Source organism: Sus scrofa, chromosome 8 (assembly GCF_000003025.6).
Source record: "Sus scrofa isolate TJ Tabasco breed Duroc chromosome 8, Sscrofa11.1, whole genome shotgun sequence".
In the NCBI taxonomy this organism is placed as follows: Eukaryota; Metazoa; Chordata; class Mammalia; order Artiodactyla; family Suidae; genus Sus; species Sus scrofa.
Genome location: NC_010450.4, coordinates 12,330,583 through 12,590,040, shown reverse-complemented (window position 1 = coordinate 12,590,040; position 259,458 = coordinate 12,330,583). Strand labels below are relative to the sequence as shown.

Below are 259,458 nucleotides of genomic sequence, written 5' to 3'. Positions count from 1 at the left end.
GAGTAAGGAAGACCCTCTCGCTGAGTTATTTTTGTTACTGTCTCTTTTTGTTTGTTGGTTTTTTGGTTTTTGCCATTTCTTGGGCCGCTCTCGCGGCATGTGGAGGTTCCCAGGCTAGGGTCCAATCGGAGCTGTACCCACCGGCCTACGCCAGAGCCACAGCAACTCGGGATCCGAGCCGCGTCTACAACCTACACCACAGCTCACGGCAACGCCGGATCCTTAACCCACTGAGCAAGGCCAGGGATCGAACCTGCAACCTCATGGTTCCTAGTCAGATTCCTTAACCACTGTGCCACCACGGGAACTCCTACTGTCTCTTTTTTTGAACTTCCATTTGGTGCAGGGGTTCAACATTGTAAGACAGTTAACCCAAATACTGTTTTTGAATTGAGAAGCTTTGCCGGTAGAGCTGAATGTTTAAAAATGTATTTGTAAAAGGAGTTTTACATTTTTTATTGTAAAAACAACAACACGGTTGAATGGAACTCCTAGAACATAATGAAGCACAAAGAAGGATATGAAATGTTACACCAGTGTCTGATCCCGGTTTTAGCTGGGTCTTTGCTTTTAGCTCGGGGCGCGGGGTGGACGAGGTCCACCAACTGAAGTGTGTACCTTCCTGGTCTGGGGAGGGAGGTTGGAGAGAATGTCTATTTCACTGTCTAAGGGCTAGACACAACAGAGATATGACTGTCCATTCTTTTTTTAAAAATTCATGCAAAGTTGATTAACAATGTTGTGTTTCAGGTGTACCGCAAAGTAATCCAGTCACACACACACAAACACACACACACACGTAAAATTTTGAATACAGTTCCTTGTGCTATACAGCAAATCTTTGTTGGTTATGATTGACTGCTTTGGAATGCAAGATTTTGTCATCCACAACCCCTAAGTTTATATAAAGTGTTTACTATGTTTTCTGTTCGAAAGTATGGGGTACAACAGAATTTAAAGTATCCCTGGCCTCAGAATTCCCATCGTGGCACAGCAGAAACTAATCCAACAAGGAACCATGAGGTTGTGGGTTCAATCCCTGGCCTTGTTCAGTGGGTTAAGGATCCAGCATTGCCATGAGCTGTGCTGTAGGTCGCAGGTGCAGCTCGGATCCTGCGTTGCTGTGACCGTGGTGTAGGCTGGCAGCTGCATCTCTGATTCGATCCCCAGCCTGGGAACTTCCATGTGCTATGGGTGCAGCCCTAAAAAGCAAAAAATAAATAAATAAATAAATAATAAAAGTGTCTCTGGCCTCAAGGCATTTTTTAGTAGAGACAAGGTATATCATGACTGTAAAGAGATAAAAATGGACACTGTTTCACACAGTTATAAGTGAATAGGCTTCAGTTCCTTCTGTCCCCTTCTTTCCTTGACCAAGACTTTGGTTTGGCGCCATGTCCACCAGGGAACCTTCACTGGCAATCCACATTTGGGTCCTGTGCCCTCCCTTTGCTCCCAAAGCAGCCTGTCTCATGGTGCTGTTCACCTATATTCTCCTTGTCTGTCTCCCCCAGGCATCTTGGAAGCCACAGCTTTCACCTCTGAACTTCCGGTGCCCAGATCTAGAGTTTAGACTGTGCCTGCCACACAGACAAGGGGTTCGTAATGTGTGTGAATGAAGGCATGGTACGGCGTTGTTCGTTGGAGCTCAGGATAGGTCCCCTTCGTGGGCTTCAAATATTGAATGCAAAAACAGAAAAAGCTTGAAAGGAGCCAGTAGAATGAGAAGGAGGTAGATGATTGAGGAGGTCATCAGGATATGGAGGAGTGTATGGGAGAGGGTTGGCTTGGCTTTGGGTGTAGGGATCAGGCTTGCCTGGAATAAAAGCTTATAAAAGAGAGTGATGCTGCATTAATGAGCATCTTGAAAGGTTCAAGAGTTTATTATTAATGTGGGAGTCAACATGGACTCAATAATGCTCTTTGTAGAAGCTGGGGGAGGTAAAGGCTATGTTTTAGTCCTGTTGATGGGAGTTGGAGCCAAGGATGGAGAAAGACCAAGCAGCACAGGTGAACTTGTGCTTTGGTGGAAAATGGGGCACTGTCCTGGGAGATTTGAGAAGACATCTATGGGTTACGTGATTCAGATTTTATGACATTCTTTCACAGCTCTGTGAATTGTTACGTATTGCAATGCAGATCTTGTCCGTAGATCCTATCCTGTCTAGCTGGTATAAGTTCAACTGACAGCCTTCCTTCTCCCGGGGAAAAACAAGTCTTGTCCCATTCGCACATTCATTTCAATATTCCTAATCTATAAATATATCAATGCTCAGAATTCCCCTTTGAATCAACAGTTATAACAACTGTTTCCTACATGAGGCGAAGAAAATCTTTAACACGTATTCATTTTTATATCTGTATGAGTCATAATTTTCACTTTTTTTGGAAAATTATGTTTTAACAGCAGGCAAGCAGGCCGCAAGGCAAAAGTTTTGGCTTTTGTTGTTGTTGATGTTGTTTTAGGCTGAGGCCCCAAAACAGAAGTGCCTGGGTGATTTATCTTTATTTTATTTTTTTATATAGAGCATTTTTTTATTACTCACTTACATTTATAGTTGTACAATGATCATCACAACCCAATTTTATAGCATTTCCATCCCAAACCCCCAGTGCATCCCCCAAACCTGTCTCATTTGGAAACCATATTTTTCAAAGTCTGCGAGTCAATATTTGTTCTGCAAAGAAGTTCATTGTGTCCTTTTTTAAAATTCCACATGTAAGGGACAGCATTTGATGTTGGTGTCTCACTGTCTGACTGACTGATTTTTTTAAAAAATGAGGTAAAAGTTTTTGATGGAACTTGCCAGATGGCTCCATTTGGGAAATGAACCCCAGAATCAGTTAGATAGTCTCCTGCTATGTTCAGATTAAAGAAGTAGCCATATGTATTAACATAAAATAGCACTTTAACATGCTTGGAGTCTTCTTTCATTCTCTGATTTTCTCCCCCAAATCATAACTGGATAATATTCATCATGCACAGTCACTGAGACCTGAGCTAGCTTCTACCTGGTGGTAGGTTCTGTGAGTTGTCCTCAATATAGGTCCCTCCTTTTGCTTCAATATTGACAACTTTTGCCAGGCACATCGCCATCGAAATAAAACTCTATTTTCCAGTCTCTTTTGCTGGAAGCGTGGTGGTGTGTCTAGGTTCCAGCTAATGGGAGGGAGTGGAAATAAAGTGTGAAGGTGAAACTTCCAAAGCATGGCCTGTCTTCATCCCCTTCAAGGAGACTGAGTTTAAAGCCTCTGGCCAAGACAAGAATCACCAGACCCTTATCATCACCCCACCCGCCTCACTGGAATGCCTCCTCCCCCGCTTGAGCAACCTGGCCTACTCCTTCCTACCCCTGCTAGGAAAGGTGTGTGGCCCACTCCTCACCCTGCCTCCTTAGGGACAGTGTACACCCCCAACCAACCAGCAAGTGTATTGAAGACCCCCTCTTTCCCCAACCAATCAGCAGGTCAGCAGGTGTATCATGAGACCTCTCATCTCCCTGGGTTATAAAAACAGACCATGAACTCTCTCTGATCATTAGGAAGTCATCCCTCTACACTTGCAGCATCTTTTATCTCAGTAAACTTCACTTCCTCTTCACCTTGCCATGCGGGAAATTATTCTTCTAATCCACATGCACTGACCATGGCAATCCCTACATTCATTTAAAAATGTTTGTGTAGCATCTACTAAATGCAGAGCAAGGTTCTAGGCGCTTGGGGTTCATCAGTGAGTAAAAGATATCCTTGGCTTATGCTCATGGTTGCATGTGAATTCAGGCATCATATCCACACTCAGGGCAGCAGGAAACAGGAAGAGCGGCACCAGCCACACTGGTCTTTTGTCTGAAGAGCAAAAACTTTCCCAGAAGCCCCCTAGGTCCACTTCCACTTACTTCCCATTGGCCAGAACTATGTCACATGGCTAATTCTAGCTGTGAGACATGGAAGTATTTCTTTTCCCCAGCTTATTTATTTATTTATTTATTTATTTATTTATTTTTAAAGTATTATGCTGGAGGCCAGCTCCGGTGGCCAGGGAGTGCGTGTCCTGAAAGGAGATGGACAGCATTGGCGAATGCACATGGAGACAGCCTCTTTGTCCCTTCTTTCAGGGCTCTGGATGGCTCAAATTTTATTGGCATAAGTGCTTGTTATATAGAGAGTTTCTAACTGCAGATTACATGACAGTGTTAAAAGTACATTGGTTAATTTTTACATTTTGTTTTTTAGTCACATGGTACAGCAGCAATACATCATGTTCTAAAATCTTCAACATAACTAAATGTAGTGAGTGCAATTCAAGGACAAACAGGCACAACATATCATGTGGGAAAGAGGAGACCCAGCACAAACCATCCCATGGCCAGCCAATTCTGACAAACTGAAGAGGCCACATAACGATTCTTTCCTTCAGACTAGTGTCTATCTTCAGAGTGTCCTTGACAGAGAGACAGCGTGAGAAAATACAAATTAACTTAGCCAGCTATCCCTAAAAGCTTCTAAAATCAAGGACAAAACTCACAGCTAGGTTTCTTTTGATCATGTCTAACTTCTATAAACTTCATTAAAATCCTAACTCTAAAGTTTACTGTTTAACTAGTTAGTAGATAAACACTATGTTTTAATTAAGTTGGATTTAAATAGGGGAAGTCCTTTAGAATGAAATTCTTATTATATTATTATTGTAATTTTGTTAAATCACAAATCACTACAGGAAAATAAAAATGGGAAATAAGAATAATAAGCAAATAATCAGGAAAGACTGAAGAAAACTGAATAACAAATAAAACAACAGGAAAGACTAAGTCACCCGAGAAACAATCCATGTTCTCCGGCGCAAACATGGAAATTGTTTTCCCAGGAAAGCCCCAATTCTTCCTCATCAATGTCAACAGGAGAGCCATGTAACCTGAGGCCTGCCCTCGGATTGCACCCTACAGGCAGGCCTCAGCCTGTCCTCGGTTTTTCACCATAGAGGCAGGCCTAAACCTGCCTTCGGTTTTTTACCATGCAGACAGGTTTCTATCCTGACCAGAAGCCCACCTTCGGCTTGCACCGTTCAGGTGAGCTCCCTTCCTTGGTTAGGAAGCTGCCTTTGGATTTTTCTGCCATCAGGCAAGGTCCCTTCCTCGAGTCCCTGCATCTCCTCGGCTCCCCGCAGTATTATTGTGATATAATGACATATAGCATTCTGTAAGTTTAAGGTATACCAAATAATGACTGAACTCACATGTATTATGAAATAATTACCACATAAGTTTTGTTACCATTCATCATCTCATGTAGATACAAAAAAAAAAAAAAAAAGAAGGAAAAAGAAAAGTGTTCCTTCTAATGAGAACTTTTGGGATTTATTCTCTTGGCCACTTTGAAATAGACCATAAGCAATGTTAATTCTAGCCACATTGTACACGATGCCCCCAATTCTTATTTATCTTATAGCTGGAAATTTGTACCTTTGCTCATCTTCATTCAGTTCTGCCCCCCTTCATCCTCCTCCTCTAATAACCACAAATCTGATCTCTTTTCCTGTGAGTTCAGGGTTTTTTTTGAGGTTCTGCATATGAGATCATACACTATGTGTTCTCTGATTTAGTTCACTTAGCATATTGTCCTCATTCACAATGACTTCGTTATAAGTTTCTCTGTGTCATTGCACATGGCAGAATTTCCTTCTTTTTTATGGTTGACTAGTATTCCATTACATATGTATGTACGTATATATAACATTATATTTATATATAATTATATATATGTATATATTTCACATCTTTATCCATTTATCTGCCAATGGCTACTTAGGTTGTTTCCATTGACATTGGCCATTGCAAATAGTGCTCCAGTGACTATGGAGGTGCACGTATCTCTTCAACACAATGATTTCATTCCCTTCTGATATATCCCAGAAGTGGAATTGCTGGATCTTTGCCAGGTTCTCTAGCAGAAGCAGGCAAGAGGGGGAGGGGATTGGGATGGATGTTGTGATAACCAACCATTGGTGTTTAAGGCTGCCTTATATCTGTCTATCTAATTTTATTTTTTGTGTTCCTAGTTTCAAGAACATGTTGGTTTATGGAATGTAAAATACTGGGAGTGAGATCTATTAAAAAGGAGTTACAGGAGAAAATAGCGCTGACAGTGGCTCCATACAGGCAGCAGAAGCCAACCCTGGCTGATTCAGCAGAAGAGTTTATTGGAAGGGAGGTTTGAGGGCTGGAGAAAAGACCTGAGGGGCAGAGCTTCCTGAAACAGTGCCCTAGACCTGCCACAGGACTGATCTGATGAGACAACTCCCCATTGTCCCCACTCAAGCTCCCACGCCAAGGTGATATTGCCCACATGGCACCAAAAACTCCACCTCCCAGCCGCAGCTACCTTGGAGCATCGTGTGTCTCCTCTTCCAAACTGCCGGTAGCTCTGATGCCACAGGAGCCTCTCTCCTCTGGTTCCTCTCTGAATTGGAATCTGTGAGGGTGCTGCTGGCTGACTGGCAGGACTGGGCACGTGCCTGCCTGGACACTGGGAGAGGGAGGCATCTGGCTGCTCCCAGGCAGGGGACCTTCCCTAAACAGCAGAGGGGTGGGTAAGAGGTGCTGGGAAACCAGCAAACCCGAGAGATGTCCACGGCAGTCCTGTACTTCTGGATAAGGAATTGGACAGCCACGTAGAGGAAACAAACAGGAAGGTAGCTGAAAGAGGCAAGAGGCATACATCGTTCTTTTTTATGATTAGAAATTATTTTAAATGCATTATTTTGTACACCAGAAGAGTAAGTGTAATGTATAGGCTACTTATAAAGCATAGCCATAAATCAGACACGTGTGCACCCAATACTTAACCTCAGACTAGAAATTTCCAACGCCGTTGCAGTTACTGATGTGCCTCTCCCTCATCCTGTCCCCGAGCTTTATTAAAAGGTGTTTATACTAGATAGAGCTTTCTGTGATGTTTTTCCCTTAGCATTATATTTCTAAGCGTCAGTCATGCCACTTTGTGTATGTGCAGTTGGATCAATTTCCTTGACGTACAATATCCCATTTTATTTTATTTATGTATTATCTTTTTAGGGCCGCACCTGTGGCATATGGAGGTTCCCAGGCTAGGGGTCCAATTGGAGCTATAGCTGCCAGCCCATGCCACGGCCATTACAACACTGGATCCGAGCCACATCTGTGACCTATACCACAGCTTGCAGCAACGCTGGATCCTTAATCAGCTGAGCCAGGCCAAGGATCGTACCTGCATCCTAAGAGAGACAACATCGGGTTTTTTTGTTTGTTTGTTCTTTTTTAGGGCCACAAAAAATAAAGGAGCATATACCAACCCTGAAATGGAAAAATATTTCCACATAAGGTGACAAGTCCAGCACAGGCCATGTGGATTCTTTCTCTCTGGGTGAGAAACTATTCCAAGCCCAAGGCTCACTCTATGTGCTCATAAAACACTGCGTGCATGAGGCCGCCTTTCCCAATGTTTAGTGCAGAGTTTCCAGCTTTGAGGTCATCAGGCTGCTGAAACATCAGCCACCACCTCTACCTTCCAGATAAGAAGCAGGGTAAAACAAAGAGCAAACCACCCTTCCTTTCAGGGGAGTGTTCCCTTTAAGGAATGCTTTGGAAGCTCCGTTCAACAAATGTTGCTTTAATTCCCTTAGCCATCCCTATCTGTAATGAGGGCTGCTCCCCAGGGCTAAGATCAGAGTTCTAGGAGTGCCCGTCATTGCTCAGCAGTTAATGAATCTGATGGGCATCCATGAGGACGAAGGTTCGATCCCTGGCCTCTCTCATCGGGTTAAGCATCCGGCATTGCCATGAGCTGTGGTGTAGGTCGAAGACATGGCTTGGATCCTGCATTGCTGTGGCTGTGGTGTAGGTTAGCAGGTGGTGCAACTCCGATTTGACCCCTAGCCTGGGAACCTCCATATGCTGTAAGTGTGGCCCTTAAAAGCAAACAAACAAACAAACAAACAAACAAAACAGAAAAGAAAAAAGAAAAAACAAAGGTCAGAGTTCTAAAACTAACAAAGAAAGGGAGTCTGGATGTTGTTTAGGCAACAAGCAATGTCTGCCTTCATAGTAATTGCTACTCATCCCTTAGGTCCCAGCTCAAAGTTCAAACAAAGTTTGAAAAAAAATCAAAATTTTGGCTGCCCTCATATCCAAGCCACAACAGTGACAACGCTGAATCCTTACCCACTGGGCCATCAGGGAAGTCCAAGCAATTCTTTCTCGATGCCCCTACCTATATCAGGTTTCCTTTGTCTATGTAGGGGAGATAAAAATTTCTCCTCTACCCTTTCAGGGTCTCCTGCTGGACATAAAAATTAGGCCAACACGACAGACTGATAGAAGGAAAGCCTATAAATTTTATTTAGTCATTTTTACATGTTCAGGGGAAACTTCACAAGAAAAATGAAGGCCTAGAGAAGCAGTTAGAGCTGAGAGCTGATATACTAGGTGGTTGATGTTGTCTAAATCAATGCAATTCCACTGTGTATTTTCAGTGTTAAGTTCATGGTCATGTACAAATCTAAGTTCAGTGTCTAAAATGAAACATAATGAAATTTATGTTTGAATGAAATAGTCCTACAAGACACATTCCAGTTGGAAGGAATCTCATGTCCTTTTTGCCCTTTTTTTTTTTTTGTCTTTTTAGGGCCTCACCCGAGGCATATGGAATCTCCCAGGCTAGGAGTCGAATTGGAGGTGTAGCTACTTGCCTACACGACAGCCACAGCAACACGAGAGTCAAGCTGTGACTGCGACCTCTACCACAGCTCATGGGAACCCTGGTTCCTTAACCCACTGAGCAAGGCCAGCAATCGAACCTGTGTCCTCATGGATGCTAGTCAGATTCGTTTCTGCTGAGCCATCACAGGAACGCTGAAGGAATGTCATGTTCAAAGATCACTGACAAATTTATTTTCTGAATGATATAATAATAGCTCCTATATACTGAGAATCTGCTATGAGCAGATAGAGACTGAACATATCCTTAACATAGATTTTTTAATGTGGATCTTTATCCCATCTCCTTGTCTTTTTGTTCTATGAATTTCTTATGTCTGCTGCCACATATTTTAATATTTTATATTAAATACCCAAGAGCTCTTTCTCTTCTCACTGATACAATATTTACTGTTATTTTCTGTAAACATTAATTATAGTTCTTCCGAAGCTTGCTTCTGCTGTCTGAATTGTCTCTGTTGCCTCTGAGTCCCTGTTTCTTCCTTGTTTTGGCCTTTGACTTTAATGGTGGCAGATTTCCTCGAGTGCCTGGCGATCTTTGGCTGTCTAATAACAGTTAAACATGGAACAGTGAATGTCTAAATGGAACCCCTTTGTATTCATGAGAAGACCTTGGCAATTCGTAGCCGTCACCTCAGGGCAGTCAGGTAGGACCCCGTCATTTCATTGGAACATCCCCAAATGTCAAAATCTATAAGTGTTTCCTCTTGGGCTGCCCCTTCTCCGCCAAAAGGATCCTTTACTTGCTTGTCAGTCCTTCAAGAGCCTGACTGCTAATTTTTTGGAATCAAATCAGGAGAAATGTCTGGTTTTTCCTTGCTTTTTTAGGGCTGCGCCCGCTGCATATGGAGGTTCCCAGGCCAGGGGTCTAATTGGAACTACAGCTGCTGGCCTACACCACAGCCACAGCAACGCAGGATCTGAGCCGCGTCTGCAACCTACACCACATCTCATGGCAACATGGGATCCTTAACCCACTGAACGAAGCCAGGGATCAAACCTGTGTCCTCATGGGTATGTCAGATTTGTTTCTGCTGAGCCACGATGGGAGTGCCTATATTCTGTTTTTTAAGAAATGTCAAACTATTTTCTAGAGAATCTGTACTGTTTTACACTTCTAGTTTTTTTTTTTTTTCCAAAGGTGGGGTGACAGAAAGCCTGATTGGGTGTTCTGGGGCCAGCCTGAGCCAGCCACCAGGAAGGAGAAGGAGAAGGAAGGGAGAGTGAATCCAAAAGAAACAGGTGAACGTGGAGCAAAGCAAAGAGATGGTCCTTCCACTGCAGGAGGAAGGAGTGAGGTCAGAGGCGGGTGGCGTTATAGGTTTGGTGAAGGAAACTTGATGGCTTCTCTTTGCTCAATGGAACAGGGAATGAAAGCCATGCTGAGAGCCCAGAGCTCTGGCGTCAAAGGGCTCTGTGTCACACAAGGTTGGGAAATGCTTCTTTTCAGTGCCACACCCTAGTGAGTTATTAGTGCATTAAATTTAGAAAAATCCCAGAGTAGAAGAGAGACTTGTCACACTCTGTGGCTCGAACAAATGAATTTATGCGATGAAGGATTACTTTTTTTTCCCTTTCCACTTATATGTCTAAACCCTCTTCTCCATTCCCCGCTCCCAAAGAACACTTTTCTCTTCACACCAATTTGGAAAGCTCTGGAATAGTATATAGCTACAATGGAGTATGGCATGTATTTCATGCAATACATGGAATCTCACCCTCTCCACTAGTGGCATACACCAAATTGAATACGCATGGGATCAGAGGATCACAGTCAGATTTTTAGCAACATCTCCTAATGTTTAAAAAGCATTCCAGTGTAATTTAGTTAATGCACTATTTATGCCAAACACTTAAAAATGAATTAATGGAATTCCGTGGTTGCTCAGTGGATTAAGGGTCAGTTGTCACGGCTGTGGCTCAGGTTCGATTCCTGACCCTGGAAATTCTTCGTGCTGCAGGTGCAGGCAAAAAAAAAGGGGCGGGGGAATGAACTAACATTCTTAAATTAAAAACTTGATATATTATAAAAGTGTAACTGCAGAACAAGGGAGAAAGAGCAGTCTTTTTTAAATAAACAAAGCCCTTTGATTTCAATAAATGAAGCTGGTTAAACTGGATATTCATATGGGAAAATGTAAGTTTGGACCCTTACCTGACATCAAACACAAAAATCATTTCCAAGTAAATGTGAAAGGTAAAACAATAGAATTTGTAGAAGATGACGTGGGAGACTATTCTGATGAATTTGCGTATAGGTAAAGATTTCTTTTTACTTATTTATCTTTTTATAGCCATGCTTGTGGCAGCTAGGGGTCAAATCGAAGCTGTAGCTGCCGCCCTATGCCATAGCAACACTAGATCCGAGCCGAGTCACCACAGCTCTCAGCAACGCCAGATTCTTAACCCACTGAGCAAGGCCAGGTATTGAACCTGCATCCTCATAGAGACTACATCAGGTCCTTAACCTGCTGAACCACAGTGGGAACTCCAGATTTCTTAGACTACAAAGAGCACTAACAATAAATGAAATGATTGATGAATTCAGTTACATTAAAATTAAGAACTTCTTTTCAGAAAAAAGACCCTGAGGGTGAAAAGGCAAACTGCTGCATGGGAAAAGATATCTGCTATCTGTGTAATCAGCAAAAGATTTGTATCTAGAATAAATAAACACTATACATCAGTTACAGACAGACAGTGCAAAGGGAAAACTGGAATCCAGGGCCAGAATGCCTATAGCTACCGTGTGGTGTGACTTTGGATTCGATATTCAATGCTTGTTTGTTTCCTCTTTGGAAAGGGGAATAAGTGTATACCTACCTCCTACAGCTGTTGTGAGAAATTAATCAATATGGATAAAACACTTTAATTAGCATTTTGCATATTAAAAGGGCCCACCTGAAGTTAGTACTTCCTATGTGTCCTCTGTGTTTTCAAAGAAAGGTGAAAGCTTGAAGCAGAGAATTGAGTATTTAAGTGCTTTCACTAAATACTAAAGTGAATAAAGTGCTAAATCAAAGCAAGTGTCACTCAAGTACCTGACTTGCTTGGCTATCACTTTTCCTATTACATAGCGGAAGTGTGTGTGTACACACACACACAAGCGTGGTGTAATGCCATTAAATATGACCCACCCCTTCCATAGTAACTGAGGGGCATTCTAGCTCAACTACCAAGGACCTGCAATGAGCTTGGCTGTATCCTCCTTCACCCAATAATTATGACAACTTTATTATGCCATTGAAATAAAATCATAGCATCAACTGCAAAATTGTGCAGTTCACTGCTTCTATCAGTATTGCATTTGGACACTTTTCCTATAGATATATACAGAGTTACTAGAGAATATAAAATCCCTTACATTTCAGGCCTAACTTTATCTTGTTATGAGTTTGTGTTTGTACAGATGTTTCTGTCCTAAATAACATGCTTTCCTCACATTTATCATTTCCAAGTGAGTGGTCCTGAGTCAGTGTTCTTCACTGTGACTGTCAGAGGCTCAAGTTCAAGGCACCTCCTGCCATCTGGCCGTGGTTCACTAAGCAATTTTCTCTAAGTTGTGCCTAGCTCCACCGGATTTCATTGGCATCGGAAGTGCTTATAAAGTTTTAACTAACCCTTCATCGCTCCTTGAGAAGTGATCTGTGTGAGTATGAGGTAATCATTAACAACCAGACCCATGATTCCCAAGTGTGACTGTGGTCCAAGTTCAAAAGATTCACCTGGGATATTTGCTAAAAATGCAGATTTCCATGTCTCATGCCAGACCCTGGGAATCAGAGCCTCTGGGACTGTCTATTGAAAGTTTACACTAAAAAAAGGCTTCCTTGGGGATATTAAAATGTGAGGAGTTCCCATCATGGCTCAGCGGTAATGAACCCAACTACTAAACATGAGGATGCAGGTTCAATCCCTGGCTTCACTCAGTGGGTTAAGGATCTGACATTGCTGTGAGCTGTGGTATAGGTCGCAGATGTGGCTTGGGTCCAGTGTCGTGGTGGCTGTGGTGTTGCGCCAATTTGACCCCTAGCCTGGGACATTCCATATGTTGTGGGTAGGGCCCTAAAAAAAAAAAAAAAAAAAAAATCGAGAACCATTGAAATGTATGTTGCTGAATCTGGTTCTAGAGTTTGAAAATTAATGCCCAAGAGCTTGAGTAGGATACAGCAAAATATGAGTTGTGAAAATGGAGGCTGGTTGAATCTATGCAAGGATTAAATTCAAGGAAGAAGGGGTATGTGAAGGGGGGGACGGTGCCTGGCAGGCGGTGAGCTCTACACACGTGATGTGATTTTCCTAGAGTGGAGGCTGTTTTGCCTTGTCTCTGAGAAGTGAATTACTCAAAAATACTTACTTCATCATTACCAATTTTTACCATGAATTCATTTACGGTAATTACTATGGGTATGGACTTACTGCCATTTTGTAGTGGTTTTCTGGTTGTTTATTTCCTAGTTCTTTCCTCAGCCTTCCGTCCCACTGACCTTTCTGTGCCTCAGACACCTCTGGTTTTAATGACCTATTTTGGCAGGAGTCTCACTGTGGCCACTGGCCTCCCTTCTACCTCCCCTGTCGTTCAGTCTTAGCAGGGAATCCGGTTCTTTGGTTGGTTTGTTTATAAGCACCAAATGCCAAGGTCTCTACACTTCAATATGCGTCCACCTGTTGTTGAAAGAACTTTCTTGCATTCTTCTGCCTCCATGAGCTAAGAGCAAAGAAAGGTCACCCTTTTCTCTTTTCTCATCTCTATCAGGTCTGGGATCGTCCTTCAGTAGTCCCAGAACTTTACCTTCTTGGAGAATAATTTGCCTTTGTAATGTGAGTGACAGTCCTGGGAGATGCTGTAAGGGGTATTTTTGTTTGTTTTTACTGTGAAGGTCTTTAGTAAATAAGAATTCTTATTCCTCTGTTCAGCAGTTTGTTCATCTTTATGTACTTTAAGAGATAAAGCGTTGTCAGCAGTTGAGGTTGCAGATAAACTTTTTTCTCTAGTAGCATATCACAGACAAACGCATTATTGGAATTGTCAATGTGTCAACTATACACCTTCCACAGTTTTTCCTGTAGCAAAGTATTGTTTGTCTGTCTTTCTGTCTTTCTTTCTTCCTTCCTTTCTCTTTTCTTTCTCTTTCTTTCTTTCTTTCTTTTTTTCCTTCCTTCCTTCCTTCTTCCTTTTGTTCTTTATTTTTCCTTCCTTCCTTCCCTCTTTCTTTCTTTCTCACTGTGCCTACAGCATGTGGAAATTCTTGGGCCAAGGATCAAACCCATACCACAATAGCAACTCAAAATGCTCCAGTGACAACACTGGATCCTTAACCCATTGCACCACAAGGGAAATCCTGCAAATTATTTTTTGAAAAATAGTTTAATTCTAATTTGATTTCTACAATTTGGGTTAATTAAAGTACTAAACAATTCAAATGCTCTATATTTTCTGTGGCATCACCCACACTTTGACTCTAAATTATCATCTGAGGAACTCAAAACAAGCACATGCAGAGAGACATAGACACACACTCAGGAATCCACTTCCTCTTCTTTTCTTTCCCTCTTAACGGTGGGGGGGGGGAATGTGCTTGGGCTGTGGGATGGAAATCCTGTGAAATCATATTGTTATGATCATTATATAACTGCAGATGTGATAAATTCATTTGAGTAATTAAAAAAAAAGCTCACTAGGTAATTTTGACTATCAGCCCATTTGGAAACTTTTTTTTTTCTTTTTCTTCTTTTTTTTTTTAGGGCTGTGCCTGCAGCATAGGGAAGTTTCTAGGCTAGGGGTCGAATCAGAGCTGCAGCTGCCAGCTACACCACAGCCACAGCAATGTGGGATCCAAGCCAAGTCTGTGACCTACACCAGAGCTCATGGCAATGCCAGATCCTTGACCCACTGAGCGAGGCCAAGGATTGAACCTGCATCCTCATGGATACTAGTTGGGTTTGTTTCAGCTGAGCCACTATGGGAACTCCTGGAAACTATTGATATGGTTTCTTGTCTGTCTGTCTCGCTCTACCTCTATCCATCCATCCTCCTTTCCTTAGTCTGGAAAAGATTTAAGGTATTGTCTTAAAAATAGTAACTTAGAAAAGTAACAATTTAGGAAAATAGATAAAAAGATCAATAATGGTTTAATCTTTATCATCTTAAAATTTTAAGTGTTTCAAAATTTATTGCCATGTATTATCAAAATGACAATAACTTTTAAAAAGTGTGAATATTTCTATGGATTAAAAAAAATCGATCCAGTGATTTATTGGCATTGCCCTGCTTATGCATTATTTTATACTTGGTAAGTTATTGGTTAACTAAGTATTTTAATTTTTAGGACGGTCTGTTCCCTCGGAGGATTAGAAAGGAAACCTTTGACCCTTGTAACTTTACAGATTCCTGGTAAGATGGAAGACCTCTGAAGTTCTAAGAGTTTCTGTTATTTCGGGTTACGCAACGCCCCCACCCCGCCCCGGAAGAATGACACATATTATCCTTAGTCAGCGATGTTATATAAAACATAAAAAGGGCTTTCCTTCTTTGATTGGGATATGAAATTGTCATCTAGCCTATGGGCATCATAAAAATGAATCTGCGGGAAGAACTGTTTGAGGTCCCCACCCAACCAGTCACACACCCCTCAGGCGCAGTTCATTTGCTGTAGTGGATTGCTACCCTCTAGTGGTGAGGGGTGGTCATACCACTTCAATTTTAGCGTTTGGGTTTTTAGTCTCACATAGTTTATAAATTATATTACACCGTGTATTGCTTTGATTATGATTATTACAATCTATGCTTTGGTGATAATGTCACATAACATGGATGCTAAAACCATTAGCTCATGAGTTTAATAATCAAAGGAGTCGTAGCTTGTTACTTCTCTAATTTCTTTGACTCACTAATTGTTTCAAATGAAACGACTTAATCTCTGATTAATAATACGCCTACTGTTAAGACATCTTACAGAAGTGTATGTAATTGTTATAGTTATAAATTGGCTCTTATCACTAGGCAGCATTATAAGTGATTATAATGTGATTACATTTCCAGAAACACAAATTGCCATCCTGTGGTCATAGCCTTTGGTGACAAACAGAACAAAACAAAAAGGAAGGATTTGGACACTTTACTACCAGATCCCAGGATTTGATAAACAACTCATGTCTAGAAAAAACTTTGTCATTTTTTTGTTTGTTTGTTTGTTTGTTTGTTTTTGTCTTTTTGCCATTTCTTGGGCCGCTCCCGTGGCATATGGAGGTTCCCAGGCTAGGGGTCCAATCGGAGCTGCAGCTGCCAGCCTACGCCAGAGCCACAGCAACGCGGGATCCAAGCCGCGTCTGCGACCTACACCACAGCTCAGGGCAATGCTGGAACCCCGACCCACTCAGCAAGGGCAGGGATCGAACCTGCAACCTCATGGTTCCTAGTCGGATCCGCCAACCACTGCGCCAAGACGGGAACTCCAAACTTTGTCATTTTGGATCAAATTACTCTTAAGAAACTCAAGGAGCTCAGTCAAGTGTCAATCATTCTTTGATGTCCCTTTCACTTAAACTCTCAATAACTCCAAGGTAGAAGGAAAGATATTATGGTCCTATCCTTTTTGAAAAAAATTAATTAATTAATTAAATTTGCTTTTTAGGGCCGCACCTGTGGCATATGGAGCTTCCCAGGCTAGGCGCTGAACTGGAACTTCAGCTGCTGGCCTACACCACAGCCACAGCAACGCCAGATCCAAGCCGACTCTGCGACCTACACCACAGCTGATGGCAATGCTACATCCTTAACCCACAGAGTGAGACCAGGGATAAAACCCACATTCTCATGGATCCTGGTCAGGTTCGTTACTGCTGAGCCACAAAGGGAACTCTCTCTCTCTCTCTCTCTTTTTTTTAATGGTTGGGGAAACTAAGGCTCAGGGAGCACACAACCAAACAGCCCCAGAAATGGGGCAAGAATCACGGTTGCCCCACTCTTTGTGAAATGCTTCAGCCTCAACATTCAGTTTTCAGCTATGCATTTTTATTTTATTTTATTTTTATTTTTTTGGCTCTTGTCTTTTCAGGGCCGCACCCACAGCATGTGGAGGTTCCCAGGCTAGGGGTCCAGTTGGGGCTACAGCCCCAGGCCTATGCCACAGCCACAGCAACGAGGGATCCAAGCCTCATTTGCAACAGCTCATGGCAATGCCAGATCCTTAACCCACTGAGCTAGGCCAGGGATTGAACCTGCAACCTCGTGGTTCCTAGTCAGACTCATTTCCGCTGCGCCACTAGGGGAGCTCCTCGGCTGTGCATTTTATTTGGTCCCTCAGCCCAAACTCCTCCTCCTTCAGGACAGCTGTCACAGGGAGCAGCCTTACCCTCACTAATCTCAACAGACCAGAAGTCTGACAGACCTCCCGGCCTTCTTCCTCCTCTGCCCCCCCTTGTCACCAACAAATCCCACTGGATCTTCCTGACAACCCATCCCCTGCCCCACCCCACATCCTGTTAGACCTTTATATTACTTTCCTGGGGCTGACACAGCCCAATTTCACAGATTGGGTGGCTTAGGCCTCAGAAATCCTTTTCTCACCGTTCTAGAGGCTGGAAGTCTGAGGTGGATTCGTTGGCAGGGTTGGAGTCTTTTCCTTGGCTTCTCCCTGTTTCTCCACATAGTTGGTTTTTTTTTTTTTTTTTTTTTTTTTGTCTTTTTAGGGCTGCACCCAGGGCATATGGAGGTTCCCAGGTTAGGGGTCTAATCAGAGCTGTAGCTGCCAGCCTACACCACAGCACAGCAACGCCAGATCTGAGCAGCGACTACGACCTACACCACAGCTCACGGCAACACTGGATCCTTAACCCACTGAGCGAGGCCAGGGATCGAACCCGCAACCTCATGGTTCCCAGTTTGATTCGTTAACTGCTGAGCCATGACGGGAACTCCCACATAGTCTTTCTTCTGTTCGTGTTTGTGTCCTAACCTCCTTCCTTCCTTCCTTCCTTCCTTCCTTCCTTCTTTCTTTCTTTCTTTCTTTCTTTCTTTCTTTCTTTCTTTCTTTCCTTTCTTTCTTTTCTCTTTAGGGCTGCACCTGTGGCATATGGAACTTCCCAGACTAAGGGTCAAATTGGAGCTGGAGCTGTTGGCCTACACCACAGCCACAGCAATGCCAGATCCGAGCTGAGTCTGTGACCTACACCACAGCTCATAACAATGCTGGATCCTTAGTCCACTGAGTGAGGCCAGGGATCGAACCTGAATTCTCATGGATACTAGTTGGGTTCTGCTGAGCCACAATGGTAACTCCTTAGTCTCCTCTGAGCCCAATGGTAACTCCTTAGTCTCCTCTTCTTATAAGGATGTCAGGCATATTGGATCGGGGCCACCCTGGTGACCTCATTTTAACTTAATATCTCCTTAAAGACCTATCTCCACATCTGGGCATATTCTGAGGTCCTGAGGGTCAGGACTTCAACATAAGAAATGTAGGGGGAGTTCCCATTGTGCCTCAGCGGGTTAAAGACCAGACACTGTCTCCATGAGGTTGGGGTTTGATCCCTGGCCCCAATCAGTGGGTTAGGTATCCGGCGTTGCCACACACTATGGTGTAGTTCTCAGATGCGGCTCAGATCTGGTGTTGCTGCGGCTGTGACATAGGCTGCCAGCTGCAGCCCCGATTTGACCCCTAGCCTGGGAACTTCCATATGCCGCAGGTGCAGGTACAAAAAGAAAAAAAAAAAAAAAGAAGGAAATGTGGGGGATGCATGTCAGCCCATAACAACCCTGTTACAGTTCTGAACTGGCTGGGGGCTGCTCTCTTCAGCCCCACGCTCTGCAACATGCTCCCCACCTGGCTCTTTTGTTCCATTTCACTGTCCACAGGGATCAATTCAATGAACAAGTCTGATCGTGCAAGCTCCCCCTGCTTCTATTTTTATTTATTTTATTTTATTTTTTGTCTTTTTGCCATTTTGGGGCCGCTCCCGAAGCATATGGAGGTTCCCAGGCTAGGGGTCTAATCGGAGCTGTAGGAGCCACAGCAACTCGGGATCTGAGCCGCGTCTACGACCTATAACACAGCTCATGGCAACACTGGATCGTTAACCCATTGAACAAGGGCAGGGATTGAACCTGCAACCTCATGGTTCCTAGTCGGATTCGTTAACCACTGTGCCACTACAGGAACTCCTCCCCCTGCTTCTAATCCTTCAGCCAAAGCCATGTTCCTCCTGGACCGAAGGGAGTTCTCTTGGGCCGGGCTCTGCTTTCTCTTCTGCCTCGTTTCTCCCCGCACCTTTGCCTTGCCCTTGACCCCCACGGATGCTAAATGCTTCGTGAGCAGGCCATGCTGTTTCATGCCTCAAGGCCCTGGCTTATAGTTACGCCCTCTTGCCAAGACCTCTGACTTCACCTGCCTGCCTCTTCCTCCTTCTTCAAAACCAGCACAAATGAGAGCCTCTCCTGGTTCCTTCAGGCTCATCAGAGCTCTGGCTCCCAGAGTGACCTGTGGGCAGAGAGTGTCTTGGGGCTTTTATGAGCAACTGAATAGGGGAAGATCACTACCAATCTCTGCTGGGACAGTTTGCTAAGGGAACGATGCTCCAGCTCTGACATTGGGAACTTACTGCCCCAACAAGCTGTCCCTGAATTTCTGGAGAGGACAGCTGCCCTAGATCAGGTGGCCTCTATGACCCCTGGATGCATGAAGCTTCTTCATGGTTTCACATAGATATCTCAGTTTCTTCCCATTATGGTTGATTACATATGTATTTCTAATTTATTTAGTTAGTTTTTTTAGGGCCACACCTGTGGCATATGGAGGTTCCCAGGTTAGGGGTCTAATCGGAGCTGTAGCCACTGGTCTGCACCACAGCCACAGCAACACAGGATCCAAGCCACAACTGCGACCTACACCACAGCTCACAACAATGCCAGATCCTTAACCCACTGGACGAGGGCAGGGATTGAACCTTCGTTCTCATGGATGCTAGTCAGATTCGTTTCTGCTGAGCCATGACAGGAACTCCTGTATTTCTATTTTATATTCTCTTTTTATTTATTTTTATGTATTTATTTAATTTTTTGGCATACAGAAGTTTCCGGGCCGGGGATCGAACCCTTGCCCCAGCTATAAGCAGAACCATGGCAGTGACCACGCAGGATCCTTAACCTTCTCTGCCGCCAGGGAAGTCCTATTTTATAAACATTTTTACTTAGATTCCTACCTGTGAGGTGGGTGCTAATTTGTAGAGATATTCATTTATATTTTCTTTTTTACCACCCCTTTCTCTTTGCTGCTTCCAATTGATCCCTGGCCCCACTTCCCATTGCCTCGGGGGTGGATTGTGACAATGTGGACAAGCAGAGAGCTGTCACAGCGGCTTTGCTGTACATCTGAATTATGCCCACATGCCTGACCAAGGGTTCAGTCAGAGAAGTGGCTCTGGGAGTTCCCGTCATGGCTCAGGGATTAACGAACCTGACTAGTATCCATGAGGACGCAGGTTTGACCCCTGGCCTTGCTCAGTGGGTTAAGGATTCAGCGTTGCTGTGAGCGTGTGGGGTAGGCCGGCAGGTACAGCTCCGATTCCACCCTTAGCCTGGGAACTTCCACATCCTTCTAGTGCAGCCCTAAAAAGACAAAAAAAAAAAAAAAAAAAAAGAAAAGGTTCTGCTTTCACATTTTAATCAGCTCCCACCCCACTGCAGGAGTTCCCTTAACCTCAGCTAATCTTTAAAATGATATCACATAAGCACTTCCACGCCAAAAAGTTTAGGGGACCCGTTCCCCCCACCCAGCATATGGTTGCTATTAATGATTTATTTACAAACCCCACCACCGCCTGTGTGAAGATGTGTCAGGAACCAGCTTTGCCCATCCTCCAGCCTCGTGCTATAATCAAATGCAGTATTTGTGTTTCGTGTTCCTTGTGTGTCAACTGCCCAGACAATGTCCTATTCATGTTTGGATCCAGCACTGCACACGGAGTAATTCTCCCCACCTATCTACTGCAAATAAAGTAATCAGAGCTATGGGAGGACGGGGCACGGGTGTCCAAGCAATAGTTCAGTGAGAAGCCTTGGGTAACGGAGGTGAAGGTACAGATGGAATAAGATCAGCCATGTGTTGATTATCGTGGAAGCTGGATAATGGGGTCGATTTATGGTAACCTCTTTGCTTTTAAATATATTTGAAATTTTCCCTAACTCCCCCCCGCCACATACACACAAAAGATCTATTTGTTTATAAACGGTCGTGAGAAAGAAAGCTTTTCTTTTCTTTGCCTCACTTGTCACAATGGCCCTTAGTTGAGGAACAAGGGCGGTGACCTCCATCTCGTCTGGGGAGAAGCCCAGATGGGGATGTCACTGGTGTGGCTAGTCAGTCCTCGAAGGGTGTCATAGTTGCCCGAGAATAAAACCTTCATTTAGCTGGAGGAGGGGAGAGCTGTGTAATGAAGTGATGATTGTTTATTGGCTCCGATTTTGTAGGCAGCTTTGTCTTTTGTGACGGCATGAGTGGAAGTTTACAGGAATTTTCCACGGCAGGGGGATCCTGTGAGATGTGGTACCCATATGCCCCTTAGAAGTTACAAAGAAGAAAACGACAGAGAAATGAAAGAAGTAGATTGGCTATTTTAATGTGATGAAAGGGGGATGCAAATAAGTAAACAACGTATACTATGTGGGACAGAACGATGGTGATGGCGCACAAGATTGCAACATTGAGACATTATGCTGCAACATGGATGAACCTTGAAAACATTAGGATAAGTGAAAGAAACCAGTCACAAAACCCATGTGTCGTATAGTTCCATTTATATCAAATGTCCAGAGTGGGCAAATCCAGAAGACAGAAAGTGGATTAGTGGTTGCCTAGGGTGAGGCTGGGAAGATGATGGAGAGTGACTATAATGGCTATGAGGTCTCCTTCTGGGGTGAAGAAAATGTTATAAATTGTAGTGGTGTTAGTGCAATGCTGTCAATTCGCTAAGAACCATTGAGTCATACACTTTCAATGACTGAAGTTTATGGTGCGTAAATTAATTCCCAATAAAGCTGTTAAAAATGTTGGGGTTTGGGGAGAAGAGGGTTTTTAAAAAATGATCTTATCATGTCATGTTGTACTCCATTGCATTATCTCTTCCATAAATGCTGCACAATGCATTGTCACCGGAAGTAAAAAAATCCATCCCTTTCACTAAAGATAATGTATTTTTCCCAAAAGCAAATCCCAGACAGCATGTTTCTGATCAACGCTATACTTGGAGAGTCTCAAAATTAAGTTCAACCAGTTTTTCATTAAGTGCTTGACACTTAAGCACCTGATGATGGTCAGGTGTTTGGTTTCCTAGCGGAGGCTGCTCAGTCTTTGGACACTGTTTTCTCTCTTCTGTTTCTTTGTCAAGGAAGAGGGTGGCAAGTGGGGTTCTCCTCCAGATCAGCCCCAAATGGGAGTTAAACTGGTCTTCCACATCGCTGCAACAGCCCAGTCGCTATTTTGTTTTTTTGTTTTTTGTCTTTTCTAGGATGCACCCGTGACATACGGAGGTTCCCAGGCTAGGGGTCTAATCAGAGCTTTAGCCGCCGGCCTACGCCACAGCCACAGCAATGTGGGATCGGAGCCATGTCTGTGACCTACACCACAGCTCAAGGCAATGCTGGATTCTTAACCCACTGAGCAAGGCCAGGGATCGAACCCGAAACCTCGTGGTTCCTAGTTGGATTTGTTAACCACTGAGCCATGACGGGAACTCCTGGGTCTGCAGTTTTTAAGGTGTTACAGACGCTTCTGAAAGCTTTTGTAAAGGTATAGAGTCTGTCATTGGAAGAAATACACATTCATTCAAAAGCCTGAATGAATACACATCTTGAAACATACACATCTTGATCAAGATTGCCATCTCGATAAGATAATTCTGTCAGAAGCAAAATAAAATCCATTCTGCCCGCACCTGATGGCCTGCACGCATCTGAGGTGGCCATCAGGGCAAAGGCTATGGCTGGGCTAACGTTTTTTGTAGCTCCATCGCCAGCTGGCTCAGTATGAATCCCCACTAGCTGCTCAGAGAATAAAAATCTCTGGAGGGCAGGAATTTTTGTTTGCTCATGGCTCTACTTCCAAAAGTTTCAACACTTGTTGAATGAATGAATAAATGTACCAAGAGCCTCAGAGGTTTATCATATAAACTGTTGCCAGAATCTTCTATGTTTATGCTACTGATTTAAAAAGAGCTGTCAGCAGGAGTTTGTTAAACATGATAGAACATAGACATTGCCACTTATTTTCAAGATAACACTGCAGTCTGTCACCATCTTTTGGATCCATCTCCTATCACATTGACTATCCCTTCCAGCCCTGTGCCATCAGCATATTTGAGTGACTGCAGTCAGCTAAGTAGGACGGCAGCTGTGTCTGGGTGGGGTGAGAGGGCTAGAAGGGGTAGAAGAGCTCAGCAGGGAACTACAGGCAATTAGAATGGAAGAGATTCCATAGAAACTTTTTTTTTTTTGGTCTTTTCTATGGCCGCACCCGGGGCATATGGAGGTTCCCAGGCTAGGGGTTGAATTGGAACTGCTGCTGCTGGCCTACGCCACAGCCACAGATCCGAGCCGAATCTGCGACCTACATCACAGCTCATGGCAACACCAGATCCCCAACCCACTGAGCAAGGCCAGGGATCGAACCCGCAACCTCATGGTTCCTAGTCGGATTCGTTAACCACTGAGCCACGACGGGAACTCCCGTGGAAACTTTCTGAAACTCAGTGTTAAATAAAGGTAGAGTGGATCCAAATCAGGTGTCATGTTAGATGAAACTAATGTGGGGGATTAGGTAACTTTCACTTGGCGTGAAAACAGGAGAGCTGGGAAGGGAGGCACTCCAGTTGGCATCGTGGGAAAATGAATGACTACCTGTATGGGTGAGGGTTGGCCAAAGAAATAGAACCAATAAGGTGTGTGTGTGTGTATGTGTGTGTGTGCATGTGAGAGAGAGAGAGAGAGAGGGATTCATTTTATTTTATTTATTTATTTATTTTATTTAGGTCTTTTTAGGGCTGCACCCGAGGCATATGAAAATTCCTGGGCTAAGGGTCGAATCAGAGCTACAGATGCTGGCCTACACCACAGCCACAGCAATGCTGGATCCTCAACCCACTGAGCAAGGCCAGGGATTGAGTCCTCATGGATGCTAGTCAGGTTCATTACCACTAAGCCACAATGCGAACTCTGAGAGAGAGATTTATTATAAGGAGTTGGCTCACATGATTGTGGAGACCAGCAAATCCCAATCTGCAGCATAGGCTGGCAGTCTGGAGATCCAGGAAGGAGGTGCAGTTTGGGTCCAGGGGCAGTTTGCTGGCAGGATTCCCTCATTCTCAGGGGAGGCCAGTCTTTTTCTTAAGGTCTTCAACTGCTTAGATGAGACCCCGCCATGTAAGGGAGGCCAATCTGCTTTACTTAAAGCCTACTGATTAACCCCATCCAAAAAATCCCTCCATAAAAACATCTGGAATAGTGTTTGACCAATATCTAGGTACCATAACCTAATCAAGTTGACATAAAAATCACCATCACAGAACCCCTAGGGAAATCCCAACACATAACAGCTGGGTTTATCCAACAGCTGCATTAGAGTAATATTCTAATCCCACCGGGTATTCACACACATCCAAGCCCTCTTTGTAATTTCATATCTTGTTCTCTCTCCCCTCCCCCCATTACTGTCTCATCCTGGAATGCCCTTCTCCAACCTTGCTTCCTTCACCACTGGAAAAAGTCTCCTCATCTTTCAAAGCTCAGATGAAGTGTCAGCTCTGGGACACTCTCTCTAATACCACATCCCATTCTGAAGAATGATTTCCTCCTTGGGTCCTTTCTGCACGTGCTGTTAGAGCACTGATCACATCGCCTTGCAACTGCTTGTACATCAGATATCAGATTATCAAAGTGATTAAAAGCATAAACTCTGGATCCAGACGGCCTCCATTTAATTCCTGACCTTGGCAAGTCACCCAACTTCTCTCCATGCCTTTGTTTCTGCATCTCTGAAATGGGACTAAAGGAGTATTACGCCAACAATCGGAGTTTGTAAAGAGGACCTGATGACTTATATGTATGACTTCTAGAACTGCACATGATGATAACCACTCCAAGAAATGGTAGTTATTTTCATTCTTTTTTCTTTCTTTTTTTTTTTTTTTCGGGTCACACCTGTGGCATATGGAAGCTCCCAAGCTAGGGGTCAAATCAGAGCTGCAGCTCCCAGCCTTCACTACAGTGCATGGCAACACTGGATCCTTAACCCACTGAAGGGAGGCCAGGGATTGAACCCACATCCTCATGGATACTAGTTGGGTTCGTTCCCACTGAGCCTGACGGGAGCTCCCAGTTATTTTCATTCTTAGTGTTATTGTTGCTATCTGATTCCTGTGTCGTGTGGAACAGGAATGGAGGCCGGGGACATAGCATATTCCTCCTCTTTGCATCCCTCCTAATATTGTGTGCGATGGACCAATGATCCATAGCTATTTCCTGGAGTGTGCAGTACTTTATATTCATAGGGTGCTCTACAGTATACAAAGGCTGACCCCATTAGCACCCATTTAAGCCTCATGACAGCCTTGTGAGGTTGTTAACATCCCCATTTTACAGAAGAAAAAACTGAGACGTGGACATTAAGGGAATCGTCCAATGTCACACACGAGTGGCAAGCAGGAGGCTCTAACTGCAAGGTAGGTGAGAAAGAAGGACAGGGATGCCGAATTTGGGAAAGTTTTTTTTTTTTTTTTTCCTGGCCCTGGGCACCACCCTTTCTCCTCCCGCTTCCTTCTTTTTACTGCCAGGAACACAGAGAGTCTGAGCTGTGAAACCTGGTGGAGGCGGTGGGAGGAGGAGGTTTCCCTTTGCACCACCGAACGGATTTTAGAAGGTCGTCAATACAAGATGTCCTCGGCCGTGACCGTGACCTCTTCTATTTTGGTCTTCATCTCCGGGAGTGGAATCTGACTGATGGCCACCACAACCAGGTTAGTGGCGTGGGCGGAGGCGCTGGCCACGCAGATCCAGAACGACTCTTCGTACTGTTCCTCCACCACCACGAAGCGGAAGAGCTTCTCCTGGAAGTTGGCGATTCGTTCCGTCAGGTCGTGAAATTTCACCGCGGCCACGAAGCTGGCGATGGCCAAGGCCACTACTCCGCCTGAAACCCCCAAAGGACACCCTCAGTCACCGCCCCTTTTTGCAAATCGATGACCACGTGTGAGGTGGCATGTCTGTGGCCCAAGCCACAAGTTCGCTTAGGGTTTCAAACATTCTTAGGGCGACCCAAGTTTTAATTTGCGTTTAGAAGCGGCAGATAATCCACAGTGGGAGGGCGGAAGGTGTGGGAATGAGCCTCGTGTTAGATCCACTTTGAATCTCGACCTCTCTAATTTTTCCCTTCCGCGGTGGGCGCTCTGCACACGTGGGTAAAACTCAGTCTCTACACTTTTCAGCAGGTGGGTGCCGACCCTGAGGGCTGTGATAGACCATCTTACTGGGCAGACTGGGGATCCCTGGAGGGCTAGACTGCTCTGTCCTCTTTAGTTGTCTTCTTTCCAAGCTGAAGGATAAGAGGACATAAGAGGAGGAGGAAAGGAGGGGTTGGGGGGGGGACCTGGATGGATTTCAAGTTTCATGTCCTTCCCTACCTGTTTCTTCAGCCTTTAACCTTCCAGGTTCCCTCTGTTTCTCTCTCTCTTTCTCTCTCTCCCTCTCTCTCCTTTTCTCCTGCCCTGATTTTAATTCATATTTTAAAAATACATTTATTATGGTCTCTTTTTAGATTATTACTTCTTCATTGAAGAAGTGTTGGACACCAGGGAAAATCATTCAGCTGAAAAGACAAATTTGATTTTTCCTAAAAGCCAAATATAAAGACTTTAAATATTTTAGTGTATTTCTCTGCGTTTCTCTCTCTTTAACAAAATCAATACTGTGGAACTCTTACCATTTTACACTTGATTTTTCCTCCCTTACTTGAATATTTTTCCATGTTGTTAATTATTCTGTTACAGCAATTCTTTAAACTGGCGAATGATGTTTTATCGAAGCGACACTCCAAATTAATTTAAGTTTAATTAAATGTGACCTGTTTTTTAGACATCTGGATTGCTTCTAATTTTCCTGCTGCGGGAAACACCTTTCTTTCTTTTTTTTGTCTTTTTGTCTTTTCTAGGGCTGCACTTGCGGCATGTGGAGGTTCCCAGGCTAGGGGTCCAATCGGAGCTGTAGCCACTGGCCTACACCACAGCCACAGCAACGCAGGATCCGAGCCACGTCTGCAACCTACACCACAGCTCATGGCAATGCCGGATCCTTAACCCACTGAGCAAGGCCAGGGATCGAACCCGCAACCTCATGGTTCCTAGTCGGATTTGTTAACAACACTGAGCCATGACGGGAACCCCAGGAAACACCTTTTAATGGACATTTTTGTTCTCTTTCCAGTTATTTCCTTAGCATATATTATTGTTTGGAATTGTTTAATCAAAGGATAGTCACATTTTTAATCCCTTTTGAATACATTTTTTTTTTTTTTCTGGCTGGCCTGCTGCATACGGAGTTCCCAGGCCAGGGATCAGATCTGAGCCACAGTTGCTGCCCGCAGCTCCAGTAATTCGGGATCCTTAACCCATCGTGCCAGGCCAGGAATCAAACCTGCGGCCCAGTGCTGCAGAGACTCTGCCAATCCCATTGTTCCCCAGTGGGAACTCTTTTATGCCTTTTTGACAGTAAAGCATTGTCAAATTGCCTTATTTTTAAATATTCTTGTCCGTAGAGCTTGAGAGTGTTATCTCTCTGAGGAAGGAAATTGACAGCGATGAGTATGTATTTAAAAGGCAGCACTTTCCACCTGCCAGCCACTGTGAGGATCAGGCAGAGGTAAACAAGTCTAGTTGGGGGTGAGCTGTGTTTATAAGAAATTCTACAGGATGGCCACAGCCTGCAAACTTAGGCAAATAAATACAAAATAATCTATTTACTGCATTACATTCTTTTTTTTTCTTGTCTTTTTAAGGCCACACCCGAGACATATGAAAGTTCCCAGGCTGGGGGTCAAATTGGAGCTATAGCTGCCAGCCTACCCCACGGACACAGCGACACCACACTCACGGCAATACCGGATCCTTCACCCGAGTGAGGCCAGGGATCAAACCCTTGTCCTCGTGGATACTAGTTGGATTTGTTGCGGTTGAGCCACAACGGGAACTCCGACTTACTGCATTCCATGCCCTGTAAACCCTCACCTGTTTATCTGCTTTATGGTCATCCTGGATAAGGTAAAGGAAGGGAGGGGCTGTCGCCCTCAGGATCCCTTGATCATGGGACCTGGGTTTGCTGAAAGCATTCTTGGGATTTTGTTACTTTTGTTAGAGGTGATGTTTTTCAGTCCCTACCTAATTAACTAAATGTGAATTGATATCTGTGTATCAGTATATGCCCCCAAATCTACACACACACACACACTCTCACACACACACATCTTTTGTCTTGGTTTCTATCTTGGAAAATAGCTCATGATGGTCATAGATGACACCATGGATTAATGAAAAGACAAAAGGCTTAGTGTCATTTATGCCTGGGTTGGAATCCCAGCTCAGTGCTTCATCTCTGTGTGACTTTGGGTGCATCTTCCAACGTCTCTGAGCTTCAGGCTCTTCACCTGTAGATATGGGTCTAATAATACAGCCTCATAGGGAGGCGGTGAGCTCTACAGAAATTGAGGCATGTAAACCCCCCAAGTTCTTCTCTTCCATCATTTGTGAGGTTCCTGCAGGCTCAGCGCCACTCTTCACTTGTCCCATGGTCCCTGCCTCCCGACCCCCAGCTCGCTGTCTTCTCCATCACCCTGACTTTTCGTTGTCACTCTATGTCCTTAGCCCCTCGTGCATGCTCACAATTTGGTTCCTTATGATGACAGAGATGCTGCAACTTTTAGTAAAAAAGACATTAATGCCTATGAAGAAGGCCACAGGCCCTGGGAGGGGAAGGAGGAGGCATTTTGGTTCCTTCACACGTCTGCCCCCCTACTTGGAACTCAGCCTCCTGATGGCATGGACAGGAATCTCTCTCCCCAGGGGCTTTCCTTACCTGCAAGAACATTCCACAGGCAGATGCCGCCGGGGCCGTTGACCGCGCGGTACGGGGCCTGGATCATGTTGAGAATGGCAAAGCCCGTGCTGACCAGAGCCAGCGCCAAGGCCAAGAAGAGGAGCAGCAGAATCATCACGTGCAGACCTGCGTTGAGCTCCCGCACCAGGTGTGGAAAGACTGGGGAGAGAAGACACAGCCGACACATCAGCCTCAGAGCTCGGTCACGTTCATATGGCCCAAGCTTGCTTACCACGAAGGCTTCTGTAGACGGGAGTGAGGGCCAGGCTGCAAGTGCTGGGTTTTCAAAAAGCAGGAGACTTCCTGAGAGATGACTTCGTAGCCCCCAGATTCCCTCCGTGTCTGTTGACCAACACTTGTCTCTTCCCTGGAGTGGATGCAAAATCAAAATGTGCCCTGGCCGGGCACTGAAGATGATGGACCTCACAGCTCTGGGATCTGGTACGAGTGGATGCACACAACCCCCAGATGGTGTCTCTTTAGCAAAGGAGGCTGGCAAGAGAGTCTGTCGGTGAAGGTTGATCACAGTGCTTTATTCTGGATCAGAGAGAAGCCTTCATTAAATCAGAGACTTCAAAGAACTCGGAGGCATATCTTGAAGAGTGCAGAAGCGTGCAGCAAAGTGAAGCCTAGATGTAGCATCCAACATTCCGAGTTCAAATCCTAGCTTTACTGTTTTGCATCAATTACAAAATGAGGTCATCTAAACCCTACTTCTCCTACTCACCTTACATATTGAATGGGTCAAGTGAAGTGGGGTAGGAATAATTACAGTACCCACTTGGTGGCACTAATTCGTAGCCAGGAGCATCATGGTTTTTGTTTGTTTGTTTGTTTGTTTTTTTAGAAAGAAAGATTTTATTGGTGCTACGTACCCATGCGTTCTATTCTCAGCGGCCAGGAGTCTCCTGCATCCTGGGGATCCTGTGCACAGAGCTGCCTCTGGCATCTTGGGTTCTTCATGACTCACGCTGCATGATACTGTATTAGAATATTCACTTGCCGTATTAATGTGGCAGGATAATCTAGTGAAATATTTGGGTTTGTTTTCTCTATATTTGTCACCACATACTGTCCGTGAAGATTAATGATATACCAGAGTAGATTCAAATATTTTCTGGGAAGGAGTTCTCAAAAATGGTGCCTGTGGTTGTTGCTATTATTTTGCTCTCTGACTTGGGCAAAGTCAAGTGATCTCAAGCCTCAGTTTCCTCATCTGTATAATGGGGATAGTAATTGTTGTTTATGAATTGAGAGTAACTAGCACTTACTGCCCCTAGCCGTGGGCTGAGCACTTTTCATCTGTTATCTCATCCAATCCCTTTTTTTTTTTTTTTTTTTTGGCTTTTTAGGGCCACACCTTCAGCTTATGGAAGTTCCCAGGCTAGGAGTCAAATCGGAGCTACAGCTGCCAGCCGACACCACAGTCATAGCAGCTTGGGATCTGATCTGCGTCTTTGACCTACGCCATAGCTCATGGCAACGCCGGATCCCCAACCCACAGAGTGAAGCCAGGGATCGAACCCCCATCCTCATGGATATTAATCAGATTTGTTTCCACTGAGCCACGACGGGAACTTCTCATCCAATCCTTATGACAAGGATATGAAGTAGATTTTATTAAACTCCTTTCCCCACAGGCCTGGAGACGCTTAGTCCCTTATCTTCAGGCAAGGTGACCCTGAGCTCTATTTAGGACCATAGTCCTATATGCCAGGTGGTATTTAGAGTTCAGAGTTAATGATTTTAGTTGTTATAAATGAATGATTTAAAATAATGAAAGCTTGGAGTTCCCGTTGTGGCTCAGTGGTAAAGAACCCAACTAGTATCCATGAGGATGTGGGTTCAATCCCTGGCCTTGCTCAGTGGGTTAAGGATCCGGCATTGCTGTGAGCTGTAGCATAGGTCGCAGATATGGCTCGTATCTGTCGTTGCCGTGGCTGTGGCGTAGGCTGGCTGCTACAGTTCCAATTCGACCCCTAGCCTGGGAACTTCCATATGCCACATGTGAGGCCCTAAAAAAAAGAAGAAAGTAAAATAAAAATAAAAATAAAAATAAAAATAAAATAATATGATGGAAGCTAAAGAACTCCTGGGCATCCTGGGCACCCCTTCCTCTGCATCTCCTCTACAGGTTTCTACTGAACACCTCCTGGTCAAATCTGGGTCCATCTTTTGAACTCCGATCTCTCTGCGTTATTATGTAGTACCACTGACCAGCCTGGCTTTGGCGCCGATCAGAATCCAGGGCTCAAAGCTTTCCTGATTCCACACGTTCCCTGACCATGTTCCCCTCTGGCTTCTTTGCTAGCTCACCTGCCCACCTTTATCCATGGAACACTGGTGATCAAGAATTTTTGCCTTCTCCCTTTCAAGTGTCCTTTCCACTCAGGAGTTTCCAGACACTCCATGCTTACGTCTTTAGTTCCGATCTTTCTTTCCAGTTCTGTATTTCCATGTAGTTTTATCTCCATGTAGTTACCTCATGGGCACCAGAAACTTTACCCTGGAAAATGAACTCCTTCTAAGGGGTTTGTTTCTGTGGACTTTTCTCTTTTATTACTGTACCTTACATCTCACTGTCCTTTAGATTTTCTCTCTCTCTCTCTCTCTCTTTTTTTTTTTTTTTTTTTTTTTTTGTCCTTTTCCCTCATCTAGGGCTGCTCCTGTGGCATATGGAGGTTCCCAGGCTAGGGGTCGAATCCGAGCTATAGCCAACCTGCCTACACCAGAGTCACAGCAACGAGGCATCTGAGCCACGTCTGCAACCTACACCACAGCTCATAGCAACACTGGATCCTTAACCCACTGAGCAAGGCCAGGGATCAAACCTGCAACCTCATGGTTCCTAGTCAGATTCATTAACCACTTCGCCATGTGGGGAACTCCAAGATTTTTTTTTTTTTTAATTGCAAACTTAGCCCCTTTGCATTTCGAATTTGGTAGCTTAGGCCTGATTACCTAATTGTCTCATTATCCCCTTTCTTGCACATACAATCCTCAGGACACAGTATCAGCCTAGTAATCTTCACCAAACACTTAAAATAGAAAATGACCACCTATATGATGGGCAAAGATCAAAAGGTTTGCTAATACACCGTGTTGACGAAGGCATGGGGAAGGCGCTGCTGTCAAACCTTGCAGGGGTATTAATTCATACAACCTCCTTAGATGGCAGCCTGGCAACCTCTATCAAAGCAACTTCACGTCCAGGAAAAGCACTCCCATGTGTGCTCAAAGCTGTATCTATTGGATATTCATTACAGTAGCAAAAGACTGGAGGAAAACCAAAATATGAATCAATAGGAGATTGATTTAATAAACTAAAGCACAGTCACACGACGCAACTTAAAAAAAATCATAACCGTATAATGATATGAAACCCATCTCCAGATTTGATTTAATAAAAAATTGAGAAATAGCCATATTATGGTGACAGGGGGGGGAGGGGGTTTGGGGTACATGGAGTGATGTGGAGAGGCGTGGGGAAAGAGTGCCCTGGCCTTAGCTTCTACAGCAGGATATGTATTGACTATAGTAAAAAAATCTTTACTGGCAAGGATTGAATCTCATTCAGCCCCCACGGTCACAGGCCATACCCCAAGGCTCCGGATCTCCTAGTTAATTGAGATCTTGCTATTTTTCATGTGCCGTTATTTAGAAATTCAAATCTTTTCTCATAAGTTTTAATGTGTCAGTTCCTTCTGTTGATAATCTTTTTAAGGGTGACTCTATATTTGCTTTTGTCACTCAAACGCTATCCCAGGAAAGCTGTTGCTTGCTTGCCTTTCATATTCATACCCAGTTTCCAAAAGTTTGGGACATCTCTGACTTAAGGATTAAATTTAAGTTTCCAGGAGTTCTCACTGTGGCACAGTGGATTAACAGTCCCACTGCAGGAGTTCCCGTTGTGGCTCAGTGGTAACGAATCTGACTAGGAACCATGAGGTTGCAGGTTCCATCCCCGGCCTTGCTCCGTGGCTTAAGTATCTGGCGTTGCCATGAGCTGTGGTGTAGGTCGCAGACATGACTTAGATCCTAGGTTGCTGGGGCTGTGGTGTGGGCCACTGGCTACAGCTCCGATTTGACCCCTCACCTGGGAACCTCTATATGCCATGGGTGCAGTCCTAAAAAGTGGGGGAGAAAAAAAAAAGAATCCCACTGCCGCAGCTCGGGGCACTGCAGAGGCATGGCTTCAGATCCCCAGCTTGGTGCAGTGGGTTAAAGATCCGGTGTTGCTGTAACTGCGGTGTAGGACACAGCTGTGGCTCGGATTCAATCCCTAGCCCTGGGAACTTTCATATGCCTTGGGTGCAGCCACAAAAGAAAAAAAAATTAAGTTTTCCAGCTTGAAATCCACAACCATAAAAGCATACGATCCATAGTGACAAGTGACAATAGCTACATGTATTGAGTACAGACTGCATGCCAGCACATACACACTTTTTTCCCTTTTACTGCTCATGGCTACCCTCTCTCACTCCCAAAAATGAGTCTTAGAAATGGAAGGTTAAATAGCTTAGCCAGGGTCACATGGCCAGGAAGGGCTGCCTTCAGGATATTGCCAAAGGAGCTACTGCAGGAAAATCAGATAACTTGGATAAGCAAGGATTTAAAACATTTAATCCTAGGCGAGCTGGAATTTTAGAGGTCTTATTTTGAATCTGAATAACTATTCTTATTGTATATGTATTAAATCTACCTCACTTGAACCCCAGAAGTCATTCACCATTGTATCAGCATCTCTAATTAGATAATTACCTGATTATTATAAAATTTGTTTGCTCCTCACTCCAGAAAAGTCCATCAGGGCCTCTTGCCATGGCAAGGCAAAAAATATTGAATTTTCATTGTTTTAAATTGAAGTATGGTTGATTTACAGTGTTGTGCCAATTTCTGCTGTACAGCAAAGTGATCCAGTCATATATACATATATATATATATGTATGTATATATACACATTCCTTTTCTCACATTATCTTCCATCATGTTCTATCCCAAGAAATTAAGTATGCGAACAATATTAAGAAAGTAAATCACTGATATATTGGATTTCATTAAAATGAAAACAATCTGCTGTATGAAAGACAATGTTAAAAAAAATGACAACACAGCCCCTGAATGGGAGAAAATTTTTGCAAAAGACACATCTGAGAAAGGACAGTTATCTAAGCTAGATAATGATAAGGAAAGCATGTGATTTGAATACAGATGCAGGTCCTGGCTGCAGATGGAATGTGTAGGGGGGCGGGAATGAGGAGGGAACCAGAACTAGAGATTACCAACCCCCTGCTATGTACACCTGGCGTTTCGGCAGGTGCTTTTTCACTCATTGATGTCTCTGCTTTCCCCTGAGAAGGGAGAGGGCCGAGGGAAAGGACCTTTTGCCCCCTGAGTTGCTCCAGTGGGCAAACAGGAAGTGCTCATTTGCTTCTTCTGGCTAGAGGTAGTTAACATTTCTGTGAGCTGAGATGGAAGGGGTTTAGTTGGCACCACCGTGGAAGGGCTCAGCCTTGTCCTGCCCTCCTTCAGCCTCCTCTGTCTGCAGAGACTGCCTCTGCTTTAGCTGCTTCTCCAGAAACAGTGCTTGTGCCGAGACACACCTGCACAGAGAGAGGACCGCGTGAAGAGAGATGGGGGGAATGCCATATGTAGGGTGGAGTGATGCCGCCCCAAGCCAAGGGGCATCTGAGGCTACCGGAAGCTGGACAAGGCAAGGAAAGCTCCTTCTAGAGGTTTCAGAAGGGGCCTGGCCCTGTCGACCACCTGATTTCTTTTTTTTCCTTTTTTTTCTTTTCAGGGCCACACCTGTGGCATATGAACGTTCCCAGGCTAGAGGTCAAATCTGAGCTGTACTTCTGGCCTGTGCCACAGCCACAGCAATGCTGATCCTTTAACCCACTGAGTGAGGCCAGGGATGGAACCTGCATCTTCATGGATACTAGTTGAGTCTGTTACCGCTGAGCCACAACAGGAACTCCCCCCACTGTTCTTTGTTTGTTTGTTTGTTTGTTTGCTTTTTAAGTCTACACCTGTGCCTTATGGAAGTTCCCAGGCTAGGGGCTGAATCTGCGCCGCATCTGCGACCTACCCCCCAGCTTGCAGCAACAACGCCGGATCCTAACCCACTGAGTGAGGTCAGAGATTGAATGTGCCTCCTCGAAGACCTTATGATGGGTTCTTAACTAGCTGAGCCAAAAATTAAAAAAAAATTAAAATATATTTTAGACAACCTGATTTCTGACTTCTAACCTTCAGAACTGTGAGAGAACAAATTTCCGTTGTTTAAGCCACCCAGTTTTGGTACTTTATTATGGCAGCGTGAGGGAGCAGATACACCATGCACCCTCTCAAAATGACCCCTTAGTCATTTCCAGCAGGAGCTGTCATTCTACATCCCCCCACCCTGGAGAATCCGGTTTCATCTGCCACCTCCCCAACATCCTCTGATCAATTCCAGGAGACCAGTAAAGACTGCTGGGGTGACACTCTGCCTTGGGAAAGGTGCCAGTCACAGATTCCAAAGGAACAACACGCAGTAGTGGAAGGTGGGCTGACTTGTGTTGGGGCTTGGCTCTGGGCACTCTTGGCTCTGTGGCTGTGAGCAGGTTGCTTAGCCTCTCTGAGCCTCATCCTTCTCCTATCTGGCAGGTGGTGGAGGCTTAGTGTCATAGGTCCCATGTCTTGCGTCTTGTATATGGACATTCCATATGAATGAGTTTAAAGGTATTTTATCGTTAATCATTCAGCCACAGTTTTTGAGCACCTACTGTGTGCCAGACACTGTTCTAGGGGTTTGGGATCATCACTTGGACAAAATCCTTGCCCTAATGGGATACACACTAAACGGATGGAGACAGATAATAATAAATATAACAGATAAATAAATTATTTAACATGTAAGGAGGTGGTTATGAAGGTTACATGATGTATCTATCATGCTATATAATTACATGGGATATTTTTATTATATTCCCTAGGCACTATCTGACTTATTAAAGTCTCTGGAATATTACTACTTTTGCATCTGTTGCTCCCTTGCTCAAGCTTTAGAAAGTCTTTCATGAAGTTTTTTTTTTTTTTTTCTTTTTTTTCTTTTTAGGGCCACACCTGTGGCCTATGGAAGTTCCCAGGCTAGGGGTCGAATCAGAGCTGTAGCCACTGGCCTATGCCACAGCCACAGCAACGCCAGATCCGAGCCACATCTGTGACCTATACCACAGCTCATGGCAACATGGGATCCTTAATCCCCTGAGTGAGGCCAGGGATCAAACCTGTGTCCTCATGGATACTAGTTGGATTTGTTTCCCCTAAGCCATGATGGGAACTCAGTTCTGTTTTTTTTTTTTTTTTTGTCTTTTTGCTATTTCTTTGGGCCGCTCCTGCGGCATATGGAGGTTCCCAGGTTAGGGGTCTAATTGGAGCTGCAGCTGCCAGCCTACGCCAGAGCCACAGCAACTCAGGATCCGAGCCGCGTCTGCAACCTACACCACAGCTCACGGCAACGCCGTATCGTTAACCCACTGAGCAAGGGCAGGGACCGAACCCGCAACCTCATGGTTCCTAGTCGGATTCGTTAACCACTGTGCCACGACGGGAACTCCTCAGTTATGTTTTTAACAGAGCTATTTTCCAGATACTCCTTGTCCAATTTAATTTCTGGGTAAATATAAATATTCCCAGAGATTTTTTTCACCTACTATACATAACATATATATATATCCTTCCTATATATAAATGATGCCAATTTGCATTAATTATTTGTCAATGTTTCCAGCTTTGTCTTTATGTGTTTAATAAGATATCCTGCCCAGGATTCTAAAAACTACAATTCTGTAATATAAAATAAAATAAAAGTTTTTATCCCTTTGTATTTGCATTATATTGACTAATTATGATTTTGTAGGATACTGTTCTGTCACCAGCGATCTCATTGTATGATTCCAAAAGCTTGCACAATATGCCTTTTTTCAGTTTTTCCTTGTCAGAAGATCCTCCATAAGCTGGACTTGGATTCCTGCTCTGTTTACCTGCAGAGCAGCTCTGACGTGACATTTGGATGCCCGCCAGCCCATGTGGGTTCCAGCTCACGTTCGGGGACAGCGGCCCTGCCAAGGTCTCTCTGCCAGGAAACATCCGGGTTGGGCTTTGAACCCAGGAAGTCTGACTCCAGAGCCCCTTTGCTTTTTCTCAGATTCTAAAACTTTTATATAAACAGAAGTGGAGAGTTCATTTCAGCAGGCAGTCTACACCCTTGGGCCAGGCTGGCCAAGCATACCCAAGTCACTTGGCTTGGGTCTAAAGTCTGGCTCTCTTTCCTGCCAGGCTGACCTCAGACACGTTATGTAACCCTTCCAAGCCTCAGTAGAGTCCTCTGCAAAATGGGAAGGTTTTTAATTCCTTCCTTATAAATTTGGTATAAGGCTTAAAAGAGAGAAGCCATGTAAAGCATTTAGTGGAATGTCTGACACATGTAAGCATTCTATATATATATATATACTGTCTTTTTAGTGCCACACCTGTGGCATATGGAGGTTCCCAGGCTAGGGGTCTGATTGGAGCTGCAGCCTCTGGCCTACACCACAGCCACAGCAACGGCAGATCTGAGCCGTATCTGCAACCTACACCACAACTCATGGCAATGCTGGATCCTTAACCCATGGAGGAAGGCCAGGGATGGAACCTGCGTCCTCACTGATGCTAGTCAGATTTGTTTCCGTTGAGCCATGACGGGAACTCCAGCACTCAATATTTTAGTAGTGATTATTCCTAGACATAAACTACAAAAATATACAAATCCCTATTTCTAATGTTTCTATAAGCTTTGGCAGGGGAAAAAAAAACAAGGTCTCTTTTTGGAGCTGAACAAGATTAAGTCCTTGGCTTATTGTGGACTTTATCACTATGCTTTAGATTGAAGCAGCACTTGAATTCCTCATTTGGACATAAGCACTCTTATAAGTACTTAAAAATAAGTGTTCAAAGGCAGCTTTCCTGCCCCCCCAGTGTACTCACTTGTGAATTGGGACCGGCGGCCCCCGAGCCCGCACTGTCGCACCTTACACCCGCGGAAGAGTCCATAGTAAATGTCCCCGATGAATTTCACCAGCTCTGGATCCGTGGCGTTGACGAGATCCACTCCAGTCTGACAAAGAATTTTCCCACTCAGCCAGTGGGGTACCACCAGAGCAATGACGATCAGGATGAAGGAGGAGAAGCTGAGTAAAGATGCCAGCCCATACCACACCTTTTTGAACCATCCAGGCATCCTAGTGGGTGCAGGTCATGCCCCAGGTGTCCTAGCAACAGTGAGGGTCCTTGGCATCTTTCGGACACTCGAGCATCCTGTGCTTCAAGGTCAGCTCTTCCAAATGCACCGTTTCAAGATTTCAGGTCCATCTCCTGAAGGGAGAGACTGGTGGTCCTCCCTCAGCGCCTGCGTCCACAGCCCGTGTTTCCTACGACCTCAGCGCAGGTCTCTACAGAGACAGTCTTCATCTGACTTGTGTGTAGAGGAGTGTGTTACCGAGGGAAGTAACCCTACCTCTCCCACTAGACTAATGTTTCAGCAGAGAGTGTAATTGTTCCCCGTTTCAGGTATTTGAATAACCCTGGTGTGGACCTCTTAATGAGGAGGAAGTTTTTAGCAGGCAAAATTGGGTGGATCTGACTGTAAGAGACCCTAGCCAGTCGCAAAAAATACACATGGTGGAAGGAAAACAAAAATGGAATGATGAGCGCTCGAATATTGCCAACAAGGCACAGTATCGAATGTTGATCTCTGATGCAAGCCTCGGCATTTCTGTCTCTAAAATGTCACTGCTGTCAGAATCCCCCGAGATGTTATTAATTCCATGAAATGATCTCTGTTCTCTAGCCTTTTAATTGAAATGTGTAAACAAGTCTTTATGATTCCGAGATTTATCATCTGGTGAATCTGAGGTGGGTAAAACTGCAAAATGGGTCAGAGTCAATTTGTGACTGCTGGGGCTGTCTGGACCCCAACACTTACAGCCTCCCTTTACCTCCCATCTGTTGTGTCGTCTGAAATGGGAAAGTGTCAGAGTTCCCATCGTGGCTCAGCAAACCCGACTAGCATCCATGAAGACTCGGGTTCGATCCCTGGCCTCGCCCAGTGGCTTAAGGATCTGGCGTTGCTGTGAGCTGTGGTGTAGGTTGCGGACAGGCTTGGATCTCATGTTGCTGTGGCTGTGGCATAGGCTGGTGGCTACAGCTCTGATTGGACCCCTAGCCTGGGAACCTCCATATGCCTCGGATTCAGCCCCCCAAAAGACAAAAAAAAAAAAAAAAAAAAGAAAGAAATGGGAAAGTATCTTTCTAATGTGTTAGCAAATAATAATCACCCATCACCTTGCTGGGGTCTTTGTCTCTTCTTAAAAGTGAAGATCTGTCTTTTTCTTTTAAATTACAGGCACAGAGAATTAAATACTCTCTAATTTCTATCTTATACTGTGGCTTTAACATTTTGACTTTTAGTTTATTGCGGAATGTCAACTTTATGTCATGTGAGATTGGCAATCACCACTGTCAATAGCTTTGGGGGGGACAAAGTGGGGCAGAAGTGGCATAGTAAAATTCCTTATTTGGTCACAGAAGTCTCCAGGGGGTTTAGGAAACAGCATGTTAACCAACAGGAGTTCCTGAGAGGTGCTATTCCAGCCATTTCTCTCAGGAGAAAACTGGATGTTAGGGTTGGGGCTGGAGATCAGGTCTTTGAAATCCAACAACTTCATCACAATGACCTTGACATAGCAAATGTTTTTCTGGTAATGAACAACAGAACACATATAAAAGGCTTAGAAAAGTGCTTGGCCCATCAATAAGCCACCCATAACATTAGCTATTGGTACTGTAATAACATTAAGCCCGCTTTGAGAAGGAAGGCCATGTGTAATACCTTTGTGTCACATCTCTGATCCAAATGATGAACCTCTGGGGTTCATTCATGGCTCAGAGGTTAAGGAAACTGACTAGTATCCATGAGGATGCAGTTGGCTCCCTGGCTTTGCTCAGTGGGTTAAGGATCCAGCTTTGCCGTGAGCTGTGGTGTAGGTCCCAGACGCGCTGGATCCAGCATTGCTGTGGCTGTGGCTGTGGCTGTGGCCTAGGCTGGCAGCTCCAGCTCCAGTTGAACCCCTAGCCTGGGTGTGGCCAAAAAAAAAAAAAGACGAAAACCGAAACACAAACGATGAATCTGTGTCAACTTTTGGTGTTTTAGGGGTTAAGCACTTATTTTTAGAAAAACTATGGGAATCAACAGATTGTCAACAAGCTCGTGCTCCTCCAGGCTGAGAGGAGGTGCGGTTAGGCAGAACTCTGTTGAAGACCGGGTTCAAATTCCTATTCTTCTGGCTCACAGCCCGAGACGCTCATGTTTCAGTTTCCTAATCTGTCATGGGATTGCTGTGCAAGATACAACGGAAGAGCACCTGGAGACGGCCTCTCACAGTGCGTGGCATAGGAGGGCCAGGAAATAAAGGGTGTGAGCCGGCCCCTGGGGCGGGGCCGCGGGCGGGGGGCGCGGCGGGGCTGGCCGAGTGCGGCGGCGCGCTAGGCGGCAGCAGCGGGCTCGGCCGTCAGCGCGGCCACCGCGCGGTCCCTCTTGGCCGGGTCGGCGGCGGGGCGGGGCGCCGCGTTCTTGCCGGGGTGTCCGGAGTCGCGGGAGCCGAGCCGGAGGAGCGGGATGGCGGCGGCAGCTGCGGGCGAGGCGCGCCGGGTGCTGGTGTACGGCGGCCGGGGCGCCCTGGGCTCCCGCTGCGTGCAGGCGTTCCGGGCCCGCAACTGGGTAACTCGGTGGGACTGCGGGCGGGCACCAGGGTAACTGGGGCGCGGAGGGGCTTATCCGGGGCGCCGCTGGAGGGTGGTCTGGAAGGAAGCTGGGGACCTGAGCTTCCTGAGCACCCCTAGACGTGGGTGCTTGCACGTGCAGGCACGGGCCTACACTTGTTACGTCTTCGAGTGCGTACGCACTCTGCGCCCCGTGCAGGGCCTTCGCTCTGCAAGGCGGATGGTGAAGGGGCTGCTCCCTTGGCCTCCGCCAGGCCCAGAAGTCGCGCAGGAGTCGCGAGAGAACAGAGAGGGAGGAAGAAATAATGGGAAGGAAGAAATAATGAGAAGGAAGGATCTGGAATCACACTGCTTAACTCGGGTTACCAGCCCTATGGCCGTGTACTGATTGCTTAACGTCAGCAAACCTCAGTTTCCCCATCTGTAAAATGGGGATGATGATAGATAGTATTTAGCATTGGTGGGGTTATGAGGATTACATGAGGTAATTGGTAGCTTGCGGATGAATTGTAAATTACCCGCCTCGTCGTAAAAGCTCTTTAAATGTTAGCTATTCTGTATATGATATATATTATATCTCATAAATAATATTATATATGTAGATACATACACACACACACATCCCCCTGTTACATTAGCATCCGTTGGACGCGATACTTTGAAGATTCAGCCTTAATGCTAGTGGCCTCTTCGTTTTTGTGAAAATTACAACTTCTTGCATAATCAAGTATCCCACTCCCCAGAAGGGGGCATTGTGCCTAGGACCTTGACCCCAGCCGCCCACTAGGGCTCTGGGCTTTTCTAGTGGAGACTCCGCCCAGTGTCTTCTGGCTGCTGCTGTTCTTGCTCAGAGACTCTGGGGGAGCTTTTCTGGGTGTTTACACAGCAGCAGGAGCAGCAGCAGTAGTAACCTGAGCAAGGGTAGGACCAAAGAGAAAGGGACTCAGGGTTTTCTTCTTGCTCGCAAACTGGTTTAAGATTGTGCTTCTAAGGGCACTCAACACACACCACCTTCCCACAATGTACCTGCTTTGGGGTGTCTTCCCAGGTCTGCAGAGGTGGATGGTGGTGACAGTGGGCACATTTAAGGACTGCCAGAAGGCGGGGGCCCTGTGCTCCTACATCCCAGAGCCCCTGTGTTCTCTTGGTTTCACTTACTCTTCCCTGTAACTTTAATACAGGGCTCCTGTGTCTGCATGTTACAGATGCCAAGGCTGTGCTTCCTCCTGGTGGGGGGCGCTGTGGGTTGCCTTTGACTTGGTGGGGTCTGGCCTGCTGATTTATCTTTGACTGTCTTTCCCTCCCCTCCTTCCTGGGAGTTCTGGGCGGCTGGCATGGAACCTTTTCTTTGTCTCAGTAAACTCCCCGTGGCTGTGACACCGAAGGAGTGAGTGTTTTGAATGCATGGCATGTGGTGTTGTTCTTCACAGCTCTTGGTAGAGATATTTATCTCTGGGGCCTTCAGACTGCTGAGCCCTGGAGCTTTCTGAGCAAGAACTGGGTGTCTGTGGTGCCAGCATCCTGCATTGCATTTAATTTTCCCACAAACTCTGTTGTTGACAACCCCCATTTTACAGGCGAGGACGCTCTGCAGAGCGGGTGGGTGAGGAAGCGCCTCTTTGGCAGACCCTGATCCGATTCCCAAACTCAGCAGTCCCTCTGTGCTCTGGGGCAGGAGTCCGAAAACGCCAGTTCTCCATGGACCATATCCTGCCTGGAACCTGTGTTTGTACAGCCCAAGAGCTAGAAATAGTTCCCCACTTTTAAATGGTTGAAAAGAAAGCAAAAGAAGAGTAATATTTTGTGACATGTGAACATTATGGGAAATTCATAAATCAGTGTCTCAAGTTGCATTGGCACATAGCCATGCTCATTCGTTGACCGTTGTCTCTGGCTGCTCTCTGGGTCCAAGAGCAGAGTTGAGCAGTTGCCACAGAGGGTGAATGGCCAGCAAAGCCTAAAATATTTACTCTCTGGCTCTTTACAGAAGAAGGTTGCAAACCCCTGGTCCTGGGGTGGGGGTGGGAGGGTTTGCACGTGCAGGGCTTGGCTTTCAGAGGTGAGAGTGGACTAGGAAGAGCTGTTTTGGAGCTGCCATGGGCTGGCCGGGGACTCAGGAAGCCAGACGCCCCGTATGGAGTGTGACAGGTTTGGTTGCTAGATGCTTTTTCTAGTGGCTTTTCATGTAAGCCTCTTACTCTGCCCACTCCCCGTGTCTCTGGGCATGGAGCTCTTACAACTAGGATGGTCTCCTGACCAAAGCTGTCTTCTCCTTTGCTCCAGTGGGTCGCCAGCATCGACGTGGTGGAGAATGAAGAGGCCAGTGCCAATGTCGTCGTTAAAATGACAGACTCGTTTACGGAGCAGGCCGACCAGGTAATTCCTGGGGTAGGGGTAGGGGAACCTTGGGGAGAGCGTTCCCCTGGCTAAGTGCTCTTCCTTTTTTTTAGCTATTGTTTCTCTAATTATTCAAGCCATTGCGCTCATGGAGGGAAATGTGGAAAAAAATACTAATATAAATAACCCATAATTCATGTCTAGTTAGTTCCATTTTGACCCATTTTCTTTCTTTCTTTCTTTTTTTTTTTTTTTTTTTTTTGTCTTTTTGTGTTTCCTAGGGCTGCATCCACGGCATATGGAGACTCCCAGGCTAGGGGTCCAATCAGAGCTATTGCTGCTGGCCTACACCACAGCCACAGCAACTCAGGATCTGAGCCACGTCTGTGACCTACACTACACTACTCACGGCAACACTGGATCCTTAACCCACTGAGCAAGGCCAGGGATCGAACCCGCAACCTCATGGTTCCTAGTCAGATTCGTTAGCCACCGAGCCACGACGAGAACTCCTGACCCATTTTCTTATCTTTCCTACTCACTCTATATGTTATATGTTTTACGAGTTGAGGTAAATTCATATTTATATGCTAGAGTCAGCTTTAAAGAAAAAACTTAAATACTTATTCAGATCACTTAATTAAATCTCTGTGTCAACATGTAAGTTTTCTTTGGGTGGCTATGTCACCGTTTCTTTAGTTTGCACTTATTGTACATTTACATTTTTTGCAGTTTTTTCTTTTATTTGAACCATCATAAAGAATTCTGTGGTGAACATCCTTGTCTTATCTCTGACCATTTATTGAGAAAAAGTGTAAAAAAGTGGCGCTCCCCCCATTCAAAGCAAGAATACTAACAAAGCAGGTGGGCTCATTGTAAAATAAGACGTCAAACAAAACTATGCAAATATATGTGTAAATTGTGAAATACCCCCTTCCTCCCCGTGAGAGTGTCACCTTCAGAGGAAGCACTGTTGACAGTTTGATGGATGTCTTGGTAGGCACATCGGAGATGCTCTTACGTGGTTCTGTCTTTCTGATAGAGCTGTTCCCACCAGCTGCGTGAAGGTTGTGCATTATGTGGTTCTCATTCCAGCCCAACAAGCCAACAGGCCCAAGGAACTCTCCACATTGTTCTTTGTGTGATGCACCATGTTTTTCACAAGCATTTAACGAGGTAGGCAGGCAGGTGAAGGTAGACTCATTTCATAGTTGAGGAGACTGAGTTTCAGACACTAAGTGGCATAGCCCTCGAGCCTAGTGGTGGAGATGGGATCATGGGGCTCCTAACAAGAGACACTAACAACTTTTAAAAATTAAAAAAAAAAAATTTTTAAGGGCTGAAGGTGCGGCGTATGGAGGTTCCCACGCTAAGGGTTGAATGGAGCTGCCGCTGCCAGCCTATACCACAGCCACAGCAGCTTGGGATCTGAGTCTCGTCTGCAGCCTACACTGCAGCTTGTGGCCATGCCGGATTCTTAACCCACTGAGCGGGGCTGGGGATTGAACCTTCGTCCTCATGTATACTAGTTGGGTTCACTACCGCTGAGCCACAGCGGGAACTCTGAGACATTAACAACTTTGATTAAAGTTCCACTTCTGCTTTTTGTTTAGTTATACTCTCCTTAGTAATCTGAACACTGTTGGGGTTCTGATGCTGTATGGTTCTTAACTATTTCTTATAATAAATTATTTAAATGTTAGAAGTGGCCCTTTTTTTTTTTTTTTTTTTTTTTTTTTGGCTTTTTAGGGCCGTAGGTTCCCAGGCTAGGGGTCAAATCAGAGCTACAGCTGCCAGCCTACACCACAGCTCACAGCAACGCCAGATCCTTAACTCGCTGAGCGAGGCCAGGGATCGAACCTGTGACCTCATGGTTCCTAGTTGGATTCGCTTCTGCCTCACCATGACAGGAACTCCCCCAAAGTGGTACTTATGTAGAAAGTAGAAAATACAGTAAAGGAAAGATGAGGAGGAGTCATCTCTAGTCCCACTGGCAGTTAATACTTTATTTCCTTCCAATCCATTTCTCCAAACATATACGTGTAAATATCCAAAAATTAAAAAAAAAAACCCCGAAACACTGAAATTGTGCCTCTACTGTACTGCTCACTTGCTCTTCTGAAAGCATTGGTTTGGCTTAGGTTAGAACAGAAATACCCAGGAGAAGTTTCGCAGGGCTACCTGAGATGCAGTCTCCTGGGCTTATTTCCTGATTTTGTCCCAAATAAAACTTAACCCTCAAAAAGAAAAAAAAAAAAAAAAAAAAAAAAAAAAAGAAAAAAAAAACCTAGCTGACTTATTCCAGAACACAGAACATAGATTTTCTGTTCTTACTTTTCATAATATGCTCCTAATGTTTCCTGTACTTAGTGATATTATCGGCCTTAATGGACTTAATAGTAAAACTTGACATGGCTTTATCGTCTGTCGGGCACCATGCTAAGTGCTTTATTTGCATTAACTTAATTTTTGTAAACCCCCAAACCAAAGTTTCTCATTTATCTCCCTTTTGGAAATGAGGACTGAGGCGCAGAGGTGCCTGGTATTTGCTCAAGGTCGAACAGGTAGTAGGCGGCAGAGCTAGGATTAGAACCTGGGTGGGCAGTGGGGGTTTGATGCCTGTGCTCTTAACTGTACGCTAAGTTGCTTCCCAGCAAAATAGCTTCAGGTGAATAAAGTGATCAAAACTAAAACCAGATGCAAGGGAGGCACCCAGGCTTGGGTAGCAGCAGCATTTCTAGATGCAGTTCTCTGTAATCACTGTTTTTTCAGTGTCACTTCTGCTCCTGTTAATTCTATTAATTGCGGGTTTCTGATGTCCATGTCATTTTTCAAATAATTTTTTTTTTTTTTTTTTTTGCTTTTTAGGGCTGCACCCATGGCATATGGAGGTTCCCAGGCTATGGGTCTAATCAGAGCTGTAGCCACTGGCCTACACCACAGCCACAGCAACCCTGGATCCGAGCCACATCTGTGACCTACACCACAGCTCACAGCAGTGCCGGATCCTGAACCCACTGAGCAAGGCCAGGGATCGTATCGGCAACCTCATGGTTCCTAGTCGGATTCGTTTCCGCTGTGCCACAATGGGAACTCCTGTCCATGTCATTTGTAAAAATTTTTATTATTATTATTTTTTAATGGATGCACCCCCGGCTTATGAAAGTTCCTGGGCCAGGGATTGAATCTGAACTGCAGCTGTGGCAACACTGGATCCTTTAACCCACTGAGCCAGGCAGGGGATCGAACATGTGCCTCTACAGCAACCTAAGATGCTGTGGTCAGATTCTTAACCCACTTTGTCAAAGTGGGGACTCCTCTATACCCTTTTTTGAACATGAAGTTGTATACATCTGAGACTTGAATATACAGAGCATCTTTAAGACAAAGGTTGGGAAATGCCTTAGTTATTGTAAGGGTGGCTTTTAAAATCTTTAACCCCTTCGTACTCCCTCTTATCCCCCAGTCACCCAATTAAGAATTTCTGGACAAACAACATGACAACCAGTTTTTGCTTTTTAAGTCCAGAAGGAGAAATTCAATCCTAGTAGATAAAAATTAGGCCCCCTAGGCTGGAAATTCACTAGTGACAGTGAGAAGATGTGAGAAAGATACTAAATCTATAAAAAAAAGGTGAGACAGAAAGCAGAATTTAAGGGGGAGGAGTTTTATTTTATTTTTATTTTTAAAGATTTTTAAAGTTACGGTTGATTTGCAATGTTCTGTCAATTTCTGCTGCATACAGCAAAGGGACTCAGTCATACCTACACAAGTGTGTGTGTGATTCTTTCTCTCACATTATCCTCTGTCATTTTCATCACAAGTGATTAGATATAGTTCCCTGTGCTGTACAGCAGGATCTCATTGCTCATCCACTCCAAATGCAATAGTTTGTATCTACTAACCCCAGACTCCCAGTCCATCCCACTCCCTTCTGAGGGGGAGGAGTTTTAGAATGCCTCATTTAAATTTTATTATAAAAATAAAGCATAGGCAGATCAAGCAGGTGCATTGTTGCTGGGGGCACCGTGCTTCCATAAAAGTAGGGCACAGGTTGTGTGTACATACAGAGGTCAGGGGAGGTGATCCAACCACCAGCAGCTGGGATCTGGGCTCTTGGCAACAGGGCTTGGCTTAGAAATGAAGTGGGTGGGGTGGGGGCGGGGGGTGGCAGCCGGGGAGCCAGGGTAACCAGGGGAAGGTCAAGGAAAGCTAAACCAGGATTAGATGAGACACCTGCGAGGAGATGATCAGGAATCTTCTTAAAAGAAAAGACTTAGGTATGGAATCGGTTTCCATTGCCAAAGCAGTCTCTTTGAAAGAGGAATTTGAGGCTTAGAAATTTTTAGGAAAATTAATCAGGGACTGAAATATTACTCCGGGAGAATAAGTTAAGTCGTAAAAAGATTGATCTTAACAAAGCCATTGAGGCTGGTTCAGCCATTCCAGAAAAATAGGGAAAAAGGGTCGTGGATGCTGACCAGGATTGCCTGTCTTGCCAGATTTTTGCTTTAATAAATTGTAACAAAAGGACATGTATATATTTTCAACCCTCTAAATATTTTAATCAAATAGAAGTAGAGAATTAAAATCAATCCCCATGTACTCATCATGTGCCAACATTTTGCCACTGACTATTTTTTATCATTTTTAAAATTTATTTTATTGTATTTTTGGCTGCACCTGTGGCATATGGAAGTTCCCAGGCCAGGGACTGAATCTGAGCCACAGCTGCGACTTAGGCCACAGTGGTGGCAATGCCAGATCCTTAACCCAGTGTGGGGGCTGGGGATCAAATCTGTGCCGCCACATACACAAGGTCAGATCCTTGGCCTGCTGTGCCACAGCGGGAACTCCCTATTGTTTTTTTTTTTTTTTTAATTATTTCTTATTGGCTTTTTCTTTTGGAGTTGCAGTTAACGGGATGTTTGTATTGGAGGGAGAGTAGACTTGATTATCTCAGATTATGATTCTGTGATTTGGAAAGAAATAATACCCAGAGGTTAGCTGTAGGGAGCACCCTTTTCCTACTTTATTATTTTATTCCAGGGATGTGTATGTCTCCACCCTTTAGAATGTTCAGAAGAAGACCCTAGGTTACTTGATAAAAATCACAGGCTTCTCTATCCAAATGTTCATTGTGAATTGGTCCTGCACCTAATTTTCAAAGTGTTAATTGCCAGCTACTGTAGACTGACTTCAAAAGAAGGAATAAACAGAGGTGACGATAAAGACGCCAGCCTGCTGGAGTTCCTATCGTGGTGCAGTGGTTAACGAATCCGACTAGGAACCATGAGGTTGGGGGTTCAATTCCTGGCCTTGCTCAGTGGGTTAACGATCTGGCGTTGCTGTGAGCTGTGGTGTGGGTTGCAGACACGGCTTGGATTCCATGTTGCTGTGGCTGTGGCATAGGCCAGTGTCTACAGCTCCGATTAGACCCCTATCCTAGGAGTCTCCATGTGCCTCAGGAGAGGCCCTAGAAAAGGCAAAAAAAAAAAAAAAAAAAAAAAAAAGCTGCCCGCCTGTTGAGGTTTGCCTGACAGTTTGTGCATCTTTCTGACCCTTTTTTTTTTTTTTTCAGGTGACTGCTGAGGTTGGAAAGCTCTTGGGTGCAGAGAAGGTGGACGCCATCCTTTGTGTGGCCGGAGGATGGGCTGGGGGCAATGCCAAGTCCAAGTGTGAGTCCTTTTATGAGTTCATCATTCTTTCTGCTGCACACTTAGTCCACCTGCAGGGGTTGGGTCTGTCCTGTGTGTTAGGCCAGAGGTTTTCTCCCAGAATCTTTACAGTGGCTGTTTGGTAGGGATCAACACCCCATGGACTGGTGTTAGAACAGAGCGACCTTGAGGTTGAAGTTTAAAGGAGAAGCAGAAGGAAATCAGCATTGTTCCTGCTGCAGTCTTTCAGGGCTTTTCGCTGGGAATGGGGGGATGTGTATGGAATGGAGAAGTTATTCTGAAGATCAGAAGGACTCAAGATTGAGCTCTTTGTTAAAGCTGAGTGTATTTTTCTTTCTTTCTTTTTCTTTTAGGGCCACACATGCAGCACATGAAGGTTCCCAGGCTAGGGGTCAAATTGGAGCTACAGCTGGTGGCCTACGCCACAGCCACAGCAACGTCAGAGCCGAGCCTTGTCTTCTACCTACACCGCAGCTCATGGCAACGCTGGATCCCTGACCCACTGAGCAAGGCCAGGGATCGAACTTGCATCCTCACGGATACGAATCAGACTTGTTTCCACTGTACCACGACGAGAACTCCTGTTTTTCATTTTTTATTATGAACATTTCCAAATATGCAGAAGAGTTGAAAGAACGGTTCAGGGCACACTTTCATGCCCCCATCAGTGCTTGTTAGCATTTGCCTTTTCTGTGCTTTCTTGCTTTCCTGCATGCGTGTCTCTGTGTATGTATTTTTTGGATAATCATTTGAAAGTAATTTGGCACTTCACTGTGTTTCAATAGCATCTCCAAAGATGAAGCCATTCTGCTACATGATCATGATACCATTCTCATACTGAAGAAAATTAACAGTGGTTCTATAAGATTAATAGTATCAGCCCATATTCCAGCTACCTCAGTTTATTCCACATCTTCCATATTTTTTCCCCTAAATATTCCAGTCAGGGTTTATGTACTGCATTTTATTGTTGCTTTTAGTCTCTTAATCTAGATTTTTTTTTTTTTAATCTAGGCTTTTTTTTTTCTTCCCCCCGGGATAGACTTGGTGAGTCCAGGGCAGTTTTCATATAGAATGTCCCCCACATTGACTTAGTCGAGCTGTTTCTTTAAGGGATCATTGACCTTGTTCTTCTGTCCCTGGTATTTTCTCTGAACCCGAACGTAGGTCTAGAGACCTGCTTAGATTCAGGATAAATATTTTGGAGGTAAGGATGCTTCCTGTGTGGTGTGGACTTGACATTGCATCCTCCTGGGGGCTCACCACGTCAGACTGCCCTTCCCATCCATAGGGATAACAGTTTGATGCTTGGTTAAAGTTGAAGCTGATAGATTTCCATCGTAAAGTTACCTTTTTCTGTTTGCAATTAGTAAGTGACCTGTGAGGTGGTACTTGGGCATCATGTATGAATATCCTATTCCCACGCACCTTGAGAACCCCAAATCCGCACACCCAGTGGTTGTAAGTGTCTATTGATAGTCTCTACCCGAGTCAGTCATCTCACTGGGAATTGGAAATGGGTAATTTTCTAATTCTATCATTGCTTCATTGCCCGTCAAAAAGCAAAGGCCCCTTGACTTTCTGTGGACCACACTGAAATGTGAAATTGGTGTGTCAGGTGGTGATCCGGTTGGCAAAAGATCCAAATGGCCTTTTGTGTGTATGGGAACAGGAAGTGATAAATGTGGGTCCATCTAGGAGTTCTCATCATGGCACAGTGGAAACGAATCCGACTAGGACCCATGAGGTTGTGGGTTCGATCCCTGGCCTTGCTCAGTGGGTTATGGATCCAGCGTTGCTGTGAGCTGTGATGTAGGTTGCAGATGCAGCTGTGATCATGTGTGGCTGTGGCTGGGGCATAGGCCGGCAGCTACAGCTCCAATTAGACCCCTAGCCTGGGAACCTCCATATGCCACGAGTGCAGCCCCAAAAAGCAAAAAAAAAAAAAAAAAAAAGAATTCCTCTTTGTAGCAGGGCAATGCAGTACTTGGTTGACACCTACTGCAGACCCTCCTCCTGTGTTAGGAGGGCTCTCTTTCTGGGTCATGGGTACTGCTTCGCTGGGTTCTGGGTGCCTTGAGAGAGAGGAAGGGGACAGCTGTTCGGCTGGTGACGTGACATCCTCTCCAGTTACTCCTCCTCACGTCTCTGGCAAGGCCAGAGGCTGACAAGTGCGAAATGGTTGTTATTTCAGCTTTCTTTTAAAGAGTCTTTAAAGCTGACCTTAAACTTGCAGCCATGAAAAACGTAGCTCCATAAAACCCTCTTTATGTCTAGACAGTAATGGTCAGATTTTCATCACAGTGAAACCTGGCTTAGGTGTACGTTCTGATTACAGATCCAATGAATGCCCTTTATAAGGCAGGACAGCATTTGAGTTAGTGCCAGGCCCCCATATCCGCCAAGAGCCCTCACGTGTCGCCTGGCATTTTACTAGTTTACAAGTGAGGACGTTGAGACTCGAGTGGTCACGTGGCCTGGATTTGAACCCGTGCCTCTGACCGCAGGCCTGGGCTGTTTGTATTAGACCTCCTTGCAGACGCGGAGCGGAGGACGGGGCTTCCCTGGGTGTCAGGCGCTAGGAGGTGGGAGCATCGTCCGGTTTCTGCCCTGCCAAGGCTGACCTTGCGCGTTTCTTTGCTCAGCTCTCTTTAAAAACTGTGACCTGATGTGGAAGCAGAGCATGTGGACGTCAACCATCTCCAGCCACCTGGCCACCAAGCATCTCAAGGAAGGAGGCCTCCTGACCTTGGCCGGGGCCAAGGCCGCCCTGGATGGGACGCCCGGTAAGCCTTCTCTTCCCAGTCTGGGAGGCGGGAAGGCTCACGCCTGCTGGCCGGGGATGCTGCGCGCTTCCGGGAGAGGCGCGGTATTAAAGCCCTTTATTCTCTGAGGTGCTTTACAGGTGGGTGGATGCTGCGTCCTTTTAGGCCTGAATCTTTTAAGGGAAAAACTCCTGATCCTTTCATTTGCATTGTCCTTGTGTTCATTTCGGTCCAGGACTGATGTACTCCCGCACCCCCCCCCCCCATCTGCTGTATCTATCTGTGAACCACGAAGGGTGTTGCGGGAGATGTTAACTCGCTGATAAGCACGTGTTGTTACCGTCGCGTTCTGTTCACGTCCCAAGGAGGCAGCTTGGCTGCTGGCAGCAGTGGGCACAGTAGAATGAGAGTCTGGATTCTTCGCCCTCGCTGGGTGGCCTTGAACACATTATTTCCTTTTTAACCAAACTTCTGCCATAGTTTCCTTAATTGTAACATAGGAATTAACATCTCTCTTGAAGGTAGCTGGAAGGCCCTAGAGGTATTGATAGAGGCCCAGCACGCAGTAAGTCTTAATACGTTCACTCTTTTCATTTCACTTATGTTCTCATTTAATCCTGGGGTAGAGGTTATTAGTATCATTTTCTTTCTTTCTTTTTTTTTTTTTTTTTGTCTTTTTGCTTTTTTGAGGGCCGCTTCCGAGGCATATGGAGGTTCCCAGGCTAGGGGTCTAATCAGAGCTGTAGCCGCCAGCCTACACCAGAGCCACAGCAGCTTGGGATCCGAGCCGCATCTGCAGCCTACACCACAGCTCACGGGAACGCTGGATCCTTAACCCACTGAGCAAGGCCAGGGATCGAACCCGCAACCTCATGGTTCCTAGTCGGATTAGTTAACCACTGAGCCACAACGGGAACTCCCTTTCATTTTATAGAGAAGGAAACTAGAACTTAGAGAGGGTAGGGTATTTGTCTGGGTTATACAATAAGTTGAGCTGCAAATTTTTGGTTCATTTTCGAATGATCCACACATAAGCTGCAGATTTACTGATCATTTCCAAATGTTGTGCTTTTTCCATTACCTCAGGCAGATCTCAGTGCCCTTGGCATTTTGTACCCCCTCTGTCAGTGTGCTCGGGCTGCCACGACAAAGCACCACAGACTGGGTGGCATACGTAATAGAAATGTATTTTCTGACAGTTCTGGAGGCTAGGGGTCCATGACCAAGGTGTCAGCAGGTTTGGTGTCTTCCGAGGCCTCTGGCTTTGGCTTGGGGTGGCCGCTTCCCTCTGTGTGTGTATCTGTGTCCTCATCTTTTATCGTCTAAGGACACCAGTCACACTGGATTCGGACCCACCCTCAGGACCTCGTTTTAACCTAATTACCTCTTTAAAGACCCCCACCTCTGAATACAGTCGCATCCTGCAGTGTGGCGGTTAGGACTTCTGAATTGCGGGCCGTGGGTGGGTGATGGGGTGGGGTGTGTTGGGGAATCGGGGCCGGAAGAGGCGGGAGTGCAAGTCAGCCCATCACACTACCTTGGGATGGGGCTAAAGGGATTTAAGCAGCATGTGGGGGAGTTAAACACAGGGAGGCAGAATCTGTCTACCTCTGCTACCTGAATTAAACTCTTCTCTAAAAAAAGACATGAGAGCTTTTTGGACCTCTTTAGTAGACGGTAGAAGCCTTGAACACCGTTTTCCAGGCTAATGTAACTAACTGAACTGAACTCTTACAAATTAATAATTTCTTGCCACTCATTTTCTTCTTACGTTTTCCAGAGCCTGTGGTCTTGCACGTCCATGGCTGCTGCCATAATTAAAGCTGTGTAAATGTTAGATGGTAGTTTGGTTGAGATCTGATTTTTATTAAAGGTGACATAGAGCAGAGTCTCTAGAAAGTAAATAGAGGAATGAGTAATAGCTTGACATTTAGAAAGGCAAAACCCTAGGATTGAAAGGCTAATTTTTCTAAAGGACACAAGTCTCCTCCTTGCCTTTGGCTTGTAAATTTTTTGTTTTATTTTTTATTTATTTTTATTTCATTATTTCATTTCATTTATTACTTTTATTTCATTTTTTTGTTTATAGTTTTGGGTACTGGTGAAGACTCTAGGCCCTGGAACTACACAGATTGCTTTTGTACCATGGTTTTGCCCTTTAGGTGCTGTGTGATATTTGGCAAGGTCCTTAATTTCTCTGAGCCTCAGTTTTGTCATCTGTAAAATGAGGATAAATAGGGATACCTTCTTTACAGGGTTGTTGAGACTTGTAAACATCTCATTGGATGTAAATGGGTTAGGAAAGGTATTAGAGTCAGTAGAAAAAGCGAATTATTATTACTCTTTACTCCAGGCTTACTTTTGCCCAGTTGGTCCTGCTTCAGATGCTAATACATTTGTTCATCTTTCAGCTCTTTTGTTAGATGTGGTTAAACTTATTATTATTATTATTATTTTTGTCTTTTCTAGGGCGGCTTCCCGTGGCATATGGAGGTTCCCAGGCTAGGGGTCTAATCGGAGCTGTAGCCTACGCCAGAACCACAGCAACACTGGATCTGAGCGGTGTCTGCGACCTACACCACGGCTCATGGCAATGCCGGATCCTTAACCCACTGAGCAAGGCCAGGGATCGAACCCGCAACCTCATGGTCCCTAGTTGGATTCGTTAACCACTGAGCCATGGCAGGCACTCCAGTTAAACTTATCTGAGTCATAAAATTTTCATCTTTGATTCAGACCCCAGGAAAATCTGGCGAAATTTATGAGAGCAAGGGATAAACATGCTTAGTTGCTCTTCAGAGCCAAGAGGAATTGTTCAAAAATGGGAAGGTTTTGGAGTTCCCGTCTTGGCTCAGCAGAAACGAATCTGACTAGTATCCGTGAGGAAGCAGGTTCGCTCAGTGGGTTAAGGATCTGGTGTTGCCTGTGAGCTGTGGTGTAGGTCACAGATGAGGCTCGGATCCCATGTGGCTGTGGCTGTGGCTCACGATTTCAGCTACAGCTCCAATTTGACCCCTAGCTTGGGAACCTCTCTATGCTGCAGGTGCGGCCTTAAAAAGACGGAAAAAAAAAAAAAGAAAAAGAAAGTTACTGAAAAAAACACCCAACCTTCTATTTCCCCTGTTGTATTTACAGACTGTCCACTGGAGGATCAGTGGTGCTTTGGTTTACCGTTTAAGGATCTGTGCTGTGTTTGGAAATCAATCAGTCTGTCTTTAGGGACTACCTTGAACATTTTGTAATTGGAAAGACAGTATTTATCTTTTTTTTCTCTCTCTTTTTTCTTCTTTGGCTTTGGCTCCACCTGTGGCATGTGGCAGTTCCCAGGTCAGGAATCAATCCTGTACCACAGCAGTGGCCTGAGTCACAGCAGTGACAACTTCAGATCCTTAACCCTCTGTGCCACCAGGAAACTCCCAGTATTTATCTTCTTAATGAAATGCACTTTGTTCTGTATCTTGCAAATGATCCATGACGGGCGGCTGCTGGTTTCGGGTTGTTTGTTTCTTTCTTTATCCGATTCCCTGCTCTTATGCTGTTTGAATGGAATGGAGAGGGTCCTGGGAGTTTGCTGGGGCCCTGGGTTGCACGCAGGAGATTCACGCACTGGTTTATTTTAATCCCTGCAGAGTTTGTTAGACCGACATGCCTCTAATTAAACAGAGAAGATGGGCATGGTGAAATATTCTTCCTGTGCTTTTAAACAACTTTTTGAGACTTTGACCCTCTTTTGCAATTTGAGGTTGCTCTTGAAGTAGTGCAGTGATTGGTTCCTTGGCTGGGGTGTGAGCCCCACCTCCCCCTGGATCTTTGATGCCTCCTCAGCTGTTATACTTTAAACAGCACGCCTGCTGGGGGTTTTAAGGGGGCTGCTGACCTTTGGAAGTAGTGGTTTACTGACGGTGGAGGGGTGTTTACAGCAGTTAACCATTCTTTGTTGCTGTGATGGCAGTGTTTAGTGCGTCTGCCGCTGGGTGCCCTGATAGACTCTGGAGAGAGATTTTTGCCTGCAGGTGTCTGCAGGGCAGATAGAAACCTGTCGGAATAAAAGGCACGCTTTGCTTCAGTTGGCAAACTTGCAGAGTGGTAGAAAGAAAGGAAGGCTAATAGGTAGCATGTATATACATATGTCACGATAGCTCAAATGGTATACTTTATTTTTTATTTTTTGGCTTTTTTAGAGCCACAGCCACGGCATATGGAGGTTCCCAGGCTAGGGCAAATCAGAGCTGCAACTGCCAGCCTACACTACAGCCATAGCAATGTGGGATCCAAGCCGTGTCTGCGACCTACGCCGCAGCTCAGGGCAACTAACCCACTGATCGAGGCCAGGGATGGAACCCGCATCCTCATCACCACTGAGCCTCGATGGGAACTCTATCAAGTGGTGTACGTTAACTGGGGAGTCGGACTCCAGGGCACAGCACTTGTATTTATTCGATGGGAGACGTGTGTGGAGGTCCTATCCTGTCCTGAGCCCAGCGTGAAGAACTTTATCCCTACTTTACAGATTGGGTAACTGAGGATTAGAAGGGTTTTTGAGAACTTGCCTAGGATTTCTGTAGTGGCAAGTCCAAGAGCTGGGCTTTGAACCTGTGCAGCCTGCACTTCAAATGATGGCTTGATTTTGCCAACCCCCTGGGCACCCAGAGGGTGTGTGCCGGCTGCTCACAAGGAGATATTGATCCCAGGGTTCAGAACCCGGCTTTTGCCTGGCTTTTAACCTCTCCGCTGGCCTGGGCGCGAGTCTGTATGTGAGCCTGGGCGCATCGCTCACCCTGTCCGAGCCTCGGTTTCCTTGTTGATAGAAACAGGATTAACCTCGTGGCTTCTGTGATCAACGATAAGTGCCAGGTCACTAGCAGGTGCGCTCGAAGTGGCCTGTCCCCTTCCCTCTCTCTCAGTAAATGTCCCTGTTCTCTTGGCCCAGCCTCCTCTGGACACTGGTGTGGTGTTCTTTGGACAGACCAGGGGCGGCCGGTGGTCACTGCAATGTTTTCTCTCCTTTCCGCAGGGATGATCGGCTATGGCATGGCCAAGGGCGCCGTCCACCAGCTCTGCCAGAGCCTGGCCGGGAAGGACAGCGGCATGCCATCCGGGGCTGCCGCCATCGCCGTGCTCCCGTAAGTGGCTGCGGAGCCCCCCTGACCGCTGAGAGTCCCCAGTGCCCTGGGGTCACTCTCTGCCAGGTGCGCTCACCTCAGCTTCTAAAATTCACCCATGGCCCTGAAGATACTTGTTCAGATTTTAGGTTTTCCGGGGCTTTCCAGAATGGTTGCTTGGCTGATGGGATGTGTCTTTCTTCCCTGCCTTTGTCTTTCTTATTTCTCTCCTTTCCTCCTTCTGTCCTGTCTTCTCTTCCTATTAAAAATTAGTCTAGACATTTGTTTTTTTAATTTTTAATTTCTTGGCTTTTTAGGGCTGCACCTGCGGCATGTGGAGGTTCCCAGGCTAGGGGTCAAATCGAGCTGCAGCTGCTGGCCTACACCACAGACACAGCCATGCAGGATCCGAGCCACGTCTGCGATCTACACCACAGCTCACGGCAACACTGGATCCCTGACCACTGAGCGAGGCCAGAGATTGCACCCGAATCCTCATGGAAACTAGCTGAGTTTGTTACCACTGAGTCACAACGGGAACTCCTAGACATTTAATTTTAGTATCTGTAGTTCTGTCTTCAGGTCATTATAAGGTTGGTTGTGAAAGAGAGACCGGTCTGTGTGCATGTGGGGGGCGGGGGAGGATATGGGAAACCGGGAGACATTTCTCGAAGGATCCCAGGACCCAATGGCTTATCTCTTAGCTGTGGTTCTGTCACGAGGACGTCGGTCTGCTCGAGGATGGGACTGTCCGCTTAACCTTTCATTGATGAGCTTCTGTGATTCTGTGACCTGGTCCCACAGCTATTTGAATGATTTCGGAGGCCCGAAAGCTCTTGGGAAAGTCATGCATCTCTGAATTCTGTATTCACCTTGTTGAACATCTTAAGATTTCATGGAAAAAACAGGCACAAAATGAAGGATGAGGCTGTTCTTCCTCATATTTAAAGGAATATTATTATTGTACCTAAAATATCCTGAGACATGAGTGTGCTGCACTTTAGGGAGTGACTGTAGACATGCACAGCAAAACAGTTTACTTCAATAAAGCATGTATTTCAGAAAAGGCAGGAGTTCCCGTCGTGGCGCAGTGGAAGCGAATCCGACTAGGAACCATGAGGTTGTGGGTTCGAGCCCTGTCCTCGCTCAGTGGGGTACGGATCTGGCGATGCCGTGAGCTCTGGTGTGGGTTGCAGATGCAGCACTGATCTGGCATGGCTGTGGCTGTGGAGTAGATTAGACCCCTAGCCTGGGAACCTCCATATGCTGCGGGTGTGGCCATAAAAAGCAAGAAAAAAAAAAAAAAAGAAAGAAAGAAAGAAAGAAAAAGGCACATCATGTCTCCTTCGTTTTGCTCCTGTCGGCCTGGAAGGTGGGCCCCACGGGCTGGGGGCTGGGACCTGAGCTGGGTGAAGGTGGATGGTTTCTGGCCTCTCTCTGATTATCTCCATGTGCTCTCACCACGTCATTGCTGGCACCCCTAGTGCCAGTGGCTCACAATGCATTTTCCTGGCTGAGGAGGTCCTGGCAGCTGCTGCTCTAAGGGAGACGTGCCCGTGATATGCTTGTCTCTATGCCCGCAGGGTCACCCTGGACACGCCCTTGAACAGGAAGTCGATGCCCCACGCGGACTTCAGCTCCTGGACGCCCTTAGAATTCCTGGTCGAGTGAGTGTCCCAGCCGTGTCAGGGGCTCAGCAGCTTCTGGCCCCTGTCCCCTGTCCCTTGTGGGCGAGGGGACAGGCTCGAGTTCTCTCGGCTTAGCGCCCTGGGTGGGTGGTGAGGTCCTGGCCTCTGAGGGCATCGCGCACATCAATGTGAAGCTCACGGGGAGGGGTTGATGGTGCCAACGGGAATCGTGGCTCCGCTTCACCAGCCGGCCAGTCTGAGCATGTTGTTTAACTGCTCTAGGCCGCAGTTTCCCCATCTGTGTAATGGGTCCGAGATGACTGTTTGGAGGATAAAGTGGGCAGCCGTGTGCCAAGCGCTCGGCACCGTGTCTGACCCACAGAAGTGCTGGGTGAACCCAGCTCCTGTTAATCTCATTACCTCTGGTAACGAGGAGCAGCTGCTGACCTGGGTGGACCATCTGGGTCCATATGTCTAAGTTGTCTGATGCACAGAAAGTGTCCTGTGTCCCTCAAATTATCTTCAGCCCTTTATGAACATTGGTGCCATTGGAAGGTCACCATTGGAAGGAGGGTGAGCTTTCTAGGTCTTTTGTGTTTGCCTGGACCTCAGCTCCCCATACCCCTTTATTCAAGGGAGTATTTAACACGTGTTCGCTGAGCACCCACTGGGGCAGGTGCTCTGCTGGTGAAGCAGGTGCAGGCTCTGTGCTCACAGAGCAGGGGTGGTCACCCCGCCAGAGCCAGTGTGTGAGCTGCTGTGATGGCCGTTTGTATGGGATGTTTGGAAAGCTTAGGAGGCCCCCCACTCCCCAAGCACGGCGAGCTGCCTCTCTCCATGCAAAGCTGGTTTTAAATGCCCCTTTCCGGCACTGAACATATTTTCTTGTAATAGACTGTTTTTTTTATATCTTTTTACATTGCTTGGCAGAGCTGGAGGTGCTCCATAAATGTTTGTTAAGAAAGAAAAAAAGGAATACTTGTCTTTTTCTTTCTTTTGAAATTTCTGGGAAGTAATATAGCAAAGTATAAAGTATTGTGCCTGCATCCGTTTCTTAGAATTAACTAATTAAAACCTTTTCTTTTTATAATCACATAAAATCGTACCATTGTGGGGAGTTCCCGTGGTGGCCCGGTGGTTAGAGAACCCGACTAGGAACCATGAGGTTGCGGGTTCGATCCCTGGCCTTGCTCAGTGGGTTAAGGATCCAGCGTTCCCGTGAGCTGTGGTGTAGGCTGCAGATGCGGCTCGGATCCCAAGTTGCTGTGGCTCTGGTGTAGGCTGGCGGCTACAGCTCTGATTAGACCCCTAGCCTGGGAACCTCCATATGCCGTGGGTGTGGCCCTAAAAGAAAAAAAATCATACCATTGTGTCATAAAGGATTCCAACAACGCACAAAAATAGCCAAGTGGCAATCTTGCCAAATCCTGCCACCGAGGAGTTAGAACCAGTAAAGTCCTAAAGTGCCTCAGGACCTGGGTGTGTGTCCATGATGCTTTAGTGGCTTTTTTAAATAGCTGCTTCTGTGTTCCTCGCCCCCACCCATTTAGGTGCATAAAATAAGCATGTGTCCGGATTGTTGCTTTTAAAATGTACAGCTTCTCTTCTCTGTTCTAGAACCTTCCACGACTGGATCATAGAAAAAAACCGACCAAGCTCAGGCAGCCTCATCCAGGTGGTGACCACGCAGGGAAAGACAGAGCTCACCCCGGCGTATTTTTAAGCTTCATTTTGTTGTCTGTGAGGGGCCTGTCAGAGAAGTCATTAATCCATCCGTGGGGCCCCGCCTGGCCCTGCCTTTTCTGTAATCCTGTTCGTGGTAGGAGATAGTCCTATTTGTCTCCCACCTCATGTGCATTTGTTCTCCCAGGACAGTGGCAAAGGTTTAAGTGAAATAAAAACACGTGAGGCCCACAGCACGGTCAGTTGGTGTCAACCACGTAATTGAGGCCTCAGGACGGCCCCCTCTGTGTCCACGTTGAATTGCATTTGTGATGCTGTTTATGTGTCCCCGATGGTGGCTGTCCACCTGTCTAGGTCAGAGATTTGCTGGGATGGGGGAGGTTTGGAGCTTGAGTTATTTTTGAATGTTATGTTCATGTGACTGATGTAGTTTTTGGAGCTTCGAAGTAAACTGCCTTAAAACGCCTCCTGTGCTGTAAGCCAAACCCTGTGGACTCTGTTAAGATATCTTTTTCCTGTGCAGTCGCCACGTGCTCAAGAGAACTACTTGTGATTGTTTGGAATTTAACTTCCTAATAAATGCCCTTCATTTATTATGTTGTCGTCTCTAATTAAAATGCATCTTATAAACAGTCACAGATGAATGTACAAGGATTATGGGCTGCTGGTGGTCTTTAGTCCGATGTTCGCGAAAGGGGGCTGGACTCAGACCCTGAAAGTTTTTGCAGCACAGTGACACGGGTGCAGTTCCCTCTTGGGCATATCAGGATTGAAGGTGCTGGGATGACCCTGTGTTTTTTTTTTGTTTTGTTTTTTTTGCCTTTTTGCCTTTTCTAGGGCCACTTCCTATGGCATATGGAGGTTCCCAGGCTAGGGGTCTAATTGGAGCTGTAGTTGCTGGCCTACACCAGAGCCATGGCAACGCGGGATCTGAGCCGTGTCTTCGACTTACACCACGGCTCATGGCAACGCCAGATCCTTAACCCGCTGAGCGAGGCCAGGGATCGAACCCGAAACCTCGCAGTTCCTAGTTGGATTCATTAACCACTGCGCCACGACGGGAACTCCGACCCTGTGTGTTTAGAAGCAGCATTCCACCTGCCTGATACAAGCTATTCTGATTGAGAACTAGTGATCTGGTCCAGCTCATCATTTTATAGATGAGGAAACTGAGGCCTGGAGCAATGACTGTCCATCCTCATGGCCGTACGTGGCAGAACTGAACCCCAAACCCCAGTTACCATGTGGCTGCTGTTTACAAAAGCCTTTACCATGTGTTTTCTTTTTCTTTCTTTTTTTTCCTCTTTTTTTCTGTCTTTTTGTCTTTTCTAGGGCCACTCCGATGGCATATGGAGGTTCCCAGGCTAGGGGTCCAATTGGAGCTGTAGCCACCAGCCTATGCCAGAGCCACAGCAAGGCGGGATCTGAGCCGCATCTGCGAACTACACCACAGCTCACGGCAACACCGGATCCTTAAGCCACTGAGCAAGGCCAGGGATCGAACCTGAGCCCTCATGGATCCTAGTCAGGTTTTTACCGCTGAGCCACGATGGGAACTCCAAGGTCAAAGTCCTTAAAATGCACACTGTTTTATTTTCAAACTGCACCAAGGCACCCCAGGGAATTCATAGGAATAGCCCAGGATAGTTTCCATTTTCTAGGTTAACAGCAATATCCACCCATGATGACCCTTGAACTGTTAGCATCTCACTCCTTAGAAAACCACCTCCTGGCCCAGGTGGGCCCACTGGGCTCTTCCCTTCAACTCAGCCCTTGGGGTGGCAGTGGCTTCCCACTGTTGCTAATCTTTGGGTCACATCACCATCCTCTGTTTGGATTCTGGATTTTTCCATCCCACGTATGATTCATTTCCTTTATTAAATCCTCCTTGTTTGGGTAGTTTCTGTTTGCAGGCTGGTCCTTATCTGTAAAATGGGAGTGATCAGATCTGCCTTATGGAGTGGCTGTGGGTATTCTGTGAGAAAGTACATGATTATTTATTCTTATGCTCATACTTTGGGGGAAATAGTGGGCTTATTTTGGGAAAGAGTACCTTTTTTTTTTTTTTTTGCTTCTTAGGGCTGCACCTGCAGCATATGGAGGTTCCCAGGCTAGGGGTTGAAATGGAGCTGTAGCCGCCAACCCACAGCACAGCCACAGCAACACAGGATCCGAGCAATGTCTGCAGCCTACACCACAGCTCAGGGCAACACCAGATCCTTAACCCACTGAGTGAGGCCAGGGATCGAACCCGCAACCTCATGGATACTAGTCAGATTTGTTTCTGCTGAGGCACAACGGGAACTTCAGGAAAGAGTATGTTTTGACTTCTGAATTTTTTTTTTTAGTGGCTGTGCCCAAGGCATATGGAAGTCCCTGGGCCAGGGATCAAACCCGCACCTCTGCTGCAACCCAGAGCCACTGCTCTCAGGTTCTTAACCCACAGTGCCACAGCAGGAACTCCCTGACTTCTGCTTTTTTCTTTTGCCCTCAGAGTCATTAGTCCTCAAGTTTGCAGCTTCTCACTCTAGGGAGGTGGTGGCAATGTCACCACCTGCTCTCCTGGACGCTCATTTGGGGCTGGACCAGAGCAGCTGAATAACCTGGGATTGGAGAGAGGCCCTCCCAGTGTGACCACGTTTTGTGGCAGGTCATGGCTCAGCAGGGGACGTGGGGATGCAGCGGTGCTAGTCTGAGCATGTTCAGGTCACCACTGCTTAAAAGCCCAGGACCTGGACAGTTGAGTGCTGTGTCTCAGGAAGGCGTGAAGGCAGGTCCTTCAAAGTGTAGCCGAGAGCCCGTGGGGGCTGGGAAAGAGGGCCGGGAATGTTCTGCTTCCAAGTCTCTGTTGGTGGGAAAAAATCAGGGTTGAATCCAATTTTTTTTTTTCCATAGATCAATTTCTACTATGACACTATATCACTTAGATTAGAATAAATACCACTTGAGATGTTCTAGGGGAAAGAAAGGGGAAAAAAATCTTCCATTTCTAAAGAAAGGGACTAAAGCAAACACATTGAAATAGAGTTTTAACTAAAGAACAACCCCCCTTGGCTAAGAAGGCAGCTGCAAGCCTTTCCAGCTATGCTCCTCACTATACCACCCTTCTTGTAATAATGTAACAACTGTGTGCCCTATGTCCAAGCCAGCAGCCCTGCTAATCATGTACCCAACATTGCTTATCAGTTCTGCTTCTTTAACCTTGTTCGCTCAGTTTCTTAGGAACACTGTCTGCTTGGGGATGGGGGGAGGTCCGGGATGCTTACATGGGAAAATCAAGACCTTGTAGTATATAAAAGTTACTGAGAACAAAGACCTGGTGCTCCTCTGAGCCTATACCTGTGCTGAATAAACCTTGCTTTTCCATATCTCCGAGTGCTGTTTGTCTCCTTCCACTGCCACGGTTTTTGCAGTTTCTGCAACAACATTAGCTAGAGAATTCTACTCAGCTTTCTGCTGTCTTGGGGTCCAGCCCAGCCTTTGTGCAGAGGATTCTAGGTAGAAACCTGACATGTTTCTAGAATGTTCTTAGCGTTGAAAGACTGCCTCCTGGAGCATACTCCTAAGTTAGGCTTATCCCTTTCTGACTTCTGTCTCAGTTTCCTGGATATACGTTTACTCCATTTTCAGGGAGGATTTCTTACTAAAATTTTGGCCAATGATGTTATCTCTGCATAACGTAATTTGGACTAGAAATTTGAGAGAAAAATGAAACTGTCCCACCTCAATGGTTATCTAAGAATCGTAGACTGAAACAATGGGATGGCAGCAGCAATCGTTGACCAGTGCAGGGGTGCCCAATTCGCCACCCCCAAATAGATCTCTTTGGCGTGAGGATTAGGTTAGGCTGATTACCTCTAAGAAAAAGAAGATTCAGCAGTTAGGTGGTATCTGGAAACTGGAGGGGAGAAGCCCAAACGGAGGAGGAACAACCATCCCATCAAGAGCCCACCCAGGCTGCAGACACCAGACAAACAGGAAAAGCAGACTCCAGCAGGGCTGAAGGCCCCAGGACCAACATAATTTAAGGAGCTGTTAAACCTCAAAATAAACAGAGCCACAAGGACGGTTCCAGTTCGCACTTAACGACCGAAATCCTCCTTCCCTCTTTCCCAAGCCCCCTTCCCTTTTGTTTCCTTGAGCCCACGTACCAATCACGAAACCCTAACTATAAAAAAGCCCTCGCCCGGGTAGCGGTAGCGGGAGCCCAGTTCTCCCTGCTCAGGGCTCCAGCCTGTGGGCTTTAACTCCGCTGTCCCAACAGGAAGGCATTTTTTTTTTTCAGCCTCTCCCTTAGCCGCCTAAGGGATTCCCGTAAAGGACCTGTTCCTGGAAAAGAACTACCGCCAGAGAGATTTGCCAGAAATGTGGGCTCGGTGTGGCCAGGGGAGATACGCCTCAGGTCATTGGATGGGGATGGGGGAGGCCTGCCTTCAGGTTCACACCCAGGGCAGGAGTTCGAGGACTGCCCTCCTGCTGATTTGAATAAACACCGGAACCGGATACCAAGGAGGAGCTGCTACTCAAGAAAGAGGAAGAGGCGGGCTTTTCCGACCCCCACGCCCCTGGGATGGTAAAGCTGCAGCCCACCTCGTCCTGGGGCAGAGTCTCCTTGCCTGCCTGCTTGCATCGCTCACCAGCGTCCTATCCTAACACCTCTGTTTCGTGCCCATCACTTTGTCTCTCGCTGAATTCCTTCTGCGTGGAGACATAGAGAACCTCAACCTCAGTGAGTCCAGACGCAGGGTGAGTGATTCTCATTGAAAACTGTGTGTTTAAGCCCCAGTTTGGGTTTAGGCTGGCTTTCGAGTCTCAGAACGTGGGTTCAAGTTGCAATCTGTGTTCTGCCCAGGTTCAGGCCGTTGGCACTGTCAGGTTCAGCTGGTTCTAACCAGGTTTTGCGATGACAAAGTTTTTAAAGTTTGTGCCTTGCGCCCTTTCCTCCAGTTCCAGAAGAGAGAGGGCAGAGGAAAATTGCGTCCTGACGTGAACTAACAACTATTTTTTTTTGGCTGTACTCACAGCATGTGGAAGTTCGAACTCATGGCACAGCTGCGACCTTAACCCACTGAGGCACCATGGGAACTCCACAACTATTTTGGTGTTTTTTTTTTTTTTTTTTTTTTTTTTTTTTAATGTGTGTGTTTTTTTCAGGGCTGTACCCATTGGCATATGGAAGTTCCCACGCTAGGGGGTCATATCGGAGCTGTAGCTGCCAGCCTACACCACAGCCAAAAAAAACACCACCAGATCTGAGCTGCATCTGCATCCTACACCACAGCTCATGGCGATGCTGGATCCTTGACCGACGGAGCAAGGCCAGGGATCAAACTTGCATCCTCTTGGATGCTAGTTGGATTTCTTTCTGCTGAGCCACAGCAGGAACTCCTTCCACAACTGTTTTTAATGCATGTGCTGACAGGTGTTTCAGAACCCCGCTGTTGGGAGGGCCAAGGAGAGATTTTTTAGAAGAGTAATTTGAGGGCCTCTATCACTGCTGCTAAAAACTTTATACATCTGACCTAGTAACCCCATATTTTAGATTCTAGGAAATAATCAGAAACAAGGACCAACAATGATAACAAATATATCAATTTCTGCATCATCAATTGCTGGAAACTTTGAAACAACTTGAAAGGCAATAGAGTATTGTTAAGTAATTGCCATAGTGAATACTTACACAGCACTTTCTAAGCTGGAGGCAGTGCTTTACAAGGATTAACCAAGCTCACAATTCTGTTGAAGAAACTCCTATTTTTAAAAAATTGATGGACAGTGGAGTTCCTGTCGTGGCTCAGTGGTTAATGAATCTGACTAGGAACCATGAGGTTGTAGGTTCCATCCCTGGCCTTGCTCAGTGGGTTAAGGATCTGGCGTTGCCGTGAGCTGTGGTGTAGGTTGCAGATGTGGCTCAGATCTGGTGTTGCTGTGGCTCTGGCATAGGCCTGCAGCAACAGCTCTGATTGGACCCCTAGCCTGGGAACCTCCATATGCCGCGGGAGCAGCCCTAGAAAAGGCAAAAAAAAAAAAAAAAAAAAAATTGATGGGTAGTTGATTTAAAATGTGTTCGTTTTGGGTGTACAGGAAAGGGATTGAGTTATGCACACGTTCACCTTTTATCGGGTTCTTTTCCATTGTGGTTTCTGACAGGATATTGAGTATCGTTCCCTGGGTTCTGGAGCAGGACCTTGTTTACCCATCCTATGTGTGGTGGGTTACACCTGCGAATCCCCAACTCCCAATCCAGCCCTCCCCTGCCCCCCTTCCGCTTGCCAAACGCAAGTCCGTTCTCTATGCCTGCGAGTCTGAAGGAACTCCTATTTTTACGTCCATGTTATTATAGCTGAGAAGAATGAGGCATAGAGAGAAGGTACGTGCTCAGGTTGATACTGGGAGGCAGTAGAGAGAGTCAGGATTTGAACAGGTGTTCTACAAAGTTTGTGCTCGCAACCACTGTAATAGAGCAGCCTGCGAATAAACCACACATTCAGTGCAATTTAGTTATGCTAATAACACAGAATATTGTGATTAAAGATGAAATTTTCAGACAATTCTTATTGATAAGAGAAAGTCTTCATGGCATGTGAAAAGATCTGTTGTGGAGAAACAGATTTTTGGTTGATAAAAATTTTAAGCAGAAAGCCCATTCTTCCTTTTTTCTTTCTTTCTTTCTTTTTTTTTTTGCTTTTTGGGGCCGAAACTGCAGCATATGGAAGTTCCCAGGCTAGGGGTCGAATTGGAGCCACAGCTGTCAACCTACACCACAGCCACAGCAACGCCAGGTCCTCAACACGCTGAGCAGGGCCAGGGACACACCCTGTGTGCTCAGGGTTACTAGTCAGGTTCATTACCGCTGAGCCAAACGGGAGCTCCTCTTTTTTTTTTTTTTTTTTTTTTTAATTTCCACAGGCAGAAGCAGACCCACCCTTTTGAAAATGATTTTGTAACACCCCCTTTTTTGGTGGTGTTTATTCTGACTTCACAGTTTTCCTGTCTGATCTTCTAAACCAGACCTCTCGGGAGGCAGATGAATAGGCTTCAGCTTAGGCAGCCAATGGCTGGTGAGCAGCAGAAAGGCTTCAGGCTTTGAATCCGATTTCAGCGCTTGGAGACGGTGGGCTTTCAGCTGCCTGGGAGGGCCAGTGCAGAAAAGGAAAACACTCCTATGAGAGAAATGTTTAAAGTATCCACTTGGGGGTGCTGTCCGCTTAGGTGGAAGCGTGATTGGCTTAAACATTTGCAGATCCTTCCAGGGCCGTGTCAGTGACTATTAGAGGCTGAGGTCCCTCCCAGACCACTTCCTAGCTCCTTCAAACACTGACTCCACAATTGTAAGTAAGCAGCTTGCAACTAGAAGATGACTAAGAGATCTGGAAATCTAAAGCACAGCATACGGATTATAGTCGACCATGCTACATGATATACTCCATGTTCTAAGAGAATAGATCTTGAATGTTCTCACCACAGAAGAGAAAATGATAATTTTCTTTTATGATAACTTAATGGTAATTTCCACAGTCTTATGGAACTCTGTGGTGGCCATTGTCTGGCGATATACACGTATATCCAGTCCACACCTTAAACTTACACGATGTTATATGTCAGTTATAGGTCAATAAAAATAAAATCCCCAAACCGGAACCACTATTTGCTGTGATCATCTCCTGTTGCACCCACAGGACCGAAAGCTTCCTGGTGGCTCTGAATGTCAGGATGCCAGAGATACAGCCTAATCCTCTTCTTCCTCTAACTCCAGGTAGTCCTCCAAAGTATAATTTAGGGAGCTTATTCAAAGCGAATTCCTGGACCCAGGTCTGCATCATAGCTGTGGGCGGAGCCATGTATTGACTGTCTACTGCACAACTAATAGGGGCTTAAAAGAGCAGTGCTTATGATCTGTTACAGTTTCAGTGGGTCAGGAATTAGGGAGTGGCTAACATGGGGTTCTGGCTCAGGGTCTTCCAGGAAGTTGCTGTCAGATGTCATCTGGGGCTACATTCATCTGGAGGCTTGACTGGGGCGGGAGTATCACTTTCGAGGGCCCTGGCAAGCTGGTTCCAGGACGGGTCCTGGGCAGGAAGGATGTGCTGGACTGGTTCAAATACATTCAGCCACAGCGGCTGTCCGGGAGCAGCAGAGTTTTAAATGCTGGTTTTTTGATTGGGTGCATTCCTGCTGGCGTCCTCTGACCACAGCCTCTGACCAGCAACCCTGCAGTAGGTTTCACCTCTGGCAGATGTAACACTCGGCTGCTAAGTGGCCATGGTTCCCTTCTGTGCCGGGCCACTTTGTCTTTCCAGGCCATTCTCCTGGGCAGTGTCCTTTTCAAGATGCCTTGAGGCTGGCTCCGTCCCACAGAGCGCACATCTGGGCTGTGCGCAGATATAAGTCTTTGCCTCCTGTCGCTCACAGAGAAGGGAAGGGAAGGGCCGCAGTGCTCCAGTGGTTCTCTCCCAAGACGTTTTCTCTCCCTCTCCCACCTCTTTTCTGTCACAGGCTGGGCGTGGGTGACAATGACTTCCCAGGCTCTTGATGGGCCCTGCACAGATGGTCTAATGCTGAGCTTGGGAATGTGGGGACCTGTTGTGTTCTATCATGTTCTCACCTGTGGGCATCAGCAGAAGGATGGACACACATCAGTTCCCTTTGGACATTCTGGGCCATCTCTCCAGACTCCAAAGCTAAAGCTTCTCTAAATGCCAGGCTCCAGTTTCTAGGTGCTACTTTTTTTTTTTTTTTAAGGGCCGCTCCCATGGCATATGGAAGTTCCCAGGCTAGGAGTCAAATTGGAGCTGCAGCTGCTGGCCTACACCACAGCCACAGCCAAGCAGGATCCTAGCCGTGTATTTGATCTACACCACAGCTCATGGCAACTCCAGATCCTTAACCCATCCAGCAGGGCCAGGGATCAAACCCTCATCCTCATGGATACTAGTTGGGTTCATTACCACAGAGCTGCAGTGGGAACTCCCTCTAGGAGCTGCTCGACCCATTCCACTTGGGTATCCCAGAGGTAACTTGAACATGGAATGTCAGAGCTCAGTATCCATCCCTGTTTTAGTCCGTTCTAGTTGCTATGACACAGTACCACAGACTGGGTGGCTTGCAAATTACAGAAATTTATTTCTCATGGTCTGGAGAATCAGGGTACCAGCATGGCTGGGGAGGGCCCTCTTCTGGGCCTCATACTCCCCCTTGGACCCTCAAATGGTGGAAGGGGCTAGGGAGTAGTCTGGGGTCTCTTATAAAGACACTAATTCCATTCATGACAGCTCCAGCTTTATGATTTAAGAAATTCCCAGAGTCCCACCTCCACATGCTGTTCTATCAGACATTAGGATTTCAACATATGAATTTGGAGGAGATTCAGACATTAAAACCACAACAATTTTTCTTTTCCTTTTTTTTTAGGACCGTACCCTCAGCATATGGAGGTTCCCAGGCCAGGGGTTGAATCAGAGCTACAGCTGCCGGCCTACGCCACGGCCACAGCAATGCCAGATCCGAGCCATGTCTGTGACCTGCACCCCAGCTCATGGCAATGCCAGATCCTTAACCCACTGAGCGAGCCCAAGGATTGAACCCGCAACCTCATGGTTCCTAGTTGGGTTCATTTTTGCTGCACCACAACAGGAACTCCAAAACCATGACAATCTTTGAGAGTCAAATTTTTCTGTCCCGGATGGTGGCACTCAGGTTAAGAACCAAGTGTGACCCTGGACCACTGTAGCTGTCTTGCATGCGTCTGTTGTCTCACCAAATCCTGCCTATTTTGCCTCCTAAGCAAATGCCTTGACTGTGCCCCCCCCTCCACCTCTGCTCCCCATCCTCCTGGCATGGCCCAGCTCAGCCCCTCATCCGCCTTTTCTCCCCACTGCTTTGGCTAATTTTGTCCCTAGCCTGGGGTAACCGGGCATCTTTATAGGATGAAACCCCAGCTCTTTGACCAAAGGCTGAGCCATGTTAGTAGCTCCCGTGATTTCCTATGCCATCACTGATGCCTCTCATGTCTGGCCTGGCCTCCTGTCAGCCCTTGTTTAGTCCAGCTGTTGCTGGGGCTGCCAGCTCTGAGCAGGTGCCAGCTGCCCACACTTCCTCAGCCATCCTGCTAACTTGGCTTTCTGCTTCTGGGCTTGCCTGACCTGGGGGCTCAGGACGCCTGCAGAAAGCCGGGGTCCTTGCATGTGCACAAACCTGGGAGAGTGAGGGAGTCTGCACTCCAAGGGGCAATTCATGACCATTGAGGCTTAGGAGCTGGTGGGTAAATGTCCCCTCTTCTGTCCCCCAGGTGGTCAATATGAGGCACATGCCTTGTGGTTCCTTAGAGAGTCCCCGTGGGCTCAAGCCCCAACTGTCCGTGTGATCCAGCTTAATAAAGCACCATGTACTGGCTTTCCAGGAAAGCCTCTGTCCACACTCTTCCCAGGCCCCCAGCATCCATCCTTTGTCCTAGGGCTACTTCCCCCAATAAATTAAGGTCGGCAATTCCTTAACTTAGGTTTGCTTTTTTTGAGGGGGGGGGCGCTATCTTTAACTCTACTACTACCTTTTGCCAAAATTAAATATTCCTCATCTATATTTCTTGCTCTTCCACTTGACAACAGGGTCTTTAAAAACTGTGTCTTATTGTCATCCATGTCATTTATAACAAATGCTTGGGTTTGTTTTTTTTTTTCTTTGGTCTTTTTAGGGCCATACCCATGTCATACGGAAATTCCCAGGGTAGGGGTCCAATCAGAACTGAGGCTGCCAGCCTACACCACAGCCACAGCAATGTGGGATCCGAGCTGCGTCTGCAGCCTACACCACAGCTCATGGCAACCCTGGATCCTTTAACCCACTGATTGAGGCCAGGGGTCAAACCCACATCCTCATGATACTAGTCAGGTTCATTACCGCTGAGGCATGACGGGAACTCCACGAATGCTTGTTAAATGAATGGCTTAGAGGTAGAAAGATTATGATGAGTTTGCAGATAGTGGCTAAAAGATATCAGGGCCTGGGACCTTTGTAAAGACTCTTCCCGTGGTTGTCACATTTAACTCTACAGCAACTCTAAGAGGGAGGGGCTGTCATTAGCCTCATTTTACAGATGACAAACAGTCTTAGGGACGTTAGGTATCTTACCCAGAATCACAGCTAGGGAGAAACGAAGCAGGATTTTGAACTCTGGTCTAATTCTCAGGTCGGCCTCTGATGAAAGCTGTTCTTGGGGAGCGAATGGAAGCTTGTATTATTTCTGCATAACATTCTGGTGGGGGAGTGCTTGGAGAGAAGTCTTGGTTGGCAATGGCTGGGTCATGAAGGAATCTTTGTTTCATGAATTTATCTTGCAGTCAGTAAGGAACTTCTGAAAGCTCACAGCATTTTCTCTTTGGGAGCCCGTTTCCTTGTTTTAGAAAATCCAACAGTGTGAAGAATGTCCACCAGGGGGCAGGCGTTGGTAAGAGATGAGGACACTGGTGCAGAAAAGCAGCCTGTAAAACAGGTTCAATTTTCTTTTCCTCGTGGGGCCTCTGCTCAGCTCTCTGAGTAGGAATAAGATCGATAAGCAACCTCAAGCACTGGAGACTTGCTGCTGTTCATTCTGACTTTTTTCTCCCTCCCTCCCTTCCTCCTTTCCTCTCACCCTTCCTCCCCTGCGTTCCTCTTGCTACTTTCTTCACTGAAACGGAAACTCAGGTTCAAAGAAGTAGTAGACCCTTCTTAACCATGACCATGCTTGCAACATCTTAAAAGCCCAGTCCCCATGCAAACAGATGACCACACACACACGAACAGTAAGTATTCAGATCGCTAGAGTGTACAACAGCCCCTGGGAAAAGGACTTGTCCCCTGTCAATATGTCCAGTCCTTGTAGAAGTTCCATCACTGTACACACTAGGATTGATCCCAGTTCAGGCCTTACTGACATTTATTGATGAGCTACCGTGTGTCAGGCTTGGTGCTGGGAGAGCCAGACTTTGTGGAGCTCCCCTGTGGCTCAGCAGTAACAAATCTGACTAGTATGCATGAAGACACAGGTTCGATCCCTGGCCCTGCTCAGTGGGTTAAAGATCCATTGTTGTCATGAGCTGTGGTGTAGGCCAGCAGCTGCAACTCTCTTTCAATCCCTAGCCCGGGGAACTTCCATATGCTGCAGGTGTGGTCCTAAAAAGCAAAAACAAACAAACAAACAAAACCAACAAAGAAACCCCCCGAAAAACAAAAACCCAGCCATTGCACAACATTGTCAATCAGCTTTACTTCAATAAAACTTTGAAAAATGAAAAAAAAGAATACACCGGAATAATAAGACAATGTATATATATGTATGACTGAGTCACTTTGCTGTACAGCAGAAATTGGTACAACTATAATATAAAAGTAATATAATAATTAAAAAAACCCAACAAACAAAATAGCAGAACAGCCAATACAACATGGAAGGGAAAGAACAGTTATAGACTGATGTTACTTGACTTCAAGACTTACTGTGAAAGCCATGGTAATCAAGACAGCGATGGGAGTTCCCGCTGTGGCACACGGGAATCTGTAGCATCTCTACAGTGCCAGGATACAGGTTTGATTCCCCGGCTCGGCACAGTGGGTTAAAGGATCTGGCTTTGCCACAGTGTAGGTTGCAACTCTGGCTCGGATCTGATCCCTGGCCTGGGAAGTCCATATGCCACGGGGTGGGCAAAAAATAAAAATAAATAAATAAATAAAAAAGACAGTGAGGTACTGGTGAAAGAATAGACAAATCAATGGAACAGAATAGGGAGTCCAGAAATAGACACCGATAAATACAATCAACTGATCTTTGACAAAGGAGCACAGGCAATATTATGAAGCAAAATCGTCTCCTCAACAAATGTTTTTGGAACAGGAGAACATCCACACGCAGTAAAATTAACCTAGATGTAGACCTACATCCTTCTGAGAATTCACTCAAAATATAGGATCATTCCTCATTTCACAGACTCAAATGTAAAAGGCAAAATTATGACCTCCCAGAAGATAACATAGGAAAAAACCTAAATGACTTCGGTTACGGTGATGCCTTTTTAGATACACCACCAAACACCTGATGTGTGAAAGAAATAATTGATAAGCTGGACTTCATTAAAATTAAAAATTTCTGCTCTGTAAAGAAATCATAAGTGAATGAGAAGAAAAGCCACAGACTTGCAGAAAATATTTACAAAAAAGACACATCTGATAAAGGACTGTTATCCAATAGGTCAAGAACTCTTGGAGTTCCCATCGTGGTGCAGTGGTAAATGAATCCGACTAGGAACCATGAGGTTGTGGATTCAATCCTTGGCCTTGCTCAGTGGGTTAAGGATCCAGCGTTGCTATGAGCTGTGGTGTAGGTCGCAGATGTGGCTTGGATCCCGTGTTGCTGTGGCTCTGGCGTAGGCTGGTGGCTGCAGCTCCGATTAAATCCCTAGTCTGGGAACCTTTATATGTTGCAGGAGCGGCCCAAGAAAAGGCAAAAAGAGAAAAAAAAAAAAAAATGAACACTTAAAACTCAACAATGAGAAAACAAACCACCCAATTAAGAAATGGACCAAAGACCTCAAGACCTCAATAGACAGCTCATCAAAGAAAATATGCGGATGGCTATTAAACCAAGGAAAAGCATGCTCTACCTAATATGTCACCAGGGAAATGTAAATTAAAACAACTGCATACACATTAGAATGGCCAAAATCTGGAACACAGACAACACCAAATGCTGGTGAGGCTATGGAGCAGCAGGAACCCTTGTTCATTGCTGGTGGGAAGGCAAAAATGGTACAACCCCTTCGGAAGACACTTTAGAGTCTCTTACAAAACTCAACATACTCTCACCCTATGATCCGGAATCACCCACCGTGGTATTGACCCAAAGGAGGTTTATACAAAAACCTGCGCATGGGAGGGACCACGAGCCAAGGAAGACTGGCAGCCTCTAGACACTGAAAACGGATCCTCCCCTGATCCCTGCAGAGGGAATGTGACGCTAATGACACTTGTTAGTCATGACCTCCAGAACTGTAAGAGAATAAATTTGTGTGTGTTTTTTTAAAAAAACAAAACACCTGCACACAGATGTTTATAGCAGCTTTATTCATAATCACCAACTTGGAAGCAATCAAGCTGTTCTTCAGCAGGTGAAAGGATAAATCAACTATGGTACATCCAGACCATGAGATACTATTCAGCATTAAAAAGTAAGGAGCTATCCAGCCATGACAAGATATAGATGAACCTTAAAGGCATATTATCAAATGAAAGAATTCAATCTGAGGGGGCTACATACTGTGTGATTTTACCTATATCGCATTCTGGATAAGGCAAAACTATGGAGGGAACGGGAGGGGCACCATAGAGGTAGGAGGTTAAGAAATTCCAACTATTATATATAAAATAAGCTACAAGAATGTATTGTATACCACAGGGAATATAGGCAACATTTTACAGTAACTATGAATGAAGTAGAACCTTTAAATATGGCGAATCACTATATTGTACGCCTGTAACTTATTTAATATTGTACATCAACTACACTTCAATAAAAAAGAGATGGTACAGGAGTTCCCGTCGTAGTGTAGTGGTTAACGAATCCGACTAGGAACCATGAGGTTGCAGGTTTGATCCCTGGCCTTGCTCAGTGGGTTAAGGATCCAGCATTGCTATGAGCTGTGGTGTAGATCGCAGACACGGCTCAGATCCAGTGTTGCCGTGGCTCTGGCGTAGGCTACAGCTCCGATTAGACCCCTAGCCTGGGAACCTCCATATGCCATGGGAAGTGGCCCTAGAAAAGGCAAAAAGACAAAAAAAAAAAAAAAAAAAAGATGGTATAGATATTTTAAAAAAGTTTCTGCAGGTAAGGAAAATATTGAATACCAATTTATCTTATCTGTCCATCCATCCATCCATCCATTTTTTTGCCTCTATCCATTTTCGGCCTCTGTCTCATTTATCTATCTATTTACACCTTGTAGATCTTCTTAGAGCCTCTAACAGGTGCACTGGGAATCTCCAAGAGGGGGGATGTGACAGGCAGGCAGCTTTTCCGTGGGGATCAATATCTAGAGAGAATGCGTGCCTGACACAGAACAGGTGCTTCGTGACTGTGTGTAGCATGAATGAGTGAATGAACGTTGTGGACAATGTCTTGGAGGTGTTCCCAGAGGGGAAAAACAAAATCTCTGATCAATATGTGGCTCAGGACTATGATAATGATCGAATCCAAAAATATTTATGAAAAAAAAAAGAATTAAAAAAAAAAAAGAAAAGTTTTGTGGAGTTCCTGTCATGGCGCAGCAGAAGCAAATCCGACTAGGAACCATGAGGTTGTGGGTTCGATCCCTGGCCTCGCTCAGTGGGTTAAGTATCTGTCATTGTCATGAGCTGTGGTTGCCGATGCAGCTCGGATCTGGCATTGCTGTGGCTGTGGCGTAGGCCTGCAGCTGCAGCTCTGATTAGACCCCTAGCCAGGGCTGCACCTACAGTAGGTAGGAACGAAAATATTTATGAAACTTTTACTATAGTTAAGTTGATAGTTGATAGTTACCATTTACTAAGTACCTACTGTGTGCCAGGCATGCTGCTGCTGCTTTCTTATATCATCTCCTTAGTTAAAATGGGATCAGGAGATATAACCAGTCATCTGAGAGGGCGTCTTCAGGCTCTGTCTATAGATGTAAACTTTACAAGCCATTGTGACAGGCTGACAAAGACTTACCCCAACCTGTGGTCATAATAGGAACGACTAAGGACAAGCTGACCCTTCAAGCCACTTGAAATGCTAGCAGTTAATGGCAGAATGTTATGGATAATTAGACACACAACGCATGTGCAGCTTTCTAAAAAATACAGGGTTTCCACTGGCTGTCAGTCTTTCCTTTAGCCAGGGAACCACCAGTGTACCGTGCACTGTTAAGTGAAAGCCGGCAGCCGAGTTAAATTCTAATTAAATGTTACCATTGTTATTTGAAAAATAACAGCTTACTATTGGTGTCAAATTGACTGTTATCAGTAGATGGAATTAGAGCATTTTGTCATTCTAGGGTTGTCTAATACATGTGACTAACGCTGCTCAGGAGGCCTTGCTTGACTTCAGCTAAGGTTGAAACAAAGAGAATTAATATCGGGAGGATGTAAATGAGAGTGTTATTTAACACAAGAGAAGGATTATGTTGCATCTGGTTTTCTTTGAGCCTCTGCCGGAGCTTTGGAAGCGGGCTGGGCCTTTTCCTGTGCTGTGAATTCCCAATCTAGCTCAGGTTCCCAGGGAGCGGTTCAGTGGACTCTCGGATCTCTTTTCCTGCGTACACCTGCCCTAAACTCGCTGTCTGAGCATGGAGACGAGAGGCCTTTCCCAAGGCGCAGAAGGATGAAATATGGAAGAGAACTTTGAACTCCAAGAGGGCAGGTGCTTATCAAGAGGACAAGCTAATCAAGAGTCCTCTTAAGGAGTTCCCCATTGTGGCTCAGGGGTGATGAACCCAACTAGGAACCATGAGGATGTGGGTTTGATCCCTAGCCTCGCTCATTGGGTTAAGGATCCAGCATTGTCATGAGATGCGGTGTGGGTGGCAGAGGCAGTTTGGATCCTGTGTTGCTGTGGCTGTGGTGTAGGCCGATAGTTGCAGCTCCGATTTGACTCCTAGCCTGGGAATTTCCATATGCCTCTGCAGTGGCCCTAAAAAGCCAAAAAAAAAAAAAAAAAAAAAAAAAAAGAGTCACCATAGGATGGGAAGTAACTACACGGCAGAGTTGCATGTTTCTGCAGCTGTCAGGGAGGTGGCCTGACTGCAGCCAGGGACATCAGAGATCTGTTCCTGGTTCCTGGGCAGTCCTCTTGTGTCCATGCTGTGTGGTGTCCTGTGTCCCAGATTCCAGAACAGTGGGGGAGACCGACTGACTCTGAAGTGGTTGGCAGCACCCAATCCCCAAGGCTTTCTGCTGCTCTCTCTGTGAACCTGGCCATGTTACTTCAGCCCCTGTGGTTCTCAGGCTCCTCATCTGTAAAATGGGAGCACTGACATCTACCTCACAGGTTCTTTGTGGGGGTGAAAGGATGAACGGGATTAATCACTCCCCGTATACACACAGCAGGCTCTCGGGAACCTGCTGGTTGCCTTTCTCCCAGTGTCTCCCTTCTTAGAATAAAGAATGACTAACGAATCTGACTAGGAACCATGAGGTTTCGGGTTTGATCCCTGGCCTCGCTCAGTGGGTTAAGGATCCGGCGTTGAGCTGTGGTGTAGGTCGCAGAGGCAGCTAGGATCTGGCATTGCTGTGGCTCTGGTGTAAGCCAGCAGCTGTAGCTCCGATTAGACCCCTAGCCTGGGAACCTCCATATGCCCAGGTGTGGCCCTAAAAAGACAAAAAAAAAAAAAAAAAAAAAGACTTTGACTGGACCAGTTAGGAGGGGATTGTCTCAAGAAAACAGGTCACACCCATCCTTGGCAATGATAAAGAGGAGGCAGGAGTTTCCACTGGGGCTCAGTGGGTTAAGAACCTGACTAGTATCCATGAAGATGTGGGTTCCATCCCTGGCCCTGCTCAGTTAGTTAAGGATCCAGTGTTGCTGCAAGCAGCAAAGTAGTTTGCAGATGTCCTCGGATCTGGCATTGCCGTGGCTGTGGCATAGGGCTGCATCTGCAGTTCTAATTTGCCCCCTAGCCTGGGAGCTTCCATATGCCACACGTGTGGGCCTAAAATGGAAAAGAGAAATGAGAAAAAAGAGGAAGCAGCTCCATTTTGTCTCTTCTCGTGGGGGTTGGCATTTAAGCATGTCACATTCCAGGTCTGGGAATGATCTCAGAACAACGGTTCTGTCCTTTTTCAGTATCAGCTTAAGTCACGAATAAGTGTTGACATCATCTGTTCTTTTATTCTGCAGACATGGGTCGACCAGATGGGCGGTGTGGGTGAGGATGGGTGACTGACAGGGAAGCGGGAGGGGCTCGCGCTCTGGAGTTGGGCTACTTGTTGGGACATCCTTAGGAAAGTCACTTAACATCTGTAACACATGAAGGATAATTTCTCTCTCCTAGGGTTGCTACAAGGTCTAAATGAGATAATATATTTTAAAAAGTTAAAGGAGACAATATACGTTGTATAATTCATCTACACACAATATATATGTATGTCCGATAGAGAAAGGAGTTGGTACCAAAATTTACATTCCATATCTGAAAAACCGTAATCTCTGCACGTGCAAGGCCATGTCTTATTTGAAAACTTTGCAATATTGCGCTCAAGTGGACCTGTTCCGAGCCAATCTTGGAATTTGTTAACTTCGTTCTGCTATTTACCAGCTGGTGTTTTTGTTTGTTTGTTTGTTTGTTTTGGCTTTTAGGGCTGCACCAGGTTAGGGTTCAAATTAGAGCTGTAGCCACTGGCCTACGCCAAGGCCACAGCAACATGGGATCCGAACCGCGTCAGAAACCTACAGCACAGCTCATGGTGATGCTGGATCCTCAACCCACTGAGCGAGGCCAGGTTTCGAATCTGCATCCTCGTGGATACTACTCGGGTTTGCTAACCGCTGAGCCATGACAGGAACTCCACCAGCTCCTGTTTTTGAGCAAAGTAGGTGTCTCTGAAACTCAATATCCAAAACTGAAAATATGGAGAATAATTTCACCTTACAGGGTTTTGTGAGAATTCAGGAGTGTACAATGCACTTCTGCCGAAGGACGGCGGGCAGGGCCAGCTGGTAAGAGACCAACCCTGCCAAAAACAAAAATATCCAAGTTGGAAAATTTACAAAAATGACTGTTTGAAGGCATTCAGAGAACAACCAAGGCTGCAATGAATTTTGATAATATCCTGATTCTTGATCCAGGTAGGGGTTGCTTAGATGTGTTCACTTTGGGCAGATTGATCAGGCTGTACACTCATGGGCTTTTCTGTGTGTAGGCTGAATTTCAATAAGAAGGTTTACAAAAATATGGAGCGGATTGTTAGAAGCACTGATTATGTGCCATTTGCAGCTTCATGGATGGACCTAGAGATTATCACAGGAAGTGAAATAAGTCAGAGGAAGACAAATGCCATGTGTTATCACTTATATGTGGAATCTAAAATACAGCACAGGCGTTCCCATCGTGGCGCAGTGGTTAACGACTCCGACTAGCAACCATGAGGTTGCGGGTTCGATCCCTGGCCTTGCTCAGCGGGTTAAGAATCCAGCATTGCCGTGAGCTGTGGTGTAGGTCACAGGCATGGCTCGGATCCCGCGTTGCTGTGGCTCTGGCATAGGCCGGTGCTACAGCTCCGATTCGACCCCTCGCCTGGGAACCTCCATATGCCGTGGGAGCGGCCCTCGAAAAGGCAAAAAGGACAATAAATAAATAAATAAAATAAAATAAAATACAAATGAACCTATCCACAAAACAGAAACAGACTCACAGATAGAGAACAGACTTGTGGTTGCCAAGAGGGGTGGGGAGTTGGGAGAGGGATGGAGTGGGAGTTTGGGGCTAGTAGATGCCAACTATTATATATAGAATAGATAAACAACCAAGTCCTACTGTATAGCACAGGAAAGTATATTCAATATCCTGGATACCAGAGTGGAAAAGAATATGAAAAATTATGCATGGATGTATGTGTAACTGAATCACTTTGCTGGACAGCAGAAATTAACACAACAGTGGAAATCAACTATACTTCAATAGAATTAGAAAAGAAGCCCTGATTATGGCACTAGAATGGAGTATATACACCCAAATATTATCTGGTCTTTTTTTATGCCCAGGCCTCGTCCTGTCCTGTGTCCCACACATGCATATTCAGCAGATTTCTAGAGACTCTGAATCGAAAGCTGTTTTGCTGCTGCTTCTTTTTTTTTTTTTTTTTTTTTAGGGCTGCACCCACTGCCTATGGAAGTTCCCAGGCTAGGGGTTCAATCAGAGCTATGGCTTCTGCCTTATACCACAGCCATAGCAACGCAGGATCCGAGCCATGTCTGCAACCTACACCACGGCTCATGGCAATGCCAGATCCTTAATCCACTGAGCGAGGCCAGGGCTCGAACCTGCATCCTCATGGATGCTAGTCACATTCATTAACAGCTGAGCCATGATGGGAACTCCCCTGGTGCTTCTTGAAAATATATTTCTTCTCCTTTGCTTTCCCTCTCAGGAACACACTGGGATATCAATGCCAACTTCTATTGTTTTTAGCAAGTTGATTATTTTGGCAGAAACTTGAATTGCACCCCTTGTTTCTGGGAGGAATCAATAGAATATGAAGTTTGATTAGAAAGAGATAATTTCTTCAATACTATCCAACGGCCTGCCAAAGCCGGGGCTGAGTTTTCAGCACGCCTTGAACATGACAGTAAACCCACGTGTGATGTCCTCATGACCACTCACCAGCGGCTTCTCCAAGTGGTGTGCTATTCCCTCACATGAACTTGGGATTCGGAGGTGTCTCGGATGAAACCTCTGAAGGCAAACGGGCTTCATTGCCCCATGGGAAGTGGGGTATAGAGCCTGGGTTTCACTCCAAGATTTTGCACTTACATCCTCCCTTCCCTTTTCAGATGCTCCCCTTCTGAACAATAAGTTAATTTCTCGTTTGTCTTTTAAGTGAGTTATAGCCCTTTGCAGAACCAGCTTTAGATGTAGGAATTGGAAATCCACCTTAGAAAGGGGTAAAATATAAGAATTGGCCAATTGGAGCAGACTCAGTTTTGTTTCCATTCTTTCCAGCCACTGCTGAGTGGGATTCAAGTTCTGCTGAGTCAGAAAACTTGAGTGAAAGCTAGTTTTATTTTATTTTATTTTATTTTTTTGTCTTTTTGCTATGTCTTGGGCCACTCCGTGGAGTATGGAGGTTCCCAGGCTAGGGGTGGAATCAGAGCTGTAGCCACCGGCCTATGCCAGAGCCACAGCAACGCGGGATCCTAGCTGTCTGCGACCTACACCATAGCTCACGGCAACGCCGGATCGTTAACCCACTGAGCAAGGGCAGGGACCGAACCCACAACCTCATGGTTCCTAGTCGGATTTGTTAACCACTGCGCCACGACGGGAACTCCATGAAAGCCAGTTTTAGAAGTCAGTTGTTCCCGTTGTGGCTCAGTGGTAACGAATCTGCCTAGTTTCCATGAGGATGCGGGTTTGATCCCTGGCCTCACTAAGTGGATTAAGGATCTGGTGTCACCCTGAGCTGTGGTGTAGGTCATGGGCATGGCTCAACCCTGCTTTGCTGTGGCTGTGGTATAGGCCGGCAGCTACAGCTGATTCAGGCCCTAGCTTGGGAACCTCCATATGCGGCCAGTGCAGCCCTAAGAAGCCAAAAAAAAAAAGAGAGAGAGAGAGAAAAGGAAGTCAATCACCTCCTATTACCACAAGCTGTGATTTAGGTTGCAGATGTGGGTGGCTCAGATCCAGTGTTGCCATGGCCATGATGTAGGCCGGTAGATGTAGTTCTGATTCGACCCCAAGCCTAGGAACTTCCATATGTCCCAGGTGCAGCCCTAAAAAGAAAGGAAGGAAGAAAGGACAACAATTTATTTTAAAAAAAGAGAGCTAAAAAAATATTATAAAAGCTCTATTTACATTTTAGCTCAAAGAGCTAAAAAAAATTATAAAAGCTCTATTTACATTTACTTTTAGCTAAAGTTTTGCCAATACCTTTCCAACCTTTCAGAATATTTCTAAATTTGTTTTCATTTTTGCTTTCTCATAATGGAACCCACCATGGGTATGTTAAACCCGTGAGTCCATGCTTGAGGCTAAAGATTTGCTGCTTAAGATATGTGTATAATGAGCTCCATCTCGTCTCAGGCCTCTCAGGTTTAGGATATTTACCTTTTTTCCAGAGTATTCAACTTCGTTTTTCCAGATTTGTACTCGCTATATGAGAGAAGGATTCAATGTTCAAGCAACATAATAGTTGATCTTTTTCATAAACAGCTTACTTTGCTATGGACACTTTGGTAAGTGAGCTTATCTCATTTCATCCTGGGAGAGGAGTTACATGGCATCTCTGGACCACATGATAGAACTGCATTCCGTCCATTGACTTATCTGAGAGAAAGGGAAGTTGACAGAGTTGGAAAGATCACCATGGCCCAATGAACAGTGCCTAAAAGAGACGATTCACATTCTTTCAAATTTCAAATAGAACTGTAGTTATTTCAGCGAATGAATAATCTCTTGGTTATACTCTTCAAGTACATAAAGGCTAAAAAAATCAGGTCGTCAGCCAATAACTTCTGAGTTCTCATTAATCTGGGGTGAATACGTGGGATTCCCTCATGAGCCTGACAGATGTGGGTTGAAAGTCCCCCTTGCCCACTATTTCCAGCCACAGCCTGGGATGAACTACTTAAATTTTTGCACCTCAGTGTATTTGGCTGTAAAATGGGAACAATCACAACAGCTTCGAAGTGTCGTGAAAAGGATAAAATGAAATAATTTGTTGTTTGTAAAGAGCATATAGCGTGAAACTGGGAACGTCGCAGTTGTTCACAAAGTGCATGGGTCCCCGTTTTCTGCAGTCAGGTGCATTGTGGGTATTTAATGAATATTTGCTGGAGGTGTTGAGTTGGGATATTAAGAATGAAAGTCAGGGTATAATATTTAAAATGAGTTATTGATGTTTGAGAGAGGGCTGAAACCTTTCAAACGTTACTCGTTCTTCCCTCGTGGTCAGGGAGCTCCTGAAGGCCAGATGTCCTGCAGTGGCTGATTGTTTGCCTAATTGCTTTGTTCCTGCATCCCCACCTGCTTAGAACCCCTCCGTTTCAGGAACATGCTGCCAGGTGAACGAGAGTGTAGATGAGAAAGGGGAGGAAGGATGCTCTTCATCCTTCTGCTCCGGGCAGGTAAGGTCGGATTCAGGGGATGCTGAGGCCACTTTTCCTGGCTTCTCAGGTGTGTCTTAGGATGAAAGGCAAAGGGCAGAGAAGCGAGCTGTCTCTTCCTCTGCCCGATGGGCGTAGAGGTTCACAAGGGGAACAGGCTCGATGGGAAGGGCACGCACACGTTTCTAACCTGCAAAGTCCTTGAGAAGCCTTGGAGTGAATAGCACCAGAGCACATCAACATCTTGTTTCCTCTTCTTGTTTCACAGAGGAGAGCGTTTCCCAGACTCCTTGCCCCTGAGTGAGGATACGTGCCTGGTTCTGGCCAAGGGGCTGTGGCTGATACAGCAGGTGTCACTCTGAGTCAAAGCAAAGGATGTGCAGACATGAAGTCTCCACGCTCTCTCTTCTTCTCCCCTTGTCTCAAGGTGTCAGAGGCACCAGGTGAGCCCCCTGCATCCCTGAATTCATGCATTAGTCACAGGTGCCCTGAGAGTTGCCCAGACCCACAGCAGACTTTACAAAAGCGAGAAATCAACTATTGGGCATCCAGGCACTGCCATTTCTTGGCATTTGTTACTGCATCATAATCTAGTTCATCCTGACCAGCAGAGACTCTTTAGGAAAGTTTCAAAGAAGATGGGGAGCATTCTGTGTTACCAACAAAATAAATATCTTAAGATTTTTCTAGATAGGGGTTCCCACCGTGTCTCAGTTGTAACAAACCCGACTAGTGTCCATGTGGATGTGGGTTTGATCCTTGGCTTCGCTCAGTGGGTTCAGTGGGTTGCCACGAGCTGTGGGGTATGTTGCAGATGTGGCTTGGATCTGGCATTGCTGTGGCTGTGGCATAGACTGGCAGCTCTAGCTCTGATTGGACCCCTAGCCTGGGAACTTCCATATGCCGTGGGTAGGGCCCTAAAAAAAAGCCAAAAAAAAAAAAAAAAAGATTTTGCCAGACAAATAGTCCTCTCCTACCTTAGGGGGGATCAAAGCTTGAGGTGGGAGGTGAGAACAAGGGAAACAAGGCGTCAAGATAAGCGGTGACAGAATTACTCCATAAAACAGTGCCCGATTATTTTTTCTGGGTTTTGAATCAGTTTATAAACTTTTTCCATTCCAGAAGTCTCACATAAATTCTGTATTCTTTGCCTGGCTCCAAAGAACCCCCCCTGGAGACCACTGTTTTCAAAATGCCTTGATGTTTGCTTGCAGCAGAAAGCTGCTGAGTGCTGGGCTGTGGTCGGGCTCCTTTGCAAGCTGGGAATGATAACTGGGAGACTTCAAGCTGCCGTTCTCCCTTCCCTTGAAGTGAACAAATTTGGCTCAACATGTACACATGGGGGGCTTACTGCATCAAGTTGTGAGTCTGGCTCTGGAATGCAAAGATGAATGAGGCAAGGCACTGGGAGAGATAGATGCATACATAACTAGCTGCAAAACAAGTTTGCCTGGGGAAGCGCTTCAATGGAGGCAAAAACAACAAAAAGCCAGGGTCCTGAGCAGAAAGAGATTCATTGGTGGTGGGGGGAGGGGATTGTGGGAAGATGAGATGCTGAGCCGGTGCTTGAAGGATGAGAAGGACCTTGACAGTTTTCTGTGAGAAATGAAAAACAGCCAGGGTGGTATCTCTAGCTGTTCGGGTTTTTATTTCCGTGCTGCAGAAACATTAGTTCAGAAGGTGTGTAATTTGGGCATTTTCAAAGCCCATGTAAGTAGAGATCTGGGCTAATGGGAAAATAGTCATGACATTGTCACTGAATGCAAGAACATGTTGATATATTTTGCTAAATTGCCCTTATTAATGATTCATCAAATCTTTTTTGCTTTCTGCACGAAAAATAAAAAATAAAAAATCTTGCTATAGGATTTAACCCACACGTATACACATCCAGTTGTTGGCCCTTGGCAGCGTTCCTGAACAGTGTGCATTTTCTAGATGTGGTTGCTGGCATGCAAATTTTGGAATTCAACAACAACAAACATGCATAAGGGGGATGGAGGCTCAGAACAAATCTCCCTCTTTTGAGAAGGATCAGTGTTTCTTAAACCGTGGTCCCCAGAACGTTATTTTTGGAAATATAAATAGATGTAATAAAAAAGGTTTATGTGGTGTGTTTTAAGTCAGTGTGTCAGTTATCAGTTTACTACCTCTCAGTTTCAAGTGCACCTAGAATACTGCCGGCTCCATCCGGAGCTTTAAGTAATTCTCCTTTGTAGCGAACGTGATATTCAACTTTGTCCGTAGAGGGCGCTGAAGAGACGTTGCAGGAAGAAAGGGAGGAGCTTCCTGATTTCCAGACAACTGTTGGTTCTTGCTTCTGAGGCACCCTTGTCAGCAGCCTTCGGCCCCAGCTGCAAGCCCAGAGCACGCAGTTCCTGAGCAAGCTCACAGCCCCTGCCCAGCCTGATGATCAGCTTACACAGTCCCCATGATGCAGATATTGTGCACTCAGGCTTTGTGCCACCTGCTCCTGGTACAGCCTCGCAGCCTGTCCCTCTGTGCTTTGGAGGGGAGTTTCCTGGACTGTGGGCCAACTCCAGTCCGGGGTCTTTCTTGACTATCCCGTGGGCTGCAGCCACACCTTCTCCTCTGAATCCCAGCTGTGGAAAGGGCCCTCTCTTGCAAGACTTCATCTTCCCTAGGGTCCTTGGCACTAGAGCATCGTTTAGAGTTCTCTATTCATCTTTAGAGTTACTCCCTGATTACGTTGAAAAATTCTTTATAGGAGACCCTGTTGTGGCTCAGCAGGTTAAGAACCCAACATAGGGTCTGTGGGGATGCCGGTTCAGTTCCTGATCTCGCTCAGTGGGTTAAGGATCCGGCATTGCGGGCAAGCTGGGGTGTAGGTCACAGATGCAGCTCAGATCCAGCCTTGCTGTGGCTGTGGCATAGGCTGCCAGCTGCAGCTCTGATTTGACCTCTAGCCTGGGAACTTCTGTTTGTCTTGGATGAGGCTGTAAAAATTGGGGGGGGGGGAGAAAAAATTATTTATAGTTGTAATCTTTCTATTCAGCGTTCCCTGTTCAAGTTTCCCTGTGGTTTCTGCCTCCTCATTGGATTCTGACTGTGACAGTAGTTCTTATACTTTGATTCTCAGGACCCCTTTATGCTGTTAAAATTATTGAAGACTCCAAAGAGAGTCGTTCAAGTACATTATATCCATTGATATTTACCACATAAATGTAAACAAAATTGAGACATATTCATTCATTCCTTTAAAGTGATAAACCTATTACATGTTAAATGGTGTTGAACCTATATTTTTCAAACCAAAAGTATTAATGAAAAGAGTAGTATTGATTTACATTTCTGCAAGTAGCTTTCATGTCTGGCTTAGTGAGGACAGCTGGATTCTTATATCTGCTTTGTATCTCTTGTGGTATGTTGTTTAGTTTGAAATTTATGGAAGAAATCTGGCTTCTCATAGATACATACTTGGAAAGGGGGGAGTGTTTTTAAGACTTTTTTTTTTTTTTTTTTTTTTTTTTTTTGCATTTTTCTGGGGCCACTCCCGCGGCATATGGAGGTTCCCAGGCTAGGGCTCTAATCGGAGTTGTAGCCACCAGCCTAGCCAGAGCCACAGCAACGTGGGATCTGAGCCGCGTCTGCAACCTACACCACAGCTCACAGCAACGCTGGATCCTCAACCCACTGAACAAGGCCAGGGATTGAAGACTTAACCTCAAGGTTCCTAGTTGGATTTGTTACCCACTGCGCCATGACGCGAACTCCAAGACTTTTATTGGAATGTAGTTGACGCACAAAGTTGTGTTAATTTCAGGCGTACAGAAAAGTCCATCAGTTATTCTTACACACACACCCGTTCCTTGAAGATTATTTCCCCATATAGGTAAATGTCCCTGTGCTATACAGTAGGTCCTTGTTACCCATCTATTCTATATACAGTAGGGTGTATATATTAATCCCAAACCAAGGGGGTGTATTTTTAAGATAATTGTGGATATTATTCTATGATGTAACCTCAACATTCAACAACTGGTCATTTTCAAGAGGTTAGTTGCAACTTGAAATCTGAAATTAAACTTCATTGATCTCTCTTGTATTTTGAGCGTTTTTACTCTGATTTCAAATCATTTGGAATCATTTGGAAAACACTAGCTCGCTGAGGTAGGCAGATCTTCCAAATGGTGATGTATTTTGTTACATAATATCAGAAAACCGTGTCCATTAATTAATATCACCACTGATCTCATCAGCGAAAACACCTTATTAGAAAATGTCACCATCACAGTGGCAGATACAAGCTTAACAAAATTCAAATATTGACTTGAATATTAATATTCTAATATTGAATTCTAATATTCGCTGAAGTTTCTCATTGGCAAGACCATCTTTGACAATTGACTCGGTCTGAATAACCATAGTTTGTCAGTCATCCTTTCAAATAAAAAAAATTGGCAAATGAAAGAGTGTCTAATTCAGCTTGTCACTCCAAACAGTCACAAGTGCCTTTCTGCATATCACAGCACGGTACTTTGGTGTCAGCAAGAGAACGTTAGGCCCACTCTCCTTTTTATCACAAAGAATATTAGGAAGATACGTAATCAAGGGTGAGATTTAATAAAATTGGTCCTCTTTTTCTGTTCCATTAAGGGATGAAGTGAACCTTGCCTTTTTTTTTTTTTAATCTTTTTAGGGCCGCACCTGAGGCATACGGAGGTTCCCAAGCTTAGGGGTCCAATCAGAGCTGTAGCCGCCAGCCTACACCACAGCCACAGCAACGCGGGATCCGAGCCGCATCTGCAACCTACACCACAGCTCATGGCGACGCCGGAGCCTTAACCCACTGAGCGAGGCCAGGGATTGAAACTGCATCCTCATGGATGCTAGTCAGATTTGTTTCAGCTGAGCTGCGATGGGAACTCTGAACCTTGTATTTTTAACAGTTATGAGGGCCTGGGGGTGAAGAAAACAACGAATATTAGTCCGGCTTTGATATGCGATAAGGACCAGCAGTTTTACCCACCACTGCTCTCCCACCGTTAAAGTCAATGTCGACATGGTAGAAAAGGCAAACGGTGTCCTAGAATTATTATGAAAAGAGTTTTCACTTCAAGGATGTCCTGAAAAAGTCTGAGGACTCACAGGAGTTGAGGACCACCCTTTGAGAAGCACCAGGCCAGTTATGCCATGATGACAAGTTACTACAGACTTTCAGAGGCGGAGTTCCCGTCATGGCTCAGTGGTTAACGAATCCGACTAGGGACCATGAGGATGCAGGTTTGATTCCTGGCCTTGCTCAGTGGGTTAAGGATCCGGCGTTGCCGTGAGCTGCAGTGTAGGTTGCAGACGAGGCTCGGATCCTGCGTTGCTGTGGCTGTGGCGTAGGCCAGCGGCTACAGCTCTGATTAGACCCCTAGCCTTGGAATCTCCATATGCCGAGGGCTCGGCTCAAGAAATGGCAAAAAGACAAAAAAACAAAAAAAACAAAAAAACCCCAGAACATCAGAGACTTAAAATGCAAGTGCTCGTATAACATCCGTATGGAATGGGGAAGGGTTTGGTCTATGTCATCTTTGCTCCAGGACCCAGGAAGTGGATCCGCCTGCTCCTGGAATATTGCTGAGTGCTTTGTTAGAGGGAGTCACGAGGAGGCATGAGTTGGGTTTTAAGGCCTCTGCCTGGAATGACCGCAGGCAGGGATATTTGTCACTTCCAATCACCTCTCACTGGCCGAGCTAAGCCATATGGCCACACATGAGCTCATCCATATAGAGATGTGTACGCTTCCTTCAGGGAGGGAAACTGGAAACGTGGCAAATAATTTTGCCTTCGATCATAGTAATCATAAGAGAGTAGAAAATATTACATAATATACTTCTTTCCTGGAGATTCACAATACATAAAGGCATTTTGATAAAGACAGGGAGAAATCCTGCACTAAAGAAACACGGCTTTTGCTTTACCTGAGAAGAGGTTACTGAGAGGGAAGTTTAGAATTATGGCTTGGGGGCTCATTTGCCCCTTTGCTGGTCCTGGGCTAGGAAAATGCCAACCTTGACCAGTTCTCTTCCTCGGACTCAGCAACAGGTGCAAAAACATGTCATTACTCAGGGACTGACCAACAGAGGCTCAGCCCGAGACTTGCCTGATTCTTACCCACTACCGTGCTAGGCAGCAAGAAACCCGGATGGGACTACCTGCAGCCCAAAGACTGAAATAGCGGATGAGACTGGCTACCGTCACAGTTTGGAGGACTTGACAGGTGGGAGTGGATCTGAGAAGAAGGTACATAGCAAACCTATGCCAGACAGAGTGAGCCACCAGCTTCTGGAAAGGCTCCCTAGTTGCATGACCTGCTAGGATCACTGTCTGCTGTGACCTAGAAGTCATCATAAGTGCCTTGGGTTCTTTGAGACCCTCTTGAAAGGCCCTCATATTCAGATCACCTATTTTTATTTTCTCAATTATTTTATTTTATTTCATTTTTTTTTTTTTTTGTCTTTTTAGGGCCACACCCGTGGTATACAGAAGTACCCAGGCTAGGGGTTGAATCGTAGCTGTAGCCACTGACCTACACCATAACCACAGCAATGCCAGATCCGAGCCGCATCTGCGACCTACACCACAACTTATGGTGATGCCGGATCCTTAACCCACTGAGTGAGGCCAGGGATCGAACCTGTGTCCTCATGGATGCTAGTCAGATTCGTTTCCACTGAGCCACGATGGGAACCTCTGGATCACCTATTTTTTAGTTCAGACTCCTTTGACCAGGATAAATCTTTTTTTTGCAGGACCCTTAACCTACTGAGCAGAGCCAGGGATGGAACCCCCATCCTCATGGATTCTAGTCAGGTTCTTAACCTGCTGAGCCACAGTGGGAACGCCATGCTGCAGGCTTTACAGAAATGTGTGCATTCATGTTTGGATGTGTCAAGTATTACATGATTTTGAATTGTTTAAACATTTGTAGATTCTATCAATAATTCTTTAAGTTCCTCGAAAACTAAGGATCTTGCTTCATTCTTTGCCCTTCCACGTGGCATCAGTAGTTTCTGGGACTCCATAGGTGCTATGTAGATATTTGATATTTTTGTCCAGCTGATCATCACTTTGGCCCTTTCAGCCATTCAAGCCTTTAAAGTGGGCCTTGAGTTATAGCTGGATTATGAAAGGCACGTTGTGCAGAGAAAGATGGCTTCACAAATGCCATTTTCATTCCTGCTTGAACTTTGCTCAGGCTTTTCTTGGTCCTTTCCTTTTGCATCTCACGCTTCAAAGTCTGGTTCAGCTTTTACCTTCTCCATGCGGCTCTTCCACATTACTGCAGCTTATGGTGATCTCTGATGCTGCGAAATACCTCACCTGTGTTATTATTTTATCATAAAATAGCTGCTGACTTATAGCACAAAAAGATAAACTCACTCAAATCATGAAGGGCTTCCTGGTTTAACTTGCTTTCCTAAGGATATAATTAGCTTCATGAAAGCAAAGACAGAGTCTTGCCCATTTTGGGCAGAGCTGGACCCTGCTCCACAACTGAAGTCATCAGGAATCAAGTGACTCTGCCTCTGTCGGTGTTGGTTTATCCTCAGGCAGGTTGTTCCTACTGGTGACAAGATGACTATCGACAGAGCCAGCCCAGCAACCTCAGTGAAAAGGAAGCAGCTTTTACTAAGACTTCCAGCAAAACATCATTGGTTCAACAAGAGTCATGTGTTCAACTTTGAACCAATCACTGTGGCCTAGAAGTTGTAGGGCTCTGATGGCCAGGCTAAAAGCTGTGTCCACCTCCATGGTGACCAGGTGTTCTGGTTTGCATGAGACAGTCCCCAAGTTTGTACCTGTTAGCTTTCCTAAGTGGTTTAGCATTTACCCTTGTTTCTTTATTATTATTATTATTTTTGCTTTTTAGGGCTGCACCTGCAGCATATGGAGGTTCCCAGGCTAGGAGTCCAATCAGAGCTACAGCTGTCTGCCAGACACAGCCACAGACACAACAGTGCAGGGTCTGAGCTGCATCTGCAACCTAACACAGCTCATGGCGACACCAGATCCTCAACCCACTGAGGGAAGCCAGGGATCAAACCCACATCCTCATGATATTTGTTGGTTCATTAACTGCTGAGCCACGACGGGAACTCCTGTTTCTTTATTTTTAATATTTTTTTTTGTCTTTTTTTTTTTTTTTTGCTATTTCTTGGGCCGCTCCCGCGGCATGTGGAGGTTCCCAGGCTAGGGGTCGAATTGGAGCTGTAGCCACAGGCCTACGCCAGAGCCACAGCAACGCAGTGGCTGCAACCTACGAGCCGCGTCTGCAACCTACACCACAGCTCACGGCAACGCCGGATCGTTAACCCACAAGCAAGGGCAGGGACCGAACCTGCAACCTCATGGTTCCTAGTTGGATTCGTTAACCACTGCGCCACGACGGGAACTCCTATTTTTAATATTAACAGTGACATAAAATAAACAAAAGTGGGTTTGATAGACTCCCACTTTGCCCTTCCAACTTGCCACGTGTGAGAAACATATACAATAAACAGAATTTTGACTTTAGTTGTTTTAAGAAGATTGTGGCTGATGATGACGAATTGGTATGTGCTGTGGCCATAGGTGCTTTTGCATCACTCTGTGAAGCTTGTCTCTTCATTTAGATTAAGTGACTGCTCTTCCCAATGAACTGTGCTCATCTTCTATCCAGGTTTTCCTGTGCAGTAGAAAATGTAATATGATAGCTGTTTAATGGGTTTACTTCTTTAAGAAGAAATTTGCAAAGAGTTAAATGGTGCTAACTTCATATTCATGTCCTGAGATGTTTCCAATAGATGCTATAAATTACTTAATATCTATAATGGTTTGAAATTTTCACCCAATTATTGGAAACAAAGTAAATTTGGAAGTTCATTTTATTCAAGGTGAATCGTGACATTATGGTAACTCACTGTACATGAAGTTCAGAAGTTCAATATTAAAAATAAAATTATTTGTCTTAAAATAGTAAAACAAATATATATGTGTATATATATATATATTTATTATTATTATTATTTTTGGCCACACTGTGGCATGTGGAAATTCCTGGAGCAGGAGCTGAACTCTAGCCACAGCAGCAACCCTAGCCACTGAAGCGACAATGCCAGATCCTTAACCTGCTGTGCCACGAGAGAACTCCATAATTTCTGATGTAACACAATGTTAAGGTAAAACAGTATTTTCACTAGGTTATGAAAACCTTGGAGCAAACTTCTTACCTGGAATTTGTTGTATTATACACATAATTCAAAATTGCCCCCAAATAGGCTGTGATATTCTACTAATTAGAGATTTTCCTGTCAAATTTCTAAAATAGTTTTTTTGTACATGCACAGTTTGAGCAATTGAATGACACAATTTTTTTGTAATTAAGCTAATGTCCGATTTAAAAAAACCCTCAGTATCTCAGAATGTGCCTTTTTTCTTAGCTGCCCACTAATGATCAGATATTAGAAATGTTTGAATCTATAGACAAGTGTCAGATGAAGCTTTCAACAATTTTAAATTTATTAAATATATAATGCAGTTTGGAAAAACAGGGCAGGCAATTTTATGAAAACATTAACAATGATAAAACCATTAATTCTTTAGAAAATAACTGACATTTTACTATGGACAGATATGGTTAAGAAATTGAGGTACTTGATGTGTGAAGAATAATTATTCTTAATATTATTATTCTTATGTTATTATGCTATTCTTAATGCTGTTATTATTATTTGCTTTTTTTTTTTTTTTTTAACGTCCACACCGAGGCATATGGAAGTTTCCAGGCTAGGGGTCAAGTCAGAGCTACAGCTGCTCGCCTACACTACAGCTCACAGCAATGCCAGATCTGAGCCATATCTGAGAACTACACCACAGCTCATGGCAATGCCGGATCTATAACCCACTGAGCAAGGCCAGGGATTGAACCTGGGTCCTCCTGGATACAAGTTGGATTTGTTAATGCTGTGCCAAAACAGGAACTACTTAATGTTATTATTTTTAATGCTCAGAAAATCAACCTAGAGAAAATTTCTCCCCTTTTGCTCTGATGATTACAAATACATTTTTTAGAAAACATTAACTTTCTGTTTTCTTTTTCATTTTTTAAAGTTTTATTGAAGTATAGCTGATTTATAATTTTGTGTTAATTTCTGCTGTGTAACAAAGTGATTCAGTTATACATAGACACATATCCACTCTTTTTCAGATTCTTTCCCCTTCATAGGGAAAGGTTATCACAGGATTGGTTACTACAATATCAAGTAGGGTTCCCTGCGCTGCACAGCCGGTCTCCATGGACCACCCATTCCATATACAACAGTGTGCATATGCCGGTTCCAAACCCCGACTCCATCCTTCCCCACGCCCCCTGCTTTCCCCTTTGGTAACCATAAGTTTGTAGAAAACATTTCCTTTTTTTTTTTTTTTTTTCTTTTTAGAGCATATGGAAGTTCCCAAGCTATGACCTAAACCATAACTTGCGGTATCACCAGCTTCTTAACCCACTGAGTGGGGTCAGGGATCAAACCTCATGGATACTAGTTGGGTTCATTACTGATGAGCTACAAAGGGAACTCCCAGAGAACATTTACTTTTGAAAACAGTTTTTGAATAGAGCAATTTTATAGGTCTACCAATGGAAGAAAACCAATTTTTTGGTCAGTAAATAAATGCTTCAAAAGTTACATACTTTCTTTTTTTGCTTTTTAGGGCCACAATCACAGCATATGGAAGTTCCCAGGCTAGGGGTTGAATCGCAGTAACAGCTGCCAGCCACAGCCACAGCCATGCCAAATCTGAGCCATGTCTGCAACCTACACCACAGTTCAGGGCCACGCCAGATCCTTAGCCCACTGAGTGGGGCCAGGGATCCAACCCAGTGTCCTCACAGATACTAGTCGGGTTTGTTACCGCTGCACCACAGCAGGAACTCCTTCATAATTTCCTCTTAAACAGTTTACTCTCAAGAATGCACCAGGTTGAAGGATAAATTATAGAGTCATTCTAGGGATGGGTGTGATCACAGCCCCCGGAAATCCACAAGCCGATAACGAGGCACATAAAGGAGGGCTGCTGGGCGAGCAGAACCATCGGTGATCACCCACGTTCCAGATCAGGACTCAGGTTTTCTGTCTGTACCTCAATGCTACGGCACCAAATTACATTTTTCATTCTTCCCCATGGGTCATAAGAGTTATTCCCCTTGGCGCCTGTTTGCTAGCTCCTCGGGGCAGCTCCAAAGAGCACAGCTTCCTTTAGTGCCCTGACAGCAGCCAAGAGGCTTCTTTAAACATTTTTAAAAACTGTGACTATCATGTCTCAATTCACTGCAAAACAGATTCATATTGTGTAAATCACTGTCCTTAGCAACGCGAGTTGAAATGGAGCAGTGGCAGAAGCTTTCAAACAAAGCCTCAGGAAAATGAGAAGACTCTAAAATACTCAATATAGGAGTTCCCACTGTGGCTCAGTGGATTAAGAACCTGACTAGTATCCACGAGGATACTGGTCTTGCTCAGTGGGTTAAGGATCCGATGCTGCTGCCAGCTATGGTGTGGGTCACAGATGCGGCTCAGATTTGGTGTGCTATGGCTGTGGTGTAGGCCAGCGGCTGCAGCTCTGGTTCAACCCCTAGCCTGGGAGCTTCCATATACCGAAGGTACGGCCCTAAAAAGGCAAAACCCAAAACCAAACCAAACCCCAAAAAACCCAGTCAACCAAACAACCAAACAAAAAAATACTCAATAAATAAGTAGTATATTTCACTGGCTTCTCCCACTACCACCCTGTGGGTTTTCCTCACTCCCATTGTAAGTTGTAGTTGCCAAAGCAGTCACTTCATTATTTATAAAGTAAGGAAAAAAGTGGGTATTGATCTTAAGCAGTTCCATCTACTTGTTCTGTATTAATTGAAAGTTATTCCTTTGATACCACTTAAAAGAAATCTGAGGCACTCTAGAAAATAATGTTTAAAATATTCATTCAAGGTTAAGTGAGCTGAGTGGAGCTTCTATAATCAAGATATTTAAGATATTTAGAAATTTGAATTGGATTGTATGTCAGCGACAGAATGATTTCTGAGTTCCTTTTAGATCTCGTGGTTCAAGAACTTACCCGCTGATGAGCACGCCTGGGGGTGGTCATAGTGTAGGTCCAGCCAGGGCGAGGGTAATGTGCCCGCGTCACGCTGCCCCTTACTCAGAAAGGCCACTTGGGAAAGCAACTTCTAGTCGTTCACTTGCTGATTTATTCCATCAGTCTTTATGAGCTCCAGGATCTGGGTGGGGCATCAATTTAGGTATAAGATTATGCCAATCTGTGTATAATATACCAATCAAGGTATAGAAATATGCCAATCTGGGTATAATAATTTAGGCTAATGCTTATTTTATGCTGACTATATGCAATAAATTGTTCTGAATGCTTTATGCATATTAACTCGTTTAACCTTTCCTGCAGCTTATGAGGGATGTATGATTGTCAGCACCTCCACTTTACAGAAGAGGACACCTGGGTATGATGATAAGCTGCCCAAGGTCCCATATCTGGTAAGTAGTACAGCCAAGATCTTAACCCAGGCAGCCTAGCTTTAGAGTCTGTGCTCTTTTATTTTTGGTTGCACCCACAGCATGTGAAATGTGGAAGTTCCTGGGCCAGGGGTCAAACCTGCATCCTGGTTTTGACCTGTACCACAGCTGTGGCAACGCCAGATCCTTAACCCGCGGTATCACAAGGGAACCTCCTATAGTCTGTGCTCTTAACTGCTACTCCCTACCATAACTATACAAGTTGTATTTTCTATCTGCAGGAATATCCAAGATGTTCTTTGGGGACTTTAAAATTGCTTAGTTAAGGAGTTCCCCTTGTGGCTCAGTGGATACGAACCTGACTAATATCCATAAGCATATGGTTCGATCTCTGGCCTCACTCAGTGGGTTAAGGATCCGGCATTGCCGTGAGCTGTCGTGTAGGTCACAGATGAGGACTGGATCCCATATTGCTGTGGCTGCGGTGTAGGCTGGCTGCTGTGGCTCTGATTTGACCCCTAGCCTGAGAACTTCCATATGCCACAGGTGTGGCTTTAAAAGGCCAAAAAAAAAAAAAAAAAAAAATTGCTTACTTGAGAGTAAACTTCCCCATGCTCTGGAACAAGAGCTAAATACAGCCAGGGTAAGCATAATTTTATACAAGAATTATGATATGGTGGACTTTTGATATTTATTTCCAATTCCTATTGCATAGAGTTGGTGAAAACCTTTATGCAGAAATGGCTAAATCTCTGTTTATATCATTTCTGGACTACGTTAACTTTTTTTAAATGGAATGCATGTAGACTTGGGAGTAAGAAAGACCTAGCTTGTTATCTAAACACCACCACTCGTATCCTTACCAGTAAAACAAGTATATCTATGCCAACTTTGCAGGGTTGTTGTGGGAGTTAAAAGAGACTGTCATTTCTTGACTCTGGGGACTTGCTACAATTTATTTTTTGTGGTAATTCAGTGCCTCATTTAGTGTCTATTATATCTCAGGAGTACAATAAATATCAATTGAGAGATGAATGAAACTGCCTGGAACAAACTGTATTTCATTGGCTCTCAGAGGACCCTTTTAATGCTCTAAAATTGGGATATATCCCACAATCAATGGACTATTACAATAGGTCTCAACCAGATGACTATTGAGTTGTGGTTGTCGTTGCCCATAGAGCTATGAACTTGGTTGTTCTTCCAGGAGCATTCAAAGAGTGAATATAAGTCTGGCTGCCATTTGAAAACCTTCCATTGATACCTTTTGGTAAAAGATGGTTAAGTAGCATCAAAACGTACAGAATGAGTGTCAGTGGTCTAGAAGGGTCTCTGCCCTGGGTACAGTAGTACTCTGCTCTTTCAAGAAATGCGGTATCATCAATGCATTTGATGGCCCAGGGGCCACCATGTGGAAAAGGAAGAAATGGACATATCTACTCTGAGTCAAAAAAAGGATTTAGAAGAGTTGAACCCTGAGTGTAGGCACCCTAAGTAATACTTCGGGCAACTTATCTTGTGCATCTGTTCCATTTTGTGTTTGTACAAGCAGGATGCAAGATCAGAGTCCATGCTGAGATGAGTCTACAAAACACTTTCAAATAAAATTATGAGGGATACGTAAGCATAGTCCTGTTTAATTGGCAGTGTTTTTTAGTGTCGTGTATGTTAAAATGTACATAGTATGGTAGGTTTTACAATGATGCCATGTTAGACTCATGAATAGGCTACTATCAAAAATATAAGAAACGCAAATGCTGGTAAGGAGGTGGAGAAAAGGGAATGCTTGTGCGCTGTTGGTGGAAATATAAATTGGTGCAGCCACTATGAAAAACAGTATGTAGGTTTCTCCAAAAGTTAAAAATAGAACTACCATATGATCCAGCAATTCCACTTCTGGGTACTTATCTGAAGGAAATTAAAACTAGAAAATATATACGTGCCCCCCCACCCCAGGTTCATTGCAGCATTATATGCAGTAGCCAAGACATGGAAGCAACCTAAGTGTCCATCAATAGATGAACGGATAAAGAAAATGTGGTGGGTAGGTAGGTAGATAGATGATGGATAGACAGACGGGCAGACAGTGGAATGTCGCTCAGGCACACAAAGAAGGAAATCTTGCCGTTTGCAACATGGATGGACCTTGAAGCATTAGGCTAAGAGGAATAAGTCTGACAGAGAAAGACAAATACCATATGATCTCACTTATATGTGGAGTCTAAACAAATAATAACCACGGAACTCATAGATACAGAAAGAGATGGATGGTGGTCAGGGCTTGGGGCTGGGGGTGGGGAAAATGGGTAAAGGAGGTTAAAAGAGACAAACTTCCAGTTATACAATAAATAAGTCATGGGCCTGAAACGTCCAGCAAGATGACTATACTAATAACACTGGATTGATTGCACCTTTGAAAGGTGAGAGTAAATCTTGAAAGTTCTCAGCACAGGAGAAGTAATTGTAACTACATGTGATGACAGATGTTAACTAGATTTATTGTGGTGGACATAAATATTGAATTATTACATTGCACACCTAAACTAATGTTAATGTCAGTAACACCTCAATTTTTTAAAAGGCACAGGAAGGAAGTGAACCTTTTTTCAGAGTGAAACTAATTGATGAAGAATTTGCTGTATGTCCGGATTTGTGTTAATGCTTAATACACTCTTATTAAACCTTCAAGGAATTCCCACTTTGGTGCAGTGGGCTCAGGATCAGGCATTGCTGCTGCTGTGGTGTAGATCACAACTGAGCTCAGATTTGATCCCTGGCATGGAAACTTCCACATACCACAGGTGCAGCCAAAAAAAAAAAAAAAAAAAAAAAACGAAAAACAAAACAAAACAAAAAAACACCAGGAGGTAGGTGTACTTATATTCTCTTTACATGAGGAAAGAGAGGGTCAGCAAGCAGGGTTAAGAACCTGCCCCAAGCAGTGATGGAGCTGGGCTCAAGCCCACATCTAACTCCAAAACCCACACACACTCCCTGCATCTGACAACCTCTGGGTATCAGTTAGTCCCAAAGGCTCCTACGTCCATGTCCCCATAAAGATTCTTGCACAGACTTCCCTACACACATGGAATGTGTTTGCTCTGTTATTTAAGATTTTCAGTGCTGCTAGGTAAAAATCAAAAACACAAAAAAGGGGAATAAACGAAGCTAAGTACACAAGCGAATAGCTTGTAAGACACAGGCAGAGTTCATGAGCTGTGTTAAGTATATATAAATAAGTTAGTTACATATGGAGACATGTTAGCATAGATAAGGGAGGAAGAGCATGTGCGTGCTGAGCATAGAAAAGGGTGAAAGACCAAGAGGCCTCAGATATTCTCGTGACTCACTAAATATACATGGAGCACCTGAGTTTTAAATACTCCTAATAGATTCAGTACACAGGAGGCACTCAGTGTTTAAGAGCTCTTAAATCACAGACCCAGTGGTGGCTCCCATTCTAGCCCCAGGAGTCTTCCCAATGAAAGCCAGAGCTGCTCCTCAGGGTAATTGGTGAGCTACAACTAGGATCCAGGCGTAACTGCCCCTGCATCTCTCAGAGATGATACACTGTGTTGGCCCCAGGCGACTTTCCCGCGTCAGGCTTTCCTTCAGCCTCACCTCTGCTCCTTGTAACTGTTCTACCCGGAGGGAAGGCGGATGAAACAGACAGAGATGGGACTGGGGGCTTCGCAGAATCCAGGGTTCCGGCGCTGTGGACCTTCTCTCCTACTCGCTCCATATCCTAAATGTATCAACCACCCACCCTGTTTCTCTTGCTTTACACTGTGTGTTTTAAATATCCCCACTAAACCATGTGATTCAAGCATCTGAACTTAGTCCTTGAGCCTTTCTGTTGCAAGAGCTTTGCGACAGCCTCCTCTAGTCTTAGCATTGTAGCAAGATAATTTCCCATGGGACACCTTTGGGCAATTCTTTTGTCTCCTCTAAGGATGCCCTTGACACCGCGGATGAGAAAGTAAGCAATGGATTTGGAGCTAGGCTCCTGGATTTCAACATCACCTCAGCCACTAGTCCCCTCTTTAAGCTTTCCTTCTCTCCAGATCTGTCAAATGAGAGTGATAATCCTCTCACAGGGTTGTCGCTAAGATTAAATGATGACATTTGTGAAAGTACGTTGCAAAACCATGTAACCTGTATGACTTTTTCTGTGACACTCAGACGAAATATGCTTCTTACTTTCTATCTCAGCATTGAAGGGAATCCTAATCCCAGTCTTTGGGTGGCAGGCTTACTCTCCCTTGACATAGGAGAGTCCCAGGGCTTTAGCAGGAAACCCAGGGAGGTTCTGCAGGTGCTCAGTCCCCATGGAGGCCCCCGGGATGCACAGTATTGGAGCTGGCGTGGTGTGAAGGGAGGTGACAGCTCAACTGCCCACAGCACTCATTCTTCTAGGGCCAGATTCAAGTCTTGGACCTTTGCCCCAGCTGGGTCCAGGCTTCATGCAGGGGCTCCACTACCCTTAAGTCCAGCTGGATGCATGGAGACAGAGTGGGTGAAGGAGAAAAAGGTAGCTTTATTGATTTGCCAGCCAAAGGGGGCCACAGCGGGCTAATGCCTTAAAAACTATGCCTCCGCTGGGACAGATGAGGAAGAGGTCTTAGAGTTTGAGGAGTGGGAAATATGGCCCTAGATAAGGATCAGGGGAGAGGCAAGCTTGCATTGTCTTTCAAAACTGGTGTTTAGTGGCCCCAGGATGGGTTCTGGTGGTCCTCCTTCTTCCAGGAATGAAGAATTGCTTCATCAAGGAGTGCTTCCATTTGTTGGGGGTTTTAGTTCTGCAGAAAGGCTCCAAGATATTGTTATATATATTCCTTCAGGAGGAATCAGGACCCTGCCCCAAGGCTGCACTATTGTCTCTTGACGGCTCCTCCCTGGTCTCTGCATCCCCTCCCTGCCCTGACTAGCTACTGCCTTTTGGAGCTGGGGTGGGGGTGGGGGGCAGGAAGATCGTGGAGGCTGAAGCTTATTCCCTAAAGATAGAGGACATGGGAAGGCTCATGTGCCCAGCAGCCCTACAGGGCTGTGCTCCGTTACAGAGTTCCTGGCAGCGAGGTGCTGTGTTGGGGGGATGGAGCGCAGGATCCTCTCCATCCCACAGCTCCAACTCTCCCTGGAGTGGAGTTCTCATCCCCCTCCAACACCCAAAACATCCCACCCTCTCCCCCACCAGCCCCAGCTTCACTGCCTGGTGTTGGAACTCAAGGTGCTTTGACCTCTCCCCTGGGATGTTAAGTCAACGATGCACAAGATCCTGGGATAGAACGAGGGCCACGGGGCAGCGTAGTGGTCAACAGCCGAGGAAGATCCCTGCCCTGGCTCTGTCGCTGTACGATCTTTTGCCAGTTATTATTTAACCTCTTCGTGCCTTGATGTCAGTAAAATGACTTGAATAATAAACCTACCTCATAGAATTGTTAGGAGAATTAGATTTTATAGTGCTTGGAATTGGGGAGGGGGATGAATAGGCAGAGAACAGAAGTTTTTAGGGCATTTTAAAAATAAAAAGATACCACAGTGATGGATATATGCCATTATACATTTGCCCAAACCAGTAGAATGTACAACACCAAGAATGAGCCCATTGTAAACTGCGGACTTTAAATAACTGTAAGTTGTCAATGCAGCTTGTAGCAAAGGTACCACTTTGGGGGAGGGGGAGCAGGGAGATAAATCTCTGTGCTCTCACTTCAGTTTTGCTGTGAACCTAAAACTTCTCTTAAAAAGTAGTCTTGGGAAGTTCCTGTCCTGGTGCAATGGGATTGATGGCATCTTGGGAGCTGGGATACAGGTTCAATCCCCCACCTGGCACAGTGGGTTAAGGATCTGGTGTTGCTGCAACTGCGGCTTAGGTTGCAACTGCAATTTGGACATGATCTCTGGACTGGGAGGGAACTCGATATGCCTTGGGACAGCCAAAAAAAAAAAAAAAGGAGTCAATAATTTTTTTTTTTTTTGTAAATTACCAAACTCTCAGAACAGGAGTTCCGTCCTGGCTCAGTGGTAACAAACCCAACTATTGTCCATGAGGATGAGGGTTTGATCTCTGGCCTCCCTCAGTGGGTTAAGGATCCAGAGTTGCCATGACCTGTGGCATGGTTTTATTTAACTAAAAACCATGGGTTCAACTCCAATTTGGGTTTAGGCTGGGTTCGAGTCCTGGCACACGGGTTCAAATCTCAGTTCTGTCTGGGTTCTGTCTGGTTTCAAGCCATAGGTGCTGTCAGTTTCAGTTTCCCTGGATATACTTAGAGAAGCAATGTGGGTTCAGGGTTATCACCATGACTTGAAGCCCCCCCCGCCCCAACCCCGCCCCGACACCCGCTGTTCCTGGCTTTACCCAGCAGGGCAGGAATTGGGGCAGAAGCTGCAGAGGGGAAGGCTCCTATGGCTGAGCAAGAGATGCTGCTTGAACCCCGGGTGTGATCAATAATTGATTCAGAGAATGATTCCAAGGGTGATGGAGATGCAGCCTGCAGACTGAATTCTGGTGCCCTGCATCAGGATGTGAGGCCTCAGGCAACAGACCCCGTGCAGGCCTCTTAATAATTTTAACTCATTTCATGTGCATGGTTTGTTTCACCTCTCAAATAAATTAATTATGGAGACTTTAAAGGATTTTCAGAGGGAATCTTATTACTAACCCCACATTCTGCCCTGCCAATCAATTTTTACATAGCAAGTGGGAGAGTAGAAGGAGTTTTTAAAAAGAAAAACTTCTTCCATTTCCCATTTCATCATCTCCAGCCTTGACATTTAATGAGTTCTCTGAAACATGTTCAGACTCTCAATTCCCACTGTGGGACCTCGGGCAAAGTGGTTAAACTTCTCTGAGACTCACCTTTAGTATATCCTTACTTCTCCCTCCACCTTGACTGCCCATCACCCTTGTTGGGTAGATGAGAAACTCCTATTCATTCCACAAAACCCTACTGCATTCATAATGGGCAAGGGTTTGGCGTGGTGATAAGAAGACTGAGGCCCTAACACAGTCAAATCAATTGTAGCTGGACTTCATGATATTCATGATCTGGCGCAGTAACCTAAACAGGGTGTTATTCAGTCAATGGTCACAGGACATAACGTGCGTACACGTGCGTACACGTGCGTACACGCGCATATAAGCAGGTAAATTATTAGCTCATTCAAACCCCCCTTACCCCCCATTAAACTTATGCTCTACACACCCTATAACGCCTTGCCAAACCCCAAAAACAAAGCAGAGTGTACAAATACAATAAGCCTAACTTACACTAGCTTACACTAACTTACAATAGCTTTAGAGTCAGATTATCCTAGATTCTTATGCTCCTCCAGCACTTACTAGCTGGGGCGACTGTGGGCAACGCCCTTAAGCCTCAATCTCCTCATCTGTAAAATGGCATCACTATACATAACTCACAGGTGGTTATGCAGAATAAGTGATAAAATGCATGTGAAGTCACTTACCACAGGGCTAGGCACATAAAACCTGCTCAATACCTATTGGCTATTATTATAATGCACTTATTTTTTTCCAGAACTGTCTATGGCAAGTCTACTATGTGATAGTCACTGTGTTTAGACAGAAGGCTTGCGTGAGCCACTGCCCCCACATAACCAACATCTCTCCACTTCCCTGTTTTGTGTTTCTTCTATTTCCATATATGTCATTTATTGTATTTGGTGGGTCAGGGGACTCTTGGCAGGGACTGTTCTTACTTGGTTTGCACCCACAGAGCACCCCCATAGTCTGAAATGCTGCTAGGAGGGCCCCTGGCAGCAGATAATCCATGACCCTCGGGCCTAGTGAGGGGTGAGGGCTGAGGGCTGGAAAAAGCAGAAGCCAGATCTCAGAGGACCTTGCTGTATGCTAAGGAGCAATGAAGTTATTGGGGGGAGGGGAGGAGGAGGTTCCTCTAGAAGTTTCTAAGGAGAAGAGAGACACACTCAGACTTATTCTAAAACGAATGCTTTGGGAAGGCAGTACAAGAAGGCCTCTAGGAACTGGCAAGGCTGGAGGAAGGCTGTGAGGACTGGGAGGTGGCCCGTGTCTGACACTGTTCACTGCTGCCTCCCCCAGTATCTCGCACTTGGGAGATGCCCAATAAATATCTCCTGCGTGAACAAGGATGGCATACCTTGAACCAGGAGATCACTTAGGAGATGACAATGTGAGTGAGAAACTGTAAGAACCCAGACCTGGGCTGTCCAAGAGAACTTTCTGTGATGTGATGGCCAATAGCCACGTGGGGCTACTGAGCTCTTGGGATGCAACTAATGCCATTGAGGAACTGAATTTAATTTTAATTAATTTTACTTGAAGTAGCCACATGAGTCTATCATAGCACAGATCCATTCTAAGACTGGGACAGCATAAACAAAGTGGAAGGGCTGCCCTGTGGACCTCTTGTTTTGAAATATCTAAATTCCTAGGCTTTATATAAGTACTCTTTCTTTCTTCCTTTTTTTGGTCTCTTTTGTCTTTTTAGGGCCACATGCATGGCATATGGAAGTTCCCAGGCTAGGGGTTGAACTGGAGCTGCTGCTGCCTGCCTACACCACAGCCACAGCAATGCGGGATCTGAGCCGGGTCTGTGACTTGTACCAGAGCTCTCGGCAACACCAGATCCTTAACCCACTGAGCAAGGCCAGAGATCGCACCTGCATCTTCATGGATACTAGTCAGACTTGTTTCTGCTGAGCCACAACGGGAACTCCAAGTATTATTTCTTTTTATACATTTTTACTCATCACGTTGCCATTAAGGGTCTCTTATCAGCATGATGTAGTTCCAAATAAAAGTTAGATACTCTGGGCAGTGAATGATAATAATAATTACCACTTCTTGAGTAATTGCTATATGCTTAGAGCAGCAGTAGTAGGTAGTGTTTGGGATTGCAGGATCTGCAGCCAGATGGCCTGTGTTTGAAAGTTGGCTCTGATTATACAAACTCCCTGTTTCCTTCTCTGTAAAATGATAGTCCCTACTTCATGAAATTGTTACAAAGATCAAATTGTTTGATGCCTATAAAAAGTCTAGCAAAAAGTACTTCATTCATAAGAGCTATTTTTGTGTGTTTTGCGTGCATTACCTCATTAACCCCCTCAACAACTCTCCCAAATCAAGCATTAGCATTCCCCCTTTGCAGATGAGGAAATGGTCAATTTAGATATTTAGAAATATTTAGAGATAAATTATCCCGTGTTGTACAACTGGTAGTAAGCAGCATAGCCAGGACTCAAACCCACATTTACCTAAACCCAAATCTCTAAACTAAAACAAACTGACAACATATATGAAATTACCATTTTCCTGGACTTCAGGCAGTGCAGAACAGGAATCCATGAAAAAAGGGTAAACAAACAAGGGAAGCCCTGTAATTACACCAGATTACCCTCTTGGAGAGCATTTCCAGGCTGCAGTGCAGGCAAGGGGAAAGGTAGGAGAAGCTGGCAGCATTTCTGATTTGAGTGATAAATCTGGGAGGTAAGAGAGGCCAGGGAAGCTAGAGCCTGCAGGACAGTGCCGGAAAAGAGAGAGCTTCACACACACACAAAGAGAGACAGAGACAGAAGATGGAGAGGCGAGAGAGCGTGCTGAAGATCTGCATAAGCTCCCCATGAAATCTCCAGCTGAGTTTTGGGGGAGGGATTTTTTTTTCTTTAGGGCTGCACCTGTTGCATAGGAGGTTCCCAGGCTAGGGGTAGAGCCACAGCTGCTGGCCTACACCACAGCCACAGCAATACCAGATCCGAGAGGCACAACTCACAGCAGCACTGGATCCTTAACTCACTGAGCAAGGCCAGGGATCAAACCCATGTCCTCATGGATACTAGTCAGGTTCATTAACTGCTGAGACACAACGGGAACTCCTTCAGCTGAGTTTTGATGCTTTTGGAGAAACTACCTTAAATGCTCTAAAGGAGCAGAGAGGAGTTCCTGTCATGGCTCAGTGGAAATGAATCCAAGAAGTATCGATGAGGAGGACACAGGTTCAGTCTCTGGCCTCACTCAGTGGGTTAAGGATCTGGCCGTGCTGTGGGCTCTGGTCTAGGTGGCTTGGACTACACACTGCTGTGGTGGTGCTGTAGGGCAGCGGCTATAGCTCTGATTCCACCCCTAGCCTAGGAATGTCCATATGCTACAGAAGCAACTCTAAAAATAAGTAAATAAATAAATAAATAGCAGAGGGATCATTACCAGGACTCACAAAGTGTCAAGAATCGTTTGTTTCTACAGTCTTGCCCTTCCTGTGGCATCAGCTCAAGTGGTTAGAAAGACACTGCCTCTGTACTAAACCCAAAGTCTCTTCCAGGCCTGCCTAACAAGGTGTACATGTCATCTTCGAAAATCTCAAACTAGATGTATGCCTGGGTCACTTTGCTGTACAGCAGAAATTGACAGAACATTGTAAATCAACTATAAAAAAATTTTTTTTTTAGAAGAAAAGATCCAACTGTTCTCACATAATGAACTGCATCCAAAACCAAGAATGTTTACAGGGATACAGAAATATCTAGCATGTAAAAGGGTAACATTCACAATGTCCAGCATCCAATCAAAAATTACCAGGCATGGATGGATCATAGACCAAAGTGCAACCTATATGACCTTGGGTATGATGATGCCTTGGAGATACCACACAAAAGACACTATCCATGAAAGAAATAATTGATAGCTAGACTTCATTAAAATTAAAAGCTTCTTTGTGAAAGACTTTATTAAGAGGATTAGAAGAAAATCCAGAGTGGGAGAAAATATTTCGGAAGATATATCGGATAAAGGACTGGTATCCAAAATATGCAAAGAACTCTTAACAATAAAAAATAAAAGCTAAAAAATGGGCCAAAGACGTCAACAGACGCTTCATCCAAGAAGACATATGGATGGCAAGTAAGCATATGAAAAGATGTTCTAAATAACATGTCATCAGGGAAACACAAATTAAAACAATAGCAAGGGAGTTTCCATTGTTGCTTATCAGGTTAGAAACCCAACTAGTATCCATGAGGATGTGGGTTCAATTCCTGGCCTTGCTCAGTGGGTTAAGGATCCAGTGTTGCCATGGCTGTGGCGTAGGTCTCAAGTGAAGCTCTGATTTGACCCAGAAGTGGAATTGCTGGATCATATGGTAGTTCTATTTTTAACTTTTGGAGAAACCTACATACTGTTTTTCACAGTGGCTGCACCAATTTATATTTCCACCAACAGCACATAAGCATTCCCTTTTCTCCACCTCCTCACCAACATTTGTGTTTCTTTTTTTTTAACTTTTTATATGATTTTGATTTTTTTCACTATAGCTAGATTACAGTGTTCTGTCAATTTTCTACTGTACAGCATGGTGACCCAGTTATACATACAAGTATACATTCTTTTTTCTCCCATTATCATGCTCCATCATAAGTGACTGGACAGTTCCCAGTGCTACACAGCAGGATCTCATTGCTTATCCATTCCAAAGGCAATAGTCTGCATCTATTAACCCCAAATTCCCAGTCCATCCCACTTCCTCCCCCTTGGCAGCCTCAAGTCTGTTCTCCAAGTCCATGGGTTTCTTTTCTTTGGAAAGGTTCATTTGTGCCGTATATTAGATTCCAGATATAAGTGATATCATGTGGTATTTGTGTTTCTCTTTCTGACTTACTCCACTCAGTATGAGAGTCTCTAGTTCCATCCATGTTGCTGCAAATGGCATTATTTTGTTCTTTTTTATGGCTGAGTAGTATTCCATTGTGTATATATACCATGCCTTCCTAATCCAATCATCTATCGATGGACATGTCTTGGCTATTGTGAACATTTGTATTTCTTATATTTTTGATAGTAGTCATTCTAACCAGGGTGAGGTGGTACCTCACTGTGATTTTGGTTTGCATTTCCCTGGTGGCAAGTGATGTTGAGCATCTTTTCACGCACCAGTTGGCAATGTGGAAATCGCCTTTGAACAACTATCTCTTCAGATCCTCTGCCAGTAGGATGGTTGGAGTTTCCATCGTGGCTCAGCAGAAATGAATCCGATGAGTATCCATGAAGATGTGGGTTTGATCCCCGGGCTTGTTCAGTGTTGGGGATCTGGCATTGCCATGAGCTGTGGTGTAGGTTGAAGACATGGCTCGGATCCCGCATTGCTGTGGCTGTGGTGTAGGCTGGCAGCTGCAGCTCCGATTCAACCCCTAGCCCAGGAACCTCCATATGCTGTGGGTATGACCCTAAAAAGACAAAAAAAGGAAAAAATGGATTGTTTGTTTTTTGCTATTGAGTTGTATGACTCTTTTAAAATATATTGTGGATGTTAATCCCTTATGTGATTTGCAAATATTTTCTCCCATTCAGTAGGTTGCGTTTTCATTTTGTTGCTGGTTTCCTCTGCTGTGTAGAAGCTTCTTAAGCCTTTTTAGCCTCATCGATAGCTCTCCTGAAGCGCACGTTTTCGGTTACCCAAGACAACTTTTCCAATCAGAGAATATGACTGAAGTGTGTTTAAATTTGTTGAACCCAGAGCAGCTCTTCTCGTCACTGTGTGCCACCTGGGCGGGAAGCACAGGTGCTGTAGAGACACAATTTAGCTCATCGGGAGCAGGAGGGAAGCTCTGGGAGGGCTTCCCAGAGTAGCTGAGGTTTGAATTAAAATTTATAGGATAAGCAGGCATCAGCTAATTACAATTGGGAAGGGGAGGCTGGGAAGTCCTGCTTTGTAGAAGGAGTGGCACTGATAAGGACTGAAGTCAAGAGTTAGCCTAACGCGTGTCGAGAACCTGCAGGTGCCTCCAGTGAGGGTCAAGTTGATGAGTGACTTCTTGCCTAACGTGGATGTCAGTCCTGAACTACTGAGGCCCAAAGATGAAGGTAGAATTGAAAAACTTATCCGTGTCTTTATTCCAGTCTAAGGAATAAGCACTGCATTGAAATTAGGAAAATAAAGGAGGAGGAGAAGGAGTGAGAAGTGTTTGCGATTATGGAGATTTTTTCTGGATGTATTGCGATGGTTCTAACCTCCAATGAACAGTGTCCAAGATAAAGGTTTAATTTTATGTTAGGAAGGTGATAAAATAGAGGATCTGAGATGTCTCTTCCAGGATTCTTAGTTAATATGCATGAGGCTAAGATGACAGGGCACATTTTCAAACTTGGCAATGGCGGAATTAAGAGGCGTTTCATTTTTTTCTCCCCTGAGGCAACGTGGAAAGGTGGAAGACTCAGCATCATTCAAATTCATTCTGATTTCTTCCTTTTGGCATGTATCTCCTGCGCCTTGGTCAGTTGCAATAGAAAGCGGCCTTGAGAGTTGGGGTGGAGGTTATTTTAATGTAAATAGAACTTTAAAAAATTCTTCCAGGAAGCAGCACTCAAACTCTCTGACAGGTCTGAGATTTTATTGTATTAAGTGGTTCTTCCTGGGAAAAATGTGGGCGAGTCTGGTCACCTCTTATCCAGACACAAGCTTTCTTCAGGAAGGGATACAAGAAATGTCATTAGGGAAAGTAGAAGGACCATTATGAACCACTTTAATATAGCTTTTATTCCGTTGGCCATTTGCTAATTTAATAAAGCTTGCAATATCCTCGGTGACGGATACTCAGAAGTTTGAGGCTGAAGAGTTCGGCAGAGTAGCTTAAAAGAAAGCTAGAGATAACACACCCCAATTTTTAGAGAGTAAGAATGTGCCTGGCTCATGATCAGAAAGGAAAGTCCACCAGGGCCAAAAGAACAGTGGACCCAAAGGCACTGTCTGGGTTGGAGTCCTGACCTTGACATCTTCAGGCTACGTCACCTCTCCGAGTGGCTGTACCTCTCTGATCTTAGTTTTGTTATCTGTAAAATGGATATAATAATATCTACCTTCTAGAACTGTGCACACGGAATGAGATGAGGTATTAGCCTCAATGCGATGAATGCTTAGCCTTGTGTTTGCAGCACCAAGTCTTTGTCTTCAAGTGAGTGGGCACCAAAAGAGGAAAAAGAGGGTGTTCCGGGCCCAGCGCACAGGATGGAGAGAGCCTTGCTTGAGTGGATGCCTGTGGCCAGATGCCTGCAGCCATGAGCACCATGCCTGGTGCAGGAGTGGGTGGAGGGGCTTGCTGCACTGTGGGAGGGGGCCACATCTGGCTCTGGCTCACCCACCTAATAAGGGGCAGTTTTAGGCAGGAAAGGACGTCTAAGCAGGCATGCTGGCAAAACTCAGTACCAAGGCGGTTAAGGAGAAGGTTCAAGTGCTCTCTCATCAGGGAGAGAGATGGAGCCGGGAGCTGACTGTGAGACTGTGCGGCACGGCAGCATCTCCAGGACGTGGAGCTTGAGACACGGGGACCAAAGGTGATGGTAACGCTGGATGTCGTCTATACAATGGTCAGTGTCAGAGATATGATGGTGGAGGTGCCTCTAGGAGTGTAGGATGGGGATTCAGGCTGTGGGCAATCCCCACGGCGAGTTGCAAATGGGGAGAAGCTAGCGATTGGAGAAGGGTCGGACCCTCCATTGGAAGCCAACTCCTGCTAAAAATGGCATCACATCCCCAAATTACAAGTGAACTGCAGAGTCAAAGTCTGAGGATTCAAGAAAGGGTAAAATTTATACTTTAGAACTGTAGATCATAATGTAGATCATAAAACAATCTAAGAAAGACTTTCAAATAAGTACATTTATCATCTTCTAAGAGATAAAGGAAGGGACAAAGACCAGTAGGTAGGAACAGGACATCATGACAAAAGAACAGGCGAATTTGAGGAAGAAGGAAATAGAAATTAAAGCAACAAATACGCAGTCCTTGAAATGAGGGAAAAAAGGACTTATTAAATGGCACTAAAATATTTGACGAAATAAGTAATGAAGTGGAAGGTAGAGCTAAATAAATGAGCAAAATGGAGCACAGGTATGAAAGAGAAATTTAGAAAAGGATGATAGATCAAAAAACTTAAGAATATTTCCAATAAGACTGTCAGAAAATTCTATTGGATACGCCAGAGGAGAGGTACCTCTTCGAGGTAAGACGATGGAGAATTTTTCAGTTTTGAAGAAAGTTGTAAGGTGTGAATGGAATGCTCAGAGTTTTAAAGTGTTAAGTAAAACAAATTAATTCACAGCCATGCCATAGAAAACTAGAACATCAAAGAGAATGAAAAATATTAAATTTTGCAAAAGAGAGAGACGCATTATTTATTAAAAATGCAGGCTCCTGGTAGAAAATTTGAAATATAAAATATAAAGAAAAGCATCATGCATAATTTAGTTACAGTCAACTAATATATTTTGTATGTACCTTTTTTAAGATTTTTTTTTTTCTGTGAATGTCTCCTTTTTAGGAAAGTTTAACTTTTCAACTATGCACAATTTTATGTCCTGTTTTTTCATTTAACGTATCATGAATTATCCAATATCTATCTATCTATCTATCTATCTATCTATCTATCTATCTATCTATCTATCTATCTATTTTGGCCACACCCAAGGCATATGGAAATTCCCGGGCCAGAGTTCGAATCCAAGCTATAGCTGCAACCTACACCACAGCTGTGGCAATGCTGGATCCTTAACCCACTGTGCTGAGCTGGGGATTGAACTGGCAACTCCACAGAGATGAGCTGGATCATTAACCCACTGTGCAACAGTGGGAACTCTTATCCAATATTATTTTGAAAAACAATTTTTAACGTTGAAAAATCTCAAACTTTCAGAAATATTGTTGCAAGAACAGGAAAATATCATCCCTTCCCCCAAGTCCGTGAGAGGCAGTTACCATTGATGCTCCATAGGCTCCACATACTTGAGTGTTTATTTCCTACAAATAAGGACATCTTCTCATATAACTCTAATGCAACAATGAAAGGCAGAAATGAATGTATTGCATCTACTCATCAGACCCTAGCAAATTTGGTCAACACAAATGGATTCAGCCGGTTCCGAATCATGTAGTTGTCAGTTTGGAACAGCTTTTTTTTTTTGACTTTCAGGACCTTTACACTTTTAAAGATTTTTTTTTTGTTTTTGTATTTTCAGGGCCACACCTGTAGCATATGAACATTCCCAGGCTAGAGGTTGAATTGGAGCTGTAGCTACTACAGCCACAGCAACACCAGATGTGAACCACGACCTACACTGCAGCTCACAGCAATGCCAGATCCTCAACCCACAGAGCAAGGCCAAGGATTGAACCTGAGTCCTCATAGATACTAGTCGGGTTCGTTACTGATGAACCACAACAGGAACTCCTACACTTTTAAAGATTAAAGGCCGCTTGGTTTACATGATGTCCTCAAGTTTCAGGTTTTGCTCTTTCCTCATAGCTGGATTAACATTATGTTTTGGCAGGAATATCTCAAAACTGACACTAGGTTGTCATTGCACACTAGCAAGGGGGATAGTTTCTTTTTTTTTTTTTTTTTTTGCAATTTCTTGGGCTGCTCCTGCGGCATATGGAGGTTCCCAGGCTAGGGGTCAAATCGGAGCTGTAGCTACCGGCCTATGCCAGAGCCACAGCAATGCTGGATCCAAGCCGCATCTGCAACCTACACCACAGCTCATGGCAACACTGAATCCTTAACCCACTGAGCAAGGCCAGGGATCGAACCCACAACCTCGTGGTTCCTAGTCGGATTCATTAACCACTGCGCCACGACGGGAACTCCAAGGGGCATAATTTCAACTGACCCCAGAGCTGACGATGCTCCCTCACCTGCACTTTTTTTTTTTTTTTTTTTTCCTGCTTTTTAGGGTCATACCCGCTGCATATGGAAGTTTCCAGGCTAGGAATTGAATCAGAGCTGTAGCTGCTTGCCTACCCACGGCTACAGCAATGCCAGATCTGAGTTGAGTCTGCCACCTACATCGCAGCTCATGGCAACGCTGGATCCTTAACCCACTGAGAGAGTCCAGGGATCGAACCCTCGTTCTCATGAGTACTTGTCGGGTTCGTTATCACTGAGCCAGGATGGGAACTCCCTCACCTTGCCTTCTTAATTAATATGCTGTTGGCCAGGCGTCTCCACTATAACGTTGCACCTTTTCTTTTTGCAGTTAACAAGCATTCGATAGGGAGGTACTTTGAACTGTGTAAATATTGCATTCCTCACCAAACTCTTCTTTCTCACTCTCTTGTTCTCCTTATTCATATCCAGGGGACTCATGTTCTCTTGTTTTATTTAATGAATATAATCCATATCTTTTTTAATACTAAAATTCCCCAGATTTAACCAGTGGCGTCCATTAAACCTGGCTCTGTGAGCTGTGCCATGTTCACGTGGTGGGAGCATTTCCTGATCATCTTGTATTTTTCTTCCTCCGGTGCTGGAATCAGCTACTTCTCAGGTAGCCTTGATTCTTCTTCCTGAAAAATGACATTTAGAAATCTAGATCTGGACACTGGGTGTTCTCACTATTGTTGCTGTTTCCGGGCATTCTCAGTGGACAGAGCAAGGAGACGTATGTATATGTACGTACACAGACTCTCATATCTTCACATTCACAACTCTGTCTGTCTATCTGTCTATCTATCTATCATCTATCTGTCTATCATCTATCTGTCTATCTATCATCTATCTATCTATCATCTATTTATCATCTGTCTGTCTGTCTGTCTATCCATCCATCCATCCATCCATCCATCCATCCATCCACTATCTATCTTCTATCTCTTACCCACTGGAAACCATGCATTCACATCGATGCCTTCGTTCCAAACCAGTAACACAAAGTTCATTCCTGTTTTCTCCCTTTTAATACATATAAGTTCTTTCTGGGCCAGCGAGATACCTGCCTCCCATTATCTCTAATATATTTGCTTATTCAGTCAATCACCTGGTACAAGACGGATCCCTGTTGGTGTGGCTGCCCCTTTCCCCTTGCCCTACTCACTCTGCATAGGCTGCCACCTCTACCCCTTCCAGCCCTGCGTGGAAGCCCTCCTCACTCACCCTGTGTGCAGACACCCCGTGCTTGCTGCCCCCACCTGCGGACAGTCTCTCTCCCAGATTTTGATGATTATTTTCTTGCTACCGTAATTTTTTAAATTGCAGTAAAATGTGCACAACAGAAAACTTACCGTTTTAACCATTTTAAAGTGTATGATTCAGTGGCGTTAAGTTCATTCACATTGTAGTGCAGACTGTTCAGCTTCAGGACTGGAGCCGTCCATCCTCCCAAACTGGAAGTCTGTCCCCATCAAACAGTAACTCCTCAGCCCCTCTCCCTTTAGCCCCTGGCAACCGCTCTTCCACTTTCTGTCTCTATGAATTTGACGCTTCTAGGTACCTCATGTAAGTGGACTCAGACCATGTATCTTCTTTTATGTCTGGCTTATTTCATTTAGCATAATGTTTTTGAGGTTCATCCATGTTGTGGCATGTATCAGAACTTTTTGCATTATTGTTATTTGCTTTTTAGGGCCACACCAGCGGCATATGGAAGTTCCCAGGATAGTGGTCGAATTGGAGCTGGAGCTGCAGCTGCTGGCCTACACCACAGCCATAACAACGTGGAATCTGAGCCTCGTCTTCAACCTACACCACAGCTCAAGGCAACACCAGATCCTTAACTCACTGAGCAAGGCCAGGGATCAAACCTGCATCCTCAAGGATACTAGTTGTGTTCATAACCTGCTGAGCCACAATGGGAATGTCTAGAACTGTATTAATTTTTAAGGAACAATACTCTAATATATATATGAGGTATATGTGTGTAACATAAATACACATCTCTCTCCATTTTGTTTATCCACTCATCTACTGATGGATGTTTGAATCGCTTCATCTTTGGCTTTATGAATAATGCTGTTATGAACATTCTTGTACAAATATCCATTTGAAGAGTTCCCGTCGTGGCACAGTGGTTAACGAATCCGACTAGGAACCATGAGGTTGCGGGTTCGGTCCCTGCCCTTGCTCAGTGGGTTAACGATCTGGCGTTGCTGTGGCTCTGGCGTAGGCCGGTGGCTACAGCTCCGATTCAACCCCTAGCCTGGGAACCTCCATATGCCGCGGGAGCGGCCCAAGAAATAGCAACAACAAAAAGACAAAAAAAAAAAAAAAAATCCATTTGAATCCTTAATTTCAGTTCTATCGGGTATATAGCAAGAAGGGAAGTGGGATCATATTACAATTCTATTTTTATTCTTTTGAGCACCTGTCATACAGTTTTCTACAGTGGATGTACCATTTTAAAGTCCCACAAGCAATGTACGAGTTGGAATTTTTCCACATCGTCACTAATACTTGTTATTTTCTGTGGGGTTATTTCTTTTTTGATAATAGTCATCCTAACGGGTAAAGAGGTATCTAATTTTTATTTGTATTTGTATTTCTCTAATGATTATTGCTGTTGAGCATCTTTTCACATGCTTGGTGAACATTTACATAAATAGCACAAAATATTCCATTGTTTATTAAACATATTTAACTATGCAGTAAATATAATATCTGTGTTTCACAAAAGTGAAATTGTGTATAGTAACATACATGTACTGTATACATATGTCTATTTTCTATGTTCTTTTTTTTTTTTTTTTTTTTTTTTGGCTGCATGTGGTATGTGAAAGTTCCTTGGGCCAGGGATTGAACCTGACCCACAGCAGTAACTTGAACCACAGCAGTGACAAGTTTGAGTCCTTAACTGTTAGGCCACCAGGGAACTCCTATAAATTTTTTTAAACAGAAAAAAAATTTAAATTAATTCTTCATAAAGATCAGGAAACATGGTAAAAAGAAAAATGCTTGAATCTGCACATTCTTTGGACTGTAGTTAGTACGTTGAATGTAAAAGCTCTAAAATTCCATTGCAGAATAGTGTCTGAGGGGAGGCAGGTGGTGATCAATGTTTTCATTTGAAGGAGGCACATTCCCTGGTTTATACGGCTGGGATTTATTCTTTCATCTGGATGCACTCACCCAGCAAGCACATTGGGAGCACATCCTTGCTCTGCCTCAGAAGTGCTTGTGCTTATTGGACAGTTGTATGTTGTCTGCTGGGAAAATATCTATTCGAGTTCTTGGCCCATTTGATCATTGAGGTTTCTTGTTGAGTTGTAGGAGCACTTTATATATTATGGATACTAATCCCTTATCAGATTTATAATTTGCAATATTTTCCTCCATTCTGCAGATGGCCTGTTCACTCTGTTAATAGTGTCCTATTTAAAATTTTTAAATTTAAACACATATTTAAAAAAATTTTTCAAAGTCCTATTTATCTTTTTTCACTTTTGTTGCCTATGTCTTTTTGTTTCACGTCATATCCAAGAAATCATTGCCAAATCCAGCAAAAGGAGCAGAGAACAGGAAGGTCAACAACATTGGCTAGAGGGATGGAGGGAGGAGGTATTGTGGGTTGGCAAAATCTCTTTCTGCATCAATTGGTAAGACCATGTCCCCTCCCATCCCCTGGCTTCCTCCTTTAGTCACTGCCTGCTCCTGATTTGGAGGTGGCCTGCAGAACTTTATTCTCCCACGAGAATGATTTTATTCCCCCATGATTATTTTGTCAGGCCATTGGACCTCAGGGTGATGCCAGTGGTTTTGTTGGAGCCCAGAGGAGTAAGGCCACTTACAAATAGCTACCCCTAAGGATGCTGATCAGAGAGATCAGCACTGCCAGAGAGGAGATTACTTAACCCATGATCTAGGGTAATGATTTTTCCCTAAGACATCTCCCAGTTAGAGTGCTTAAGGAAGTTCGATTGTAACTGCTTGTCATACCCTGATTGATTTGGAAAATGGAAAAAAAGATTGCTCATTGCTGACTTCCTCTACAAATAGAGGCCAGTGGGGAAAATCACAGACTCTTGGACAATTAGAACTGGAAGGACCTTGGAGATATCATCTAGGGCAGTGTTTTTAAAACATTTTTAGCCACTGTTTTTTTTTTTTTTTTCTCTCTAAGTGCAATCAATCATATGATCAATCCCAACAAATAAATACAAATGAAAAAGGCCATTTGCTTAGACATCTCTCCTCCTGCTGAGAAACCCTCTGTGTAGTCCAACTCCTTCAAATTGAGTCCCCCAGAACGGAACTCATGGGTTCAGAGTCAACCAGCTTGTGATGGTGGGTGGAACCGGAACCTATGTTTTCCAATTCTCTCTCTCTCTCTCTTTTTTTAACAACTGCACCTGAGGCATCTGGAAGTTCTCAGACCAAGGACTGAATCAGAGCCTCAGCTGCAACCTATGCCATAGCTGCGGTAATGCTGGATCCTTAACCCACTGTGATGGGTGGGGATGGAATCCACGCCTCTTCAGAGAACCAAGCTACTGCAGTCAGATTCTTAACCCACTGTGCCACAGCAGGAACTCTTATTTTCCAGTTCTTAAGTCAGAGCTCCTTAAACCAGACAAGGCGTGTCATGCTATTCTGAGGTCTTTTGTTCTTGCAGGGCTCGGATGTAAAGAGAAGGAAAAAGAAGCAGCAGATTAATCTGGTACCTTGAGGTTATCCTCCCAACTCAGAGGGAGTGTGATTAGCTAAGGCCACATAGCTGACCCTGGTGAGAGGGCCTCCTGGCGGGGGTTGTCTAAGGGTGCCTCGGAGTCGGATATAAGGCATTTACAAGATCTGGGGATGAAAACCCTAGGAAAACGATACAAGTTGTCCTGAAGTAGATACATGTACAAGCAGATGGAACATTCCATTCATCAGAGAGTCTCCACCAGAATATGGAGGAGGGGGTTTCACCATCTCCCTCCCCTGGGGCGTGAGTTGGGTGGTAAGGAGTCCTTGGTGCTCCCAGCCAGAGGAAGTAAGCCTGCAGCCATGGCTTCCACTCTCTTGGAAGCTGCTGTTGCGGTGTGGTGGGAGCAGGAGGCAGTGCAAGGGGCAGGGAGGGAGGGATCAGAAGGAAAGTTTGCTGAGCCTCTACGATGATTTCGAAGCTTTGGGCAAAGGCAAGTAGAGCCCCTTGGACTTAATTTTAGTAGGGAGAGTGGGAGATGATTAGAGCTGGAAAAGAGAATTTTCAGGAGTCACCGTCAGAGGGAGAATTTTTCTGGAGTCCATGGCTGGGAGGGGGAGAGAGATGGCATGAGGACAGAGACTGACCAAAAGAACTCTGCTCAAAGGGCATTTAGAATATTTTGCTGTGCATGAGAACGCACTGGCCTTCTTCTTTGCCATTTCCTCAAGGGTTGAGTGAAGATTTAAATTGGTTTAGAGCACTTTTTTGGATGGCTGGACTCTGATTCTTTGAAACAGAGAAATCACAACATGTCTGCTGTCGATTGTGTTTTGGCTACTTCTGCATAGTCATCTGGCAGAGATAGGAAGGGACCTGGGGCAAAGCGCCTTGGCTGTATTGATTTAAGGAGTTAGCACGTCTAAGGAAGCAATGAATTAACTTAAAGTAGTGATCAGAAGCCTATGAAAATACAGTGGTGGAGTGGCTTGTGACCATTTGTGCCTGTTGACAGCGGATGGCTGATTGACTGATGGATGGGCTGAGGCACAGCTCAAAGTCTCTTTGCAAGCCCCTCATTGTCAGCCTACTGGGGTTCTCTCAATCCCTAAACCTGAGGTTTCCCTGGAGGCTGGAGTCCAGAATCCTAGTTTTTCATGCACTCTGCTTTGAGACTTAACGTTCACATGTAGAGCTGTTGCTAGCCAGCCTCTCTTCTGATTGCTCCATGCCCTTCCTGGTCTGGTTGTTAAATATTTAGAATATCATCCCCAGTTTATCTTACTTCTCAAGTGTGCTAGGTGCAAAAATTTATCTTCCTGGTGAACATGTGAAATTAACATTCTGTTGCAAAAGATGTTTAAATCTGGATAGTTTGGAGTGCTGGGTGTGTATATGGGGTGTGATTGGGAGATGAAGTTAGTGAAATTGACAGACTAGATTCCTAGTAAGACTGCTGACTGTGTGTCTATGTTTAGGTTCTGCACTCTTGCCTAGCAGGTTTTGGCTGCAAGATCTTTTTTCCAAATGCAAATATGAGTATGTTGTCCCTTTAAGTGGTAAATAATAACCATTTTTTTTTAACATTTATCACATCTCTTCCAGTCTGTGTTTGAAATTACACTAGAGCTGTAACTTCATATAATGGGGGCTCCAACAAGATTGCCAAATTTGTGAATTGAGCTTTCCTCAAAGGGATTATTTTTTAGATTAGTCAGGGATTTCCTGATGGAAAGTGACAAAAATTCTACTGGAACTAGTTTAGGTAAAAAGAGAAATTAATTTTCTTGGATAGATCAGAAGAGAGAGGTATAGCTTGGGGCAACTGAAGCCAGGAACCTTCTTTCTTTCTTTCTTTCTTTCTTTTTCTTTTTAGAGCTGTGCCCAAGGCATATGGAGGTTTCCCAGGCTAGGGGTCCAATGGGAACGATAGCTGCCAGTCTACACCACAGCCACAGTAACGCCAGATCTGAGCCGTGTCTGTGACCTACACCACAGCTCATGGCAATGCTGGATCTTTAACCCACTGAGCGTGGCCAGGGAGCGAACCCGCAACCTCATGGTTCCTAGCTAGTTGGATTTGTTTCTGCTGTGCCACCACGGGAACTCCGGTACCTTCTTTCTTTGGGCTTGACTTCTTTCTGAAGGTCAGCTTCATAATTCTCAATGCATCTAGCCTTCTGAGGAGCAGAAGGAGCAACGATTAGTAGCCTCCAGCAGGGCATGAGAACAGTGGTCTGCGTTAGCAGTAAACATTTCGAAGCAGACTTGTTATATGACGCCATCTACCTACAAAGAAGGTAAGGGAGTGTAATCCTTCTGAGCCCAGACTAACAAAGCTTGATAGGAAGCACGCTAGAAATCCTCAGCATTTCTTGAATTAAAATACATGGTTATTTTCGGGAGTTCCCATCGTGGCTTAGTGGTTAACGAATCCGACTAGGAACCATGAGGTTTCGGTTCGATCCCTGGCCTTGCTCAGTGGGTTAAGGATCCGGCGTTGCCATGAGCTGTGGTGTAGGTTGCAGACTTGGCTTGGATCCTGCATGTTGGCTCAGACCCTGCATTGCTGTGGCTGTGGTGTAGGCCGGCAGCTACAGCTCCGATTAGACCCCTAGCCTGGAAACCTCCATGTGCCGTGGGAGTGACCCAAGGAAAGACAAAAAGACAAAAAAAAAAAAAAAAAAAAAAAAAAAAGAAAGAAAAAGGAAAAAGATACATGGTTATCTTCCTTCTTTCCTCCCTCCCTCCCTCTCTCTTTCTTTCTTTCTTGAGGCATGGAGGTTCCCAGGCTAAGGGCCAAATTCTAGTTATCAGCCTACACCACAGCCACAGCAACACAGGATCAGAGCCACATCTGTGACCTATTCCCTGTGACCTATTCCATAGCTCAGAGCAACACTGGATCCTTAACCCACTGAGTGAGGCCAGGGATCGAACCCGCCACCTCATGGTTACTAGTCAGATTCGTTTCTGCTGTGCCATGATGGGAACTCCTGGTTATTTTCTTCCTTCCCTCGCTCTCTTTCTTTTACACCTTTCTTCCCCCCTTATCCCCTCCCTCCTTCCCCTGTCCCCACTCCCTCCCTCCTTCCTTCCTTCCATCCTTCCTTCCTAACCTCCCCCTCTTCCCCTGCCTCCCATTTGCCTTCAGGATTGGCTCTAGACTTATTTCTATACCTTGAACATGACTTGCAGAGACATCTGAGTGACTGACCCTTGTTTTAGCTCTGCAGCTCTAACTGCAGAAACTGTAACATCTGGACCAGGCTGCATTGATCCGAGGAGGCTGAAGGTGATGAATGCTGGTGCTTGTGTTTGAATATGCAGTGTTGTACCATATTTATAGCCATATTTGCACAACTCCAAGATTGATGAGGTGCACCTGCTCCAGGTGTGATGGGCTCCAGGAAACATCCAGAACTGCTCCAGGCTGGGGCAGAGCAGCTGAGCCACCAGAAAGTCAGATGTCTTTAGCAGTTGTTCAACTCTGAAATTCAAACTGTGTGGAAAGTCTCTCAGGAAATAGAATTTTAAGGTTTTTTTTATTTTATTTATTTATTTATTTATTTATTTATTTATTTTATTTTCCCACTGTACAGCAAGGGGGTCAGGTTATCCTTACATGTATACATTACAATTACATTTTTTCCCCCGAATTTTAAGTTTTAAGGCTTCTTTTTTTTTTTTTTTTTTTTGCATGGTTGGGGTCTCCTGTGTATGATGCCCAAACTATTATGCATTTTTTATTGCTTCGAAGTGATAGTTTTCAGTTTACCTTGGCAACTTCTTCATCTGGTAGAAGAGAAACTGTATGTCACCCTTTTATTATTTGAATTATTTCAAATCCTACTCTTGGATGGCCCTCTGTGGTGGCCAAGGAAGTGATAGTGACCCAAAACCATAGTCTTCTCAACACCCCAAAGAAACTCACACCCGTTTCCTACCATTAGGCAGCACAGACACAAGAAATCATAATATTTATTTCCTTTTGTTAGGAGCGTGTTGGCAGAATAACATAATGACTGAAACTATGGTTCCCGAAATCAGACCCGGGTTTGAATTATGTTTGGCCACTCACTGATTGTGTGACTTTGAAGACATCACTCTTTGATCCTTGATTTTCCATTGATAAAAATGGGAGAAGTGATAGTTCTGATCCCATAGAATTGTCATGGGACTCAGGGAGTTAATGCATAGAAAGTACTTAGCACCACACCAGGCAGTTAGTAAATGCTCAATTTACATTGGGCTTTTATTAGTAATAAACCCTATCTCATGCTCTTCTTCTTAATCTGCTTCTTTGATTAATAAAACTTTGGAAAATGAAACATTACTTAATAAATAGCATTTATTTCCTTGGATCTATTAAAACTGGGGGAGGGGGTTCTAAGTAGGGAAAAATCATAAGGGGGTTTTGGTAGTGAAAAAAAGCTTGGGCATCAATGCCTGTACTATGAAGCAGAGGCTGCAAACGATAGCCCACAGGCAAACGTGGCCTCCGCAGGAGTTTGATTTGGACAGTATTTGCTTGGGGTTTAACGTGCCTGGGCTGGTGACGTTTAAGAATCAAAAGATTTCACATGACAATTAGCATCTCCTTTTGATCTTGTGTCTGGCCTGCTTTCCTCTTTCACGTTACCAGCCTAGGGAAGATGGAGTAATGGTCCCCCAGAGAGGTCCATGTCCTAATTCCTGGAACCCGTGCAGGTGTTAGGTGACATGGCGAAGGGAAATTGAGGTTGCTGATGGAATTAAGGATGGTGTCATCTGACCTGAAAATAGGGAGGCTCTACAAGGGGAGGGGGGAGGGAGTGGGATGGATGGGGAGTTTGGGGGTGGGTAGAAGCAAACTATTCCATTTATAATGGATAAGCAATGAGGTCCTACTGTACAGCACAGGGAACTGTGTCCAGTCTCTTGGGATAGAACATGATGGAAGATAGTATGAGAAAAAATGGATATATATATATATATATGTATGACTGGGTCACTTTGCTCTACAGCAGAAATTGGTGCAACACTGTAAATCAACTATAATAAAAAAAAAAACAGGAAGGTTATACTGGCTGGTCTGAGTGAGTCCAGTGTAATCCCAAAGGTCCTTATAGGTGGAGAGGGGTGTAGAAGAGGAAGTCAGAGGGAAACGTAGTTATGGAAGAAAGATCGGAGAGATGCAACATTGATGATCTTGAAGATGCAGAAAGAGACCACAGCCAAAGCATGGAGGTGGCCTCTAGAAGCTGGAAAAGGCAAGGAAAAAGATGCTGTTGTAGGGCCTCTGATGCAAGACACAGCCCTGTGAAACCTTGGTTTTAGCCCTGGGAGTCCTGTGTTGGACTCCTGATTTCCAGAATGGCAAGATAAAATATTTGTAGGAGTTCCCGCTGTGGCCCAGTGGGTTAAGAACCCAACATAGTGTCTGTGGTGATGCGGGTTTGATCCCTGGCCCTGCTTAGTGGGTTAAGGGTCCAGTGTTGCTGCAAACTGCAGCTCAGATCTGGTATGGCTGTGGCTGTGGTGTAGGCTGGCAGCTGCAGCTCCAATTCGACCCTTGGCCTTGGGACTTCCATATGCCATAGATATGGTGGTTAAAAAAAAAAAAAAATATATATATATATATATATATTAAGCTATTAAGTTTGTGGTAACTTGCTGTAGCCACAATAAAAGCAGCATGCACTGTTGCATTCCTGTAGGATAAAACTATTTTTGCCTGTTCTTGATCTTTATGTTTTGAACCTAATTCTTTTGAGGTGCTTCATAATCCTGGCAAAGCCACTAAGCTGAGCAGAGCTGCAGAAATTCCCTGGCTTTCCTGCTGGAAGATGTCGATCAATGAGGGCGCTCGCGGCCTTTGATGTCAGGCATCCACGCCCGCTTCTGTAAAGACTCTCGGCTCCACAAGAGAACGGTACTTTTGATATTTAGAAAAGTATTAAGTGATAATGATTACTGTGGGATGGTTGTATTCCCTCCTGTTGGGATTCTAGCACTCCATTTTCACATGGTTTGGAAGAGCTCAGCACTTTTCTCCAACCCCGATGGCCTGGGCTGAATGCGTAATACTAGTTAGGAGGAGAAGGGCTTGTCTGAGAAAGTATGTTCTCATCGTCTCTGCATAAATGACCATGGGGACCCCTTGGAAGGAACTGGGACTGAGAGAGGCAGGAAGAAGCAGAGTTCTTTCCAAGAGGTCCTGGAGCAAGTGGCAAGGACCTTGGGAGCAGATACTGTTCTCAGGTGGCTGTAGGGTGAGAACACTGAACTCTAAGCAGTCCCCAGACCTGGTCCCTGTGGAGAAAGAATTCTGCAAAGAGACAGAGGGTAGTGAGGGAAATAAGTGTTTACTAAGAGAGAAGAGAGAGAAGACAGATGTGGATAAAGCCCAGGTGGGCTGGGGGGTGTGGGGCTGGAGAGGGATTGAGAGACAGAGACAGACAGAGAAAGGGCAAGAGAGGAAGAGAGTGACGCATGTGCTGGAGGTCATTTAAATCCCTTGCGTGGGAGCAGTCCTTCCGGGATGCCTCTGGCCAGTCGTCTTCCTTGGTCTGGCTTTGAGCCCACATGTGGCCTGGCTCAGGGTCCTCCCCTGTGTGCGCGCACCTTTTAGCCAGGATGGAATCCAGCACAAGGGTGATGGGAAGTTGACAGGAAGTACTCTGGTCTGGTGCCCCTTCTTTCTCAGACCCCCAAGGACCGTGTCCGTGAATGTGTAGTTCCTAGTTCTGTTCCACAGGTCTCCTTGACCTCAAGAATGAGAAATAGGTGGATGCAGGATCCTTTATCCAAGCAGGATGCAGATGGATAAAGTTATCTGTTCATAGGGAACACATTACAGTTGCTCAGCCTGGGACCCATCTGTCTCCTGCTTTGACACCAGACGTGACCCATTTAGGAACATGAGGATAGGAGTCCCGTGGATGGAGGGTTGCAGTCAGGGGACCTTTGGGAGATTTAGGGCAAGGCCCTTCTCCAGGTGGGTGCCGTGGCAGGGTTTCAGCCGCCTCCCCACCCCATCCTACCCTAAGCTCTTTTGGGTAGGGCCCAACTTCTAGAGATGGACGTGGCAACCAGGTCTGTTGGCGGTTTGCAGAGTCATAGGTGACATTCTTCTCTAGGCCTGAGATCAGGACCTTTGGAGAGACGGGGTCTGAAAAATGGAGATATTAATTCCACTCGTGGGTTTATACCCCAAAGAATTGAAAGCAGGGGCGAGACAAGATATTTGTAAACTTCTCTCTCTCTCTCTTTTTTTGGGGGTGGGTCCTTTTTGGGGCATGTGGGAGTTCCAGGCTAGGGGTTGAATTGGACTTGCAGCTGCTGGCCTGCACCACAGCCACAGCAACACCAGATCTGGGTCACATCCACAACCTAGAGGCACTGCCAGATCCTTTAACTCACTGAGCAAGGCCAGGGATCGAACCTGAATCCTTATGGATACTAGTCCAGTTCTTAAGCCACTGAGCCATAGTGGGAACTCCTGTACACCTCTCTTCGGCAGTATTATTCACAGTAGCCAAGGGTCGAAGCAAACTTTATCCACCCACAGATAAATGATTAAAGAAAATGTGGTGCATACATACAAAAGAATAGTATTCGGCCTTAAAGAAGAGGAAATTCTGATGCATGCTAGAATATGATAGGGGCTGAGGGAGGGGGCGATGAGGAGTTCCTGTTTAATGGGTATCAAGTTTGAGTCTGGGAAGATGAAAATGTCCTGGAGATGGATGGTATTGATCTTTTGTAACAGAATGAAGACACTTAATTCTACTGAACAGTACACTTAAAAATGTTAAGATAGTGGAATTCCCTTTGAGGCTCAGCAGGTTAAGAACCCAACATAGTGTCTGTGAGGATGTGGGTTCGATCCCTGGCCTCACTCAGTGTGTTAAGGATGTGGTGTTGCCACAAGCTGCTGCACAGGTCGCAGATGTGGCTTGGATCCTGGGTTGCTGTGGCTGTGGTGTAGGCTGGCAGCTGCGGCTCCGATTTGACCCCTGGCCCGGGAACTTCCATATGCCACAGGCGTGGCCCTAAAAAGAAAAAAAAAGTTACAATTTTATGTTATGGGTGTTTGAGTGAAAAAAAAAATGAAAAAAGAGAAGAAGAAAAATGGTAAACACTTCTGCTTGTTTCTAGCGAAGACTGGGTTGGATGATAAAACTTGGTCGTGTGGCCATGGAGGACTTGCCAGCACTCTTTGAATGGGTGGCCCTCCTGTCACCTCCGCAGCTGGCCCCTGCTTCAGGGGGAGAGCGTGCCTGGAAGCTGCCCCGTGTGGATGAACAGAGAATGTGAGGCTTAGGTTGGCTTTTATACGCATCCCCCTCACCGGGCCTGAGCTGGACGTCTCAGTGGTCCCCCGACTCGCTTAGACCCTAAGTTGGAGGAGTTATTCTCCTCTCTTCTTGGACTTGAGGGAGGAGGCGGGGAGGGATGCTGAAAATGCTCCTCCTGTCATTTCCACTTTGGGCAAAATGGGTGGTTCATTTTTTGTGTCTACCTGACTAGGCCATGAGATGCCCAGACATCTGTTTAGATGTTCTTTCTGAATGTGTCTGTGAGGGGGTTTCTGGAGGAGATTAGCATGCGAATTGGTGGGCTGAGTAAAGCACAGGGCCCTTCCCAGAGTGGGTGGGCCTCCCCTCATCAGTTGAAGGCCTGAAGAGCCCAAGAAGGTGGAGGAAGTTGAATTGGCTCCCTGCCTCCCTGACCCCTTGGGCTGGGACACGGATCTTCTGCCTTTGGCAAACCTTCTTCTGAGGCCTTCAGACCCAGATGGTAAGCTATGCCATTGGCTCTCCAGCTCTCAGGCTTTAACTGTACCATCAGCCTTCCTGGGTCTTTGGCTTGCAGACAGCAGATCCTAGGCCTTCTTGGCCCCCATGATGACCTGAGCCAATACCTTCAATAGATCTCTTCGTCTATATGTAAATACGCTTTATTGATTCTGCTTCTCTGAAGAACCCCGACCAATACAGGAGGAGACGGTGGAATTCTCTCCCTGCTACAGAAGCTCAATGAGTAGAAAATGAATGTGTTCCCCTTACGTGTCCAATAAACTGTGGGCTCATGCTGGGCAAAGGTATCCTTTAAAAAATACCTTGGGGGGAGTTTCTGATGTGGCGCAGCGGAAATGAATCCAACTAGTGTCCATGAGGTTGCAGGTTCCATCCTTGGCCTCGCTTAGTGGGTCAGGGATCCTGAGTTGCCATGGCTGTGGCTGTGGCTGGTAGCTGTAGCTCCAATTAGACTCCTAGCCTGGGAACCTCCATATGCTACAGGTGTGGCCCTAAAAAGCAAAAATCACACAAACAAACCAAACCAAACCAACAACAACAACAACAACATAATTTACTGCTCTGGACTCTCTCTCATGTTCTCTCCGAGTGTCATCATATTCCTGTGGGGTGATGGCCAAGGGCACTGAGGCTTGGAGATGGGCAGACTGCAAGGTGGGGAGGGATGGGTATGACCCCCACCTCCGGCTTCTGCTCCATCTGACCCCCAGAGGTAACATCCCACCACCAGCCCTGCTGGGGCCTGAATCTCAGCATAGATGTCCAGAGAATGGTGAAGTCCTGGGTACTCCTCTCAGCAGAGAAGCTTTCCCCGAAAATTATTTTTCTTTTATTGTGAGCACTTAAAACTTGGAAGCACTGAGGCCCTTCAAATACAGAGTCTTGTATTCCTTTTTTTTTTGCTTTTTGGGGCCACACCTATGGCATGTGGAAGTTCACACACCAAGAGGTCAAATCAGAGCTGCAGCCCACACCACAGCCACAGCAACACGGAATCCAAGCCGCATCTGCAAGCTGCACTGAAGCTCGTGGCAACAATGGATCCTTAACCCACTGAGCAAGCCTAGGCATCGAGCCTGAGTCCTCATGGATGCTAGTTGGGCTCGCTACCGCTGAGCCACAACGGGAACTCCAGAGTCTTGTATTCTAATGCTTTGCTTGCCACCAAATCCAGAAGTTTAAAATTCACTCCGGTGTTTAAAACCTGCCACTGAAAGGAATGTCTATCATTTGTCTTTGTATTTTAAAAATAGGTGACTTGACAATTCCTTCCTATCTTCCAGCTTTTGCGCCGTGACACTGAGCTTCCCCCAGACACAGCCCCACCCCTTCCTTCAGCGTGACAAATGTGGAACGCATTTTGTTAGATACACGCTGACACCAGCCTGATCTCCCTGTGAAGTCTTAAAGCCAGGATGACTGAGGAGGTCAGCTTAGCAACTTGGAAATTGCCTGAACAGTGGTTTTCCGAGGTTTATTACCTAAGCTCAGGTTCCAGTGGGGCTTGTCTGGAAGGGAGCAGGGAGAAACCATACCAGCAATAGCCATTTGAAGTGGAGAGGCTGATCTGGACACTGTCTGCCCTTCTCCTGCCTTATGGTTGGTAATTCACCAGGTAAAATGCGGGACTCAGTGATGCCCGGAAAAAAAAAAAAAAAAAAAAAAAACAAGCAAAGCAAGCAAAAGTCTGATGATAATTACCTTTTGCAGGGGCAGAATTTACCTGAAATCTGTGGGCAGAAAGAGGGGATTCCAGCTCTCAGAAAGGATGCAGCTGAAATGCAATTTGGAAAGCGAATCTGCAGGCAGGGCTTAATGCACCCGATTTACGTGCCCTGTCAGCTTCTGAGCAACATAATTATTGTTATTTTTTTCTGCCTTGAGCTACTGCCTCCCAGTTTCTGGGAACAGAGCTCCAATATTTCCCACTTGGTGGCACTTATTACTGCCACCCCTCATGGCAAATTTCCCCCTTGGTCTTCCATCTCCCCCAACTTCCACTGAATCTCACGTTTAAAAAGAGCTGCTCTTCCTGTTTTCAGTTGGTAACACAAATATGCATCAAGCAGCAAGGATCCATTTGTGCAGTATTGTATTGGAGTAGATTTTCTGGTCTCAGGCAGTTGAGAAACCGCCGATGGTTTCAGATCCCTGTAAGCATCTGGGCTAAAATGATGTGTGATGCCTGCCTTGTGGTATAGACAGGTCTGCGAGGGACTCCATAATAGATGCTTTGATTCATGAATGCATCATGCTGGGGGACATTGCCCTGAGAAGACTGATTTACTGGAGATGAAATTCTCATCTGCATGTATGTGCGTGAGCATGTGCATCAAATCTCCGGCCCTCATTTCCTGTCCTGTCCTGACTCTGGCTCAGGATTGGTGGCTGTGTGACACTTGCTTACTCTTTTTCAACTCTACTGGCTGAGCAGCCTATTCAGTGGGACTGTGCAGATGAGGAATAGCTGGACCTGGTCCTCTTCTTTCAACAGCACCATCCTCATCGTTATCTTTGCTTTCATCTCCATCACCATCGTCATCACCATAGCGGTTCCCTTTGCCGCTATTATGACCATCATTCCTAAAGTTTATTGAGCCTCTTCTCTGTCCAGTATGGTGCCAGGCACGTTAGAAGCATCATGTTATTTAACTCTTAAAACAACACTGCAAACTAGATATGATAATTGTCACATGGTCGTGAGGCATCGGCCTCTCAGGGTGGGTTAAGCATCTTATACTAAGTCCAAGGTGAGAACATTGATGTTTTGACTTTATTTTTCTTTAAATTTTTAAATTTTATTTTATTTTATATTTTTATTTTTTATTTTTTTTGTCTTTTTTTTTTGCCATTTTTTGGGCCGCTCCCACGGCATATGGAGGTTCCCAGGCTAGGGGTTGAATTGGAGCTGTACCATTGGCCTACGCCACAGCCACAGCAACACGGGATCCGAGCTGCATCTGTGACCCACACCACAGCTCACGGAAAGGCCTGATCCTTAACCCACTGAGCAAGGCCAGGGATCGAACCCGCAACCTCATGGTTCCTAGTCGGATTCGTTAACCACTGCGCCACAACGGGAACTCCCCGAATTTTATTTTTTAATGAGAGTTGCAACATTTATTTCAGGCTATCTCTCTCTCTCTTTTTTCCTCTTTTTTCTTTTTTGTCATACCTGCGGCATGTGGAAGTTCCTGGGCCAGGGATCGAACCTGCGCCATAACAGTGACCGGAACCATAGCAGTGAAAACGCAGGAGCCTTAACTGGCTAGGCCATCAGAGAACTCTCAAGATTTCTTTGACTTTAAAGCCTATATCCTCATTCTCACACCATGCTGCCTCTCTTAGGGGTCTAGCTAACCATTTTTCTAAATAGAGGTTTTTGTCATGCCCCAAATCAGTGGGATTGGTAAAGCCAGATTAAACAAACAAAACTTTCTTAGAGCTGCATGCTGAGATGAAACAATGAGCTCTTTTCCTAAGCTCATTACAGGTATTAAGTGTTTAGCAATTTAATTAGGACACATCTAGATTTCACTATAGTCTCTAGAATACAAATGTCTTTGAACTTGGCATTCCTGTTTGATTTTGTGTGGCTTTGACCCCTTTATGGAGCTACCTGCAAGCCCCTTTAAATGATATGCTTCTTCTCTGTAATGGAGCATTTCCAGGCAGGCATTTTATTCATTTTCTTGACTTTAAGGTAGGGAGAAGTTGGGGAGATTTTTCAGCTCCTAAGACTTCATAGGAAACAATGACCAGGAATGTAAAACAAACAAACAAACAACAAAACAAAACAACCCCCCCAAAAAAACAACAAACTGAATTATTCAACTCTTCTACCAGATTAATGAGCAACATGGAGGCGTCTGGGGGAGTGTGGGAAGCACAGGCGATGATGCAGGAAGGCTGGCTACATTGTGGGATAAAATATAACACTTGTGGCTCATAAAACTTTTCTATGAGCTATTTTCTGCTCAACTCCATCATTGTTTCTTGACATGTGCAGGCATTTGGCCTGTGCCTGGTCATTTACTTTATAACAGAAACACTGGATTAAGGTATAAGGAAAAAGTCATTCTGGTGATTGGCTGAAAAGGGAAGGGGAGTTTTGCCTGGAGAAATGTGTGGGGGAAGCACATAAACTGTCATTTGCTCTACTTTTAGTTATTTCTAAAAAAATTGCAGGGGAATACAATGGTCTCAAAGGACTGAGTTTTAAATATGAGAATCATATTTAAGAGAAGAGAGAATTATTTAAAATTGGGACTGAAATATAAGATAGTGAGGATCTCTAGGTTCTAGAGGAATCTGGGAAATGAGTTTTTCTTTCTTCCTTCCTTCCTTCCTTCCTTCTTTCTTGGCCACACGCACAGCATATGGAAGTTTCCAGGCTAGGGGTTGAATCAGAGCTACAGCTGCTGGCCTACACCACAGCCACAGTAACATGGGATCCTAGCCACGTCTGCAACCTACGCCACAGCTCACGGCAATGCTGGATCCTTAGCCCACTAGGTGAAGCCAGGGATTGAACCTGTGTCCTCATGGATACTAGTCAGGTTCATTACCACTGAGTCACGATGGGAACTCCAGGGACATGCATTTTCTAAGCTAAGAGAAGTCTTGGATTCTCCTTACATCCACCTGCCATTGCTTTGGTGGCCTCTTCTGGGTGGGTGCCGGGGGTCAGGTTTAATCAGGGCAGCAAGCTGGTAACTCGAGCCAATTTTCAAACACCCAAGGGGGACGAGCTCTCTCTTGGCTCCAGAGTTTTCTTTCTTGCCGTGGTGGTGGAATAAATCCGATGAGGTGTGCTGGCCTCATAGACTTTTAAATTATTTACGCTCACTGCAACCTTGTCAATGGAAGATGAACCGCAGAGGCCAGGAAATTCTCAAACTTAGATGTAATTCTTGTTGTTTACAACCAAGTTCGTCTCTTTATGATCCCATCTTTGCCCCTGCACACCTGCCTCCCAGACTTCTTCCAAGACCCTTCCTTAGGTGGAGCTAATTAAGCCAAATATGGTCCTTGTGTCCAGTTTCCTTCCTTGGCCTGTAGCTTTTATTTCTTTTAACGAGAGTATCGTAGACTGGGGAGGGGCCTTGTTACCAAGGCAACTGGATCTGTTGCCTGTGCTTTTCAGTTATCAACTGGACGCTCTGCTCAGTGGGCCGGGCCTTTGGTGGAGGGCGGTTTCTATGCCGTGTGACCTTTGTAAAGCGTTACTGATCCTAACACTGCAAACTTCTAATGATTCCCAGAATGACCAGTTCCTGGGAGCCCAAGGATGGAGGGATCTGAAAAGACAGATTTGAGCCAGGCCAAGTTCTATTTATCCCTTATGGTCTGGGGTTTGCACACCTGGCCTTAGGGATAAGGTGCTGCCTGTACCATTAGGTCTCTGCCTGCATCGTGCAGCCGGGATCCTGGGATCATTTACACAACTGAAATCTTCCCCTGGGCTGAAATCTTCCCCTCCTCCTGGGTCCCAGAAATTTTATTTTATTTTATTATTTATTTATTCTTTTGCTTTTAGGACCACACCTGTGGCATATGGAAGTTCCCAGGCTAGGGGGGTCGAACTGGAGCTGCAGTTGCCCGCCTATGCCACAGCAACATGGGATTCAAGTCACATCTGTGACCTACACCATAGCTCACGGCAATGCTAGATCAGATCTTTAAGCCACTGAGCAAGGCCAGGGATTGAACCTGCATCCCCAGGGATGCTAGTTGGATTTGTTTCCGCTTCACTCCCTGGCAATTTTACATTTCTCATTTACATTGCAGCCAACTGCTGTTAGTTCACCAAGGTTGTGCAGCCACATTTTATTTATTTTTATAATGTTTCCAGTGCTTAGCTCAGGGCCTGGCATATGGCAGTAGTTGGTAAATATTTGTTTAATTGCAAGTGAAATAATCAATTTTCCCCTTTACCTTCCTGAGATCCAAGTAGCCAATATATCAATCAAGAACAATTCATTAGACAGTGTGTTAGTCTGTCATAACAAAATACCACAGACCGGGTGAATTAAACAATAGAAAGTTATTTTCTTACCATTCTGGAGGCTAAAAGTCCAAGGTCAAAGTGTTGGCAGGTTTGGTTTCCTCTGAAGCCTTTCTTCCTGGCTTGGGGACGGAGGCCTTCTTGCTGTGTCCTCACAGTCAGCCCTGGTGTCTTCTTTTGGGTCTAAATTTCCTCTTCCTCTAAGGACACCAGTCCGATTGGATTAGGGCCACTGTAATGGCCTCGTTTTTACTTAACCATCTTTTAAAAGACCCTCTGTCCAAACACAGTCATATTCTGAGGTACTGGGCAATAAGATTTCAAGACAAAGGAGTTCCCGTTGTGGCTCAGTGGATAACAAATCCGACTAGGAATGATGAGGTTTCGGGTTCGATCCCTGGCCTTGCTCAGTGGGTTAAGGATCCAGTGTTGCCGTGAGCTGTGGTGTAGGTCGCAGACTAGGCTCGGATCCTGTGTTGCTGTGGCTCTGTTGTAAGCTGGTGGCTACAGCTCTGATTCAATCCCTAGCCTGGGAACCTCCATATGCTGTGGGAGCGGTTCAAGAAATGGCAAAAAGACAAAAAAAAAAAAAAAAAAAAAGATTTCAAGACATGAATTTTGGGAATGCAGTCCAACCCATAACAAGCAGCTACCATTCGTCAGGATCCATGCTAAGTCCTAAAGGCAAAAGAATGTAGTTTTCTTTTTCTTTTCTTTTCTCTCTTTTTTTTTAAGGTCTGCACCACTTGTGGCATATGGAAGTTTCCAGGCTAAAAGTCGAATTGGAGCTACAGCTGCCAGCCTATGCCACAACCACAGCAATGCGGGATCGAGCTGCGTCTGTGATCTACGCCACAGCTCCTGGCAGCACTGGATCCTTAACCCACTGAGTGAGGCCAGGGACTGAACCTGCATCCTCATGGATTCTAGTTGTGTTGGTTAACTGATGAGCCATGAAGGGAACTCCCGACTTGAGACAACTCTGAAGGGCTATCCCAGCTCCAGAGCTCCCTGAGGAGTGTGCGGGGGCCTCTGTTGTGGATGCATCCCTGTGTGGTACACCTGCTGTCCAGTCCTGCAGCCTCACTACCCCTCAGGTGCTGGCTTTGAGGAGCACTGTCTAAAACGCTTCCTGTGCACACTCTCCATCTGAGGGTCTTAGATGGGAAACTTGACCCAAGACACGTGCATTTCAAAAAAAAAATCCCAACCACAACCGATGATGCTATGATATTCTATGATACCCATTTTACAAATCCGGAAATTAAGGCTTAAAAAGGCTGAAAAACTTGTTTAAGATCATAGAGCTTAAAAGTGATAAAACCGGAACACAAACCCATTACTGTCTGATACCCTTAAAAAAAAAAAAAAATGTGCTCTTAGAGATTACCCTACTCTGTCTGGAAGGTGGTGAGGTCACTGGGCCTTAAGGAAGAACTGGACCAGCCTAAGTCTTGAGGACAATTTCTCCCAGCTCCCAAGAGTTAACTTGGATGCGCTCATGGCCTGGGTAAGAATCAAGTCATTTACTATTGATCCTAAAAAAACCACTGTTCTTTTATTCCTAAAATGTCTCTATAAATGCGGTGTATTGATTTCAGAAAGACAATTGAAGCCAGTTTTTGTATAAACTATGAAAATATAGATTTTGCTAAAACTTGAATCTCTAAAGCCATTTTGCTTTCTCATTTATTGGGATCTCACTGCTGACTCTCATCAGAGAAGACCAAATGGTAACCAAGTCTAGGAAGGACTGGTAGTATTGACATACTTTATCTACATGGGGCTGAATCCTCTTACTAAGGCACGACGGGGCCGGGGGCCGGGGGGGGGGGGCGGGGGAGGATTCTTAAATCCCATTGAGTGTGTGTGTGTGTGTATTTCATAGCCAATATATTTTTCTGTTCATCCTCTCACTTGAGAGTCACATCAAAATCTGGCAGGGAGATTTTGGTCGCCCTTTTCTATAGATGAGAAAACTGAAACTCAGAGGGATCAAAGGGCCCCAAGACCACACAGCTAGAGAGAGAAGAGCCTGTACTTGAAACCTACGGCATCTGTCTCCCACCTCCTTACAACTAGAGCTACTGCTCGACAAAGGCATCTTTTTCTAGGTCTTGCCAGCACGTCTGAAACTGAGTTCATCACCCATCTCTCAGCCAGGCTAATGATACATATGTCCACTCACTTGTCTATGCCGGACACCACAAACCTTCTTGAATTTTCCACTTCCTCTTCCCATCCTTGGCTTCCTCCTCTCTCTAAAACTCTTATTTTTTGTCTTGCACCTAAGTATTTCTCAGACCCTACTGTTACATGTCTGTATCACCATCATCAGTCACATAGACTAATATTAATTTAATAGTCCCCTCATTGGTACAGAGTTAGGTGACCCTTTCAATTCAAAGGTGTCACTGTCAGTTCCTACTGTGGCTCAGCAGGTTAAGGACACAATATAGTCTCTGTGAGGATGTGGGTTTGATATGTGGCCTCACACAGTGGGTTAAGGGTCTGGCGTTGCCACGAGCTGCCATGTAGTTCACAGATGCAGCTCGGATCTGATGTTGCCATGGCTGTGGTATAGGCTGATGGCTGCATCTCTGATTTACCCTCTAGCCCAGGAACTTCCATAGATCACAGGTGAGGCCATAAAAAAGAAGAAGGAAAAAAAAAAAAAAAAAAAAACACCCAAAGAAAACCAAACCAAAAAGCCAAAGTTGTTGGCGTCAAGTTGTGGGGTCTGAGGTCAGATTGCTTGGATTCGAATTTCGTTTTCACTAGTAACTGGCTCTGACTCTGCAGCTTAGCCATCCCTGCCTGAAGTTCCTCATCTCTTCGACGGGGGAACAATGGTTACTACCTGTTGGGCGGTTGTGAACATTGCATGAAATACGATGTCATGGCCTCAGAACAATGCCTGGGATATAGTGACTACTCAGTACATGCTAGCTGTTATCACTCGACTTCCTCTCAGATGCTGGAGAACTCTTTCAAAATCATAAATCTGATCAGACTAATTTCCCATTGAAAAACCTTCAGGTGGAGTTCCCGTATCCATGAGGATACGGGTTTGATCCCTGGCCTTGCTCAGTGGGTCAAGGATCTGCCGTTGCCATGAGCTGTGGTGTAGGCTGCAGAAGGCTGGCAGCTGATTTGACTCCTAGCCTGGGAACTTCCATATGCTCAAGTGCGGTCCTAAAAAGCAAAAAACAAAAACAACAACAAACAAAAGAAAACAAACAACCCCCCCCCAAAAAAACCCTTCAGTAGCTTCCAGAACTTACAAAATACCATTCCAAACGTTTTTCCAAAGTTCCAAAATAGCTAGCTACTATTTATCATATTCTACCTTCTGACCCAAGCACTTCAGATGTGATATTTAACTATTTAAAAGATAAAGAGAATTATGCTACATATATTCACTACAACTTGTTCTTTCTCCTTCAATTCATTACCCTCTGTTTCTGGGGTCAACAACATTCTGACTCTGAAAAATCTCTTTTCTAATGGTGTCAGAGGCCATGCGATTATCTGCTCAGCAGCTTCTTGGTTGGCTGGTTTCTTGCCCAGTTGTCTCAATCTCGATAGAGGAATTATAATTCCTGAAGTTTGGCCTAGGTGAGGCTTGTTTCTCCAGGCTTTCTAATAATTTTGCAAACCTGGAAATAAATTTCTTGCTGTTAAAAACCCAGCTGGAGAAATTTTCATTGTCTGCAACTGGATTCTAGGTGAACAGGTATCCTTTGTGATACTTTGTTAGTGCTGGTGTTTAGAGAACTGCTAAATTTTCCAGGTTGATCTTGTGTCTGGTCATGTTACCAAATGCTCTTATTCTAATAGTTTGGAAAATGGATTTTCTTGGAGTTTCTAAGTGGATTATAGTGTTATCTACCATCGTGGGCTGCTTTGTCCCTTTCTTTCTAAAAAAATTTCTCTTTTTTGTTATTTATTATTGAGGTTGCAGGACATGTATTTATTTTAAAAAATATATTTTAGTTGATTTACAGTGTTCTGTCAATTTCTGCAGTAAACAGGACCTTTAGTATAATATTGAATAATTGTGACGATAACTGGTTTCCCCATTGTTTCTGATGACTGGGCATTATTCTAGTGTTTCACCATTGAGTGTGACATTTTCTGCTGGTAGATACTCTTTATTAGCTTAAGATTTTTTGTTTGTCTCTGTTTTCAATTAAGCTGAACACTGAATTTTATGAAATACTTTTCTAGGGTCTATATATCTAATGTATTAAGAAATGTAGTTTCCCCATATCCAGTGTTGCTTTCTGAGGTTTCAGTTACTGGTAGTCAATGATGGTCTGATAATATTAAATGGAAAATTCTAGAAATAAGCGATTTGTAGTTTTGAATGGCAGGCCGTTCTGAGGGCTGTGATGAAATCTCAGGCTGCCCACCCAGCCCCACCCAGGAGGTGAATCATCCTTTAGTCCAGCGAATCTGTCCATTAGTCACTGAGTAGATGTTTCTGGTTGTCAGAGTGGCTGGATATCACACTGCTTGTGTTTAAGTAACACTTATTTTACTTAAAAATGGCCCTTGAATGCAATAGTAAGGATGCTAGTCATTCAGTTTTGTTTGTTTGTTTGTTTGTTTTTTGCTTTTGCTTTTCATATGCTGTAGCCATAGCATATGGAGGTTCCCAGGCTAAGGGTCCAATTAGTTCTAAATCTTTGTATTTTCCATTTCTTTCTTAATGATTAACCTATTCGGTTTTTAAAGTTCTTCTTGAGTTGAATTTGTTCGTTAATATATTTTTAGAAAATCATATCTTTCATCTAGATGAAAGCTGGAATTGTACTCTGGTAATAAGTGCTAACCTTTATACATTGCCTGCTATGGTGGCAGGCATAGTATTAAGTACCATATATATATATTTATCTAGCACAAAATCCTCCCTGAAGTTGGTATTGTTTTATACCCATTTTACAGGGTATGAATGTTGAGGCCCAGAGGAGAGATTTAGTAACTTGCCCAGCAAATGGTGGAACTGGGATTCAAACCCTGGTAGTTGGCTCCAGAGAGAATTATATATTTTTTAACATCTCTTGATCTGCAGCTATGCCTGTCTTCTCTTTCTTTCCTAAGAGTTTGTTTTTTCCTTCTGTTTTTCCTTGTAATCAAACATGCTAAAGCATTGCCAGTTTTATTACTGTTGCTGTTATTTCTCTGTCCAAAGAACCCACTTTCATTTTAGTGATGAAGACTATTTTTATTATTTTAATTTTATTATTATTATTTGTCTTTTTAGGGCTGTACCTGTGGCATATGGACATTCCCAGGCTAGGGGTCAAATTGGAGCTGTAGTTGCCAGCCTACACCATAGCCACAGCTATGCAGGATTCAAGCTGTGTATGCAACCTGCACCAGAGCTCACATCAACACTAGATCCTTAACCCACTAAGCCAGGCCAGGAATTGAACTTGCATCCTCATGAAAACTAGTTGGATTTGGTACCGCTGAGCCACAACAGGAACTCCCAAGACTATTTTTAAAATTTATGTTACACTTATAGTTTCTTTCACATTTGATTAATTTACATTTTAATACATTATACCTTTCCTTTCCCTTCCTTTATATTTATTTTTAATTTTTTAAATTTCCTGACTTGAGCACATGTAATTTAACCTAATAAACACATCAAAGACCTCTAAATACCACCGAGGCTGCGTCTCAAAGACTTTGCTGTATAACATTATTATTAGTGTTAATATTGAAAGAATCTAATTTTGGTTTGGGTTTCTGCTTTTACTTTGAAATATTTAAAAAGAGCATCTTAAAATTTCTAAGTTGTTATTTTGGGGGTTGGATGCTGCTCATTATCTTTTGTTATAAATTTCTAATGCCACTGAATTGTGGAATAATCTCTCATTTAACCGAGATTCTCCGTGCCACCTTTATTTCTAAATGTTTCATGAGTGCTTAAAAATGTATTTTGTCTGTTGTGTACAACTTCTTTCTATAGCTGTTTGATTAAGCTTGCTAATTGTGACATTCAAGCCTACTTTTGTATAGGAAACATAATTTTTTAAGAAATTCTATTAATCCACCCACGACTATGGATTTGTCCATTCGTGCAGCTGTTCTAACAGTTATTGCCTTACATATACTGAAACTATTTTATTAAGTGTTAATGTAGGTATGTGGTTGATTTTGATACTTATCAGCATAAAAATTTTTGTCTCATTTAATGTTCCACTCCTTTGTATTTTATTTCACCTGAGATTGATATTGTGACACTGTTTTCTTTTGAGGTGTTCAGACTGAACAATAGGAGTTAACATTTGCCTGATTTGTTTTTCTACATCATGTTATTTTTAAATTTCCAAGATCTTATTTTAATGTGATTTGCACAAAAAGAACACAGACAGTTTTTATTTGTTGGTTTGGTTTTCATGACCAATCTGGGAGTTTCTTTTTCTTTTCTTTTCTTTCTTTCTTTCTTTCTTTTTTTTTTTTTTTTTGTCTCTTTGGGGCCCACACCTATGGCATATGGAATTTCCTAGGCTAGGGATCGAATAGGAGCTGCAGCTGTTGGCCTATACCACAGGCACAGCAACACTAGATCCGAGCTGCATCTATGACCTACACCACAGCTCAGGGCAACACTGAGTCCTTTCACTCACTGAGCAAGGCCAGGGATCGAACCCGCCACCTCATGGTTCCTAGTTGGATTCGTTAACCACTGCGCCATGACGGGAACTCCTTCCTCTGTTTTTTTTTAACACACCCATGCTATTTACATTCTTCTAGTAGTTCCTCTTAATTATTGATGTACTTTTAAACGTCCTGAAAAATCAATATCTAGAATTATTCTGAATGTGCTTAATCTGATACCATATTCAATTACCTAAATTTCTTGGTAATACCTTGTTCAATTACCTAAAACCACCATATGGCTGTGGTTTCCTGTCTCTTACATTTTATGGAGCAGTAATATACCTGAAAAATAAACTGTGGACCTATATAGGGTAATCAAATTTTATTTTGTTAAATAAGGAGGTTAAAACCTACCTGTCATCTGTCTTCTCCTGTTTCCCAGCACTTTGCAACAGGATATTTTAGTGTCTTCCTTAAATTAAGGAAGACATGGGATCATTTGAAACTATTAAACCCTTTACATATTTAGCTTTATAGAAAACACTGTCTCTGTTTTTCTTATTTCACTTGGATTGATGAAAACTTCACCATGGCCCGGTAGTGAAATAAGGACCGGCTTTTGGGAATCACTGGTTTACGACTAATGTCTCATTACGACTAATGTCGGTCTCATTTGTCTCTGCCCCGATTCTCTCTATTTCTTGAATATTTCAAACTCTCTTTCTTCCTCTCTGCCTTCCTTTCTTTGTTCCCCTCATTCCTTTAATTCTTTCTTGCCTCTTTATATTTGCAAATAGTTTTTATCTTTTCCTGAAATGTCTTTCCTCTGCTCTCAGAGGCAGAGTGATAGTTTTAATGAAGGATAGATTTTTGAAGAATTTGCATAATTCAAAATGAACATAATTAAAGATTAATTTTCTCTCGGATCTGGCAAAAGTTATTCTGATCATGGGTATTTCTGTTTACCAGCTTGAGTGCTAGTGGTGTAAACACTGTCTACAATTCACTTGGCATTATAACACTGAAAATAAACAATTCCTGATGAATTAAACAAAGGTTTGAAAATTGCATAATTTTGAATTTTGTGCATAAATTGAGAGTTTATTAATATTTTTATATCACATAGTTTCACATCAATTCAATGTTGCATAATATGCAGTTGCCCTTCATTATCTGCCTATCTCTGATTTCTCATTAGTGCTTGATTGTATCTGTGATATAATTTCAATGGCTGCAGCAGCAGGAACTTTCTCTCATTCTCCTCAAGAGCAGAGGTGCTATTCTGATTCAGTAGAGCCTGTGCCCAGCATTTTCCTGAGCAAGGGTATTAGGCATTTCCAGTTTCTGTCTCTTCTATTAATGTCATGCTTGCGTTTCCTCCCAGTGGCAGGTGTGTACAGACATACCACAGAGATGTTGTGGGTTCCCCTGCAATAAAATGAATATCACCATAAAATGAGTTGCATGAATTTTTTTCTTTGTTTCTCAGAGCATATGAAACGTATTTTACACTATACTGTAGTCTATAAAGTGTGCATTATGTCTAAAAATAATGTACATATTTTAATTAAAAAGTACTTTGTTGCTGGGAGTTCCTATTGCGGCTCAGTGGTAATAAACCCAGCTAGAATCCATGAGGACCTGGGTTCGATCCCTGGCCCCGATCTGTGGGTCAAGGATTTGGTGTTGCCATGAGCTGTGGTGTAGGTTACAGACATGGCTTGGATCCAGTATTGTTGTGGCCATGGCGTAGGCTGGCAGCTGCAGCTCCAATTAGACCCCTAGCCTGGGAATTTCCATTTGCCATGGGTGCAGCCCTAAAAAGACAAAAAGAAAAAAAAGTACTTTATTGCTAAAACATGCTTTCTATCATCTGGGCCTTCAGCAAGTTGTGATCTCTTTGCTGGTGGAGGGTCTTGCCTCAGTGTCAATGGCTGCTGACTGATCAGGATGGTGGTTGCTGAAGGCTGGGGTGTCTGTGGCAATTTCTTAAAACAAGACAGCAATGCAGTTGGCTGCATTGATTGGCTCTTCCTTCCAGGAATAACTTCTCTGTAGCGTGCAATAGTGCTTGATAGCATTTAACCACAGTAGAACTTCTTTCAAAATTGGAGTCAGTTCTCTCAAAACTTGCTGTTGCTTTATCAACCAAGTTGATGTGATATTCTAAATCTTTTGTTGTTATTTCAATGATTTTTACAGCATTTTCACCAGGAGTAGATTGCAACTCCAGAAACCACTTTCCTTGTTCATCCATGAGAAGCAACTCCTTATCTGTAAAAATTTTATTGTGAGATTGAAGCAGTTCTGTCACTTCTAATTCCAGTTCTCTTGCTGTTTCCACAACCTCTACAGTTACTTCCTCCATGGATGTCTTGAACCCCTCAAAGTCATCCTGAGGGTTGGAATCAAGTTCTTCCAAACTCCTGTTAACGTTGGTATCTTGTCCTCTTCCTGTGAATCATGAATATTCGAAATGGCATCTAGAACGGTGAATGCTTTGGAGGAGGTTTTATTTTTTTATTTTTGGCCTTACCTGTGGCCTGTGCAAATTCCCCAGCCAGGGATCAAACTCGTGCTGCAGCTACATCCAAGCCGCTGCTGTAACAACACTAGATCCTTAACCCGCTGCACCCCAAGAGAACTCTGCCATACTTTCCAGAAAGTTTTAAATTGACTCGGCCCAGCTGCATTAGAGGAATCCCCATCTATGGCAGTTATAGCTTCGCAAAATGTGTTTCTTAAGTGACAGGACTTGAAAGTCAGAATGAGTCCTTGATCCCCAGGCTGCAGAATGGATGCCGTGTTAGCATCACGAAAACAACATGAATCTTGTCTATCTCCATCACAGCTCTGGTCTTGGATGACCAGGTGCACTGTCAATGAACAGTCATATATATATATATTTGTCTTTTTAGAGCTGCACCTGCGTCATATGGAGGTTCCCAGGCTAGGAGTCAAATAAGAGCTGTAGCTACAGGCCTCCGTCACAGCCACAGCCATGCTGGATCTGAGCCGGGTCTGCGACCTACACCACAGCTCACAGCAACGCTGGATCCTTAACCACTGAGCAAGGCCAGGGATTGAACCCGAGTCCTCATGGATCCTAGTCAGGTTCATTAACTGCTGAGCCATGGTGGGAACTCCTGAACAGTCATATTTTGAAAGGAATTTTTTTTTTTTAAGCAGTAGTTCTCAGAGGCGGGCCTAACCTAGCAAACCATGTTGTAAACAGATATGCTGTTATCCACGCTTTGTTGTTCCATTTTTTTAGCGCACAGGCGGTGTAGACTTGGCATAATTCCTAAGGGCTCTAGGAGTAGTGGGATGGTAAACAAGCATTGGCTTTAATGTGAAGTCTCCAGCTGCATTACTCCCTAACAAAAGAGCCATCCTGTCCTTTGAGACGTCGAAGCCAGACACTGATTTCTCCACTTTGTTTTAGTTATTATTATTATTTTTTGGTCTTTTTATAGCCACACCTGTGGGATACGGACATTCCCAAGCTAGGGGTTCAATCAGAGCTGCAGCTGCCTGCCTACACCACAGCCACAGCATCGCCAGATCCAAGCTGAGACTGCTCCTATACCCCAGCTCACGGCAACGCCGGATCCTTAAACCCCTGAGGCCAGGGATGGAACCCACATCCTCATGGTTACTAGTCAGCTTGTTACTGCTGCACCACCATGGGGACTCCAGAATTAGCATCTTGCTCTGGACCAGACGTTGGCTTAAGGGGATGTTGGGACTGATTTGATTCTCTATCCACCACTAAAACCTTCTTCTTATCAGCAATCAGGCCCCTTCACTTTCTTATCATTTGTGTGTTCCCTAGAGTAGCATTTTTAACTTCCTTTAAGGACTTTCCCTTTGCTTTCACAACTGTTAATGGTGGTTAACGGGTGCTGGAGGCCTAGCGTTAGGCCTATCTTAGGTTTCTGTATGCCTTGCTGCCTCAGCTTACTCTCTCTAGCTTTTGATTTAGAGGAGAGATATGACTCTCCCTTTCACTTGAACACTGAGAGGTCATTGTGGGGTTGTCCACTGGTCTAATTTCATTGTTGCTGTGCCTCAGGGGATAGGGAGGCCTGAGAAGGAAAGAGATGGTGGAACAGTCATTTGATGGAGCGGTCAGAACACATACAACATTTATCAATTAAGTTCACCATTTTAGGAGTTCCTTCTGTGGCTCAGTAGGTTAAGAACCTGACATAGTCTGTGTGAGGAGGCAGGTTCAATCCCTGGCCTTGCTCAGTAGGTTAAGGATCTAGCGTTGCAATAAGATGTGGTGTAGGTTGCAAATGCAGCTTGGATCTGGTATTGCTATGGCTGTGGTATAGGCTGGCAGCTGCAGCTCCGATTGACTCCTAGCCTGGGAACGTCCATATGCTGCAGGTATGGCCATAAAAGGAAAAAAAATTCACCATCTTACTTACATGGGCATGGTTCACGGTGCCTCAGAACAATCACAGTTGCAACAACAAAGATCACTGATCACAGATCACCATAACAAGTATAATAATAATTTAAAAATTTGAAGTATTGTGAGAATGACCAAAAGGTGACACAGGGACATGAAATGAGCCAATGCTGTTGGAAGCATGGCGCCTGTAGACTTGGTCTGTGCAGGGTGGCCACAAACTTCAATTTATAAACAATGCAGTTTCTGCAAAGTGCAATAAAGCAAAGTGCATTAAACAAGGTATCCTGTACCGCTCCCTCCGCAGAGCAGGGAGGGTGGCGTGAGTGTGGAATCAGCAACAGCCGCTTTCTTCTTCCTCACAAGCTCATCCCGGTGTTTGGTGGCTGGTTGTAAGGCAGTGTGGTCCTCTCCTCGCCATTCCAAGTGGAAGTCCTGAAGCTCAGGGGCTGTGTCTTATTTATATTTGAGGCTCAGTCCCCGCAGGCTCTGATGCTCAACATCCCTCTGATTAAATGAAACTGCTTTCCTGTTAAACCATTACCTCTGAATAGCTAAGTCTTCCTTCTGGCTAAATGAAATATCTTCCTTGCTGTATATTAAGTGTAATTTTCTCCTCCGAGTGCATGGGGACCATCTGGCAGATGCCACTGATTGTGACTCTTCTGGTACCCGAAGGCAGATATTGTTACCCTCAAATTCTATTTCTCTGGATTAAAAAGCCACAATACATGCAAGATTTCCCCTCATGACAGGTGAATCGTTTTGTTCTTCCTTGGACCTTCTCCAATTCCTTCTCCTCCCTCTTCAGATGTGGAGGCCAAAATTGCGAAGCCAAGTCGAGAAAAAGGATCCCTCACGGGCACTTTGCTCTCGTTATCTCTCAGCTCAGCCCTGATCATCTTCATTCGAGACACGTTTCTGGCTCATCCATTTGCTGCCCCTCGTGGTCCCTGGGGGCTTGTATTCTCTTTCTACTCGTTTATTTATTTATTTTTGCAGGTCATCGACCCTCTTGTATCTGTGGGTTTTCTTTGTTTTGGTTACAGTCTAATATCTTATACTTCAAGCCTATTCAACGGCATCCTTTGATTTTGTGGTTTGTTGACGTCAATGTCTACTTAGCAAATTAGACTGTGGAATTTTAGCGAGGATGCCCAAATCTTCATAAACAGTGTTGACCGCTGCTGGTAACTGATGGTCATGCATGTGTTGCAGACTTTCTTCTAGGGTGGCTCTATCCGATACAGTAGCCCCTAGTCACATGTGACTATTTAAATTATTAGGATGAAATAAAGATTAAAATTCAGTTTCTCTGGCCATGTTTCAAGTGCCGAGGTGTCACATGGGGGCGGGGGCGACCCACGGTGAGCAGCACAGGTGCAGGTTTTCTTATCACAGAAAGTTCTGTGGGCTGGGGCTGGTCCAGAAGGTTTTCCGGGTTGAAGAAGAGTTTTCGTGAAGGAGAAAACTCACAGAATTGGAGATACTCTTGTAATTTTTCATACTTTTACTTCCAAGAACTTCCTTTTATTTTTTCCATTAAAAAAAGTCCTGCCCTGCAGGCTTCTTATCGCTGAAAGACAATGTCTTCCTTCACCTGTAAATCAAGGCATAAACAAATGTAAGGCCACCTGTTAGGAGGGAGCTATGACTACATTGAGCGGATAAAATTCCAGCCAAGTTTGCTTTTATTTTTTACTTTTTGCAGCACCCATGACATGTGGAAATTCCTAGAACAGGGATTGAACCTGTGCCACAACAGCCCCCTGAGCAACAGCAGTGACAACACTGGATCCTTAACCCACTGAGCCACAAGGGAACTCCCTCTAGCTGAAACTTAAAAAAAAATGATGATGATTTTTCAGTTCTGGTGGCCTTATCACAGGTACAGATATATTTACACTATAGTCTTGACTTTCCAAAAAGGGTTTTCAGATCCTTATTATCTTCCCTCCTTCTAATTCTTTTTTTTTTCCTTCCCATTTATTTATTTATTTAGTCTTTTTGCCATTTCTTGGGCCGCTCCCACGGCATATGGAGGTTCCCAGGCTAGGGGTCGAATCGGAGCTGTAGCCACTGGCCTACACCACAGCCACAGCAATGCAGGATCCCAGCTGTGTCTGCGACCTGCACCACAGCTCACGGCAACGCCGGATCATTAACCCACTGAGAGAGGCCAGGGATCGAACCCGCAACCTCATGGTTCCTAGTCGGATTCGTTAACCACTGTGCCATGATGGGAACTCCCCTCCTTCTAATTCTTTAAACCAGCCCAATACATCCATGCTCTACAGCCCCAGATAGGGAGCTCTGCACATTTGCAGCCACTGCTTTGGCTGGTTCCCTTCTCTCTCTCCTTTTTTTTTTTTCCAGTCTTTTTAGGGCTGCACCCAGGGCATATGGAAATTACCTGAGGCCTATGCCACAGCTTGCGGCAATGCTGGGTCCTTACCCGCCGGAGCAAGGCCAGGGATTGAACCCGTATCCTCACAGAGACAATGTCGGGTCCTTAACTCTCTGAGCCAGAACAGGAACTGCAGGATGTATAATTTCAATTCTGTCCAATCTCTCACGGCTTCCTTTTGCGTGGTGCTCCTGCTCCCGGAATGCTGGCCGCCGTAGCGAATGGGCAGCATTGGGCAAGTCTCTGCTCTCTGTCCTTCTCCCTCCTGAGCCCTCACTTCAAGCTGCTTCGTGGACCTCTGTTCATCCCCATACGCCTGACTCTCCATCCACCCTCCTGGCTCAGTTTTGGTTTGGGTTTTGTCTGTCTTTTCATGTTCTTGTCTTTCTGGGTCTGGACTTGCCTTGACAAGGACCTGGACCTGCTCCTGGGCTGCTGGGTAGGGCTCTTCTGGGGAATAAACTGCCCAGGTTTTCATACCTTTTACTGACCTGGTCACTAGTCTCATCTCATTTATCCTCGAGGTGATGTCTGGTATTTTCTTCAGCCTTCTCACCTTTGTATTCATTAGATTTTCTCAGATCACTTCATTTACGAGTTGGAAGAGACCTCAGAGCCTGTCTAGTCCAACGCCTTCATTTTCTCAAAATATGAATTAAACAGAAGGACTCGCTGGCTCGCTTCAAGCTAGACAGGGAACTAAGAGAGAGCTAACCTTGGGCTTTAGTCTTCTGAACTTCCTCCTGGATCTTTTCATTTAAGCAATATTCCTAAATTATTCTTGCTTTAAAAAAAGAAAGGGGGGAGTTCCCATCATGGCTCAGTGGTAAGGAACCCAACTAGTATCCAGGAGGATGCGGGTTTGATTCCTGGCCTCGCTCAGTGGGTTAAGGATCCGGTGTTGCTGTGAGCTGTGGTGCAGGCTGGCAGCTGTAGCTCCAATTCGACCCCTAGCCTGGGAACCTCCATATGCCGTGGGTGGGACCCTAAAAAGCAAATAAATAAATAAATATAAGAGAAAATAAAAAGTTAAAAAAAAAAAGAAGGTTCTGGGGGTTCCCATTGTGGCTCAGCAGTAATGAACCTGACTCGTATCCATGAGGACGTGGGTTCGATTCCTGTACTCACTCAGTGAGTTAAGGATCTGGTGTTGCTGTGAGCTGTGGGGTAGGTCACAGATGTGGCTTGGATCCTGCGTTGCTGAGGCTGTGGTGTAGGCCAACAGCTGCAGCTCCAATTTGACCCCTAGCCTGGGAATTTCCATATGCTGTGGGTGCGGCCCTAAAAAAAAAGCAAAAATGTTCTGGGGTCAAATAAATTTTAGGCAACAATGGATTAACCAAATTTAAATAGGTGTTTCTCCTACAAGAGTTTTTTGAGCCCTTAGGATGGAGCTCCCTAAAGTGAAACGCAGAAGTGGGTGGGGCTGACTCTATTCAAGAATTCCCAACTTATTTGAAAACAGAATTCTATGGATTTCCCCTTGTGGCTCAGTGGTTAACGAATCTGACTAGGAACCATGAGGTTGCAGGTTCGATCCCTGGCCTTGTTCAGTGGGTTAAGGATCTGGCATAGCTTTGGCTGTGGTGTAGGCTGGCAGCTACAGCTCCGATTAGACCCTTACCCTGGGAACCTCCATATGCTGCGGGTGCCGCCCTAGAAAAGGAAAAAAGACAAAAAAAGGAAAAGGAAAAAAAAAAGAAAAAAGGAGAAAGCAGAAGTCTATATTCACCCAGAGCTACCCTAGATATTATTCCTTAGAAGAGTTGGAAAATGAGAAACTATCATTTCTTCGAGGCCAAGGTCTTTGCATATTTTCATGGATAATTAAGTACTGCTCAAATATACCGTTTTTTCTTTTACCCACTAAAAAGTCTTTTTAATAACAGACTCTTTGATTCTTGAACATCTTTACAGGCTGAGGTCAAAGTGCAAGGTGGTAAAAAAGAAACAAACAAACAAAAAGGCGGTCTCATTCATCTCTGTATCCTCACCCCCACCCGGGGGAGTACGTGTAGGATTTTTGGCATATTCTGCTTTGGGTTTAAGTCGGGTTCCTGTTTTGTCAAACCTTTGGATTCAGTTTGTGAATGTCAAGGTTAAATGGAGGTGAAACCGAACACGTCTAGGAAAGCCAAGGGGCAAACGCTCCTAGTTAATCCAAGTGTGCTCTCAGAGCCTTTCCCAGCATTGGTACCCAGACACTGTCATTAGCACATAAACACCCAATCACCCCGTGTGCATTAGCTAAATTGACTGTGTTGATTAAAGATACAAATTATGTGACATATTTAAATATGAAAATAAGGTGGTTTTAGCTTGACAGGAGAGCATTGCTTTGCTGTGTGTGTGTGTGTGTAGGTGTGTGTGTGTGTGTGATGGACAGAGAGAAAGAAAAAAAGAGAGAAAGAAGAGATGTGACAAGTTACTTCCCAAACCTCTCTTTTGCCATTTTAAAGAAGTGGTTTCTGGCAAAAAAAAATCGATTTTCCACTCTCTACCGTGGTTGGACAACGAGATTATTTAAAAAAAAATTAGTGCGACTATACTGTGAAAATTCTAACAAGTGTGACATCAGCTAAGAAATCGAATAAATTAAACATTATACCTGCCAAAAGGGACGTTGCCTTCTATCGATGAGTATTACCGATCTTCAGCTTCTGGGTCACTCAGGACGTGTGCTTCTAGCTGCAACTGTGTCATTTTAAGGAACATTCTCATTTCACAGGAGGCGTCTTCAGTAGAACTAATAAATTGTTTATTGCCTTTCAAAATACAGCCACACATAGGCATGATCTTCGGGCAGGGGAAGAAGTTAGTTACAAAGGGCTTCGCAAGAGAGCTGAATTATTTTTTATCTTTCATGAAATTCATAAAACAGGGTGGAAGAGGCACAAGATCATCTGCATTTAGGAGAGCATAAAAATGAACGTGAGCATTTTACCAAATCTTCAGATGTAGTTACTGCAGCGTGTGCTGCTTCATCTCGTAGGTTTTAGCCGCAGAGGCTGTCAAGATAAGTTCTCTATGCTCACACCGCATCAGATATTCACCTCGGGCACTGAGAGGCCAGAGTTACCTTCCAAGATCTCTGCAACCAAGGATTTTTAATTACTTGCTACAGGAGAGATTAGCAAAGTCCTTATACATCCAACCCTTAAATTCTCTGATGTTTCGTTGAAGGAAGACATGCATATACGATAATAAATTTTGTATTTATAATAATTTTAAATATAAATACTAATGATAAAAGGTTAGTTTTCCTTAACCCTTCCCCTTATCTCCTCATGGATTTCACTGAACACCATGGATGATAAGGTGCATTAGTGTTTCATGTACCTAAAAAGAAAGATGTTTCTGCTTAAACTGTGATGTATCATTATTTACAAGGTGCATCATAAGTTTGAATTGTTGAAATTTGAGAAAATGTGTTAACATCAAGGAAATATGAGCCTTAACCTCTGGACCCATGGGAAAAGACTGTTCTTGGAAATAATATTTCCAGTGCTTTTTTTTTTTTTTTTTTTTTTTTTTTTTTTTTTGCTTTTTAGGGCTGTACCTGTGGTGTATAGGGGTGGAATCGGAGCTACAGCTGCCAGCGTACACCACAGCCACAGCAATATGGGATCTGAGCCACGTCTTCAACGTACACCATAGCTCATGGCAACACTGGATCCTTAACCCACTGAGCAACACCAGGAATCAAACCCACATCCTCCTGGATCCTAGTTGGGTTCCTTACCACTGAGCCACGATGGGCGCTCCCTGAGTTTCCTTTTTCTGTGGCTGAATATTATCACAATGACGAGAAAAGGCACTGAAATTTTGTGCAGCAGAGAGGAACCCTGGGAGGTGAGCTTAGGCAGGTTTGGAAGCTGGACACCTTTACCTAAGTTTGGGCACAAATACAAAATGAGTGTTGGGTGTAAATAAAAACCAAATTCTAAGCTGACCTCACTCATCTGTTTTCATCTTCCCCTGCTGATTTTATTCTGTGTATGTCCTCACCTCCATTTACTTTGCTGGAAGCTTTTCTTTCTTTGAAGCTGAGCCAGGAGGTAGCACCATGTATTCCAGTTGTGTTCTAAGATTCTCTGACATGATTGCAATCTCACTTCTCAGAGAAGTGATTTTTAGCAAGGTGGGGTACAGTTTTAAAGAATTGGCTAAACATGCAGTCATTATTTATTTATTTATTTATTTATTGTCTTTTTGTCTTTTCTAGGGTCGCTCCCACGGGGCATATGGAGGTTCCCAGGCTAGGGGTCTAATTGGAGCTGTAGCTGCTGGCCTACACCACAGCCACAGCAACGCCAGATCTGGGCCATGTCTTCGACCTACACCACAGCTCACAGCAACGCTGGATCCTTAACCCACTGAGCAAGGCCAGGGATCGAACCCTCAACCTCATGGTTCCTAGTCAGATTTAACCACTGCGCCATGATGGGAACTCCAACCTGTAGTCATTTTTAAAGCAATAATCTTTTTCTTTGAGGACAAAATGTGATTTACATTTTTCTTTTTTCTTTTTTGGGGGCTGTACCTTTGGCATATGGAAGTTCCCGGGCTATGGGTTGAATTGGAGCTGCAGCTGCAGGCCTACACCACAGCCACAGCAACAAGAGATCCAAGTTGCATCTGTGACCTACGCCACAGCTTGCAGCAATGCTGCGCCCTTAACCCACTGAGCGAGGCCAGGGATCGAACTTACATCTTCGTGGACATCATGTCGGGTTACCAACCTACTGAGCTGCAATGGAAACTCCGATTTACATTTTTGAAAGTATTTTGACAAGCAAGGTCGTTGACTGGACTTCAGAATAGGCTCCTAAAGTGCTGATGGTTGTCGCTGATTTCAGGAGTCATGAAAAGAAACACGGAAGCTCCATAACCCAGCCCATTTCCTGCTGAGACTTGGGAGTGATTTCTTACCACCTGGGTGTCTTTGGTGCCACAAGTGAGAGGAGATTGTCAGTCTGGGTCCTTTCAGTGTGTATCTGTTGGCGCCTCCGTGTGAGGGCTGAGTGGAACCTGGGAGTTGCTTCCAGAAGTCCACAGCTCGAGGTCTCCGTTCAGCCTGCTACTGAATGGGTGACCTCAGATTGGTCACGTCACCTTGCTAAGCTTCAGTTTTCTCGTGTATACCCAGGGTCCACAGCTGTGGCAGACACACATAAGGCAACACTCATGAGCCACAACCTGGACCGGCCCTTCTGTCTGAATGTGGAAGGCAACTGTAAGTTGCTTCTAGCCAAGGGAGTAGGGCAAAGGTCACGAGGTGTCATTTCCCTGACTTGGTTACATCATATCAGACTTGCCCGGCTGGCAAGAGAGATTCCCCTCACGATTTTTTAAAAAAAACTTATTTATTTTTGCTTTTTAGGGCCATACCAGAGGCATATGGACATTCCCAGGCTAGGGGTGGAATCGGAGCTGCAGCTGCTGACCCACACCACAGCCACAGCAACACAGCATCTGAGCCGCGTCTGCGACCTACACCACAGCTCATGGCAACGCCGGATCCTTAACCCACGGAGCGAGGCCAGGGATGGAACCTGCATCCTCATGGTTCTTAACCTGCTGAGTCACCATGGGCACTTCCCCCTCACTGGCTTTGAAGGATAAACAGCCAGGTGAGGGGGTGCCTTATGGAGGGGGTGTTATAGACTGAGTGCTGGTGTCTCTCGCCCCCCAGATTCATATGTTGAAACTCAGTCCCCAAGGTGATGGATGGTGTTTGGAGGTTCGGCCCCTGGGAGATGACAAGGTCATGAGAGTGAAGGACGAAGGGGTTTGGTGACCTTACGGAAGAGACACCGGGGAGCACCCTTTCTGTCTTGTGAGGACACGGGGAGAACATGAGAAAATGGCCCTCTGTGACCGGGAAGTGGCTCTCAGCAGACGTCGAATCTGCAGGTGCCTTGACGTTGGACTTCCTGGCCTGCAGAACCATGGGACGTGCTTACTGTGTAAGCCGCCCCGACGGCGGTGGTTTGTTGCAGCAGCCCAGCTGAGGCAGAGGGCCCCGGGCAGGGAACTGCAGACAGCCTGGGGCCGAGAGCAGCTGCCCTCCCACCCCCGCTGATAGAGAGTGAGCAAATGGCCCTCGGTCATTCAGCTGAGAGGAAATCTAAGCTGCTGACAGCTTGAATACTCGTGGAGGTGGATCCTCTCCCAGTTGAACCTCTGGATGAAAATGCAGCCATGACGCCTTGATTGCAGCCGTGTCAGACCCTGAGCAGAAGATGGCTAAGCTGAGCCTGGACTCCTGACCCTTGACCCATGGGAGCTGTCGGATAATACATGTGGTTTCTTTCCTTTTTTTTTTTTGGTAATTGGTTAAAAAAATTTAAAAATCGTGGTAAAATACACACAATATAAAATTTAATGGTCTTGGGAGTTCCCATTGTGGCTCAGCAGTAATGAACCTGACTAGTGTCCATGAGGACGCGGGTTCGATCCCTGGCCTCGCTCACTGGGTTAAGGATCCGGTGTTGCCAGGAGCTGTGGTGTAGGTCGCAGACATGGCTCGGATCCTGAGCTGCTGTGGCTGTGGTGGAGGCCGGCAGCTGTAGCTCGGATTCGACCCCTAGCCTGGGAACGTCCATGTGCTGCAGGTGTGCCCCCCACCCCCCCAAATGACCATCCTTACCATGTTAAGTTCAGCAGTGTTAAGTATATTCACTTTGTTGTGCAACCAGTCTCCAGGATGTCTTCATCTTGCAAAACTGAAAACTCGATACCCATCAAACAGCAACTCCCCTTCCCGCCCCCCACCCAGCTCTGTCGACCGCTCTTCTACTTTCTGTTTCCATGAATTTGACTAATCTGGATCCTTCATAAGAATGGAATTATATCCCATTTGTCTTCTTGTGACTGACTTATTTCACTCTGCCTAGGTCTTCACAGTTCACCCATGTCGTAGCACGTGCTAGAATTTCCTTCCTTTTTACGCCTGAATTATATTCCATTCCTCTGTCCCAGTGTTCCACTATTGGAATAATTTGTTCCAGTCGACATTTTATTTATTCATTTACCTCTTGATGGACACAGGTTGCTTCTACCTTTTGATGATCATGAATGAATGTATGTTTTTAAGCCTCTTAAGTTTGCGGTCATTTTTTTTACCCAGCAAACGAAAATGAATATAACAATAACAAAACCACACAGGGACATGGTAAAGATTAATAAATAAAATTTATAAACCGCAAAGTATAATATAATTTTACAGTGAGGTCCTATCATCTGCACACTTAACTGAATAGAATTTAACAAGGTAAAGTCTCAAAAAAAAAGGGAATCAAAGCATATTTTAAATTGTAAGTAATTCTGCCATCGCTCCATGTGGTGAGCTTATACCATGGAGTGGGCTTGAAAAGGGGAGCATGAATCTGTTGTTTCCTTAGCTGCATGAGCACCTCTAGCTGAAAGCGGGCCTCATGTTTTGGACATTATTTTTAGCTGCACCTGCAGCACGCTGAAGTTCCCAGGGTCAGGGGTTGAACCCATGCTGCAGCAATGACAACACCGAATCCTTAACACCTAGGCCATCAGGGAACTCCTGGACATATATTATTATGCCTTATAATAAATTACTTCAAGTGCAGCCAGCGGCTTAAAAACCACCATAGTTATTATCTCAGTGTCTCTGGATCAGGAGCCCAGGCACAGCTTCTGTGTGTTCTCTGTTGTCGGGTCTCAGGAAGCTGTAATCAGGTGTTAGGCTCAACTGGAGAAGAATTTGCTTCCAGATTCACTCCTCTTGTTGGCAGAATTGACTTCTTTTGGTCTCAGGACTGAGAACTAAATCTTTTTGCTGGTCGTGGGCAGGTGTCTCCCCCAGCTCTGTGCCCCGTGGTCCCTCCACAGGAGGTCTCCTCGAGGCCATTTGCTTCCTCAGGGCCTGAGGGAGAGTACTTGTTTCTAGAACAAGCCTACGGGCCAGACAGAGTCCTTCCTGATGGAGCGGAACCATGGGAATGACAGCTCATCCCCTTTGCCCTGTTCTTCTGGTCAGAAGCAAGTCACAGGTCCTGCTGCCTGCACCCCCACCCCCACCCTGCGGAGGAAGCTATACAAGGCATGAGGACCAGGAGACAGAGGTCATTGGGGTCCCCTTCAAACTGTCTCCCACACCAGGTCGACTAGAAATACAGATGCGACACTTAGGAGGGGCCTAAAAGATAAAACTGTCCAGGGCCCTCAGCCTTGGCCATGCACACAAAAGTACGGAGTTAAACAAAACGGAACAAAACGCAAAAAGGAAGATCCCTAGGGGCCTCTCCAAACCCTCAGCATCCTCTCGACAGGTGGAATCCAGTCATCTTTTAAAAAAAGTCCACAGCGATTTGAACATGTAGCTGAGATTGACAATTGCAGCTGTGTCTCAGTCCTGCCTCTTAGACATGAGACACTTAGGCTCCGAGTAGGAAAAATATCGCATCCCAAATCACACAGGATGTCCCAGGCGGAGCCAAGCCTAGCACTCAGGGTTCCAGAAATTTCATTCTGTGCTTCTTCTATTCTATTATGCTGTCTTCTTACCTCATAAGTTGTGGATGCCATTTTGCTTCTTCCTAAGCTATGAGGGAAAGCGCTTCCCAAGCAAGCTTGTGGTTTTCAGGGGTGTGCTGGGTGCTGCCTGCCTCTGGCTCCTGGCATCTCTTCTCAACTCATTTCAGGGACTTCATAGTGGCAGCTCAATATTGGCCATGGGGGAAATCTTTACACCACAGAAATTGGCAAACCCTATATATCAGGCTTCTTACCATCCACTCCTCCTTGGAGAGCTGGCAGACCTTGACCAGAACGCCCCTGCTTATTTTAATTTGAAAAATGCAGAACATGTGGAGTTCTCATCGTGGTGCAGTGAAAACGAATCTAACTAGGAACCATGAGGTTTCCCGTTCGATCCCTGGCCTCGCTCAGTGGGTTGAGGACCCAGCATTGCTATGAGCTGTGGTGTAGGTTGCAGATGAGGCTTGGATCCCGCGTTGCTGTGGCTGTGGGGTAGGCAGGCAGCTGTGGCTCCGATTCGACCCCTAGCCTGGGAACCTCCATATGCCATGGGTGCAGCCCTAAAAAGCAAAAAAAAAAAAAAAAAAAAAAAAAAAAATGCAGAACACATATTTTGAAAGTAAATATTATACAACTGTGTTTACTCTCGGTCAAAATGCAAATAGAGTCAGGTAAAGTATGAAAAATAATGCAACATGTGTCTTCCTTCTAAGCCAGACACAATATTAGTGCTTCGTGAATGTTTGGTGGGTGGCGGGATGATTGGGAGTTTATTTCCCACTTTTCTTGTCTGGTTGGGTTCACTCCGAAAGCTGTTAATTTATCCACAGAGCAGTCAGGCTGTGCATCCCACGGGCTGTGTAAGGTATGACTTTGCCTGATTTCGAGGTGCATCTCTGCACTCCAGATTCCTGAAATGGAAGCTTCTGGTCCTTTTACCTGCTTCTCCGGGCAGAGACTTTGGTAGTGGGGTAGGGGAGGAGGGAACCAGAAAACTGTTTATAGACAATAAATTCTGTTGGACTCAAGAGTGAAAATTTCCACTTACTTCTGCCCCGAGGGGGCCTCGAGGAAGTGTTTCTATCAGTTCTGTTTCACAGCTACGCAGTGTCACTGCGTTGAGCTTTGATTTCACGGGAATCTCGGAGGCCTGAAGCCCCAGGATGGGGCGGTAAGCGGGACTGTCTCTGAAAACAGTTCTGAGGAATGTTCCCTTGATGTGAAGGCCTTCCTTATTCTGCGGCTGGCCAGGGCTTTTGACCCCAACTTGTGGACCATGAACTTGGTACAGATCTTCTCCTTTCCTTCTCCTACTTATTAATCCTCGACCGCTGTGCTCTTCTCTCTTTGTTTTTCAGGGAAGTCACTGTGAAGAAAGAGGCAGGCGATGTAACCGGAAAAGCGCGGGTTTGATGTCAAACAGACCTGCGTGGTTCCACCGCTTTCCGACTGTGTGACACCTCCCTCCCCCACCCCCGGCCCAGTTGCTCTCTGAACCCAAGTCTTGGAAAATGGAACCAATAATACCTGTTCTTCAAGACTGTTCCTGCTGGAAGGTAAGTGGAAATTCCTTGTAAAATGCTGAGCCCTGTGCCCAGGACACCGCCGAGTACTCAATGAATGGTAGCTCCCTCTAGTGGAGAATCCCCATAATAGCAATAGTAAGCATTTATAGAATATTTGCAGTGTTTATGAATATTCACAGTTCAGCAATTCACATGCATGCATTTCCTTTCACAACACCCTCTGTAAGTTAGAAGATCAAATCCATCCTCAGTGAGGCTTTTATTGATAATTTTATCTAAGGTTATCTCACTTATCCATCATAATATCCTAATACCCTAGTATATTTTCTTTGCAGCGCTTACCATTACCTGGAATTACATTATTTATCTGTTACATATTTATTGTTTGTCTTTATATGTTAAAATATAAGCTCAAATAAGGGAAGAAACTTTATTTTGATCTCAGCTGTGCCTGGCATGTAATAAATAATCAATGAGTATTTTTTGAATGAATGAGTTAAGGACTGTTACTCTCTTCATTTTGCCCCACAGAGAAGCACACACTTAGATATGTGAAGTGAATGGTCTAAAGTTATGGAGCTATGAAGAGGTGGAAAAAACCCGGATTGGAATTTGCGTTGTTGGACGCTAGAATCCAACTTAATTACTACCTTAGGCTTGTATTCCACGGGTAAAGTTTTTAGAGTCAAGGTGTATCTCAAAGTCTATGCCAAGCTAGAGGTATGAGCCCAGCATTGCAGTGGGGCATGTGAGATTTAGAAAGGAAGCTTGACTCCAAGATCTTTGTTTTGGAATCTTACATCCTAACTGGTTCCTGCAGAGAACTGGCGAGTGTCTGCACTCGGGCCGTGGTAAGCAAGATGGGTTGGGGATTAGACGACCAGGTGGGAGGCAGGAAGGAGAGGGAGTGTCAGGTGTCTGCCTTGTCTGCTGCAGCCGCTACCTGAAGTCAATCCATGAGTAAGTCTGGCTATTGGCAGGAAGCAGTGAGATGGATTTAAGCAAGCAGGTTTGAGCTACCCATGGGCCACCCAGGTAGAGACATCGAGCAGGCATCGGGCATGCAAGTCTAAAGCTTAGAGAAACATGAGTTTGGAGTCATCAGCTTAGAAGAGAGTATGGAAGCCAGAAAAGTGAATTACTCATCCGGGGGGACTGTGTAGAATGAACACAACAGTGGGCCCAGCCTAGGACTCCCAGAAAAACATGCAGTGAAAGGGCAAACAGAAAGAGCAGAACCCCTGAAAGAGACCAAGGGGCAATATTCTGAGAGGCAGGAGGGTTAGGGGGTGGGGTGTCCTGGAAGCTGGGGAGGGAAGGTTGTGAAGAAAGGAATGTTCAGCAGAGTCTAGTATCGCTGACACAATTCCCAAGAGGACAGTGAACAGCCACTGAGTTCAGCAATTCACACCCTGGGTGACTTTGGCGAATGCATTCGGTTGGTTTGATGGTGGCAGAAGTCAAGTGTTGGTGGATTGAGGGGTGAACGGAAATGGTAGACATGCAGATAAGAGGGAATAGATTATTCTTTCTAGAAGTTTGGCTGAGAAGGCAACGAGAGAGAAGGACGTGGGGATAAAGGGTGTTAACAACTTCCCTCAATTCGGTTCTGTCCCACTCCTTGGTTCTTTTTGGTTAAGGTCGACCTGTGTGAGGGTGACCAGAGTTCTCTTACCGTCTCATCACCATGTTATCAGGGGAGCCAGGGTTAGACCAAATTCGGATGTACGTACAAATATTTATTCACCAAGCATGATTATCTAGCAGGCAAGACGATGCATTCAAATGCCCTGGAATTCTCACAAACTCCCAACTTTCTGAACTCTTCAGTGCTATGACCTTCACTTTGATGAAAGGTTCATGTAAGGCTGACTTGACTGTATGCTATAGGTACGATTCTATTGCCACGCAGTTATTATCAGGCAACCAGAAATCCAGGGACCCAATCGGACCCTGATTTCCCCTGTTAGAAATGAGGTCTGAAGCACCATTTCTATGATTAGAGACGTGTTAGGGTCTTTTCTTTTTCTTTTAATGGTTGCACCTGCAGCATATTAAAGTTCCTGGGCCAGGAGTCATAGCAGAGCTGCAACTATAGGCCTACATCACAGCCATGGCAACACCAGATATGAGAAGCATCTGCAACCTGAGCCGCAGCTTGCTGCAATGCTGGATTCTTAACCCACTGAGCCAGGCCAGGGATGGAACCTGCATCCTCCCAGACACATGTCAGGTCCTTAACCCACTGAGCCACAATGGGAACTTCTTGTTAGGGTCTTATACCTTCTTTGGACATGGGCATGGGTGGATTGTATAGTATCCCCCCAAATTCCTGTTCACCCAGAGCCCCAGCATGAACCTTATTTGGAAATGGGTCTTTGCAGATGTAGCTAACTGAGGTCATAGTAGATTATAGTGGACCCTATGTCCAATGACTGGGTCTTTAGAAGAAGATCATGCTAAGATAGTGAGACATGAAGGACCAGATATATAAAGATGGAAGCAGAATTTGGAGCGATGCAACTACAAGCCAAGGAACATCAAAGGTTGCAGAGCAGCAGAAAGCGATATAGCCGGAGTGTCTCTAAAATAGTTTTCCACTCGCATATCTTCTTGAACACCATGAATATCCCAATGGGAATCCCTTCTTAATAGTCCCCCAGGGTAATTAACAAATCACTAATTTCACCAGTGGTTGCTCACTTCTGACCCTCATGCTGTTAATTATCAGAGCTTCTGGTGTGAGCTGAGGTAGGGGTAACAGAAGTGCGTGCATAGCAACCTCCTCAGGGTGTGAGCTCCATTTAGAAGGCTCCTGGAGTGACACTTATCTGAACATGTGCTTTGTGTTGCACTTTCTATGCTGAAGAGTTTTAAATTACAGGCACCATTGGCAAGGGAGATTTTTATTCTAGATGAGAAAGAAGTGGGCTTAGTGGGGAAATTCAGGAGGGAGGAAGATTTGGAAGTGACAGAAGCAATGGGCAGCAGTAACTGATATTCATTGATAAACTTTTCCAATCAGGCGAATAGCCAGGAGCCTCTTAATATGCTTTTCTCTTTTCACTTTTGCAGAAATTCCTTTTTCTTTCTTTTTTTCTTCCTTTTTTTTTTTTGACTTTCGTTTGTTTAGGGATACACCTGCGGCACGTGGAGGTTCCCAGGGGGGTCAAATCAGAGCTGTAGCTGCCGGCCTACACCACAGCTACAGCAACACCAGATCTGAGCTGTGTCTGCAACCTACACCACAGCTCATGGCAATGCCAGATCCTTAACCCACTGAGCGAGGCCAGGGATCGAACCTACAACCTCATGGTTCCTAGTTGGATTCGTTTCCGCTGCGCTGCATTGGGAACTCCCCTCCCATATTTTTAAACTAAAAATACTAAGTAATTGGTAAGCTCTTGTTCGTTCCCGCCTCCTGATGCGGGGCAGTTTAGCTGCACTGAGCCTGGGGAAGGAAGGGGTCTTAAAGGGAGAGTTACTATCTGGGGACCTTCTGGCATCTGGACAGCCATGATTCTGTCCTGCCATTTGCTGCTGGCTGTAAGCACCTGCTGAGCTTCTGAAAATGTCATAAAGCCCTAAGGCGATGGGGCCATTGGCTGCTTGACTCAATTTGCTGAATTCCTCAAACTTAGATCTAAGTTGAAGGACATTGACTAGAAATTCTTACTATACATAATGTAGTTAGATGGATCTGCAAAGATGGATCTGCAAACTGGTGTTCATTAATGGAGATAAATCATTTGCATGAGAGAGTTTTGTTTTCCTTGGACCCGCCTTTTCTATTGTCCCCCAAGCTGTTCAAGAATGGCTTTCTGGAATGTACTTGATGACTAGGCAGATGGATAAAAGGCTTCTCAGCAGCCAAAGAGGGGGTACGGATTGAATATAGTAAATTCATGTAATTTAAGTCATGGCAGAACCCTCAGACCCTCACTCTTTGTCTACAGATTGTTTTACACACAATTTAAAGACCACTGTTACCCCTTTTTAAACTCTCAGCGATTGAAAGCGGGGCAGTGTGGCTGCTCCTGGAAGGCAGCCAGTGGAAAGGAGAGGAGGCCACACACCCGGGTGACGAGGAGACAGAAAAATGGTAACGTGCGGTCACAGAACCTGCAGTAGTTTGGGGTCATTTTGTTTGGGGGCACGCAATGCTGAGCCCGCCGATAAAATCGGAGAGCATCGTGGTGATAATAATGATGCTGGCATTGATCAGAAATACGGCACTGAGGCGATTCTAGACCCAGAAGCTGATGGCCAGATCCTGTAAGGTCTCTTGGATCCAGCTAGCTGAGCTTCCCCCGTGGTGTTTTGCCCGTGTGCCTTTTTTTTCAAACGTCAGCGCCACCTACAAATGAACAGACCCGAGGGTCAGAGAAGATAGGATAGAGATTTCGAGAAAATGAATGAAACGGAATCTTTTATTTATTTATTTTTTGTCTTTTTTTTTTTTTTTTTGCCATTTCTTGGGCCACTCCTACGGCATATGAAGATTCTCAGGCTAGGGGTCTAATCGGAGCTGTGGCTGCCGGCCTACACCAGAGCCACAGCAACGCGGGATCCGAGCCGCATCTGCAGCCTACACCACAGCTCACGGCAATGCTGGATCGTTAACCCACTGAGCAAGGCCAGGGATCAAACCCGCAACCTCATGGTTCCTAGTCGGATTCGTTAACCGCTGCGCCACGACGGGAACTCCGAAACGGACTCTTAAGTAGTCGCCTAACAGACCATGATCGGCAGCCACGAAACCGTAGAGAGCTCCCCCCTCCCCCCTCCCCAAACAAGAAAAGCAGGATAATATTAACACTTTCCAATTTGGAAAGTAAAATAATTTTGTGGATTTTATGGCGTTTGGAAGCAGGGACGCAGCCCTATCACCAAGCTCATTTCGGCAGAAGCATGTGTGGCATGATTTGGCCAAGAGCCCTAAGCAAACCACAGTCACAGCTTAGAGATGTGGATTCAGTTGCAGATCTTATTTTATGCAATAATTTCCCCAACGCTTGATGTTTGATCTAAGGGCACCCAATGGGGGCTTCAGAAATCCGTGGGTCCAGGCTTTTGGGAGTTTCTCACCACTTCCGGATCATTGAACCCTTTCATATCTGCATGATTTTTCCACTTTTGACCCCTCCTCCGTGACATCCTTCCTCCACGTTCCGTCTGGAAAACTCTCCTACGCAACAATAGGGCCCAGTTCCCATGCCTCTTCTGAGCGTGTAATTGATCTATTTATTCATCTATCTTCCACTAGATCAAGGACCAGTAATTTAATTATTTTTTTTTTCCGGAAAAGGGCCAGAGAGTAAATATTTTAGGCTTTTTGGTTCATTTGATCTCTGTCACATCTGCCCAACTGTTCCAGTGTGGTGTGTGCAAGAAGCCCCAAAGAACAATAACTGAATGGGTGAGACTGTTTTCCAATAAACCTTTATTTATGGACGCTGAAATTGGTATTTGATGTAATTTCCACGTGTCCCAAGGTATTCTTCTTTTGAGTTAATGACTTAAAAATGTAAAAATTGGCGTTCCCTTGTGGTGCAGCAGATCTGGTGTTGTCACTGCAGCAGCTGGGGTCACCGCTGTGGCAAGCGTTTGATCCCTGGCCCTGGAATTTCCACATGAGGTTGGTGTGGCCCAAAAAAAGTAAAAATCATCCTTAGCTTGCAGGGCATTCGAGAACAGGCTGCAGAAGAGCTTTGGCTCATAGGCTCTAGCTGGCTATGATAGTTTTCTAAGGCTATGGGACAAATTTATTACCACCAATAGAGCCGCTGAAAACAACACACAGTTACTATCTCACAGTTTCTGTGGGTCAGGAGGACGGGCACCGCTGAGCTGGGTCCTGTACTCTGAGTCTTAAAAGGCTGCAATCGAGGTATCAGCCAGGTTGCGTTTTCATCTGGGGTCTTGACTAGGCAGGCAGCTACTTCCAGGCTCATTTCCTGTGGCCGCATGACTGAGGACCCCGATGTTGAGCTCACAGTCGGCTCTAGCCCCTTGCTGTGCGAGCATCCTCGCTGTGGCTGTGTGTCTCATCAAGCCCGCAAGAGGGAGGCTTAGGGGGTGTAACCCAGTCACGGGCAGTGATGTCCCAGCCTCTTTGCCCTGATGTATTGATTAGAAGCAAGTCACAAACCCCATCTGCATTCAAGGGCAAGGGATTCTCCAAGGTCATGAATATCGGGAGGTGGGAATGGTGGGAGGAGCGCCTTCAGTCTGGCTGTTACACCAACCCCTAGCACGAGCTCTGGAGCCAGGAGCTGTGGAAGTGACTATGAATCATTTTGGTATTTTCAGCATTTAGCCCAGGGCCTGGCAGAGTGGGGGCTCAGTGATTGCTGATGGAAAAAAAAAAAAAAAAATTGTTGGATGGTTGCTGACACCTACTCAAAACAGTAGAATAAAGTTCTTCTAATTCTCCAGGAAAATAGTCATAATATTGTAATCCTTCCTGATTCAAGGCTGTTGATAACAGTAAGACATGTTTGTGGGGTCCAGGATTTTAAGCAGAAAGCTAAATGTGGCCTGCACTCTTGGAATTTGGTTAATAGCTAGATTGAGCAGAGCATGTATCAAGAGAACTTTCCACGTGGTGAATAATGTTACTCAACCACGCTGCAGTCCGTCAGCCTAATAACAATATTGAAATAAGGGAATCCATTTCAAAGCTATAAGCAGGCTGCTGATATGGTGAAAAAATATGCGGAATCTGTTTCCTAAGACATGCCAAAGGTAGCTTTTCTGGTGTTTAGGTCGCTGAATGAACGTAGCTAAGAACAAAGTGAATTTTTATTTAAATAAACGCTACAAACTTTTAAGCAGTAATAGGAAGTCAGAAAGAGCTAGCATGGCTAGACTATGACATCAAAAGTCCCCAAATTAATGATCCCAAAGTAGGAATCTAGTATCTAAGAAATGAACTTGACTGTGGGCAAAAGCTTCCCAACTGCCAGACTTCCCCCAAAGCCTCAGTTACTGAGAATTTTCTAATTGAAACACATGGAACCGCAGTCTTACCACCGGTTCCATCTGCCAACTTTCATCAAACACCTACCTCTAGTGCCATTTCTGCTGTGTCATCCATTTAATTACCTATCTCTTCAACTTCTGTTTCGTGACTTACCCTATGATTTCTTCTTCCATTCAGAGAAGGATTTGGGGTGAGAGTTCCCCTATATGTGGTTTATTTTGCATCCTGAATGGAACAGATGGTTTCTCTAAATGCATATCTGCTTGTGGACTATAAAAGGTTTCAAACTGAAGAGAAAGACAAATACCATATGATTTCACTTGTATCTGGAGTCTATTATACGGCACAAATGAACCTCTCCATAGAAAAGAAAATCATGGACTTGGAGAATAGACTTGTGGTTGCCAAGGGGGAGGGGGAGGGGGAAGGAGTGGGATGGATTGGGAGCTTGGGGTTAATAGATGCAGACTATTGCCTTTGGAATGGATAAGCAATGAGATCTTGCTGTGTAGAACTGGGAACTATATCTGGTCACTTATGATGGAGCATGATAATGGGACAAAAAAGAATCTATACATATATGTGTAACTGGGTCACCTTGCTGTATAGTAGAAAACTGACAGAACACTGTAAACCAGCTATAATGAAAAAAATAAAAATCATTATAAAAAAGGGGGGGGGGCTCAAACTGGGCTCTCCAACTTGCCAATAGAGGGCAAGACTTGGCTTTCCTTTTCTTTGGGGGAAATATACTTTTTTACTGAGATTAAGAAAAATCTTCTTTTAATAAACAAATAATAAGCCAGGGCCTGGAAATTTTAGATTCAAATAGCCCCATGATTTTCTATGAGCTTTGATGTGAGTTGCTTTGTGTCGCCTTCCCCACACATGGTGGTGGACTGGGTGGTGTCTGCATGGGTCAGAAGTTGGGCGTATAGGTTTGGTTCTGGTCTTGAACCCTCAGTTTCTCTAGACTTGCCATCACAGCCATTCTTTGAGATGACTGAACTAGGTCCTCTTTACATCTTTTTCAAACTCAAACTCGAGGGTTATCATCAGAATGTAGTAAAAAATTAGGTGAGTTCATTTGGAAAAATTAATTATTTTTGCCTTCATAAAATGCATGTTCAATTAAAATTATGTCTCTGTTCATGAAAGACATACAAGAAAAATACCTTTGTATTATGTATCTCTGACTTACACCCCTCTGGCCTAAAGCAGGTGTGTTTTAATGAGATTTTTAATACAATGATGTTGCTTGGGAATCTCATTTTTCTTTTTTTTTTTTCTTTTCAGGGCCTCACCTGAGGCATATGGAGGTTCCTAGGTGAGGGGTCAAATTGGATCTACAGCTGCAGCCAGAGCCACAGCAACTTAGCCCACTGAGCAAGGCCAGGGATTGAACCCACAACCTCATGGTTCCTGGTTGGATATGTTTCCACTGTGCCATGACAGGAATTCCAGGAATCCTATTATTATTTAATAGTAGATAAGACTGTCCCATGCTAGCCATTGGGGGTACAAAGCTGAGTAAGACATGGGCTCCACCCACCTTAAATCCCCCCTCAATGCTATTGTCATGGACCTCGATGATACATGACAGATGTCTCTCATCACTCTCTCGTTTAAAACTCTTCAGTGTTCTTGGTTTTATCTATTTACTCAAAAGATATTCATGGAGCGTGTACAGTATACTAGCCATTGGGCTTGACGTTGGGCTAGAGAGTGAGTGGGTCAGCCGAGTACCCACCTCCGTGGTGATTACTTTCCTAGTAGGAGAATTCACGTAACCCAAACAAGCTCTTTTCAGATTGCTCCGAGTGCTTGAAAGAAATAGAGTGATGTGTGAGATGGTTAGTCTCGATCCTAATTTACTCATGTGATCAGGACACTCTCACAGGAGGTGCCATTTGAATGGATCCTTGAATGACGAGAAGGAGGAGACAGACGATATATTGGGACGGTTAGATGTGAAAGGCCTGAAGCAAAAAATACCTCGATGTGTTTAGAAGAAAAACATTGGAAAAACCAACGGAAATCAGTTTCTGAAGCTTGGGAAGCAAGAGGAGAGTCATGAGAAAAGTTGGAGAGAAATCAGATCACATCAGGGTACTTTTTCTTAAATGCAATGGGGAAACATAATAAGGTTTTAGATGGGTAAATGGCATGACAGGACATGTTCAAAAGGATTATTCTGGCAGCTCTGAGAATAATGACTGCGTGTACATGTTTGCTGGAGAGGAGAAAAGGGAGGCGGTCAGGAAGAGTGGACCGAGGCAGGACAAAGACGCTGCCGCTGTGGATTTAGGGTGATGACAGTGGAGAGGTGTGGATAAGTTTGAGACAGAGTTTGGCATCAGAGAGTGTAGGACATGAAAGAGTGAATGAGGGAACCAAGGGAAAGGAAAAATTATCAGGGGTAATTCCAAGTGTTTGGCTTGAGGAATGAGGGGAAGGGTGTCATTTACTGAGATGGGAAAGGCTGGGGGAAAGAAATTTAGGACAGAAGGTGGAATTAAAGAATACTCTTTCTTTCTTTCTTTCTTTCTTTCTTTCTTTCTTTCTTTCTTTCTTTCTTTCTTCTTCTTCTTTTTTTTTTTTTTTTTTGTCTTTTTAGGGCCACACCCACAGCATACGGAGGTTCCGAGGCTAGGGGTCGAATTGGAGCTGCAGCTGCTGGCCTACACCACAGCCACAGCAACCCCAGATCCGAGCCTGATCTGCGACCTACACCACAGCTCATTGAAATGCTGGCTTCTTAACCCACTGAGCGACACTAGGGATCGAACCTGATTCCTCATGGATACAAGTCGGATTCGTTACCACTGAGCCACAATGGGAACTCCCATAATCGAACAATTCTGACAGATGTGGAATTCTGATGGATGTGATATGTTGGGAGGTATATTTACTCAGTTCAAATGAAGATGTGAAGTACGAGTTGGACACGTGAGGGAAGAAGGCAAATGTGGCACTTGAGAGAATATAAATGGTATTTTTATCCGGGGGCTGGGTGATGATTAAGAGAAGGGGGACTTCGGACACAGACATGAGACACATCAACATTTTTGGTAGCAAGTGACACACACCAAGTCAAGCCAGCTTAAGATATAAGGAAAAAAGGGAATTTTCCAGAAGGAATCTGAGGTATTTCAAGTGACCAGAGGCAAGACCTGGAAAGAAGCTTTCATAGACTCTAGACTGCCCTCTTTTTTTTTTTTTTTCCTGGCTGCTCCTTGGCAGGGCCTGTTTGTTTTATTCTTCTCATTGTGAGAACATCTTTTTGTTTCTTCATTTTTTTATAGTTTTATTGAAGTCTAGTCGATGTACAAGGTTGTGATAATTTCTGTTGTTGGACAAGGCGATTCAGTTATACATGTACACACATCCATTCTTTCATACTTTTTTTTTGTGCTTTCCCCGGCATAGCCCCCGCATAGCTTTTTCATGTTCATCTCTATTCAAGAGAACAGCCTAGTCTTGCAGGGAGATTCTCATACCAATTCCGAATTTACCAGAGAGGATCTGATGGGCCCCAAAGGGTCACAGGATGGAAACAGGGCTGCCAGGCGCTTAATCCTGTGCAGGAAGATGGCGTTTCACAGAAGGGGACGGGGTTCCTGTCAGCTGGGTGCTGACTGCCATCATCACCTGGCCGCACATTCTCGCTTATCTCAACTCGGCACACTTGTCACCTGCTGTCCTGACACGTCCCCCCCTGCTCGGTGTTGATTCGTGCCACCATGCCTTTCCTCTAGCTATTGCTTCTGACAGAAATGCCAGGCCCATCACTCTTTGCCCATCTGTCTCAGTCTGCTCAGGCTGCCTTAACAAAATAGTGTAGACTGGATGGTTTAAAGTACAGACATTTATTTCTCACAGTTCTTTTTTTCTTTTCTTTTCTGTTTTTTTTTTTTGTCTTTTTGCCTTTTCTAGGGCCACTCCCACAGCATATGGAGGTTCCCAGGCTAGGGGTCGAATCGGAGCTGTAGCCTCTGGCCTACGCCAGAGCCACAGCAACACCAGATCCGAGCCACGTCTGCAACCTACACCACAGCTCACGGCAACACCGGATCCTTAACCTACTGAGCAAGGCCAGGGATCGAACCCGCAACCTCATGGTTCCTAGTCAGATTCGCTAAGCACTGAGCCACGACAGGAACTCCTCTTTTTTTTTTTTTTAATATTTATGGCTGCACCTGTGGCATATGGAAGTCCCCAGGCTAGGGGTGGAGTCGGAGCTGCAACTGCTGGCCAACACCCCAGCCACAGCAATGCCAGATCTGAGCTGCATCTGTGACTGATGCCACAGCGTGTGGCAACGCCTGATCCTTAACTGGCTGAGCGAGGCCGGGGATCGAATGAGCGTCCACATGGATACTAGTCAAATTCTTAATCTGCTGAGCCACAACTTGAACTCCTCTCACAGTTCTTGAAGCTGGAAGGCTCAAGGTCAGGGTGCCAGCATGGTTGATTTCTGGTGTGACCTTAAAAAAAAGACACACACACACTCACACACACACAAAATCACCACAGCCCTTTTTTGTAAGAAGCGTTTTAAGGTGAGAACGCAGAGGTCCAAAGAGCGTAAGAAATTTCCCTAAAGTCACAGAACGACGGTTGGAACTAAGTTTCAAACCTACTTCATTGGGCATTTCCCACAGTACCATGATAGGTATTTTCTTTATGAAATCCTGACCAGCTTTCATATCACTCAAGGCTAAAAGGTCATGTGAGGATAAAAACAATAGACTTTTCTCTCTCTCTCTCTCTCTTTTTTTTTTCCAAATCCTAGAAGGCAATGTTGGAGCTCTTTTTGTTATAATGAGGACAAATAGAAAATAAAGTTGAAGAAAATTCATTACACCAATTAGTGGGCATCACAGGCAATTCTCCATGCTCCAGGAAGCAACATTCTGCCAAGAAATTCAGCTTTTAACTTGACAGTCTTGAGAAGACCAATCGCCAATGCCTTTCATCAGGCAGCACAGCAGTTCTTTCCACACCCCAGTTCATCATTGTCTTTGCTTATGATCATGGAGAGAGTAACTGTACTGAAAATATAGAGGCTTTGCTGACAGCACAACCTGACAGCCAGTAGTGACATCCTGAACAAGGCACTCATTCCATCAACATGCACTTCCTTGGCACCTCCTAAGTACCAGGTTCTGACCCACAGAAACTATAAGCCAATAAATGTGTGCTAGTTTGAGCAAGTTGGTGGGTATTTGTTACGCAGCAATAGAAGACTGTTACAAAACACAAGAATGGGCTGCCATGAGAAAGCCGAGACTTGAGACTAAGTGGTGAGGACAGGCCCCTCCGAGGAATTATGTTTAAGTGGAGGCCTGAGAGAGGAGCAGGATCAGCCAGGAATGTGGGGAAGAGAATTCTCAAGTCTCTTGGCCTTAGCCTTAGCCAAGCTCATGGTCTCCAGATCGAAAATGAGAATTTTCTCTAGGCACCCCCCAATAATTAGCTGCCTTGATAGTTGTTCTGAGGACTGAGATTGTGCATGAGAGGTGCTTTATATGGTGCAGATAGCAACCCAGTAACAGTGATGGCTGTGGAGGTGTCATTACCACCAGGATTTTATGAAAAAATACCACGACCAAATGGCTCCCAAAGGCCAAAAAGTATAAGAAGGAGCATTTCCTGTCCATGGCGTCTTCTCTTTTTAACCCTGCTCTGGCAGGTCTGTGCCTTTCCCTGGTCAGGCTTCCTTAGACCTTCTCATGCAGGCAGCAGGAAGGGGGAGGGTGAGCCCTGTTCTAGTCATTTTGCAGATACATTTGTTTCTCGGCAGCAAACCACTGTGGCATGACTGGCTGGCTCTCTTATCAACAAATAGCAAATAATTCTACACTTAGCTCTGGCAGCCCTGCTTTGTGATTCAATTCACTCCCATCTACCTAATTAAAATGTGCTTCTCAAAGGCAGGGATTGTGACATATCCCTTTATACGTTCCCAATACCAGGAAAAGTACAGGAGGGTCTATCCCAACCCCCTGCCCGCCACCCCCCCCCCCGCCAAAGTCTGATGGAGCAGTTCCTAAACGCCCCCCAGATCCCAGCTCAGAGTCACAGTCCCCAAGAAATCACCCCCCACCCAGGTGGCAAAATTAATAACCGCTTCTCTCCACAGCTTGAACCTGCTTCCATTGTGGCACAGATCAGACTGCATCATGGTTTATTCATTGGCACTATCTCCCAGCTAGCTGTTTCTTTTCTTCTCTTTTCTGTTCTTTTTTTGCTTTTTAGGTCCACACCCATGGCGTACGGAGGTTCCCAGGCTAGGGGTCCAATCAGAGCTATAACTGCTGGCCTATGCCACAGCCACAGCAATGCAGGATCCAACCTGCGTCGGTGACCTACATCACAGCTCAGGGCAATGTCAGATCCTTAACCCACTGATCCAGGCCAGGGATCGAACTGGCAACCTCATGGTTCCTAGTCGGATTCATTTCTGCTGCGCCATGATGGGAACTCCTCATCTAGATGTTTCTTGAGTTCTAACAGCATTTTGAAAGCCTACTGTGTGCTAGAGTCTGGGGGATACAGAAATGAATCCAACACAGTCCCTGCCCTAGGGTTGGAGGATGGCGGGGGGCAGCATGCCAACAAGGGGTTTGGGCATAATCTGGTAACTGCTTCTATCCATCAGTGCCCCAGTGCTTTCAGTCTGAAAGGACAGTCGCTGAGCCCTTAGTTCCCTGGAGAATCCTCAAAGTCTTTCTGTAGGAAGCGCGGGGGATCCGAGCCCTGAAGGGTGGAAAGGGGTTAGGTAGTGCTGTAGACTAGATTGTGTCTCCCCGCAATTCCTCAGCCTCCATTTGGTGTGGTATTCGATTTTTTCAAAGATTAGTGCCTGAAGCTGCTGATGTGTTTTAGGTTCTCAAAAAATGGTCGTTACTCTCCTTTCTCACCAGAGACTCTAGAACAATAAAATAACTTCAAAATAGTGAGAAAATGAAATGGGAAGAGAAGGCAGGAACTATAGCTACCACTTCATTCAGCACTAATGACTCATTGTTTAATAAGTTATAACCAATATCATAGGCGTTCCTGTCGTGGCTCCGTGGAAACGAATCTGACTGGCATCCAGGAGGACCTAGGTTCCATCCCTGGCCTCGCTCAGCGGGTTAAAGATCTGGCGTTGCTGTGAGCTGCGGTGTAGGTCGTAGATGAAGCTCGGATTCTGCTTTGCTGTGGCTGTGGTATAGGCTGGCAGCTACAGCTCCGATTTGACCCCTAGCGTGGGAACTTCCACATGCCACGGGTGTGGCCCTAAAAAGAGCCCCCCCCAAAAATTTTTTTTAACAGATGTTCATTTTATATTTGTATGAAAATCATGATTATAACATTAATTCTGACTAATGTGAGAAACATTTGTCTTCTAACACGACCCAGATTACATTTTCTCCAGCCCAGGGTGTTGGGGGCAGAGTTAGATTTAAGGAGGTCTCCTGTGTTAGGTGACCCAGGAGCTTGGTAACACTGGTGGTCCCCTTCAGGGATAGAAAGTGGGTGACTGGGGACTGAAGTGAAAGGAGAAATTATTTTCCCTTTTGGATTTTTGTCTTTATTTTGGGGGGGGGCGCACCTGCAGCACATGGAAGTTCCCAGGCTGGGGTCGAATCAGAGTTGTAGCTGCCAGCCTGCACCACGGCCATAGCAACACCAGATCCGAGCCTCATCCACAGCCTATACCACTGCTCATGGCAATGCCAGATCCTTAACCCACTGAGCGAGGCCAGGGATTGAACTAGTGTCCTTATGGATACTAGTTGGATTCATTACCACTGAGCCATGATGGGAACTCCCCTTTTGAATTTTGAATGGTTATTTATTCAAATGAATTTAAATTATCAGGGAACAGCTAAATAAATTAAATTAAAATTTAATTAAAGTAAATTTAAAAATTAATGAAAACTAAAAATGAATTGATAATAAGTTTTTTAAAAATTAGTATTTCTAGTGGTCCCTCTGGGTAATGTCTTTGAAGTAGAGAGAAGGTGGAAAATTTTTACTCATTTTGGTTTTTAGGATTTCTTTCGTGGAAAACTTTTAGAAGTACTACAGGTATTGAGAGAGAAATTAATACGCATATTTTAAACAAGGATAATCTTGGTAGTTGCACACAAGCATAGCAGATAAGAGTTCTCCACAAATTCAAGTGTGGTGCCAAAAGCTGTTTATTTCAGTTTTTCTAAATCATTTCCCACATGTTATATCTTAGAAAGTTAATTTTCCAAGAGGTAACATATTAAAATGGTGCAGAACTCAAAAGGTATACAAGTTAGGACAGGAAAAGGAAGGCATTTGAGTAGATGACAGTTTTTTATTTCAAAAAATGATGCAATTGTGCTTGCTATGCGATGTAGCAGTGATTGCTTTAGAGTAAACATATATCTGTCCTCTGCTCAGAATGGATGACCTTGGCCGGGAGGTGGGGTTGGGGCAGGCCACTGTGTCCCTCTCATCTTCTCACCCCACCTGCCACAGAGCCCACCGTTCAGGAGGCCAGCCTCTTCACTGAGTGTTTATTATTTTACTTTTGTTAGGAACTAAATGAATTAGAGCAAAGTCAGGCTGGCTTTGTTACCTAATTGGAAAGGAAAAAAAGTTTTAATTTTATTGGGGTTTAAACAATGAGCAATAAATTTCTTTTTTTTTTTTTTTTTTTTTTTGGTCAAGGTTTAATAGTTGAATCACTTAGTCAGTGGAAGGTTTACTTCCACATTCTGACAATAAAAACAAATTCAATTCGAGGTTCAACTAATTACTTGTCGAATGCTTTAAAAATGTAATGTGCGTATATAAATGCTTAACAACTATAATGTGGTGTTGTTTTGTTTTCTTAGGAGTAGGGATTCCAATTTTCCCTTTGACTATCTGGGTAAAATAAAGTAATAACATTGATTTTTATTATAAGATGTTAAGTACCTGATGAAATAGCGTGGTACTTAAAACTAAAATGGTGTATATAGGGTGGATTTCCCCCAATTCTTACTGATGTGTAAAGGCAATTAAAGTGCTTAGCAGATTCTGGAATTTGAGTTTTAATCTAGAACACACATAAGTCAGCTTCATGTCTGCTTTTTTAAAATCCAAATAGCTTTACCTGAAATTGCATCGTTCCCTTTAATTGCATCTTATAGTTCTTGCCTCTAGAGAACGACATTGGTTTTAAGTTTTTTTGAAACATAATTTATTCATCGAAACAGCTAAAGTTGTACCTTGAGTGAGTGCTGCATACATACACTTATATTTGTTTAGTTTAAAATGTTGTCTGAGTACTCCTAGATTCAGAAATTCTAACAAACTTAAGCAGCTAAGTTGTTTGTTTATCTAGAAAATGGAGGCATCGGTCACTGCCTCGTAGATTTGTTGAACGGATAAAATGACCTATCTATGTAACATGCCCATATGGTTGTTGTTTGGCATAAAATAAGTGCTACATGTGAGTCATGATGATACGGATGGTAAGTGGTAACAGTACAATATTAATTGTCCTGGGGAAGGATCAGGTGATGGAAGTCGTGCAGAAGAAGGTGATATTTTGAAGCTGGAGAAAGGAGAGAGAAAGGATTGGTGAAATGAGAGAAAGGCGCAGGAGGATCAAAACAGCAGAAAGGGCTAGCGGTGAATATGGGGAAACAAAAGGGCAGAGGGAGATAAGGCTAAGAGTGGGTTCAGCTCATGCATTTTTTTTTTTTTTTTTTTTGGTCTTTTGTTGTTGTTGTTGTTGTTGCTATTTCTTGGGCCGCTTCCGCGGCATATGGAGGTTCCCAGGCTAGGGGTCGAATCGGAGCTGTAGCCACCGGCCTACGCCAGAGCCACAGCAATGCGGGATCCGAGCCGCGTCTGCAACCTACACCACAGCTCACGGCAACGCCGGATCGTTAACCCACTGAGCAAGGGCAGGGACCGAACCCGCAACCTCATGGTTCCTAGTCGGATTCGTTAACCACTGCGCCACAACAGGAACTCCCCCAGCTCATGCATTTGCCATTTATCCTAAAAATCACAGGGTGACGTTAAAGGGCTCGAAGCTAAAGGAGACAATCAGACACTTGTTAGAATGTATCCCAAAGACATGATAAAGCAGGTGCCCAAAGATGTATGTTCAAGAATGATCTGGAGTTCTCTTGTGGTGCAGTGTATTAAGGACCCAGCACTATCACTACAGTGGCTTGTGTCACTACTGTGGGGTGGGTTCGATCCCTGGTCTGGGAACTTCCATATGTGGCAAGTGTAGCCAGAAAAGGGGAAAAAAAATCTTCAAAAGAATGCTCATAGGTGTTGCCCATAATCTCAAAGATTTGGAAATCACGTAAATATTCAGTAATAGAGAACTAAATAGTTTCTGCCAAATTCATAGTGATGTTTATTTTCTATGCTTTTATGTATCAACATGAAAAGCTGTGCATGGTATTTTGAGTAAAAAATAAGCAGGTTTGTTTGTTTGTTTTTTTGGCTTTTTACGGGCCGCACCTGCAGCATATGGAAGTTCCCAGGCTGGGGGTCAAATCGGAGCTGCAGCTGCCGGCCTACACCACAGCCACAGCAATGCAGGATCCAAGCTGCATTTGTGACCTGCGCAGGAGTTCATGGCCATGCAGGATCCTTAACCGGCTGATTGAGGCCAGGGATTGAACCCATGTCCTCCTGGATACTATTGGGTTCCTTACCACTGAGCCACGACAGGAATTCCAACAAGCAAGTTTTAAAGTGATCATATTCTGGTGTTGTTTTGTAAAGGCTTATATGTGTGTGTGTTTGGTGCTACAGGAGAAGTCTGGACATACACCCGCATGTTAATAGTAAGTAGTTATGGGGAGTTCCCGTCATGGCTCAGTGGAAACGAATCTGACTAGTATCTGCGAGGATGCGGGTTTAATCCCTGGCCTCTTTCAGTGGGTTAAGGCTATGGCCTTGCTGTGAGCTGTGGTGCAGATTGCAGACACTGCTTGGATCCCACGTTGCTGTGGCTGTGGAGTAGATCCGTAGCTATAGCTCCGATTTGACCCCTAGCCTGGGAACTTCCATATGCCACACATGCAGCCCTAAGAAACAAACAAACAAACAAAAACCAGACAAACAAATAGTCAGTAGTTACGTCTTGGTTGTGGAATTTTGCGAGATTTAAAACTTTAATAATTTGTAGTTTTCTTATCCACTTTTTCCAGTCATTTAACAATGAAGAAGAATTAGCGATTTGATTGAAATGACAATCGAAAGAAGGGATAGTGCTTATAGTTTCTTGTACTAATGTTATTTACAAGTGAAGGGAAAACATGCTTTTGTACCAGAGAGAACAATTTCCCGAGTGATGCTGGGAAGGCAAATTGGGGTGAGTGGGAGGCGAGGAAGTGGAGAGTCAGCAAAACTGCCTGGAATTGAAGGGATGAAAGGAAAGGGCTGCAGCCGCTCCAGGAGCTGGGGGTGGGGTGGGGGAGGGGTGGGGGGGGAAGGCCTGACAAGCTTACATCCTACTTCACTTATTCTTCCTCGAACCCCATTTGCCTCCTCCTCCTCCTCTTGAAAAATCTTTCTACCGAGACGGGTCCTCAGCTGGCCTGCTGCTAGCGTACTGTCGATTTTCTCTTGTATCCTGCCCAATTTTGATCAAAGTGCAAAAATGTAGTTTTGGACAGCTGCCTATACCATGGCAAGGCCCATCGGGGGGTGGGGGGTGGCAGTTTAATCTAAACCAATCCGTGTCACTTCTGAATTTTTTATACTTCTGTAACAGCATGACACATACTAGTCTTGAATCTTGAGATGCGGTATGGGTGGCATTTGTGTCATTTATTAGTCTGGTGATAATTTGGGGCAAGTCCTGAAACCTATAAGAACTTCAGTTACACTAATGCTGAAATGAGACTGCGTTAATGAAACTTCACTCTAGTGAAGCGTAGTTTGAAGCTTAAAAGCCATATAATGTATTGAAGGTGCTTAGGAAACCCCAATGCTAACAAATATTTATGGAACAGCTTGTACATGTTAGGTGACTTAGCTAATGTGCTGCCTGCTAAAACTGAAGAGACCTACAGATGCAATGATGCCATGGATTCTTCTGGGCGCCAGATACTGCTAATAACCAGTGTCTCTCCCATCACGTATACAAGAAGATTTGCGCACATATGGTCTGGGTCTCTTTGTGTTTGGAGTTTAAGTCATTGCCCTAAACTCTTTTTCTTTGTTCTTTTTAACATTTGAAGTTGCCATTGAATTGTTGAAGTCACAATTTATGGACTGATTAGACATGGATTCCTAGGTACTGAGTCAGCGAATTTGGGGTGAATTCCATGGCGATTTTTCAGAGGATTTTTATGACTGGCATGTGGTTTTTCATGGCCCAGACTTCATGTCTGCTTCTGAGAGGGAGCAGCAAGGAATGATGATCTGGAGTTCCTGTCGTGGCTCAGTGGAAACGAATCCGACTAGCATTCCTGTGGATGCAGGTTTGATGCCTGGCCTTGCTCAGTGGGTCTGGGATCTGGTGTTGCTGTGATCCGTGGTGTGGGTTGCAGACACGGCTCGGATCTAGCATTGCCGTGGCTCTGGCTGTGGCCGGCGGCTACCGCTCCAGTTCAACACCTAGCCTGGGAATCTCCATGGTCGTAGTGCAGCCCTAAAAAGACCAAAAAAAGAAGGAATAATGACCTGTGAATTGGTGGTGATCATTGAAGGGTTAATGCTCATTCAGTGCTTCATACGCTAGAAAATGCTGTTCACGTGGTTCTAGTCTTCACCGCCATCCCCAGGAAGTGGTCGTCATTCCTGATGCTGAAGGTGACAGAAAGCAGAATGAGGACCTCAATTTGGTGTCTAGGGCTGGGCGTATGTTGAAATGCTTTTTAAAAAACCCTCTAGGCTCCTGTTAGAAAATTAGCAGAAAACTTGTGGACAAGGCTCATTCCACAGGGCACCAGTGTCTTTGGATAAGAGTTTTGGCTTTTTAAGGGCTTTCACCTCATAATAACTACCACTTCTGGGAGTTCCTATGGTGGCTGAGTGGGTTAAGGACCTGATGTTGTCTTTGTGAGGATGCCTGTTTGATCCTCGGCCTTGTTCAGTGTGTTAAGTGTCCAGAGTTGCCGCAAGCTGCGGGGTAGATCACAGAGGCAGCTTGGATTGAGTGTTGCTGTGACTGAGGCATAGGCCACAGCTGCAGCTCTAATTCGATCCCTGGCCTGGGAACTTTCATATGCCGCAGGTACAGCCATAAGAAGAAAAAAAAAAAAAAGGCATAACTGCCACTTCCATCAGCACTAACTGTACAGCAAACATCATTCTGAATATTTACATATATTAACCAACTGATCGTCACAACAACCTTCTGGCATAGGATCTTTGCTTTTCCTTGTTTCAAATAAGGGATCTGAAGCATGAACAAGTTAAATTACTTGCCCATAGTCTTGTGGCAGAGGTGGGGTTTGAACCCAGTCGGTCTGGATCTTGAGTCAGTTTTTAACCATATTGCCAAGTTGCCTCCTAAATTTCATCTTCATAATGACCCTTGAAATAGTCAAGATAGATGTTATCACTGTCTCGTTTTTGGATAAGGAACTCAAGTTTTGGTGAACTTAAGTAACTCAACTCAATTAAAGTCAGTGGCTCAGGAGTTCCTGTGGTGGCTCAGCGGTAACAAATCTGACTAGTATCCATGAGGATGCGGGTTTGATTCCTGGCCTTCTCAGTGGGTTAAGGATCTGGCATCGCTGTGAGCTGTGGTGTAGGTCGCAGATGTGGCTTGGATCCTGTGTTGCTGTGGCTGTGATGTAGGCCCGCAGCGGTAGTTCCGATTCCACCCCTAGCCTGGGAAATTCCGTATGTCGCACTGTGGCCCTAAAAAGACAAAAAAACAAAACAAAACAAAACTCAGTGGCCCAGAGCCTGCCACATCTTGTGCAAACCTCTCTTCTGCATTAAGTCTTTTGATTGCCAGGAGACAGAGGCAATTCAAAGGGCTTTATGCATACAGTGCCAGGCTATAACGTCCAGTTACTACCTTCTGCTGGGGGTAGGGTGTGATCTTCCAGTGTCAAATGTCTCTGAGCCCCAGGGTTGCTCAGTGGGGTGGGGAGGGATTGGGGAAAAGAACATTAGTGGAATCTTGCCTAAAGTCTAACAGCCAAAGCCTGGGAAGGACTGGTTCTGCAATGTAGAAGCTGTCTTTAAAATTTCCCCTAGGATAATAAATAAATTGTGAGCCCATGTTGACATGTGATTGTAAATTTTCCTTTCGGAGGACGTACGTAAGCAAGCCAGATTTCTAAACAAAGGGGCTTTGAGGCAGGAAATTTGCAGATGGTATTTATTTTCCTCTTTCAGTGCAGCTTGTATCCTATCTTTCAGGAAGGGACACAGGGATCTTGGCATCCCCGCTTTCAAGATCAGTGGTGCCCATGTAGCACGTGCATACGTGCCTAGGAGAAGGGAACACACAGCTGTCTCTGACCCATTGGGGGTCTCTGGAGGGTTTTCCACAACAATGACCAAACGAGTAAATGATGGAGCCTAAAGCTTTGGTTCTCCCATGTGGTACTATTTCCATGGGCTCCAAGTGCCTCTTTCGAGTCTTTTGAAAATAATTTTAGCATAAAAGTTCTTCTCTTGCAACAGAGCCACCTCAACTGTGTCTCTGACCTGTCACTTTTTGGTGTTTGGTTTGCCACTTTTCAATCCCTTTTATCCCAAGTTTCATCTATAAAATAAAACCCATTTCATGGGACTGCCGTGAAGGTTAACGAATTTCATAATGAATATGAAACACATACAGTAAACGCCAGCCCTCCCTATTGTTAGAATGGGGAAGAGAACGGGCATCTTTGAGTATCTGTTGCTTCTTGCTCCGGGCTGGGCACTTAGTCCATCACTGGACTCCGTCTGAGGTTACACAATTGCTCTTATTTCATTAGAGCTGAGGAATCAAGTTTAGAGACGCTGTGGGTACTTATAATGGTCACATCATCTGGTGTGTCTCTGAGATTATGCGGTTTCCACTCTTCTCTCCCTTCCCTCTATGTATAGAGGTAGAAAGTGGTTGTGAGAGGGGCAGGTAGGAATCCAGTTTATGATCCAATTCCCCAAATTTTACATTGAAAATATTCATTGAAGGTATCAGTTCTGAAGATGTGGTAGGTGATGGACACAGGGATGGGTTATCCAGGAAGAGATATTGCAGAATTTGGAAATGCTTTTTGAAAGCCAATGTAAGACTGAAGTTATTATTTTTTTAAATTTATTTTTTATTTATTTATTTTCTTTGTAGGACTGCACCTGTGGTGTATGGAAATGATCAGGCTAGGGGTCGAATCACTGGCCTATGCCACCGCCACAGCAATACGGGCTCTGAGCTGCGTCTGTGACCTGCACCACAGCTCACAGCAATGCTGGATCCCTAACCCACTGAGCAAGGCGTGGGATCGAACCTGCATCTTCATGGATACTAGTCAGGTTCTTAATCTGCTGCACCTCAACGGGAACTCCAGACTGAAGGTGTTTTGAATTATGATGTGTGAGCTTCAATAACTGAGAAAAGATTGATGAAGAAGTGTGACAGGTGTAAAGATGGCGTCAACAAAAGTACTAAGGGTTGTGATGGCCTGAGGTGGGGTGGCTGTAAACGCCTCACTCCAGCTTCACTGGGTCCCCAGATGTCCATTTCTGCACTGTCTCTCATCTCAGGGCTGTGAGCATGCTTGTCCATGAAAGCCCTGTTCTTTGTTCTGCTCTCATGTGGTGCTGTGAACTTGGCTGTGAGAACCACTCTCAGGAGCAACCTGAGGAAAGCAGTGACTCCACAGAGAAGAAAAGACTGAAGTTTGGGTTTTTTTTTTTTTTTATGCCTGGGAGTCTGCTTCTGTTTTATGGATAGATTCATTTGTATTATGTTTTAGATATTACCCAAGTGGAACGGGCCCCTCCCTTTCCTGGAGGGATAAATTAAGAGTTAGGGATTCACAGATACTACTATACATAAAATAGCTAAGCAACAAGGATTTGCTGTATAGCACAGGGAACTATATTCAACATCTTCTAATAATCTATAATGGAAAGAATATGAAAAAGATTATACATATAAGTGAGTCCATTTGCTGTACACCTGAAACTAACACAATATTGTAAATCAACTATACTTCAAAAAAAAAAAAAAAAAGCCAGCAGCTCAGGGGATGTTTAACCAACCACTGAACCACTGGGAATGGACTGGACTGAGGCCAAGCACATCCCAACAAGTCAGAGAACAATCCCCTAGCTGGTGCTCCCAAGGGCCTTTCCTTAGCTCCCAGGGTCAGCACCTTCTGCAGCCACAGAGCTTGTCCCCACTGCTGTCTGCTGGGATGGTTCTCAACCCACCGCAGCATCAAACTCAGTTGCAGAGCCCATTTCTCTTACTTACAGACTCAAATCCTTCCGCTCCTTAACTATAAGCTCTTCTGGGCCCATCTCTTCATTTCTTATTACCTCATTTTCCCAAGTGCCCTAGTGAGTCAAAGAATGCAGTTCCGTACAAAATAGACAGTGTCTTTCTGCTTGTTCCCTCATTTCTTCACGGATGTGTTCTAGGAAAACATGTTTGAAGCCCTTTTGTTGCCTGATCCGAGGCACAAGGAGCTCTCACTCTCCTCCTGAGAAGCTGACTGCAGCCCCAAACCCAGTAATTATAGGAATGAAGACAATTAACAACAGAATATTATCATAAAGGAGGAAGATCAAGTTGGCCTGGGGGAGCACGGAGGAGCCCATGGAAGGTCAAGGGGATGTCTGATCCGGGGCTTGAGACTCACTGAGGGAAAGGAAGCAGGACAAGGACCGGAAAGGCTAACAGATGCAGCAGCGTCTCCCAAAGCTCACTTAGGATCCATTTGTCCCATGACGAGGTGACTTAAAACTCGGTGGAAACATTTTCACCCTCTCACATTTGCATTTATTCTTTAACCGATCGATTTGAGAAAAAGTTGGCAGACACCATGTCACAGCCTAATATTCCAGCAGGGGTCTCCCAGAACAAGGACATTCTACAACATAACCACAAGACTGTTAGGGCATGGGCATGCACCCCCCTGCCCCCTGCATCCCCCACCCCACGTTTTTGGCTTTTTAGGCCTGCACCTGCAGCCTATGGAAGTTTCCAGGCTAGGGGTCGAATTGAAGCTGCAGCTGTTGGGCTATGCCACAGCCACAGCAATGTGGGATCTGTAACCCACTGAGTGGGATCGAACCCACATCCTCATGAATACTAGTTGGGTTCTTAACTCGCTAAGCCACAAGGGGAAATTCACATGTATATATTTTTTAAGGTTTTTGCCTAAGTTTGAGGAGGCTTTTTCTGTTGTCTTTTCAGTATTTTAAAAACAATACAAATAAAATAAGTGATAGTAAACAAATAGTTTAAATGATAACTAAATTTTCAGGGAAGGTGATGACCATGGGCTTCGGAAGTAAATGAAATAGAGTGCTAGATACATAACCGACAGCCAAACAATCCCTCAGTGCAGGACATGCTGTAAATTGGCAATGAGAGAAATGATCCGGAAATTCAAGTGACCTGGATGGGGTTTGAGCTCAGCTGCACCTGCTCCTAGAAGAAGGGCGAGGCTGCCATGGCTGAGGGTGGTGGGAGCTCCCAGATGCCCTGCCAGGCAGTTCAGAGGTCAGTTTTGAAGAGGGCGTGACTTGTTCAAATGCATCCTATGGAAGGAAGCTCTAGCATCTCCAGACTGATGGATTGAAAGGCTGTGGGAAGGGCGGGGGCAGGTGGCTTTAAAAATCGACTGAGGGAGGATAACAAGGCCTTGAACCAGGAGGGGAGGACCCGCCAGGAAAGATGTTCCTGCTGCAAATCAGAGGAAACCAACCATCTGCTGCCCGCCCTCTGACCTTCTGGAAAATTACTGAGTTGTGTCAAAATGACAAAAATAAACCCTGGAGTTCTCAACAGTGCCCTTCCTGCATCCTGGAGAGAATGGCTAATATTGCTTCTGGGTGTGAATCTTATTTTCACGTGGACGTATTCCTAGTGATGAAAATCTCCTGTGGTGTTCTGGGAACGGGGACCCTTCACTTGGTTTGTCTTCCTTGCCTTTTTTGAAATCTGATCTTTTTTGGGGGAGGGTGGGAGTGCTGGGTGAATTAAAGAGTAGGAATATTACCTCCCTGCATGCAATTAGCAAATAAATTATGGTGGGATTAGATATTGACTTTTTAAAACTGTGCCTCACCCAAGATACCATTTGTGGAGCCCAGCATTTCTTCATATTTATTCAGACAACCCCCAAGTTTCAGTTGAAGAAGTGAATAAGAACGTTTTCAGGGAAATGGCATCCTTAAAGATACCTTGTATGATTCTGAGATTTTGAACCTGAAAATGTGTTGTAAGCAGACAAGAAAGGATCCTCGTCTTTAATTAATGCTGCTCCAAATTAGCAATTACCATCATTATCAGTGTATTGATTGCTCATGGAAAATGTGGAAAATGTGTTTGCTCATTACACACTCAGAGGTTCTGTGTGCTGGAGTCTGTGCTGCTGCATGTATGTACCTGGGGGAGCGGGAAGGTCAGGGTTGGGATGGGGTGATCTTAGAACTCACCCTGGCAGAGGCATGTGGCCTAGAACCAGGAACCTGCAGCACCTGGTATTGGGAGGAAAGCCAGTGGTTGAAGACTGGGGATGGGGGGAGAACTGCCTAGGGTGCAGGGGCTATACAAGGTCACAGTGTCTGACCTGACTCCACGGTGGGGAGGGGGATGGAACAGAGCGGGAGGGAGTGGGAGAAACAGGGCAGTCAGGTCACGAAAATGAACCTGCTTATTTCTAGCAAGATGCTTGCTTTTCCATCATGCATGAGTCTCCCAGCTGCGGGGGTGAGGTGTTGGGGCTGCAGAGAGAATGAAGCCAGGCTAGATACTTATGGCAATTTCCCAAATTGAACAATATCATAATCAGGCAGGGTTTTTTTTTTTTTTTTTTTTTGCTCAGTATATACACATCATAGGTTTGTTCACATTCCATGTCACCATTTTTTCGTATTTCTTTTCTTTTCTTTCTTCCTTTCTCCCTTCCTTCATTTCTCCCTCCCCCCTTTGTTTCTTTCTTTCCTTCTTTCCTTCCTTCCTTCCTCCCTTCCTTCCTTCTCTCTCTCTTTCTTTCTCTTTCTCTTCCTTCCTCCTTCTCTCTCTCTCTTTCTTTCTTTCTTTCTCTTTCTCTTCCTTCCTCCTTCTCTCTCTCTTTCTTTCTCTTTCTCTTCCTTCCTTCCTGCTTTCCTTCCTCCCTCTCTCCCTCTCCCAGCCTTCCTTCCTTCTTTCTTTTGCTTTTTAGGGCCACACCCACAGCGTATGAAAGTTCCCAGGCTAGGGGTTGAATTGGAGCTACAGCCGCTGGCCTATGCCACCGCCACAGCAACATGGGATCTGAGCTGAGTCTGTGACCTACACCACAGCTCACAGCAATGCTCGATCCTTAACCCACCAAGAGAGGCCAGGGATTGAACCTGCATCCTCATGGGTGCTAATTGGATTGGTTTCTGCTGAGCCACAATGGACTCCCTATTTTACAGAGCTGCTCTGATTAGTTACCACACATGTGGTGGCTTAACCAGCAAAAATTTATTCTCTCTTGAGAGGCCAGAATTCTGGAAGTAAGGTTTTGGCAGGACCATGATCCCTCTGTAGGCTCTGAGGGACAATCCTTCCTTGTTTTTTCCCTACCCTTTGGTGATTCCCAGCAGTCTTCCACATTCCTTGGCTTGAGGACAAGCTACTTCAATTTCTACTCCCTCATCACATGGCCTGCCCTCTCTGCATCTCCGTGTGGCTTCTCCTCTGCTCACAAGGACACCAGTTGTTTGACTTAGGGCCCCATCCATCCGGGATGAATGCCTCTAGAGAGCCTTAATTGAGTCTGCCAAGACCCTATTGCCAAACAAGGCCACCCACAGAAGCAGGGGTTTGAACTTGGCCATATGTGGGGGGCCATTATTCAACCCACTCTGCTCCTGTTACCAAGAGTTTGAGTAAGACACTTTACTATGACAGGGGTGTTGGACTCCGGGCAAGGAGAGAAGAGGATGATAGAGATGTGAGCAGGAGGCAGGCCCTTCTAATCCAGCGTGGGGAGGCCCAGGGAGGACGTGGACAAGTGGCTAAGGGGCTCAGGGAAGGGACGCCTAACTCAGTCTGGGGTGGGACTGGGAAGGGCTCCAAAGTGTTGGGAGGGGAGACGTTTAGGCAGAACAGAGACAAACAAGGTGAAGGAGGTATGAGAAGACTTTCCAGGACAAAGGCATAGCATGTGCAGAGGGGTAGACAGAGGTGAGAGAAATCCAGGTTTGAGATGGGGGAGGGGAGGGACGGAGTGGGGAGGGAGTTAGGTCAAAAGAGCCTGGCATATCACCAGCAGGGGTTGGGACATTGCCTTATTTTATTGTTATTATTATTTGAGGGGGGTGGTATTGCTTTAAAAGCAAATGGGAAGCCATCGATGTGCCTTGGAAACAGAAAGTGTTGTAAAAATGTGAATAATGCTTCTATGATTTTTGGTGTATGCTGGACATTTGCAGTTAATATTGGAAATTACATTGGCTGGAAATATGTCTTTGGCGTTAGAAGGAAAATATGAGCGTTCTGGTATCATTAAAGTGAGTTTTTCTAATCAGTTTGATATAACGTTTGAGAAGAAAAAACTATTTAAGAGGAAGGACTGGAAATGACTCCCTTTGCTCTGCCTTCTGGTAGGAGAGAACATTCAAGAAGGCAGACAGGCAGATGGGCAGCTGTGGTTCTGCCCAGACAGAGCCACTAGGACAGGGGCTGACAGGGGGTGGGTTTGGCCCCAGGAGGCCTTTAAGTCAGAGCAAGGGGTCAGGATGAGGCCCCAGCCCAGAGGAGGGCTAGGCCTTGATAGGGCAGCTGGGTTGGTTAGGGAGAGAAATTCAAGGTCAAGCCTCTTCCTGGGGCTGTTGGATGTGGCAGGCTGAGGTGGTTGATCCCGGGTGAGTTTGCAGATAGCATGGCTTCCGTGTGTCCCCTCACTCAGCCGGACTGGACAGTGGGAGTCAACCTTTGCTGGAACCTTCTTCCTCTTCCCTCACACCTCACTTCCCGTTGCTTACAAGTTTTGCCGATTTTACCTCCATTTATGGTGTCTCCTCCCTGCTGCCATTGTGGTGGTCCAGGCACCTGCCCCTCTCCCATGGGTGTGGTTCTCTTTTCCTAACTGGTCCCCTCACATTGTCAGTCTGTCTGGTTCCAATTCACCCACCATGTAGGAGCCAAAATGGCCTTTCTGGACCATGAATCTAATCCTCTCTCTCCTGTTTATTCTCTACCATGGCCTCTTCCCTCTGCTTCCAGCTCCCACTACTACTCCCAGTGCAGTCTGTGGTCCATGTGCCCTTGACCAAAGAGAGGCCCGCCCCTCGCGGCATCTGTGTCTGCGGCCCCTTCTACTGCCTCTGCCAAGATACTCCATTCATCTCCAGGTACAGCTCAATGACCGCTCCTGCAGGAATCTGCTTTATCAGTGCCACTGTGCTCATCCGTGTGCCAGTCATCACAAATGATGGTAGTCACCACGCCTGCGATGTGCTGTTGTGATCCTCTATTTTGGTGCAGATTGGGGGTTTGGATTGGCATATGCACACGGTGCTCTGTGGAATGATGGGTCAGTGGGGACCTGCTGTCTAGCACAGGGAATTCTACCCAATACTCTGTGATCACTTATGTGGGAAAAGAATCTGAGAAAGAATGAATGTGTGTACACATGTAGCTGAATCGCTTCGTTGTACAGCAGAAATGATGACAACCTTGTAAATCAACTAAACTTCAATGAAGCTTAAAAAAAAATTCCTTTCCTTCACCCCATCATCTTCAGCCATCAATCAAGTGCCTGACCAATGACGATGGCTCAGTGAGCAAAAGAGGAGCAAAGGGTGAATATTTACTTTCTCTGTGGGGGCCTTTGCAGTCCCAACTTTAAAATATGACTATGTCAAGCTCTAAGGCACACTAGGGAGACCTTGATTCTCCTGGCATCAGGCTTTCAATGTTGATTCTTCTGTTGCTACTGTACAGTGCTGTGCTGTCTTTTTGGGGAGTCACTGGATGCAGGTGGCTGCGGTGACCTTAAAAAGTGGCCAGTGGGAAATACAGCTGGTGTTCTAAGTGTAAAATACTCCCTAGATATTTCTGAAGATTTAGTCCAAAAGAGAGACGATAAAACATCTCACTGATAATTTTACATTGTGTGCACATCCAAATGATAATATTTTGGTAAGTTAGGTTATATAAAGTATATTATTAAAATTAATTTTACTTGTTTTTTCATACATTTAAAATGTAAAATTATATATGTGTGTTGCCTGGTATTCCTGTCGAATGTCACTGGGATATAATAGCCCACCCTGGTAAGAGAAAATATTTAAATCGTTAGAGTAACACATTTTTTAAACTGCTTATAAATATTTTTGTTCCCTCTAGTGAACATCCTGAAAGTTTAATGATCGAAGATAGAAATATTCTGCAGTGTTGTTTCTCTGAGATAGGCAGCCACACATTTTGGGGATATTTTCTTTCATTATCCTTTCATTTTATAAAACAAAACTGAAACCACACTGCGTATCCTCTTGAGCACTGAGCTTCCTTTCCCACTTACAGTTATGTTGTAAATATTTTACCTTGTGATTAAATATTGTTAGAAAAGATGATTTTTATGGGTGCAAAGTATTCTGAAAGTGGTTCAGATTTCCTCTTCTCTGAGCTTCTGACCAGTGGAATATACACCTAGGGATCAATAGCCAATGATGGATGGAGAATGGTTTTATTAAGTGGTCTTCAGGCAGGCTCCCAAGAATCCATCTTTTATTACCTGGTGAAAGATGGATTCGAGAGCATAATTTAGGCTTGAATTTGAATCTCGAGACCTGCATGATGTGTGTGTGTGTGTGTGTGTGTGTGTGTGTGTGGTGGGGGAGATTTGCCTTCCTCACACTTCCCCATAGAAGGAAAGATGAAGTGCCTTCTCTGTGGGCTGAATGCAGGTACAGAGGCATAAACATCCTTTTCCGCCCAGCATATTCCAGTACTAGTAGTTCAAGCTCAGCTGCTGCAAACTGTTCTGCCAGCTTGGCTGTTTGGAATCATGTTGTTTGGTGGATATTGGTTGCCTCTAAGGATCGTAGGTAGGTGGGAGCCATGGTCTCTTCCCCATGACCTTGCTACCTTGCTTCAGATGTTCCCCCCAAGTTACAATGAATTCTGCTGCCGTGTAAACCTTTATCAGCAAGCAAGGCCCATGGCAGTCGTTGCTATGACCTTGTCATCTTGGTGAAGCTCTGGTTCTCTACCCTTTGACATGTTTGAAAGCACCTTGCAAGAAAGGTTTACTGCAGGCAGATGTAGCAGTGTTACAGAGGTAGGATGAGCCAGCTTTCCAGTTGGATCAGGGACTAGAATTCTCTATCAAGATGAAAATGCGACCAAGCTAGGCTGCCCCACTGAAGTCAACCGTGAGGCTCCTCAATTCTTAAACTCCTTGTGTGTTGTAGTGGGGATACCTGTGTGGTATTTGGAACCAGTCTACATGTTTGCACACTGTTAATTTCAACAGCGAGGAATTATTTCAAATATTCCTTATGCTAAATGAATGAACCCTATATTTTAGATCAAGAATTTGATATTTGAAGTGATTGTCATGGAGCTTCTGGAGTTGGGACTTCTAATTAGAATCTTTCAAATGTTAATTAATACTCCTGGGGCATGTATTTCTGATAAGGGTTCTGCAAATGTTAACTAACCTCCCCTATGGAGTAGATTGAAACTAATTTAGACACATCCACACACGCATGCACACCCATGCACGAAAGTGTGCACTCTCACACACACACACACACACACACACACACACACACACACGCAACAGTTCTACGCTGATGTACCTTAAAATAAATTATAGACATTATAATATGAAAAGCCTAAATTTGGAGAACTGTATAATCCCGAATTCACTTTTCAAAGCCTTTAAAATTGAAAAATTGGTCTAGAAACATTGTAAGAACAGGTTTATTAATGAGTTTCCTGGTTCAAACTGGGGCTCCGTGTCAAAATAAAATAAACCAAGCTGGAATAGGTTGCGGCATAAACCATTTTCTAGTTTTTCTTTCCCCAGCTCATTTTAGGTTTTTGTTTGTTTGTTTGTTTGTTTTTAGTATCAGATATTTGTTGGACAGACGGGGGCTAAGCTATTCAAAAATTTATATTCAAAACACAAAATGAAGTAAAAATGACTACAAACAAGAACTGAATTAATAATGGTAGGAAAATGAAAAATCGAGTCCATAGTCTCTCTTCCCAGGTGAATTCCCTTTGCTATTTAGAGCCGCTGCTGTCCAGACACATGTCTTTTTGGAGATGTGCAAGGAAAGCTCACTGCTGTTTGTTTCTGCCAACGCAGCTCGATCTGGGATTCCTGGGTTGGAGTGGGCATATTCTTTTATGAACTGAGTAATTAGCCCATCTGGTTACAGTCTCAGAAAGGTGCTGGGACTGGAGAATTAACCTCAATACTTATTTCACGTCTGTTATGGGAGCTAAGAGATAAAGTTTATGAAGGTGCTTTGTTCATTGTAAAGAAGTATTTCTTTATCATTACGAAGATTACCAATAGCTCCATAAACCCTTTATCTACACAATCTGGCTGCTTATGTGCATTTTATTAACAGTTAATATGTGCCTATAGACCCTCCCCTTTTTGAGATTTGGGTTTCAGGCCATCGATACACATGTATTGAACAACTGCTAGCAGCCAGGGCTCAGTGCAAGGACCAGCTATGGCTTCTGCCTCTGAGACCCATTGATACACTCAGAGAAACAAAGCATACACTGAACATTCAGGGAACAAGGCAGCATCTGCTTACGTGTCAATTTGTTATGTGGTTTAAATAACCAGAGAAAGGAGTTTCTGGAGGCCGGATTCAAAGGTAACACATTCAAAGGGGTGCATGTTCATTTTAAATATTTCTAGGAAGGTTGCAAGATGCTTTAGTCCACCTCACCTTCCTGCTTCCTGGGGTTGGAAGTGGACGTCTGTATTTGGAGCTAGTTCCATTTTTTTTTTTCCTTGGGTTTTCTCTAAAAATTTTCCACGGGCCCGAGAGCCAAGGGGTGTGTGCCGTGTCCCTGATTTATGTCCGTTCCTTCCCTTCCCCCAAACACCCACCTTAGGTCACCTATTTCCTGTGCAAAGGGCAATTCCTCAGGACAGCATCCTTTGCCTAAATCTGTCACAATCAGTTTCAAACCATTTCCCGCTCTGTTGTTTGGTGCTTGATGAGACCTTTGGTGATTTAGTGACAGTTTCCCGCCTGTTGCATGTTTTGTCCAGAAAGAAGTGTTATGGAAGCTAGAGAAAAGTAGGAAAGTTTTCTGAATGGATGCTCAGGTGTCACCGTAGGTGATCCAGGAAGGGAGGATGAGTGTGAGTGTGTGTGTGTTGTGGGTGTGTTCCAGTGTGGTGATGGGAGAGCAGAGGCGGGTCTGCGGTTTCCCCTCCTTTTCAGTTTAGACTCTCAGTTTTCCTAAATCTACTGTACAATATTTTTCCTAAATCTGCTGTACATTTGACTGAAGCTGCCAGGACCTCAGACTCTAAGGTATTCACAGATGAAGCTTAAGAAAGATCAAGCCATTTTATTTTAGTCTTTTTAGGGCCACACCCAAGGTATATGGAGGTCCCCAGACTAGGGGTAGAATTGGAGCTATAGCTGCTGGCCTACACCACAGCCACAGCAATGCCAGATCTGAGCCACGTCTGTGGTCTACACCACAGCTCAGGACAACACCAGATCCTTAACCCACTAAGCAAGGCCAGGGATCGAACCTGTGTCCTCATGGATGCTAGTCAGATTTGTTTCCGCCAAGCCACAACAGGAACTCCAAGATCAAACCATGATGACTACTAGTGATTTTAAGGCTTTTGTCGTTCTTTGGGTAAAATCACTAGTTCCCACCAGAAATAAGCAACAGGCAACCTACAGCCCATTGACAGGAATCTGCTTTCTAAGCAGGGCGATTTAAGTCTCAAAAATCCCTTCCCAATCCTCTTCCGGTGCCTTTCTCCTAACCCGCGTCACTTGTCACTTGTGGGGGAGGGAGGGGTCCTTATCAGGAAGCTCAGGTCAGCCGGCACCACCCAGTGCACACACATCCACCTTGCCCAGTCTCCCACAGTTTCCTTCGACAGAGTTCTTGCCTCTAACATTCACCATCAGTGCAAGAATCCTGGAGAAACGGCTTCTCCCAACGTCTCGGCATCAGTGTGCATCTGGATATTCCCTTGCGTCTGTGCCATCGAGATCTGAAGAGTGACCATCTCAGGCAGCCCTAGTCCCCCTGAGCGTGGTGTGATCATAGCTGATACTCTTTTTATTTGTATGATTATTTATTATTTGCGGCAGCCCCTCTGCCCCCAATGCCGACGCCCTGAGGGTGGGGACCTGTTCTTGTATCCTGCTAGAACAGGGCCTGGACACTCCATAAATATTAGGCAAATGGATTCCAAATTTACAAAGACCCTAGCCTTTCAACCAAGAGAAAAGAAAAGAACCTTCTAAGATGCTCGGTATGTAGGTCTGGCCGGGTTGCTCTACGGCGTGGTAGGGAGTTGAGATGGGGAAACTTCATTTTGATAAATGTGATTCCGAGGGGCCCTTGGAAGGGTCCCCTCATTGCCTGGGTCTCTCAGGTGGACTAGCAGAAAGTCCAGGAGGAAGGTCCAGGCAGGAGTGAGGCCGGTGGAGGACCATGCATCGAGCTGAGCAAGGTGAAGGCAGAGCAGGGGAAGGAAGATGTGGCCTGAGGAAATGCAGCAGCTTTGGGGCTACAGGGTCAACCTCTTTAAAAAAGACTGTTTTATTTTCAGATTGTAAATTCCTGCAGCCTCACAGTAAAACTAAAACAAAAAGACAAGGAGGAAAGACATCAATGTTAATCCTGCCACTTGGTCCTAACGACTGTGAACATGTTAGCAAGTTTCTTCTCTCTTTTTTTCCCCTCTACACTTGTACTTCACTTATTTTGGTTTAAAATATTTGATCGCATCAGGTGTACCCCTTTTGCACCCTGCTTCCTTCACTTAACACCATTTGAAATGCTTTTTTTCCATTTAGTGTCATTAAAAATACTTTGAAAATGTCTTTTTGATGGTTATGTATGCTTCCATCTTCTGGTTATGTCGTAAGCCCTATTGTTGTATAACTTGCCTCTGTCTTTTTGTTTTTTTTTTTTAAGTAATCATAGCAAATGAGTGATGGTAGTCTTTGCGTGTAAATTACCAGCTGCAATTTTGGTGATTCCATTCGGGTGCATTGCCAGACGTGGACTTACTGAGCTAAAGGGTAGGACTCTTTCACAGACCTTGAAGCATGTGGCCACACTGTTTTTGCAGAAGGACTGTGACAATTTACACGGAGGGTTTTATCGTAAGACTCTTCTGGGAACAGAACAGGATTTGCTAACTCTGGAGAGAACCACTTCTTGAAAAATCTGGATGAGAATTTCAGGCTTTGTAAACCAGATGGATTTTAGGTTTCCCTCACACTCTTTGTGTTCACTGACCTTCTAGTCTCCTGCAGTAAGTGTAAGCATGGCATTGGGAAAATTCCAGACTGTGTCCATGGAGCTCAGAGCCGACAGTAAAGGGAATTCTGTGCATTCCTGGGACAGAGCTGCTGAGGGGAGGGGGTGTCAGGCCAGGGGCCAGCCCACTGTACAGGAGGAGAATACTTGAGACACTCAAGGGAGAGGTGACACTGTGGGGAAGAGTGGACCAAAGCCTTAGAGGTTCCAGATTTTAAGGTCAGTGGGCTCTCCTGGTGTTCATTTAAACAGGACCCATATTGTCTTTGATGGACATTATCACAAACAAACACTTTTTGTCTGTTTTATGCACGAGGGGTCTATTTGATTTGGAAGGGGGCTCCTCTGAGGCCCCTTTCTACATTGACATTTTCTGGGTTTATAGGTAGGTTTTTACTATCCCATTTGATGGATAGGTAAATCAAGGCATTCACAGAGAGCTGGCTTTGCACTTTAGTAGCTGAGTGATTTGAGGCAAGTTAAGTTTTCTGAGCCTCCATTTTCTCATTTCTTTCTTTCTTTCTTTCTTTCTTTTTTTTTTTTCTTTTTAGGTCCGCACATGCAACATATGGATGTTTCCAGGCTAGGGGTCCAATCGAAGCTACACCTGCCAGCCTACGGCATAGCCACAGCAAAGCCACAGCCACAACAACACAGGATCTGAGCCGCGACTGCCACCTACATCACAGCTCACCACAATGCCGTATCCTTAACCCACTGAGCGAGGCCAGGGATCGAACCCGCCACCTCATGGTTCCTAGTCGGATTTGTTTCCTCTGAGCCATGACTAGAACTCCCATTTTCTCATTTCTAAGGTGGGAGGGATAGTGTCCACTCAGCAGGGCTGTTATGAGGATGGGAACCAAATGCCAACTTCTTGACTCGAGGCCAGGCTCAGGCTTTGGGAATTAGCATCTAAACCACATTTGCCAAATTCTGACTTTCTCTTTCTCTCCCAGGCTGGCCCCACACTTGTCATGATTAATTGATTAATTGTCATGATCAATTTAGGCATAGACGAGGAAAAGAAATGTGTGCATTGATTGTGTAGCCAGTGGAACTTCGGGTCTGTTGGGACAGGCGGCTTTGTGAGCTGTGGTGTAGGTCGCAGACGTGGCTTGGATCTGGTGTTGCTGTTGGATCAGCCGCAGCTCCGATGAGACCCCTAGCCCAGGAACTTGGATGTGCCATGGGTGTGGCCCTAAAAAGAAAAAAAGAAAACAAAACAAACAAAAAAAAACATGCAGCTTCACCGTGGTGATCTTTCATAATAGCAGTGTTTCTTTTGTAGCCTGGGAGAAAAAAACCTTTTGTCCCTTCTGTTAAGGAACTAAAATCTGGTCCCACAGAGTCTCTTGCAAACTTTCCTTGCTTCCCAACTTGATCCTAACATGCTGTGTGATTTTAGGAATCCCTCATTACCTCTCTGGACCCCTCCTTCCTGTAAAAAGGGGGATTGGGTCAGGTGACATTAATGGATCTTTCAGCTCTGCAGTTTTTAAATTCTATCAGGATTTAGGAGTAAAAAACTTTCTGCAGAAAAAAAAAATGACCATCATCCAAAGTTGGCCACTTGGGGTCGCTAGTGATCTGAGAGACTAGCTGGTGAAGGCGTAAGAGCGTGTGGCACTTCAGCGAAGAGATTCTGGGTGGGTTATGAAATTTTCTTTTTGTCTCTTCCTTCAGCTCCAAGATTCATCTGAAGGCGTGATCACATCCTCAATGTTGAGTGGACTATGAACCGGCTGCCAGAGACAGGGTTCCAAGCCGGGCCAGGCCCATCCCAATGCCCACCCGAAAAGACGGGACAGAGGAAAGAAAGAAACAAAATCCTGGGGCTCCATTGGCTTTCTTTTTGACTCCAGCTGAAGTTGCTGCATAGTGTGGCCTTGCCAGTCCTCGCCTTGAAAAGTAGGTCTTGCGAAGTGAAACTGCGTGGCACAAAACATGCCTTAGAGAGGCGGGGTAAACCTTTGTCTCCAAGAGTCAGGAGTTAGCAAAGGCAGATGCACGGGAAAAATTCCCGCCCAGGAGCTGCTGGGTGTCCCTCCTGGCAGTTTTCCTGGTGGGCCAGTGGTTGAGGTGGAGGAGGGGCAGCCCGGGAGGTCCCTGCAGAAAACAGGGAGGGATCACTGAACAAGAAAGAAGTAAAATAAAACAAAGATCTAAAAAGCTCAGGATCCGCCCACGCAGGGGACAGGGTCCCAGCAGCATACTTAGCGCAGGCCAGGCCCCTCTGGAAAGTTGGCTGAACCTTGCCCTCTGGGCACAAGGAAAAGCAGCTCTCCTGCCAGGACCGCTGTATAAACATCCTTTTCCTACAGGATCTCGTGGCTTGGGGTTCCAGTGGAGGGCAGGGAAGGTGTCCTAATGCAGACAGATTTCAAACTCCCGCTGTCCCTTTTCAGATCATAAATTACTGTTAATTTTGTTTACACCCCAGCCCCCTTCCTCTCTTAATAGTTAGAGAAAGAGCAATCACGACAAAATCAAGGCTCCAAGGGGTATATGGCAGCCCCGCTCCGCTGGCTGAGAAGCAGCCAAGTGTTGCCTCATCCTGCACTTCCCTGCAACAAAAGTTAAATATTTATGTACCACAGGTGCCTCGCCTTGCCTCCTGCAATATCCTTTTGTAGTTTTGCTGTCAGGGAGCAGTGCGAGAGCTTCCATTTCTGTTTAACTGGAAAGGGAAACTTGGTTTGTTTGTTCCCTTTCTCTCCCTCCTCCAACTCCAGGAGGCTCCATGAGCCAGGCTGGGAGGCCTGGGGTGGAGGCTGCTGAGAAGTCGACCCAGGATCTGTGTGGTTTCTCCTTGTTCAGGCATCACCTTGTTTTGTAGTAAGCACTTCCCGGGGCCCTTTGCCCAAGCCATCCTTGCCTGAGAGGTATGCCCGAGCTTGAAGTTGGTTGGGTCTGGGTTTCAATTCTAGGTCAACCCACTTATTTAGCTGGTGACTCGCTCTCTTAGAGTCTCAGTTCTCATCTTTAAAATGGGGATAATAATAATATTTTCCTAAGAGAGTGGTTGGGAAGATGAAAAATAGTGTATAAAAAGTGACTGAGGCCACGTGAGATTTTGGTAAATGCCAGGTCTTCTAAAACATTTTTGTTGAAATGTAGTCAATTTACAAAATTATGTTTGTGTTGGGTATACAGCAAGGTGTTTATATATATGTGTGTGTGTGTGTATATATATATATATATACACACACACTTTTTAGTGTCAGGTATACAGCAAAGTTATATATATATATGTGTGTGTGTGTGTATATATACACTTTTTAAGATTCTTTTCCATTATAAATTATTATAAGATGTTGAGTACAATGCCCTGTGCTGTACTGTAGGTTTTTGTTGGTTATCTATTTTACATGTAGTAGTATGTACATGTTAATCACAAATTCCTAATTTATCCTTCCAGGCCCTCTCTCCCCTTCAGTAACCATAAGTTTGTTTTCTATGTCTGTGAGTCTATTTATGTTTTGTAAATAACTTCATTTGTATCCTTTTCTTAGATTGCACATATAAGTGCTATCATATGGTATTTGTCTTTCTCTTTCCGGCTTACTTTCACTTAGTATGATGATCTCTAGGTCCTTCCATGTTGCTGCAAATGGCACTGTTCCATTCCTTTTTATGGCTGAGTAATATTCCACTTTGTATATGCACCACATCTTCTTTATCCATTCATCTGTCAGTGGACACTTAGGCTGCTTCCATATCTTGGCTGTTGTGAATAGTGCTGCTATGATCATCGGGGTGTAAATGCCAGTTCTTGCTTCTTTCTTGATTGTGTTTCCAAGATAGTAGCCATCACCCACATGTGGCTATTGAGCACTGGAGAAGAGCTGGAAGTTAAAATACACAAAGGATTTCAAAGACCTAACAAAGAAAAAAAATTTTTAAAAATCTCATTACTAATGTTTCATACTGATTACATGTTGGAATGACAATCCATTCTAATAATGGATTAAATAAATACATTTTTAAAGTTAGCCTTCATTTTACTCTTTAAAAGTGTGGATATGGGAAGAGTTTAAATGATGCCTGTGGCTTGTATTTGGGGCATCCATTATATTTCCATCAGGCTGCCTTGCTCACCAATTCCTCTATTCAAAATTGTTCCTTTCTTCAAAGCCTAGCTCAAGCTTTCCTGTCTTCATGAGGCAGTAAGGTCAATCTCTTCCTTCTCTGAAATCTGCTGGAGGTTTTGTTGTTGGAGAAAGTCACAACGTGGGTGTTTGTCAGCTGAATTCCAGCAGGAGAAGCATGTAAAGTGTTCAGCCCAGGGCTTGACAAATTGTAAACCGATACATGTTATCATCCTATTTTTCTTGCTATTTTCATTAGCGTCTGGATACTAAGTTCAGTACTGGTTATATGCTGTCTCAGATTCTTCTTCGGTTCTTTCTTGTGTGTTTAGTTTTGCTGAATATGACATCTTAGAGGACAGAGACCACATCACCTATCTCCTGGGTCTGTCCTTAACCCACAGAGCCATGCTAGGCACAGTGAATTCCCTCCCATGGTCATCCACGGACAAAGGCAGAGCCTATTGACTGAATAGCTTGGCTTCTTAGAGTCACTGACATTGCTGCTTTTACTCCACAGATACTTGCTCTTCCTGGAAAGCTTTCTTCATTTCCCTTCTTACTTCATCGAGCTAATTCTTTTGCATCCTAAAAAATATTAATAGTTGTTAAGTACCAGTAGCACTTCCTAGGTGCTCCCTCCCACTCTAAATATAGTTTACAGCTGCCCTGTAAGGTATTATCATTCCTCTCACTTTACCGATGAGGTAACTGGGGCACCGAGAGATTAAGGAACTCATCCAAGTTACCCAGTTGATAAGTGGTAGGGGTGGTGTTCAGACTCAGGTGGTTTGGAGTTCCCATTGGGACTCAGCAGTAACAAATCCGACCAGTAACCATGACGATGTTTGATCCCTGGCCTTGCTCAGTGGGTTAAGGATCCTGGGTTGCCGTGAGCTGTGATGTAGGTCATAGATGCAGCTCAGACCTAGTGTTGCTGTGGCTGTAGCATAGGCCGGCAGCTGAAGCTCCGATTTAACCCCTAGCCTGGGAACTTCCATATGCCGCAGGTGCAATCCTGGAAAAAAAAAAAAAGGCAAAAACCTCAGGTGGTTTGGTCCTAGACCCCTTGGTGTACTGTATCTCCAGGCTCAGTGTTACTTTCACCAGGGGCCCCTCTGGAGCCCTTCTCCGAATCTTAACTTATTCCTTTTCCCTCTCCATCAGAACTTTGTCATAACTCTTACATCCTAGATTAGAATCCCTGGTTTGTTTATTTATTTATTTATGTTTTAATTTATATTATTATTTTTTGTCTTTTTGCCTTTTCTAGGGCCGCTCCTGTGGCATATGGAGGTTCCAGGCCAGGGGTGGAATTGGAGCTGTAGCCGCCGGCCTTTGCCAGAGCCCGCGACTTTGAGCTACACCACAGCTCATGGCTACGCCAGATCCTTAACCCACTGAGCAAGGCCAGGGATCGAACCCATAACCTCATGGTTCCTAGTCGGATTCATTAACCACTGCGCCACGGCAGGAACTCCCCGAATCCCTGGTTTACAATCAGTTCCCCTCATTGACCTGAAATCTCCCCAAGAAACTCAGCACCTGAGGCCTACTGAGCCCTTTGTGGGTATCCCAGGGAAGAAGGAGCATGGCTTCAGGTGACAAGTTCTGCGAGCCTCCCAAGAGGTGGGTCTAACAGATTTTCTCTTCCATGTCATCATCCTGTTATTTTTTCATTCCACTTATAGCAATCTTTAACCATCCTTTTTTTTTTTTTTTTTTTCTACTTGATTTAAAAAAACCCCTTTCTCCCAAGAATGAAGGTGGGGAACTTATCCATCTTATTCACTGCTTCACTCCTATGCCTGGCACAGAATGTATGTTTCAGTCAATATTTGTTGAGTTGTATAAATGAATGAATGAATTCACTGAGTGTCTACTCTATGTGCCAGGCACTGTGAAAATACCACGGTTCTTGCCTTCATGGTTTATAAGTTTATGGTGTGACAGTGATGGTGGGGAAGGTGGGGCCGGAGGCAACAACAACATAGAGGTAGAGAAAGGACAGGAAAGGACTTAGCATGCAGGGCTGCGGGAGTCCAGAAAGGATTCCTGCAGGAAGTGACAATGGAGAAGAGACCCAGTACATCAACGGGAGACAGGCAAGCTGAAGGGGAAGGTGAGAGATGAGCGATGGGGGAGATGGGAAGTGATTCCAGGTAGGGGGGTGGAGAGTGGGAAAGGTATGGCAGAAAGTATGACAAGTCCATTGGGTGCAAAGTGTGGAAGGAAGTGTCCTGAGAAATGAATCAGGATACCTGGCAATGTTGTACTTTCTCTTCACAGATTCCTTTCTCCACCTCCAGCCACCTAGGTTGTCCTTTTCATCTTTGTTTCTGGCTTGACTAGGTTTAGTGAATGGTTTCTGTAGACAGAGTTTGCATCGCTTCACTTGCTCAGGAAGCCGCAGCACTCCCAGTTGCCTATGTTATCATAATTCCCTACAGTTATCTCATGATCTACCCTTTTCTGTCTATTTTTTGCATGAGTTATCATTTGATCCTCACAATAACTAGCTGAGTTCTCTCAATTCTCAGCCTAGACCTCAAACTTGGCTGTTATCCGTCCCTTACCTCCATCCTATCATGATTCTTATAATTTTATGACTCTTCTTTGCTCTTCCCTGCACAGATGCTCGATCTGCCAATGAATTTGCATCCCTCTCTCTATGTATTTCATTTAAGAACCTCCCAAGTCAAAAATCCACTATCTGATGAATACTTAGAGGGTAGAACAATATAATAGTTATACTCAGATCTGTTCTGGGAGGTCAAGGGTATGTGTTCTTAGATTTTATGTTTTGTGTACTTCCGTTGTTGTACCTTGTTGTAGACTGTCTATTATGTATTTGGAACGATCCTACTCTTTAGAAATTTCTTCTCATAGAGCATTTTGATGTGTCTACCTAAGGCATCTGTCCTCTGGTCTTGGTTCTAATGTTGGTCTGTCAGGCACAGAATAAAAGAGTAACTAAATGCATCTGTGGCATACTTTTTTTTTTTTTAAAGAAGCTATAACTTTCTGTACATTATTAAAACAATGTCATAATAGTGTTGATAGTTGTAAGAAATAGGTGGTGGTGGCTGTCTTTTTGCAGGGAGGAGGGGTACAAGCATGGATGGCTTTATGCCCGGGGCATATCCAGATGTGGTCCAGTGACCTTGATCAGGAACTTGCTTCTCACCTGTGAGCCACTGTCAACACCCAGCAGTGAGGCCGACAGCACATCCATCAGTATCAAAGGGTTATTCTTTAGTAAAATACCCAGTGAGGAGGCAAAGGTGAAACCACTGCCATGAAGGGAATTGGGGGTGGAGTATATCCAAGTCACATGACTCCCTCCCACACCTATCCCCAAATGCCACAATGGGGGGTCTCCCCCCCAAGACAATAGGCATGCTGGGATGTGATAGTCAGATATGGGGAAGGGCTCCTGGAAGGGAAATTTGGGGGCGCTCAGGGGTCTAAGAGACACACAGCTACCCAGACTCCTCAACACAGGAATTGAACACTGTAGGAAAATTTTACTGAGATCTGAACTCAGCACTCCTGCACCCTAGCTAATCTTAGAACGCAAAGTGAGGACATGAGTGAGGAAGAGAATGGAATTTCCTTCCTTTTAGCAGAACAGAGATCTCAAAGCACCTAAATGGAAACAAATCAGTCCATTTCATTTCCTTTAAATTCTATTTACACTCCCTGCATTCAGAATTCAAGCAATGCAGTCTCCTAAGACCCTTTTGTTATGAAAGGCATCTGAATTCAAGATGACAACTGATTTGTAGGGCTTTAGCCAGAGGAAGTGAATCTGAGCAAACAACCCCGGATGCTGTCATTCTGTTTGCTAAAAATTATATTTCGATTTCTGTTTCTAGTCGGCTCTTGGGCAAAACAAATGCATAATTAAGAACTTCACCTCTGACAGCTTGGCTCTCCTTTCTTTTTCCTTTTAACACAAATAGGAAATTTCCATTCTCGTATAGTAATATCAAGATACCCTGCTACATTGAATCAACTGGTAGGTTTTGAAAATAAGCATAGCAAACCATATAAAAATACGAAAATCCACTTTTAGGGTTTTAGATTCATGCCGTTTAATTGTTCGTCTATTTCCATGATAAGGTGAACGGGTCCTGTGTCACCGGAGGGACTGTATCCTGCTGTTTTTTTCCCATCCTCATTTACAATGATTATGTTATCAGGCTAGCCAGGCAAAAGGGTGGAGCAACTATAATTTCAAAGCAGGATTAGGTTGAAATAACGAGGTCACCAAGTTGTGGTTACCAAGGCAACGTCACATCTAAGAATATGGGATGCTTCTAGGAGATGAGGCAAAGCCTGGAGCCTTTTTTCCCTCTTTGCACAAAAATCACTCACTTCCCAGATAAAAATTGCTTATTAATTGCTTTTAAATACATCTATTCTTTATTTTTAGGAAACAGTTTTTAAAATATAACCTTGATTTAACGTTTTAATTTTTATTATTTTTGTAGCCAGTAATACACGTCAGGATGATCAACTGGATCTTTGTTTACGTCGCCTTTGGGAATTATGTTTACTTTCTTTTCTTCCAATGTTTTCCTTTCTTTCTTTCCTTCCTCTCTCCTCTGTCCCTCACTACCCTTTCTTTCTCTGCTAATAGTGCAGAGAAAAGACATGGAACGAAAAGAGAAACATTGAAAGTTGGGTGCTCTGCTCCGATTTTGAGATCTACAAAATTGTGATCAGTGACGAGCGCTATACCCTGCGCCCAGCATACGCATTCCATACCCCCTGGCCACCTGAAACGTACTGAGCTCAAGAGAGACTAACCTTTGGTCTGCATTGTCTCTCCTTGAAATTTCAATCCTTATTTTAAATTATGGACCATGGAGGCAAAGCAGCCAAGGGGGAGAAGATCCAGCCGTGGGTGTTTCTGATCAATATTAGCTATGGGTCCCAACCAATTCCTTTTTCCTTTGAACTTGTTTCTGGCGTCTGAATTTTCTGATAATGGCTTCAAGTGTTCTTCATCTTAGTTTCTTTTCTTTTCTTTTTTTTTTAAAAAAGGAGGCTTATTTTATATGGGCTCATGTTGGTGCGGCACAGATTTTGCTTAGGTCTTTTTTTTTAATTTAAAGAACATTTCTGACCTAGTGTTGAATCAGTGGATACGGAGATAGGAACCATCCGTTCCCTCACATGACAGCACGACTGCCCTTTAGGGCATGTTAGCTGTTCACCTTTTGCCCTGGTTTTGCATAAAGAGGAGGAAGTGTGCCGGCAAACAGAGCCCTGTTCCTGCGCCAGTGTTTCTACCTCCTGGACCTCGCGTCAGAGGAGCCGCATTGTCTTCAGTCTTGAGCCTGTGGTGATGGAAAGCTTATGGGTTTCAGAGCCTGCCTGGTCCATGTTTGAAGTGTTGCTGTGTGACCGTGGACAGGTGAAATCCCCTCTCTGATGTTCTCCCCAGCACCCGGTAAGGACTGAACAAGATGTCCTGGGAATGGCTCTTAGCTCAATTTCTGACACCTGTAGGACCTCAAAAACACCCTCAGTTTCAAAAATAATAAGAATGTCTATGAAGTTCACGTCTATCCTCCCTATCACCCATATTATCTTCAGAGGTTTTCCTAAAATATAAATCAGACGAGATCATCTCCCTGCTGTACTGGGTTCATGTCCATGTGCAATCTGTGAATGTGACCATATTTGGAAATGGGGTCTTTACAGATGTAATTACACCAAAATGAAGTCATACTGGATCAGTGTGAGTCCTAAATTCAATATGACCAGTGTCCCTGTAAGAAGAGGGACATGTGGGCACAGAGACACAGACACACAGAGAGGAGAAGGCCATGTGGTGAGAAAGCGGAGATTGGGGTAATGCGTCTACAAGCCAAGGAAAGGCAAAGACAGCTAGCAACCACCGGAATTTGGGAAGAGGCTGGGGAGGGTCCTTCCCTAGAGCATCTGGAAGGAGCATGGCCCGTGGACACCTGGCTTTCAGACTTTTAGCCTTCAGAACTGTGAGGAAATAAATTTCTGTTGGTTTAAGCCATACCATTTTTTACAACTTGTTACAGCAGCTCGAAGAAACTAATACACACGGTTACAGTCATGCTGTGGCTCTCTCTGTCATTAGAATGAGGTCTTGAGTCCCTAATCCGGCTCAGGTCCCCCAGATCTGCTCCCTGATGGTCTCTCCAGCTTCATCACTCTCCATCCTTTCCTCTGAACTTAATGTCTTTCAGTCTCTCCCAGCACAGCTCTCTCTTTCCCGGAACCCTCTCTTAGATACTATCTGCCCATCTCTTCTTGGAACAAGTCTTACTCTCCCCAGTCACCTGGTTACCGCCCACGTATCTTACAGGTATCAGTTCGAACATCCCTACCTCCAAGGTTCTTCCCCAACACCAAGACTGCTGTAAGCCCCTCCAAGTACTTCTCAGAACCATCAACATTCGTCTAGTTACTTACATCCAAGGTTGTATTCTCAGTGGACCCTGATCTCAAGGAGGTCAGGACCTGTCTTTGTTCTTGCTTACAGCTGAGATCCTATGACACAGGACCTGGCATCATATAGGCTCACAGTTAGTGTGAACTGAGTGATCGAATGAATGAGTGAATGACTGAATACATGACTGCTTGGCATGAGGTTAAAACTCAGTAAGATTTGGTGAGACATCAAAATGCTGCGGATGGGGTCGGAGATAAAGTTGTAGCAAATTTTCAATCTGAATTGATTACCATTATCTGAAAGTGATAGGAATTTTGATTGTTTTTATGAAATATAAACCCAAAATTCCTCCTTCCTCCCATTTCATTGTCTCCTTTTATTTAAACATTAATATATGTTCATGGTAAAAAATGAAAACTTCTCAGTGAAAAGTAAGTTTTCTTTCTATCTCAAAACTATGTCTCCTGTCTTTTCCCACATAATTATTTGAGTTAAATAATAATAATAAATATTATGAAATTAAAGTAAGTATTAAATAAAAATAATAAATCATTATGAGTGAAATATTTCAAGCATATAAAATGTGTATTATACATAATATTCTGCAGTTTGCTTTATTCACTTAAACTATATCTTAGAATTCACTTCGTATTGGCAGGGGTAGCTATATCTCATTTTTTTTAATTGGCTGCAATTTGCTTAATTTATTTAACTAGCCCTCAAATGCTGGAGATTTACATGGTTTCCTTTCCTGCCTTTTGGTATTACAAAAAATTCCATAATAAGCCTTTTTGTACATGACTCTTCATGAGAATATAACTCTAGCATAAGTTTCTAAAGGTGATATTGTTGTGCCCTTGAAAACATTATATGGTCAGACTAACCCGACCACAAATGTATGAGGCCAAGTGATCAATTGCAGAATGAGAATAATTTTGATTTAAAAAAACTTTAAGGTATTGATAAAGTATAAATAGAAAGTGAAATGGCTATTTAGTGGATTGTTACAGGTTATTATTATTATTATTTTTTGTCTTAGAGCTACTTATTTCTTTTTCCAACTTGGGTCAACAGATTCCAAGCAAGCGGCATCTTGACAAATCCTGAAATTAATATTCCATTTTCTTGCTATTGTCAACCATATGGTTAATTCTGATATTGGCTAGGTTTTTAATGAAGTACATTAAACAGAAGAATCAAATTAGGATAAAAAAAGGAAGTAATGGCCTAAAATAATTTTTTTTTTTTTTTTTTTTTTTTTTTTTATGGCTGCACCTGTGGGGTATAGACGTTCCTGGGCCAGGGTTTGAATCAGAGCTACAGCTGAGGCCTACACCACAGCCAAGGCAACATGGGATCCGAGCCGCCACCTGTGACCTATGCCACAGCTTGCTTCAATGCCAGATCCTTAACCCACTAAGCGAGGCCAGGCATTGGACCCAAATCCTCATGGATACTATGTTGGGTTCTTAACCCACTGAGCCACAATGAAAACTCTGTCATTTTACATTTTAAAAAACTAAACACAAGCAAAATCTTAACTTGAATTTCAGGAAGATTTAGGTAATCATTGTGAATTTATTATGCTGGTCAGTAGTATATGTGTTAAGATGCTTTAAAAAATGAGCCTGGGAGTTCCTGTTTTTGTTCAGTGGTAATGAATCTGACTAGTATCCATGAAGATGCAGGTATGATCCCTGGCCTTGCTCAGTGGGTTAGGGATCCAGTGTTGCACAAGCGGTGGTGTAGGTCATAGAGGCAGTTCAGATCGTGCATTGCTGTGGTTATGGTGTAGGCCAACAGCTGCAGCTCTGATTTGACCCCTAGCCTTGGAACTTCACTTCAGCCCTAAAAAAAAAAAAAAAGACTTTCACAGAATTAGAAAATTCGTAGAACCAAGATTGTTATAACATACACAGCATGATTTTGAAGACTTGAGTTATTTATAAGTCAGAAGAAGAAGGACTTATAATTCAAGATATAGTGCAGCTTTCTTAGCGATAGCGGAATAAAAAGTACCTATAAAAATGACTAGTTTTGAGCACTAGCTGTCCTAGGAATTTAATTCAATAGTCATTTATTAAGGACTTATGGAGTGTGTAGTTTTAAAGACTATAAGACAGATGACTTTTAACTGGAAGGAACTGGAACTTACCATCTAAGACAACCATTTCTAAGGACAACACTGCTTTATTCTTCAGAATTTCCCCCTGGAAAAGAAAAGTGGGGCTGTGTATTGCTAGAAAACATTTTACCTGAAACAGTGTGTAACCTTTTATCCAGTAATTTCAGTTTTGGAAATTTATCCTAAAGGAGACAATCTTAGGTGAGAGAGGGAGAAGGGGGAGAGAGAATGAGGGCGAGAGAGAGAATGTGCCTATATCACTCTCCAAAAGTTTGTTTTCAGGTTGTTTTTGCAACCAAACGTGACCTGGCTTCTTCCTGCCCTGCGCCTTGGAGATCAGGATGATACTGGGCGATGTTCTGACTTTTTGCCTCCTGCTTTTTTCTTTTCATGAAGCTTCTTTTTTTACATGTCAATCCAGATGAAATCCAGCTCTTTCCTCAGTACTCGAGGGAAAATCCGCCCCCCCTAAATCTTATCTAAGAGCCAGGATTCATGGGGACAGGTGCACCACAAACCATGTTCTGCCCTCCATAGTTTTTTGGCCACCCTGTGCTCAGGGCTCCTCTTATAGCCCACCTAGCACCCACCATCACATCCTGCCTGCCTCTCTCTCTTCACTCCTTCCTTCTCGTTCTTCTATTCACTCACTCTCTCTCTCAGAACAATGAGAAAGTCCATTTCCTATTTCAGTGAGGGCAGTTAACTCCTCTTCTTTAAAGGTTTGGGGGCCAATTTCCATAGATCCCTAAAGTATCAGAGCATCCCAAACTTTTCATAAGTGTTTTCCCCAAATAAAGTTGCTCTCCTAAAAGAAATTTTGTTCTATATGTTTAAATAATATTTTTGTTTTTATACCTCTTTCTGTATTTTTGGCATAGTAGTAAACATTTGAAAACAATTTAGATGGCCAGAAATAGGAGAATGGTTGAATAAATTATAATCATACTTTTATTGACTATTATACTGTCCTAAAATTTTTGTTTGTAGAGATAATTGTCCGTCCGTCCATCCATCCATCCATCCATTTATTCAGTCAGTAAGTGTTTACTGAAGTCCTATCATGTCTTACGAGCTGTGTTACACACTGGAATTAGAGTAGCATGAACAGAAGAGACAAAATCTCTGTTACCATCTAACAGGAGGATAAATATAAAACAAATAGTTTTATATTCACAAATGAAGTACAGTTGCGACAGGTGCTATAAACCAGCAGTGCCAGGTGCTGAGAAATTGCAGAAGAGCTGAGCTGGAGGAAGTAAACTTTGGAGGTCGTATCTGAAACCCTGTTGCCTAGGCAAGTAAGGAGTAGGTGGTGGTAGGAGAGTTCCAGGCCAAGGGAACAGCATGTGTAAAGGTCCTGGGGTAGAAAGAAATAAGATGAGTTTGAAGAACAGAAAAATGCTGGAATATAGAGAGCAAAACAGGGATGATGTAAAATATACTTTAAGAAGGTGCTGCAGTGAGAACATGCAGAACTTTTGGAGCTGCATTAACAAATTTGGATTTTTGTCTTAAAAATAAGGGGAGGCCATTGAATGTTTTAAGCAGCATAAGCAGCAGGGTGACATGAGATTTGGGTTTCAAAAGATTATTCTGGCCACAGTATAGAATGAACTGCTAGAGGTCAGGAGTCGATAAGGCCAAGCCCACCGAGGTGTTATTAAAGATGCTCTGACAAGAGATGAAGGTGGTTTGCCAATTAGTCAAGCCAGACATACCTGGGAGTCGTCTTTGTTACACACACTCCCCCTGCTGCAGAATCCAATCCCCAACTCTTATCAATTCCACTTCCTAAATGCATCTCAACTCATCTTCTTTCTTCCTTCTCCATTGCTTGTGTGAACATTTTACTGGTACCGATATTACTAGCTAACAGAGTCTCTAGAATATGAATCTGACCTTATTCTAAGTAGTTATTTAGGCAACAACAACACGACAACAGCACAACTAATATTTTGGTAGCCACAAGAGGTCCTCAGCTGAGGTATCCTTTTCCTTCTGGGCACATGATAGGATTGTATTTCTTCAACCCTGTGTAATTGGATGAGGCCATGTGACTACTGCGGCTAAGGAATTTTGAGTGGAAGTGTGACATATCATCTATAATGTGGAATAGCTACTTATTGGTGTAAGACCTTCTGGGTTCTCACCCCCTCCAACAAGGCAAACAGCAACATTCAAGATGATGTTGATGGTCAGCCTGGGTCCTTGAGTGATGTGCTGAGCAAAAATTCCTTTTAGAGCCATTCAGTGTGTAACATGAAAAGGAAATCAGGAGTTCCCGTCATGGCTCAGTGGTAATGAGCCCAACTAGTACCCATGAGGATGCAGGTTTGATTCCCAGCCTCGCTCAGTGGGTTAGGATCCAGCGTTGCCCGTGAGCTGCGGTATGCATCTCAGAGGACTCGGATTTGGCATTGCTGTGGCCGTGGCATAGGCTGGCGGCTGTAACTACAATTTGACCCCTAGCCTGGGAATATCCATATGCTGCAGATGCAGCCTTTAAAGAAAAGAAAAAAGAAAAAGAAATCAATCCGACTTATTTTAAGCCACTGAAATACTGAGGTTGTTTGTTAACGCAGCACATCCTAACTTGTCCTGACAGAAGTGCTGGTTAAACTCTTGCTATATCCCAGGAACTTAGGAAGTGCTTTGTCTGTGTCATCTCACTTAATTTTCATAGCAACTTTATGAAGTAAGCATGGTTATTGTCTTCATTTTTACATGAGGAAATTGAAACATTGAGCACGTTTGCCCAAGGCAGCAAGTTAGTGAAAAAGCTGGGATTCGAAGTCTGGCTCAACTAAGCTGCCTTTTTCTGATGGACACTGTGCAAGTCTTTAGAGTTCATAAAAGAAGAATGAAATACAGCTCTTGCCTTTGAAGATATTCCCAATTTATTTGGGAAGAGCGAGGCACGTATTTGTGAAAAAAACTTAAGTGACAAAATTAGCTGCAGGTCTCCTAATAAATAACCCAAGAAAAGGCATTGTGAACACACACTTTGACAGTAGTGTTCAGAGGGGGGATAGATAACTATGAGATGTGGGAATAGAAGAAGCCATCTGCACATGGGCACTGACCTTTACCATGAAGGAAAAATGGGAGTTTGGAGAAGATTTGAATAGACAAAATTTTATTTATTTATTTATTTACTTATTTATTTATTTATTTTTAGGGCCACACCTGCAGCATATGGAGGTCTCCAGGCAAGGGGTCGAATTGGAGCTGTAGCCACTGGCCTACACCACAGCCACAGCAATGCCAGATCTGAGCCACGTCTGCGGTCTACACCACAACTCATGGCAATGCCAGATCCTTAACCCAGTGAGCAAGGCCAGGGATCGAACCTGTGTCCTCATGGATGCTAGCCAGATTTGCTTCCGCTGAGCCATGAAGGGAACTCCAGAATAGGCAAAAATTTTAGTTGAGGTTCTCTAGAAATATAAGTTCCAAGAGGATACATATTTTTACTCTCTCTGAATACTTGTCAAACTTTCTAAACATTTTAGGAACTAAATCATAAGAAATGACAACAAATAAAATACCCTACTACAAATAAAATGTCTTACTACAAATAAAATGTCCTAACTAGATTAATACTTTCCATTCTTTATTGGACAGCAATGCTTGACTTCCCTTTGGCATCTCATACCCAATCTGTCCAAACCTGATTCTCCTTGATTAATGATGTCAATTTCCACCCAACCAGTCAAGATAAAAATCTCGCCATCCATTTCTCCTCTCTTCCTTTATTCTCCCTATTTAATTAGCCAATGTATTCTACAATTCTAAATCAAAATTGTCTTTCTGATTTACTCCTGTTTATTCCTCTTGCTGATACTTCAGGTCAAGCCAGAATCATCTCCTACCTAGACCATTACAAAAGCGTCTATAAATGTCTTTCTCTCTTCTCTCTCATCCTCTACACAGCCCCCAGTGATCCAGTCTCACTCAATTGCTCCCCTGATTTAAAATTTCCCTTGGCCTTCCACGTCAACTCCAGAATAACTCCATCCTCCTTCGCGTGGTAAACAAGATCCTGAGAACCTGTCCCTCTCTACCTTCCTGGTTTCTTTGTGTGTTGGCACTCCCACCCTGCTTACTCTTCAGGGACACGATCTGCACTCTGCACTCAAATACCTTGATGCCTTTGAATGCCGTTTCCTTATGGCAGAGTGTCCTTCCCCCGCTTCTCCAGCTGACCAGTTCCTGCTGGTCATTTATAACCCAAGTCAATGACGCTTTTTCTGGGAGACTTCCATGACTTTGATATAGGCGTTGTGGATCCCTTTGTCATGTCACATAACGTTTTCATTTATCTCAGTGTAAAACCTAACCCAGTATATTTAATTACTTGCTTCCAGACCTTCCTTCCCCATTAAGCTGCATGGTGTCTTCTTATTCTTTCAAGGAAGCACTTATCCCAGTGCCTTTATGTAGGCATTAAATATAATTCCTTAGGTTGTTATTGTGAGGAATTAAGCTCTTGTCTTGGTTTGATCTTACTGGTGAGAAGAAAGGAAGATGCCTACTCCATGCATTTCTCTTTAGGTCTTTCTAGTCATGGGGGAAGACTTCATGGACAAGGAAAAAGGGAATCAACACTTGAATGCTTTTCTCCGTTCTCAGTAGTAGAATTAGACCTTGTGTCTTTGACCAACAAATATAAGACATAGAATGGTTTGGCCAGAGTGTTCCAGCTAACAGCGCCCCCAGAATTACAGGGGTTCCAGACCACAGTTTCAGAAATCTTTGGTGTATGCCTTCACTTGTTGAAGTCTTTGGTATAAGAAGGGAGGTGTTCACAAAGAGGAAACAGTGGGTTCTGGGCTTTTCCCCTCGCTTTGTAGTTTCCTCTTAAGTGAAGGTGTCTTGCAGTCATGTGATCATCCACCCCTTAGCAGAAAAGCTCATTTTGCATGTACTGTATCTTGAATGTTTGCTATGTGTGTTGACTCTGCATGGCTTGGATAATTTAGATGTGGAACAAAACCTTAATTGAAACATTACCCTCCCACCTCCCCACAGAAGCCAAAGGATCATTTCATTACCTGATGTGTCTAGAATTCCCTCGGTTGGCAGGTGAGCACAGTTGATCTCTTAGACTAATGGCTGACCTTCTGTGTTTGTTCATTTTCATTTTCTTTTCAAACTAGTTTACACAGGAATGTAACATGGTGAAACAACTTGAACTTGCATCCAAAGTCCATTGCCCAATTCAGCAGTGCAGACATAGCCCCAGATCCCAGCCTCCTTCCCCAGTTGGAGATTCTCCGTAAATATTGCCTTTGCGTCTCTAGGCATTGCTATTCCTTGCTTTTCCAGTAAAATTGATTTTCCTTCGGATGAATCTCTCCTCTGTACTTACTCAGAGTCTCGTTGATGGAATATGGAGTTCTAAGGAAAAAAATATTATACATTCCATGTGGAAAAAAGCTCCAAGGCTATGATTATTTTTAACCATGTGAAGTTTCATGAAATATACAACCATTTTGGCCAGAATTTTGAGATAGAACAGGTGCTGGACTCTGTGATCGAGCCTCCAAAAGCATCCAGTCTGCTCTGGAGGTTATCTGTCCTCAAGGCAACCAAGTTTTCTTTCTTCATATTCCTTCTGCCCTCTTCTCCTTCCTCACCCTGGATTTTCAAGGGTTTGGTCCCAGCTCAGAGGTAGAATCAGGGGGGAATCAAGAGGGAGAAATAAACTGAGGGGCAAATGGAGCAAGTAAATTCAGCCAAACGTCCGAAAGATATACAGCATCGATAGCTTTTAAAAATATACCAGTAAAAAGCTATGTAAATAAATAATCTTTATAGCTGTCTAGAGCAGGAAAACAGTCTTATTTAGTAAGACAATATTTTTATTAGCTGGACTCCACCTAATATATATTTTTTAAAAGCAGCAGTGTATCTGAGAAACATCTAATAATTTGGCATTAATGACCAGCCACTGGGTATTTTTAAATAATTCCACAGATGAGCGGAGCTCCTTTCTTTATGAACTTTGGTGACGTGGCATTATGATGTTACGGCAGAAGAGATTAATAACAGCGCCTCGTTTCTGTTCCGCCACCATTAGAGGTGAGGTTACAGCCTGGTTCATTAATCTTTCAGATAAGAAATAAACGTGTTTTCCCTAACCTGTTAAGAGATTGATACCCTCGCTCCTGTTGCGTTTTGTTTATTTGGCATGTAAACTGTCTGGGCTTGTGGGCACCATACTTGATTTCTCACCTCGGGAGAAGATAATTTGGGATCTTTCACGTTTCCAAAGCCTGTCGTGCCGGAGCTGTTGAACCAGCTGACAAATGAGATGCGCCTGCAGTGCAGCTCCAGACGGGGGACGAGGCCACAGGGGGCTGGCAGTGGGAGCGGTGTGCTGGTTTATTAACAGACACTTTTCATTCCAGCGGTTAATGTTTTCGTGCACAAGATTACGCAGAACACAATCTGCATCTGGAAAGGAGACCCAGGGCTGCGGTGGGGTGGCTTCGTGGGGAGCGGCCTGGTCATGGTCCTTGCAAGTTCATGCTCCTGAGTTTCTGGAACTGGACTCTTTCTAGCAGTTGCGGTTTGTTTGCCTGTCTTCAGTTCCCTGTTGCCTGTAGAAGTCTCTCTCTCTCTCTCTCTCTCTCTCTATATATATATATATATATATATATATATGTATATTTTTAAAATTTAGGGTAAGAATTTGGGAACCCTGCCAGCTTATGTAACCTGTTGCATGCCCCTAGTCTAGTATGGAGTTGTGTTGCTGTGTCAATTACGTACAACTGTATGTCAGTTAATAACAGTAAAAATAACTAACTTGCATTGAGCGATTGCTTTCTGTCAGGCACTGTTCTAAAAGTTTTCATGGATTAATTGATTCCAGCCTCATGTCAAGGTGAGGCGAGTACCATGCCTCTCACCATGTCATAGACAAGGAAACTAAGGCACAGGGTGACTGGCCCAAGGTCCTTACTTAAGGGGAGAATCTCAGCAAGTGACCCTTCCACTCAAATAAAGGCAGCTGCAGGGCAGCCTGGGGTGTGGCTATCCCTCTGAGCTCTGGTGACAGGTACTTCACCCAGGTAGGGATGAGATCATTTGAGGGCCATTCAGATTTCATTTGTCCTGCTGGGCCTTAGAATCTGGCATTTAATATAATCACCTGTCGGGAGCGACTCCTTTGGCAACACAAAAATATGGCTCCTTGACTCCTAGCAGAAAGGTGTCTGCTGAGAATCAAGGCGTTTATCCCCGGGGCTGAGAATGCTTAGTCTCTTTCTCTGCCGTCGTTCCAAGCATCCTCACTCACTGGGTTTCTATAGCTCTGGGTTCCCGTGATAGCGACCATACAGATTGTGTAACAAGACAGTAAAGACATCGCTTCCTTTCCTCCTCCTTCTCCTCCTCCCCCAGTGCACTTTCTGTTAAAGGGCCATTGGGCTTGGAACTCTGTCCCATGGCTGCTGCTGTTCACCTGGCCTGCGCCTTTTCCTGGAAAGGCGAGAACCTATTGATAGTCTTCCTGAGCACAGGTGGCTGCCAACTTGACTGCAGTCTAAGATTCCCGCCTGCCCCAAAGTCATCAAACCTGCGATGCATTCTGTGCTGTAAAGAAACATCCCCTTGTTCCTCTTTGTCTCCCTCCCTTCCTGTGGTTATCATCAACAACTCTAAGGTTAGGCCATTATCAGTTTCCTGGCTGTGCGGGGCAGGGGACCCCACGGCAGAGCAGCGCTTCTGCAGCGTCTCAATTCTCCGGCCACGCCCCCACATTTTAACATCTCTGCGATTGTGATGTATCTTGCAATCAATGGCTCGCCAAGTTTAGATGGCACCATTTGTTTTTCTTTCTTAGAGATACATAAAATAATAGTGGGTGATAGTAATTGATGGTAACTTCAGTTCAGTGAAATGTACTATCAGGTACTTGAAGACGGGGCGGGGTGGGCAGAGTCTCTTACTACACCAGGATCTGTTGAACTCCTGCGAGATGCCAGACCTTGGCCAAAAGCTGGGGGGACAAACATAACCAAGGCACGACCCCTACTCTGAAGGAGTGCATAGCTTCCAATTTCATAGGAGCAATAACAGGTTTAGAAAGCGAGAACGGCATTCATGCATGTAAAAGGGTTTTGTAAAGGTTGAAATAATCGGGATTAAGGTATTAGTATGATTTCTTGAGTTTTATAATAAGAATGCCTGCAGAACGACAGTCAGGACTGTCACTCTTCAAAGCTGTCAGGGGGCTGCTTTGATGGGATATTTTTCTGACAGGAATCTGACAGAAGTTGACGTGTCCTCAGAGCTTTTACTCTTGGAGATTCAGCCAAAAGAGGAATCCTTTATCTTAATTAGGTTTAAATATATCTTCTTTTGACCCTAATCAACCTCTAGTGCAGAGCTATGCATGTCTTAGTCCTCTTTTTTCTTTCTGTCTCTCTCTCTCTCTCTTTTTTTTTTTTTTGGTCTTCTTTTGATTGGCTTTTCTTAGCAACTTCTTTCAGCGAACAGCCCTTTAGAAAATGAGCAAGGGGGAGTTCCTGTCGTGGTGCAATGGAAATGAATCTGACTAGGAACCATGAGGTTGTGGGTTTGATCTGGCACTGCTGTGAGTTGTGGTGTAGGTTGCAGACAGGGCTCAGGTCTGGCATTACTGTGGCAGTGGCTGTGGCTGGCAGCTGTGGCTCTGATTCAGCCCCTAGCCTGGGAACCTCCATATGCTGAGGGTGTGGCCCTAAAAAAAAAAAGAAAGAAAGAAAAGAAAATGGACAAGGAATAGGGCATAGGAGAGAGAGAAGCAAAATTCTATGGACGTGCTTGGGTGGCCATTCTCCTCAGTGTGTTGAGTCCGTGATGCTCCGAGAGTGGTCCAGCTCTGAGAGTGGTCCACCGACCAGGCCATACCTGGGGTATATGGACGTTTCCAGGCTAGGGGTTGAACTGGAGCCACAGCTGCCGGCTTATACCACAGCCACAGCCACAGCAACTTGGGATCTGAGCTGAGTCTGTGAACGACACCATGGCTCACAGCAACATCAGATCCTTAACCCACTGAACGAGGCCAGGGATCGAACCTGCATCCTCATGGATACTAGTTGGGTTCGTTAACCGCTGAACCACGATGGGAACTCCAGTACTGACATTTTTGAAGAGCACAGGCCCCTTATTTGGTGGAAGACCCTTCAATTTGAGTTTGCCTAATGTTTTCTTACAAATAGATTTGCGAAGGGCCTTTGGGGCTGGAATACTACAGAGATAATGCTGGGTCCTTCTCAGTGCAGTAATTTATTTTCAAATACTGTTGCTCATCCACTAAGAGGAATGAAGGCTCCTTCCAGGGCTGGGCAGGGAAGTACAGAGAAGCTTGGAAGATCTTGGTGTTCAGAAAGCAGGACATGCGAAATGTTCCAGGAGCCAGGGGCTACCTCTGCTCAAATTTGGGAAGAAAGGAGCATTAAAAATAAGTCACAGTAATGGATCAATTACCCACTGAATAAAGTAAGTACCCATACTCAATCAATGGCAGAGAACTTCCTTAGAGTAAAATGTCAGCTGGTAAATGTAGAAAGGGACAAGGAAGAAATAATATATCCTAACTAACAGGTCTAAAGAAATAAATGTGAACTAATAAATATAGGAGTTAGAAAAATCACCTTTGTACAACCATGATAGTGATAATGGGTTCAGATAAGGCTCATCCATGGCTGTTAAAACTAGGGGGTAAAAGTTGAACCCAGAGCAGGATATTTACATAATCTCATAGTATCTCACCCCATTGTCTATTTTTTTTTTTTCTGTTCATGGCCACACCTGTGACATACGGAAGTTCCTGGCCCAGGCCTACATCCCAGCCACAGCAATGTGGAATCTGAGTCTCATCTGGGACCCATGCCCCAACTTGCCACAATGCCAAATCCTTAGCCCACTGGGCCAGGTCAGGAATAGAACCTGCATCCTCGCAGAGACAACGTTAGGTCCTTAACCCACTAAACCACAGTGGGAACTCCCCCATTGTCTAATATAACCAAATGGACAGGAATAACTTTATCTGAAATAACTTTAACACTGAAAGGGGCTAGCTTAAAATGAAGATTTCAGGCCTGCCGCGCCAGGCTCAATGAATCAGAATGTCTGAGATTAGGTCCCAGGAATCAGCTTTTTAATAAGCATATGACAAAGTCGTAACCACTGACTCAGTGCTTCTGATCTTGGGGTTGACGAGAACTCCACCCTTGTTGCTTCTTCTGTCCAGGGTGGGCCGGGAGGGGGCTGAGAGGTATCTGAATCACCAATTTCATTTCCTCTTGATTCTGATTTTGATCTGATCATTTCAGATCGGGGTGAAATGCTCTTTATTAATTGGGGACCTTGTGCTTGCTACAAAGCATCTTCCCTTTTTTTTGCCAACCCAGCAACGAAGAATTCAGGTTACTAAACATATAGTGTTTTACTTGTTATCCATGTGGTTTTAATTAAGTTTTAACTAATTCCCTTTATCTTGTCATGGCTATTATGACCCTCCCAGTCATGTCACATTAATATGTGAAAACAGCTCTCTGGCATGTCGGCCAAGGAACAAAGCCATTATGACCTGTCTTGCTAAATTAAAGTGGGGAGATTGATCAACTCGTATGTTGTTATCTTCTTTGATAATTGATGCCGAAGATGAGCAAAGGTACAAAGGAGACAAGGCATGGCAGCCTTGTCACCCCTGCTGCAGATCCAGTGTGCTGAAAGTATCACAGACTTTTTCCATTTACATACATCAAGAGAGAGGAAAAATGACACATTTTAGGGAAGCTATTGAATTGATCTCTTCCAACTCAAACTTTGAGGAGCCTTTAGGGCTCTATAGCGACCATGTTTTCCCTGAGACAATACAAGGAAACAATATAAAACGTTGTAAAATAATATAAACACAAACTATTATAAAAGAAAAGAAAGATAAACAAAGGGAAATGCACGCAAATAAAAGGAAATGGCTGTTTATTGATAAGAATGAAAAGGAAACTTACCTGGGAAAATCTGCGCATTCGAGTTACTGCAGTCGGAAACTATGTTTGGGGGAAAGCCGAACAAGGTAGCTTGGAAAGGACAGTGAATATTCCTGTGACTGCTCTAAACAAATGCTGACCACCCTGGATGTGTCTAATGCAAGCACTTTCGAAGCCTCTTGCTGTGCTGACCCTCTCTCGGCCTCACAGGACAGGACCTCTAAGCCTCATTAAATCCTTCCGCTGATGGATATTTTGGTGCTTACTCACCAAGTGGCTTGTGTGTGCAGTTTAAGAGATCCTTAATTTAAAAAATTCTCATTGATCAATCTTTATATGTAGCTGTCTTTAATTGAGCACCCGTGATGAGCCATGCACCATGCTGAGTCCTGTACCCCACACTAACCTACTTCGAATAGTAAACCTGGAAGGTAAGGATCACTGTCCCTCCGTGACCGAGAGACCCAGCTCATGGACGTTAATAACTTGCTCGGTTTGTCAGAGGTTGCGTAAGGACTGGAACCTAGATCTCTGATGTCCAAACCCATGGTGGCCCATCCTCGTGCAAGAGTGATGCGCCTCAGTCATGCTGTCAGCTTCTCTGTTCTGGCTTTTTTGATCACCCTTTCTCTCTGTGAGCAGGACTTTATTCTGTGATCCGTGCACCAGGTCAGCCACGAGTCCTCCCCATGATGCTCCTGTGGCTCATTTATTTTCTTTATCATAACCAACATCACGCCTTCTTAATACGACACATTTAATGTTCCCATTCACCACTAGATTGTAAGCTCCTTGATGGCAGGAGCTGTATCTCTTTCGGTCTCAACTATATGTGTTGTAGCTCATGGCACATAGAAGATGCCCAGTGAACAATGAATAAGCAAGTGGATGAGTGTCGTACTAAACTCTTCCCTGCATTCCTGTCCAAGTGCAGAGTCTATTCTTCAGACTTGAGATCGATCCCTCGTACCCATTACGCCTTTTCTTTCTCTCCTATCTTTTAGTTCCATCAGAACATGTAGCACATGGAAGAGCCAAGGTTCAAGTGCAGGTTTTTCTTATTTTGGGGTTTCCATCCTTTTCTTTATCCTGTAGTGTGTTTACAAGTGTGGGAGGCTTCTGGCCGGGGTGCCTCTCAAACCATCAGATGGTTTTCCTTTTGTTTCTTATTTTCTATCCCCAACACTGATTTTTAACTGGCTGCCACACCATAGCTGGAAAGTGCCACCCTTGAATGTCCTGCTTACTCAGCTGAAAGTGGCAGCTGTTCCAATAAGCAATTTGATGTTCCGCACCTGAGATTGGCTCCCTCCTTCCAGCAAGACTGCAAGCTCAACAGAATGAAGGAAAGCGTGAAAAAGTTGCCTAGCCTGTATCTTTCAATGCAGCGAGGAGAGCAGCACAGGTTGAGGAAGGATATTTGCCTCCTGGGCAAGAAGAAATGGCTCCCACATGTACAGTTTCACTTGAACTTCTTTTGACGCAGTGCTAGGAATTAAAAATGATTTGTTTATCAAAGGCTATGAAAAAAGACTGTCTAAGAGATGGATTTGTTATGATCCCTATTGACTGTCTCAAGTGGTATACTGGCATATGTGGTTTTCCCTCCAACAAAGCCCCAGTTTGTTGTGTCTGCCAATTTCTGTGGTGTAAATACTCCCATGGTGGCTAATTTCAAGCTAGCAACACGACGTCTTGAACATATAATAGAGAGGTGGTGCACAGGACTGGCTCCCCTAAACCATGACAAACTAACGGAGCACACCATAGTCTCTTGATCCCATTGTCTCCTACATGGACACAGAATGGTTGTTTAGGGCCTGAGCCAGTCCTGAAATTTCCTGTGGCGGGTAACAGTGGATGGTGAGGCAAAGGGCCAAGCTAGTGCCTATGGCAGGCAGACAAGGCCCATGAGTTAAAGGACTAAGGCAAACATCCCTTCTGGTGGACCTGGGTGGGCAGTGCATTGGAAGTTAAGGTTAGGTTCCCAGATCCAAAACTTTACCCCAGAGACAGATGGATTTAGAGTAGAAACACTGGTGACGCCACTGGCCATCTGGTCAACCTTGGACACATTACTGAAACTCTTCATGCTTTAGTTTCTTTAGCTCTAAAATAAGGATATGTAATAATAGCTCTTACCTATTGGGTTATTGTGATGATGGATTATTATAATATATGTAAAGCGCTTAGTATGGTGCCTGGCACAGAACAAGTGCTCGATATTCTATTAAAGGACTTCTCTTGAGGTTCACAATATAGAAGCTATTAAAATTTGGCTAGAGTGAGTAAGAATGAGAGGGTCTCAAACACCAGGAGGTGTTTGCAGTTCACTTCAGGGGCTGACAGTGGGTCTGTGTGGATCCACTAGAGGTGGCTTGTTCGGTTGGTGAGAAAAAGCATCACAACATTTTTTTTCCTGATTATTGGCAGCATTTTTTCTTTTGTTAAAAAAACCTCATTCTTCCCTTTGTGACAGATTGTGCAAAAAAAATCTTTACAGTGGATTTGAGATGGCTCATGAAAAACCAAAGCGTGCATTCTCATGTTGAAATCATGTTTAAGTTGTGGTTAGAAATGGAATACATAGAGTGACGAAGAAGAGGTGAGAAAATTACTGCACTAGAACCTAAAATCTAGTTCTGAGCTTCCTGGTGATTGAGAGAGGAAGCATCTATGTAGGTATGTAACACATTATGTAGCTTTCATTAGGCGGGGAGTACTTCCCACAAGAGACTCTTTTCTGTTTCTTTATTTCTGTTTTTGTCAAATTTCAATAGATTGCTTTAGCATGAAGAGCCTGAAGTACCATGGCCATCAGTCTTTCTGATTTTCAGAGTCTGTAAACCTGAGAAAAGCAACCACTGAGAATTTATTGTGCCTCTTCTGTGAAGTACATTGCATCCTTCTAGTAGGCCTTGGCTTTTGCTCCTGCCCCCAATCTATTCTTCAAACAGCATAAACGGTGATCTTAGACATCAAGTTGTACTATGTCATTTTGCAGCTTAAACTCAGAATGCCCTGGGAATCGAACCGAACTCCTTACAGTGGACCACGTTGCCTTGTATGATCTGGCTCCAACATCATCCCTGTGTCTGTCCTGCTCGTGACCCTGTAGTTCCATGGCGTCCTCTTTTCTGCCTCAGGGCCTTTGCACGTAAACTTCCCTCAGCCTGGAATGATCTTTCCCCCTCTTCACAGAAAGGGCTCCTTCTCTCCCTACCCGTTGCCTCCTCAGCCTTCCGTGGTGGCACTTTCCAAAGCAGATTTCATCCTCGTTTGTCTCCCTCTCAGTTTCTTTTTGGCTTCTCTAGCTGGCATTGGAATGAGCTATATTTGGTAAGATAAGATCATAAAATAACTTTATTTTTCACCTACCACAGCTTCAAACCTGCTTGGGTAGGATTTGCCAAGGATGATATTGCAAGCAGATTCCATGGCTTTTATGATAATTTTCGTGTCTTAAAATCATCTTGTTTTTAGATAGGAAATGGTCCTATCCAATTTAATGTCAAAACTTCAGTTCCTCATCCAATTTAAGAAGAGTTCCGTTCTTCTAGGCTCAAGCTTGACCTAAGGTGCTATTGAGCCGAAGTAGGAGGGAGCATTGCTGTCTGATTTTCCATTTTGCGCCGTCTTCCTCACTTCCCACCCTACTTCTACTGCATGGTGGGGGTCGGGCTGAAGGGGAGGATGAGGAAGGAATGAGAGGCATAAGAGATCTTCTTGGATAACTGGGGCTGTTAGTATTTCTCTCTCAACGGTCAAGGGTGGGGAAAAATTGCTGGTTCTTCCTCTGGACAAGACCTCCCACTGGAAGCCTCCACCCTGCCGTCCTCTGTTCTAGGTGCGCTGCTGTGAACTGTGGCCCCAAAGGTCCTTCCAGATGCTTTATTTCACAAAACCTCTGTCTGCTAGGGTGGGCTCACTCCACTGGGCCTCCTTCTGAGAGGACTAAAGCCAGGTGGTTCTGTACGGTGCCCACTCTGCCCACTGGGAATGTCGGGCATCTTGCCCATGACACTCCAGAAGGACGGGAGCCTCTCTTTGCTCTGCCCTCACAGGCAGCTCCAACCAGCCTCTCCCCACTGGACTCCTTCTCTGGTCTCTGCGCAGTGGGATACTGGAAACCTCCCCCAGGGCTCTGCCATCGCTCTGCTCTGTGCCATGGCAGCCCCGGGGAGCAGAGAGCCCTGCCACCACCCAGCTGCATCTCCACTCCCACTCACCAGGCTGAGGGCACAGGTGGGACTGTGGTCACCAGTCCAAAGACTGGCTTGGCTGCCTCTTAGGGAATAGTGACTGGCTGTCTACCCCTAGTACCTTCTGTTAGAGTTTGCTCGGGTGTGGACTGTGTTTTCTTTTTTTTTTTAAATTTTCCCACTGTACAGCAAGGGGGTCAGGTTATCCTTACATGTATACATTACAATTACATTTTTCCCCCAGCCTTTCTTCTGTTGCAACATGAGTATCTAGACAAAGTTCTCAATGCTACTCAGCAGGATCTCCTTGTAAATCTATTCTAAGTTGTGTCTGATAAGCCCAAGCTCCCGATCCCTCCCACTCCCTCCCCCTCCCATCAGGCAGCCACAAGTCCCTTCTCCAAGTCCATGATTTTCTTTTCTGAGGAGATGTTCATTTGTGCTGGATATTAGATTCCAGTTATAAGTGATATCATATGGTATTTGTCTTTGTCTTTCTGGCTCATTTCACTCAGTATGAGATTCTCTAGTTCCATCCATGTTGCTGCAAATGGCATTATGTCATTCTTTTTTATGGCTGAGTAGTATTCCATTGTGTATATATACCAATCATCTGTCGATGGACATTTGGGTTGTTTCCATGTCCTGGCTATTGTGAATAGTGCTGCAATGAACATGCGGGTGCATGTGTCTCTTTTAAGTAGAGTTTTGTCCGGATAGATGCCCAAGAGTGGGATTGTGGGGTCATATGGAAGTTCTATGTATAGATTTCTAAGGTATCTCCAAACTGTTCTCCATGGACTGTGTTTTCTTTCTCACCTATTCTTCTCAGCTCTGGGGCTTTAACCCAAGTTCTAAGACAACACAAAATTTCCATTTGATATTTTACTCCATTCTGTTTAACTATTTATTTCCTTATTGATTATTCATTTATTTACTTCCAAGAAGAGCTCAGCAAGAGAGTGCTGCGCTGCCAGGTGTAGGAGTGGCCAATTAAAGCATCAAGGAGGCAAAAGGAAAGAAACAGGGGGGCCTTCCACGATGGCATTAGCAAGAGGCTGAACCAGGAGAAAGCGGTGGCCTCCATCGGGGTGTGGGTCCTGGAGGCAGGTCAGGTAGATGAGCAGAGATGGGGGTGTTGCCTGGTTGTTGAGGGAATTTTGAATAAAAGGCTCCAGCAGTTTTATGGACTCTGGGGTCTGGGGGAAGGTGAGGAGGAAGAGGAGGGCTGAAAGGGGAAATATACTAGTACCAAGAGTATTGTCTTCAAAGTTTCTTCTCCCTCATAAGGAGGCCTTGGCAGAGGTGCTGGAAGACCCGTGCCCATGGTCTCGGATAGAGACTTAAGAATGAAGGTGCCAGTTAGGGATGAACACGTGGGAAGAGTGTGACCAACCAGGAGAATCTGAGCCTGCAATGGACTGGCTGAACTGTGCCTGCAGTGGGGAGGGCCAGCTGGACACATGGACCCTCTTGTGATCTGTCAAAGATGATGCCTAAATCATACATAATGTCTCACAGGGCAGCCCAGGCTCAGCCTCCAAGAGCCGTTTATTCTTATTAGAGGAAAGAAAGATTACTGTGCTTGAAAGGGCAGCAAAGACTGCAGAGGTGGGCATGGCTTGAGTTAGCGGGTCTGTTCTGGAAGGAACTCAGCAAATGCCATTTGGCTCTTAAACTTGGCATCAGACTCACCCACACCTACTAGAGCGTCTGCTCTGATAACCCCCCTTTCCCCAGCGGACACGCAGAGCCTGCAAATGTCCACTGGCCATGCCTGCTCTCAGCTCCCCACCAGCCCTGAACACAGAGGAAAAGCAGACAGTGGTATTTGGAGACCCAAGTCCTGAATCTCATTTAGTCAACTCCTTTTTCTGGTGTGGGCATTTTACTCCCTGGGGCTATAGATCCGTGCTTATATATTTTTTTCTCCAAATCACTTTTACTCTCTTTCATCCTTTGTCCCTGCTTCATGCTTATACTGGATTTGAAGCTTCTGTTTAGTGAATAGGGATGAGCATATATTCAGGTTTGTACAAATGCCGAAAGAAGGGAGATGTGCAAATGCACGGCAGTCATCGCTGCATTCTGGAAACCTTTGATCCACACATTTTTTGGCTCGCAACCCCCTCATACAGGACTGTGGAGTGGGGTGGATTTGGGTTCATTGTTTCTTAAGCATTTAGCTACTTGAAGACATTTCAGGTAAAACCACAGAATTGTGGAATTGCAGAGTCAGAGAAGACCTTTTATTTATTGATTTATCTTATTGATAAGTATAGTTAATTTACAATGTATAGCCTGGTGTATAGCCAAGTGATTCAGTTTATCCATAGAGTTTGTATCTGCCAATCCCAAATGTCTCATTTATCCCTCTCCTTCCCCTGTGTGGTAACCACATGTTCATCCTCCATGACAGAAGACCTTTTAACGTCTACTTTATCTTAAAGGCAAAATGTATCTCTTGGGGAGATGAGTTTATAGGAAAATTCTTTGATAGGCCTTTTCATTGCAGAAGGCAAGCGTTTCTTTCTGCTTCCCAACCCCCTCCTGGGCACACACTGGGTAAAAATAAGAACCACAGAGACCCCAATATACAGTAGAAGGCAGAAGTTTGCATATCCAGTTGAAGTCAAGACAAGTATTTATCAGGGGCCCAGGCAGGTGGTGTAGGGGTGTTGGAGGGACACGAGTGACTCTGTGGGGGGCTGGGGCAAAGGAAGGAGCCACCAAGCCAGAAGGCTTTCTTTTTTTGGCAGGGAATGGACAATGTCTTTCCAGGGGTGGGGGTGGGGCAGGATGTGTGTGGATACCCGATTTTTAATTTGAAGCTGCTTTCTTCTCAATCCCCAAAACTTTCCTCCTCTGCAACCCTCTGAACTTCAGTAGAGCAGGCAACACCCAGAGGAAACGTAGACGGTGGTATGTGGGGACCCAAATCCTGAATCTCATTTTGTCTTGTGTTGGTTTTAGTCTGGGGAATAAACGTGGCGTGGAGAACTGTAAGCCGGAGGGTCCATGTGGCTCATGACGCAGCCAAGAGCATGAAACTGGTACGAAGGCGGACGTGAAAGAGGCCAACACCAGTAACATTTCATGTATGAGAAAAATGTGCCCCCTGAAGCGGCGTTGGAAGAATGTGATTTTGAGTTCACCTTAGCTATGAATCCCATCTTTGAAAAACCCATACATCAGATGAAATTTTTTTTTTTTTTGGGGGGGGGGGTGCACTTGCAGCATATGGAGGTTCCCAGGCTAGGGGTCGATTCAGAGCTACAGCTGCAAGTCTTTGACCTACACCCACAGCTCTCTGCAAGGCCAGATCCTTAACCCGCCAAGGGAGGCCAGGGGTCAAAACCCACATCCTCATGGATACTCATCGAGTTTGTAACCTGCTGAGCCACAACGGGAACTCCCTGAAATGCTTTCTTGGTTATCATCCAAATTGTTGACACAGAGCAGCAACAGGCCTGGAAGAGGCTGCTGTTCATGGGGCTGTAACTCCAGGGGCCGCCTTTAGAGCTCTGCAGCTACGTGCCAGTCAGGATTCTTGGGTCTCAGCAATCAACGAGTTACAAACCGTCCAAGGAGGCCCTCGCCTCTCCAATTTCCGCAGAAGGACATTTTGATGTGTTTTGTCAGATGTATCTGGAAACTGGATCATCCCATGTCTGATGGGTTTCCTTTCCTTTCTCAACTGGGAACATCATTTGAGATGGGACTCGATCAATCAGATGTGACTGATTTTTCATAAACAGGCTGCCTCCCTTTGGCTGTATCTGGTGTGCTGAATGATCACAAACCTGTTTTCTAATAGATTGCTTGTCTGTCAGGGCTGGAAGCGACTGCCGTGATGGATCATCTAATCCCACAGCCTCATTCTGCAGAGGACCCCGAGCCTCGACTTGGCCAAGGTCACACAGCTGGTAAAACGCAGGGGATTGAATTTAGGTTGTGATAAACATCTCCTTCCCCAGTTTTCTACGACATGCTTTTTGGGTAGGGAATGGGGGGAATGCATATTTTCTTTGTAGCTCAACTGAAGTCTTTTTATTTTAGCTTTAAAATGTGCTTATATTCATACCAACTAGAGGGAGAACATCTCTAAGAACAGGTACACTTTAATGATCTATACCAGAGGCCATCACAAAGAATTACTAGTTCCAAATTCCCCTAAGAACAGGTCTGTTATCATTTGTAACACAGTCCCTCTTTGCACCCCACACCAAAGAACTCAGCAGAAAACATTCAGTCCTGTGTATTTATATTCTACTAAAATGATGTAAGATTTTACTTCCAAGTGACTGGAACTCTTGAGTTTGGCCATGATGAACAGGGTCTTTTCAGATCAATATTTCTGCTGAGAACTAAAAAAGCAAACAGACAGCTCGAAGAAGGCACCAGAGGGGCTCCCAAGGCGGGGAGAGGGCCTATGAGAAGGGAGACCCAGAGATGTGAGTGGCTTTTGGGAGTGGCTGTCACCTCATCCCAGTGAAGCTGAGACATGAGTGGGGCTTTGACAGTCCGAGGGGCTGTAGGCTTTGGGGGGAATCCCATAGGGCCACAATGGGGCTGCTTTTCCTCCTTCAGGGGGCACTGGACAATGTCTGGAGACATTTTTGGTTGTCACAACGGAGTAGGGCATGAGTAGATGCGTACCCTCTGGTGGGTAGAGGCCAAGGATGCTGCTAAACATTGTGCCATGCACACACAGCATCCCCATGACAAAGAACGATCTAGTCTACAATATCTATGGTGCAGGTTGAGAAACCCCACCAAGAAATTCATACCAAGAGTGAAGGAGAATGGGAAACAAACCAGCCCTCACAAAGACTGAAGCCCAGCTTCAAATCACCCAAATCTCTGAAAATCTCTGGCTGGATTTTCAGCCTAAGTTCCTGACTGAAGCAAATGCACATCCTTCCTGGAGCAGAATAACAGTATCCAGAACTTCATATTACACACCAAATACTACACATAGTGGGGGGGAAATATGTCAAAGTCAAGGATTCTGTGTCTTGCGTTGTCCAATGATAAAATGCTCATTTACCTTAGACTTTAATCAATTAGGGATTCACGTGGTAATCTTTAGAGTAACTACTGAAATGATATTGCTATGTATAATACATAAAATATATTATAAATTATATTTGTTAAATTACATGCACTTAGAATATATACTATATATTGTACATACATAAATATACATATTTAACAAGAGAGGAAACCGAACACTTAATCTATCTCAAAGGAGACAGGAATTAAAAGAAATAGAAAAACAAAACAACAGCGTGGTAGAATCAACGCCAATATATCAGAAATGCATTAAACAAAATCCACTATTCCTGTTAGAAGGCAAAGATGATCAAACTGAGTAAAAGAAACAAAAGACTGATTCATTTCAAAGCTGCTGATGCTGAGCAGCAAACTGTCACAGAAGAACACGATTTAAAATGGCTAATATTAAAATGCATGATTTCTCTTTAAGCCCTTTACGTCTGTTTTGCCATTTAACACTTTGAGATTGATTTCATTATTTTCATACATCTGTTTTGCCATTTAACACTTTGAGATTGATTCCATTATTTTCATCTTCTTATAGATGAGGAAACCGTGACACACATGCTTAATGTCGCAGGGCTGATACATGGCGGCATGAGGCCTTCTGACCCCAGGACTCAAGTGCTTCACAAACTACAAAAGCAACTGAGATATTAGGACTATCCTTTTTTTTGCGGCATTTCTGAGAGAGTCTCAACTTATGGTATCTTGTCCCCCAAGGAACTAAACTATATTTTTCAGAACATAGTCCCTTATTATGTTGTTCAGATAATACATAATACCGCTTATGGTCCTTACACTTAAAAAAAATTAACAGCTTATTACACTCAAATCTACAGCCCTGCTGCTCTGGGACAGACTTAGCTGATCTTGGCTGGACTCAGTCATGGATCTGCAGTCAGCAGGAGGTTCAGCTGGCGACTCCAGTCTAGCGTGGCCTCAGTTAGGATACCTCTTGTCTGACTCTTCAGTGGAGCAGAATAGCTCAGCCCCACTCTCCTGGAGCAGGCTGGGACCCAGGAAAGCAAGTGGAAGCACCCAAGGCCTCTTGAGACAGATTCAGACTGGGCACATCTTATTTCCACTGCACTTTGTTGGCCAAAACAAGTCACAAGGCCAGCCCAGTTTCGAGGGCGGGGAAAGAGACTCTACCTTTTTAGAAGAGATGTTAAAATTTCACATCTCTGAGAATATATTTATATGTAGGGGAGAAAAACAAATACTTTTTTTTTTTTTGGCTTTTTAGGGCCACACCCATGGCGTATGGTTTTCACATGGAATCGGAGCTGCAGTTGCCGGCCTATGCCACAGCCACAGCAAGGTAGGATCTGAGCCAAGTCTTTGACCTACACCACATCTCACGGCAATTCCAGATCCCTGGACCCACTGAGTGAGGCCAGGGATTGAACACGCACCCTTATGGATACTAGTTGGATCACAACGGAACTCCCTGAAAAATCAAGGTCTTTAAAGCAATTCATCAACCCCACCAACATCTTGGCATAAGAAAATTGATTCTGTAAGTCAAAAGAACTTATAACATGGTATATTGGGAGGATGGCAGGGCTTGGTAAGTGGTAGCAACGCAGCTGGTAGATTTTTCTTTGTTGTGTCCTTGTCCTTACGCTCTTTTAGCCACATTTTCATTCAGGATTCTTGGGTTGGAAGCAACAGAAATGGACTCTTTTGGCCTTAAGCAAAAAGAAAATTTGTTGAAAGGGCATGGAGGAGTTCATAGGATTGACTAGAAGTTTGGAGAAGTAGGCTCAGGAGTCAAGGCATTTATAGAGGAGGGTAGGGTAGAGAGGTGATAAAAATAATGCAACGGTCTTATTTGGAAATTGTACTGGAATGTAAGAGTTTCATCTTTCCTCCTCCCTCCCTCTCTCTCTCTTTCTGCCACTTCATTCGAGATTCCAATTTCAGCGAAGGAGCATCCAATTGGCCTGTCTTGGTCAGATTCCCACCACCCCCATGGTTAGGGGAACACAGCATATTCGAAATGGCATTCCCACGAGGTACATTCCATGGAAAAGTAATACCACAAAGAAAATATGGACACAGTTATCAAAGGAAGATAAAACAGGTGCTGGGTAGCCAACAATAGCCTATTTCCACTATATCCTTTAAAAAAAATCCCAGTAACTCTTCTATGATTACTGATTTTTCAGGAGAGAAATTTAACGATGGAAGAGTGTATACATAGTGATGAAAAGAATGGGAGGATTTATAAGATACAAGTCATTTTCTTTGAGTTGTGGGTCAATGGTTGGGTCCATTTTTCTTCTGTTGTTTTTTCCTATAGAGCACATTTATAACCTTTTAAAAGTAAACTATGTTTTCTACTTTAAGATGAGTGAAATGAGGGGGGAGTGTCCTTTTGACTGGGGACATAGTCACTAGTTACTCTATGTTAATAACAGAAGCATACATTCCTCTCGAGGGGCAACAGTGTTCTTTTACATTAAACTCTCAACAGAAACCAAAAGAACCACCACCAAAAAAATCCCACCCAGTTTGGAAAGGACTTGTGCTTGTGGGTCGGGGGCAGAAGGAAGCAATTTCCCTCCATTTTCTGCCTGAGCAGGCCTTTTGCACTTTGATATTCGTTTCACTAATAAGGTGTTTCATTATTTCTCCCACAAAAAGAGCTGGTGCTGTTATGAGATGCTGTTGAAGACTCTGGTTTGCCCAGATGTGCCGCAGTGAAAACAGCCTTTCTCTGACGTGCATGACTTGTGAGGATGATGGGACCTGTGGGAAGAGGGGATCCTTTTTCAGAGTTTGGAAAGAGAGACAAAATAACGCCATCTGCCCTGCATGGCTGACAGAAACACATTCTTCCCTAATCAGTGGGTCACTCACTTCCGCACTATGTTGCAGGGAAGCATCATCTGATTCCAAGCCTAAGGCTGGGTCATCCGCGGCACTGACTTCTCCCGACCCTTCTCCGAGCTTCCTGTGCCAGTTTTCATCATCAAATTTCTCTGCTCCCTTAGACCAGCGGAAAAGAAGTTATGAGCTCTCTCCATCATTCGCCGGTCTCTTCGGCCCTTCCTCCTTTGAAGTTTTCTTATTCGGGGTCTTTTTTCGCTTCTTCTCCATGTTTCATCCTCTCTCACTGTAACCTTTTTATCTCTGGAGAGTTCTCTCTGTGCCTCTGGGCCCTTCTCTTTCTAGTTGGTTCTCAGAACCCATTCTGGGATTCTATTTCAGTCCATCCGTCTCTCCAACAGACCACGGGTGAAACCAGGGCCGGTAATCAGTCCCAGCTGCTGGAGGCGTCCGCTCTGGGTCGGCCCCACGTTTGTGGGCTGATGTTTTGCTTCCCATAATGCTCTGGGAGTACTGCTGCTCAGAGCTTGGCTTGTGCTTTTTCTTCTCCTGCCAAGGGGCCCTGCTTCCAAAACCCAGATTAGAAAACATGGGACGTTAAAAAAAAAAAAAAAAAGAATTTGTCCTATTTCGCATTTCCTTTTCCAACAGCAGAGTTCTTACACTTTGATAATTTCAGAGTGAGAACACAAATTAAGCGGATCGGAGGGGAAGGGCTCGTTGGAGAGAAACCCTCTGTCCTTTGAGCCGTCTTGCTGCACCCTGTACGCCTTCCTAGCTCTTCTCGCTCTGTTTACGCCACCACGCGTCACCCTCCAGCTAGAAGGCTTTGGAGGACAGGGACTCCGTCTCCCAGGTCCATGCATAGAGTAAGGATCCATATGAAGATTTTTTCTGTCTGAAGATTTTTCTTCAGGCAGAGCCCCCCCCCCCCCCCCGAATGTGTCCTGAGACCGTAGCTGGTTTCAACTGAGTCCAGCTGAGAGGAGCCACGCTGAGGGGGAGGCAAGCAGAGGACAATGCAGGATAGGAGGAGGAGGGCAGCAGCATGTGGCCCGCAGAAGTCAGGACTAGAAGGAAAGCTGCTGAAATAGAACCAGAGCGAGAGTCCCATTAGTCCTCCCATCTTGGACAACGTGGTCATTTCCTTCAAATCTCCCCATTCTCAGGGACAGAAAAAAATGGTAACGACAATGATAATAGTAGCTAATAACTGATACTGATCTCACCTTGCAGGAACTGTTCTAAATGCTTTATACTTACTAACCCATGTTGTCTTCACAATATTATTTATTTATTTACAACCCGCAGTTGCAGCATATGGAAGTTTCTGGGCTAGGGATTGAATTGGAGTTGCAGCTGAGGCTTATGCAACAGCCATGGCGACACCAGATCTGAGCTGCATCTGTGACCTAAGCCACAGCTTGCAGCAACGCCAGATCCTTAGCCCACTCACCGAGCAAGGCCAGGGATGGAACCCATGTCCTTACTGAGACAATGCCGGGTCCTTAACATGCTGAGCCGTAACTGGAATTCTTCTCAATAATTTAAATGTGTGTGTCCTATTTTTGCCACTCCCATTTTACAGATAAAGAAATGGAGGCTCAGAAACTTGCTGAAGGTCACCCTACCAGTAAGTGGTAGACAAGAAATCATGAGTCCTGGGGAGTTCCCGTCATGGCGCAGTGGTTAACGAATCCGACTAGGAACCATGAGGTTGCGGGTTTAATCCCTGCCCTTGCTCAGTGGGTTAATGATCCGGCATTGCCGTGAGCTGTGGTGTAGGTTGCAGATGCGGCTCGGATCCCGCGTTGCTATGGCTCTGGTGTAGGCCGGTGGCTACAGCTCCAATTCAACCCCTAGCCTGGGAACCTCCATATGCCGCAGGAGCAGCCCAAGAAATGGCAAAAAGACAAAAAAAAAAAAAAAAAAAAAGAAATCATGAGTCCAGGTAGGCAGTTCCAGGGCTTGGTCTTCTAACCACCATAGTCTCTGGTGACCCTCAAATGTTGATCTCCAAGAAGAGCTTGTTTCCGCCGACTGCAGCCTCTCTGGGAAGACTACATGCTAGAACACTGAGGTCCTATCTTTGTGCTCCTCCAAGGCCATCTAGAACTGCTCAGGGATAAAATTGAGTGAGGGCCTGGGAATGGGCGAAGGAAGGAAGGAATGGGTAGCCCCTTATGCAGACCTGCTGGTCCTCCTTCCCCATCTCTAGCAAATGGCACCTCCTTGCAACCACTCTAGGGACAAAGGAGCCCATGAATTTCCTTGTGCTTCCTCTGCCCTCACTCCCTGTGTCACCCAGACTCGCTCTTCTGGCCTCCTAATGCTATCACGTTCTCCCCTGGCAGGGACCACAGCACCCACTTTCAGGTCCCTTCAGTCTTCTCTAGGGCCCCTGCAGCAGCTTCTAATGGATTAGGAATTAGACCAGTGTCTAACCCAGTGCTTCCCACACTTGTTAAAGCAGAGACTGCTCGGCCTCTGCCCCAATTCGGATTCACTTGTCCTGTGAATTTGCCTTCCCAACAGGTTCTCAGGTGCTGATGATACTGCTATTTGGGGGTTGGTTGCACTTGGGGGACCACTGTGCTAACCTGCTCTCTACACAGCCTCCAGAGAAATCATCTCAAACTGGGGAACTCCCATGCTTTGAACCCACCATGGATCCCCATTGCCCTCAGAAGAAAGTCCAAACTGTTTAGCATGGGCAGTAGCCTACTCACTTCTGCAGCCTCATCCTGCCTTTCGGGTTATTAGACTGCTTCAGTGCAGCACTGTTCCTGGCACTGCCCTCCCTCCACCCCCAACTGCTGTTTTCCCCTATTTTTCACAGCACAAGGAACACATCCATGACATCTATTGTTCTTGTTGGGTTGGAACTGATATCCGCAGTTGGAACTGGTGGTGTCAGGGTCCGAATCGTCCTTTAGGTTACAGCCCTGACATTCGCCTCGCATGGTCTGGCTGTAGCTATTACTCCCAGAGGCAGCATTTGCCCCTTGGTTCTCCACTCCCCCTTGCCCAGGCCCTTTTCTCTTTGAATCTGACCTCTTCATACGTGCACGTGGTGGTGGTGGGGCATCTGAGACAGATGAAATGCCAGCTTTGTGGTGGGCAGCTTCCTTCAGGGGATGCCTGCTAATGATGCTATTGATCCAACAAGCCAGCTTGGCTGGCCAGGATCCTTGTCCCTGCAGCCTGCATCCCAGCCCCTTCCAGGGGGAAACTCCCTGCTAATTGCCCAAGTGATTATTACTGTCACTGTCTCATGTGCTCTTTTGGTGCCAAACCAATGGGAGAAGGAGTCGCAGAGCCGAGAGAGGAGACTCACGGTGCTTTTGAAGACACTGCAGTTGCAGTGTTGTTCTTCTCTTGAAATCCAGGTAAATTTTGTACACTTTGGAACAGATCTGAAGCTCCCAAAGAAACCTGGATGACTTCACTAATTAAATTCCTCCCTCCTCCTCCACGCCAGTGGGCGAGTCCTTGCATTTCCCCAGAGGCTCCTGTTCCTCTTCCACAGAATAAGAACTTTGGAGTAATGAACACTAAGGACTTGTCCTTAAAAGTCCTGAATCCTGTCACTATGGGAGTTTTGCCTGTTCCTAATTAACCCTGACCTTGTTCTCTCTGTAGCCTCAGGCTGAGCCTGCGCCTTGAGCAGGATGCACTAGAGCTGGGTAAGAGGGAGAGGCATTCGCTTTTAGGAAAATCAATTTGGATTCAGCAAATATTTGTTGAGCTCCTACTATATGTCCATTTCCTGGGCTAGAGTCACCCTCAGATACCCAGATTCTTCCTTAAAGTCTATCTTGCACCAAGATGGCCACATAAATTAGAAAATAAATAAAACAATGAGATAGCGGAGTTTCTGTCATGGCTCAGTGGTTAACGAATCTGACTAGGAACTGTGAGGTTGCCAGTTCGATCCCTGGCCTTGCTCAGTGGGTTAAGGATCTGGCATTGCTGTGAGTTGTGGTGTAGGTCGCAGATGCAGCTTGGATCCCTAGATGCTGTGGGTCTGGCATAGGCCAGCAGCTACAGCTCTGATTAGACCCCTAACCTGGGAAACTCCATATGCCGTGGGTGAGGCCCTAGAGGAGACAAACAAACAAACAAACAAAAACAATGAGATAACGACATTCTATTTATCTTCAAGACCCCCCCCTTAACTAGTTGCTTTTCCTGTCATATGTTAATGGAATTTGCATTTTTGATTTGTTTTTGAGGGGCCTTTGGTTTTCTTTGACCCCACAATTTAAACACTTGCTTTTAGATTAAAGACATGTCACAAGGTAGTCTCTTACTTAAATATCTTAATAGGATTCAGGGAAGTGGCCCAAATAACAGAAAATTCTAGAATCCACCTACGGAGGCTCCCCTCAGTCTTGTTGTAAAGCCAGCTGCATGTACGATTTTCTGATGCAAGAGCAGAAGCTCCCTGGGGACAGGGACAAGATCCTACACTTTTCAGTGGCTCATTGCTGGGCAGAGGGTCAAAGCTCACTAAAGTCCTCTTCAATGTGTGTGTGTGGGGGGGTCCCTCTTCTCCACCCAAAGCATCTTATGGAGCATATAACAGCAAAGCAATCAGGTGCCACTGTAAATGAAGCAAAAACCAAACAAAAACAGGCCAGACAGAAAACTCTCCCTAAACCTTCCATCACCTGCCCTGTTCCCCACCCACTTCTCAGAATCTAAGGGCCCTGATTTCCTTCTTCCCCCCATTCTGTATGGCAGCCTTGCTGGGCCCTCCCCGCCATGGGTTTGATGGGGGCAGCTGCTCCGTGCTGTCTGCCCCAACGCTGAGTGTCAGACATATGTTTGTTGTGTCTACTCTTAAATGGTAAACACTTAGGGTTTGAAGAAAGTCCATAGCTTGGAATTCTTGTTTTCAACTTTGGATTCCAATGAAAGTCAACTACGAGCATTCAGGAGTGAGTTGTTCAGTAGAATTTAACCTGAACGAGAGCTTTTGGGACTGTTTATTCTCTGCCTATTCAACATTCCTCTGCTTCATCAGAGGAGCCTCTTCATACCTTCCCTATTATCACGCACAGTGTGGTCCAGCTGGGGTAAAGGAAAAAGCGGGCTCATAAGGAAGATGGTGTTGAGCATGTACCAGTGTGTGGTACACAGTAGGTGCTTAGCACATGTTCGTTCTCCTGGGTATTGTCCTAATGTATGATCTTTCTATAGAGTTTCTGAAGCAGAGGTTCTAACCCTAGTTCATGAGCATGAATGGAAGAGAACTGAGCCGTCATTTCCACTGTTTTTATCAGAAACTTAGGATGTCTTACCATACCTGATGTGAGTAACAAACCACAGTACTATCAGGAGCACCTGTAACTTTCTCATTAGAAATACTTTCCTATTCTGTTACAATTGTGGCAGATATCCTGAACTATCATTTATGTTTCCTTACTACTTCAATTAGGCCCACCATTTATTATTTAAGGCTTCAAAAAAAAAAAAAAAAGCACATACATCACTTAATCTCAAATTTGTGGTTTGTAATGTTTTGGTAACTGCATTTTCTATAATTGGTTTCTTTTGTGAGCTTATGCACTTTAGTTTATGCACCTAAGAACCTTGTTCTGAGAAGGGCTCCATAGGCTTCGCCAGACGGCCTTAATCTCAGCACAAAGATTAAGGCTTTCTTTTCTGAAGAACTTCTTCTCTTTATATGGCTTATATTTCTCGTTCTAGCCCTTCTTTTTAAATGTTGCTCAGGATACTTAAATACGTCTTTCTCTCTCTCTGTCTCCCCCCCCCCTCTCTCTTGGGTAAAAATAAAAAGTTTTAGGGAAGAGAGAAAACTGTCCATTATGTAAGACGTCAACATCTTGGTGAAATCTGAGAAATATTTATTGCATGCATTTTTTTTTTGTTTCGAACGTATTTGTAATCAAATGGTAAATTCCAATTCTGCAACATGCTTCACTTTTTTAAAACCACTGAAATATCATGTATCATCTTAGCTTGAGGCACCCTCACCCCTTAACATGGTTAATGATTATGTTGCTGTTTATTTGTCCTGAATTATAGCTGACTCGTCTCTGCCTTGGAAATTAGGTAAGGACACCATCTTTGGTATACATTTGGCTGCCTTTAGGCTCTTCTATTCTTGGTTTATATGTAGTTTTGTTTCTTGCATATTTACCACTTTCAATAATGCTTTCATCAGACTTGGGGGAGAACTGTTGTGGGAAGTTTGAATCCATAACAGCTTAATTGGAAGGATCATTAATTTTTTGGATACACTGTCTAATCTCCTCTCTCAGATAGCCAGGCTCCAGGGCTCTGATATTATGGGAATTTAGGTCAGTCATTGGCGTGGGGGAAGGAAAAAGAGCATCTTTTTTACTGACTATACTGCATGGAACTTAGGGGTAGGGTGGAAGGCAGCATTTCAGGGAGATGTCAAATCAGATCAAAACCAGACAAACCACTGGTTTGAACAATCAATCCCCAAGAAGCTGGACTTAGAGGGAGCAGGGGTGGAAAAATCATATACTTTTGAATCCAAAGATTTTCACTTAAATCCATTCACTCATTTAGGGATCCCAAGAAGGTCAAACTTAATGAAGCTCAATTTTCCCATCTATAAAAACAGAGTCATGCGAAAACCCATCTTTTGGTGTTGGTTTTGTGGATCAAATGGGATCATATACGTACAAGTATAGTGTGATGTTCTTTTATTAATAACTATTAACCGATTTGTTGATATATCGGTAAATGTGATGGGTGTTTGGATGAGATGTTACAAACTAATTAAATAATCCTCTCGTCCATGAAGACTTCTAAATCCCTTTGAGTTATTAGTTGCTCTTTGTCTTCTATGTCCTCAGAATATTTCGTTCATGTCACCGTAGTAGCCGTGTCACACTGTGTTGTCACTTCTGGCCCGTATATCTCTCTCTCGATACCAGACTCTGAGCTTAGTGTATTCCATTCACCTCTCTACCCCTGCACCCAGCACCATACCTGGCACATAAAAGGTCCTCACTGAGAGAAGGAATAATGAGGCAAAGTAAAGATGCAGCAGTTTACAACCTGGCAGAGGAAAGATGCTGTGCCCAAATACCACTTTAGGTAGGTTGAAGATACTTAGACTGATGGCATTGGGTAGCTGAGCAAGGAGAGGCAGATTAGGGTGTAGGGAGAGTTCAGGGAAGACTTCCTGGGGGAGGCAGAATTTGAGCCGCACCTCATGCGTTATTTGCATATCAGCTGTGCTATAATAAATGGATATAAGTTTTGCATATATTTTCATAAGGGCCTCAAAATTCATCTCAAGCCAGTGTGCGTGATGTTCAATGTGCATGACTTTGCCTGATTAAATGAGTCCCAAAAGAGAACTGTTGAAATTGCTACATGGTATTAAGAGACAACACATATTCTGGAAGAGCTCTTTGTTTCACAAATCCAATCACTGAAAAGCCAGCTCTGTCAATTTGACATGAGAACACCCCACCCCCTAGCAAACTCTATTAGTTAGGGTAAAGGCTAACGTGCTGTCACAAAGATAGCCAGAAATACAATGCCATAAGGAAGATAAGTCTACTGTACTTGCATGGAATGTTTCCAAGGTGAGCAGTTGAGGCTGGGGTGCTTCTTGGCATCACATGGCCATTCGTGGACCCAGGTTCCTTTCTCTCATGTTATTGCTCTGCATTGCCTAGGGCTTTGTCCTCATCTGCATGGTCCCTCTGTGATGGGATAGGAAACAGAGGATCAGCAGGGCAAGTGGCTTGGAGATGGTACAGAAGTTCCACATGCCATTGCCATTGACATCCTATTACTCGAAACTTTGTCATATGCTCACTAGACAGAGCTACCTGTACGAGAACCTAGGAAATGTAGTCCTAGCCTTGCAAGACTAAGTCTTAATATCCCAGCTTAAGTCCTATTCCTAAAGACGAAGGAAGAAATGGATTCTGGTGGGTAGTCATCAGTGTTTGCCCAAAGAGGACTGTGTACAAAACCATCAACCATTTACAAGCATATCCAGTGAATTTTGGCAAACACTGAATCATTCTATTACTACAGGCTAAAGAAATACATATACTCCCAATTGTCCAGAATCCACAGGGTGGTAGAGCTTTCTATGACTTCACTAATCCAATTATAAGTGGAATGGTTTAGTTTTGGTCTCTCTGGACCCATCCAGAACTTATTCCTTTTTCTTCCCTCTTTTCCCACACACCCTCCTGCCATTTTCATATACTGCTGCTTTCTTTAAGCTCCTGACTTCTCCCAGTGTCTTGCCTTAAATGTATGTTGTTAGTCAGCCCCTCCTCCATCTGTTCCCGTTGCTGGGAAGGGGCTTCACATCTCACCATGAGAAGAAGGAAGAGGAAAGAGATCCCCACCAAGGCCTGGCTTCAGGGCAGAGGGTCTCTAAGACATTTCACCCTTTGCACCAAGAGATTCAACTCCTGCTGTGCAGTTTACTTAAAGAGTTTGTGAATCTTTCTCCTCTCTAAGCTACAAGGTACTGTCCGCACTTACAAACATAGTCACTAGGGGCACAGAGAGAAGGTGATGGAAAGAGGGGAGAAAAGCCCACTTCACGACCGCAATGGAAAGAATTGATCAAGGGATGAATGAGGGAGTTGAGTCAATGGAATTTTTGCCCTGCCTCCAGTTCTCCATTGTGCAGGGCTATAGCAGGTTGCAAGTCAGATGTGGTCCTTTCAGTCTAGTGCTGAAGACAGCCCCTGAATCAACCATTCTGAGGGGGCAGAATTTTACCAGGGTAGATATACAAGGGGCTTTGACACTTGGAAGGGGTGACCTAAGTTAGCATGTGAGGTGAGGACAGGCTTATCTTTTAAAGTAAGGTTTAGGCTGTGATTTAAATAACATGGAAGAATTAACTAGACGAGGAGTGAGTGGGTGAGTGCAGTGGAGGATGGGCAGGGAAGAAGACAATTCTAGGACCAGAGAAAAGCATCATGAGAATCCTAATGCAAGAGAGACATTGTGGCCCCCCCAATGGAACCAAGAGATGTTCACTGTGGCTGGAGAGCAGAAAATGATGTGGTGAGGGCAGAATGATGCCCTGGCCAAATAATTCTTTCCAGGGAGTTTGAACTGATTCTGAGGGCGGGAGGATACGATGGAAGAATTTTAAGTAGTTAAGTGATATGAATAGATTTGCACTTTAAAAGAAATCCATCTGGAATCAGAGTGGGGAATAAATTGGTAGAAGGAAGGGAAAAGGGCAAAGCAGAGGCCAAGGCTGTAAACTCAGAGTGAGAGGATGGCAGTGAGTGAGGGGGTATGGAGAGAATGGGGGGAGGTTCAAGGGTCCTCAGGTTCCATCCAGAGGCTACATCAGAAGATAGGGAGATGAAAGAGGGATTTCCCAGGGGTTTGAATTGTGGATACGTGGGGTCTTAAGACCTCCAGCTCTAGGCTGCACTGTCCCTCTCAACCAGCAGCTGGGAGAACATATTCTTCTTGTGACAACTGGTAGCAATGGTTGTTACAGATGGATAAATTGACCCTCTGAAGGGTTAAATAATTAGCTCAACATTGAATAGTTGGAGCTGGCTGATCAGGACTCAAGCTGAGGCGGAAGAACTCATAAAGCCTGCATCCTTCTCCTTCACAGCAGTGTCTAAGGAGAAGCCCTGGGACCGTGCTGCTTTTGAGTTTGCTACACAGGTATCCTCCTCTCACCGTGAGGACCAAAGAGTTATGCTCAAGGGCTTTGTGGTTCGTTCTTTCTGAGTTACAAGCACAGTTATCTCTTACAGACTTAGTTTCTGGAGGTCGCAGAGGAGGAGTGATGGAAAGGGGAGAGATGTGCCCACCCCACCAAAATGGAAACTCGTCTCCTGGGGTTTAGAGAGTGGACGGGACCCAGCAAAGAAAAATCATGAGTTAAAGAAATTTAGCAAGAGAGATGAGAGGGGGAGAAATCTACCCCTGAGGCTAGAGAACCATCAGCCCTCCCATTCCCACTGCCCACCGTGATCCGACCACAGAATAGAAAGAACAAGACTATGAAACTACACAGTTCAGGATGTGAATCTGGCTTCTACTTATTATGGCTCTGAAGTTTTCAGACATTTATATAAATTTTCTGAGCCTCAATGTCATCTGTAAAATAGGGATAACAATACCCATATTCAGAATTTTGAGGTAACTTGACAAAGAACATGTATGGAAAGAACTGGTTGAGGCAACGGGGGCACTGGGTTTCCACATTTCCAAGGTGATCATTTAATTTATCATCCAATGGGGACACTTGTGAGAGTGAAAGGAGATGCTATTATAATAATACTGGGACAACAGGTGAAAACTGTAACTGTCCCAGCAAACTGGGACCTATAGGTAGCCTGGGACAGATAGGCACCTACTCTTACCAGAAGCCACTCAAATCACTGCTACACCTGTTTTGCCTGGGCCCAGATTTCTGCTCTGGGGCTGTCAGAACTCTTCATTCCTTCAGGTCATTCACTTATCCACTCATTCAGCAAAATAAATTCAGGTCCAGTGGTAAGTGCAAAGGAGGCAGCACCTATCAAGACCCAGTGCATGCTACTTCTTCTGGAGGAACTCAAAGTTCAATGGGGGAAGACAGGCAGTGACATCACACTGGGATTATTGTGATTTAGGGACGATGGCAGTGTGTCTGGGGTGGACTGTAGATGCATGGAATTCAGAGTTGGAAGAAACTCTTGAGGTTGAGTGTATTTCCTTCATTTTATAAGCAAGGATACTGAGAGCCAGAGAGGCAAGCCAACTCTATTAAAGTCATCCAGATAATTAGGGCTCGCAAGGGAGACTAGAGCCCCCAATTTTATCCTGATGCAGGATAGCCAGGATACCAGTGACACAACAGGACACAGGTGGCACAACAGCTTTGACCAACCACACTTCCGCCCTGGGCCCTGCCCACTACGTCCCCCGTCGTGTTGTCTACCTGTCGCTCTGGACCATCCCTTCTCCTCTATTTCCCACCTCTCTTCACATTCCTCTCTTCCGTGAATTTGATTGGATGCTATGGGGGAGGCAGACAGGAGCAAAGAGCTTCTAGCCTTTAGGGGAGATGGATAAATAAATACATGAAAAAAAGCAGAAAGAAGAAATTGTTCTTCTTTGGCAATACGAACAATGTGTACTGGTAGTTTAAGGTTATTAATTCTGGTGGAGGGACTGGAGATGACTTCTACTGGAAAGTGACATTGAAACTGAGCCAAGACACTTACTAGAAACTTTTTCCATAGATGGGAAAATGGAAAGACAGGTCAAGACCAGCATGAATGAAAGCACGGAGAATGAAAACACATTTCATATTTATGTGATTATTGGTGTGTGGTGGGGGCAGGCAGGCAGACCCATTAGGTTTGAGGAACAATGAAGTAACTAGATGGCAGAGGGTCTGAAATGTCTTTTGGAGGGGGCATTTCTTAAATAACGTATCTGAGTTTCAGATAACGACAACAATATAGTAATGCTACTACTACTACTAATTCAGTGCTTGCTACAAGCCAGGCCTGCAGGTGATCATAGTTGTTTACGTTTAGAGCTCATGACAAATATTTAAGTTGGAAGTTATCATTTTGCAGATGAGGCAATCTAGGCGCACAGAGATTACCTGTTCATCTAAGTTTGCATTGATGGCAAATGACAGGCCCAAGGGCTATTAGGTTTTGGACCTCTTTGCAGTAAGCAGACACTTCAGAGAAATGTGGAGTGAGATGTGGAAGTGGCCTTTGTCACCAAAATGACCTGTGTCTGAATCTTGCTGATACTACCTTCTAACCGTGTAATCATGAATTTGTCATCTAGCCTTTCTAAGCTTCAGTTTCCCCCCCTCTCTTAGAGAGCATAGTCACCATGTGTATTCCAGGAATGGTATGAAAAGGATTTAACAGCTGGCTGGCATGGCACAGCCTAGTCAGGATAGATGCCACCTCTAAACAATCAGGGTGGCCATTCTGAGGACCAGCTCTGCCCACTTCATTAGGCTGTTGTGAAAATGGAGTGAGATTGTGCTTGTAAATCATTTAGAACAGCGCTTAGCACATTGTAATCACTCAATAAATCTTGGCTAATCAGAGAGTTTAGGGTAGAACCAGAATAGAATTTAAAAAGGAGAGGTCAGGTGGAAGAGCCGACATGGGGTAGATTCTAAAGGGACCGACATTTGGGAAACAGCCCCACATAATGACAAGAAGTCAGGATTATGGTGCAACAGATCTAAGTGTAAATTTCTTCTTCCTGCTTGATGACTAATTTGTGATGTGACCTTAGGCGTATTATTTATCCTCTTTGAGCTGGTCCTCATATGTAAACAAGATTAAAAAAAAGAGAGAGAGAGAGAGAACAGCTTCCTATAGAGTGAATCTAAAGACCATGTGCTATGGACTGAATGTTTGTGTACCCTCAAAATGCGTATGTTAAGATCTTAACCCCTAATTTGATAGTATTAGGAGGTGGGGTTTGGGGGAGGCAATTAGATCATAAATATGGCATCCTCAAGAGTGGGATTGTAAGAGACAGAAGATGGATCTCTCTCAAGCTTTCTCTCTCTTTCCTTTTCACTTTCTCTGTTCTCTACCACATGAGGATATGTTGAGAAGATAACATCTGCAAACCAGGAGGAGGGCACCCATCATATACCATGTCAGTCAGCATCCTGATCTTGAACTTCCCAAGCTCCAGAACTGTGAGAGATAAATGTCTGTTGTTTAAGCTACCCAGTCTGTGGTAATTTATTACAGTAGCTTGAGCTAAGATACCATGTTGATGATACTGACGAAAGACCAGCCTTCATGGGCTCATACATATTCATAAAAAATGACTTCTTTCACTGTGGAGTAACTTACTACTTATTTACAAGGGGTTTGATTTGATTGGGATCTTCATTTTCTCTTCCCCACCATGTCTGGTGGGAAGATATTTCTTCACAGATGGAAACTTGAAGTGGACCTTGAAAATATCTTGGTGTATCGTAGTAAAGTAGACCATTGTGACAGGAGATATATTTTTCCTTAGTTTATTGTGCCCAAGATGGTGGTTGTTCAGTTGGTATTTTCTGTGTGTTGTTGTAAATCAACACACGTGACAAGCTTAGGCCCGGGGAATGCATATGGTGGCTACTGATTTGTTTGTTGCCTGAAATGGTGCAGAGAAGAACGAAGGTCACTTGGTGGCATTAGCTTGTGCTGCTTCTTTTTTCCAACGCTCCTGGTTGCCTAGCAATGTGTGTATGCTTGACTCCCAGGATGGTTAAAACTAGAGGAGACAGATGATTCTAGTGCAGGAGGAAAGGGGATGTAGGCAGCTGATCTTGGCTGAGTGGGAGCCTTGACGTGAGAGAGATTTCAGGCTGAATCCAGGCTCTAAAAAGTATGTGTCCGTGGGCAAGTAGCTGTATGTATCTGAGTAACCGAGAGTAAATGTGGCGTGCAATGGGCAGTGGAGGGGTGAAAAGACTCGAGCAGTATTGGAAGAAATATGGTCCCTCAAGGGACCAAGAGTACTGCCCACATCTCAACATCATGTTTCAGCATCCCAGAGAAAATGTCTGAACAGGCTTAATCAGCTAGAATTTGAAACTGAGTTTTTCAGGCTCCAAAGCTGAAGGTCTAGGTTTCCTTTTCTGAACTTTTGTATGCTTTATCCTTTTGGCATGTTTATTCATGAATTCCCTTACTGGGAATGCCTTCAACTTTGCATGTCCAAACCTTACCACTCTTTCAAAACTACCTCAAATACTACTTCATCAAAAAAAATTTTTTTCTCTCTTTAAACACTTTATTTATTTTTTTTGCTAGATTATACATATTGGCTCCCCTGCTAAACTGCAAACTTCCAGGTAAGCTCACCTCTGTATCTTCCATAGTACTTAGGATGGGATAATGCTCATGATAGATGTTTTATTCCTGTTTGTTGGATTGCTGAATGTTTGCAGAAAGAATGGCTATTTGTTGAAAGGATTCAGGAAGCAAAGCCACAGCATAAGACAGTAACTTGGAAGACATTGAAGATCTGAAAGTAGGTTTAAGATACTGCCTGTTGAAGTATTGGTCATTAAGACTTCTTAGACTTCTCATTCTTGTAATGTTTTAAGGGGGAGATCATGCTCCTGCATATTGATTCTGTTGGCTTTAATACTGTTTTTGTCACTGCCAAGGCCAAGTGGATTTCCATTATATTTATTTCCTAATAACAAGGCCTTGTTTTGTTATTGGCTTTTTACTGTGGTGATCAGAAACTCTCTCTACTTTGAATAAATTGAAATGAAGCAGGCAGGAAAGAAGAGCAGTGCCAGTTTAAGAAATATTTGCTGTGATTCTCTTAAGCTTTTTTTGGGGTTTTGTTTTGTTTTGTTATAATACAAGCAAAATGATTAGAATTCTTAGTTAAAGCAAAGGCCAGAATTAAGAGTAAAAGAAAGCAAATTTGAATTGAAAAACCAAGGTGAGAGGAATATTGAAAGTGAAAGGAAAACCCAAAGAGACGCTGTGTTGTGTGGTGTGTATATTGACAATAATAGATTCAAGCTGCATCACTTGGGGGCAGTCATTAAATCATGACTTTATTGAATAAAAGCAGTTTTGTTTTTTGCAGATATTCTCCTGCTTTTTTTGTATATACAGATTCCTAAAAACATGTAACCTAACCTCAGGTATGTGAAAGATACAGACATTCATGTTAGGGTGGGAGCTCCATTGGAGAGAGCCTAGAACTCTATAAAATCCCACATACATCTTCACTTTAGTCACAATCTTCAACAACATATTATTCATGATATTTTTATGTTAAAATTTCATTTCTTTCTCTTTATAATTAATTGCATGTCTGGTTGACCCAAACCAAGTTCATTAAACATTGAATTGAAGTGAAGCTTTGCTGTTTTAGGGCGCTGGAAGATTTCCATCTTAATTTTGATTGCAACATGTTTATGAGGCTTATGCTTGCTATCGCTTGTGTCAAGACTTTTATTTTTCCAATTTATCCTCATTCTTATAAAATAACGAGGACAAAATATAATGAAGCAGTAGTTTTGTTTGAAACAAACAATGGAACTCTCTTCCATTGTTTGCAGGATCTCTAGGATCCTAGAATCTTCCCAGGATCCTAGTCTGTAAAACATATAGAAACGGTACAATCTTGATTAGAATTGGGAAAAGGACACAGGGATCTCAGAGGCACCTCTATGAGCTCCCTAGAGCCCTGCTTAGTGATCTTTGCAATACCGTATTCATATTTATGCATTAAACCCTATTGCATGCCCCAGATGGTGACATTATTAGAAAGAACTTAGGAAGTACTACTATTAGAAAGAACGTAGGAAGTACTACTATTAAATAGTTCAAAGTGCTCATTTGTCAGCTCATAGAGGAAAGTTTTTCTCGGGTATAGCAAAGGCAGTTTATGATGTCAGTATGTGGTCTGTAAAAATGCAGGTTGTCTGAAAGTAGAAGTCTGGGGAATGGATGACTACATTTCCCTGGTCAGAACCATCTGTCTATGTACACTCCTGGGACAGCTCTGTCCTCTTCCTTTCTTTGACAGGTGTCCTTATCCTTCTACTCACTGATTCTTGGCTCTGCAGTAACTTTTCTCTGCCCTGTTCTCTCTGGCACTAAGCTACTTCATAGATATGGAATTAAAAAATTGAGACAGATCTTTGAAGGATTTCAAGTTCTTAAGGCCTGTATAGTATGTGGCCAGTTAGGCTTTCTTCACCAACCCCACACCAGTTGTTCCATTGGAATTGCTGTGATGTCAGGTGTTTCCCTAAGTCTTTGCTCATTTGGAAAATCAGTCCTGTGTTTGCATCCATTCATTCTTGTACTCAACACACATTTGCTGAATTCCTGACACAGGTGAACACTGTGCTAAATGTCGTGGGCCCTCTTCCTCTTTCAAATGTCTATGCAAATAGGACTCCCTCTGTGAGCTTTTCCAGCCTTCATCACATAAAATTAGGGCTCCTGGCCCTGGGCTGGTGCTTTGTACATAACTATATGTGGACATTTATTATAAGCTACAATGAAGCTGTTTACAGGGTTGTCTCTTCTGCTTGTTCCTGACCTCCTTAAGAACAGGCACTTACCTTAATCATTTTTGTCTCACTTAACACAGTGTGATTTGCACATATCAGGTCATGTACATATGGAAGGAAGGAAGGGGGCCTGTGTGGGGTAGACACACCCTAAGGTGGCCTCCAATGTATATCCCTCCCCAAAGTGTAGGGGAAATCTGTGATTTGCTTCTAGACAACAGAAGATGGTCAAAGGGATGTGATCATCACTTTCATAATTGCCCTGTGTTACATGAGACTCTACATGGACGGGAGTGAGAGACACTTCTGTTGGCTTTGAAAAAGTAATTGGCAATTTGCAGGAGGGACTATGGCCGGGTTCACGTGGCAAGGAACCGAGGGTGGACTTTTGGAGCTAAGATTGATTCCTGGCTAAAAGCAAGCAAGAAACCATGGGCCCAAGTCACAAACCTGCAAGGAAATGAAATGTGACAATAACCTAAACAGGCTTGGAAGTGGAGTCTTCCCTAGTCAAGCCTCCAGATAAGAATGCAGCTCAGCAGATGTCCTTTTTGTTTGTTTATTTGCTTGTCACTTGCAAGGTTTATTCACTTTGAGAGGAAGAAGACCATTTGGGTTTTTCACACGGCTGCAGATGACTCTCTCTGATAGCCCCCAGCCCATGTCTTGACTGGAGCTCGATGAGACCCTAAGTGGAGGACCGTGATTATCCATGCCTGGCGGACTCCTAACGGAAACGGTGAGATAATGAATGGACATTGTTTGAAGTGGCGAAGTTTGAGGCCATCCATTATACACCCTCAGAGAGGATGTTCAGCAGGACTTTCTCCTGCGGCTGCAGAAGAGGCAACCAGTGTCCAGAGTAGGGAGCAAAGCGGCAGTATTTTCCTCTGTCTAAAGACTGGGTCACTTTGCTGTACAGCAGAACTTGACAGAACATTGTAAATCAGCTACCATAGAAAAATTAAAAATCTTAAAAATAAATAAATAAAGAGAGCTGCCAACATTCCCCAAAGGTGAGCAAGAGAGACTGTCACCTATACCCCTCTTTTGTTCGTCACCCAATCTCTAAAGGAGACGACTGGGGAGGAAAAAAGGAAGAGACTCTTTGGGGGTTCTTGTGTTGATGAAAGTGTTCAGGCAAGAGTTGACTGGCTCATCCCTCTCCCCTTGGAGTCAAGTGATAAGAGCTACTAGAGAAGCCCTTGGAAGAGAGGGACCAGCCACGAGAAGCAGTGATCATCTTAGCCCTTAGTTACACCTACACTTAGGTAATGGATCTGCCTCTTGAGTAGAGGAAGAAGGAATGGAAGTGAATTGGCAAAGCTTAGGAAAGGCTGGCACCTGGGCTCATCACTTGGTTTGCCCAGAATTGGGAGTGTCCTGGAGGTTAAGAGGGTGCAGCAGGACATACTGGAACTGATCAACTCAGGCTATTTACTCGGTAGGGAGACTGAAACACCAGCAGGAGTTGAGTGGGAGACTGAAGAGGCCAATCCATATTTCCCACGGAAGGGATCTATACTTTGGGGAGCCTTCACAGGGCCCTGGAGGAAGCCAGGTAGGAGAGTCAGCCTGTAGATGCCCACCATCAAGGGCATCAGTGGTCCAGAGCGGTGAAGGTAGAGAGGATTCAAACACATCTAATTAAGGAAGGAGACCTCTGCCCCTTTCCCATTCCTATCATTTCTTCTCTATCCCCAACCATTGAGGAGCTAAGAGCCTATCTTGAGGGAGAAGGGAGGGAGGAAGTGAATAATTAGACTAAACACCTTCCCACTCAAATCCTCTCAAACCCCGTGGTGAGTCCATGAGATAGAAGAGGTTAACTTGGTGTCAGAGATGAAACTGATGTTTTTAAAATAGAAAGGACTTTTTTTTTAAAGGGCCACAGGTGCTGCATATGAAGGTTCCCAGGCTAAGGATTGAATCAGAAGTTGCAGCTACAGCAATGTGGGGTCCAAGCTGCATATGCCACCTACACCATAGCTCATGGCAACACGGGATCCTTAACCCACCGAGCGAGGCCAGGAAAGGAACCTATGTCCTTATGGATACTAGTCAGATTTGATTCCATTGAGCCACAACAGGGACTCCCAGAAAGGACTTTTAATTACTGGAAGTATCCATGATGTTATGTATTCTGTCCAAGTTTCATCAAAGGATAGGAGAGAGGGATTTAAAACAATATGCCTGAAAGCAGAGCTCGAGAAAGAGAATGATTGTTCCACGTGTGTTCTTTCCAAGGAGTCAAGATTCCCTAATACACTTAGGTTTGCTTTCAACGCGTTCACAGGTGACTTGGGGAGCTATAATAAAGTCAGAAATAACTTAACATATACCAGAGAGGATGAGATGAATGTGCCATATCAAGCATTCTGGGAATTTAGAGGATAGATGGACTTTCTTCATTGGCAGACAAAAGAAGGCATCACATGTGGTTCATAAATTCTCTTTGATGTCATTGCAACAATGATGATATGTGTTTGAAAGCAGAAAGTTCTCCATGGCTAACATCCCAGAATTATAAAAGATGTTGGACTATCTTTGTTTCATTTATTTTCTATATTGATGGATTTTTGCAGGATTGGACTATGCACAATTGGCTGAGTATCAAGCTGAAAATCCCGAGTTATGCTCTAGCTATTCTTCCACTGTTGAGAAATGGCCATTTAAAGCAATAGCTTAAACTGTCTTTTCTCTTTCCTTGTCCTCTCGAATGTAACCTTATCGAAGTTGGAAAAGGCAGAAATGTTGTATGTTCTGGCTATGATAGTAATTCAAAATAGTAATGAACTTGATCCTTTTCTTATAGCTGTGTTTTAATGCTAGGTCCTAGAAAATAAGAAAATATGAGTCCAAGTATGATAGAAAGTTGTGTTGTCAAAGCTATTCGAATTTATTTAACACAACCTAACTGAAGAAGTGATAGTGAAAATTGAGGGGGGGTGGATTTTCAAGTTCTTCAGGACTTGACTGTTGGATGTGGGGGTCGGTAAGCGAGAAGAAGGGATGGGGAAGATACTAAAATTCTGCCTTGGGCATCTGGGTATAATTACAGAATCAGAAAATACTGGAGAAAGAACGAAACTTAGGAGGAAAGTGTTGCATTCATTTTAAAATTCCCTGTAACGGTTTATTGAAATCATGAGAGACATGTTCTATGAGCTTAGTGGCTGTCTCCCAAGGTTATGGTCATTGAAATGGGGATGGTTTAGTCTTGGTGGATTTTTCTGCTTGTCAAGTTGAATATAAAACTACCACAGAATGTGCAAAGGCAAAATAGGCATTGGTGTGGGCACATTCATGCAGCATGCATTTATTAAAAATATTCATTGTGTGCTGACTGTGTGTCAAGCACTGTTCTGGTGCTGAGAACCGTCTGGTGAAGCAATGGGCAAAGTTCTTTTCCTAATGGAGCTCACGTTGGCCTGTCAGTGACCATAAACAAATGAACAAGCAGAAATATGAGGCTGAGCTCTGTTCTATGCAGAGTTTAGAAGGTTCATTGTGCTAGAGAGTGATAGGGGCTATTTGGGATTGGATGTTGTGGTCATTGCTTCTGCTTGTCTTTTAACACCCACTCCTTCCCCATTCCTGGGCTGCCTCCTTGTCTTGCTGGCACAACTTCAGTTTTCCTTGGGTGCTTACCCTCTGGTCATCTTAGGAAATGTGACCCTTCTCCAGACCCCCTCCTAAATATCAGTCATGGTTGTTGCTTCTTTCCTACCAGTGATTAGTTTTGGTAAAGCAGAGCCTGGTCAATGGGATCTGACCTGCTAAAGACGGCAGAGTAAACATTTGGGAAGGATCCGGGTCTTTGATGAAGTCTTAATTCTCAGGTCAGGGATTGAACCTGAGCCACAGCAGTGACCAGAGCCACAGCAGTGACCAGATCCGGCAACACTGGCTCCTTAACCCGCTAAGCCACCAGACAACTCTTGTTGGGTCTTCTTTGTTACTGTGCTAAAGGCATCCTAACTGGCATGCTGAGAAGGTGACATTCAAGCTGACATATGAATGGCATGAAGGAGCTGAGTTATGTAAAGAGCTGGGGGAAGAGCTTTTCAGACAATGGGAGCAGTAAATACAGATGCCCAAATATGGAAGCAAAAAGCATGAGGAAATGAGAGCAGGCCACAGGTGATGTGATGAGTTATGGGAACATCAGTGCTGAGGAGGTCAGAGGGGTAGACCCTGCCAACCTACATAAGGAGCTGGGGTTTTTTGTTTTTGTTTTTGTAGTAAAATAGAGTAGCTTGGGTTTTCATCTAAACACAGTGGAAGTCATTGGAGAAGTTGGTCCATTTCTTTCATTTTTTTCATCCCCTAAACCCGGCACAGAATTGAACTAAATTCTAGTTTACAGGTTTTCAGTTTGATCAAAATAATTCCAACAATAGAAAGATCATTTGAAAGTGAATACTTTTCTCTAACGCTCTAGCGTAAAGAGATAACCTTCTCCTTGACAACAGGCAAAGGGGTTTCTCACAATTCTTTTATCAGAAACAACTTCAGAAACTAAGTTTACAGGTAAAGAAAGTCAGCAGCACACGCAAAACTGCAAAGATGACGACTCTTAATTAGCTGCATCAAATGACTCTTGGCATTCCTAATTTTCACCTTTTTGTAACAATTCAATTCATTCCAAGGTTTTACCAGAGTAGACAGGCATGAAATGAATTCTCCACGGTAGGTTACCAATGGCAAAGAAATTGCAAGCTTTGAAATGGCTGGAAGAAATCACGTGAGCACTGGCTCTTGCTTTTCCCTAAACTCTGTGAATTCTGTCAACATTAATTCTGAAAAATATGTAGGCTGCCTTATTTGGGAGAAACGAACAGTTTTATTTTCTCTAAGCCTTATCTGGATTCTGTCTTTTCCCTCAGTCCTACTCTCATGACAAGGGCAGTCTCTAGCGGGCATGCAGTGGAGTGGATGAGAACCAGGAATGGGGACACCTAGTTGGGTCCAGATGATGATGTTGGGGGCTTCCCTTGACTGTTTGTTCTCTGGGAATTAGTAGTGTGGTGGGGCAGCCGTAATCAACGTAATGAGCTTTCTCCTCTCTCATACTGTAGTATGCGCCATGCGCCAGCCACGTGTTACTATTTAGACTCTCCTGAAGAGTCCATACAATTTCCTCCGATTGGTCTTTAAAAACGCACCATGCCCTCCTCTTGGAATGTCCTTACTCCACTTCTCTTTTAAAACCCAGAGCTTCTCTGTGAAGCTTTCTGTGTTGAGTATAAAGCTTGTGTGCCTTCTCAAATTCCCTTGACTAACCCCCTCCTTTTTTTGGCCCTGCCCTACGGCATGTTGGGCCAGGGATTCAACCTGCGTCACAGCTGCAAACCAAGCCACAGACGTGAAAACACCAGATCCTTAACCTGCTGGGCCACCAGAGAATTCCCATCCCCCCTTTTAAAAATGCTGCTGAACACCGTCTGGATAATGCCTTCCCCTCCTTTGCCAGTATCCTCATGAACTCCCTGAGCTGATTGGAATTTGAAAGGAAGCCCTGAATCTACCTTTCCTTCATGCCTCACATGCCAAGCCCCTAAGGACTTTTGAGTGAGACTTCAGAGTCCCACTTTGGGATGTGGGTTTTGGGTCCATGATTGGGCACTGAGGGCATGGAGGATGTAATGTAAATTGTGGAGGAATCAACTCACTGTGGGATGACCTCTCACCAGTGGAAGTCAGGGGATAAGGGAGAGGAGCCAGGTTGATACATTCCAGCTCCTTTTGGCCTTTCTTGGGTTGTTCAGAAATGTAGTTTCCTCTTTGCTAATTTTTCTGAGAAATCTTTCTGGAGGCTGAGTAAATATGCCTTGAGGTATCATCTGTGTCTCTTTGCTGCACATTGTAAAGTGGTAGCTGCTGCATTGCATTGTGTTGTTTGTTATCTTTCCTAACTGCATTTCCCCCTTTTCCCCAACCCATACTCCCCTTGGCTTTCATATCTTATATAAAGTGGCAACACTTCAATTCTTGTCTTGGGAACTTCTTGAATGATTCTCACTGGGCTTTGTCCATACCTCTACTGGGGACATAAAGCTCTCTCAACCCATCTCCTCTTACCAACTCTTAGATTGTCCAGTGCTTCCCATTTCTTCTGTAAACCACTCTGAATGCTCATGACCAGTAGACTCCTTGCTGTAGTCTCATGTGCACTTCCACTTCCACCTGAATTGTGTGCTTATCCAGAGTCACTTATATTTTCTCCCGTTTTGTGTACACAGTGTTCCCTTGTTACTATAATCATATAATGTAATTAAATGCTACATAAGCCAATACATTATGTATGTGCAAATAATAAAGAGAGTTGTTTCTATGAAAATCTAGTTGAATAATTTAGATTTAAGGGAAAACTGCTTTAAAAGGAACCACAGTCAAATTAGACATGGTAAAGTAATTATAAAATTTTGGGGGGAAAATTGTGACATCTAAAATTTTGGGGAAAAATTGTAATCATACAGCTTTCTAAGTGCATTTAAATTCCAGCTCTACTTTAAGTAAACCATTTAATGATCAGAGTCGATATATTATTAGAATAGTTTATGCAAGAAAGAATACACATAATGCCAATTCATCAACTAATAGTTACAGAAAAGGTCTTGGTTCTACATCAGAAGATTGGTAACACTGAAAGCTTCACGGCAACTGATGGATGATATAAATGTAGGACTGAGTCATGGTACCCAGGCAGTGGGCCCTGGAGGGCACAAATTACCTACCGATCAATCTGCTGCTCAAAAACGTGTAGAGGAGTTAAAGTCACTTATCAGTAGGAAAACTTTAATTAGGGGATAATGGATAACTCTCCATTAAAGTTGAAACAGTTCTAACTTACATTTTCCAGAAAACCATGGGGCAAAGGGTAAAGCAGGAGCTATGATTATACACAAAATCCAAGCACAGATTCTCAGGAGCTGCTGGGAGCAGTGCAGGTGGAATTCCAAATTTTGACTTTTCATTATTGGCAAAAGAAAGGGCCTCTGAAATTGAAGAGATATAAATTGTTTGTTTTTACAAGATAAGTACTCTTCACAAAAATCAGCGTAGACAGATTCTGAATTATTCTAAAATTGATTTTTTTCCTGTGAATATACACATTCTGTGAAGAAACACTTGAAGAAAATAGACATCTAAAAATCCTATGCTTTATCAATGTTTTTAAAATTATGGGTTTTGACTCTTGGTGGGTCATGAAATAAAGTTACTGAGTTCTGGAAAAGGATTTGAAACATAAAGTGAAGTAGAATAAAACAACAGAAAATATCAGTGTGCATTGTATGTTGTTTAAGGTATTTCATGAAAATTTGTCTCATTATATGTGTGTATATGTGTGGCATGTGTGTATATGTGAGATAAAATTTCTAACTGTGATGTACAATTTCTCTTACCTTATATTTCTGGTCAAAACTTTGAAGGCCTTTGGTCTAATGTAATGCTTCTTCATGTTTTAGTTATGAACAATATAAAGAAGTAATATAAAGCCAGGTTTTCACAACATACTGCATCTTCTTTGTTTCAAGCTACAGATCCTGGGATTATAAAAAGTCTGAAAGATAATTTTGGAGTTTCATTTCAGAAAAAAAGGAAGACACATATATATGTATATGTAGGTTACACATAATCATTAAAAATCATTGACATTAAAGGAAATTTTCCTTTCAATTTAGCGGGTGTGAAATTCTCAGTTGGCTATTTACTAAATCTCAGAGAAGAGAAAAATGTTGCCTGAGCTTGACAACACTGGAAAAATTCTGAACTACAAGAGAATAATTAAGAATACCGTGTAGTAAAAGCCCCCAGACAAAGTGAAGGTTCCAATGATTTACAGAAAGAGGATTATTTAACAATGATATTTAACGATTCCTACTTATTGCAATATATACTTAGTGTCAGGGATGAAATCTTTCTGGTCATGACAGAAATAGACAAATTAAACAATGGAGGAGACAGGGAAAAGGAAGTATGATATCAACTCAAATCTTCTCATCATGCAGAAGCCACAGTTGTACTTCGTTCTATTGAATTGGTGGTCAACTATGTTATAATGTATAAAACATGCACATGCTTCAAAAACATGTTTCTAGAGCTGTGTTCCTTCTTCAGCTGTGTTCCTTCTTTGAAACACCTTCCGAATATTGGTTATATTAAGTGAAGGAATAGTTACATATTTTAAATTAAAGAAATATATATAGTTTTAGATGTATCATTTTATGATACTCTGCTTTAACTGACGTTCCACTTGTGGGAACAATACTGGTCTTGATGGTTTGCATAAGAAGGCTTCTACTGTTGCTATCACCATCTATTGCCAGTGTTTGTTTTTCTGTCTTTCATGCCAGGACCTAGTTTGGATTCAGACCTCCTGGGTGAGACCCTAGCTTGTCTACCACCACTAGAGAGGCTCTGGATATGCAATTCAGTCTCTCTGAACTTGAGTTCTCCCATTGGAAGAATGAGGCTGGGATATTACTTGATTTTATTAGATTGAAGCTCAGATAATGTATGTGAAGCCCTAAGTGTAGGGTCAGGTGGACAGTAAATATTCAACAATGATAGTTTTCTCTACTCTGATGTCTTCAATTTACTATAATATGATTGCTATTGTCTTTTATAATTTCAAAACAGTTTTCCAGGATAAATTTTAGATTGCCTGCCATGGCAATCATTTCCATTGCTCCCCAAATCTTTAGGAGTTTTCTCAGAATAGCAACAGTTAAAATGCTAATGACAGCTTATATTTTGATGGCATTTGATAACTTAACTTTGATGTACGTGGTATAATGGGCTTCATTTTCTGGGTTTCATAGTTCAGGATCACAAGGCTCCGAGAGGTTAATTTATCCACTCCAGGTCACCCAGATCATGGATGGGAGAAGAGGAGGGACCGAAGCTCTCCTGGCACCGTGCCCAGTTCTTTCCAGCCCTTTCTGTCACGTATGCAGTGCTCTGCATGAGCCAACGTGGATCGCACAGCATGTGAAGCAGCCTTCCCGGAGAACTCGGAAACCGGTCCAGCTTGGAGGAATCTCATTAGCACTTTTCAAAGCTTTACCCCGACTGCATTTTAAGTTGTATAATTTTTCTGGATCTGGATCTCGAATGAATGCTGGTTATTGGCAAGCACTGCATCTCATTCGGGGAAAGCGTTCCTCATCACATGATTCAAACTGTATCCAAAGACTAGAGAAGAGGAAACACAAAAACGCTTCAAATGAAAGGCATTTAGAGAGTCTCCTGCTACTTGACTTATAAAAATAATGGCAATGATTCATAAAGGTCGCTGTCTAATTCCTTCAAGACCCAAGAATTCATGCATCTGGACCTCCTGGTTGTTCTCTGTTCAGTTTCTCCACGAAGCCCCTTGCCTCTGTTTTGCCACAGCTAAAATAAATTACCAGGCTTCTCTTGTCCATATACATGACAATTTGAGGCTTTAAAACAATGTACATTAAAAAAAAAAAAAAGGATTTCGGCAGCTTGGAAATTTGCAATGTTAGTAATGCTTGGTACTTTTTATCTTGATATATATATTTTAATCACATCTACACTGTTGGCTGGGGTCAAGTCATTCTGCATTTTTTGCTGGGTTATTTGCTTTTCTCAGCCTTCCTAGATTTAGAAAGCTTAATTTTATTCCTTTCTCCATTTTGTTAGGCTCATAGTCACTCTTAAAAGAATCAAAATCTCACCCAGAAACAACTTGCTGGCCATTTCCTAGAATTTATGGTTGTAGGGAGTACACTGATTTAATAAAATAGAAGTTTTTTTTTTTGCTTTTTTATAAGGGCCACACCCGCAGCATATGGAAGTTTCCAGGCTAGGGGTTGAATCAGAGCTGCGGCTGCCAGCTTAGGCCATAGTCACAGCAATGTGGGATCCAAGCCGTGTCTTCGACCTGCACCACAGCTCACGGCAACGCTGGATCCTTAACCCACTGAGCTAGGCCAGGGATGGAACCTGAGTCCTCAGGGATACTAACTGGATTCGTTTCCACTGCGCCAAGATAGGAACTCCCAGAAGTTTCTTTTTGAAAGTGTTTTTCCCATTGGCCATTTCTGTTCTGATCTTCCATGTATGTGTATTTATATATTTCATTACTTTTTTGTTCTTATTTTTTTCTTAAACCATAGCATGAGCCCGGGTAGACCTGGGTTTGAATCCCCAGCTCCTTTTACATTTTGTGCATTTTCAAGGTTCTAGAAGGACAGATGCCTCTAGGAAGAAGTTTCTCACGCCCTTCCCATGGTTTAGGGTGGCAGGCATTCCTTCCACATGTTCTGGAATAATCCCTCACATATGGCTATGTTGGGGAGTGGCGAGGGAAAGTCAGGGTCAAGATAAACATGAGGAAGGAGTGGGAGGATTTGGAAAAGATTATTTCTCTCAAGAGCACGTAATCATGCTATACAAAGAAACTAATGAGCAGGATTTGGAGATGCCTGAAGTCCAAGACATAGTTAGAGCTTAAAGTTAAAAGCCTTGATTTTCTAGACTAAAATTCCCCAAGTCTTAAAGACTTAAGCAGTTGAAAGACCCTAAACCATTCATAGTTCACTTATCTTCAGCTGTAACTTAGGAATTAACACCTGTCCCGGAAACACACAAAGCAGTCTTTTCTGGAAGATGAGCTGCTGAGAAATTTTCCTGCCACGGTAGACACGAACTACTGTTTTCGTTCATACAGTGCCTTTGAACACCCTTTATCTATCGGGAAAATTCCACTCTGTAAAACCCATTCCTCTTAAGATAGAAACCAGAAATCTGGAAGTTCCCGGGGTGGCTCAGGGAAGGGGGCACGAGTTTGATCCCTCAGTGGGTTAAAGATCTGGCATTGCCATGAGCTGTGGTGTAGGTTGCAGATGTGGCTTGGGTCCGCTCTTGATTCGACCCCCTAGCCTGGGAACTTCCATATGCCATGGGTACCATCCTAAAAAGACCCCTGCCCCTCCAAAAAAAAAAAAAAGAAAAAAGGAAAGAAACCAGAAATCTCTTGTCCAGTCTCCCTATGACCTGGGTACATTTGTGTGAGCAAGGGTCTATCCATAAACTGCCTGTAGTTAGAAGCTAGCGATGTCAAAAAGGTGGGCTCTCCAAAAATCCACGCTGTGCGGATGGCACAGACATCCCCAGGATCCAGGGGCCGAAGGGGCAGTGGTCCTGGTGGTGTCAGGGGCTGGAGTCAGCGTTGCAAACTGCAGTGCTCTCTTTGCAACTCAGAGCTGCAGCGGGCTTGCAAAGCAGTTGGGGATTTTTTCCTGGAGGTGTCACCTTTGCACTTGGTTTCCACACCCATGTAACCGGGGTGCTACCACCACCCTCATGGGATCACAGGAGGAGGAAGCGTTAATGGGCATGCAAACACCTAGTTCTTGGTCTCCTGGATGACCTCGAATGTCCGTTTCCTTCCTTCCTTTCCTTCCAGTCTCTGTTGCATTTCTCCAGGGTCATGACGTAGCTCTCTCACAAATCCAAGGCGCTGAGCTGACTGGACAAGATTCTACCAGATGTTAAGTCCCCAGTTCTATGGTGACACCAAGGAGGGGCATTACAGCCTACCTAAGGGATGAGTGTGTCAGGCCGGGGAGGGGGTTTGGAGGGAGAGGTGGGAGTGGTGGGGGAAGGGACTTCTAGGCAGTGCAATCCAGAAGAGCAAGAGTGGAAGACAGGGCTACAACCATTTGGCTGCACGAGAGAAACTGGAATATGGCAGGTCGGTTTGCCTGGAGGGCGCAGGGCTGGCTTGCGTTTATGCTGTCTGTTTGGATGTCACATAAACATAATTTTTGAAGCAGGAAGTTGTTCACAATATGCTATTAAGTGATAAAAGCAGATTACAGAGCAGTAAATGCAAAATGAAACCATTTTTGAATCGTATTGATGTGTATATGCACGTCCATATACACGTGTGTATTCTGTGTACATATATAATATATAGACACATATAAATAATTCTAGGTTGTGAGATCGGGGAGATATATTTAAAAAATCTTTTAAGTTATCTGTATTTGATTCTTTATACGAACATGTATTATTTTGTAATAACAATAAAAATTAAAAAGAGAAAAAAACATTGCGTCACTCAAAAGTCTTCAAATACATGGCTTTTTTTTTTTCCTTTTTTTTTTTTAAGGCTGCACCCAAGGCACATGGAAGTTCCCAGGCTAGGGGTTGAATTGGAGCTGCAGCTGCCGGCCTACACCACAGCCACAGCAACTCCAGGTCTGAGCCGTGTCTGGGACCCACACCACAGCCCAGAGCGATGCCAGATCCTTAACCCACTGAGTGAGGCCAGGGATTGAACCCGTGTCCTCATGGATACTTGTCGGGTTCTTTACCTCTGAGCCACAACAGGAACTCTAAACCCATGACTTTCTAATTCAGAAATTATCTATTGTCAGATATTAGGTGGTTTACAGTTTTTTTTCCCATCATAAAAAATACTGACTTTGTATCAGCTAGATTTTTGTTGATTTGCTTCTTCTGAGAAAGGCATCTCTGATTACGTGAATGACTTAGTGTAGCTGGTTTTAATTTTGTCCGTCTTCCCTTTGTAATATATTTTTAAAGGAGGAATGTTCCCATTCCCTCTGTTCTACCTCTTTCTAAAATGTCCTCATGTTTCCAGAATAGCTTGAGCTCTAAGGCAAATTGGAATTCTGATTTTTCTGGACATTCACGAAATGAGCCAATCATGCCAAATTGCAAACGGAATGCAGGTGGTGTTGCAGGTGTGCTCCATCCTTAGGAAAAGGAGGACACTTCACACAAAAACTAAAGGTGAAATGCCCGAACTGAAAAGCCTCTTTAAGAATACAAGACATTTTGCATTTTCTCACTTGATGATCAAAACAAAACCAAACTAAACCAGCAAAAACATTTCTTTACTGCACGTTCATTGTGCCAACACATTCCTTTATATTAAAAATGAAAAGACCTTAAAATACCCTAACAGATAGCAAAGCCTTAGAGAGCGAGTTTACATGCAGGGCTGGAGATATTCATTAAAATTGTAATTAGACTCACGGTTAAATTCATTCACAGTAGAAACTTTGCTTGTAAGTGTTGCTACAGGAGGAAACCTCCAGTCTGAAAATTAGTTCAGCAGTCTGAGCTATTTTAATTATGCAGAGTTGATTATCGCTAGAGAAGGAAACCTTTATTGCAGGAACAGAATGAAGATCTTTTTTGCCCCCTTTCTTTTTGCTTTGCTGAGCTAATATGAGGTGCATATTTTGATAACCAAATGTTTCTCTAGGCAAAGAAAATGTGAGAACACGTGCACAGCAGGAGAGGAGAAGTTATTAAATGGCCACCTGATAGATAAGATACACAATGCTGGGTTCAGCCTCTTTTCTTCATTGTGGTTGATCCCATCATTTGGACAAGGGAAAGGTGAAGAGACAGGAAGAGCATTTATTTAGCATCTACTATCTGCAATTGTTTGTAACAGGCAGTTTCTTCTCCCCGGGTCCCCCTTCGTATTACCGGTTCCATTTTATAGATGAAGAACCTGGCCATCAGGGAAGCTAAGTGACTCTCTTAGAAAGGAGGCTGACTGCTGGGTGGGACCCCAAGGCTGCCTCTTTTCATCCTATCATGAGGAAGGAGAAATCTAACAGGGACTTTTAAATCTGCTCTCCCTCATTTAAGAGTATGCCCTCACATGCTGTGTGTTTCCTTCTGTATTGTCACCCTCTATCAAGGCAGCCTACCCAACCTGGCCTTGAACCAGCCAGTCTAAGTGAGGCCGGGGGCAAAGCTTCTACAGATCTGGCTCCATTTCCACCTTTGGTCAAAGCTCAGAGGCTGCGGGGCTGGAGGGTGCTGGGTAGAGTTGGAAGGGGCTGGGGGTACAGTCAGGAAATCTGATTTCTGCTCCTTGATCACAGACCTATGAGCTGTGTGATTTGGGGCAAGTCATTTTGCCTCTCTGAGTTCCATTTCTCGGTAAAATGAGCAGGCCGGGGTGCCTGATGATGTGGGAGGCTCTGTCAGCAGTGATATTCCAGGATGCCCTGGTGGTCTCATGGGGTTTTCAAAGCAACCAACAAAGGGAAGTCTCTCTCGAACCCCTGTGTTTCTTCTTCCCCAGAGCCCAAAGTCCCATGCTGAGCTTTCGTATTTTTTTAAGTAATTTGAAGAAATATCAGACAGTAGAGAAAAGAATATACCCATCACATAGATTTAACAATCGTTTACATTTCCACACATTATCTATATATTTCTTGGTCCTGAAATTTAAAGCGAATTACAGACATGGTATTGCAGCCACCAATACTTCAGCATACATTTCTAAAAATTAAAGACCATTTTCTATATTTTTACACCTAGTATAAAGAATACTTTCTTCAAATCATCAAATAACTAGTTTACACTCAAACATCTCTAGCTGTCCCAATATTAAAACTGCTATTTTTAAAGTAGGATCCTATCACTGTCCATACATCACATTTGGGCTCTATGTCTCTTACGTCTCTTTTAGTCTCATACAGTCTTCCTCTATTTTTTTTTTTTAATGGCTTTATCTGTGGCATATGGAACCCCCCAGGCCAAGAGACGGAACTTGAGCTGCAGCTGTGACCCACACCACAGCTGCAGCAACATGGGGTCCTTTAACCCACTGCACTGGGCGGGGGATCAAACCCACACCTCCACAGGGACCCAAGCCACTATAGTCAGATTCTTAACCCATTGTACCACAGTGGGAATGCCTCTATTTTTTTTTTTTAATGGCATTGACTTGTTGAAGATGTCAAAGAAACTGGGGCTCATTGTCCTGTCAAAAGTCTGTCTTCCTGGATTGTCTGATTGCTTCCTCATGGTGTTAGTTTTCTTGTTCCCCTCTAACTAAAAATTAGATCTCATACTGAGTAGATCCAAGTTAAATGTTTTGGCAAGAACGTCATGGATGCTACCGTCCTACATAATTAATCACTTTTGGAGGCAAGTAAGGTAGTGGCAGCTTGGTTCCACCCCCGAAAGTGAAACCTTGTGACCAGCGTGGAGGCTGTGGGTGATATTGTGCCGTCAGGTCAAAATTCAGTTTGCCATCAATCTTTTGCCTAAGAGTCTTACTATCATTGATAGTTCCTGCCTTACTCAATTACTTCATTAGCAAGCAGCTGAAAAATAAATTTGTAATTTTATATTTCCTTCTCTATGTATTAGTTGATACTCTGCTCTACAGAAGTTTCCAAGGGCTCGTTTTGACAAAGGCAGGGTCTAGATCCCTGGGGCTGGACTCCATGGCTTCTTGCATTTAGTCTTGTAATTGGCTTCTATTTGGATTTTTCCTTAGTTGGCCTTAATCTGCACTTGAGAGGAGTGTTCTTCTCACATTACCAGATTTAGGATTCCCTTTTGAAGAAGCCATGGATTCTAAGGAAAACAAAGGCAACCCAGCTCATAAAATTGGGAAAATTCCCCCCTTTTCTCTTAAAAGCCAAAGAATCTCACTAGGAAATAAGCAATGCAATGCCTCTAGGATGTCTAGAAAGTATATATTTTTCAACAAGGCTTGTATAGGTGATAAAGAATTATCTTCCCCCAGAACAACTTCCTTTTTCCAAATTAAACATTTAACTTCTGATGTATCAATTGCAGGTGTGTTAGCAACATTCTTAGGCAACATAGGCTAGGTCAGCTCATTGCTGCCACCTTTGCTGTTACCCAGGAGACATCTTGTTCTCTCCTTGTGAAGTGTAGGCATCTTGCCACACTCTGCCCGAAAGGGCCAAAAGATGCGAAAATTTGCAGACAACCATAGCTTGAGACTTTGATCAACGATGATGTGATTTTAGAGCTTTCGTGTAACCACTGGGAGGAAAGTGAAGACCCCTCTGAAATGATGCAAAGGTAGGGCCCCACTTAATTGATGATATGTAAGCAAGAATCATGAAGAACACTTATCCCAAAGTATCTGGACTTCACACCTCCAGATCTTAAATGGAGAACCTAGATTAAACTCTCTGACACATCCTGAGCATCAGAAATAAAACAAGAAACCTTTGCACTTTGATAAGACCAAAGGTTCTTTGCAGGGGTGCCCCATGAGCTGTGCTTAGTGAGTTCTCTGAGATGGTGGAGCTTGGAGTTAGGCAGACCTGGGTCTCCAATTCCAACCCCATTCTTTGCTGGCTGGGTCAAATTATTAACCTTGCTAAAGCTTTGTTGTCTCATTTGCATGCTGCTGAAGTCCATGTGAGTATAAGCTGGTATTCAAAGATGTCTTTGTGATCTGATGAATTCACAGGCCTGTCCCACTAGGAATCACTTGTCACGAGGAGAATGAGAGTGGAGGTTTTTGCAGGTGCCTGAGTGCAGAGAGGGAAAGAAGAGGCCTCTGTGAGCCTGCTTTGGATGATGGTCTTTAAGCTCAGCCTCAAGGCTATGTCTAAACTGGAGGTGAAGATGGCCAGAGCTGAGGGGCTGTTTTCATTATGGCCCCAAAGTTTGACTTTTGGGGCCCAGGAGATGCATAGTGGGTGTACCCCGACAGGCCTATTGCACGCTCCTGCATGGAGCTCAGCTTGGCTGTGGTGTAGTGAGAACAGCAGAAAACAAGGCCCACTTTGGCAATTTAAGAGCTAATAATGTGGGGAGCTTCACAGGATGAGATGTATGGCAGAAATACCAGCTTTCTTTCAGGAGTAGCCAGTAGAGAGGAGTCTGAGGTGAGGTGCCAAATTTAAGTGTATTCATGGGCAGCAGGCCTCATGGGATGCTCAGAGCTTGAGGAGGATGCTGTGAGCTTACACTCCAGCATCCTAAAGATCTGGTAGAAAGGGCACAGAAGGGACTGCATGGTTTAAATTATCAGTTTTAATATTGACTTAAGCCTATTTACATTAACAGACCAGTGTAATGCTTGGGTTAAGGATAGATTAAGAGTTTGGCCAACTGCAAAGAATTGCCTTGGGATTAAATAAAGTAAGGAAAGAGTCTAACACAATATTTGGCACGAAGCAGCAGTTCAACAATCATTAGACTTCCTCATGTTTTATTTTTATCCCCATCTCCATGGAGACACATGAGGTCTTCTTCTGAGGTCTAACTAATTGGGTAAGTGTTACCATTGTTATGCTCGTATTTATTTATTTTTCTGAGTTTTTTTTTTAATACAAGAACATATTTTCTTATTGTCCTTTTGAGTCCTTTCCACTCTTCTTAAAAACAATGGCAATAACAACTAAATATGGGTGGCCTTCCATTAAAAGCCTGCAACTGTAAATGGAGCTGGGTAAAAAAAAAATAAAAAAAAACCATCCAAATTAAAGCAATAAATGCACTCCCATCTTCTTGTTAATGCACAGATATCCAACCTGCATGACTTTCTCTTCCAGTCAAGCAAGAGGCAAAGGCAATTTAGAAACACTCAAGCTCTCTTGGTCACACTGTTGACAAAAGGCTCAGAGAAAAAACATAACATACCTTTGTTGAAAATAAACATGGAAAGGCCCTTAAGCCATGCAAAACAAAGTCTACAGTTTGGCACAAATTTTTCAGCCTGAATAAATCACCTCTGTTATTTTCTTAGTGCCATAGAAAGACCAGGCTGTTCCTGGAATGGGACGATTCTTTCTACCTGTTTCCCAAATGACTTTGATGATGTAAGGAAATAGTTCTCTTGATGATGTGGTCAGGCAGAAATTGTCCAGTGAACAGTAATAATGGGAAAGAAAAGTTTCTTATGGATCGGAATCCAAGTCCAGTCATTTGGCTTGAAGGATCCAGCCGAAGTCCACCGAAAGCACATTGCAAGTGCAGTGTCTGAATTACAGTACGAACTCTTTCTTTAGACTCTCTCATGCCTTCTTCCCCTCTCAGGTGAACTGCTGCCCTTTAAATGCAAATTCCAGCTTCTCCCACCATTTCCAGTGGAGCCGACCACCCACTTTCCTTGATGCACCTGTACTCTGTCCTTACCTCTGTTAGGATACCTGTCATGCATATTACAGATTTTGTTTTCATGCCTGTGCCCCTCACTGAAGAGTTACCTACCTCCTTGAGAGGAAGGCCTCCTTTTATTATCATTTTATTCCTCAAACTGAACTACTTTCCTACCTGCAGAGTCTTATGTATTAAATATCTGCTGACATGATTCATAGAATCTCAGGTTTGGAAGGAAGATTT

At 44.4% G+C, this 259,458-nt stretch overlaps 2 protein-coding genes and 2 long non-coding RNA genes across 10 annotated transcripts; 3 read left to right on the top strand and 1 right to left on the bottom strand.

The window, feature by feature from the left end:
- On the bottom strand, window positions 25,529-38,186 carry CLRN2 (clarin 2). The gene is made up of 3 exons (XM_003482347.2): window positions 37,897-38,186; window positions 28,861-29,040; window positions 25,529-25,927 (listed from the first exon to the last, which is right to left on the bottom strand). Exons 1-3 carry the CDS (start codon window positions 38,147-38,149, stop codon window positions 25,662-25,664), a joined length of 699 nt encoding a protein of 232 aa, XP_003482395.1. The 5' UTR covers window positions 38,150-38,186; the 3' UTR covers window positions 25,529-25,661.
- Window positions 40,570-60,541, top strand: QDPR (quinoid dihydropteridine reductase; the record flags this gene model as incomplete). The annotated part of the gene is given in 7 exon segments (NM_214343.2): window positions 40,570-40,687; window positions 42,973-43,065; window positions 48,608-48,704; window positions 51,350-51,490; window positions 56,484-56,592; window positions 58,155-58,238; window positions 59,817-60,541. Coding segments are annotated over 7 exon segments (732 nt in total). The 5' UTR covers window positions 40,570-40,585.
- On the top strand, window positions 63,938-226,621 carry LOC100739688. Of its 6 annotated transcripts, XR_002346573.1 has the most exons (9): window positions 63,938-64,628; window positions 82,955-83,129; window positions 95,137-95,225; window positions 122,340-122,497; window positions 154,715-154,912; window positions 191,200-191,424; window positions 208,154-208,258; window positions 221,201-221,281; window positions 223,675-226,621. It is a non-coding gene; the product is annotated as an uncharacterized LOC100739688 (long non-coding RNA). The 6 variants fall into 6 exon arrangements; XR_304761.3 differs by lacking the exon at window positions 208,154-208,258; XR_002346570.1 differs by lacking the exon at window positions 208,154-208,258 and having other exon boundaries at window positions 221,201-221,293; window positions 223,675-223,714.
- On the top strand, window positions 226,686-253,394 carry LOC106504593. Of its 2 annotated transcripts, XR_002346576.1 has the most exons (3): window positions 226,686-239,109; window positions 239,865-239,922; window positions 241,887-253,394. It is a non-coding gene; the product is annotated as an uncharacterized LOC106504593 (long non-coding RNA). The 2 variants fall into 2 exon arrangements; XR_002346574.1 differs by having other exon boundaries at window positions 239,865-253,394.

Coding starts and splice junctions, on each gene's coding strand:
- CLRN2 (XM_003482347.2), bottom strand. CDS start 38,149: ATGCCTGGATGGTTCAAAAAGGTGTGGTATGGGCTGGCATCTTTACTC. Junction 29,041..37,896: donor CCGCCGGTCCCAATTCACAA/GTGAGTACACTG, acceptor TTCTCTCCCCAG/TCTTTCCACACCTGGTGCGG. Junction 25,928..28,860: donor CCTGTGGAATGTTCTTGCAG/GTAAGGAAAGCC, acceptor TGGGGGTTTCAG/GCGGAGTAGTGGCCTTGGCC.